Consider the following 213,725-nt stretch of genomic DNA (forward strand, 5'->3'; position numbering starts at 1 on the left):
TTCTAAACACTCAGCTTCTATAATTAATGAACATAAGGCTGAAATCCTAGGCAACTCCCAGAAGGCAAGGGATGAGGGCAAATCAGTCCCCTGCAAGCAGCCCACACATCTGAACATGTCTGGTTACAAACACGCAAACAGACGTTGGTTTTGGTAGCTGGTGATGGTTTTATTGGCAAGCATTTAAATGTATTAATCTGTTTAATGGCATCATCAAATCCTTCCCTACAATAGTTATCTGGAGGGTCCCAGGACCGTGGGGGAACCTTTACATTCCACACCCTTGCTTCCACATTGACTGAGAGTATTCAGAATCTTCCACAAACATTAAGAAAACAACCACACTGCTTAAAACTCGGGACCTAAAATCGCAAGCAGCATTTTAACACTATCTAGCTGCATTACACTTTACATTTGCCTCACCCCTGTGACCAGAAGAGGCTCAGGAGATGCACGTCTGGGATGAGAGCAGGACTAACACAAAAGGTCAGGACAGGCACCGAGGGGCCCTGCAGGGGAGAGCACTGCAGTTCACCTGGATTTGCCCTGTCATGCTCTGGTAATGCCTCACATGCAATCCCCCCCCCCTCCCCAAATCCTCTCTGCACCATATGTTACTCAACAGCCCGCTGCTGCCTCCTGCCCTTCCTGGGGCTGCAGCTCAGCAGCTGGTGGTGAGGGGCTGAAGATCAGCCACGGTACAGCTTGTGTGAGAGCAGCACAGCACCCAGCAAGCTCATACAGCCGGAGCTGGCCTCCCTTTCCTTCTTACCCCCAGCCTCTCCCCTACCTCTGCACCTCCACAGGGCTCTGCTTATCTTCAGGGCAGGAGCTGCCTCACAAGGAGCATTACACAGGGCTGCAGCAGGGCACAAAACCCAAGGATCGACTCAAGCTTTAGTGGAAGGCAGCTCACGGAGAAACTACATTATTTCACAACTCCTCTCCCTTGTTTTCTGTGGGATGGGTCAGAAGCGGGTTGCCCTCCTCCTCCCTTTGCCCCCCGCCTGCTGGCAGATGGCCTTGATCAGGAGCCCCGCGTTGCTCCCCCCTGCTGCCACCCCTCCATCCTTCCTCTCCCCTACCGAGAGGCCGAAGCCCTGGGTGGGGGAGAGGTGTGGAGGCCTCGCATCACCTTCCCACACCGACCGCAGCACATCTGGCGGGCAGAAGCCACGGCTGCCAAATTCCTGCCCCAGGCTGGGGACACCTCGTGCTTGGCACCAAGGCGTGTGGGCACAGAAGGAGCAGGGTGTCCTGGCCGAGGCTGTGCTGTGATCACAAGCACAGCGGGGGGATCCAGCAGGGAGCGGGGAAGGTGCCAGGAAGCTTTTTAAGCCGTTTCCTTCCTTTTTGAACTCGCACAGTTGACTAGCTCGGCACGTCAGCCTGAGAGCAGTGCCTGGAAGATTGGGATCAACAGAGCCCTTTAGTCTGGGACGCCCCAGGTTGCTTATGGGGGCTTCACTGCTTCCTCCAGGGCCTCGTGCAGTGCAAGCAGGATGCGGCGGGCTCGTCCTGTCACCGCTGGAGGGGAAAAAGCAGCGAGCGAGGCGGTGAGCCTCGTGTCCTCCCATGAACCACGACCCGCTCCGTTTGCCATACACACCCCGCAGCTTTCCCTCCCGCTGAAACAGCGAAGCCCAAAGCCAGGCGATCGCCCAGCGAGCAGCATCTCCCCCAGCTTTTCGGGATAAAACACCAAAAAGCAGCCCCGGGCCGGAGCCAACCCCCTCCACCTTCCCCCGGCGCCTTCCCCTCAGGAGGCCGGCGGCGGGGCGGGACGGGGCTGGGGCTGAGCCCCGGGGCTGCCCGGCCCCGCCGTGCCCCGCTCCCCGCCCCCGGCGGCTCCGAGCGCCGTCTCCCCCCCTTCATCCCTCCCTCCCCCGGCGGCTGCGGGCCGCTGCCGGCCGCCCGGCAGGTTGTAAAGTCATTAAGCCCCTCAGCCATGCCGGCCCGCGCCCCGGCGGCTCCTGCCACGGCCGCTGGTGGGCCGCCACCGCGCCGCCTCCTCCGCGGCAGCAGCAGCAGCAGCGCGGCATGGCCGCCGCTCCCCGCCGCCTCCTCCTCCTCCTCCTCCTCTTCCTCCTCCTCCTCCTCCTCCTCAGCGCCGCCGCCCCCCTCGGCGCTAAGGTAAGCGGCGGCGGAGCCTCCCCCCTGCTCGCCCCTCGCCCTTCCCCTCAGCCTCCTCCGCCAGCACAAAAGGCCGGCGGGGCGAGGGGGGTCCCCGGGGGGCTGCGGGGCCTCGCCGCTCGCCTGGGTGCCGGGCGGGGAGGTGACAGCCGGGGGGGATGGCAAAAAGGGGGATCTGTGCTTTGAGACCCTCGTGGGGGCACCTTGATCCCCTGAGGTGCATGTGCGGGATCCGGAGCCTGGTGCTCCCCTTGTCCCTGGTGTCAGAGCAGCGCTGAGCCCCTGCAGCGAGACCTTTCCCTTGTCCCTTGTCCCTTTTCCCTTTCCCCTTTCCTCTTCCCCTTCCTTCCCCTTTGGCCAGACCACCCTTCACAGGGTGCTGGCCGAGCCCCCCGCTCGCAGGGGTCACCGCACACCCTGGGGCTCCACGTGCGAGCTTCCCGGCCAGGTCCCTCTGTGCACGAGGGATCCTGCGCTGCTAGCAGAAAGAAAAAGGGCTTGGAGTGGTTTTTTTCCTTCCCCAGACAAAGCCACGGTGAGGTGAAGCAGTCTCACAAGAGCTGTCTACTGCACAGCGATAGGCACCGCAGCTTTACACCCAGCTTTGTCCAGCAGCGTCTCCTGAGCTGGGCTTGTCCTCGTTTTAAGCTCAGGCAGTGTCCCGCTTCCACTGCGTGTTCACCGCCTGCTCTGCTTACCCCAAACCGTAGGGCTCTGCCAGACAGAAACTTCAGGCAGAGCAAGCCGGGTCAAGCTGAGCAGCTGTGAAATCCTTCATCTAGGCATGGAGGAGTCCCGTTCAGGTCGGTGACTGCGTACACAAGCCTGGGCTGCTCGGGGTCCTGCTGCCACAGACCCCCGTGGGGGCACCCAGGACCCCGTGGCTCCAGGTGACCCCGCAGAGATGAAGGATTGCACGCTGCAGGAACGGCTGGTGGTATTGCTGCATGCCCTCCGATCGCTATCTTCCGTGCCAGGCCGCGCACACAGCAGTCATTAAGGGATTAACCTGCAATTGCTTTTGCTCTCTGGTTTTCTACAGCAGGGTTATACAGAGAATGCGATAGAAAGCCTCCATCCCTAGATAAGCAAATTCCTCCCTGTGTGGAGCTGTCTCGGCTCAGTGTATTCAATGCCTCTGAAAAAACTGGTGGTAGAGATGCCTCTCCTGCACACCCCACATTGTTCCCTTCTTTCCCTTCAGAGTTTTCCAGCCGTTCTACTAGCTCATGCCAAAGTAAGCGTGTTCTCCTACTTGAAGGGAAGGACCTAACCAACTTGGATCAAGTATTTTGTAATGACATGCCTGTGAACTTTCTTTCATGGCAGGATTATAAACAGTACTTCATAGTTCTTTGCTGGCTTCTGTTTACCAGCTTTCTAATTTGCTTCTCATCTGTGCCTCATTATATGTCCAGATTTCTGTTACTTATCTGCTGCAATATCACATCTTTCGCAAGTTTAGCGTTTTCCCCAGATTGGTCTTCTTCCTACTCCCATATAAATTATTCTGTAGGTCTCTTTTTACCTCTGGGTACTTTCCCATCATGGGAAATTCCTTCTGTGGGATCTTGTTAAAATATTTCTAAGCAAAATCTGGTTTTGTATCTGTGTCCGACAATGAATCTCTCATACAAACTATCTCTATACAAATAGGCTAAGACAATGACAGAAGAAGAAATAGCTTTACACAAACACCATTTTTTGGGGTAAAACATCAGGGCACAATTGCAAACCCTATTGTTTTTTTTTCAGGGCTTGCGGCAGAGTTTATTGCCACAGCTTTGATCAGAGCACAACACAGGGAACCCAGACCAGGGGGGCTGAGCATGGCCATTCATTTCCAGGAGTGTAAGATAATAATCTGGCAGCCGTTCCAGGCATTAGGACATCTGAAGCTACTTAGTATTTCAGTAAGTAGCACAGTTTGCTGTAGAGAGAAGCCCTTAGGTAAAGGATCCTGGAAATTTCTGGTAGAGGACACGCGGTTAATGACCTCGGGAAGGGTCTGTTCGGAATTTAGTTCATTTCCAGCTGCTGTTTCTTGTTGTCTTAGAAGCTCTGACAGGGCTGAGCTTACAACAGCTACTTGTGCCCTTCAGTGGTGGTCAGGGCCCGAAGGCATGTCAGGCTGCAACAGAGGGCGTACCCCTGCGAGCTCCTCTATTAAGGCGAGCTGAACAGGGATGTTTGTTGTCTCTCTTCCTAGAAAGCCTTTTTTTCCCCAAGACACAGACTAATGAATCCCGAGATTCAATATGGGAGACTAAGCCAGTGACACAGTCATTGCCATTATTCCCAGGCTTCTGGGAAACCCATTGTAGTTCAGAGCTGATCTGACGCACGGCAGAGAATCGTTAGAGGATTTATTTTGTCCCTTTCTGCTCTTCAGAAAGACTGCCTGGAAAACCGATAGGATGTCAGCCTGGGCTCGCCCTCCTGTGCTGGGCTGCAGCATTTTGTTTGTGGCAGCCTTTGTTTGGTGTCGATGGGGGGGAGAAGGGAAACAGCTGCCGAGTCTTTGGGTAGACAGAAAAAGCTTTCAGTGGTGCTGGCTTAGAGACTGATGTTTCCATCATTGGTATTGGTAAATCTGGAGGCAGATGTTCTACCCTGGAAGAGTTCCCCACCCTGCCTTATCTTTTCAGTCTGAGCAGGAGGGCTAGAACAAGGTTTGTGTGCATAATTCACTGCAGAGTGCTCCTGGTGCCCCCCTGCACCAGTCCATGCAGGCTGTCCTAAATGCCTTGCTCCTTAGATTACAGCAGGTCGGGTTTTAAAGCTCTGGTCCCCCCACAGCAAGAGGACAGGAGGGCAACCTTCACCTGTGTGTTTGTACAGCCTCTGTCCAGTGAGGCACAGAAACAGCATGGTTAGCCTCAGAGAGGAAGAGCTGCAGCTGTGTGATCACCTTGTGCCAAGCCACAAGTGCCTCGAGGGAAATTCTTGCGGAGAGCACCTGGCTGAGCTGGAGCATGGTCTGTCTTAGCTACCGGTGGTAATTTCTAGCCCTAACATTTCTCAGCACCTAAGGAATTGTACCTGATCTCTTCCCTGCTTTGGGCAGAGCCCCCATCCAAGCCCAGGCAGAACCAGCCTTGCAAACACTGGACCTACGCCTGCCTCCTGCTCCAGCATTTCTAGCCTGCTCTGTGGGTGGTTCTGCAGCACAGCACAAGTTAGAGCAGCTTTAGCATCTCCCACAACCAGGGCAGTGCAAAAGAGTTGTTTTAAAGCCCGTCTGACTTTTCTTTTTCCACGGAGTGTGGGATTTACTCAGGGGCTTGGGAAACTAAAGCTAGGAGCTTATCTAATCTGGAGTCTATCCCACAGCCCTTAATTTGTTATCTGGAAGTTTGGAAAATGCAAGTATCTCTAATTGAAAACAAGAGGCGTTTGTGTGTCATGGTTAATGCAGATTTATTTCTGACAAGAGAGTAAATTCAGCACAGATTGGAACCAGCTGCCCCAGCTCTAAGTACCTGAGTCTGCCCTCCACGTCTCCAGGCCTAGGACTCAGGCGCTGTCATGCCGTAAGTCTCACTGGCTGAGGCGACAGCTCAGCATTGTCCTTGCTTGCATGAGGAAATAAATGCTCCTGAGCAAGGACCGGCAAGGGAGCTTGGTCATGGAAAACCTGAGAGCCAAATCAATCTACTTAATGTGTGATTGATTCCTCCAGCGAGGGGAGGAAGCAGGAACAGGGAGTGCAAAGGGGCTTACAGATAGAGAGGAACACATTTTATTCCAAATCTGCTGTCGCTGCTTGAGCTGCAGCAAGAGCCTGTGCCCAAGGCATGCCTGCGATGGAGGTGGGTGGGAGGAGGTGAGCACCAGCGAGCTGAAAGCAGGGCACTGACTGGAGGAGGATCCAGCAGGCAGCTGTGGCTTGTCTTGCTTTTGAGAGCAGCAGGGCCTGTGGATCATTTACTCCAAACACACAACATCTTTTTCGTAGCAGGGTAGGTCAGTAGAACAGGGCATTTCGCTTCTCTTTGCTCATTTTCCCTCTGTACTGTCTCACCTATATAGACTGTAAGATCCGTGGAGCAGGACTATCTTGTAGGTTACAAATACACCGGATTTTGATTGCCACTTGGGGAAAAACTGTGTCAATCCTGCAGCTTCTGGTCCACATGCCTTCCCCCGGGGCAGTGCTCGCACCCCGTGGTGCTCTGTAGCTACTCAGTCACGTGGAAAGATGCCAGCTCTGATTAATACCCCAGCTACAGGAGAAGCTGCTTTGCACTGAGCTCCCCACACAGACACAGATAAATCACTGTTCTCCTTCCCTGCGATTGTGAAGAGCTCTTCCTCCACAGGCCTTGAGATGCTTATCACAGAAGAGTGTAGGAGGGGTCAGGGAAAGACTTGAACTGAAAATACCTTACAGCGAGAGACCTTTAATTTCTTTCCTGGGTAGCTCTGGAAGCTACACAGTCAGCATTTCCATTTGCGATCTGATCATATGCACTCAGACAAAAATTCTCATAGGACACAGGTTGAAATGAGCATTTGGCAGAAGAGAAAACGGTCCTTTTGAAAACATGCTTCTTTCTTTTAAATTTGATTTCAAATTTAATCCTTCTCTTGAGCAACTCTGCTGCTCACCACAGCTCTTGGTCTCAGTCAGACAACTCAAATCCAGCCAGGACATCCAAGTACATCGAAGAATTTTGTTGTATTGTTTTCACAGTTAGCTATTGTAATCATCAAAGGTAAAGCATCAGGTAACATGGTGCTGTTTCATGCAGCAGAGCAGGTTGTTTCCAACGTGCTCTGGCTGCTGTATGATCGCCAAGAAGAGGCACTGCGCGCACTTCAAACATACTAAGTTACAACTTAAAAACATTTGCACAAAAACAGCTGCATCTCCTCTGCCCAGTGGATGTTCTGTTGGCAGATGCTGTAGAAACAGCAAATTCTCGGGCAGGAATTACACTACAAGATGAAGAACACTTTGGTTTTATTACACCAATAAAGAGCGTCAAGCCAAGAGGCAGTCAACCAAAGTAGTGAACAGAGCACATTCAGCAAGGAGCAAACTCTGCTGAGTTTTCTTTCACATCCATCAATTATCCTTCTGCAGAACAGTTCTTCTCGACAGGACTATCAGCTGCAGCCACAAGCCTGCACATTTTGGTAAGAGTAGCAGTGATACTGCTTCTCTGTGCCTTTACTTAAACATAACAGATCTTACACATGCACTAATTATTCATTTTCTTCTGCTAACACTGATAAACCATGAGCATTTTCTGCTGGGTAAATCACTTCCAATCACTGCCCTGTGGTAAACTCAGGGCTGCATTTAACACCATTCACAGCTGTATTTCAGCAAACAGCAAATTCGTTCTTGTATGTGCTAGTTTGCAAAAGTCCCAAGGAGCTTTTAGGCCATCAGACACAGAATGAGAGAACAGCGCAAGGAAAAAAATCTTGCTAAAACAAAGAGTCACTTACCTGCTGGGAGTTACAGAGGCAGAGCCAACAGCAGCCTGCTGCAGTGACCTTGTCGGGGCCAGAGGAGCTTAAGTTTGCCAAATTTAAAGGATCAGCCCCGGCGAGGCATGCTGGGTTGGGGAGAGCCCTCTGGGGAGCACGTTGTGGGGTGGGTGGCGAGAGGTCAGCAATGCAGTGGTGAGATGGGATGGCTGCAACTGCAAGGGGCTCTGCTCCCGAAGCACTCTTGAAAATGACTTTTGTGAGGGTTGCAGGGTGAGGAGCTTGGACCCGAGCCGACTCGTGCACAAAGGGGAGTTTATTCGATGTGCTGCAGCTCCAGCAGAGGACAGATGCCTCCCCCAGCCCCCCTCAGCCTTTCTCCTCTCTCCTGACCACCCGTCGGAGCCAGCTGGGGCTGCGATCTGCTGGCATATCCGACTCAGAGCCAGGCCTTGGCTCAGGCTGCAGCTGGGATTATCCCCACAAGTCCCACCTGAGGGCCCTTCTCCACATCACACCGGTCCCAGAGGCATCCTGTGGGTGCCGCCTCTGTCAGGCCTCCCTCGGGCCGAGGCAGCAGGCCGCTGGGTTCCCCCACTAACCATCCTCTGTTTCTGTCAGGACAGTAGTGAGGCAGCTGATGGAGCTGGCACCTGGGATGAAGAAGTCACCAAGTGGTGGGGAGAGTGGAGCTCCTGGTCCACCTGCTCCCGGTCCTGTGGGGGAGGCGTGATGTCCCGGGAGAGGCACTGCCTGCGACAGAGGTACGTCTGTCCCCACAGCACCCCTTGGCCAGCCCTCAAGGGACACAGGGGTGCCCCAACCCACGTTTTGGGCTCTGTAGGGCCTCAGGAAGGCAGGTGGGCAGCCAGCAGGCTGTGGGGCCTGTGGGAGACTTGAAGATGACAGGGTTGTGGGCTGGAGACCAGCTTTATTCCTGCTCCTCCCCTGTCCTTCACAAACACTGCTTCTCTACCACTGCTCTGAGCAACCTAACCCTGACTCGTAGCCAGTTCCCGTGCGTAGGATTTTGGCCCTTATTCCCAGACACCTTCTGGGGACTCGGCTGGCAGCAACCAGCTCAGCCATGCCTCAGCAATTTCCCCTTTTCACTCCCTGCAGAGCTGGCAAGATTTTTTTCCCCCTGTCATTTATCTGGCTGTCACCTGACAGCATCTCCATTTGTCCCCTGCAGCTGCTACAGCCCTGGCGCTGATTGAACAAGGTTTGTGGGGAGCTCCAGCTGTCCCCTGTGGGTCACCTTGCCACCAAGCCCTCCTCCTCGGGCACCTCACTAACGTGCTTCTCCCGAGCTGTTAATGAGAGCCAGCATCCTGCAGCACAGCAAGCCTCAGGGCCCCTTTCCCTTCTGCGTGAATGCACTCGGGAGTGCAGGAAGCTCAGACAAGGGCCCCCCACCTGCTCTGCCTCCTGCAAAAGGAAACTTCTTTCATGTGGGCTGGTTGGCAGCATCGGGAGGGTCCAGATGTGCTGAGGTGCCGTCCATCTGGACGCAGCCTCCTCACTGACGAGGCTTGCCAACGTCTCTGCCTCTGCTTGACACAAAACCCAGCCAAAAGGTGCTGCAGCACTAAGCAAAGCAGCTCGTGAGCCAGCTGTGCCCCACGAAATAATTTTTGCCCAAGTCTGCAGACTGCCCCTGCTTCAGCTGAAAGGCACGGCAATTTTTGAAGCCTTGTGGTGCAAATTTAAGCTATGCCTACACCACATAAAGCATAGCTCTGCAGGGATAGCTGCAATACATCAAGGCAGTCCAGCCTGAGTATGGCTATTGCACACCCTAAGTTCCCAGCCCTGTTAACCCACTGTCTGCTGCTGATCTTTACCCAGAGCACAATGCCTTAATCTGCAGTCCTAGCCTTTCTCCCCACACCTTCCCAGCTTTCAAGATTTTTTTCAGCATGTGCACGTCAGGAACTTGGACAAATGTCGCTGGCCAGAGCTAAAGCATCAACTGCTGAGAAACTCATGGTTTTTTGTCCGTTACCTGTACCAAACCTCTCCTGTTAATCTTTTAGGGTGTCCGTTCCCCATGGGAGGTGCCATCTCTCTGCCTCCTGCTCAGTGAGTTCTGATATCAATTCCCCTGCTCACTTCAGATCATGGGAGTGGTGGATCTATTGGTCTGTTGTCCTTCTGTCAGATCAACCCTATGGGAGCTCAGAGGTGAAGGGGCACAGCAGTGCAAATACTTCACTTGCTCCCTGTTCTACTCAAACTGCCTCAAAAAGAGAGTAGCCTAAAATTGCATTCCCCCTAAAAGCACTGAAAATGCATTTCAGAGACGTTGGCTGGCATAGATACAGAAAGCTTTGCTCTGATAAAACACCAGCCTGGCTTCTCCCCGTTAAGTCAGGCCTGACTTCTCAGTTATCCTCAATTTCTTAGAGTTTCATGGACCTCCAGCTCATTTCTGCATTCTCATTCTGCTTTGCAGGCTCCAGATGCCCCAGGGAACAAACAGCACCATGTGTGTTGGCCAAGCCAAACACTACCAACTGTGCCAGCAGCAGGTGAGAACCACTTCCAGCACCGACTGGTTCTTACTGGGGGATGTGGGATGCAGGGGTCCGCACTTGGAGCTTCAAGAGCACCAGCAGTCAGGGTGCGACTGGTCTGTCAGAGGCACGGGCCACTCCTGGGGCAGCGTGCCTCTGAAAACAGGGGAGATGGGCTCTACTCTCTGGGACTGAAAGGTGGGGGAAAAGGATATAGATAGGTTAGATTAGATTATAGATATATTTGTTGTGGGGTGGGGGGAAGGAAGACGTTTTTCCAGTATGCTTTTCCCTTTGCTTTAAGTAAATTTTGCAGTACTGTTAAATGCAGCTGTCTGAGGCGATGGAAGCCTGGCCCTTCTGCCTGTATTATAGCATCTCAGAGTCCATCACTGATTCCTTCCAGGGTGGACTGGGCATTTTTATCCTCCAAGGATGCAGCAGGGACAAGCAGCTGTCACAACCATGGCTGCGACATAGGGAGCTTTTGATCACGTTTATTCCCTCCATAGCCCTGCCCAGCCAACACAGCAAGCTTCAAACAACAGCAGTGCTCCAGTTTCAATGCCAAAGCCTTTGGGAAGCGCTACTACCACTGGATGCCCCTCTATCCAGGTGGGTTTTCACAGCTTCACACAAAGGATCAGGGTGAGAAAACACCTACAGGATCTCCTCAGACACAGGAGAAGGATGCAGGGGGCAAGGGATGGATGCTCCTCGTTGGTCTGGAAGTACTTTCCTCTGCTACCTCCTTTGGAGAAATCATTCCCTGTTTCTTCACAGAACCTCTCTGCCCAGCCAGGCCTTCTCTCTCACCACATTGCTCCTGTTTTGGAAAATACATCAGCAAGCGCTGGCGGGCAGACAGGACACAGGCTCCTCTGAGGTGTCTCAGCTAACCAGCAGTCATCCTGGCAGAGTGGCTGTTCACTCCCTGCGTGCCTTCTTCCATTTTGGCTGCCTCTTTCGCCCAGCGTGCTTCCCACTGGGCTGGTAGTGGGTTATTCTGAACAGGATGTCCATCCGTTTCCTGCGCAGAGGAGATAAATTCCTTCATGTGGCTTGCCAGATGGCCCTTGAGGCCCAGAATCAGCTCCTCTGAGACACGACTGTCTTTCTGGACCTGCCTGTTTTTCTCTTTCCATTAGCTGCCAAGGGAACATAGAATATCTGTACCTCTAGCTCCATTTATCAGCTGGAAGGGGTGTAGCTGGCCACAGTCGGTACAGTTGGTGCCTCTCTTACAGGTCTTTTTTGCTCTTGTGTATTTATGTGTGGCCTGGGATCTGCTGAGGCAGATTCCCCTGTCTGGCACAAGGGATGGCACTGTAAAGGGGAGAGGGTATGGCAAGGAAGTGGTTTTGCCATCGAGAAGCGCTTCTGCCAGGCCTGGTCCCCATCTGCAGCCTCATACCACAGCCCCTTTACTGCCGAAACATCTGTAGCCTTGGGGTCTCATCTCAAGAAGCAAGAACATCAAAGGTGATGTCAAACCAGCAGCATGGATAAGAGGGAAGTCCCCTTCTTCACTGCCCATCTCTGATCACCTCGCTCTGCCTCTGTCCCTTCAGATGACTACACCAGCATCTCCAACAAGCCCTGCGACCTCCAGTGCACCACTCGGAGCGGAGAGAGACAGCTGATGGCCCGAGCACAGGATGGTACCTCCTGCAAGGACAGGACCCATCAAGGAGTCTGCATCAATGGGAAGTGTGAGGTGAGGCTCTGGAAGGAAATAACACAGAAATGGGGAGTATAAATGCATGGTGGAACCTCCAAGGCCACGGGCCCCAGCAGGGAAGTGAAACCAAGGCCTGGCAGGAATAATTACGCTCCCTTTTGAATGCCTACAGACTAGAACAGAGCACAAAGGACATTAGATTCACATTCCCACTGAGTAACAGAACTTTCCTCCTAGTACAGAGAGGACTAGAATTGAGGTGACTATGCTTTCATAGTCATCCAAGTTGAAAAAAAAATCTTATATTTGATTTATCCTGCATGCAGCAAGGATAAAGGATGGGTGTGTGTAGTGTTACGCTGAGGTGTCTTAAAACCTCAAGTAGGCCTGCCTTTGATGCAGCATCTCCTGCAGAGTGATGCTGTATGTAACTATTGCAGTGCAAAAGATTGGCTTAAAGACAGCTACAGAATGAACTGAAACAGCTTACCCAAATCTTACTCCAGTCACCTACACACACACAACCTTGCCCCAGCTTCAGGGGCACAATGTAAATGGTCACAACTTGCACCAGTGAATATCTCCTGCTGCCAGATTCATTCATTCATTCATCACCCTACTCCAAGCTACCCTACACCCACACCCAGAACCTCACCTAAATGATGTGGTAGCGTTTCCTTGAAAAGACCCTGCCCCCAGGAAACCCTTTCTTGTTTTATTCTTTGCAGCCAGTGGGGTGCGATGGGAGCCTGTATTCGCCCCGGACGATGGACAGATGCAGGGTGTGTGGAGGGGACGGCAGCACTTGCCACCGTGTCTCGGGCAGCTTCCGAAAGGCAATCTCACAGATAGGTACTCCCTGCTACCACAGTCCAGAGACTTCACCTGCTACTCCTTACCACCAACTGGCATGAAGGGTGACTGGCTTGAATGCGGGTAGGAGTTTCCTAGCTGCTTGGTGGAAAGAGCTGAAGAGTGTCGCCACCTCTGCTTAAATGCCTGTATTTTATCCTTTTAGCTTAATCAGAGGAGATAGGTTTTGATGTGCTGTATATTAGCCTGGCGAGTTTTCCCTTTACCTCTTTACGGGAGGAAGCAGCTGGGGATCTATTTGTTCTTATTGATTTTGGCAGCTCCCCCACCTCAGGTGATGTGAAGAGGTCAATGAATCTTCTTTATTTGTGCTAGGCGTTCACTGGAAGCTTAGGTTCCTGTGATGAGGGTCACGGCATTTGTTTCAGCCTGCGCTCAGTCTCCAGCTTTCCGCAGTCCTATGGTTGTCACAGCTGTGGGACAGTCCCTCTGAAACGGGGCTGAGATTAACGGTTCATCTCCTGCCACCTCATGGCTCATTCCTCCACTCACAGAAGAAATAGACTGTGGTATACTCATTAGTAATTAACTGTGGTTTGAGGATGTTTTAGAACATCATTTCACATTGCTGTAGTTCCACTAGTCTACCTCATTCTCCACAGATGCTAGACCAGAGAAGCACTCAGGCTCCTTTCCAGGTCGGGGTAATGGTGCCGACCTCTCTAGCAGTACACAAACAGTCTTGGCATTCTGTTCCAGCTCTCATAAAATCTTACAGGGCAGGAAGAAAACAATGAATTTCTATTAGGAAAGACAAGCTGGCAAACCCACACAACTTTAAGAGCCTTCTCACTTCCTCTCCATTTAAAGGTCAATCTTTAAGCTCCTCTTGAGACAAATTCTGTTGAGTCAGGAGCTGAGGGGACCTACAGTCTTCTCCCTCCTCCCTTCAGCATTAGTGTTAGTCACTAGTAAGCTTTTTCTGTGCTCTTGCCAGAAAGCTTGAGAGCACATTCATTGACGCACCTAAAGCCACACAGTTATACTTGCACAATTCCTTTTTAACAAACCCAGCTGTAGTCAAACTGAGCCTTAGAGACCTGTAATGGCCATCTGTAAAGAGATTTCATAGGGGAGCTAGGATTGGAGCTCACAGCCTGGCGTGATGTGTTTATGTCCTTAAACAACCTGCTAGGGGTAGTTCTGCACTCCTACTTGCACATTTATCCCACAAACTTCTTTGCCTATGTACGCCTTTTTATTTCGTCCTCAGGGTTTCCTCACCTCCGTTCTGTTCCTGCTCCTCAGGTTATGTGTTCATCACCAACATCCCTGCCGGTGCCACGGACATCCTCATCATTGAGCGCAGGAAGACAGAAAACATCCTGGGTAAGCAGAGGATCCACAGGGATGTGGAGGTGCCAGTTCAGCTCTCCTTATTGCCAATGCAGTTTCAGTGCTCTGCATGGAATATCACATTTGTCTCTTTTGTCTCTTCTTTGAAGCACTCGCTGATGAATCTGGGCATTTCTTCTTCAACGGCAACTCTGCCATTGACAACCCCCAGAACTTCAGGGTGGCTGGCACGATCTTCAAGTACCGGCGGCCCTCGAGCCTGAACTCAGATGGGCTGGAGTATATCATAGCTCAAGGGCCCACTAACCAGTCTCTGAATGCCATGGTAAGTGAAGAGCTAGTTTTAGGCCTTCCTGTCTTGCCTGTCCCAAAATTGTGAGGCTCCCCAGACAAATGGAATATTCACCTTGTTCCCAAACCAATTGCCTGGGGCTGAGAAAGCCAGGTACTGCCCTGCAAGTTTCCAAGGATGCTATCTTCTCTCATCATCTGTCACAAAGTAGCTGTGGTTAGAAGAGATCTCTGTGAAATACATGCCCTTCAAATAAAACAAGTTTTGTTTTCTTCCCTGTTTCCCCCAGTACTATAACTTCAATGGCAAAATGCCACATATAACTTATGACTACACTGTACCACGGACACTACCACCTCTCCGAACTGCAGCCCCTGCTGTAGACAGACCTCACTATCATCACCTGCTAGAGACCAGCCAGAACTATCCTGCTCCAGCCAACTCCAGAGCTGCCAAGGACTCCAATGCCACATGGCTCTCCCTGCCACCAGATGACACCAGCGAACAGCTTAAGACAACCTTAAGAGAAAGGCATGAAGATTTAGGCTTCAGTCATCCGCACTTCTTCCAGACCAACTCCACCAGTCAGCCTCGGGGCTGGGTCTGGGAACAAGGTGAAGAAAAGGAGAAATATGACTTCCAGATAAGACAGGTCTACCATGCAAACACAGCAGGAGAGGAAGAGGAGGACAAAGCAGCAGCAATCGGTGGAGAAACAGAATTGGGTTGGTTGCTTTATTTTTCCTTCCCTCACAAGTCTGCATTCATTGATAGTGGACGTTCCACATTGGCTTACTTGAAATCTAGAGTGGCTTTCCCATTGGGGCTGCCAGAAGAGAAGGATGGTTAATAACAGGGGTGGACACTGTCAGGGAGCAGTAAGGGCTGGTTGTTCCTTAAGGGAAGGGAAGCAAAGCTGAAGTTGATCTGGGAAAGCCAAACAATTCAGGAACAGAAGTAGGAGCAAAACTCACCTACAACATAGGTGAGGCCAGACCTGAACTTAAATGGAGCTCCTGGGCCATTGGTAGAGAGTGCGTGGGGATCCCACATGAGGCTGGTCAGGGCAGTTAAGGTGCCATGCTGGCACCTTATGATTTTAAGGCCAAATACTTCATGCTTTTTTTCCCCTTACTGGACACCTAAACCATGTGCTGAAGTCTAAGTCATACAAGACAGTGAAAGCATCCCCCTGTTTCTCTTCCAGCCCTCAGATTCAATCAGATTTCCATCAGCACAGCTGTACCCTACAGCACGAGGAGATCCGAGCTCTCGGAGAACAGCCGCGCAGCGTCCTCCAGGCTTCGTCTCTTCAGGCGGCTGTGTCACCGAGACCTGCACCACACCGCCTTCTGTAGGGAGCTGCAGCACCTGGCAGCCAGGCTGGCCCAGAGGAACTCCACAGCAGGACTATGGACCCAGACGGCTGCCCGGTGGCCGCAGGGCCTCCACAAAGCACCGTCCCGTAAGAACTCACTGGAGGACTTGAAGGTGGAGGCATATGCTGGGAGTCAGGGGGAAGCAAGCAACTACAGCGTGATGGCATCTGTGGAGAGCCCTCTGCTAGGTGCCAGCACAACCGCGGACATCAGCCAGGCAGAGCCTCTGCAAGCCCCTGGCGCTGAAAGGTGGCACTTGGTTTCCTGGGCAAAACAGGAGCGTGGTTAGCTGGGGAGGGAGGGTTGAACCGATCCTCATAGTCTCACCGCTGTCCTTGACGTCCCTGTTCTCCAGTGTCTCTCCATGGCAGCTGTTGGAGGTCCTTGAGAAATGGTGTGTCCTCCAAAGACTGATTGGCGTAGCTCCTGGTGTGACACAGAGCTTCCAGAACCTATTTTGTGTCCTCCTGCCTCAGAGGGATCCATTTAAATAGGTTCTGTAGGACCTGCAGGGCTGTGGCTATTCACAGCCTTGCTAGTCGAATACAGGAGGTGGATCAAGGCTTTGCACTCTGCTTGTCATTGGGACATCTTGTCCAAGGTGGGGGGAGATGGCGATGGAGAGCAGGAACAATGGGTTTCGTCCCGTTTTCAAAGAAAGTAAGGAGGAAATTTAATACGTTTCATGTTTGCAGCAATTTTCATCTTTATCTCATGCCACCTCCTCCTCTCTTTGCAGCAATGAGTTTAATGTGAGCCCCGTGAGCCACGACGACATCAGCTTGGCTGACATGTATCGCTGGAAGGTCTCAGCCTATGCCCCCTGCAGCTCCACGTGCACTTCAGGTAGGTGAAGACCTGATCCTTATTTTCAAGATGGGTTCATCCCGGTAACTTCCTTTAATTGGAATCCACACAACCGCCCCCCGGTTTCTTTGCCATTTGGTTCCCTGTTTTTATGGTATCTAGAGAGGGCAGATGTATTTTGGTGGAAAACCAGGATATTATTGCAATGCCATTGGTCTTAGAGTGGCATCTTGAAGTGATTGACTCTTGTAATCAGTGGGGCAATTGTGAATTTCCGTACTTTGTAGGATGAGTTTTGGCGTCAGTTTTCCTTCCCAGGATGGGAGGTTAGGATGACAGCCCTCAGAGGAGTCTGGGGAGAGAAACGGAGCCATCCAGAGCATCTGGCTGATTTTTGTTTGGAGCCTTTTGTCAGTTCAAGCCTTTCCTAGGCAACTGATTGTGCAAGGGAGATCCTTTTTGGCTGCTGTTAGAGAAAACACTGGTATTTTTAAAATTGCAGGTAGAGTTTCAGAGGCTCTTCGATAATGTAATCATAGTTGAGGGAGGCTTTTGCATCTGGTAGAGCCTGACCAAGAGAGGATCTTGATTGTCCAGCAGGTATCAGCGCCTCCTATGCGATGTGTGTCCGGTACGATGGAGTGGAAGTGGATGAAACATACTGTGATGCCCTAACCCGGCCAGAACCTACTCACGAATTTTGCACAGGCAGGGACTGCCAGCCTAGGTGAGTGGGAACAACATGAACTGTCTGTGGGTACTACACATTTTAGTGAGGATTATTTTTGGCTCGACAACCATTTCGGGGCTGGAAGTTGTGCTTAAATAGCTAAACCCACTTACTCTCATGTTCACAAAAAAGGGAAGGAATTTATTGTGTCTAAATTACCTGTGAAGCACAAAGCTGTCTTCTTTCAAGACCAGCCCCCCTTAACATCAACATCTACGTGATCAGCAGCAGTTACTGGTTCAGGGAGTCCCAGGAACACACGCACTCCCCAGCCACCCTCTGTCCCTTGGTCCCCTTACCTGGGTTTTCCTTTGTGCTTTCTCTCCCGGTGCTCATGGAGGTGGGAGACCAGCCGGTGGAGCGAATGCTCCAGGACCTGCGGCGAGGGCTACCAGTACCGCACCGTGCGCTGCTGGAAGATGCTGGCTCCGGGCTTCGACAGCTCCGTTTATGATGACCTCTGTGAGTCAGCCGGGCTGGCCAGGCCCATGGAGAGGAAAGCCTGCAAGAACAAGGCCTGTGGGCCTCAGTGGGAGCTCTCCGAGTGGTCTGAGGTAGGTGGCAGGGGAGCTTTGCATCCAAGGATGGGCTGGGGCCTGGAGGAAAATGACAAATGTTGGGCGCTTCCCTCTGGTGAGTGCTGAGGAAGCGCTGCCCGACTGTGCCCTGGGGAAGCAAGTACTGCCTTTACCCCCTTTTTCTCTTCCCCTGCTGGGGTCCTGCCCCTCTCCACTAGTGCAGCAGGAGGAAAACACCTCTGCTTGTCCCTCTTGCGCTCTGCTTCTGAGCCCAGGGGCTGGCTCTGTGTCGTTGCAGTGTTCAGCCCGGTGCGGCACCCAGGGGACGATGAAGCGGGAGGTGCGCTGCTCGGTGGAGGCACCCCTCTGCGACGAGTCCCGCAAGCCCAGCAGCGAGAAGGTGTGCTCAGGACCCCCCTGTGACCGCCGCTGGACCGCTTCCGACTGGGGCCCGGTGAGTCCAGAGGGGCTGCTGCTCCCTCCCCCAGTGCTGGGGGTACAGGGCTGGCAGGAGAGGGCAGACAGGCAGTCACACTGCTGGTCTGCTGGCTTTCGTCTGGCAGAGGCTAGAGAATCGGTGATTATCTGCATTTTTGCCTCTCCATGCTGCAAAAATGCAGATTATCTCTGATTAAGTCCGAGGGGAGTTCTTTAATAATTTGGGATCCTCCTGGCACCTGAGGAATGAACCCCCCCGACCAGATGTACCTCTAAAGACCCTGGGGGTCGAGTGCTACACAGACCCAAAAGCAAGCCTAGGCTCCAGGCCCCCAGCACACCACAGACCGTGGCCCCTCAACCTTCCTGCTGTAACTAAATGCCCTCTGTTCCTCCAAGTGCTCAGGTGCCTGTGGTGAGGGACGCATGAGTCGCTTCGTCGCGTGTCGCAACCTGGAGGGCAAGGTGATCTCCGACGCACAGTGTGACCCGGCCACCAAGCCCCTGGCTGTCCACCCGTGTGGAGACAAGAACTGCCCCGCGCACTGGGTGGAGCAGGAGTGGGATCAGGTAAAGCCCACCCCACATCCCACAGGAGCTGGTGGGTGTCTGGCTCCCTTGGCAGAGCTGTACCCTTGGCACAGCTCCTTCCACAAAGAGGGAAGTAGCAATGCCCCAGTTTGCCCCCCCATACCTCAAGGTTTGTGGCACTTGCTGCCTTCCCAGGGACCTCCATTGGAGGGCAGCAATGTCCTAAGGAAATCCTCCTCCTCTCCCACCTCTGGCTCCCAGCTGGCAGTTGCAGGCACCTCAGCAGAGCTCTGTCCAGAATCTGCACTCACCTCCCCAAGATTTTGGTCCCACCACTAAAGAGAAAGCCCCAGAAAAAAAAAAAAATGGTTCTCTGATTAATAATAGCCAGAGGTAAGCCTGGACCACAGCCTGAGTCCCTGCCCTGGAAGTCACATCCAGCCCAAGAACACTTACTTGCCTCAGGACTCAGAGTCAAATGAATGTGGCCCAGGTGCCTCATTCTGTCCAGCCATCATTCTCACCAGCCTACTCCCTCTCTGTTGGTCAAGGGGCTTTCGGCTTCCCATGACAAGCTGGGCCAAATCCCAGAGCATCCAGAAGGAACACATTGACTCACTTGTGGGGTTTGACCTTGTAAAGTCTTGAGAAAAACAGGGATTCACAGAGCGTTAAGGAAGAAGGTCAGAGAAACAACCAAGCTCTCCCTCCCCTCCAACCATAGCTAAGCCTCTGTTCTCCTTTTTGTAGCCTTCCTAGCTGTTGACTGCATTCAGCTGTGTCCCTCCAGCACTGGTTAATGAGCAGAAACTGGTTAAACCTGGGGACCTGTGGCAGTCCTGTCAACCTTTCCTGCTCTGGCCCGTGGTGTGGGTCACATACAATGCTGCGGTACAATTGTTCAGTTATGCCCTGGTGACTAAACTCACCTGAACCCTGAAAAGCCAGCTGGGCTCCCCACCTTTGCCTGTGCCAGCGTCTTTGCTGTGTTCTCTCAGCTGGTCAGCTGTGGGTGAGCTGTGCACAGGATGACTCAGGAGGGATGCAAGCCAGCTGTGCTGGCCCCGGCATGGTGAAGACAGGCACAAAGCAGTGAAATCTCAAGCTGGCAACTGCTGCTGTGGGCATCAGGGAGCGGAGCAGAACTAGAATCAGATCCTGCTTCTCTTGGTGTTGTCCTGAGAAGCTGAGCCCTCCCACCTGTGCCTGCATGGCTGTGGGCTGAGCTCAGGTACTTGTCCATGCAGGTCTCCTGTAGTGCACCAGTTTGATCCCCTTGGCCCACGCACTGCTTGTCAGTGTTCCAAGACACAGGTTGCTGCACAAATATGCTACACAGTCTTCGAGGACATAGAGGTACATAAATTAAGTCAGAAACAGCCTTTTGTAGTCTTACCTTGACTCTTCCAGCTCCCTTGTGGTATCTGCTCTCAGGCCAGCCGAGCTCAGTTCAGCATCCCCCACGGATGGATTGTGCACAAATAACCAGCTCCTGTCCCTGCTCCCCAAGAAATTCAGCTCCCTTCAGGCAGCCGTTGCTCCTGTGCCTGCCCCCTTTAGACTGGTGTTAGCACACGTTAAGAACCTTGCTTCTGAGCAGGATGCCATCTTACCTGGAGCTGCACAGCCGAGGAGCATCATTTGTTTTGTTTTCTTCCCCAGTGTGATGCCAGCTGTGGGCGAGGGATGAAGACCAGGGTCGTCTTGTGTGCAGGCTTGGAGAATGGGGTGTACAGGGAGTACCCTGAGAAGCGCTGTGAAGCCTCCCAGAAGCCTGAGGAGCACGCTGCCTGTTTCAAGAGGCCGTGTTCGACGTGGTTCACTACCTCCTGGTCACAGGTAGGGCTCAGGGAGGTGGGGAGTGGGGAGACGAGGCCTCATAACCCTGGTTGATGGCGTACAACCTGCACTGAGGATTTCTAGCAGCCTGATCTGCTGAGGGCTCTGGTAGGACTGGACAGGACTGCGAGCTCTCTGTTAGCAGACCAGGCAGCAGAGGGAGAGGCTGGCACACAGGAGCTGGAGAGCATGTGGATTATGGCCTCAGGCAAGAGCACGCACTGCACTGCAGGCATTACAGCCGCGTCTCCTCTGCCAGGAGTCAGTGTTCTGTCCTTCCCTTGATTTTCACTAGTGAGCATTTAGGGAGTGGGGGTAGGCAAAGCTGTGGCTGACTCACAGCAGCCATTTTGTCCATCGTCAATCATAGCATCAGCGTTCAAAGCAAAAGCAACTCTGAGCTGCGTTAAAAAGCAGAAAGCCAACTCCTCCCTCACTCTGCCCCAGCTTCCAGGGGCTCTCCTCCAGCAACCAAAGGGGAGCTAAATCTGAGATCGGTGTGGGATCTGACCCAAGTCTCCTCAAGAGTAGTCTCCAAAGGAAGGCCTTGCAGGAAGAAAGAACTCGGCACCCACAGGAAAATAAAAACCTGCCTCTCATTATCCCTTCCCTCGATCTCCACAGTGCAGCAAGACGTGCGGTGCTGGTGTGCGGCTGCGCGAGGTGAAGTGCTACCAGGGGGAAGCGTTGGCTCAGGGCTGCGACCCTGCTTCCAAGCCAGAAGCCAGGCAGACGTGCCAGCTCCAGCCGTGCCCCACAGAGGCACCAGGTGAGGCTGGGAGGGCAGGGAGGGTGGGAGAGGAGCCCTGGGAGCCCTTTACGCCCCCCAGCCCTCAGCTGGGGGAAGCACATCTCCCTTTGTAACCTTTTCTGTGGATGCTTCTGCTCCCCAGAAGAAGACTGTGAAGACAAAGCGACGGCCAACTGCGTGCTGGTGCTGAAGGTGAAGCTGTGCTCTCACTGGTACTACAGGAAGGCTTGCTGCCGGTCATGTCGGCTCAAGTCACCCTGACTACCACCAGCCTGTAGTACCCTTCCAAATTCAGGGGCAAGAGCCCCCTTGAGCCAGACTTTACCACTTGAAGCCACACCACTTGGCTTGGCTATGGAGCCAGTCCCTGTAGACGAGCCTGCTCAGCAAGGAAGGACTCCTAGGACTTAGTCATCACCGTTCCCTCTCCACCAAGAGGTTTTTATTCAAAACAAACCATCGGTTCCTAGAAAGCTACTGAGAAGCGAGTTGGGAAAGCCTGTCCCTGCTGTCAGTCATCTCTGAAGAGCTCCAGGTGGAGGTGGTGGGGCGCAGAGGCCAGCCCACAGCAGGGCACAGACCACAGCAGCAGTCGCTCTGCCCTGCCCTGCTGATTTTTCTACTACAAGGGTTATTTCCAAATCACAGCCCAAAAATTCTGTGTCACAATAAAGATCTAAACCGTAAATCTGTGTTTTTTGGGTTGCATGTACCTAGGTCCAGGCAAGGGAGGAAGAGGGACATGAGAGGGACAAGAGCAGGAGCAGGTAAGGTGGGGTGGTAAAATCCTTGCACCAGGACACTTACAGGGCAGCACTGGATGAATCCCGCTTTGTGTTGCCTGCCAAAGAACAGCAATCACTCCTGTTTTGTATTTCAAAGTCCTCATTTATTTCTGACATTGAGTTTGGACCCACAGCTCAGCAACAAAGACAGAGAATAATAACAGGGGAAATCTGAAGTGGAAAAAATCTGAGATCCCTGCCCCCACCCTGTGCTGTTCCTTCACCATTCCCCAAACCTCACAACCCCCAGCTGTATCTCCCGTGTCTCCTGCCCTTTCGGACTCACCCATCCATCTGCAGCCACGCCAGGCCAGGGGTTTGTGCTGGCTGCCAGGACGATCCTCGCCTTGGCCATCCAGTGACTTGGGATCTGCCTCGCCAGCCGCGGCACCCTGTTAGCTGGCAACAGGTCACATTTCGTTTGCGCGTGATGGTGATGATGATCTGGTTGCCTTCCTCTCACCAGAGGGGTGACCACAGAAGCAAAGCCTGGTGTGTTATTCCCACCCGGAGCGGGTCATGGCAGGAGGCCTTGCTTCACGCCAAGAGGTAGAGTTGGGTGCCGGGAGCTGCCGTGCCCTCGGGTCACGCTGTGATAACTTCACGTGGCTCCGAGCAGGAGGGAGACCTAGCTGAGCTCTGGCAGGAAAGGACAGGATTCGCCGGGTTAGCCAAGAAAAACTGTTAGAGACTATGTTCCTGGGGAGGACTGGGTGGGAGCCAGGGACTATCAGCCAGGGAGCTTCACTGCTGCTAGCTTTCTTCTTCCCCCTGCCTGCCCTTAACGTGAGAGGCCATGAAGACCTGCTCTCGCTGTTCAGAGAATGGAAGGAGACTGTAAAAGAGATGCAGCTAGGCTGAGGCTGGGGATAATGGAAATGCAATGTCTTTCTGGTCCGGAGATGGAGGAGACAGTGAATAATGTTTGCTCAAAAGGCTGTGTAAAATGCGGGCTGGGGCACGGTGGTGGGATTGGATTTGGCATTCGTCTGGCTCCTTTTCTTTGGGTAGTATGAGCAGAGGTGCCAAGCCATGAGGAGGTCAAGCATGTCAATTAGCCTTTTGCCTGCTAACGAAGACATCTGAGGCATGTGCCTCCATACCGAGACCTCCTTCACCTGTGCTTGAATTGGGGAGGTCAAAAATTACCAATCCAAATCTTTCTGGTAATCCAATTTCCAAACTGTGGATGTGCAAAAAATCCCGAAACCAAACCATTTCGACTTCTGAGCAGTTCTGCCTGATATGGCAAAGGCAAGGCAAGCGGCTCCTGCTCCTGCTTCTAGCAGCATCCGCACGGCCAGGGGGAGCTGGGCCGGCTGCATCCCTCCCCCTGCCATTAACAGGGAGCGCCGGTTGCTATGGGAAGTGCCCGTGAACGATGGAGACGTCCTTTGGGTCATTTTTCACCTAATTTGATTTATGGAGGAAGAAGGAACTTTCCCACGTTCGTGCTGCAGACGGAGCTGCTGGCTGAGCTGTCGTTAGCAGCCGCGGAGCCACCGAGCCCAGGCTCGGGTCTTGCAGCCTCTTCTTCCAGAAGTAAAGGAGGGGGGACCCCGAGCACCTGGAAATCACGCTCCGTTAGAGGTTGTGATCCTTGCACAGGAGGAGACCTGACCCGGCAGTCTCTGCTGTTGTGAGCAAAAGCCATCCTCAAACCAGCTGTGCTTGGCTGGGGGTCCAGGCAGGGCTTTGGATGCTGAAGGTGATCAAACTGCAGTTACCGAGGGGTGCAAACCTCCTCGTAAGTAAAGTCTCGATATCTTTATGGGCCCAAGCTAAAACCGCTCCTAAGGAAGCTCGTGAGGAGTGGAAGAGGTGGGGTTTTGGCTGCAGAGGGATCTACCTGTGCCCATTCGCGTGGGTCTCGCAAGCAACTTTGCCTCCCCTCACGGCGATCCAAATCCTCTCTGGTAACTTCTCCTACATGCGTGCAGACCAACGTGGCCGGGAGCCGGTGCCATTTTTGGCAGTAACACAGAAGCAAAGTGCTCACGGTGCCCCGGCCTCCCCGGCCTCGCATCCCCCTGTGCTGCAGGGGCTCCCCTCTCCATCCCTCGGGGCGGCTGCGTGGGGACTCCGGGGAGCCTCGGGTAATTAGGTTGGTTTGTACTGTACATAGCCCTCATTAGACAAGTCCCTTCAGGAGATAGAGCAGTAATTACACTTATTGTGGGTTCGGAGACCGCCGTCTCGACATCCTCCTTCGATGATGTCTCCCTTACCCGTAAAGCTTCGCCGTGCCGGCTCAGCAGGAGGGCTGCACAGGTGCCGCGCTCCTCCCTTGCACGGACCCCAACCCGGCCAGGGGGGCGAAAATCCCCATCCCCGAAGCGGGGCGCGTTGCGGGGGGGTCACACCTCCGTGCTGATGGCCCTTGGCGGGGGGAAGCTCTCGCGGAGGAGGCCGTGCCGGCTCAGCGAGAAGCCCTGCAGGGCCGCCAGGTTGACGGGCGGCCCCATCTCCTTGTAGCAGGCGGGCGCGTAGGCGACCCGCTCGCCCCCGTTGCGCACCATGTCGGGGGTCCGTATGTAAAAGGGGGAGCCGTAGGGGGAGCAGGTCGGGCAGCGGGGGTGAGCCCCGTGCTGGTTGAGCTCGGGGACGGGCGTGGGGCTGCCCTGCCCGTCCACGACGCGGGAGTTGCAGGCGTTGCACGTGCCGGGGTGAGAGTGCGCGGGAAGGTCGGGCTCTTCCTCTTCCTCCTCCTCCTCCTCCTCCTCTTCCTCATCGGAGTCATCTTTCTTGCAGCAGTAGTACTGCGGGAGAGGGACAGGGCTTTTATCAGAAAGCGCAGGCACAATGAGTTAGAGAGGAAGGAACGGGGAGAGGCTGAAATCCAGCCTCATCCATCACATTTGGCTGCCGCAACTTAAAGGCCAGCCTCGCCTCTGTTAATAAATAAAAATAATTACAAACAAACAAACAGAGTAGAGGTGGGAAGAGAAAAGTGGTGAAGCAGGAGTGGTTCAGCCGGATGAAACCTGGCAGGATGCAGCTGGGGGGGGCTCATCCTTTCCCCTGGCAGCGAGGTTTGCATGGGGAAGGCGTTTTGGGATGCCACCCCCCGAGTAACCGCTGTGCTGCCCGTCACATTGCTGCATGGCGCAGACTTCACATTAACTTTTAAAAAGCAGGAGGTTGTAGCCGGCCGTTGTTGAAAGCCTCCTCGCCTAATTTACTTGGGGAAAAAAAAAAAAAAAGAGCTCTCCATCTGGTATTGCAGCCCCAGCCGAGCCTACACCTGAATGAACAAGCGCTGCAGATCCTCAAAAGCCTTGGGGGGAGGAACAGCAGCACCCGGGGAGATGTGGTGCTGCAGCTCCCTGCCCATCACCAACGAGAAGCCCCCCAGATCCCTCCTGTGCTAGCGATGCTGCTGGGACCCCCGCAGCCCCCCGGTGTGACGGGGATGTCCCCGGCGCTCACCTGTAGCCTACAGTAGCAGAGCACGGCAATGATGCACAGTAGGATCACAGTCGCTAGGATTCCCCCGGTGATAACAACAGTTCCCGCTGTCATCCGACCGATTCTCCATCAAACTCTGAAAGGCAGGATGTGACCGTAGGGCTCGGGGGCTACAAGGACACGGGGGCAGGCATCGCGTCCCCCCGCCACCCGGGGGCCACTTACCCAGGAAAGCGGTGGCCGAGCCTCGCGGTCACGCCGGCCCCGGGGCGGCCGGCCGGGGTTGGCAGCTCCGCATGGCCCCGGGGAGACGCCTGCGGCCCTGGGAGGGGGGAGAAGGAGAAAAAGGTGCTGTCAGCTCATCCCCCTACCCGCTGTCCCCTTCGGTCCGTCCCCAGCACCATGGCAAAATAATTCACTTCTGTAGGGAGCACGGCAGGGTGCTGCAAAAATGGGGAAGACCAACCCCCCAGGCTGGGAGAGGATGCTCCAAAATCTGTGATTTCAGCCCAAATGAGTGAGTTGCACCCAGGAAGCCCTGCTGGGCCATCCCGTGCCTCGGGTGATGCAGTGGCTTTGGGAAAGCGTGGGCAGGGCTGGCGCAGCCGCACTTCATTACCGGCCCCGCAGCCCCCTAATTGATAGGGCCCCAGAGCCAGCCGGGGAAATCTAATTACCCGCTGCCCACGTGGCCCTAGCTGATGGAGGGGGGTGGCAGCTTCCAGGCGAGACCTGCCGACCCCGCTCCTCTGCAGCACGGCCCCAGGCAGCTTCATCCCCATCTCCCCTCCCTCTCCATGCTTCCACACATCCCGATTCCTGCTCCCCGAGCCCCAGCCTGAGCTTTGGGAGGGGCATCACTCAGACCTGGATGGGGCCAGATGAGGTCCTCCTGCAGGTTTTGCACCCTCAGGGACCACACAGAGGGGACAGGGGACAGCCAAGGAGGGACGCGATGCCTCTGCCACCCACCGTGGGGTTTGCAGGAGACCGACCCCCGGCAGGTCCAGCCTGCTGCAAATTGATTTCCTGCACTCAGCCAGGCACCACGCGAAGCCAAGAGGATGGTTCGTGTTCAATTTCCTCCTCAAGCTGCTCTCACACGTGAAACAGGGAAAAAGAAAATAAAAAAATCCAAGAAATCGATGCGCCCAAAAGCCAGCTGATAGCACCATCCGTCAGCAGAGCTAACGACAGGGACGGACACGCGGCCATCATAACCGAGCTGCACCCTGAGATGCTGCCAGGAGCTGGGGGCAGCAGGGACGGCTTGGGGACACGGGACAGCGCCTGGTGGTGTTATCACATCCCGAGGCAGCTCCTTTAGGAGGGAGGAGACGACAGTGGTTTGGCCGGGAAAGGCAAACGCTGACCTCTGGCAGCCCCCGGGAGGGAGCGCGTGGCGAGCCGGGGTGATGGATGCTGCAGGCAGCCGCTCGCATCCAGAAAACTTCATTTCGTGGGAGCCGTGATCTGATTTAGAGCTCCGAGGGCAGCATCCGATTAGCCCCAGGTCCAGAGAGAGCGAGTGGGCTGCCACGGGGAGCAGCTTCAGCAGGGAGGGACCAGCCCCAGGGATGGGGCATCTGCTGCCCCACCACAGCGTGGAGACAGGGGACAGATCCCCAAACTCTCCACGTCCCTGGGGTGAGCCCAGCTGCCCCAAATGACCCAGAGGAGAACCCGGGTGGCTCAGAAAGGGCTTCAGCCCCAGGGTGAGCATCAGCACCCACCAGCACCCAAGCCACAGCTCAATGAAAGCAATATCTCTACCAGCATTAGGAGGGTCCCCTCCTTGGGGCTGCACCACCTCGCGTCCCAGTGACAAAGCACAAGGCGGCGTCCCCCATCCCCAGCGGGGACACAACACCCGGAGCAGCCACCTCCAGCTCCTCCGGGCGTGCAGGCAGAGCCGCTTGGCGCAGAGATACATTTCCTTTAATTGATGCCGCGTGGCAGCGCAAAGTTACGGCCTGGAAAGCGACTCTGGAAGCGAGCGGCTTCTATATTTACTCCCCTCGCCGTGCCGCCCACGTCAGACGCGCGCGGCTGGGAGGCGAGGCTCCAGCTCCCGTGCCCAGAAAGCAGCCAGCTGAGGATTTGTTTTTTAGGACGCCACACACAGGGCCGGGGCTCTGCCCCCATGCCCCCAGCCCCATGCGAGGCAGGATGCTGTGGGCAAAGCGCCGGCGTGGCCCCAGCCCGGCTCTGCTCCCCCGGCTTCGCTCTGCAGCGCGGGGCTAATTCAATGAGATGTCTGCCTGGTAAATTAGCCCGGCCGCTGCCTTACCAGAATCCTCTAACAGGCCTAATTGGAACAAAACAGCAGCAGGGGCTGCCGCCTCCAAGCAGAGCAGAGGGCAGCTCCTGGCCTCTTTTGGGTCACGTTTTTTTTTGCCTCACTTGGGTCAAGCACCCGCAGAGCCGAGCCGGGGCTTTGCACTGCAGGGCTGCAGGTCAGGGCAGAAAGAACCCCAAATAAAAGAGCCCCCCTCTCCTGCTCCATCCACAGATGGCCCCAGCCTGGACAGGGGCATTTCAATTGGATTTTTGGCTGCAGCCAGCCCTAATTCAGAAACAGGGGGGGATCTGGGCACGGCATCTGCAACCTCATCACAGCAGGGTCGGGAAAACTCTGATCCCAAGCTGCTGTGGAGGGCAGCGAGGAGAGCTCTTCCCAGCAGAAAGGGTTTGGGACACCCACTTCCAATTCGAGTTTTTTTTTGTGCTGTGCCCTGCAGTGTCTCAAGCCATGTGGGTTTGCCCCAGAAGCGTCGTATGGGAGATGAACCCTGCTTAGCCTCATGTTTGCATGCATCAATTGCAAAAAAAAAAAAAACAAAAAGCAAACAAACAGAAAAACACAACCTCAAGAAATGAGTAAAAAAGAAATTAGCTGGGGCTGCAAGGCCAGGATAAGGAACAGAGACCTCCGCTCGGTCCCCAGGGCTGCGGGCACACCCTGTGCCGATACGAGCTGCTCTGCTCCCCCATTCGATTTTCTTGCCACTTCCACCAAAGGAGCGAGCGTGCTGTGGGGCTAATCCCATTAGGGGATTTAGCGACACCAAATCTGTCTTCATCCCGGGTGTGAATTGAACGAGAAGGATCAATCCCGACAGTGTCATGGTGCTGAGCATCCCGGAGCATCCTGGTGGACCGGCCCCAGCAGGATCTGAGTGAGCACAGCAGCCAGCTCCCATGAAGGATTTTTTTTTTTTTTTATCTTGCATTAAGCCAATTTCCCACTGGCTTTTTAAAACTACCTCCGTGACAGCCTCACCTCCAGGCTCTGAGAAACACCTTGCTAGCTCCTGCCTTGCCCTGGACACACCGATGCTCTCACCCTTTCCACCTTGTTTCCATCACTCCCGTGAAAACCCCGTGCCGGCCACCCAATTTCCAGCCAGATCTGCTCAGCCTCAGCACACCATGAAACACGCAGCCCGATGCACAAAACACAACTCAGGCAAAACCTTTCCTTGCAGCTGCCGGCTCTGCTCCTGCAAGCTATGCCCCAGGGGAATGCTCTCTCTGAGCTTTTGCAAAGCCAACGGCTTCAGCCCCCGGGCAGTGCTGTCCCAGTCGGGTCTGCTGTGGCTTGAAGTCACCCAATTGATTTGATTTGCTATAAAAATAAATAAATTCTCCTGCTCAGGGACGGTGACCGTGCATCCTACGGGGCAGAGAGGAAAGGCGACGGCGTGTTTTTGGAGCAGGGACGGTGCCGCTCCTGGGGACACGCAGGGGACGTCCCCCACATCTCCAGGAACCTGCAAGTGTGCCAGGGAGCCAGCGAGTGCTGAGGCTGGGATTCGATTAGCAAAGACATCGTTAAGGGGTAACGAGCATTCAGCAGCCAGGCGGGGAGAAGGAATGGGAGCTCTGTGGCTGACGCATCCCTGCCAGGAGACACGGGGTCTGCAGGGAATTTGCCCCCAAGCAGGGGATTCAGAGGCCCCGATGGGGGGATTTGTCATCTTTCCCTGCTGCCCACCCATCGTGGGCACGTCTGTAAGTCGTCAGCAGCTTTAAGGAACCTGGAGCCAAAAGGGCTGGCTACACCTCGTTCATTGCCTAGCCAGGGTGCCTTGCAGCATCAGGGAGCAGATAACCCTCATTCCGCTGCTCCTCCCCAAAAATACGCCCTAGGGACGGTTGTGGTTGTAACCCCACTCCTGCAGTACCTGCGGGGCTGAAGGGTGCTCCGTAGAGGTCCCTTTTCCATGGAAAAGGGCTGCAGGAGGGGGTGGCGGGGGAGCGCAGCCTCTTCCTGCGCATGATGCAAGACCTGCTGCTCCGGCTGCCAGCATCCCCCCGGCGTCTTCGCTGGGAGTATAAACAGATATTTATTTTAATGACTCATTAAGGCCTAATCACATTCACCGAGCAATACAGAGAGAGGAGCCTCCCACGTGCAGCAGTACTACAGCTGGGAGTGCTCCGCGGACCTTTTCCTCCCCAAAAGCACGGGCAGACAGAGCGGCGCTGCGGTGGGGCTGGGTGCCATTCCTGGAGCAATGGCAACACGGTCAGGATCCCAAAAGACCCAGAAAAGTCTCAGTTTTCCTCTTCCTCCTATCCACCCTGGGGGATGCTGTGGTCCAGAGAGAAACCAGGACTAGCTGGGAGCTTGGGGCGAGCTGGGTGCCCACCCGCAGAGCCTCAGACCAGTCACTGATGGGTCCTGGCCTTCAGGACCCGTGTCCTCTCCCCTCGCTTTCTTTAGGGAAAAAAATAAAAAATGAGATTTGGTGACACTTTGGTTGCCCTCAACGGTGGTCACACCAAGAACAGTCTGAACTGGTGGGGAACCAGCCAGAACCACGTTGCCCTGCCAGGGTGCCGATGCCCAGCCCCAACCCTGCTCTCCTGGGCTAAATCCCAGCAGAATCACTCTAGGAGCACTTCCAGAGCCCCTTTCTCCACAAAGCATTGAGAAAACCCCATCCATGGCTGCTTCTCAAGACCACCCGCTTCTTTTGGCCACCGCGTACCAGCAAGGAGAGGAGATGTAACGCATCTCCTCTGGGTTTCATCTGCTCTGGGTTTCAGAGCAGCTGTTTGGTTTTCAGGTTGATTTAGCCTGCGGTGGGGCACGGGCTCCTCCATCCTCACCCTGCCCTCGATGCCCGGCCGGTCGCACACGCAATGTCACACACGGCACCGAGGGAAATGTGGCATGAAGCCTCTTAGCACTGTCAGCAAACGAAGTGTGAAACGCGCTTTCAGGAAAACACAGGTAACAGAGCCTCGATAAATATTTCATCTGGGTGGGAAGGCAGCGTGGGGCGGCTGGGCTCGGGGGGATGCAGGCTGGGGAGGAAGAGGAGGCAGCCAGGGCAGGGACCGGCTTGTTTCTGCTTGCCTAGGGGGGTTTTGGGGTTTAGGCATGGCCACAGAACAGACCCCAGGAAGGGAGCAGCACTTGTATTTCTGCTCCTGCCCGTGGCTAAGCTCAGCTGGAGGCAGCGGGCAAGGAGCTTCTCCCTTTCTAGAAATCACCGCTCGGCTTTTCCTACCCCTGCCCTCCAGCCTGGTTCAGTTCACGGGTGGCCACAGCTGAAACGGAGCAGCCAGGCCCCAAAAAATCCCATGGTGGAGGAGCCACACGATGCTGCTGGGACCCTCTGCTCCTGGGTTGGGGCACAAAGTGATTTCCCAGCCTTCAGCTGCACCCTGCTCGTCCCCTCCAGCAGTGCTGTGCTACCGCACCCAAGGCGAATGGCTGGAGGATGCTCTGCGTTTCTCCAGGGAGCAGGGTTTGCTGAGTGGAAAACCTCCTGCACCTGATTCCTGCTCCATCTGGGATCTTTCAGCCTGGAGCAGAACGGTGATGATGGCCCCGATGACAGGGCTGAAACCTGTACCTGCTGGGGGCAAGTTCACCATCACCCGCTGCTCATCACCCCACTGGGAAGAGCAGCCTGCTTCTTGGCTGGTCAACAGGTGAAAGCCCTCCTAGAGGAATTAATCTGCTCTGAAAGCCCAGCTCAGAGCCCATCAGACCCCACTAGGAGGACGTTAAATGCTAACGAGCAGCCCAAACGCAGCCAGTGCTCCGCAAATGGCTCCACGTTGGGAGCTCCGCAGCTCGGAGGAGCAAGGGGCAAGGCTGGGGGTGAAAAACCGGAGGGCTGGTACCACAACCCTCCGTCGGGTGGAATATTCCACGGCACATCAGAAACCCTCTCTGCTGTAGAGAGGATCAATAGCACGCCGACAAAATCCAGCTGCAAACGCTAACTGTTTCCACATGCCCTTTTCCAGGGAATACAATCCTCCAGGATAGCCTTAAGAGACAACAAAAGCCAGACCACTAACTCGAGCACAGGTCTCCTCTAATTACTGAGGCTCGGCGAGAGATAAAGCAGAGATCCTTGGGACGAAACAAAAGGGTTTGATTTCCCTCCCTCGGCCGAGGGCAGCCATCATTTCCACTCGGTGGCGAGGCCGGGGGCCGTCGGGGCGCGATTCCCAGCCTCGACGCTTCCCAAACTTCACCCCGAGAAGCTCAGCAGCAGAGCGGGGCGAGCTCACCCCAGCCTCGGGTGGCCCCAATGAGTTTCGGGTGCCTTTGGGTACGCACCTGGCTAGGCACAAAGTTGGGTACCGGGACCCCAAGGAACCAAACCGCAGCCCCGGCACTTCGCCCAGCTGAGGCTGCAGCCCACCCTGCACCCCCTGCCCAGCCTCCCTTACCCACGGAGCCCCCAGATCCCTTTTTCCCAACCCTATTTTATCCAACCTTTTTTTATTATTATTATTATTTTTTTTTCTTTTTCTTTTCCCCAAATCCCCGAGCCTTACCTGGGAGCCGGCGGGGGGCCAGGAGGGCAGCACCGGCGGGGCGCGGGGAGGAAGGGGAGCAGCGGCGGAGGCTGAAGATGAGGATGATGAAGAGGAGGAGGAGGAGGACGAGCAGCGGCAGCAGCACCGAAGCCGGGAGGCAGCGGGCAGCCGGGGGGGCGGCGGGGAGGAGTTTGCCGCTGGACGGAGCCGCCCCCGGCCCCGCACCGCCCCCGGCCCCGCCGCCCCAAACCCCAAACCCCAAACCGGGATCCCCCCCCGACAGACCCCGGGTGTCCCCACTCAGCCTGCGGCACCCCCCCGGCACCCCTCCAAATTCATCCCCTGAGCGCTTCAGCCTGCACCGATGCGGCGTGCAAGCACCCAAGGGACACAAACACACCCCCACGGAGATCTGTAAGGCCCCCACTTCGGGTTTTGGAGCCCCCAGCACCCCCAGACCACGACGAGGGGCAGACAAACCCTGCCTCCGGTCCCCCTTTTGTAAGCCCAGGTTAACACCCAGGCTGTCCTCAGACGGACACGGAGAGGAGTTCCTTCAGGACTCGGCCAACACCAGGCTGAGATTGCAAAGCCCCAGGAGGGATGCACGGAGCGGTGCTGAAGCCCCCCAGCAAAACTGTCCCCAGCCACCACCCCCAGCTCCATCCCAAAGCACACGGGATGCCGAAGATCCCAGTGAAACAAACACAAACCAGCGCTGCTCTGGCGAGCAGCAACATCAGCCTGCCAGATTTTTGCTGCCGGCAGCGTGTCGCCCATCGCCGTTTCATTATTTTTTAGAGCAGCGAGAAAAGACAGAAGACAAAAGGTGGGATTCACACCTTTGTGGCTGCCGAGAAAAGCTCGGGAAGGGGGGCACCAGATGCTCCACAGCAGGGAAGGAAATGGGGAACAAAGTTGGTGGTTCCAGGTGGCAGGGTTTTACATAAAGCACAAGGATCGGGGTTAGCACCACCAGTAAACGTAACAGCAGCTTGAGACAAGACACTTCTTTTTTTTTTTTTTTTTTTTTTTTTTAAATTTTATTTATTTATTTATTTTTTAATTTTATTTTTTTTTCTCTGTCCAGGGAGTGGAAAAGGAAGCACAAAGCTTCTCGTGACCCAGAAATCTCCCCTGAGGCATCGCTGCCTCGCTGGCACCTCCATTTCCGCTGCCTCCAGCCCCCGCGCGATGCAGGGACCAGAAACCTGCCCAAATCTCACCCTCCGACACGCAGTGCTCACACATGCAATCACCTTTCCAGCTTGTGAGTCTCGCAACTCACTTCGTGTCAGCCCAGCAAGCCTGGGGGAGGTTTGTAGGACTCCTTCTCCCTGCTGCTGGAAAAGATTTCACATCAGCAACTCCCCTCCTGCCCAGAACATGTCCCAAAATGCTGATGCCCAAGGATGCTGAGGAGCTGAACCCCCTGCTGCTGCCGTTGGGATTTCTTCTCTTCCACTTGGAGTTTTGCTCTTAGGTATGTTTTTAGCAGAGCAGCATCACTCAGAAAAAGCCTGATGGTGCACAACGCTGTCCCCAGCCTGCTCCTGCCCAGCACAAAGCCACTGACACAGCCAGGGGAGTACGAGCACGCTGAGGGACACCATGGGTCCCCATCCCATGTCACTTATAGGGTCGGGAACAGGCTGGGGGATGCTCATAGCACCTCAGCACGATGCTCGCCGCCCCTTTTCCTCTTCCAGGCAGCCGGCCCCACTCCCTGGGGAGCTGGGAGCCAAGGTGCAGAATTCCCCTGGGCAGCACAGCCCTGCCAGCTGCACCTCGCTCATGGCATACCTCCCTGGCACTGCATTTGCCTGTGCAAGCACTGGAAACAAACCCGACCCTCGGCACGAGGGGTGCTCTGAGCTGCCCAGCCCCTGTATCCCTGTTATCGGGGCTGGGGATGCACCCATTGCTCCCAATGCACGGGCTGGAGGGGAGACCTGGCATCTCCTTAATGATGCAGATATATCTTTGTTTGATCGTTTGATTTATTGTTTGATTTTTTTCCTCCCTTAGGAATTGGGGAAGGGAGGTTGTGTTCCCAAAACAAGGATCCTTCTCCTCCACACCCAGCCCCTGGGAGCTCGCCCCAGGGCCGCTGCCGCAGGGGTGGTGGAGGAGAGGCAGGAGGAGCCGGGAGTAACGTGGTTAGGCCGGAGTTATGCTGTCTCCTTCCCAAAGGCAGATAAATGACATTAAAGAGGAGCCCTTGTGTATTTCACAGCCAGAGACCAACGGATATTCCCCCTCCCCTCCCCGGGTGGGGGTTTGCAGCTTCTCCACGCAATTAGGCAGCAGCGTAGCATTAACCCATCGCACTCCCCCAGCTGGGAGCAAGAAGCCTTTGCCTATCAGCCCCTGTGCATCCATCCCCTTCTCCTTGGGATGGCTCAGGCTTGGCTGGGGCTGTGGAAAACTTCAAGAAATTAAAACCCATAAAAAGAACAGCGTTCATTTTCACTCCAAGCAGGATTTTCCCCAGCCCTGCGGGAGAAGCGCAGCCGCTGCCCCGATCAATGTTGGGCGCGGCGCAGCTCCCAAACGCCTCTTCCCTCTCTCCGGGTGTTGAACACGAAGCCTAAATATTTGATGAGGACGAGCAGCTTTTTCCGGCCGCTGGAAGGAAGCGCTGCGCCGACCGAGCGCCGCTCGATGAGGCAGCACGAAGCCAGAGCCACAAACACCTCCGTGCCTTCCTCCTGCTGCCCGTTGCATCCTATCTGCGCCACCCCCACTTGCTCCCAAAGCTGGCCTCTGCTCAGGTGTCCCCCCTCCGGTCCCGTCTTTGCCTCTCCTGGTGCTGGAACGCACGGGGGGATCCTTTTGGGGCTGAGCCACACTGGGCTCCGTGCCACCCCTGGCACTGCAGCAAAGGAAGCAGCCCGGGGGGGCTTTGCCCTGCTCTGCCTGGGGACTTCCTTGGGCAGCGCCGCGCGGTGCCATCGATCGTCCCCGCCTGCCAAGCCACAGCCCCGTGTGGCACAGCCGCAGCATCGATCCCCGCTGCAAGATTGGGTTAGCGGGGAAAAGCCGCCCGTGGGGAGCGGTGGCGCACGTGGCGAAGTTAACTCCTTCCAGCCAGCAATAACCAGTACAACTGGGAGCAGCTGCGCCGTACTGGGGACAGAGCCCCTGCTGTGGTCCCCTGTGGCCAAGCTCAGGAGCCAGCAAAGAGGGGATGCAGAGGTGCCAGCGCGACCCCATGGGCAGCAGCATCCCTAAATCCCAGCAGAGAGCTGAGAGCCTCCACTACAGCCCCAGGAAGGCCTTTTTGGAGCAGGGCTCTCCCTTTCCCAGCTGCAAAGAAACATTTCAGAGCCACACTCTGGCCGCAATCAATGCAGCAGAGCCGTGGGAGGCAACACCCTCGGCCAGCCCCCGGGTGCATTTAGGGCTCTGCCTCTCTGCAGGGCATTGGGTGAGGATGCCCAGCCCCTGGTTGTGACCCCCTGCCTGTGGGGGTCCTGCAGCCTTCCCGCTGTGGTGCACGGAGCTGCCCCGAGCATCCATCCCATCCCTTCCCGTGGAGCCCAGCCTTGGCCTCATTTCAGGCTGGGCGAGCGGCGGCCCGGCCCCAGAGGTAGCGAGCTGATGCCGAACCTCCTAATGGAGCTTGACAGCAGTGGGATTAAAAGCACAAGTGAGATCGCAACCCCTCTGCAATCAGCTTCTGCCTTGAAAGAGCTGAACCAGAAAAGAAACCTCCTGGCAGCAGGACGGGTGGGAAGAGGAGCGCGCACGCAGGCACGCACGCCGCTTGCCCCGGGGCACGAGTGCTGGGACCCCCCTTTCCTCCTCTGCTCTCCAAACCTCTTCCACGCTCATTCCCACAAGCAGAGAGATCCCAGCACCAAAAAACCCAAAGGGGCTTTGGCAGTGATTAGGCACACTTAACTAGCACAAACCACAAGCTGGAAGCTGCAAAAATCGCCCTCCAAAAATCCATCCGGGCCCAAGCACCATCCCCACCGCTGCTCACCCCAAAGCTGCCCCTGCTTGGCCCTACAGCTGCTTGTTCCTGGCCACATATGGGGCAAAAGGGGCTTCTTGCTGCACAGGGAGCCCCCACAGGGACTGCTGCGTGCACTTGGGAGCACTGATGGGTTTTAGCACGGCGCTGGGACTGAAAAGGCAGCTCCGGCTCCAGACCTTGTTTTGCAGTGACCTGTGCCGAGAATTTGCTTCTCCCTTTTTCTTGCTAAATGGAAAGAAAAAGAAATCCTTCCAGGTCAGAGGAAAGAAAAGCATTTACTCGTGGGTCAAGTGAAGCAATCTGATGCAGGGCTGAGTGCAGTTTTACCCTCCCTGAACCAAAGAGTCCATTTCCATCTGAAAAAAAATATAAATCTAAAAATAAAAGAAGAAAGGTTTTGATGTCAGAAACACTTTTTTTTTTTTAAAGCCCAAATGACTTGCTGGATCAAACCCCACTTTGTAAAGCATGGGTTGACCCAAAGGTGCAGGGGGGAGCGGATGGGCTGAAGCATTGAGGTGGAAAACGGGATGGCCGGGGCAGGGAGGCGGTGGCACCGGGCACCTCGGGTACCCCAGCAGCGGGACGTGGGCGCTCAGGCGGCGCCGCAGCACTTTGTTCAGCTGTCTCTTCCAGCCTCCTGCCCGACAGCCAAATGCTTCCTGACAGCCCGTTTAAAGCTCAAAGCTCCCGTTTACCACCGCTGCTCACAGACACGGCGAGAAACTTCCGCAGCCCACGCAAAAACACCTCCCCGCCCCTCGCCTCCCTTTGGAGCTGGTCCAGTTCTGGGGTCATCTCTGCACCCAGGGGCTTGGCCAAGAAGACCCCATGTTCCCAGCACCCCAATTTGGCCCCCTGTGCCCTGTCTGGGTGGGACAAGCCATCCCCCATGGACACTTGCCAGGACCCCTTGCACTGCCCCCGTCCATTATCGTGTCCCCAGAGCATGCACCTCACCCGTGCCCTGCTTAACCCCGGCTTTTAGGAGGGCGGCGGAGCTGTGCTGCTTTTCAATTTTTAATTTCCTCTAAATATCTCAGTCCTCTGCCCTGGGGACTGCCAGTCAATAATCGCTGCTGGCGGCACAGCCACCCATTAGCTGGGGGAAACTGGGGGCAAGGAGAAGAAAGCAGCCCCGTCCCGAGAGACGGAGCCCTTTGTGGGCACACCGCGGGGTGGGGGTAGCAGCTTTTTTTCCACTCCCTTAAACAACAAATGTACAAACAGGGACCTGTCAGGCATGAGGGACATGACCCGAGCTGTTCTGGGAGCAGAGAAACCACAGTGCTCGCAGACAAGGCATTAATGGCCAAAATGTATAGGGGAAAAAAAAGGTATAGATACACTGACCAGCTCAGAGCATCAGGAAGGATACGTGGGATTGCAGGAAAACCCTATAGCCTGCCTCCTGCAGATAACCTGAGCGTGAAAAAAGGGCGACATGCAGCGGTGATAGCCCAGAACATGCTCCCTACCTCTGAAACTTGGCAGACGAGGGAGCTCTCAGGCCACAGGGGATGTCTCGATCCTGCTCAGTGCCTGCTGGCTTCTTCCCATCAGCTCGCTCCCGTTCCACACAGATGTAAGCTCCTGGTGAGCACATCCCCTTCTCCAGGATCCCATTTGTGTCCCCCAACCCCAATTACAGCTGATATCCCCCCAAACTGACCTCATCTCCACTGCTTGCTGAGCTGGGGGGGATGCAGCTGCCCCAGCTGGAGGCCAGCAGTCCCCATGCAAGCCATGCCCATGGGATTTGGGGTTTGCTGGGGGCCAGCCATGAGGATGCTCTGCACCCCGCAGAGTCGCTTCATCAGCTCCTCGCCCTCTGGGATCCACCAAGAAGAGGAGATTTAGGCTGAAGCAAGCAGAGCTGTGCCTCGGCCGCCACCTAGCAGCCACCCGACAGCGCTGGGGACACGGCGACAGGCACAGAGCCCTGTGCCAGGGTGCTTTTTTCTCTTCTCTCTGCTTCAAGCTCAGTCTCCAAACCCCAGCTGCCTGCCCCAGCCTCCCTTTGCCCTGCAGAAGGGCCAGCAAGGGGCTGCCCAACTGCTAATTAATGATTTAAGCAATTAGAAGAGAAGCAGTGAGGCTCCCCCAGCCCCAATTCTTGTCTCACCGAAACCAAACTGGGTCCTGCTGAGCACATCCCTGGACAAACCCAGGCAGGAGCAGAGCAGCCCCAGGGCTGTCCTGATGGCCGTCTTAGTCCCACAAATCACCCAGGTCACAGAGATCCACACCCCATCTCTCCCCTGCTCTCATCCCAAAAAAGCACCACCGTGACTGGTTTCCTGCAGAAATGGGAACTCTCATCCACCCTGGACCCAAGAAACCTCCCTGACATGCCAAAAACAATTGAGAAGAAAACAATTCCACAGAAGTCTTCCCCTTTGAGAACTTTTATTCAGTTGCAGCGAGCAGAAAAACAAAGATAAAAAGCACTCACATCTCGCCAACTCCATTGCCTGGAAAACTCCACGCAAGCTCAACTGTTCCATCCTTCCCTGTTAGGAGGCAAACACATCTGGTACAGCCCCGTGGACTTAACACAGGACCAGAAATGTCCGGCAACTTCTGGCACTCCCCGCAGGGTTGTACAGCTGCTGGGGGGGGACAACTCTCCCAGGCCTGAGCTGTACTGAGCCCTGCCCTGGGCAGTTTATTCCTCGAAAAGGAAGCCCCTGCCAGCCCCAAGAAGTGCCACAGCTCCCTTTCCTCTCCATGGCCTTCCACAAATGCTCTGCTTGCACGATGCCAGCGTGAGCCGTGCTCAGCCCCAGCACTGTGAACACCCTGCAGGACAACATGGTCCTGGGCTGAAGGTTGTCTTTGCATGAAAGCCACAAATGCTTTCGGAGGCCAGGCAGTCTCAGCATCTCCCTCCATCCCCAGGCATTACATGCAAAATATTACTCGTGCCGGACACCAATGATATTGTTATTGCTCTGTTAAAAATCACTGAAGACCCTGAAACAGAGAGGCCAGTCTAAAACAGCAGTCGTGACTGTAGAAGCCAACACATCCAGCTTCTCCTCTCACTGCCTTCTTCCTTACAGACCTCATTTGACATCTGTAAAATGGGATTCCTGAGGCTTCGTATTCGTGGCATCCTAATTCATCCCCAAGTCAACGTCCTTGTCTTAAGGAAGGAGGTTTCTTCTTGGAGGTTAGCGGCACTTCGACAGACAGAGGTGTGAGCTGGCGTACAACCACCCCTCCTAACAGCAAGGATTGTGCGAGAGCACCCACTGTGATAGAAACAAAACAAAACACAACCAACCCCCTGTACACACAATGCTAACCCCCCCATGCACCGAGTGAGGAATGTGTTTCCAGTTCCCCTCTCCTCACGTCAGCGGACAAAACAAAATGTGATACGGAGATGTTTTTCCAAGCCACTAAAGAGCAATAAAACAACATCAGCAATAAAGAGCAATAAAACAACACCAGCACAAGAAAAACAACCCGTTTCCCTGAAAGTAAATTAACATGCAGCACAGGCACTGGGCGCATCTGAGAAGATGTCAGACTCAAGTTTTTCAAAGGATTAAACGCTTCTGAATTAAGAGTGGCAGCACGGTGATGTCGTGCTGCTCCCCGCAGCCTTCCTCAGCAGCAGCTCCAGCTCTCCCCTCTTGTCACGGCTCCTTTCTCAGATTTGGGAGCCACTGGAAGTAGCCACGGGAAGTGGCCAAGCGCGCAGTAGCTGCCAGCACTGCAGACAGTGTGGTAGGAGGGACACAGAGTTTCCACGATGCCCCCTGGTCGTTCAGCCCGCTGGCACTGCACGGGGCCAGTGCGAGACTCCCCGGAAGGTCTTTGGTCTTCGTTTTCTCATCATCTGCAAAAGGAGGGAGACAAAAGAAAGATCCAGAGGGTAACTCTGAAGGACATCAGCTTAGACTGGAAAACCCATTTGCCTGGATGCTACTGAGGCATGGTGTGAGGATTTCCTACTGCACACCTCCTGAATGAGCCCTAAATACAGCACAGCCCGAGAGGCTCTCCCCCTATCCTCTCCTATTTCCCCTGAGGTGGGAAAGCAGACATGAAGTAAGTGGGCCCTATCTGGAGGACTGAGGCCTCCATTCCACACATCAAACAACTCAGTTTCAAGGAATGAACAGGCACTACCTTGGGCACATCGCTTAATTTAGCTTGTAAACTGGGCAGCTTTCACATGGGGGGATGTAAATTCTTTCATCATTTTGAAAATGAAAGGACATCCCATCTTGGATCTTATAAGGTTAAAAAAATGCTCTTCTCCATTACACCCGGGAGGGGATCCTCTTGTTATGAAACGAACATGGGGTAATACAGGGAGTGGAGAAGCAAAAACTTCACCATTAAAGGAAGTAAAAGTCCAGGAAAGACAAAATTAACAGAGAGAAACAACTCTCAATTCATTTGTTCCCATGAAACACTCAGAAATCCATCCTGCTGCACAAAGTTCAAGCCAAAGCATTGCATCCAGCCATTTATTATTGCTACTTCTCATCCCAAAGAAATGCCAACATTTCCATCTGGTCTAGCAAACAAACAGCACCAGTCCTGGGATACCTTACATCGCCTGCAAGACTCACAGCACAGTAAGAGATTGCTGAGCTTTCCTCTACCTTAATTCTTACTGACAAATCTATTCGTACTGTTACGGTTGTCCAGCATAAACGGTGCTGCCATAAGTAGAAGAGAAGGATGCAGAGCTTCGTGAAGCTCAGTCTTGCTGGAAAATCCTTCTACGTTATTAGGGTCATCTTGGCTCACGTCTGCTGGTTGCTTGGCATAGACAAAGGAGGTGTAAACGTCTCCCAGTGACTTGAAGACAACGGCAGGCTTTGAGGACTCTTCAAGAAGTTGAGGTGTCTGCAAGTGTATAAAAGAAAAAAAAAAAACAGCCCTCAGGAGAGGGTGTGATTAGTGCACACTTGGTTCATTAGCAGCCCTGATCTTTGTTATCCCTCAAAGTCCATTAACAAGTGGAATGTCAGCAACAGGATTTTTTTTTTAAATTACAGTTACTCACAAGCCTGGCCAAAGGGCAGCTCCTCCTACACAACAAGCTGAAAAGACTGACAGATTATTATGAGACACAAATCACCATGCCTGAGCAAAGAATTACAGCTGGTTCATCTCTCAGCAGCCCCACGCAGAACAAGTGACAGCAATTACAGAGGGAGTTTCTCCACAGGAGTGGGAACTGAGTCAGAGGAAGTTCCCCTGCATTTTGAGTTAAAAATGCCAATTAAACTTAAATTCCTGCGATGACCACCCATGTCTCTGTCACAAACTGGGAGTGGAGCCAGTGTTTCTATTACTGATTCAGCATGAAGGGGAAAAAATAGTGAAACAACAGACAAACAAGAGTGCAATTCATTGTGCCCAAATGTAGCTGCTCAGAGATTAGGTGCCTGCTCTTCCAGGTTTCTTCTGGTGTCAAGGCAGCAGAAGAAAGGCATCCACCTTCAGAAGAGGTCCATTGGTGAGAGTGTTCAGAGGCTTAGCCCAGACCAAAGTGATTTTTACACAAGTAAATTTAAGTGGTTTAAATTGGCTGCTCACAAGGCGACTGTGAGAAGCTCCTGGTGCACCAAGAAGAGCTACAAGGCTGGACAGCAGACGTTCAGAGCTGACAGGATAACAACACAATAATTTGAATGACAGGCATCACCAGAGTTCAATTAACCAGTTACTCAGTTTGATATCATCAGCCCACTGAAAACTCTTAGCTAACACGCAGTAAAAAACAATGTTAGAACAAGGAAAAAGAACAACATTAGAAGATAATCATCTCCTCTTGCCACCCACACTGCCCTTGTGGGGGGGCTGGCAGTGTCACCACCACTTCAGGGCAGAGCAGGAACAGTCATGGTCCAAGGGTGGATGATGCAAGTGTCTACTAGTACTGGAAAAAGAATGGAAGTAATTCAGAAAGAGGCTATTTACAAAAGAGACAAAAGACTTAGAGAGTGCTGTGAAGGGCAAGAAAGAAGTAAGGCAGTGTCTACGCTTCCTCCTGACTCCCACAGTTACCACCATCACCATTAAAAAAGGAAAGCATGAGCAGCAAAAATTAGAAATGGGGGAGTACCATCTGGTGATGCTGCAAATGCCAGAGTTCTGCAGGGGTGAAGAGATGAGGAGGATTCAGAGAAATGAAATCCTTCTGTTTGTCATCATAACCAGCTGACTGGAGCACGTTTTCACCTAATATGTACACGTAGGATTTAGTTTTCCATTCCACAGTCTTCCTTAAAAGATTTTCTTGTCACTTTTTCTAAAGCACTTAACAGAGATGACAGCCAAGGACAGACCATGTGCCTATGACTTCTATGATTCAGTGAGGAAATTCCTATGCTTCTAAACACACAGTTTGACATTTGCAGGGGAACGTTTAGGAGTGAAGAAGGGCCAGGTTTGATCCATGAGGTGCCGAAACTGTCAGTCGTGCATTTCACTTGCGTGTCAAGTTGTTGGGGAAGCTAGCGTATAATCAGTGGCATCAGAAACAAGAGCAAAAGGCAAATGTACAGCTCTGAGCTCATGCTAACAGCCAGTAGTTATTTCATTGCTAGCCACTTTAAAAAACATTAAAGCAATCAAAGCATTATTCAAATAGTCTAAAAGCTAAAACAACCTCCCCCTAACAGCAGCAGCTGTGAAAAATGCCCTTACCTTAGCTACTGCCATAAGCTCTGTGGGAGTTTCCTTTCTCTCTTCCTGTACAATTTCAGGGTCTTGATCTGTTGTTCCTTCAATGTTTACTTCATCTGGAAGTGGCTGCACATCTTCCCATTCCTCCTCAGTAGAGGAATGGCATTGCTACAGAGGAAGACAAAACAAGAACAGGCACAGCCAGCGTGGGCAGAAGAAAGCAGGCAGAAAATCCAAAGGGCAGCTTACTGAGCAAGCAGACGATGCCACTCTGACAGATTAACGGAGAGAAATGCAAAGGAGCCTTTTCTGCTCTGCTCAGAAGTTTTTAACGTTTCTTTCTGGAGAAGGTTTGGCAACTTGGAGAAAGAACATGCAAAGAAAGGCAATAATGTGATCAGGGAACTAGCTGTCACCCTAACTTCTTTCCACAACCACAAAATGTATTTCTTGAATAAAACTGTACTTGCAGAGGGACACCTCCCAGTTCTTGCAGCCTTTTGAGAAACCTCACCATGAAGACGTGGCCCATTCTAACAGAGCTGGTACAACAGTGTCCAACCATTTTGCATTTAAGGGGGGACTGGGGTGGGGGACGGGACAAAACTCCAACACTCGTGCCTTCCTCTAGTCCCCAAGTTGCCAGCCATGCCTGCCATTTACACACCATTACAGTTAACTAGTGAGCGTACTCCGATTTTTCCAATAATACCCCCCCACCTCACAAAAATAAAACAAAACAAAAAAAAAAAACAAACAAGAACACAGTAATCTCAGGTTTGCAGAGTCTTGATCACACTAATTTCTTCCAAAACTATGAATTACAACATTGGCTTCGGACCTTCAGTTCAGATGATATATCAAGTTTTTGGCAGTGGAAGACCATTAATAATCAAGATATACAACTTATGCACACAGACTTTGTCTGATAAATCAAAGTCTCCGTAAAATGACTGCTTTACAACTCACTAGCATTACACGAGGCTTTAGCAACACTTTCAGAGAAACAACATTGAAAAAAGTCCTGGAACAGGCCCACTATTGAGCACTCCCCTGAGCACTTCAACAACTGACATTTCCTTGAAAGGTGCTTTGGCCACTGCAGCAAGGTATGTCAAGAAGAAAAAAGAAAACCAAAACACCACAATACAAATAATGGGAAAGCAGAGAGTCTCCTGTAGAGAAACACTGTTTGGTTCTCATGGTACTACATTAGATTGCACTCAAGACCTGAGTTTTACCACCTGCTTAACCACTTTGTCCACCAGGTTCTCCGTTAAATATTAAAGGGCTCTCCTTTTTAATATGCTCTCAAATCAAAGGTGTACAGCAGTATCCAGATCTCGATATCATTCATCCTTAGAGTATTTTTTGAATTAAATCATAGCTGTGTACAACCCCAAAACACTCAGGATTGCAAATCACTTCCTTTTAGAGGAATCAAAACCCTTAACACAAAGAATACCGCTAGTTTTTCTGTTCCATTCCCACATTTGAATGATATCCTTAGTTGTTACACATCCTTTGCCAAACCCCAAAAAACAGGAGAAAAGCATCCCACTCCTTGGCTACGGGGTGTGCATAACAGGAAAGTGTTAAGCCAAACTGAGCTCAACTCATCTCAAGGATCAGGAACTGGTCTGAGTTCTTACAGGAGTCCATTCTTGCCGCCCAGGAGATCACAGAGGTCAGAAGAAACATTGACTAGACAGACTTCACAGAGTCTGCAAAGGGACCAGAGAACATGTTGCATTTCTGATCCGTTTGTAAATTTATTTTTTACATCATGGTGGTTCTGGAAAACAAACTCCCTGAAAAGCTGCATGATACGAATACACTACATGTCGACCAACCCCTGGAGCTGATTTCATCGAATGATGGCCATGCCCTAGCCAAGTGCCCACCTGGTCACACAGCTCATCCTCATCCAGCCTCAAGCTTGATGTTTCCTTGTCTGCATCCAGAAATTCCTGCTGCAAGCAAAAGTCTGGCTCCACCAGCTCAGCATCCTCCTGCTTAGCATTGGGTTGAGTATACAAGGCTGACAGATTCAGCTCCTTGAATCCCTGGTAACAAACAACAACCCCAATAGTAAAGAAAGCTATGTTGTAACTACCACCACCACAAAAAAAAATTAATTTCTAATACATTTTAAAAAGCATCACAGCAACCACAGGTTGGCGCCAAATTCTGGCGGAAATTGTCTTATTGCAAAAATCAACTCCCCCTGCCCTCCAGCAATAAAATTACTCAGCAGTGCTCCACTCCCCCCCAAAACTGGATATACTTATGCAAAAACACAATTACAGGAACCAATCCCACCAAACACTCATTCTGCATCTGCTGAATAAACAATACAAGCAACCCAACATGCAAGTTACAGCTTAAACTAAAGATCTTCCTGCAACAAGCACCCAGCTGACCCTCTCCTGCACTTCCTCTCAGCAGCCCACGTATCCCTCCTGACCTGGGAAGGAATGTTCTCTCCGCAGACGTCTGCATATCCCTGGTCCCTCAAGACACAGTGAAAGTAGACATCCTCCTCCGAGGATGTGTCACACAGGAAAAGATGCAAAATGCCGTCCACGTATTCATCCACAATGCCCACAAGTAGCTTTGAGACACACAGCTTCTGGAATTGGAGGGTTGCTGCACTGGTCCACGTACCCTCAAGAAGAAAAAAGAACATAAAGTTACTATAAAGAGACCAACAGCCATCACCTGAGACTTTCCCTTGCAGTCACGTCTCATAAAAGCAATTACTCTTGGTCAGGCTAGGGATAAACACAGGAAAGTCAGGCAAACAAGCTTTTTAGTGCTGAACGAAATCAAAGTACCCCAAAACCTGCAGTGCTAGTTACCCTGGGAATGTCTTTTTACCCCAAGTATTCATTTTCAAGCACAGTTCTGTGGCATTCACTAATGACTTTACCACAGATGTCAAAAATGCCATTGTGTAGGGCTCTTTTATGTATTCTAGTGGTTTTGTTGTTGTTGTTTTTGCTTTTTTTTTTTTTTTTTTGGTAAATTCATTGTACCACAGATTATGAAAGTTGACTGTTAAAAAGTTTTTAAGACACTGCTAAGCCTCAAAGCAATGAAAAATGTGAATCCTTAGCCCTCAAAAAAAAAAACGCAACCAAATAAAAAAACAGTGGACAGTTTTTTTTTAAATATTTTAAAACCACATAAGTTTCAACTCTGCTCACACTTTCCTTTGGAAAGATGGTGTTTCTCAGGCTTCTTGACCAAGAGTTTTCTCAGCGCAGGCTGGCTTTATTGATTGCACCAAACTCAAAGTTTGGTCACAGAAAAAAAAAAAAGATTAGAACAGGGCTGGAGGTACCAAGCATTCAGAAGGACCCTGAAGAACTACTGAAGGGGGAAGAAGTAAGTTGCTTAACGTAAGAAAGTCAGGGTGGAAGGGTGATTGCTTGCAGAGAGGCACAGTGATGCTCCACTGAACATTACAGCAGAATTGTTTCTGTTAATATCACAAGGACATGAAAAAAATCCAACTATTTGCCCTTAACAGGTGAAAAAGTCAACCTCTACCTGACAGTTCTCATGCATACATCAGTAAACAAAACTGCATGTGAAGACGCACCTCCATGGGTTTCACCCATGCCAAGGAACACGGGATGGCCTGAGCAGGGAGCTTCAAGTAGCACCACCTACAACATGAAACAGAGTCATGACCATTACAGCAAACAGAGCAAAAACAGGCGGACGAGCAGAACTTAACCCTCTTGTGGGTTTTAAAATTAACTTAGGAATAGAGAGGTACTTATTGGGTTTTCCACTTATGAACAAAAACCTACAGTAGCTTTAGACAACACTCCATATCCAGAGAACAGGAACAGTAGGAACAGCAGTAACAACTGGCCCCTTATACCCTTCCAACCTCAAACATTCTGTGGTTCTGTCAACCATATTTCGTTTACTTACTTGAGGAACCTCAGCCAAGACTTTCGGACAATGCTTATGTTTCCATAGTCTGGGTAGAACACCTCCACTTCCTGCTCACTGACGACACGGTGGATGACAACCCGGTACCACCATTTCGAGATCATTACGCAGCAAAGCTGTCCAGGCTGCACTGAAGACTCAGGCATGATATAACGATCAGAAACAAGTTTATTTGAATAACAGCGTCTGCAAAACATCATAATGAGAGACTGTGCTTGGTAGGATGCAGGAGATGAACAAGGAGAAATACAGAGTGTTTCAGAAGAATCTTCATTTCTCAAAGTCCCAACGACACAAATTTTCAGGAGTTGTTTTGGTGGATGCTTTACATCTCTGCTCTGCTGAACTTAAACTGAAATGACAATAGGAAATGCAAACTCAAACGCTAACATTTGAGTGTTCTTCCTGGGGTCCAATGAAAAGTGAACTCATCAGAGGCTAAATACAGTCAGTCTAGTCATTAACTTTAAATATTACCTTGACACATCACTTTTTTTTGTTTGTTTTGTTTTTATAAACCAGTTTCTGGAATATAGGCTACACCTATAGTATTTGTCTTCAGAGTCTGTAACTACACTTACATGTGCCCGTGGACAGAAGCACTTACTTCGGCACACAATAGGAATTGTAGCATGGCTGTGGTGGAACAGAATCCCAAATGCACAATGTAACTGACCCAAAGTCACTGATGGGGTTTTGCTTTCACATGTAGATAACGACAAAGGCCTCTTACCCATTGCTTTTTGGTTAAATGTTAGAGATCAATGTAAAAGCCTTAACTGAGCTCATTAATAGTAGTAGCACAGAACATATGGAGGTGCAAAGGAAGACAAAAGTTCCCTTTCGTTTCCTTTCCAGTCTTTTAAAGTTTAGAACTGTCTGGGACACAGCAACGCAACCGTGAATTGTTATTAACCACATCATCTGCTTGCTAGCTAGCAGGAATGGGTAAGCATTATGAACACATTTCAGTACAATACAGGCACCTCCACTTCTTGTTATCAAACCAGCTGTGACCGTACCTGCCCCGTCCCCTCAGCACAAACACACACACCCCAGGCAGCAGCACTATCAAAAGGTTCACACCTCATCTCCATCATCAGCTGCTGCAGCTTATCAGATGTTTCCCTGCTGCAGATGCGGATGTAGAACTGGCTGGGAGAGACGATGAATTCCACAAAGACTCCCACCAGGCACCTGCTCTCAAGTGGTGGCAAACTGCAAAGGCTTCGGTCCTCAACAGCGTCTGGAGGGATTTCTGGCGTCACCATCATCTCGTCTAGCAGGGACTGCTCCAAATCTTGAGGCTACAAAGGGGTAAGAGGAAAGTGGTACTAAGATGTCTCTTCACGCACTGAACACACATGAACGACCTTCCCATTTAGGTTCAAAATACAGCTCTGCTTTCCTGGGAATTGCTGAGTATCAGCAAATCCCAAGTTGTACAAACTTGGATTAAAACTTCCACTGCAATGGGAACGTTTTCACATTTTCACACTCGCTCTCTTTCCCTTCCTTCCTTCTTCCCTCCCTCTAGAGGAAAAACAGTGGTGTATACCTTGCTTGTATTCCTACAGAGAATAAAGGAGAGGAATTGAAGTCATGTCCCCTATTTAGACAATGTTAAATGGCTGCTGCTAAAAAAAACAACCACCAACTCTGTTGAATTTTATCCAAAGGATGCTATTTCTATGCCCCAGGACAATGAAAGTACATGACTGAGCCAGCAAAACTATTTGAAAATGATTCAAGCAACAGAAGGCACAACACATCTCATTTTCACACTAGAGCTACTTCCCAAGGGCAAAAACAAACAAAACCTACAAATTCTGTTCCTTTCTCACTCTGGACAAATTTGCTAGCACAGCTTATGCTTTTTGCATCATTCTTTAACTGTTGCGTGCTGAGAAGATTATTTCACTTGAACTAGTGTGGAGGGGAATCTTAATCGTACATATGCTACTTTCACTGCCTCAAGAGCTTTCTTTCAGGGCAATGAACAGCGTGCCTCCAAAGATCAGAAGTCAAAACAATTTCGTTTTTACTCACAATGAATATGCTACAAGTTAATGCTGCATTACACATCAGGCCATGTATGGGAAATGTGTCTTCCTGCACAGATACCTTCACTTATCTGCCTAATTCAACTGCAAATAGTGTTTGTAACAACACTTTTAAGTCTCTTCTAAGCATTTTTTCAAGGAGGGAGGAATCTTTGCTTCTGCAGACTGAGTCATGGCTAACGCCCTTGAAATTTTTTAATTAAAATTTTGAGTAAAACATTGAGCTAAACATTGAGTTAACATTTTTAAATTAAAGAGTAGCTGAGGGAATTCTTGCCTGAGCAGCACGACCTCTAAAAAAAAATCCACACTTCATGGAGTTCCTCTAAGAAGTGCCTGTGAGCACTGCCATTTCCAAGGAACAGTTTCGCTCCCAGAGTGCTCTTATCACCCTGGTAAGGGCACGCATGATCTTTACCATCTAGTTCACGCACTGGTAGCAACAACATTTTGGCGAGGACAGAAAACACGTACTTGAGAACAGGTTTGCAGAATAAGCAACAACAACAACAAAAAAAAGACACTGTAAAAACAACACTTGCAGTATCTCGTGGTCTGCAAGACTGGCTAACTCCTTTCGCTGGGACGGACTGGCAGCTGCCACAGCGGTGTGAACGACACCTTTCCTTCTGCTCGGGGTGAGAAAAGCTGCTGAGAGCAGCAGCTCTGCACACTTTCCCCTTCTTAAGGCCAAAGGGATTGACTGAGCCTGTGTCCCTCATTCGTCCCTTACAAGGCTTCCATTATTAGTTCCTCGTGATAGGATATTTGGATACCTTGCAGCAGGGCAGGGATCAGGTCACTTCTTTCCCCTCTACCTTGCAGCACCCTGATGAAAAAGCGTTCGTTGCACATACCAGCCAGCACATTCCAAGCAGCTTTCCTCCCCTTCAGGGCCTTTCTAAAACAAAATAGCAAGCTCGGCATTTCATGAGGAATAGTAGCTGTACAAGCATCTTTCAAGACCTACCCTGCTTGGGTCTTTAAACAGATTCCCACTGTGATACAATGGAACAAAAACCTAACTTGAGGTCAAGGTTACCAGGACCCTTTTTTGCCCTTCAGGAAGAGCAGGCAGGCTTTGCTTGAATTAGGGGAATTGCTGGTGACTTCATCACACCAAACCAAATTTCCGTAAACGATCAGGGCTGACTGCCAGAGGGCACGTTTTATGAACTGCCACGCAAAGTAAAACTCGGTCACAGGCTTCCAAGTTTACAATCACACAAAACACTGAAGTCAGGAAGAATTCCTGGGACTCTTTCCTGCCAGCGCACTCCAATCCTCCGGTTGCATACAGCCACAAGAAGAGTTTGGCAGAGGGAATAACTCACTGCAGGAGGATTTTCTGGAGAAAGGGAAGGCCTGAAGTGGCTCAGAAGAGGACAAAAAACAAACAAACAAACAACAAAACAAAACAGAGGGGGACAAACAAATTCACCTAAACAGGTTTGGCAAATTCAGAGCCTCTTAACTGTTCCTCTCCATCTCCTTGTAGGAAATACACTGCTAAATTCAAAACCCTCAAAATCCAATGAGGAAGATCAGGAATGGCTATAACTAGACGGTGAACAAAGCATTACTGGTTTCCTTCAGTAAGAGATTTAAGGCACACAAAAAGCCCCAAATCATGCATACCAGGCCCCACCATTCAATCTACAGAGGAACAGGCACTCCCCTGCTCCCAACCACAGGCTGCCCCTAACCACCAGGACCAAGCTCATGCCCTCAGCAAGGGTCAGCTTCAGACACAGGTATGCTGCTGTAGCAAGGAAAAACACGAGCAAGGTCCCTTTCAAAGCACAGCATAAACTGGAAAAATACTTCAACCTTTTATGTCCCTGCAGATAACGTTTTTGCTCACTAGAACAAGCCCGCAGGAATCAAAGTCTCCAAGATCCATTGTCCAGATCTCCTCTCTTAAAGGCTAACATGACTGAACAAGACACAAACCCTGCCTACAGCAGCCGAGGAAGTTTCACAGAGCTGGTCTTCAGGTTACTAAAAAGTGCAATTACAGATAAATGCACCAAAAGGCATCACCACTAGTATCAGGGAGCAAAATGATGCTTAGCTGATCTTGGATGATCTGTAACATAGACCTGGAGACCAGCGGAAGACCTTGGTTTGGATGGTATATACATGTATAGCTACATACCTGCTTAATGTGAATCTTACCACCTCCAGATTCACCTAAAACAGGTACTAAAATTTTTGGAAGCAGCAATGACTCAACAAGGCAATCTCAACAGAAACAAAAGTACTAGAAGAGCATCTATCCTGAGATTCAGACACAAAGAAGCTACAGGTGGATCATCCAACTGCTTACTTGTTTTAGGTGACCATCAAAGTGTACTGCTTGTGTTTCCAGTGGCTCTGGCTTTTCTTCTGCTGTCTCATGGAAGCTCTCTGTTTCACAGCTGGTTTCTGTCTCACAGCTGGATTCCAAGGGAGGCATCTCAACTGCAGAGGCTGCAGCAAAGACAGTAACTTGTACGTTATTCTTTCTTGGACCGATGCAGAGCTACGTATTAAGCAGAAAGACAAAACATCTGAAAATGAAAGAAAGCACAGGTAGCATTTTCCTGATCTCTGGACCATTCACAGTCACCACATTCATGTATATGCACTAGAGAGATATCATTCACTGTACTGATACATTTTAAAATAACTTCTGCTGGCAAGCATGCTAAGGGTTGAGCTAATTCCTAGAATGATGCAAAAATGAATTCTCCCCAGACAAGTTGGGAATTTGGCCAAAACTGTATGGGATTTTCTGCCCTCTCTCATAGCTGTTATGGTATCACTGAGGACACCTGCAGTCTCTTCCGTAGAAAATCATAGCTGAGCCTTTCAGACTAGCACTGCTAGATTTTCAGTCTCAAAAAATGCATTGGAAAGGCTCTACTAGCCTGTGGAGCAGACATTCAAGAGATTCCTACAGTTTTGTTATCTGTTGCCTGGAATGACTAGAAATTCATCCCATGCACACTTTCAGAAAGTCCACATGCTGAAGCATCTCAGCATCCTTTCTTTCACCTGGCACCAAAAACCAGTAGCAACCTGTAGAAATCTTCCAGTAAAGGTCTCTGATACTGAGACAACTCCCTTGTAACAACTATTTCTGCAGCACCCCACAGTCCTTCTGTACTAAGCTGTACAGGAACCGGGACTACTACTGCAACTAGAAATGCAGCAACATCTAGCTGAGACATGGCTGCTTGGCCATGGTGCTTACGAGAGCTACATTTCAAGTTAAATAACACAGCCTCACCTTGTGGCATCTTTTCCTGCTCTGTGTCACTTGATGAGCTCTCCTTGAGGGTTAACAAGGAACCTCCTCTTGTCTGCTTAACCACAATGATATCTGACACGCTTCTGAGGACTTCAAACATGGAGAGAAACCCATACTGCGTGTACTGAAACGTTCGCCCAAAGCGTCTGGAGTATGCATTATTGAAGTCCAAGAGCAGAAGCGGTGAGGAACTCAGCAGCTCCTGGAGCTCCTTCTTCACTGCTGCTGGCAGAGTGGGAGTCCTGCCCCTTAGAGAGAAACTCTGCTGCTTCCTGAAGGCAGATGCACTTGCCTTCTTAGCAGCACTCCGTGCCTTACTGCTTATTCTCTGTTTGGCAATCAGTTTGGAAATCTCTTTGGTGGTCTCATCTGCAATAGCTACAACAGGAAAAAAAAAAAAAAAAAAAAAAAAAGCTATTAGAACCACTAAAACAGTAAACCATTAAAAGCTCAAAATAGGCAAAGTGCTTTTTTCCACTTTTCTCTCCTTTCCACCACCAGCTTTTTCAGAGACAGATACCTGTTTCAAAAGCAATCACACTAAATCATGGCTGGCTTCCAGCATGACAAACACTTCTCTTTTCTTTTTGCAAACTGGGCTGAATCATATTTAACAACCAACGGTCATCCTGAACCCTCAACCCTTTAAATCCAGATCCAAGGTAGGGTGATCAAACACTTGTGTACAGGATCACAAGAGGAAAGGGCTATGGGTTTTGCTGGTAAAACAGTAAATAATTTGCTACTCCCCTTAGCAGAATTAAGTAAGGCTTCACCATAGCCTAAGAGCATCAGGATGTCGATGGACTTAAGTGTCATTTTTGAAAGGGCCTACAAACGAAACAAGAAAACTAACGCAACCAAAAACCTAAGCTTCTCTGACCACTTTACAAAACTAAAAGGTGCTACCAGTGACACTTGAGAAAGAACTGTGTTTGTGCAGCTGTCCTTCAAGTTCATCATCAATTCTTACTCTCAGCTAGAGGCAAAAGTGTTGGAATCACACCATAAAGCGGGTTGGAAAGCACCTCTGGAGGCCACGTGGTCCAAGCTCCACAACTCAAAGCAGGACCGATACCAGACCTTCATCCACTGCTTTTCTGTGCTCTGCCACTCAGCCAGATAACAGCAAACAGCTGAAACAGAAGGGATCCCTGGATAGGGAGCCTGCAAAGCATCCCAGACAATGCCAAAGTGTCTCGTATAGCCCTCAGCACCTGCAGAAGCAGGCAGTTATAGCCTGGTTTTGGCTGGGCTCCCTGTGACAGAGTAGACACCCATCCAGGCAAGGCCTCCCTTGAGAGCAGCCCAGATGCTCCCCATGCCTTTTAACAGCCTTCTCCTGTTTTGTAGGGCTCTACAAAAATATCATTTCACTCCTCCCAATCAACTTTTTACACCTACAGCTATTTCCATAGCTCCTCCCCAAAGCTAAGGAAAATCAGAAGTCTTCTTTAATACAAACTAAGCTTCCCTCCCTTAGGGCCAGGAAAGGAAACGTTTACAGCTTGGCCCAATATGCCTTACCCCTGATTATGTTCCTGCTGAAGCCTGCGTTTATGGGAAAAGTGGAGCTTAACAGTTCTGGTGCACCCACAAGAGACAAAACTGAATTAAGTGCAGAACGTAAAATGTACAAAAATTAGAAACATATGGGTTTTTTCAAGAGGAAGGCGCAGAAAAACATTACAAAGTTGATTGAGATCTAGGAAAAAAACATCAAAGACGAGGAACAAAACAGCTACATGAGGAATAGTAACAGAGATGGAACCCAGAGCTCTGGGAATGCACCCAGCAAACCCTCAGTATTTTGGGGCATCGCCTCCTCCCAGCACACGGTGCCGAACACCCTGCGAGGAAAGGAAGCCTCACCTTTGAGGACAACGCTGCCCTTGCCGTTGGGACAGACTCTGACAACTTTGGGCATCTCTGCCACCAGCTCCATGGTAGATTGGAAGCCCAGGTCGCGCAGGGGGAGAGGCCTGCCCACCATGGCCGCGTACTCCTGCTCCAGCTGCTCGGGGCTCAAGCCCTGCTTGGCAGCCATCAGCAGCGACCTCACCTCCTTCTGCAGCACCTCCATGAGCCACCCCTGCTCGCACTGGAAGGGGAGACAAAAACAAGCAGAAAACGCCTCGCACCACGGGGACAGCGGCTGCCCAAAGGCAGGAAAGAGCCTTTTTTAACCACCTCACACCCGCGGGGCGGCGATGCAGGCTCCGCTCCTTCTGCCCGCTCCACCACCCCTGCCCACCCCACGACGCCTCCGCCGCCTCGCCCCCACTGCGCCTGCGCGCTCCCCTTCCCGCCCTTCGGCGGCGCGAGGGCGGGGCCGCGCTGGGCTGAGGGGCAGCGGCCGCCATTTTCCTCGGCGCCGCTCTGCGTGCGGGGGTGTCCCTCCCTCAACCTCCGCCAGGAGGAGCGGAGGGGTTAGGTGCGCCTGGCTTCTGACAGGAAAAGTCAGAGCCGCGGACTAAAAAGTTCCAATTTCTTGAAGAAAACAATATTTAAACCCTAATAACAATATTATTAAGGGTGGCCTTGCATGTTTTAGTCCCGTGTGAGAGGAGAATCTGTGGTGGAATGCCTTTCCCAAGGCCAACACATCATAAATTGTATTGCAATAGCTGTTTTCAAGGTTACTTAAGAAACTCGCTTGAGGATCTGGTTGATTTCCACACAGGGATATATTTCAGGGTGACAACGGGGACTAAAAATAGAGGTTTCAGGATAATACTCTGCAAACCCACCTCAGCACATGCCCTCAAAGCACCTCCTCGGTCCTGAGGTAGCACCCCAAGGTGCCCCACAGGGACTGAGGATTTAGGAGTCATTGGCTGAAAGAACGTCAGACACAACCAGAAAGCTGCAGGGCTTTTGAAGATTTAAAGAGCCTTGTGGAGCTTTTGGAATTAAATGGACCAGAGTTAGTGCTGCCTGGCCAAAACCAAGCTTGAAACATTGTTCACTGCTACTTAAACCACCTGCACTTCCAGCAGCTGAAGACTGTCTCCACCTCTCTGAGTGTTAAAGTAAACCAAGTCTCTGGAGCATCTCCAAAGCAAATACAGGCAGTATGAATTTATTAATTACAGCCTATTTACACCCAACTTTTCTCACCATCCATTAGCCCTCCACATTCATCACTCCCCCAGTGAGCTGCTGATGAGGCATGAAGCGTGACAGAGCAGAGAAAGCGACGAGCTGGCACTCCTGCCATCCCTGCCTCTAATATCCTGACTCTGGGCAGGCCAAAAGCCTCCAATAAGACAGGAATCTGTGAAAAAACAAGAGCAGCACCTCCCCGACTGTCTTCCCTGCTCCCTCCAGCAGCTCCTCCGCATAACACACCTCCCTGCCAGAAGTCAAGTGGGAAGCCCTGGGCTCAGCACTGCCTGCCTGACTGGGAAGTCACGGCTTTTATGTTCCTGCCTTGTCTTGCTGTAGTGTGATTTCCAGTCAGGTGCTGATTTCTTTAATACAGTCAGTGACATAGTGTGATCTGTAGCACTTTAGAAGCGTTTCTTGCAAAGGTTTCCACAGATGCCACCACAGCCTGTGCTGTGTGGCAGCTCTCTCTGACAGAAAAAGCTCCCATGTTTGTGCTGCCTCACTCCTGCTGTGGAAAACTATGGAGGCATTTTACACACAAGCTTTTCTGGCCATTTAGAAGAAAGATTCATTCTTATCCTAGCAATGACTTCCCTGCTTTTCACCCATTCTGGAAAGTTTGGGGCTGAACTGGGAACAGCTAGTTTAGCTCCCTGCTAAAAGGTGCAGTGACCCAAGAGAAATTTTGCAGTCAATATCGCACCACTTTCACACCACTTTTTCGCACCACAAAAAACGGCCAGGTTTTTTAAGGAACAGACCTAATAGCATGAGATGCTATTCACCTAGCTGTTCTCAGCAACAGCCCTCCCAAACACTCAGATAAGACACAGATCTTGCCAGTATGTTTTTTTTTGTTTGTTTGTTTGTTTGTTTTTTTTACCCTGGTGTTTATTGTACATCTCACAGTCACATCTCAGGTCTTCAGAGTCAAATATCTGCCAGTTACTTTTAGGTTGCTTTTCAACAACTTTGTAAAAACCATCTGCTACAAATCATGAGGGCTTTTGATCATATTTGATTTCCAAGGGCAGGAAAATACAAACAGAAAGCTCCCCTGGAGTCCACCTTGTCCAGGTCTAACTTCCCTTCCCATCTCCACAGCAGTGTGAGACGAGAGCAGAGCAGCTGGGAAACAGCTTGTTCACTTCACTGCCCATTATGTCTGACAAGCCTGTGATAAACTTGGAACAAGCCTCCTTGATCTGACACCTCCCCTTCTTCCCTCCCTTGCCTGCAGCAATAAATTCAAGCACAAATTCATCCTACTCCCACAGGAAGCTGCATGCTCCTCAATACAGAGAATCAGATGAGGATGGATGAGAGGTCTCGGAGCTCTTCCAGGGAGTCTCGTAAGCGAAACAGAGAGCCCCTGGCTACACAGAAGAAACGAGAGAAGAGGGAGAGCAGCAGAGAAGCCAACAAAGAGACAGGAGATGTAAAACAGGAGAAAAAAAAGGAGATCAAGAGCATTGCAGGGACTGATGGTCAGGTGCACACATCCACAGTGGTGGACGTGGATGATGTGATATCTGATGAAGAAATGGAGGCAATGATGTTGCTGGACAGCGAGCGTCATGAAGAAGGTATGGCTTATAGAAGGGAAGGGGCAGAAAACTGTGTGGGTCACAGTGTGACTTTGCTTTCTGCACAGTGAGTGTTGTCATGCTCACCTTGCATGGCTGTGTAGTTATTCTCAAGATGGATAGCCAGCCCAGCCAGCCTCCCAGCCAACTTCTGCAGACAGTACAGGAAGATCAGCATTGCCTAGCAAAGCAATGAACTTTGCAACCAGCACTTACATCCCCAGAATCCATTTTGCTTCAGCTCACTAATCCCCAATTCTATTCGTGCTCATAATTTTCTTGCTTGCCCTTCTTTAGGTGGACACAGGTAGCTTTACAGCAGAGTTCTCAGGGCCATGAACTCGTAGCTCCCTTCTAGATAACCCTTGAGAACAGCTCCTCTTCTCTGGAATGGGACTAAAATCGTCTTCAGGATATTTTGGATGCCCCTGATAGAGAGGGGTACTTACAGGCTGTGTGTGTTGATAGCTACCTCTCGCTTGCAATCCTTCTCTTTGTCATTAGCTTGTCTTTCTAAATATGCTTCTGGGATCCCAGCTCAGCCAGCAAGTTGCCCATTCTGAGCCTTCCAAAACTGCTTGGTAGCCAGAGGCCTTCAAGCTGAAGAGTGCTCTTTAGTAAAGGCACCATGGGGAAGCATGGCTCCATTGCTGTCAGTAATGCAGAGATAAAATTTCTCAGTCTGTCCTGGCAGCTCTTGGCCCCCTGAGACAGGGACTGTTTTTTAAACACAGATCCAGAGAGCGCCAAATGGTTCAACCATGCCAGATCTAGGCAAAGGACAACACTGACATTTATCTGTGCAGGCAGTTGCCAGGCCATCAGTATTCTGGGAACTGTCCTCTCCTAACTCAGCCATGTTGGATTTGATTTCTCCCTAGGTATAAAGTCACCAGGTCTTGGCATCTGCGAGTGGCTGCTGACTATCTTGTCTTTCCTGTTCATCGTAATGACCTTCCCCATTTCTGTCTGGTTCTGCATGAAGGTGAGAACAGGCACAGTGCCTCTTTACATGTGGTATTCAGTGTCTGGTGTGGATGTGCCCCGCTGGTACATATTGGCATAAAGCTTTGGCTTAAGTTCCTGTTTTTAAACAAATTGCAGGTCTGTTCACTTTTAAACACAACCTTCAGCCTACCCAGTTCAGAGATGGCTGCATTGCAGCAGCAGCGTAAATAGGTTTTGCATTACAATTTTAGAGAGATTGATCTCCCAGTTAATAGCAGATTTCCCCTCTTCCTCCAGTTTTCTCTCCAGATTTATAGCATGGCAGCAAGTAGACGTATTTTTATTACTGCTTCTCAGGAAATGGAAAATTTAAGCTCAGGGTGTTCAAGTTCAGCCAGCCTAGAAGGAAGCAGAGTGCTGGCCTCATCCTGGGAAATCCTGGGAAGCTCTAGCACGGGCTGCCTGCTCCTACCAAATTTCAGGCTGCTCCTCCACTGCTTGTGCATGAGCCAAGCAGCAGTTTTGGGCCAGGCTCTCCGCTGGGGTAAAGGGACTTGGTGACAGGAGACTCCACCAGCTCTCAGCCTGCTGAAATCCTCCCTTTGCAGGGCTTTACCAGAGCACAGGTCTTCCACACCGAGACTGTTGAGGCTTCTTTTGCCGATCCTTTGCCTTCCCCTCCAGCCTAGCTTTTGTCTCCCTCTGCAGGTAGTGCGGGAGTACGAGAGAGCCATCGTTTTCCGCCTTGGGCGTCTCCTTCCTGGCAGAGCCAGAGGACCTGGTAAGATGCTCACTGAGCTGCCCCCAGCCATGTCACTCCTCTTCATCATGCTTTACCAAAGCTCACTTACTGTGCCCTCCAAACAGGTACAAGTGGACAGTAGACAGTATGTCATTGGTCCTTCTTCTTGGGTTCAGTAGTTTCTAACAGCTTTTCCCAATACAGAAGCAGCCTCACAATTGGAGCCCATATATTGCTGGTCTTCTGTAGTTCTGCATGCTGACCCTTCCCCAGCTCCCCAGAGTAGAGGAGGCAATTTCTGTGGTTCTGATGATCACCAGCTGCCTTTCTTTTCCTCCACAGGCCTTTTCTTTTTTCTTCCCTGTCTGGACACGTATCACAAGGTGGACCTCCGCCTCAAAACCCTAGAGATCCCCTTCCACCAGGTATGACTGCCACCCCTTCTCTGTGTTAATTCTTGGGTCTCTTTATCATTGTGACAGTTCCGATTTTGCATTGCTATTAAGAAAGTGATGACTTCAGATAGTGATCCTGGAGCCAGGTCACGAAGGACCAATCCCTTGGCCATAAGGTTCTGCTTAGCACTGCCTGTGCTTCGGATCTCACTGCAGATCTTCCACCAGGCCTTCTTTGCAAAGCCCTAGCTCCTGGAATCCAGTGAGTGAATGAGAAGTCCCCCTTAACTCCCTGCTGCTATACTTCCAGCCTTTATGGCTGCATGGAGAAGTTTGAAAAAGTGTCTCAAAGTAACCCTAACACTTCAGAAAATGGAAAGCCAAAAATTCACCATAGTATTTGTCTTATGTTTTAAAACTACTGCGTTACAAATTTAGAGATTCAATCCCATTCAATTTGACAAGCTTTAGTGGTAACATATACCAATAGGAAGTGGCTGGGCCAAAGCTATTGGACCTTTTTTTTTTTTTTTAACCCACCACACTGAGGGGTACATACAGCAGGGACAGAAGCAAGACTTTACAGCCTTACAGGAGTGTTCCTCAATGAGGCTACTCTGCTCCTGTACAAGCCTGAGAAGGAGAAAGGGCTGAATCCTCGCCGCTAACCCTGGAAGCTGCAGCCTCCCTAGCCACAGTCCCCCAGGTTAAAGCCCTAATAGCCCCTCTTTTCCTTCTAGGACCTGTTCTCTGTGCCGCTGCCTTTATCTGGTACCCATGGTGTACAGCAAATCCTTGTGGTGATGGTACTGAGCAGCACTGAGCACACACCACGGAACAGGACTGGCCTAGGCAGCAGTGAGCAGGGAATCACAGAGTAGGACCTTCACCTGCTCACAGTTCCTAACTCAGTACCCAAACTGAGGAGGCAGACACGGTGATGCTCTGCAGGGAACTGAGATCTGGAGGTTATATAGTTTCCCCCCAGGGTCAGAAAGTAGTAGAGGTGGAAACGACAAAGATTTAACCATCCAGCTAGTCTCCCTCATTCCCAGAGTCATGCACTTTTCTCTGCTACCTTAAAGTTGTCAGAACCAGCTCTATCTCCCCTAATATCTTTTTAGGTGGTGACTAAAGACATGGTTACCTTGGAGATAGATGCCGTCTGTTACTACCGTTTGGAGAATGCCTCTCTTCTCCTCACCACCCTGACCGGTGTCTCCAGTGCCATCCAGCTGCTGGTACAGACCACCACGAAGCGCCTCCTGGCACATCGAGCCTTCTCTGAACTTCTCTTGGAGAGAAAGAGCATCAGCCAGGAGATAAAGGTGCTTCAGCAGGGGGAAGAGGGCAGAGCAAGGGCTGAATTCAGGCTCCACTAGGAAGCTCGGAGCATAATCAGTCCTCCTAAATCACAGACACTATTTTCCAGAAGGTGTAAAAACAACATGTCTCTTTCACAGAAAAAATGGGAGTTTAAAAAAATTATTTTTGGTTTTCAGTCATTTTAGGGGAAGAATTTACAGAGTGGGTCCCACAGGCATGTGTGTGTAGTAGCAAACATTATGGTGTGAGAGGCAAGCAGGAACCTTTTGATCACCTTCATCAGTGCTTTGCAGTATCCGAGCTTCAGTACTTACCCCAGAGAGGAAGTACTCATGGGAACTGCCTTCTGGTGCCTCAGTGAGATGCCGTAAGCTCTGAACACATGGGATCTCCAGCAGCAGCTCCCTGTGGCCATGCCACACAGACATGATGATACCAGTCACCAGCTGGGTGTTTCCTACGGAACTGATTTGCTTCCACAGCCAACACAGAAAGGACTGGTTAAATCTTGCTAAAACCCCAGGGCAAATACAAATCAGAAGTGAGGGAAATAATTTTATTTCTGAGGGTCCTCACACAATAGCACACACAATCTAATGAATATCTTGAATTAACACCTCTGCACTAACTCCCTTTGAGGGGTCTGGACAAGGGCCGGTGTTCTCCCTGTGCTCAGAAATATCCTCCTCTTCACAGGTGGCTTTGGATGCGGTCACAGGCCTCTGGGGCATCAAAGTGGAGAGAACAGAAATGTAGGTAGGAAATGCTGGTGCAGGCGGCTTCCCTGGCCTTTTGCCAGTACCCATCTTGCCCTGCTCACCTTTCTTCTTTGGCTCTGGCTCTTTCCCTGCAGCCATTCTGCAGCGGGGAGAGCCTCACCCCTCGCCTCTCTGTCCTCCCTTCCCCTTGCAGCCTCTGCCTCATGTAAATCTCTTAATGTGCAAATCTGGTGCTTGCTCCTGCACTGGCAGGCAGGGCAGGATCCATAGCTAGGATCTCATCACCACTTCACTGCTGCTGCAGGCAGAATTTGCAGCCAGTTCTGGTAGCCCAAGAGTCACAGCAAGCACCAAGCCTCTAGATCAAAGGCCTCGGTGTCTTAGCACTGGTTGGGATTCCAGCCTGAAAGTTTAAAAACCAGACTGGAAAATTAGGATGGGTATGAAGGTAGGAGGCTAAAGAGAGACAGCCAAAGGGGGACAGCACTGCAGAGGCTGACAGACAACATCCCAAGCCCCCAGCTGACTGTTCAGGGCTGCGAGGTGAGCCTAGAGCCCAGCTCATCCCTGTCCCTTACCACCACAGCAACAACGTGCAGCTACCCGCTGAAGTCCGGCAGTCCCTGGCCGTGGAAGCAGAGGCCCAGAGGCAGGCCAAAGTGCGGGTAAGCCAACCCTGAAGACCTCTTAACTCCTTTCAAAACATCCCTCCTTCCTTTCCCATCCCTGGTTTGAGGTCCATGGAACATGCCACACTCGGGTGCAGCTTGGGGAAGGTCTGGTCAAGATCTCCAGATCCTGTTTAATAGCTGTGTCTAGCAAGGGGAGCTGCAGCAAGAGCAAGGGCTTGCCCAGTGGAGTCCCAAATCTGGTACCTAGCCTACGGGTGGGACAGAAAGCCCCAGGGCTGCCCTCTCCCATGCTTTTGCAGGACGGGTATGTCTCGTTTTGAGTACCAGCGGGCCTAGTAGTGCACGTAGCTTTGGTAAAAACAAGTTAGACACGAGATTACAGACTCCTGGGAGCATGATACTTAGACAGCAGGAATGTTACAATCACATGGACCCTGGGAATTTCATAGTGGTGACCTCCCTCTGTAATAAACAGTCTGTGCCCCCTTTGTGCCCCCCTCACAAAAATCTTTATTTAGGTGATTGCTGCTGAGGGGGAAAAGGCTGCTTCTGAGTCCCTGCGCATGGCAGCTGAGATCCTGTCGAGTGCCCCTGCTGCTGCTCAGCTCCGTTACCTTCATGCCCTGCACTCCCTTGCTGCAGAGAAGCCTGCTGCCTTCATCTTGCCCCTGCCTTTGGACCCCATGAATCTGATCTCTCCAGCTACCCACAGCTCTCCGGGAGCGAGCAGCCTCGCCACAGACACCACAAAACTCCCAGAAGGTGTGAAAGACAAGAAGGACTCCCCCATGCTCTAAGAGTTGTCCCAGAAAAGGCTGCCACAGCCTGTGGTCAATCCTGCTCAGAGAGGAGCAAGAAAGCTGATCTACGGGCAGCCTACCAGCAGGTACTGGCCTGGAGGCAGGAGGGGAGGCAGCCAGGCCTGTAATATAAAGTAGATTGTACGTGGAAGAAACTTCTGCTTGATTTGGGAAGGGAAAAATATGGAGCACGAGGAGCAGGGCTGGTGCCTGTGTGAGCAGGGGATCGAGGGAAGAGGGTTGTCATCCCTTCCCTTTCACCTGACCCTGACACCTTAAGGCCTGACCCCTGGGGTCCGGGCCATCCTGCTGTGTTTTAACGCCCCCATCCCCAAACTGATAACCCGTCTCTCACTCATGACATTAGTTATAGGGAATTAAGGTGCAGAAAGCCCCACACTGGGATAAAAGGGGCAGGCACAAGCTGCCCCACAAGAGGGACTTGTCAGAGGCATTGGTTTCCTGTGGCTCTGTCCTTACACTCAGACTCTTTGGGATTTCCCTTCTGCACTGTTGGCTTTCTGTTTTAAAAAGCCAGCCCTACAGCTGGGTGGTAAAACAAAGCCAAGGCAGAAGTGCCTGCACAGGGGCACGTGCCTCCTTACAGCCCGCCTCCGTGTGCTGTGTCCAGGGAAGGTGGGAGTGGTCGGGTGGTACAGAAGGGATCCCTTTTCCCTCCATGTGAACGGGTGATGGGGTGACAACGCCAGGGAGACAGGGGTGGGAGCCCGACAACTGGGGGAACGGGAAGGGACTTAACACGTGGGAAATTTGGAAGGTGCTGCCAACCTGGCTCTCCTGCAAGGGACAAGAGAGAAGGGTCCTGTCCGTGGCGTACTCTTGGATATAGGATTTCACATCAGCACCTGTGCACATATACACACACACACAGGCAACCAAGGTGTTTAGTTAGCTCTAGTACCAAAAAAGGAGGAAAAGAAGGAAAGGGCAGCATTTATGGCTTGGCACCTTTCAGCTGTGCAGAGGGACGGCAGGCTGTGCTGCTGCTTGCTTCCACTGGGTGGCGAGGCAGGACAAGATCTGAACTTGTGGGCATCTGCTTCCAGTAGGACTGTCTGAAAATATGAGGTGATCCATTTAGCCAACTCCCACCGGGCTGAGAAGTGGGAATCCAGCACGAAACCAGCAGAGATCCTTGAGAACAGCAATACTCAACAAACAAACAAACAAAAACCAAACAGTGATACTTTTGCCCACTGCAGCAATCTTGCTAAACTCTACATGCAGGAAGTCCTCAAAATTCTTATAAAATCTGCCAAAAGCTACTTGAAATAGCCAGGGACCTACACATACTGTAAGCCTTTCCCTTGAAGGATAGGGGATTGAAAGAAATGCCATACACTAGGTTATGGCCAAGACAGAAGGCACTTTGTGGCCCTTTCTCTTAATCACCCACCCAGTAGTTTCTCATCACACGTGCCTAGCAGGGGTAGCCCAGCCAGTCTGTCACTCTTGTATTTTCACTCATTTTTTCCAGTCTTTCTGCGGACTGGTAAGACACACACTGTTAAATGCAGCTCTGTCCCAGGGATGGCCAGCAGGTACTGGCTTAACACTTCTGCAAGGGACAAGGAGCCCACTTCCACTACGTACCACCTAATTCTGTATTTTATCAGCCCTTTCATCTCCCTAGAGTCCCCTTCTCAGCACACAGTGTTCCCATAATTCTCACCACACAAGTATTTGCTGGCCTTCTTACAGCAAGGACACTCAGCAAACCAGCCCCTTTACAAGTGGAAGGGGAAAAAACCCTCATCCTTGAACTCAGTAATCACACAGCATCTGAGCTTCAGGTGTAACCTCCCATCCAGATCATTTTGCTGTTGTAACCCTCTCAGGATGCTGTTTGTTGTCTGCAATAGATCTCAGTTGTGATCCAGCCATGGAAAGCTAGCTCTGGGAAGTGGAACAGCTCTGTAACCTTCCATTGATGAACACGAGCTGTGTATTTACTTCTCTAAAGCTGGTTCTGTTTTTTAATTCTGATGCTAGGGTAAGCCCCTCTTTTCCAGCCTAGAGCAAAATGGTGTGATACTGCTCATAGCTGCAGACAATCCTTTCTCCAAACGCTTCTCAGGCTACATTTCTAACTCCCTGTAAAATGATCCACCCAGACCAAGGTTCCTTGGCAATCAAGGACCATCACCTGCAAGTAATGTCTGAAAGGAACAACAGAGCCTGAGGATTAAGACTTTCAGAGACACATGGCACCGTGCCAGGGCCCACATCTCTCTATTTGCACTCCTATCTGCAGAAGTCAGGCATATTTTTTTCAAACATGTAACTTTTCTGCAAAGTTGCAGAAAAGGCAGATGAAAGCTAAGAGCATCCTCAGTTCCAAAGAACCCTTGTTCCAGCAGGATCTTTTCTCTTTGACGTACACAGAGCTGGCAGAAACTTGTCGTTTTACCTTCAGGAGGTATTACATTCAAAAACTTTACAGAAGGAAACATCATTTAAAAATGTGCTTCGATATTACTGATATATGATGGTTTCAAAATAGAATTTACTCGGGGGGAGTTGGCAGGGGCTGTCTGGAGCAGATGCAATTCCTGACAGTTTCACTGCCTGCTCTTCAGAGCTGAGACTGGGTCAAACTGCAGAGGCGTGCCAAATCCAGGCAGCTGCTGCTGTCCTTGCAGAGCTTTATAACCACACAGACTGTCCTGGGCTGGGAACTGACAGAAGCAGCAGCCCTGGGCAACTGCCTCGCTGGGCAGTTTGGCTTGTTCAGGCTGTAGGGGTACTGCATATGAGGAGCCAGGGGACTCAGATGCCAAGCACAGAAATCACAGGGAGATGGAGCGTGTGTTTTAAATACCATCTCAGTACAATGAGAGGGTAAACAAGCTGTAAACGCATTAAAGTTGTGGAAGGAAGTAGTGGATAAGCAAGATAGGTGTGGAAGTGGTAGAGCCAGCTAGAAAAATGGCATACCCACTGAGATGGCACAGAGAGGGGAGTAGCAGATAAGGAGCAAAGGCACTGGACTGGGAACGAGATGCTATTACGAATGGACACTAAGAAACTAAGAAACTACTCAGGCATTGCTGTTCTTTAATGGTTGCTTTTTCTGGATCCCTTGGACTGTCCAGAGGTAGAAGCTTTGGGACTTGAGCAGGCCTCACCTTCTGACACGCTTTCTTGGAAGCATTTTTCTGAAAGAAAAAATGAAAAAAAAAAAACTACACAACACAAACCAAAGCCATTAAAATGCAGAGTAATATTGTGCCCAAGGTATTACATTTTCAACAAACCAATTAATCTCTCCTACTTTGATGTCAGAGAGGATGCAATGAAGGACTAAGGGAAGAAGTTTTAATTCCCACTTTTTCTCCTTCTCCACGTTTTATATCTGAGCAGATCCAGCTGAGAAAGGAGGCAAGGACATGCATTCATCCCCAACAAACGTGCCACCTAAGGAAATCATTGCCACATCACATGGGCAGGACCAGTACATGAGCAGTGTTCAAAGAACTGGAGACAGCAAGGGTATCCTGTGCTACAAACACAAAAGGTATGTGAGTGTGAAGGGACCTGGAACTTTCTTTTCTACCCAAAACCTAGTGGTCCTAAGCAGATCTTTTTGACTGTAATAGGGACTGCTTACTTACAAGGAAGATGAAGCCAATTACAGTGGTTTCCTATATCTAGAGTAGATACAGACCCTGTGTCATATGTCAAAATCAAACCAAATGACTTTCAAAAACAGATGGATTTCAGCAGTTCTTTCTGCCCCAATCTGGAATTATGGTAAAAGCCTCCTTGCTTGGCCTCTGCCAATGAGTCTAGACAAAACCCTAGAAATTGTGCAGGAGGAAAGGGGCCTGCACTAAATGGAACACATGAATGAGGTACCCTCAAAGATTGCTTCCCTCTCTCAGTCCAGGAGAGGGTCCAGAATACTGATTATCCTGACCTTGCTCTTCTTTGGGTGTAGCTTCAGGGACAACTTTACCCTTTTTCTCCAGCTCACTCTCTAGCTCCTGGATTTTCTCCAGAGCTTCTCCCAGCTTCGTCTCAAAACCTTCAGCTCTCTCCTCTGCTTTCTGAGCACGGATCTCTGTTTCTCTGAATCAAAGAAGCAAAGATAATGCTGAAACCTCAAATCTAAGCAGCTACTGGCAGGGTACCTAAAAGAAAGATTTATAAAGCTGAAGCGTTCAGTAGGATTGAATGACTCTATAAAACACATTTATGGTTTCAGAGAAGGGCACTGTTAAAAGATCTATAAGGGACAGGGACTTTGTGGCACAGCTATGTAAACCCTGCAAAGTGAATTCATCTTAAAACTGCGTTTGCTAGCAAAGGGTGAGATACTGATCTGCACCGTGCAAGGATAAACACAGAGTGCAGTCAATTCTATTAGCCAGGCTAACGGGCAGGGTTGCCCCAGATAGTAGCGTCCTACCAGTGCTAACAGGACCCAAACTATTAAGAAGTCTTGAGAGAAAAACAAACAAACAAACAAACAAACAAACAAACATCACGAGTACCTCTGCAATGTACCTCAGGAGTACACAAAACAAAAAATCTGCACGCGTATGGACAGCTGACAGCAGCTCTGGTCCCAGAGTAAAATGGGTCACATTTTTAGCTAACATAAATCACAATGAATCTCCCAAGACAATCAGTAGGGAAGGAAACCCAGAGTTAAGCCAACAGAGATGGGTGAAGCAGAACTTTACAAGAAAGCAGAACAGCCTGGGGTGAAACCCTGCTCTGCTCATGCCTCCAGCATAGGAGGAGTACTTACAGGAGCTGCACTTGCAGGTGTTCCAGCATGGCAAGGGCTTCAAACTCTTTCTGAGAAAAGGGAGTTGACGACTTGCTGGCAGTCATCTCCCTCTGGTTGGGAAGAACAAAACCTTCCATAAGTGAATGTGCCTGATTTGGTGCTGGTCTCAGTACATGGTCACAACACAGACAAGAGCTCAGTATCAGCAAGGCATGTAAAAACAGAGCCTAGTTCAAGCATTTTGTTTTGAATTGATCTGATCATATCTTGGCATTAAAAATAAAGTAAAATAATTTTCTGACTTAGGCATGACTATCCCACCGGCCTATATTCTTGCGTTGCCCACACATTCACTGGGCTACGGAGGTTGAGATGGCTGTAGCCTGACCAGGAGCAAAGAAATTAACAAACCAGTGTTCAGAGAAGAGAGAGGGGCAGCTCCCCAAAGAGTCCAACAGGCGTAAGTTAGCTTTCTTCATCTGAAGAAAAGAACCACAGCTTCTCTGGAAAAGTAACTAAAGGCTCCTACTCTAAACTTAGGAAGATAACTGCAATTTCCAGAGACTTATTTTTGGAAACAAATGAAAATCCACAGGCACACTCCTGAGTCTCCCACTATCACTCGGCACTAGCTGCCCGCCTCTAAAGCATGAAGGGCAAGGAACACCCAGCAACACCGCATGCTGAGGGGGTAGGACTGGCCAGTGACAGTTTGCTAAAGATCCACAGTTTGTGTACATCGAGGCTCTGCTCTGGATGTCTGACTGGCCAGCATGACTGGACAAGGCAGGCCCTATGATTCTGAGGAGCAAATTCACTGACAGAGGCCTTTAGCCTGGAGCCCTCTTCCAAAGAGTACTGTCCCAAAGGAAAGTGGAGAAATCAGGGACCCAGGATGCACAGCTGGCCAAAAGCAACTGGAACTTCTTGGTTCCCTGTTGTTAAGGAAGCTCTCTGAATCCCTCCTCCTATGTGTGTCCAGCACCAAATCATTTTCATCGTCCCAGGAAATGCTGCCAGACTCCCCCAGTCTCTGCTGGTAGTCCTGGTTCAGACTACACTCATCCCGTTACTGGTCCTGAGTCCGTGGTACAGGGCAGTAACGCATGGGTCAGGTGGATAAACTGAGGCAGCAATAGCTGTGCTAATGAGTATTTTATAGTGGCAAGAAGAGAGGAATGAGAGAACACTAGCACCTTGCACTGCCCCAGCAGGCCTGACACGAGCATTACAGTGCCTGACCAGCTAAAACCCAGCTCCTGAGCTCTGCCACGCATGCTAAAGCCCTCAGTGTAGCAGAGCCTCCTACCCCTGTAACTGAAATGATGTCTGACTTCAGGGACTTCAGGTGGATGTTGGAGTCGTGTCCCACGTATCTGATCATGTCTTCAGTAGCTTCATCACCTTCACTCAGATCATCTGCACCAGCACTGGGCTGCTGCTAAGAAAGAAAATGAACAAGAAGTAGGAGAAGTAACACTAGCTTAGTGACATTCAGGGTAGTTAAGGGGATGTGTTTCACATGCACTAAGCAATTAAAAAAAAAAAAAAAAAAAAAAAGGCACTGCTGGCACGTGGCATATTGCAGCTTGTAGTCACCTGTGTAAGAGCTATTTCCTCCTTTACTGTTAATGTTTCTTCCTGTGTTATGGGTTTCTTGTAGCTGTTGGCATCATCGGCTCTAAGCCCCTCTGAAATGGTTGTGTCCTTAAGCTTAAGCTTCAGTTGCAATTCCTGTAAGGCAGCGTAAGGACTGGGTTAGTAATGCTTCCTTTGTCCACCCAAGTAACCTAGTCTCTCAAAGCTAACCACTCTCTGACTTTCACTTGGACACATTTAGATCTAGACTTCAGCCACCAAGAAGGTCCTCAGTATGAATATCTTTTAAATCACAAAGGAATATGTTAATTACTGAACGTTTCATAAGCAGGACCCACTGTGGCATTCCTGCTTTGTACAGGCCATGGCACTGCCTGCGGGTCGACTTCAGAGCTGCTGCAAACAATTTGTTCAAGACAATAGATCTAAAGCCATTTTCTCATCAGAATTTCAGCTGTTATGTATGAAATTAGACCACCATAAAACACATCGAGTTGTCACAGACAGTGTCAGGCATCCATCTAGCCACATAAGGAATTAACTAGAAGTTCATTCTGACCTGAGCAAGTCAACCACAAGGATTCCAGCCAAAGTTCACACCGAGGGATGAAGCAAAAACAAGGTGAACTGATCTACCAGCAGGTAATAGCTTCTAGCTTCAGTGAAGCTCCAGCTTCACCCTCACAAGAAGCACTGGCTTTTAACCAGTTTACAGTCATAACTTCATATCTCTAACCACAGCTTTGAGTGCATGGAGATCTCCATGCTAAACCTTCCCTCAAACTGAACTGTAGCTCCTTCTTTAAGAAGTTTTGAAGCTGATCTTCATTCAAACTGGTTCAATCCAGAGCAGCAAACGCAGTCTATATATACCTCTGATCCAAAGAGTTTTCTCAGTTCCTCTGAATCCAGAAAAGAGACAGGAGTGCCTTTGATCTCTGAAAGGAGAAGGCTGCACACTTGAATCCAATTACAGCACTCAGTCTGAGAAGACATAACAGAAAAGAGGGATTGCTGAGCAAGAAACATAGCTGTAATCATACTCATTCACAAAATTAAGTAGTTCCATCTTTCTATATTTATCTGTTCCAGGGACATACCTGGAACCTTTCATCCACACCCTAAAAAGGAAATGTAAGACATATTTCTCCAAGCTTTCAGAAGTGGCATCTATCACAGGCTAATCACTCACATCAACTAATTGCTTTAACAAGCTCCACCTTGAGCCAGTGCAAGAATGTCTATCAGGCCACTGACAGGGCAGAAATGAGTGCAAATCCCAAGGTTACTTTTTCAGTCACTAAGCTAACACAAAACAGAAGCACAAGCATTTTCAGTCTCTGCAGAGAAGCTTCTTAAGTTCCTGGGAGCAATACCATTTGTCCTCTGCTCAATGCGGCCTTGGGCTTCAGGAAAGGTCGACCTCTCGTGCTCCTGAAGTGCAGGCAAAGCTCAGCTAAACAGCTGAGGTCACGCTGGTATTACTTACTGAAGGAAGAAATATACATTATCATGCTCCCCCAGCTGCTTCAAATGAAGATGCTGCCATCAACATGTACTTTGAGTAAGAGCTTTATCAGCAAGTGTAAAGTAAGGAGGCAGAAGGTAGGCTATCTGACTGCAAAAGACTTCAGCTAATTATGTATAGAGATATATTGCATCAAACACTTCCAGGAACTCCAAAGCACTGCTTGGGTCTAAATGTACATGGCTCTGACAAGCTTAAAAGCAGAGGTGAATCTACTGCCACTCATATGGAATAAATCTAGCAGAAGAGCCTCAAACACGGTAAGGGAAGTATTAAAACTGAACATGACCCGGGTTTATCTGCTTTCCAGTACTGTGGGAAACTTGAGGGACCAGGGTAATCCGCTGGAGTAGCAGGAGTCTTCCTCCTTCTTGAAACCCTCACGCATGTTTTTCTCTACCTTTCACAAAGTAAATGTGGTCTCATCTACTCCAGACCTACAGAGTTGGAAGTGGTCACCTTTTTACCTTGATCTTATTCAGCTCCTCCAGCTCAAAATCAGCTTCTAAATCCATCTCTGACCGTTTCTTTCGAACAATTTCACTGACAATCTCACGGCAGCAGCTGCAAAGAGGGAGAATGTCATCAACCCTGCAAGAGCACCTTCAAATGCTTTATTCCTTTCAATCAGCATCCTGTTGCTGTCTGCAAAATGTATGAGCTATCTCTAGACTTCTTTACTAGAGAAGTCTTCCGAAGAGCAATCCTCACCTGTCCCACTCATACAACAACCTCCCAGTCAGCTTATCTGTGCCTGTGCTGCACTAACCCACGGTGAATGTGTGAGCACAGATGCCGAATAAGGTGCAGGCTTTGGTCCAGTAACATGGACTCAGACTCACCGCCTGTACTGCTTTACATCCTCCAGAGGTCATGTTCAGAAATGTAGGCAGAACCCACACAATCCCGGATGCCAGCATGTTTTATGGCAGCCTTAGGTATAAAGCAGACACTGCCGTTCTCTTGCAATGTACCTGTCTTATTAGGTTCCCACCAAATTCCAATAAGACCCATTTAAGATTTGGGAAATTATCTAAGGACAATCACATTGGTGGGATCTATTGCCCTGAGGAACCTCTCTGCACACTACACATTTCTTCCTCAATAAACCCCCCTTAGATTAAACTGAAAACCTCAATTCATACCTGACTATAGAACCAGACAGCCTGCACATCTTGGCAACCAGCTCTTTAGCTTCATCCTGTAGTTTATGAGCACTCAGAAGCCTGAGGTCCTTGTCTGTCTCAGTTTCTGACTCCTGCTGCTGGGGACACTCACAGGACAAGCGGTCTGCTATCACATGTCGCAGCAAATTCACCAGCCACAGGGTCAGGTTTCTGTGCAGTTCAGTCACCTGCACAAAACATCGGAGCAAATCTAAACCAGTAATAAATGACTGGTCTTGCCACGTAGTATGAAGTCAGTGCGTTTCACATACGTCAATGTCCTGCCTAATTCAATTTGCAAACTGACCTAATGACAGAAATATTTACCTTTACCATCTTTTTTCTTCTATATTCATTCATATTACCAACACATCTTTTCCTACTGTGCATCTGTCCTTCTGCAAGTTTTTATTTAGCGTCATGAGTTGTTTTTTTTTTTTTTTTAATCAGCCATGTGGCACTCTTTCTTGTCCAGAATTCAGCAGCAAACCAAAAATCCCACATCATACTTAAATAACATTCAAAAAAATGCATAGCAAGAGCCTCCTGCTCTACAATCCTGGGAGAAAAATTAAAAACAAACAAACAAACATACACAAAACTAGCAGCCAAAACAGCTCTCTCACAAGGAAATGTCAACATTATTCCAAAGGAAATTCTTGCTAAAGATTAGCACAATAACATTGTGTTCATGCACTGTTTTGAGACCTTGCAGCTATTTTTAGGAGTCCTGCTATGCTTCCCTAGCTGGAAGACATAAGCCAGAACTTAAGCAGGAAAGAAGGCATCAAAGGAGAAACAAGCATTCCTCACAGCTGTGCTCTAGCCAGATGAAACTTAAAAGAAAGAGCAAATGCCAGATACAGTGCTCTTCTAGCAGTTTCAAGCTTCCACTTACATCATTAAGATGCATGATGCTCTTCTCAACCTCATTATTCATAGAAAGAATCCATCGCTGAATCATCTTAGAAAATTCTCTAGGTACCACCCTGAAACAACAAAAACAACAAAAAAATAATCCAGAGACAAAGCGACATCTAGTGCACCAGACCCAAGGATCTCCTGGCTCAAAGACACCTTTTGCTTGCCAGCTCAAGGACAACAACGTTTAGTACACCATATACTGGGATCATGACAGACAGATTTGTTAATTTGTTTGTGGACGAGCTTGTCATTTGCAAAAAATCCCTAATGTATATGTTATGCATTTGCTCTGAAAATACTTTATTTCCTGATGATATTTACCAAAGACAATAGAGCACTAAAAAGAAGAGTATGCCCCCAGAAATCTGCCTGTAAATGAATCACATATTGTGGTTTTTTTTCCTTCAAATGTCAAGATTTCCAAAGCAGGTGGCAGTTTTGAGAAAGACAGTGGCGTTCCAGGAGTGATATTGAAGCCACCAACTGTCTCCACAGATCTTGCCAAATCAAAGCAAATGGCCAAATCAAGGCAAATGAAAGACAGTCACCAATCATTTTAACACTTCAGCTGATCACATTTATCCCACTGCCAGTTTCCTGTGCCAGGATCCTCACAAAATAACACTTCTCTTTTCTTATGAATGTAGTTTAATGTACAGGGCCAGCCCAGATACAATTAACACCCCTGTCCTTACGGGAGATGTGGTTCCATATCATTCTTAGCTTCATGCAACTGGCCAGAGCCTATACAGCTCATCACTGCATCCACCTGGGCCAACCACAAAGGAATCCTGTGATAAAATGCCTGCAGCTCAGATTCGTGCATGCCAGAACCTTTCTTCAGCTTTTGCACCTTAAATAACCAATCTTCCATACTTCTCACCAAGGCTGTCAAAAACGTAGTTGTGCCTGGAGGGGAAGAAAATATGAACCTTTAATTACTTTCTTTCAGCCAACAAAAACAAAGCTCAATTCAAAGTCCTTTGCCAAGAGGGATGAACAGCCTATGTGGGAACTGGCTACGCTTGGTATTAAGAATGAACTGTTTAGTAAGCATTGAATTAGAAGCAAGCTGAAAGAAAATGGGCTTGATTTGGAGCTCTGACTTTTCTTCTTGTCTTGGCAGATTTGGCTCCCTTACTACAAAAACAAATGTGATGGCTTAATAGAACTCTTTAAAAAAAAAAAAAAAAAAGCTTTGCAGTTACAACCCCATTCTTCAAAAGTAATACAATGTACACAGATATGTAAAATGCCTGGATAAGGTAGTAAATTACTTGTTCGTTCACTCAGCAGGCATATGCTGATGGATATTCTCTGTCTGTTGGGAGTATGCTTGAAATGGAGCAATAGCTGCTTTTGATGTCCAATGTTTTAACTTTCTTTAAACCCTGCTAAAGTCCTGGCCTCCATGATGTCTTGTTGCAAAAATGACGTGTTACACACATAGAGGTGGATTACATTTTTTTAAATATTTTAATGAACCAGTTTCCCTACTGTACAGCAGTGTTGGGATGTTCAGACTGGTAAGAAAGGGAAGAGGTTACCCTCCACTTGGTGAAGCCTTTCAGAGTGCACTATAGGAGCCCCACAACCAGAAATGAGACAGGCTTGCTTTGGGAAGATTTCATGATTGCATTGATCTTTTAAACTTAATCATCTCCAGCAAAAGAGAGGACATACTTGGATCTCTCTGGAGATGTCACTCAAATTCCAGCTGCCAAGTTCAGTCAAAAAATCTTATCTTCCAAAAAAGGTACAGCTTTGAGGAGTGATCAAGGAAGAATTGCTAAAAGCAAAGACCTCAAGCCAAACCTTATACACTTCATATAAGTCCTTTCATATCTCCTGTCTAAAACAATCTCCTATCTCATTGCTTGATCTGCATCTCTGATCTTTGTCATCAAATACCAAACTATTCGTATTTGTGTCACATGCTGCTTGACACCAGGCAGTCAGATCTTAGCAGATAATAAATAGTTCAGGTAAATGCCTTACATTGCCTTACACAACAAAATTACAATGTTCTCAGTACTGTCTCTTACCTTTTCTTTATCTTTTCTTTAAATATTTTTTTAATATTTATTTATTTATTTATTTATTTTTACTGCAGCTGCAATGTGAAGGGATACCTTGTCTCTTCTACTGAGCAGCCATGAAATTAAAGCGCAGAAATTACTCCAAGCAATTCAAAATATACTGCTTTGTACGGAGGAAGAGAATAACTTTATTGTGGTCCAGTTCCCAAAGCCTTTGTTAAAATCTAACACCTCCCACTCAATCACCCACCCTTTTTCTGCACTTTATTGATGGAAGCAATTTTATACCAGCTGTTCGCACTGTGCCTGCCTAGCCTTTTGTCCAGATCATTACTAACTATCAAGGCTTGTGACAATCCGCTGTTAACTTTTTGCCTTGTTGGTATCTGGCCAATTTTGTCCCTGTTTTTTCTTCCTTCTCTCACTTTCTAATGAGAACTACTGGGAGTATTTACTTCCTTTAGCTGTCTTTTAGGTTGGACAGACTTATCATTTTATCTCAGCTCCTTTAGTAGGCTGAAATATAACATGCAGCATAAGATCATGTAGTAAAAAGCTCAGGGTAACCTTGAGTGAAAGGATAAGGTGGCAGTACAAGAAGTAGCTTAGCAAACATGAGCAGCAGTTCTAGACAGCACATGTTCAGTTTAGTTTTAGTCTGCTAAAAGGAAATAAGATGATTAAAAACATCAGAGAGAAAACGATTTTGAAATCAGAAATGAGTCAAGGCCTTTGAGAGGCAAAGGTTGAGAAGGTTAGTTGCAAATTACCTAACAAATGTTTGTTATCTCACACAGAACATGATAACTTTATATCAGCAACAAAAACATTTATTTACATAATTTATTTCCAGGATAATTCATTATCTAGATTAAGATAACTTTGTTTTAGTGATAAGGCAATAAAAAAGTATTACACTCTGAGACAGTATTATCTGGTCAATGATCTCCAAAGTAACATTTTGATTTAAAACATAAACTTGTATTCTTTACTTTTACGTTTATTTACATTTCCACACACTATCCACATAGTCACAACCTGCACACAATCCCTCTGAATTTAATGTAAAACTTACATCTTACTTGTACTGCATTTTCCTTTGATTGCACTGTATTGCATCTCAAATTCCAGATATCATTTTTATATGTGATTGTGAGTCAAGTTACTTGGAGTTTATCCTTTCAATGCTTTTGGTTACCAACACATATCTGGGGGGTCAGACTTTAGCTTTGCAAAAAGCTAATGATTATGTCAACTGGTCCATTTTTTTTTTTTACCTGCTACCTCCCTGACATACCCAAAGAAAGCCTGAACCACAAAAATGGTTATTTCTTACCATTATTCCCACTTATCCTTATATTGTATTGCTGGTAGAGTTCACGTGCACTTTTGTTTATTTCTTCCAGGGCAGCATACTGTGGAGGCAATGCCCCAGTGAAGTCCCGGTGTCGATTCAGCACTGTTTGTCCTAGCTCTGTCCAGTGTTCCTGTAGCCTGGCAGCACTTCTGAGACTTTCTGTCTTTGCTAAGTACACCTCTCCTCCATACTGCTGTATGTCTTCCTTCAGCATCTAAAAGAAAAGCAGTGAGCTTATTGTGTCTCCAAAAGTTGGACCACCCCTTGGCTGCAACAGAAACATGGTGGAAGTCAGGTAAGAGAATTACGAGGAATCCGTGAGCATAAAGATGCCACAGTGAGTAAACAGCATAATAAGTTGACAGCTTACTCCATGAGGGTGACAATGGTGAGTGCTTTTACAGTTTAATATCATTTATCAGTCACCAGAGCTGTCAGTCAGTGCTCAAATGTGTGACCAAGTCTAACGCACTGCCTGAGCTTTGGCATTGGTCACAACTTTTCATGTGCAGACTCTTAATTGAAGCTTCAGCACAAAAATACTAAGCTGATGTGTTTTCATTCACCTTTGTGATAGGCATAGACACTTACTGTGGCTCAGCTAACAAGTGGTAATTTGCTGAGCAAATACCCCTCAATAATATGTTCAACCCCCAGAAATCTTACATTTATCAAGATCTTCATATCTGGGATGATTTCATCCAAGAGCTCTTCATTCATCTGAGAGGACCTAAGCAGAGAGAAAGAAGGGATGAGATTTGAGAGAGAAAATTCTCCTTCATTAGTCTATGTACAACCAAGAGACATACAGTATACGCACTGAATATGTGATACAAACTGTAACTTGAACAAAAGTAGAAAACAACAGGCACTACTCAGTGGTGATTTTTGTTCTCTGACTCAACATAATGCCAACTGAATGGCAGTTAAGAAAATTCAATTACTACCACTATAGTGGAAATATATAAAATGATTTCTTTTGTTAGTGCAGGTGGTGTGTGCATTTCTGCATTTTGCCCTTGCATTTATCCTTTATTTAACATATCATGATGAACTAACAAAAAATCTGCATTATACACAATAACATACAAAAAGACTTTGGGTTTGGAATCTCATCTCTTAGAGTCTCGTATCTGTACTGCTCTACTGAAGTATCAGTGCATGTGCCTGCAAGTTAAAATGAACCAAACTAAACAGAACAATTCTGTCGCAGCAATGACAGCTGCAAAAATGAAACTCTGGTTCATAATGGGAGGGTAAAATCCTTGCTCCACTGGAGTCAACAGCAACCTCTCCACTGAATTCAGCCACAAACCTACAGAATCACTTTAGTTACCATTAGGGACCTGATTATCAAAATAAATGTATGGAGCACAAAAGCGGAGCAGTGAAGGATGTGAAAATTGCAGATTGTACCAAATCTCATTACATTTGAGAGTCAGAAAGTCAGTGCATGCTTTGTGAAACCTGCTGTCACAAGGTTAAAGTTGGGGAAATTGACTACTACCCCAGACACTCTGGGCCTCTCACAGGTTACTGTCACGGTACTGAAGCCACTTGTTGAGACTGCGGCACACAATTTGCAGTTTTTCCTTGCTGGACTCCTCCAAATGCTCTATTTCTGCTCCAACACGACCCATCATTTCTCTGAACTTCTCTGCCTCTTCTTGCAGATCAGCAAGGTCGCTTGTGTCCTGCAGGCATTGGGTAAGAGGATGGGAAAAAGAACTGTTGTAGTGATTGTTTTGATGTGAGTTGAAGGAATTCTCCCCTTCAGCCTGGCTATTTTGAGATATACCTATATATCAAAGATCTGGAAAATTTCTGTAATTCCACAGCACAGTCCTTGTAAACCCTTTTATGTGGGACTATGTTGGCTCACCCTCCCTGGTTACACAGGAGCCGAGCACTTGAGTTCTCACAGCTTGTACACTATACAGAGGCCGTGCAGCCCCATACTTTGAGGCCAAAATTACACTAGCCTGGATCTGTTTCGGTTTTATGGAGTTGGAACAGGAATAGGGAAGAAAACCATAAAGATGGGAAAACAGAGAAAAATAAAAATTTGCGGTAGAGTAAGAAAATATGGATTAATGAGAAAGAGAAGTGGAAAGAGAGAGAACTAAATCAAGTTTTAGTACTCATTCTAAACTAGACCAAGATTTGAAAGTCCAGGTAACAGTGAAAGTACCGAATGCTTGACTGAGAACCAGAGCATGACATACACCACACGGACAAACACTCGGGAGAGGTACCCATCACAGACACATTCCTACCTTTGAGGCCAACAGGACTATGAAATGCTTGAGGACTTTGGTAAGTGCCTTCCCACTAACATCAAGCCTGCGTACCAAGGTGAGCTGGTTTCTATCTATTATCTGAAAGAAATATTATTTGCACTGTTGTCTTCTGAGAGGAGGGACATCTGATAGTAACACAGGACCTTTACCATCAATGAGATGCAGCTCAAGCAGTTGAAGCCACTTATCTTAGCAATAAAATTCTTATCCCCCAGACAGACACAGAAGGTCTAACAGATTTTAAACTTGAACAGGGAAAAGTGGAAGATAACAAGCAAGGAAACACAGAATTAACCAAGAATGCTATTTTGTGAAGATCTTTAAGGAATCTGGCTAAAATATTCCAAATTATGGGGAAATACAAAACTTTTTAGTCAAGCCTATCAATGAATGGAAATATTCACAAAATTTCTTCCTTCACAGAACCTGGAGGTCTGTACTAAAAACACTGTGTGATTCATCTGGTTTCCATTAAATGAATAAATAACAAAAACAACAAGAATAAACACCTTCATGAAATACAACAAACCTCAGTAAATGGTGGGATGGCAAGTATGAGGTGTGTTAGTACCCAGTTGTGTTAAATAAATAAAAATGTTCCTTGGGATGAAATTTGCTTTTGGAACACGACTGCCTGCTATGACCGTTTATACCTTCAGTGTACCACTGCCCTCCTGCACCTACCTTCAGAGCCAGGTCATATGCAGCTGAGTTCCAGATGTCTCTCTCTTGGGTTACCAGCAGAACCTGGTACTCCAGTCGTCTCCTCTGTAACTCATACAATTCCCGATACTGTTCCAAAAGGCTAGAAGAGAAAGACGATGAAGTATGTACACACATTTCTTATCCATATTTATGGTCTTTCTCGTAATTCCTAAACTTAAGACTTTTCATCCCCCTCATTCACCTCTCACATGGCCTGTAAATTCACAGTTCCTTTAGCCTGAGCCTCTACAACACCTTTCTGTTGGTGTTTCCATTACAAGTTTCAGTATTTACACAAATCTCTTGGGCCTAGACAAGCTGTTTTCTCCATGATACGAAGTTCCTGTAAGTGAATCTCTGTGCCTGAGCACTCAATACAACTTGGTACCAACCGTCTAAATCCTCAGTTTCTTAGGTATCTGAAGACATCCACAGACCTCTTACAAGTTCAGAGCTGCAGGCTCTCTTGACTCGGAAGAGCTTACCAACTGTGAATGTGGGGTGAAGGGAATGTCAGCACCCGAGCAACAAATGATCAGGTGCAACTTTCATGACTTAAAAATAGAAACATTTTCAACAGCTTTGGGAAATTTAGAATTTATAAGAAAACAACTGCATTTGTCACAAGCAGCCAAGCTCTCTTCCCTAGAAGGAAATCAATCCTTACATCTTCTTCCCAACAACCCTGCCAGAATGATACCAGCACACTGCAGAAATCTCCCAACATCAACTTTGAAAGCAACTTACTTTGCATTCGCCTCAGCCTCCCGCATGGCTGCAGCTAGCTCCTCTTGAGCTTTTTCTGCTTCTCTGGTTGCCTTGCGGTCATGTTCTCGTACCTCATAGAGCTCACTGAAACAGCAGGGAACAGTCTTAGTGCAACTTAGCCCGGCCCAAAGGTTTGGGCAAACACAGACTGGTCTGTTCAGCATACAGCAGCATCTCACTGCAGAGGTGAAAGACATCTTGAAGACATCTTCCTGTGTGCACAGATTACTCCTACAGCCCCTTTCTGCACAACATGCTAAGGAAAGGAGTTGGCTTTGCCCTTATTCTGTGCTGCCATACTGCACAATTGGCAATAAAGGGGTAGACTAAGAGTGTGAGAAGGCTCAAGTGCAGTCTCTGTAGCTCTGATTCAAATCAGAAAAACAATGTCTTTCTCCTATGGAAGGAAGATTAGAAAACTGGAAAACAAAACAAAACAACAATATGCTAAGCTGAGTACGTTGAGATAATTGTTTAGGATCAGTCAGGATTCAGACCTGGTCAGCTGTTCAACAGACTCCTTAAAATAGAGTAGTTCTTCTGTAATATGTCTGTCAAGCAACCGCTGTGCCATCATTTTTTTGTAGAGAGTCTTCATCTGTTGAGGAATCCGCTCCAGGAGATCCACATACCTCTGCCTGCAGTAAAAAGAGAGTAAAAAAGGACATTACCTGAAAGTGCAGATCTCTCTTACCCATTTCAGGACCATTTCCTTTCACTGCAATGGAAGCTACCAAGAGGGCAATCTTTTCACCATGTGGACATAGAATTTTAAACACTTTGGAACAATTTATTTGTCGATGCTGATCAGAGTGTGAGGTGAAAAAAACAAACACATTGGAACCTCAGCTGTGAGAGAAGTCCCAGCTATTCTATGTATGCAATCTTCCATGAAATGTCACACCAATAAGGTGTCCACACTGTCAAGTGTTGTGGCACTGCAGCAGAGTTCAAGCTCCCAGTTACATAACTGAGGCTCATTAGCCCTGGGTGTTAATTAGGCAGGACAATCCTATTTCACTCCTGGCATTGGACCCCGAGCCAATTACGTTGTGTCAGGCTGGCTTTGTTGGGCAGTGGCATTAGTAGAGACCTGCAATAGCTAATGCTGCTCCTGAGAGGATACTGCCATAAATCAAGAGGGGGATTAAGGGTGCTTGGCTAATGATGACCTGAGCTTAGAAAGCAGCTGTCCTCTCTCCACGCAGTCCACGCTGACCTGCCGAATCAGCTCATGGAAAACTATGTTGTAAATGTTCTGCTCCGCCTTCAGCAGCTCCAGCACGTTGTGCAGCTGGCAAAACATGCGAGAAAAATCACAGCTTTGCAGAACCTGGCAAACGTATTCTTTCAACAACCAAGAGTGGCACAGATCACTCATTTCTTCTGAATCTAGTTCCCTTTTGAGGCCAAAACACAGCTGAAGAGGTAAAGGGGAGGTCATCCTGCACACATTCATTTTCAGATGCATTATGCACTATCCTGACTACCCTCCTATCAACATCCATGGGAGCTTTCCTGCTAGTTCCAGCTAGAGTTCTTCCTGAGGCAATGCTCTATGTTTTTCAGAAATCCACTTAAATCCACTTTTGCTTCATCCACTTAAACCTTCCTCTTTACTGTACAAGAATAACAGAGAATAAACCCAAGCAAGGTACGGGAGCTTTTATGACATCTGCTCTTAGGCATACAAACGTTTCCAGAGGCCCATTTTTTACCACAGCAGCCTATCTCCTAATGAGCAGATGAGACTGCTGTCTTTCCTCCATAGTAATGCCAGATGCATCCCTTTCTGGCATTTTTGCCAGAAATGCAACTTCCTACAAGCAAGCTAACTGTTCTTCATGGATCAGATGAAGATGAACAGAAGCTCAAGAGGGGAATCCCTAGTTGTGACAGGACACACAGACAGATGGCTTGGGCAGAAACTAATAGCAGGAAGGCACCTTAAACACAGCAAAGGTAATCACTGGGGAAAACAGGATATTATTTTTCTGGGTACAAGTGACTTATCCACCTGTGAAGGTCCTGTTACTCTGATTAACTCATCTACTCCCGCTTTTTCCAACATGTCGTCCATTGCCTCCATCAGCTGGATGACCTCGAACCTCCCAGCAGGTTTCCTGACAGAGCAGAAAGAGATGCACCATTATTCTGTATAGCATGGTCTATTTTCCCAGGAAATGAAATTCAAACAGTTTTTTGTTGTGTTTTTGTTTGTTGGTTTGTTTCCTAGTTAACAGCTTCATTCAGGGTGGTACTTACATGGATGGAAACAGCCGTAGTTTCTTTTTATGATCTTCAAGCAGAGTTGTGTATTTACTGAAAACAAGTATAAATGTTAAAACTTTATTACAAAGAAGTCCTTCCAGTGGTAGCTAAGCAGTCTCACCCTCTGCTTCAGTTTCTTTGCCCCATGCACAAACCGATCACAGTGTTAGAGGCAGAAAATTGCCTATAGAATTGTTCCTTAGTAGGAATATTCAGAGACTAAGGTAGGAATCAGACCTCCTACAACTGTTCCCACAGGTGACAGACCAACAGGAGCTCCTCCTTCTTGCCACTAATGACATAAATCTTCTAGGAACCTTGTCCTTTTAAGAACTCTCCCTTTTCCATAGGACTTGGCTAAAAAGTCATCAGTGGGTTTAAAAGTAACAGGTGGGGCCAGAAAATCACCACATAGCCACGTCACAGCCACCCAGAGATCCACCGCAGGAGCCACATGTCATTGGAAACTATTGAAATAATTAGAGAATGTTCTATCATGTTGGCAAACAAATGGCGAGGATTTCACTCCTGATCTGGTATTTTAATCCTTGAACAATGAGAAAATCTCCTTAAAATGTAGTCAGTTTTCTGAAGAGATCATGGGAAGTACTCAGTAGCCGTTTTGGATAAGGCTTGGTAAATTCCATTCAAAACTTACAGCCTGAAAGACTAAAGATCCCAAACAAACAAAAACCCACTAGAATGGTCAGATTATTATTATTATTATTATTATTATTATTATTATTATTATTATTATTATTATTATTATTATTTTCTGGAAAAGCTCCAGTGAGAATAAGAACTACCCTGTGCCCACCCAGCTTTGCTGCATAAAGCAGTTCTAGAAGGTAGTAGAAAAACAGAGTAATCAAAATCACTAAAAAAGACAAGCGACAACTTCCAGAAGTTATCTCAAGGGATCAAACCAGACCTCAGCTTCCACGTTCATGTTCAACCACAGAAAAATTCTTCAGAAGTAGTAATAGTGTACAGGAAATCCTCTTTTACCCTTCTCAAAGCAGTAGAGGCAAAGAATAGTTGGCTCACATTGCTCTGGAGGGCTGACTGTAGCCATGGCATTAGTGTGGGATTTAAAAACCACCCTTTTTGTGCTCTTCCCAACTACAAGAAGTGCATTTTTTTGCAGTGCTCTCAGCCTCTCATCATTTTATCCCCTCATTCTGAACACTGGAAGCTCCACAGCTTGGGAACAAATGCTGGTAAATCAGAAAGCACTTACTCATCGAAGTACTTCAAGGGCAAAACTCCCCTGTTCTTCACAATGTGAAATTCTTTGGGAACCAGACTATGTGCTAGGGTTGCCTGCTAGGAATAGAAAAGGGAAAGCACGAAACATCAATATTGAGGATGCACGCAAATTCCCAGTTCCTTGCCAGAGAGTTCACACTTTTGGCAGCCTGGAGAGCAAAGCTCACACCGTGACTTTTCATGGTGCTTCTCCCTTTTGCACTCAGAGCACAAAATAAATTATCTATATCTGGAAGCAGGTTAATATAACTAATGCTGAACTGTGGGCACGACCGAGGGGCTGTGAAACAAAAGGAGAACTGATAAGCCTTAGGATCAAAGTAAAACATTACAATTGTTTTGGCCCAGAAATCAAACAGCCCATGACAACATCAGGGAACGTACGTGAAAATTTCCTTCCTCCCACCTCGTGTTACACGCAGAAAAACAACTGAACAGCAGCACTCACAGGACTACTTGGGACTGTACAGCAGCTCTGTCTCTGTTCCTGATGACTCTCAGAGAAAGAGCTTTTGAGAGCCATCTTTTTTCTGTCTTCCTGGCGAGTCACAACATCACAAAGGTAAGAGACATCCCTGAAACAGAGGGAAAGAGTTTGTTCACTGACCCAGCCTGAAGGCAACCTACCGTTCACTTGCTATCAGCCCAAACCACATGTGAGTTTGTTCCGTTCAGTCAGAGGTCAGGCTTACAGCCACAACTCCCCCTCCTGGGCCAAAAAAACCCGATAACGTTTGTTAGGCAGATTAATCTCACATTGCCTATCACTGGCCAAAGACTATTTCTCATGCTTGTTGCCAATGCCTTATCACATACGTACCCAACATCAGATAAAAGATGGTAGAAGAGCTGAACATTTTTCAATTCCTAGTGCCATTAAGCAATGCTTATTTACAAAGAAGTGTAAAGCTATTCCATTCTAAGTCCATTAAAGCCAGAAGAGCTTCTTTTCTTAATCCATCTGGATCACAGAGTATACCAGTAAGTCTGGGATCCTTTGGACACATGCTTCCAAGAAGAGCTCATTTAGCAACTCTTTTTATTTATTATTCCTGAAACATCTTTCCCTTGAATGTCTCCAGACTAAACTCAGTCGGGATAGCTGGTCCATTCATCCAGCCACATCAGGCAGCACGGTCACCTACCACAAGAAAGACCAACGGAGAGACCTATCTGCGTTCCCAGCTCTAACGTCTTGTCACCACCCTCAGCTCCTTATCCCTTCTTTGCTTACCTTCCAGCGCCTGTCAAGCTGACAGGGTGGTCTGTCAGGTGTCTGAACTTGCTCCGACGATTAGGATAATGCCAAAGCCGATCTGGAGTTTGCAAGCAGCCCTGCAGACAAGGCACACGTGGCTGTCACTTCGTAGCCAGAAATGTGCCAAGGAGTGGGAGAGGTCAGAGTGACTGCCTAAACAAGCTCCACAGAATTATTCCTGTCTTGGGGCTAAAGAAACCAGTATGGACAGAACATTTGCCGCGAGGAGTTCACAACACGAAGGTGCAAGCACGTTTACCATTTTGCAGGCATTGGAAGACAGCACTTTGGACCTGTATCGGATGGTGTGAGCAGAAAGCTGATGGAAAGGCAAGTTAAGCTTGTATAACAAGGTTGACAGTGCTTTCCTTCTGACAACATGACAAACATGTGCCCCTAATAGAGAGACAACTCTGGAGAGAAAAAGCAGAAGGTGGAGACACTTACCCTGAAGCCCATTGTCTTTTTTACTGTTTGGAGGGATTTTAAGTATTCTGGGCTGCTGAGAGAACTGCTCGCACAGGTCAGAGCTCGGAAAATCTCCTCTGGAACAAAACTGTACTCCAGGGAGGAAGAAACAGGCCTCATGTGGTCAAGTATCTTTGATGTGCCCCTTAACACAGGGATGTCTGGAACATAACGTCAGAACTTATTTGGTAAGTGCACATTTATTCTGCTGGTGAAAGAGAAAGCAAACACCTTCATAAAATACAGGACTGAGAAGAGCCATGGGAAGATGCCCGCTCCCTTACCTCAAAGCAGGAACAAGTCTGTCGGACATAGGCAGCTAAACCCATTTTTAGCAGCTCTTGGATCTTCGGTGAAGCCTAGGACAGTTACCTTCAAACTACAGGAGACAGAAGCACTAGTGCGACTGTGCCAAGCTATCAGGCATACAAGTGCCAAGGGATGCTGTAAACAGCTTAAGTTATCTATTTATGTAAATCCATTTCCCTTCCTGGGGATTGCTACCAGTCAGCTTTCTGCAAAAACATTAACACCCTGAAATATCAGGGAGTGACAAAACAAAGGCTAACCTTAACACTCCCCCAGAAAAGCAAAGCATCCTGTTGCTGTTGTAAGGAACCTCAAGGGACCCCATCCTCCATCAGGTGTCTATCCCTGTCTCCAACCCCAGCCCTACCTGTAAGGTCCTTGCCGGCAGGTCCCACGCACAAGGGACCGCTCATTTTTCTTCCATCTGCGTTTGGTCCAGGAGCTGGCATTTCATTGGTGGGCATGGCGAACAGGTGCTTGTGTTTTTTTAATGCTTAGCCAAGCAAATTTTCAGTAATGATCTAGAAACAGAGTTGAACCCATGTTTGTACTTCACAACAGTTTTTTGTGTTATTAAAAAAAAAAAAAAAAAAAGAAAAAAAAGTTGTGTATCTGATAGCAGTAACTCGATTAGGAAGAAGCATCCGATGCTGTAGTCTGTAGTTCCAGCGAGGCAATACCAAACAGGAAGCTCTTAAATGGCTCTGTCAAGGGAGGCACTTGGACAGTCCCACCTTGTATCCACTCGGACGCAAGAAAATATATTCCATAACCAGGACTGATAGGGCATCAGCTTGATTCACAACTGCCTGTGGCTATTTTACATCCAAGTCAAATACACCTTCAGCAAATTATTTACTTTTAGCATCACAAAATGTCACTTCTCTGCACTTAATGAGACCACCAGATGAGTTCTGCTCTCTAGACACTACATCCACCATGGGAGCACTTGCTTTTTCCATTTACAAAATGGGTTAAGAACTGTTACTTTTACACATTTAACAACTGAGCCAGAGGTTTAATTGTAACTGGATTTCTTCATTATTAGTCTTAGCACTTTTTCTTATCAATGTCTTGCTAATGAAGAACTCATCTTTCTATTAACATCATCTCCAGGAACTCTCATGTGAAGCCTACCCTCCACCCCAGCAAGCCTTGCCAATACACAATGTTCTTTATAAATTCTTTGGCCTTGTTGATCAGCTGCATCCTGGTTCCCAGTTCGGTTAACTGCATTTCTTTGACCTTATACGTGCTTTTGTGCATGTAGGTGTAACGTGCAAAGAGTAACCCAGCCAGCCAAATCAGTTCTTGCTTTGTCAGGTAAATGCTTTCTCAGAAAGAAAATAGAAAAGAATTGCTAAAAGCTTTTGATAGAAAATATTACAGTGATTTCCCCACCCACCCTCCCCTCCTCTTTAACAACACTGCTTGGCAGTACATTATATTCCCCCCAGAAAGGATAGGAAGATTGATTAATGGCACTGTTGTGTAGCTGCTACAGCTTGAGGACACAGACAAGACTTGACTTTAGAGCATGTGGTGCGCAGCTGGAAGACATCACATTAAGTTCTTGGCACACAAACCCTCTTCAGGCCCAAAATAAAGGCAGAAATCACCAACATGATGTATGTTTGGCAGTTGGTCCAATTTAATATGCATTGAACTGAGAGAGTTTTGAAACTCTGGCCTGTTCCAAGAGCTATAATCCCCTTCCCCTGTGCTCCTCTCCAGCTCCAAAGAACATCCCCTGACCTAATGGAGGTGGTGAACTGGGCTCAGGCTCCCCAGAGCTGTGGGCTCAGCTTCAGGCCACCCCACAGCCCTCAGCTTGCAGCCCCTGCTGCAGGCCGCCAGTTCTCCACCCCCATGGTACGCCAGCTCCCCGTTCCCTACACGGGGAGCGGCAGAGGCCCCCCATACCTGCTAGCCCTCACCACTGGGCAGCCCTGCGGTGGTTCAATCACTACGGAAACACAGAGCTCTCCCCACCCTTGGTGTGCCCAGCATTCTGGAAGCAGCCAGCCCCACACCACCGCATGGCAGCCACCTTCCCAGGAGAGCAACCCCACACACCTTATACCCTGCACCCAGCCCCACTCCTCTTTGCACTGTTGCAGCCCCCCCATTCTCCCTCCCCAACGAGTGAAAGAAACAGGCCAAGACACTTTTTCTTCCTCCCCTAATAGCAAAATATATTTCAACTGCTGTAATAGATTATAAACAGCTCTTCTGCATGACAGAACGTGGTACAGGTTGCATACATGGAATCGCTGGTGCTGGGGCCAGCACACACTTGCTGTGCAGAGCCGGCTGCTGTGCTGTCCACTGCCTCTTCTTGCCACTGCAGCAGATGAAGACCCAGGCTTCTCTGCCCTGGAAGGGGGAGTTGGCCCAGCTACAAGCACCAGAAGAAACGAGGCTGAGCTCAGCTGGCTGAGGCACTGTGCAGAGCTGGTCCTGCAGGAGCTTGCTCACAGGTCACACTTACATTGGACTTCTGTGCTTCCAGCCCATCTATGTTCAGAGGGTGGGAGTTTAACAGTTCGCTTGTCCGTTAGCCGGTGGGCTTATCCATGTCAATGACACCATTTCATACTAAAAACGACATTAGGATTTTGCCCCCTCCCACCACAGCAGGTAGCATGTGCCTTACTCAGGCAGCTGTCACAGGACAGCATACAGTTAACTGCTCAACTACAGGATTACTTCGCTTTGGAAGGCAGGAAGCAAAATATCCCAACAGCATGTACGAGGCATAAAGACTGCACAGATTGTCTTCTTGAGAACAAATCATTTTCTGCATGAGAACTGGGACTCATTTTGGACATACTTCACCAAATTAATACTGATTCTTGTGATGTTATTGAGCAATGAACTGCAGCTGTACTGGCTGCCATTCCAAAGCTGGAAGCTTCTTACCTCAAAACTTACGGAGTTACCATGGAAGCAAGCTTTACAATTCTTGTGTTGGAAAGAACCACAGGGAACAGTATATACCATTACTGGGCATTTGAAAAGGGCAGGTTGTGAACCTCAGCATTCACTTTGACCAGAACACCGTACTGCCAGCTCTGGTACTCACAGGCTAAGAGGAGTTCTCAAAACAAGCATGGTGTAACTGACTAATTAAAAAAGTAATGTGCAAAGGACTTCGTATTTCCCCTCCAGTACTCTCAGAAAAATGGAAGGAAGCCTATAATCAGAAGCAATTAAAAAACCCCATGAAATTGAAAATAATTCCCTGACAGCACGTTGCCAGATGCCTTGATCTACAAGGCTGAAAGCCTCAAACTGTCAAAGAACTAAGACGAGTTCCAACAGCTAGGCACCATTTTTGGTTGCCTTTTGCTTGCCAGGTGCTCAAGCCTTCAGGCTTTAACCACTAAGGACACTGACACAGTAAATGCTGTTATTTTTTGTTAGGGATATGACAGTGCCAGCTAAAAGGGAAACACTACAAGTTGGCACAAAGTGCCGTGATTACCTTTTGAGAACACTGAGATAGTAGCAAGACCTGACACAGGCATCAAGAAGAAAAATCAAGTCTCAAATCCGCCATACCCTATCTGAGTGCAATTACATCTGTACAGAACTGTTTCAAGCACCACAACTCAGAAGTACCGGACTGAAATTCATCCTATATTAAGTGACAGAGCTGTTTGGCCGAAGGGTTTGTTTGCTTTTTTTTTTTTTTAAAAAAAAAAAAAAAAAAAGGAAGCTTGAGTTGACTGACTGCTTAATTGCTCCAGCACTACTCCTTCCTCCCACATAGGATAAGGTAGAAGAGATTTAGGATTATTCATAGTGAACAAGAGGAAAGTAATCCATTTAATTCTCCAGATTTTATATACTAATACTGCCACGTTTGATCATATGCGTGAACTCCTTTCTTTGAAATCAATTCAGCTGTTTCAACAAACAAGTTCCAGTGTGAGGTATTTTTAGAGGAGAGCCACATATGCATATGCTGTATTTGGCAAAGTTGACCTGACAGTGTCCTTTCTGAAGAGTGGGATTTCCTCTTACAGGAGACTGAAGGCTGGGACAAATTTAAGTATCATTTAGCTCTCATTAAATGGCTTTTTTTTTTTCCCCTCAAGTTAATAAAAATAGAATCCCAAAGGACAGTGTTAAGTGGATTGGGAGACAAGTCCATCAGTCCCAATACTGCTGGTATCCAATACTTAGGCTGTAGGTCAGTAAGGAAAAGCTGTTACTGAAAAGTGCCAATTAGGAACATTTAAGTACTTAAGAAATTCTTGTGACCAAAGTTAAAGGTAATTATCAGGTTACCCTCCTCCTCCAATAACAGCTGTAATTTCATTAGAACTAGACAGACCCAAATCCTGTTTAAGTCCCTTTCTGTGCTTACCATCTGACGTAAAGGAACTGAAGGGGCTCTGCTCAATAGGCAGGGTAACTGCTGTTATAGATACCAAACCACCACATTCACCTAATGCTTCTCCCTTTAGCAGCATGTGGGAGGATGTCCTACCTCTTCAGAAGAGGGAAGGTAGTATCTAGGAAACTGACCTTCACCTGAAAACCTCCCTGAGGAGAGCAAACAGGCAGATGAAAAGCAGCTCCGACTCCAGCTGGGTGAACCCTTACTCCCCACTGCAGTGCTAGAAGCTGCTACAGTACGCATTGGCAAGAGGCACCACAACTTCCTGGTGTTGAACTTGACACAGCCATTTCAAGTGAGAATGCACTAGGTACCTGTGAAGTCAGCTGCATTTTCTTGCTGTTTAGTCGTAGTATTTCAAATCTTCCTCACTACAGAAAGCCTTAACTTGTATACCTTAAAGCACCTGCCAAATTAAAGAACAAGCTGTTTTACAAAGAGGTTGTGTTAAAAGAATTAGTTATCTGGGAGGAACAGAAAGGGAAAGCTACAAGAAAAACTACCCCTTGACTCACAAGGGCCTTCTGAGAAAAAAAAAAACAAAACAGTGTAAAGTCAGCTGGGAACTTAATACAGAGAAAACCTAAATTTTCCATGTAAAAAAAAAAAAAAAATGCACCCACTGTGCCCTGCTTCTGAACATAGAAAGATCTGAGTCTCCAATGCAGCCACAAGTAAATTGACAATGCCCTCTTCCTCTGCCCACTTGAAATCTCCAGGCAGCCAACGTACATAGAAAGCAGTTCAAAGCCATCCAGGAATACTTTGGCTATTTTCACAGCAAGGAGGCAAATATCCTGTTGCTCTGCCACTCGTCCGTGTCATAGCAACGGACAAGATCACAAAGAATAGAAGTTCTGTAGACATCCCATTACCAAAAATAAGAAAAAATGCAAAGGGATGGCTAAGGAAGATGGACGGAAGCCAAAAACGAGCTACTAGCAAATCTGACTAGTCTATCTGTTTTCCAGAAGAGCAGCAACTTGGGGGACCCCTGGATGAGTAGGATTCCAGTAGATTCCACCTTCAGCTCAATATTTCACTGGCATGGAAATGGCTCAAAGAGGGACAGCACGTAAAGGATGCTGCCTATGAAGCCTGGTGCAATCCAGTTCAACTGGGTTGCACCAGTAATGTTTTTAAAAATTACAGTTTCTCCCAAATAATCAGGAGGCAAAATTTCCCTTAGAGAAAGTCCATAGTGAGTTAGGTCAATGGTCCAAATACTCAGAGGATGATTCTGATCTTCTGTGGTGATGCGGCCCAGAGCATACCAGTTTTACATCTGCATGTGACATGACCACGAACGTGGCTTTAAGTAATCCATGAACGTGGGCTGCAAAACAGAGAGGCAGTATGTTAGTCACAGGCAAACGCCACCAGCTGTGGCGTGGTCTGCTGAAGTCAAACTTCCCTAACAGGGAAGATCAAGTCACATTTTCATATCCCACAACCCTAATCTTATCCCCACTGAAAGGCACAGAAGTCTAGCTGCAGCTGCAATGAGCTGCCTGCCTTCTGCCCTGCCTGTGGTTCTGACACATCAGCTCAGTGCCAACTAATAGCTTATCACCTCATGAAGCCTGTCATTTATGACAGCGATCTCTTAAGTGGGAATCAGACTTAAAATTGAATTTGCCTGAGCACACCTTTGGCTAAAACTGAAGTCAACTAGCACAGAACAAACTTTTATGTAGGAAGAAGTCTGATGCCAAGGAAGTGTCAGAGAAAGCAAGTACAACAAAAAACCCTGACCATTTATAGGCAATTGATTCTTGTTGCCACCCACACTAATCCGGGAAAGGCACAATAGGCTTAGTTTCTGTGGGCCTCCTAGACAAGTTTCTCCTGACCTCAGTGGCCGAGTGCTACAGTTATATTCACACAGCCAGAGCATACTTGGAAGTAGCACCTTATGTCCTCTCAGATGTGGGAAAAACACCCTCAGTTTCACTGTCAGCAAAGAGTACTAAGGAAAGCACTTTTGTTAAGAAGAGCTTTCTGAGATTCTACGGGTTTTAGACTAAATACCTCTTAATAAACTAATAGAGCAGACTGTCAGAAAGGCTTGTGCCATTTAATTCCTGCCCTGTCCCAAAGCAATAAAAACAAGCTGCTCATACGGTCAATTATCCCACAGGGCAGGGTCAGTCACTCACATTTTCCAGAGGGCAATACTGGCGGGCATACCACTCCTGGCTATACAGGCAGATGATGACACCTTGGCCCAGGAAGAGGGACGTCCACATGATCACATTCCAGATGGGCCCCTTCCGACGGTCGTTAAGAATGAAGTTGAAGACCACTGGGAAGAGGTGAAACAAGAAAAGCGGCTGAAAATCACTTGGAAACCAGCTGATGCTAGTGGATACTCCCCTTCCTCACCACTTCATTCCCAGAACAGGGCTGTTCCTTAACACTGGTGTAATGCACAAAAATCTGATTATGCACTGCATTAAAGCAAATACTAGGACTTGATTCTGACCTTTACTTCCAAGAAGTTCACTAGCAAGCTAGCACAGCTGTATGCCTCTCTGCCTGGAGATCAATACCGATTTGTTATGCATGTGACCAAAACACACTGGCAGAGGTGGCCTAGAGTTCTGAAGCCCTCTAACTTATTCTAGCTCAAAATCAAAAATAAAATCCAAGAGCCCTCACTTGTGTGCTCTTCCTTGCTGCAGTAGCAAAATAATACTTGTCTTACACTACAGCTTGAAAGGAAGAAGGCTTCCAACCTGCTGACATGCAGAACTAAGACTTTGCAAAAAAGGAAGCAGTGCTACTGAATATGTATGGTGTGACATGAACAGTAGTATGCATCATACACAGTCTCTTCCTCCCCATCCATATCTTGCTTGTTTAAGTCCCAAGTTTAGCTGCACAAAGCCATTTACAAAGTTTGGACCCACAATTGCAGACTCTTGGAGAGGAAACAGTTCCATACATCAGTGATGCCACAGCCTATTAACATACTCTCTCCTGGGAACTTACTTCCAAAGCACATAAACAGGCAGAAGAGAACTGGATAGAAGAAGCCGAAGCAGATGCTCAGAACGTACTCGTGCACAGCAGCCGATACTGAGAAGACAGACAGCATAGCTGCTGCTCTGAACTTCTTACCGAAGAACTGAAAGACAGAAGAATACCAAGTGTTATAATCTGTTCCGCTGTTTTAGTTTTGTTGTTTCAATTTATTATTTTTTTAAGCAGCCTTAGCCAAAGGGGCCTTCTTTTGCAGAGTGACGTACATAAAATGGCAAATTCTTTAGAGAACACCTTAGAATTTTTTCTTAAGACATTTCCAGTCTCCTACGTGAGTTCTCAGATTGAGCCCATGCACGACTCATCAAAAGCTCATCAAAATAGAACATGAGTTCAGACTGTTGAGTCAATCACAACATTCCAAATAGAGACCAGGCTTCGGATCCATGTTTTATGCACAAAATGGACTTGGAAGTGAGCAACAGATACTCTAACTAGTACAGCGGCTACCCAAAACCAGCAGAGGCAAATCTGTTGCGTGCTTCTCAATAGACAGTGATGGGGCATCTGGAAAAAAGCACTGTCTTGTAACTTACCCAAAGGAAGTCCCTGTATGCGTAGTAATAGAGCCAGTCATGTACTACCACGTTCCAGGTTCGGTAGTAGTTTGCATAGGATGTGGAGTTCCACCAGTCCTGAAAGCACAGTTGAAAGAGTATTAAATCTAATTCAGCACAACCCATTCTACAAATCTATTTTAGGATATTAAGAAGAAATGTTGATTGAAATAATACCAAGGCAATATAACAGTTTGCACCATGAAATAATACATTCCATTGGACTTTGAACATTTTCCTCTGTTTATCAAGATTTGGTTTTGTCTAAATCTGCAGTGGTTGAAATGATGAAAGAAAAAATGCTAACAGAGCTATTAGGTATGCCTGGTGGGTGGATCTGTTCATGCAAAGGGAAGACGTATTGCCCCACAAATCATTCAGAATTCCAAGTAAAACTACAAACTGCTCTCAAGTACAGCAACGACTTTGAGCCCTAACAGAATAAAACAAGCAAAATCCTGTAGTTGCTTCATTAAGAAAAAGTTTCTGTTTTCCTTCTTTTTCCTTTCCATGACAAAAGCATCTGGTTTAGAAGCTTTATAACACATGCTTTATAAACAGTAACTCCTGCTTCTTACCTTGTAGAACATCCTATCTGCAAAGCGCAACATCTCAGCAAATGCATTAAGCCAACAGTGAAGGAAGGCAAAGAAGACCAGGAAAAGAATAAGTACACCTAGAAGCAAGACAGAGTGAGATTGATTTTGTAGTATTCTCACTCAGCTACATGTTGGAACATGTAACGCAGTCAAAATTGTTCTGATAGACACTGACACAAGCTTTATGCCACCTACAAAAAAGTAAAACCATATCAGTTTCTTATTTCAGACGGCAAGAGGGCCTAGAATCTGGCTTTGAAGACTTAATTCAAAAAACAAACTTTTATTTTGTGCTCGCAATTCTGAAGTTTAACACTGAAGTTTCCTCATAAGACCTCCTTTGTGCATGTTTGCCCATTGTAAATATAGCTTGTATCAAGCAGTTCCCCTCCCTTCTGTCTCTCCCATAAAGATAGTTACTTATGGATCCAGGTCTTACCTGGCAGAATGGAGTTGAAGATGCAGAGTACCAGCCCTCGTAAATTAAAGGTTTCTTGGCTACTATTGCGAAACTGAGGAATGCAGAGTCTCACGAAGATGTAGTAGGCATAAAAAAGTGAACCAAGCACCTGAAACAGAAGAGCGATTTTAAGAGAAATGCACAATTAAGACATTACCACCTCACAGCTCTAGAAGACAGGAACAGAGGAACAGCAGCTGCCAGCACAAGTATAATTTTACTATGCTACTAATGAGCTTCCGTAAGGGTCTAGTCAAAAAGTGAAGCAGCAACCATCTCTGGAATGTGTTCACAGCCAGGAAGGAAAAAAATAATCAACTTTTCTACTGGTCTTTGCTACTACAGAAGTTGCAAGTTTCTACTTGTCCTATCAACTCAGATATCATGACACAGAAGACTTATGTCAATGCCAAAGTAAGTGGGCAAAGTGCTTTGTGATCTAAGTCCAGGACAAGTCTAGAAATAATTGAAAAATACATGCTGTAATTATATCTAGTATTATAACTTACTCTCTTATTCCAAAGGAGATAGTAAAAGCCAAACCACCTCAGCCCTTCCCCGGCTTACAAATCCCTGCTCTGAAAGTTGAAGTGAAAATGCCACTGCTTTAAACACTCCTGTAAACTAGGTGTGTGCTTTGTCATTCTTTTGTGAGAGTGAGCAGCCAAAGGCCTACGATTTTTTGTTTAAGAAAAAAACAGGAATGCATTGTGTTAAAGTTCCAGTCATACAAAGCCATTACTTGGAAACAAATCCACAAGAAGCTACTGAAGCTCACAGCCCAGACAGGTTCTCCTTTGACACTGAAGTGAAGATCAGGTCAGACTTCAGCTCAAATAAGCACTGAACTTCAGGCCTCTTATTTCAAAATTGGTTTGAATATCTGCAGACCAGTTGCTGTGCCAGTGCATTACAATGCATCGTCAGTATGAAGAAAGAGGGACAGAGCATGGATATTGCTCCCCCTACACACACAGCTTTGTTTGTATAGAAGGGAGTCTGCTTGCTCAAGAAAATAATTCTGGAGGCTTGTTTCAGCAAGGATTATTTATTTCTGACAATTATTAGTACAACACCATTATCTTTTTTTTTTTTTTTAAATCCATAAGTATTCTGTTCCAGTAAACCCACAACACAGTGAAGCAACTTAGTGCCCAGGGGATAAGTGTTTAGCAACACATTTTACATGACCTCTGAAAATCCATTCTTCAGAAAGCTGTATTACTCACCTGTGCAAACTTGGTAGCTACGTAGCCCCATCTTACCATGGGATTCCTAGAAAAAAGAAGTGTCACATCTAAATAGGTCTTCAGCAAAATCCTCCTTTCAATTACTTATTTTCCTGATCTATTTTCTGAAAAAGACTTTTTAGAATTCAAGGTTCTTAATCTCTTGCCATTCAACAAGAGGTGCCTGGACCAAATTGCTGGTTCCTCATGTTCAACCACAGCAGGACAACTACAGCAACCCCATAAATGGGAAAGGATCTTGAGGGCAGCATTACGCAATTACACAGGAGGTGGTGATCTGCCTAGTAGTCACAAAACTGCTGACCTGACACTACCAAAGTTCATCACAAAGTACAGAAAAGTTGGTGAGTTCCTAGTTCCAAAGGCTTTGCCCTGCCTCCTCAAACTTAGAGGTAGGGCTTTCTATGAACATCGCATGAAGCTCGCATGAAGCAATGCACAAGCCTGCTGCAGGAACTGCATACAACAATATTCAGTAACAAGCTCATCTGTTTCATGTCCTGTGCACTTCCCAAAGAAAAACTAGAACTGTCAAATTAAAAAAATATTATTAGTGGACTTTCCATAACCACATTCTGTCTTTCCCAGGTTAAAGATTTAACCACATCTTTAGAAAAGATCTAATTCATTAACTTAATAGATAGTATCCAGGGAATGTTGGCTTCAGTTCTTAGACTACTTTAACATTCTACTAGTGCTGCTCACATTACCTGGGATAGTTGTCTCTATAGATGAGGGTGGGAGCAAAGAGGAAGTACAGGTATTGAGAAATTCGGGGAATAGGTACTGAGCCTAGAGGAGGAGAACAGAAAAAGCTCTTCAATCTTGTTGCTTAACGAAGGGTTCATTTCCCCAGTACCCTCTCCCAACATACAGCTCTCATCACCTCAAAAAAGACCAGAATAGAACTAAGGGTAGGGGATTCCCAGGGGATAAAGCAAACTAGACATATCAGAAGGAATTATCCTCGTGAAGCACAGCTAATAGGTCAGGATGGCTAACAGGCAGTACAGTGCTAACACCCGGATATCACGTTTCCTTTTCTCCTACGGAAAAGAGAACTGTAAGGCCAGCATCAAAACAGGGGTTCATGTTCAGCTCTGGCAAACATCACCAAGAGAGCTTCTTGGATGTTCTTCTGGAATTGCTGTCATTTCACTAGAACACTGAACTGGGGATGTGCAGGCACCCTCTACGTACTGATCACAGAAGCAGAAATAGAGTCCTGCTGAAGCAAGACAAATCTGAATGGTCTGGCTCATTGTTTAATACCAAATGAAAAGGTTCAGACTGAAGTCATGATGCACAAGACCATCCCAGAGCCTCACCACCAGGGTGTCAGAGCAATGGAGGGTAAGCACGAGCTGGTTATGCACAGTTGTTAGCAAAAAGCAGGGCAAGTTACTCACTAGACTTCTCCTTTACAGATGACAGGACTCGAGGTACATTTTCCCGGACAAATGAATGAGCCTTCATAACCAGACGAACCTGTAATATTAAGAGAACATCACCTTAATACTCACTTTAACTTCCCAACAAAGATTGCATCCAGCATCTTAGGGCAACACCTTTAGCATCTTGGCTCCTCTCCAATTTACTCCTACCAGGAAAGAGCTGCTTCCTCTGCCCATAAGCCTGTTTAACTGTCAGGAATTTAAAACACTGCAAGGAGAAACAAGCTGTAACAATCATGACTCAGGAGAGTCAAAACACATCTCACTTACGTTCATAGGACTGCAGTATATGGTGTACAGAGGGATTCCAAATCAGACCAGTAAGCCACTAGCCAGCTAACCAAAAACTCTGGCTAGTAAAAGGGAAGCAAAAAACCCTATCCCTTTCAATAGGACAGTACATTTCAAAGTCCTGAAACTGTGCTGTTAAAGTTAAGTGTCCTAAAGCAACAACGACAAGGCTGAAATACGGTGGTACCACCTATAGATCTGTAGCTGCCATGCAGGGTTTTTCGTTCTTTTTAAAGTTAAGGACCAAAAGGAAGGCTCGTCCAAATTTAATTCTTCTACACACTGATCACTGACCATCCTTGGATTAACCCATTTAAGCAGTCCTCCACAAACTCATATCCCTCCCACCACTCCAGAAAAAGAATATTCCATTTCCAAGTTCTGTCTACAAAACAAAGGAAGAGGAATCACTTGCTGACTATGTACGTTTACTTAAAAGAGGAGTGTTACAGCTTCTTGATGAGCTACAGCACAAGTCCCTATAGTTGCTTTTAGGCATTTAGCATCCACAGGACAACTAGAAATACAATTTCAGCCTTGAAGCATGTTCAGAAAAAAAAAAAAACTGCAAAATCCTAGGGTAAAATAAAAAAGTGGTTTCCACATCAAAACAAAGAGTTTGTTATCAGTAGTTTTTCCTCATTAGACCTGCCACATGAAAGTGTTTAAGTCAAAGACTAACTCCATCCACAGCCCTGGCTTAATTTAATGAATGAAAGAAACACTTAACCCCATCAGAAAAAAGGACCCTTTTTATTTTGAAGAGAAGGGTCAGCAGAGCCATAGGTAGTAGAGAGGCACCTACCTGTTCCAGTATTACAATAAATCGGGAAGCCGGAGGCAGGGCATATGATAGAGCAATATAGGTCGGCCCAAACCCAAGTCCAACTGTTTGGAAGAGCGTGAACAACGTCCCATAGAAGAGAGAGCGGATTACACGATGGGAGGAGCTGCGGTAACCTTGGGCCCAGTGGAAGAAAAGGCCGTATGGAATGACAACCGTGGCACAGAACATGCACAGCCAAGTACAGAAGACAACTGGGAACTTTCCAAAAACGAAAACCAGGAGATCAAATCCGAGGACCAGCCTGAAAGGTACAAGGGAAGAGACAATACTCAGAGTCCATTGTTTCATTAGGAAATACTTGCACTTCACTAAGTGGTGAAAGGTCAGATCATCATTATTTGAAGACCTTCACAAAAGGTCCAAACATCATTATTTGAGTGACTAGGCAGAAGTGACTGTGGCAGTTTTCAGCTCAGAAAAGAGGGCTATCTGTGGTAGGTGTAAGTGACCACCCACCAGCAGAGCAGATAAAAGCTAAAGGACACATGCCATCAGTGCTGTCAGGAACAGCTTACCTTCAAATCCCACAGGGCTTAAGTTCATCTTTAAGATGAGAATGTGCTTTGAGAGCATGCTCAAGCTCATCCCTGTTAATAACAAGCATGTGACTGAACGATGCGCTGCTGAATCAGGGTCCAAAAGAGCTTCTGGGGAACACTCATAGGACAGCACTAATCCATGAAGAACCAGTTCTTCCCAGGGAGTTTAACATCTAGAGAGGCTCCCCTCCCCACACGCCACCATAGACATCTAGCACTAATCAAACCTAATTTAATTCTGCTTTGTGAGAACTGTACACATTTCACATGGATTCATTTTTAAAAGTCACACAAAAGGCTTACAGTAAATGGGTGGTCAATGCGAACATGTTCAAACGCACACCGAATAATTTATTTCATTAATCAAACTTACACATAAGGCCCAGAGGTTCAGTTGTAGCCCAGAGTCACTAGAGCTTACTCTTACACATAAGTAGCTGTTCTAAACCCAGCTCAGAGGAACAGGTAATGCAGAGTACACCAACACAACTTGTTCTTATCTGTTAGGCTCATTACAAAGTGGATCTCAATTATCAGATCTAGCTCTTTTTTTTTTTTTTTTATTAAGTAATCACAGATAATACAAGAGGAAATGACCTTAAGTTGCATCAGGGGAGGTTTAGGTTGGATATTAGGAAAAAATTTATTTCCTGAAGGGTTGTGAAGTATTGTCACAACTACATCGCTGGGCAGCCTGAGTCACCATCTCTAGAGGTCTCCAAAACCTGTAAATGTAGTGCCCAGTGACATGCTTTAATGGTGGACTTGGCAGTACTAGGCTAACAGTTGGACCAGGTGATCTGAGGTCTTTTCCAGCCTAAATGATTCTATGATTCTAACCCATTCCTTCAGCTATTTTAGAGGTAATTGCTGACTTTCTCCCAAAATCTATACCGCTGTTAAGTGAGGATCAGCTAAATGATGTTCAGTAATGTATGAGCCCGCTCTTATACCTAGACAACCAAGATAATTATAATCAAGACACAGCTCTGGCTTTATACACTGAAGACCAGATAATCAGCAAGATCAACATGTAATCCTACTTGTGTACAAGAGATACAGCTTGCCAAAAAGATACTATTTAAAGCAACTAGCAAGCGTGAGGAAAGCAGTCTTTCACAATCCTGTTTCGAACTGGCTACCTTCAAAGAACAGTCTTAACAGAGGCTGTGCAAATATCCTTGAGATTCTTCCACAAGATAAACGAAGTTCTATTTTTAAGCACAAGTACAGCATTCCAGGACTATCATTTCTAAACAGAAAAAGGACTGCTAACATATTTAAAGTATTTTCTTCAAAAACACTGTCCTCCAAACAATGCAAGCAGCTGAAGGCTGCTGTTTCACTACTGGTATTGAAATAAAGCACTTGTCCATAAGGTTTTCCCCAATGGCTAGGTAATTTCATTTGAAACTTCCATATCCCCTCAACAGGGATTGCAGCATATTTGAAGTACACCAAGCTGAACACCCCCTTCTAATAAGATCAAGGATGGATTCCTTCCTGCTCCGTTCTGCGTTTGTGTGTAACTCTGGTTCCTTGGGAGCAAGCACTTCCTAGCTCCGGCCGTTCTCTTCTCAAAGCACTCTTACCTTCCTTCATCAATGAAGTCTACTAAAAGCGTGCTGAGGATGAAGACGATGAGAAGAGCGATGAACATGTGATAGATCGTCCTGATGTGACTCACTTCAAACAGCTCACTAAGGGAGAGATTCAAATGCTATCATAATGTCCACATAACAGATCACACCTCCAGTAAGTTGCTTTCAAAGCATTTCACAGTACGGTAACATGATATCACCATTCCAATTCAAGAGACTGTAATTAACACTATTTAAAAGCCAGTCTGCGTGTCAGACACTTCTTTGGTTTATCCTCAAACAAAGAATAATTAGCCATTATCCAATGGTACTGAGGGATTGTATATTTACATTAGGGGAAGCCTGCAAGCTGTAGGCTGGGTGTTTCAGAAAGAAATGGAGAAGTTCAGGTGGATTAGTCCATGGGGGATTGAACACTATGGAAAGTAGAGCACCTCTAAGTAAGGGCTAGTTTGTTTGTTATCAAGGGTATTTTCAGTCAGTCAATTTAATGGGAAGGGTGAAGCTGAACTACTCACTCCAAGAGGGACCTCCTCGCAGTAAATATCTTCCCATGTTCTGGAGGGGCTCTCAAGGACCTGCAAACAAGGAGAACATTCAAGAAAAACGCAAATAGGAATTTCAGAAAACAACATTATTACAGGACAAGCCTAGAACTGACTTACTTGGCTTTATGTAGCTCCTTCTCAGAGCAGGAAGCTGGGAAGAGGGAGGCTGACGATGAGGAGTCCAGGAATGCTGATTTTGCCACCAAACTGTTCACAAACTCTGTGAAGTGACTGTCCACTTCCTTCATGAAAACCGGCTTCAATTGCTGACAGAGTGAAAACAGAGCAAGTTATTTAAGTCTCTGGGTATAAGTCATAAGTGACTTAGATTTCTTTTTATGCCAGAGCAGGACAGAAAAAGGCGTCAAGAAAATATTCCTGTACCATTGCCCTACAGATGGAGCCAACTTGGACAAGATCAGAGGCTTATCCAGACCTGTTCACACACCTCAAGCCACAGGACTTTGAATGATGTTTATCTTCCCTATCAGATGCGACACAGGAACAAAGCAAACATACTGACCTTCACATATGTCTGGAGAAGCAGGTATTTCACATTTTATGGCACTAAGGAAGTTGAGCTAAACTTAATTCATGAGACCCAGAAAACATTTCTCATTTTTAACCAGTTAAATCCCTACCACACAAAACCAAGTGCAAACAAGATTTATATTTTAGCCAATCTAGTGCTACTGGACAAAAAAAAAAAGGCTTTTGTTGCTTGTGGTTAAGCAATCAACATGGATCTTCTCATGCCTTAATGCAGGAATGATCTCAAAGATATGAACAAAGAAAGAAATATTGACTTCGCTCTGCTACTGCTGTTCACATAAAAACTTCTCTGTACCACTGAAGCTACAGAACGCTCTAAGACTTCCTTAAAGCAACAAAACAGGGCCACACTGCTAAAAGTATTAAGACTGGTGCTGTGAGAGAGAAAAAAGGTAGGTAGCAAGACCAAAGTTAAAGAATTAATGGGAACAAACATCCCAGCATAAGGTGCTATGCTCCCAGGCACCTTTACATTAGTTATTTTCTCTAATACAGCCAGTTGGGACCAAATTGCACCATTTCCAGCATATTCATGTCCTCCCAAAACCTCCCCAAGTTATCATAAAACTTGAGAAGCATCTTGTTTGCTAGAGCTCTTCATTTCTAAGGGTTCATAAAAAAAAAAAAAGCATGAACATCTTCCTTATCTACCATTTTCTTGGAAAAATACTCAGGAAGAACACAAGAAGGTGATAACTGGCTGTGAATGAGGCACAGGCCACCCTGGTCAAAGACTGCTTACTTCACCTGATAAAAAAAAAAAGTTTCTTTCTAGAAAGGAAGAGATTATTATTGGGAGGTTTAAGTAAGCTATCCAGACTAGGACTAAAATTCATCTTCAAATGACAAACGATGCAGCGTTAAGATTATAGCCTAATACCACTTTCATCTTGCCTAAAGACTAGCATGTACAATTCATTCCCCTATTTTCCAGCCTACAAAATAGCTCAATGTGCTCTCTTTAGCCTCACAGCGTGAACTTTCAAAGACCTGATCTCCCACACCCCAGGCAGAGTTTTTAAAACAAGATGCATTGATAAAATACTTAAAATTACTTATTTCTATAGAAAATGTTACACTGAGCTCAGGATAGCTCTTCCCTTCAGTACAAACTCTATTTATTTGCAAAGAGGAACCCTGCACAGTAGCTTAAATGTTATTCTTATGACTAGGAAAGAAAAATTAATTCCCTCAAGGAGGGGAAAAAAAGGAAACAAGTTCACTTGTATTTCAGTGACAGCTTGGGCAACCACAAGATCCTAAGACTGTTAGCACTTAGGAAGCCAGATAGTTATCTTCAGCACAGGAGATAAACAAGTTTCAAGACAGCTCATAAGACTACAAGCCTAATTGTACACTATGGTTGGTTTTTGTTTGTTTTTAAATGCAAGTGTTTATTAGCAGCACTTGTCTGACCATCCTTTTGCATTGGACTTTCAGCTTGCCTTCAAATTCAAGGCCCAAGTCTTTCTACATGGTAACTAAACAGGATTTCATCTAGTCTTCCCATTGATCTTCAGCTCACGAACCATTTATCTAACTGCTTTCAGAATTTCTTACCAGCTCTTGTTCTGTAATCTTTAAGGCTGGAAAGTAACAAAAGTCTATTTTCAAGGAGGGAAAGAAAGAGCCTGGAAGTTGTGCACAGAAATGGTACTCCCTCAGAACAATATTTGTGATGCTCGAACTCATTTGTCAGTTGATGTTTACGTTTCGGTGCTTAACAATTACACTAAAGAAAGCTGAAGCAGCATTATTTTTGCTAAGAAGGAACTGGCACAAAGACTAATAGAACAAGGAAGGACACAGCAAAAGCTCATCTGAAAAGCCTGCTTCAGTAACAGAGCTTTTAGGCCAGCAAAACCTGTTAACAGATGATGTATTCACAGAAATTGCTTTTGTCTAACACAACGACAGATGATGATCAGCCAAGCTTAACTCTTGCAGTAAATACAAAATAATCCGAAATGAGACCACAAAACCAGAAGGTCCTGAAGTCAAATCACACCAGAACTCTACATTCTTCCTGTTTCACAGTGGTCAGATTCAGAGAGACCTCTTGAAACAGAAGCTGCAGTAGGAGAAGGGGCAGATTAATATTTAACTTAATAAAAATATTTTTCCCCTATTTGGCAGCTGCCAATAAAGAATAAACAAACCTCAACAGCACTTAATGAAACAGCTCTTAGGAGCTGGCTATATATTGCTGTCTGGGAGGCTTCTCTTGCATCTAAGTGATTTATTCATTTAAAAACAATAGGAAGAGTTGGTTGAGTACTTTGGAATTACAGTCTGTAACAGAAAACACCGCTCTGTCACAGCCTGCTTTTATACCATGCATACATATACGCTGACCAAAAGATATATGACTTTCTACTCCTCTTGAAGCATTCACATTTCCATGCCAAAATAAAAGCACTATTCATTTTAAGTCTTCCCCCGCTTTTTTTTTTTTTTGTGTGTGTTAAGCCTAATCACCTCCCAGCAAGATTTTAAGAGAAATTATTTCCTTAAAATACCTCTTCCTTCTCAGCTAGCACTCCACTGAGATTGCCTTCTCTTAACACAGCCCTTCAGGGCCAACATCAACATATGCATGTGCCTGGACTGGGAAAACAGGACAGAAGTTCTCACTAAATAAAATACAACACAACTGGAGCACAGACCCTACAGTAACCATAATTCTGTACAACAAAGCTGCACAACATATCACACTATATTGGCTTCTATTACAACTACAACTCAAAGGGCAGTCTATTTGAGAAACTGCCAGAGTAACTGTTAGTGCTCAACAAGCCAGGTGACTCAGTCACCAAAGAAGTGAAACAGCAGAGTAGACGATGCACCTCCCATCAGCTTACGCAATGACAGGGTGCATACACAGCTGGCCTTGTAGTGTCCCGTAACTCAGAGCACTTCAGTAAGTTTCTGAAACTGCACTTGAAGTTTTAGACAAGTAAATGGGCAGATCCACTCACCTGTAACCATCAAGTTTCAATTAAAAGAATCTGATTGTTACAAGAACAAGAAGGGGGACAAGAATAAAAAATGCTATGCGATAAGTAACAGAAGCTGGCCAGCAAGTCAGAGAAAGTTGAGCCAAGTAACCCTGTAGCTTACTGCTAAAGAGAAAATTACACGTTTCCTCTTAATTTTACTCATTCTAACAGGTTTAATAATTTCAGTTACTGAAACATCACAACATTAAGCCCTGACCAAGTGACAGACACCATTCCCAACTCGGTTCAGGATTAACAGAGGACTAGATCCTCCAACTGGACTGCAAGATACAATGAAGGCATCCTAATTGAAATAACACCTGCCAGCCACAATCCTCATTTAAATCAGTGCAAGCTGTCAGTGAGCAGCACTTCTCAAGCAAGCATCTGTCTAGGCCTCAGATACCTGCCACCTAAAGGATAAACTGGAATCCAAGCTTCTGTTGTGTAAACCACAGGACAACAGGAGCAGGCACTCCAGGAATTCTGCAGCAGATGCAAGTTTTTACTTAGCCTTGTAGCTAAGTTTGTAGCTTTGAGGCACCTTAAATTTGCAAATTGCTAAACTCAACATTTAGAACCTGAACTCCCTGCGTTTCAGGAGCAACTTGAATAATTAGAAATGCCACTGATCCTGCTGGTTTTCTTTGATTCTTACTGTGGATGAGAAATCACCTTGACTACAGGCTAGTACGTCTCAAACCTGGTGGCCAGAAAACATTTAGGAAGAAAAGACTTTCCTGACAAAAGAAATCCAAGATCAAGCTGTTTGCTTGCATCCAGCTAGTACCCCCTGAAACCTGGAGCTTACAAAGCTCTGTGTGCTTAACAGTCCTTTAAAGTTTGCTTGTGCAAGCATCTGTTGCAAACAATGATTTGCAAGAGCTGTGTTTGTCTGCAGAGAAAAGATATGAGGCAGATATGAGGCTTGCTCTATCATGCCCTCAGTAAGAATGAAATAAATTTCAGAGCTGACTATCCCTCTCATGGGCTGAATTTTAGGAGTTTCAGCATAACAAACAGGACACCCTAAGTGGAACCCACTGACATACACTATAGTTACCTGTTGTAAATTACCACCGATAGAGAGAAAGGACTTTAACGCAAGGAAGTCTCAAAGGTCTCAAAGGCAGAAGATAGTTTTCTGTCCTACAAGTATTCACCTCCTTGAAATCTATATAAGGCTGAGGCAATTAGATGACTTCATCTTTACCATGGAATTCTTCACAATAAAATGAAGAAAGAGTGCAGGACAATTTGCCCCGAAGAACAAGCCTGCTGCGAAACAATGGTTAGCAAAGAGGGTGCAGTTCATTGTTAGCTAACTTCAATTAATTTGCCTGTAAATCATCTTAGCATAAGCGAAGACAATGGCAATTCACACAGACGCAAGATGACGTTAGAAATAAACAATATTATTTTTGAAAACATTGCTCACTGAGAAAAAAAAGTGGGACCAATGCTAAGTAAGATCATCTTCACAGCCAGGGCACCAGAAGCAGTGGGACACAGGCTAGGTGCTGTACATGCCTTTATCCAGTGGGTAGCAGGTCACAGAGCATTTTAAACACTAAACTTGCAAGCTGTCAAAAAGGAACAGGCTAGCTGACAATCACAGTGTTGTCAAAAGTTAGTAGCGAGGGAAGTTTAGTTTTATTCAAAGTTTATTCAAAGTTATTTTATTCAAAGTTTGAACTTTGAATGCCTCAAAGTTCGTTCATATCACTGGACTCTAACCTACTGGGGGGTCAAGACAGAATTGCGTTTGATAACACTGCCTCTTGTGCTAAGTCAGGAGAGAGAAGGAAAAGAGAGAAGGCTGTGTAGAAGTCACCATGCTCAAGTTATGACTGAGTAGAGATTTGTGTTCAGCACTAGCCAGCCTCCAAAGGAAACAATCTGGGTCAATCATCCCGTTCCTCCCCACAAGGAAGCATTAGAGTGTATTTACCTCAGCTTCTGCTATTAGCTGCATTTTCCTGGTTATCACATGGTCAACATCAACCCGGCCTAAGGGAGGAAAGCAAATATTTAGCAGTTGCATCTTCAGCAATGTGACCACATATAAAAATACAGGAAGAACAGCATGCAGTAGCTTATCCATTGATTTTTCATTAGAGCTCTTGATTTTTAGTAAGGTCCCTGTAAGTTCAAAATAAAACTGCAGGAAATTCACAAGCATGAACAAGTATTTTAAACAGCCATTTAGGATCACAGCATTATAAGGCAGGCAACAACTGATAACGTGCTGGATTTCTGAAAGCTTTGCAACTCCACAAATCTTCCCAAGGTCCCTAAACATATTCAACCTTGAAACAGCAATTAGAACAACCCTTGGAAGGTCACATCCAAGTGTGCTGATCTTTTGTCAGAGTTTTATCTCAGGCACAGTGAGCTAGACATAAGATTAGGTTGTCTGGAGGTCTCTACACTGCCAATACACAAGGCAGTCAAATCACGGCTGTCTGTAAAATAAAGCAACCAGCTCTGAAGACAGGCTGAGTGACAAGTTGGAAGATGATCCTGCATTCAAACCTGGCTACTTCCCCCATGTCATCCCCTATGAAAAGGGCAGGCATCAGTTTGACTGCATTCCTCAATGTATTTCATCGCTTAGCCAAGTGGGTCTCATCATGCCATAGCATTATGGTCATTAACAATACCTTTGTCTTGAATATTAAGCCTCTAATATTGCCTTTCTTTTGCATATAAAACTATACACATCTGATACTTCTGTTGCATCAGGAGGAACACCATTCACAAACCAGACATTTAGGAGCAGATGAGTTTTAAGACAAGGTTTGTCTGCAGCAGTTGCAGAAAACGGGTAAGCCAGCTGGCATTTCACTTCCATAATTAACTTTGATCTTCTGTTTTGTAATTCTTACAAGGATCTTACATACGAAGGAAAAGCAAGATTAAACCAGCAGCATCCACCCTCCCCCCTAAAATACGTGTTAGGGTGAAAAGATGCCAACAGCCCTTGCCTTGTGCATATCTTCTGGGAATTACAGCTACAACCATACGGCTAACATTACAACTTTTGTGTTCAGTTTCTATACAGCATTATCACACTTGCAGTGCTCTGTGCTGCTAACAGATTCACAGCAGTTTGATGGCTTATAATGCCATTCTTGTACGTGCACATCCCATCCACACAAAGCATACGGTGTGCTTTAAATAGAAGCAAGGGCTTCTGCAAAGCACTCATCTGAAGGTGCTCCTGTGAGCAGACAATTGTAATAATGTTTAAATACTCCAGAGAGAACTGCAGTTCCGATGTAGAAGAAGAGTGAAGTGAAACCTTACATTCAGTGAAGCTATGCTCATTTGTCAGCATTCATTTGAAATCCCTGCCACTCTGTATCAAGCAGGCATACAGAATAGTTTCTACCGTTAAAAAAAAAAAAAAAAAAAAATCGATACACAGGCTGCAGACCAACGAACAGACTGGTGATAAGTCTAATACTTCGCAGCCTTGTAACACAAACAACGCAATTACTAAACATCATGATTTTTTTGGGCTGCACAAATAGATCACTTTTCACAAAAATAGAATTCTTGGTTGCTAAGCATCACACCTCCAAAACAACAGAAAGAATATTACCTAAGCATTTAAGCCTACCACACTGTTGTACTTGCTGAAGAGCAGCTGTTTGTGGAAAACAATCCAAGAGTGTAAGAGACCTTGTGCTACTCAGCTCATGCACTTGGCTGCTCTCAAATGGATCCCCCCACCCAAAGAAAAACTGTAAAAACACATCAAGCCATTCCATAAGCAGCAGAACAGTACACCCTTCACATCATCTCAGGGGATCTACTCCCTCACTGCACTGCTCTGCAATTGTATTAAGAGTACAGCAGTAATGGGGGAAGGGGGCCAAGAACCACCTGACACCTATCTGCCAGCAAGCAAGCCACACAGATGCTGAGCTCAGAGCAGAACCGACCTTTCCCGCAGAAAGGTAAAGATTTGTCTCTTATCCAGCAGCCAGTCTTCAAGACTGTCAAGTTTACTTGAAACCATCCAACAGGGTCAAAGATGACAGGACACGTGAGACTTAGGGGATTGCACTATTTCCTTTTTAAACTAACATAAAAATAAGCAGCAAGTGCTTTGGCCATGTTATTTCCTGCCGGATCTTGCATCTGAGGCCTTGGTTACTACTGCTACCCAGGAATGGTTCTCTCTGTAACTAAGATATCCTTTCTGACTTACAAGGCCTTAAGAGATGGTTACACAGATTCCCAGCACACAGCTTTATTGGCTGTACAGGACAATAGGCAGGTCTCTGACCTGCTGATGTTGCAACTGCTAAATTGTACGCAGCGCCCCTCCTATCACTTTATCCACCCACACACCAACGTGTATGTAAAGACTACACTGCCTAGAAACGTGGCTAGTTTAAAAAGCCTTTACGTCAAGACCTCAGTATCTTCAGTATACACATCTCACATAGCAAACCAGGTAAAACTACCTGTAAGCTCAGTTACTTCTTCTCCAGAACAAAAAGAAGACCCCTGTAGAAGAAAATCCACCCCAAAACAACTCATCCTGCTGTTTCGCATTGCCCAATAAACTCCTGCTGGATCACCAGGCAGGTACCAGGGAATATAACATCATCACCTTGAATCAGTCATCTCCTGTTGTGCAAGCTGTTCCTTGTGTTCCCTAAGAAGAGAACCATCACATGATTTTGATTAAGAGAAATTGTGCACTGAGAAGTCTACATTTTCTTTTTCCGTTGACATTGACTGATTCCTTTGTATCACCCTGGGATTACGCTATCATTACGAAAATCAGATTCAAGGTTGCACAAGATAAGCAAGCATATCTAGGATTTAAAGCAAAGTGGGATATGCCTTAAAAAAAACAGGAAACATTTAAAATCGTAAGGAAGAAAGTCTTCTTTGAAGACTAGTATGAAATAGTAGCAAGTCTCACAGGAGGCTGAAGCAAGATTTGCTTTCAAAGAGCTTTGCTTACAGGTAGAAATTTTAATTAAGACTCGATATTCCCTTCCCATCAGCAGAGATGTGGATAAGATCTTTATCTCGCTGACCACTTGTCTTGGGCTTGTAGAAACCGATCCCTGCAGGATTTAACACCTCTGTGTAGCCCAAATTCAAAACAGGTTCAGAAGTCAAAAGAAAAAAAAAAAAAAAAAGAACAATTTAAAAATTGTAGTTTCTTTAGGAAACCAAGCTTAAAAAGATCACCTGATTATTGACAAAGCTTCCTATTGTTGAAAACTTGAGCAACTTAAATTTCACAAAAGAATTACAAACTTTTAAAAATAGGATTTCATTTTTCTTTTTTCAGCCTTCTGTTGTGGCTGTTACAAGCAAGTGACATTGAGATGAGAATTATCCCAGTGCATATGGCCTGTTAGTGCTGCACCTTGGGATCCAGCACAACTGATTTCTACAGGAGACACTAGCCGGCACTCTGCTGAACAAGCTCTCAGAAATTAGCTGTGTCAAAAAAAACTTTCATTTTAACTGCTACAGTCTGTAATTACAACCGAGAGCACAAGTGGGAGTAAGTCACTTGAGCAAAGGCATGGTTTGTGTGCAGTGTTACGGTTCCAGCCTGTAATGACTTCAGCCACAGAAGCTGCCTGAAGATCAGCACTCTGAATCACTCCCCCTCAAACTGTTCCTGCATTGTGGAGGTCAGTTTGCTATTAAGGAGCTACAACAACCCAGGAAGATGACTACCATTTAAATCACTTCACAGCATTCAGGACAAAAATGTCGCTGCAGAAAAGCTAAGAAAAGCATGCAGAGATGTGGCAATAAAGTGAAGCTTGTGTGTCAAAAAAGTATTTCTCAGGTAATATTAGGACAACCAAGCACACAAGACAGAACTGTATCTGACGATCACTCAGTTTAGAAGTATTTTCCCCCTAACAACATCAGGATTTGTTTAACTTCAAGATCTTGGAAAGTCACAGATACAAATACCCAATACTGCCCTTCCCTAGAAGGGGTTAAAAAATTGTTCAACTGAGAAATAATGAAGACAATATATCATTCAAAAGACTAAAACAACACAGACAGAAGGATTTCCTGTTACTGTCAGATACCTGGATTCCAAGTGTGTTCTCTAAACACACTGAAAATATTATCTGAAGGACCAGCTACATTAAAGCCAACCTAGCAGAAGGGTACTGGAAAGGAAGGGAAGTGTTGTATTGCACCAGATATGGAACACGAGTTAATAATTTGATGCTAATAAGCCTTACCCTGAGTTATGCTGACTTATGTGGCCACTCAGCAGATAGAGGCAAATTATGCCTAGATTGCCCCTAGTTCAGCCCATCTGCTTAAAGCATGCACGGGCCCCAGAGGTCACTGCACTGCAGTTAGGCAAGGAATCCAGTTAAAAAGCCAAGTTTGCAAGAACACGGGACCCAACAGCCTCTTCACAAGGAGGAAACCCTGGGATGTTCCAGGTCAGGCTAGCTCATCCCCAGGCTCTTCTCAAGAAACCTCCCAGCCTTCACCAAACCCCTGGGTTACAAAACATGCCAGAACCTAGTAATTATCAGAACCTGATCTTAAACAGGATAACTTCTTCATCAGCCTCCCCACAACACACCCAACAAACTCAATTCAAGCAGCTCACGCGCACTTGTTGCTGTGCCTCAGACACTGGGCTCTGTGAACTTTTGCTCTGTGAACAACCAGCAGTAACCTCCTAGTTAGGAGATAACAAGCCCTTTCCAAGTCCAGCATTACCAGACAGGCTTACTCACACCAGAGATACGCTGCAGAGCTTGTTTGCACACCAGGCTCCTTCTGATTTCTGAGGAAAGAAGGGCAGACTCCACAAGCATCAGTTTACTGGTTTGAATGGTCTCATCTCAGCATTTAGATACAAGCCAAAGAGCCATGTCCTCTCTAATCTTCTAGATCTTTCTATCCAGTTTCCATTACAGCCATTCCAGATAAGTTTGCCTGCAGCAAGTACTGCCCAGTACCAACATCCCATTAAGCAGAACAGATTTACCTCTGCGTATTTCCCTCGGAAAACATGTAAAACTAATCTTAAAGCAGCCTGGATTTTGACAAGGGATTATTGCTGCCTGGATCATTTGCTGACTATATGCCAAGACCAAATTAGTTGTTTAATTAATATACTAAAGCCAATTCAAGGAGAAAAGATGTGAGACTAATGTTCAGCTACTCTATCAAAGTGAAGTTACAGACCAAACCATTACAAGACACAAACCCATCTAGGGACAACCCAAGTACAACCCAAAATTATCCAGTCTTAGAACTCAGCAAACAATGCAAGCTTCCAGCAGCACTCATGAGGCAAACATAGCCTAAGCTACGCAAATGGAAGAGTCTGAGCCATTGTGGTCTTGAAGCCAATACAGGGATTAAATCAGCCAATGTTTTGGGGTTTGAATAAAGAAGGGATTAATAGCCTAGCAGCCTCCGTAAAAAGTTCACACACTTCTGGAAACTAGTCAATTGGCCCTTGACACTAACTCTTAATTTAAAGAGCAGATTGTGGTTGCTAATCGGGGAGGATTGAGGGTGGGAAGTCACCTTAGCGATTTAGTTTTTCTACAAAAAGAATTGCTACAAAGATACTACATATTTTTTTGCATACAAGATGCCATCTTCACCTGTCTAGAACTCCTTGGCTGCAGTTCCAGTCTTGTCTAAAACTCTACATACCAGAACACTGGCCTCAAGCTGCCTTTGTACATCAACACTAATGCCTTAGGAATAGTTATGCACAAGCTAGGACAAAAATCTAGAAAAAGAAATATACAGGCATTTCTTTTGAGCAATTCTTCCACCTTAGCTGTGCTTTCACAGAAAACTGTCACTACTTACACAAGCATATTGGACTACGTTAAGAGTCTGCTATATGAAACACCTGAACTTTGTAAACACCTTGGACTTTGTAAAACTTCAAGCTTTGTGACGCAGAGCTGCAGATCTAACCCTGCCACAGAGACAGATTCCTGACCCAAGGGTTTTGCATGGTCCTGTAATGCACTCAGTCAGAGGCTGACTTGTCCCCCAGCTCCCTGTGGCATTCTCACTGTCACCATCACTGTGGTGAGCAAAGAGTTTGCAGTAACCAGTCTGAAGTCTTACAACCCTTCTGCTGAACTGGCAGCAACCTTGGAAGATAAAAGGCAGCTAGCTGTAACTAAACAGGATGTCCCTCAGCTGTCCTTGCTGTCCTCCACTGCAGCTTGGACTGTAGTAGAACACAGCACTTTGTACTAAACCATCTCACCAGATCTATGAACACACGACAGCCTGGTACACTTCCAGGAGACCTGCCCCAGAATGTTTATTTGCTATCCACCCATAGCGTCTCACCTGCAGTGACATTATGTTGCATTTCAGACGTATTAAAATGAAGGGCTTTTTAAAAACAGGCACACCCACCTATCAGGTGCTAATTATCACAGCTCTATTTATTCTTTACCCACAAGCTTGCAAGAACTCAAACTCAAGCATAACAGTTAAGGTGTTTACATAGATAAAGAGGTAGAAGTCCATTTCTAAACCCATCCTAATTGTTTTCCAGGAGTCACTAACTCCCTGCAAATTTCCAGAAACAGCATTGATGAAACAGTCCCATTCTACTGAATTAAACCATCAGCAGCACCAACAGCTGAACAAAAAAATAACCTCAATTCTTAAGTAGCCTGTGGGACAAATTTCTCTCCAAGATATTTTTTGTAAGAAGAAATCCAACTTGCTCTAACTCCCATTCCAGGTTAAAGACATAGAGCAAAATAGTAACATTAGTCAGAACTGCCCCAGTAAAAATTACCTCCTTGAATCACTAGTAACAGGGTTTTAGAGCATATATTCGCATGGCACATTGTGACAAACTAGTTCAGCTTTTTGCTTATCCTGTCTCCCAAAGAGAAAGGAAACGAGCTGCAATTCCATCACCAGCAGGCTGGAAAACGGTACAGCATAACCCAGGAGTTTAAGACAGTCACAGTGTCCACAGGCAAAACCACTCCAATTGCCACACAATTGTCCCTGCAAATTAAGGGACAGGCCACGTGCAGCAGCAACCCTCCCAGCCAGCCAACTACAAGCCACATTACTTTCTAGGCAGCCACAATATAAACTGCTACAAACCCCACTAAGCCCAAGCGAAAGAACCTCACCATTGCTTGCGTTTTGGAAGGACCTCTCACCCTCAGATCTCCTCTGCACCTCCTCGTTCTCAGGGGGCTTGTGGGCTGTAGCGGAGCCAGACTGGCGCTTCCTTGCACAGTCTTCACCTGCCATTGCTGCCTAGCTAGACCAGAAAAGGAGAGAAAACAATTAGTGACAAAACCTCATTTATTCTTTAAATGGTTAAAGAACAAATTACATAGCCTTCTTTGCTCTATAGCTAAGATTTTTTTTCCCCCATTATGAATTCAGAGTTGGGTTAAGGGAAAATGAGTACACACTTGTATTAGTGTGTATTACTGCAGGTCACACTTCCCTTACTACAAGCAGTGAAGAAGCAAAAAGTATCCAAGTTTCTAAACCACTACAAAAAAAAAAAAAAAAGCAATAACAAAAAACAACACACATCTTTTATCTCCCCACAGCTCCCTCCTTTTCCCTACAGATTTAAGTATTTAAATTGACTCGAGCCTTTGTGAAATCTTTAAAAGTCCCAAGAAGCCCTTGTAAATGCTTTCCAATAGTCAGTCGGACAGCAGAATTTGTCTTCAGAGAGCTCTGGCACGTTTGCTTTGCAGAATCGACCACATGATTTTACTTGAGCCAAGCCCCTTCCTGTCAAGACTTCAGTCCTTACTGAAAGAGCAGTTTCCTCAATAGATCCTTGTACTCTGGTTGGCCAGACAATGGCTGTATTGCAAATAAAGGAAAAACAGGAAGAGAAGATCAGGTCCGAGCTACGCCAGATTCAATGACAAAGGTCACTGCTGGGGACAGAGCTGCTAGCTAACAGGGAACACCTGAACAGCTAGACTGAAAAACTGAAAATCCTTCTTTAAAGAAAAAGGGGAAGGGACTCTAGTTTGGTCACAGAGTGACATCCCAGCACACTGCCCACAAAGAACAACTCAAGCCCACAGATATGTAGCTACAACCAGGGTCAATTTTCAGAACTGGAATTCCAGAAAAAAACATGCAGGCACCTACAGAACTAGGTTTTCAAACTAATGCTTTTCCTTTTTGATACATTTCTCCCCCACTCTGGGGGGAGAAATCAACCACCACCACCATTTCCTGCAGGACACTGCCCCTTCTAGCCCTGTGTCACAAGATCCCAGCCAGGTCAGCCTACACGCTACAAAACCAAGGACCATAAAAATGACAAACTTCCAAGCTGGCTTTGTAAACCAGCCGATAGCTCACACCGTCATAATTTATGTAATACAAAGAGCGCTCACCTGAAGAACACAAAGGACCAGGCATGGAAACAGTAAACCTTCCTTCAGTTAAGGTGCTCAGCAGCACAGAAAGCTCGCTGGCAGGACTAGCCCACTTCTAACAGCTCTCCGCACCTATTGCTGCCATTGCTCTGAACAACCCTCTCACCTTTAAATGCAAGCCAAGCACCACGGTGAAGACACTCCTTTCTAGCTCCCAGACTTCCCACTGGAATCCCAGTGCAGACACCACCACATCCCATCAGAACAAAGACATTTTGCCCACCTGGGGCTTACAACTATATGGAGATCACAGGCAGGCAGCCACTTCAAGCCTCCTGCTCTTACACAAGGGAGGCAGCCAAAATCCTATCACATAAGAATGGGTCAGTGATCACAGCTCAGATTTTAAAGAAAAGTGAGGGAAGAAGGAGGGGGGATAAAGCAGCCACATTAATTCAATCATTAACAGTCTATCCCCTGAGCCACTACACAGCCTCTCCACTGCCTCCTGATCCGAGTCAAGTTGTTCTCCCGAACTACATCCATCCTTGCGGGGCACAGCTCTCCGGCTGCAGCAGAGGACCAAGTTTCCTCCTATTCAGCGCACGCTCCCCATCTTCAAGGGGCGCGGAAGGCAGCCTCCTCTCCAGCACACACATGGGAGTTGTAAGAGTATCTGAGAGACTGACAGAAAGGAAGCAAGGATAACCCGTTCCAGAACGATGAAGGCAGAACCACGTATGCAGAAGAAGAATTAAAGTAATTAACTCAGGGAGCTGGTACCCTGAGTGAGCTCTGCAAACGCGGTACCACAACAACCCAGCGGAGGTCAAGCCGTCAGAGCAAAGGATTTCTGGCACAGAAACAAGAGCCGTGCTGGGGAACCCTACCACAGCAGATACCTTCCTCGTGGGGTTTCCAGACAAGAAGTACACCACCACAGCACCTGATCCTCCTCCTCCTCCCCGTCAGAAGGCAGCACCCTCGCGGCCAGCAGCCGCTCCCCCGGCCCCGCTCCGAGCACCTGAGCGGCGACGCCGGCGTCCCCCAGCGGGACCGGCCCCAATAACCCCGGGCTGCGCCGCCCTCCAGCTGCCAGCACCACTCGGGGCGAGCCGGGCTCAGCTCCGCGGGGGCTCCCCGAGCCGGGCGGGCACCGGGACACGGCTCGGGTCCCACAGCGCGGGGAGGACGAGGAGGGAGGACGAGGAAGGCAACGGCGGCAGCCGCCTCACGCAGCCCCTCCCCCTCCCCCGTCACCTCAGTCCGCTCCCGCCGCCAACGGCCCCGCGCCGCCGCTTCCCGCCTCCGCCGCGCGCCGCGCACGTCAGCGCGCACCCGGCTCGATGAGGGGAGGGAGGGGGAGCTGAGGCGCCGCCAACGCCCATTGGCTGAGGGGGGAGAATGGGCGGGGCGAAGGCGGGAGGGAGGTGGCACGTGAGGCGCACGTGGGGGGGCGCGCGCCCCTCCTCCCCCCTCCCCCCTCCCCTGACGGTTTCCCGCCTCTCGCCTCCTGTCAGGGCCGCCCCCGGGTCCCCTCAGCGCCCCGGGACCCCCGTGAGGGGGGCCCGGCTGCCTCGGCCGGCTCCCGGGGCTCTGCAGGGACCCAACTTCAAAGGGTTTGACCCGAGCAGGGGCAGATCTGTTGAAGTACCCCGTGCCCTGCAGTGAGAGGAATTGGGTGAAAGGCTGGAGCCCACCCCCCTGCCCGCTGCCTTTCTCCAGGAAGGCGCAGGCACATGACGGCTGTGAGTCACCGGGACGCGTCAGCAGCAAACAAACCCGAGTAACCTCTCAGGAGCTGCAATTTAGAGCATAGATGGGAAAGTATTGCTAAAATAAGGACTGAGCCACTAACTTTCGTGTCTTTTCCTTCTCTTCGCGGCTTCAGAGCAGTGCCATGCGTGCTACCTGTGCCGATACACCTCGAAAGGTTGTCCCAGACCAAGGTACAAAATACACTGAGGTACTAAAACGTTTCAAAGTTTCTGTCACATTTCACCTTACTGTTAGTACCAAAAAATCATTTTGGCCAATGCATACCTGTGAAATGCTTTTTTTAACCTGTAACTGCTGGAATTGTTATTTTAAAGAATCCTTGAGGACTCTGAGCAGAGCCACTGACTGAAAGATTTAGTTTGCAGTGGTCCCACCACCCATCTTTCATGCCATTTAGTAGGAAAACTTGTAAAAAATTAAAATAAAAAAATGTTTTTAGCACAATGCTTCTTAGAGATGATCTAAGTCAGGCTATCCATGACCACTGGTGCCCTCATGCTGAAAACGCTGTGCTAGCTTTTTACACAGAAATGTCTTGTGGTGCCAGCATGACCTGGGTGGATGAGTGGAAAAGAAGAAACAAAAAAAAACACTCTGAAAGTTTGCTAAAGATGAAAAAATTGTTGATGAAACTGTTGCATCAAATCAGTAAAGCCCCAACTCCAGACAGCAGGAAAATGAGATGCCTTTAGCAAAAAGAAAAGTGCACCTAGCTTTCAGAGTTAGTCAACTTGGTTTTCGTATTCTGCCTCAAAAGGATAGGTGCCACCATATTTTAACACCTCTTGAAAGATCTCTCAGGCCAAAGCAGCACGGTGTGACGGGCACTTAGCTCACTTCTGGTCACTCAGCCTTTCCCTAAAAGTGCTGTTTGACAACTTATCCTTCCTTTCATTCTGAGTGTGTTTCCAGGCAGCTCACCCAAGGTGAAGAGCAAAGCAGCTCCCCTTGTTACATCTCTTCCCATCCTTTAAAAAAATAGAAAAAGCCATTGCCACCTGTTTTTTGCCACTCATGCCTATCTTCTGTTGACGTCTTCACAGGTCCAACCTGCTGTATTGTTTCATCATTTACTATGCTTGTCAGCAAGCTGCTTCTTGATTTCCTTGAGTGTTTTCCATTAATCCTGCTGGTTGCATTGCTCAATGGTTACCTAACCACAACCGTTTCTCAGCACCCCTGGATGAATCATGGCGTGGTTGCCCCCATTTGTTGGCATAGCAGCTGGTGTCCCTGACGCTCCAACCCTTTACTTATGCTTACTTGCTTCTGATGTTAATTCACACGTGCTGCCCAGGGTGGACAAATATATCTGCGTGGTGACTTCTGGGGTCTGTGAACACGGCTGGTGCTGACTATGAGTTATGGCAGGACGGGGACAGTCAGGGAGCAGAGGCAGAGGGCTGAGGTCGTTGCAGCCCCTCTAGAAAACCTGTGCCCATTCCTGTTCCTTTCCATCTTTCTCAGCACTGTTGCAGCACAGATGTGATTAACGCTGCCTATTCCTAATTCTGTATAACTCTGCTTTATTTGCTATTTTTAGTCAGCCCAGGTACTAAGTAGCTGTGGCTGTTTCTGATGCCGGCATTGATTGCCTCTAATTTTGACTGGAATCATTAATTCCTTTAAAACTTTTTTATATAGGCTTTAAATACAGTCATCTGGAAGCCTCAATACTCTCACATATTTCAGTGAAGTGTAGTATTTCCTAGAATGTGCTGTTTACAAGTATGGTTTATAATTTCCCAATATGCATACACCATAACAACATCCTGCTGTATAAATGAAAGCGCTCCCTCAAGTGGTAGAAAATATTGCTACACGTTACACTTTTCAAATGTTGATTTTTTTTCCTTTAAATAAAAACACAGCAAAATGAGAGTAAAGTTAGAGCAATGAGGTAACGCCTATTTTAAGCACTGCAGTGAATGAGCTTTTGTTTTTGCACAACCAGAAAAAAAAATGGTGCTGATGTAAGACTGAGGCCAAAACTCAATCAGGCAAGTGCTGCAGTTAAAAAAAAAAAAAAAAGGCATTTAAGAAACTGTAGAGGACTTCAGCCTGATCTGATAACGCATGACTGAATTTTGGCAAGGAAACCTAACACTGGCTCCAGCAGACATCACATCGCTAAGGATGCCTGAAGTGTTTGTAAATCATAAGGACTGCTTTTTAAACCTCCAATGCAAGTTTTCACAGTTCCTGCTATCATCATGTCAAGATTTTGTGCGTAATTACCCTTGTTCCTCTTTACTTTGTATGCGGCCTTGGGAGTTTTCAAAATATTTGGCAAAAGAGATGCAGATTAGCACACTTCTGCGAATAGACAAGCAGCAGGAATTAGGCTCCAGCAAACAATTCCTCGTGCAGCTACTTTCCAAGCAATGAAGTTGCTGTTTTTGCTGGCAGTTGAAACAGTCACAGAAACAATCACATCTCTCTCGGCAGAGGGCAGTGGTATCCTTGCTTGTGGTATCACACCACTTTTTGCTACTGAGCTGAAATCATCCTTAAAAAAAAAAAAAAAAAAAAAAAAAGCAAAGCCCTACTGCCTGGCAGCAGCAGGGTGCTGGATTTCTCTGCAAGCTTCGAAATTCAGGTGCTGAGCTTCTTGCTGCGACCATATGCTTCTGTGAAACTTGCATTGTTTTCTGAGAGGCAAATCATTTTTCCTTTCCCTAACATTTTGAAGTAATAGGATGAATCTTGCCAGCTCTTATAGTTTCGTTTGTTTGCTTGTTTAAATTGAGGGGGTTCTTTCTTCAGTATAGTTAAAAAGGAGAAGATCCTTCTAATCTGGCATCAAATCATGAAAGATATTGAATCCGTATAGGTATAACCACTGTTTAACCCTGCTAAGCTGCACTGTTTTTTTCTGCTACTGCTCTTTACCTTCTGTAACATCCCAGCTTTCTCTTTCTGTTAGGCTCAGAAACAATTTCATGTGGGTCCCAACCACATTATATATGATAATCACTCTCCTCGTGACATGAGCTCAGACCAATCTCAGATTTATTTTGCAGCATATGCTGCTGCTTATTAAAATTGCATGAAAGTATTGAGCTGCCTCAGTGAGGGGCTCTGAAGTCATTTCAGCAGGAACACACCACATTAAATGTGCAGTCAGCCCTGGAAGAGTAACTTCAGAGTTCAGTTCCAGAACAAACAGGCCTAGCTACTGGTATTGACTCTTCTGCTTCTAAGGGCTTTCTAAATATTTTTGTGGAAACACAGTGCTGAACTTGGCCACTGTATCCTTCCCGTTCTTCCACCAGCAACTCTACAAGTTTGGTCTTCAGTTCTGGTGTTAATTTACAAAGGGGGATTTAGTGACAGATTAAAGGTAAGGAGAAAATAAAAAAGAAAGAGGAATCAAACAACTGCAGAACTACACAAATACATACAAGGAAGAAAAAACAGGGATGCAAATATCACGTGGTATAATCCTGAAAGACGATTCTGGCCTTTCTGTGTCCTCTTTGTGGTGTTTCTTCTGAACCAAAGGGAGCCCAACACTGTTTTCCAGAAGCAGCTAAGTATTTCTCTGCCATAGCAAGGCCCAGAGCTGAGGAGGAATTAGCATGACCTGTCAGTAAAATCCATTGCTTAGCCAGTTTGGACCAGAAATCTCTTCCTCTCAATACTTCATAATAATTTGTTTCCTTTCTCTGTTTCCTAGGTAAAAATGAAGCACTTCGCTCTCCCGATAGCTGCTAAGATGCTTATCTGGACAAAATAGCGTAAGTCAATATTTTCTACCATTTCCTTGCCTCCCATTTATTTGTAACAGTATAAAAGCACTGACTGTTGGTGAACATAGAAGAAAATTGGTGCTTTTGTAATGACTGAGCCAGGGGAATTCCCAGGACAGGCATTTGAAGGTAAAAATCACAAAGTCCAACCTATTCTGTATGTTTCAAAGCCCATGTTACAGGGACTAATAACTTTCTGTGTGCAGTAAGCAACATTTTCATTTTCTGATGTGGGAGACTTCCATGGCTTTCTCCACCCCCCAGTTTCAGAAACAGTGGAATGTTTTCAGGTCAGGACTTTGATATGCAAACCATAACATAATTCCTTGGTACTCTTTTAGACTGTCTTCAAAAGTAACGTTACGAGGCTGTGGGAAAAGTGTGGGGAAAAAACACTGAGCTGCTGTGGTGTGATCAGATCAGCTGGGGCTTCTCTTTGAATATGAGATCCCTGGGGTCATCAAGGAGAGATCTTACAGAGAAATGTCATTTAGCCACCACGCTGGCTACTTAAAGAAACTCCATGGGGAACACCATGGAGAAGTTCAGGAGAGTCAAAATGTCAGCTAAGATCAAAATGGTAAGAGTGGTTGGTCTTTATAGCAAAAGCCCTCCTAAAGTAGCAAAACTCTGACATATTTCTTGGAGGAGAAGATTGACTTTCCATTGTAAACTGAGAAAGGAAATGGGCTTTCAGCTTTCAGCATGAGGCATTTCCTCTTTTCCATTTTGGTTTAATCTCTGCAGAGATAGATGACATCTACTGAAAGTAGTCCCAAGCAGGAGACATTTCTAAATCTGCCCAACCAGCTCTTTGGCTGTTTCCATAGCGATGATGCAGCCAGGCCTGCTGCTCTCCCTTCTGCAAGAACCTTTCCCAAACCTGATACGGACAGAGAACAGCATGCTTTTGTGGCTCCCCTGCCAAAACCTTCACTCTTCTCTGCTCAGGGCCATTCCCATTTCTTCCTTTTTGCTTCTCCCTGACTTTGGAAATACCTGGCCAGAGAGGGAACCTATCCACATGCTTCTTCTCTGCCTGCCTGATCTGGGAAAGGAGGGAGTGCTGCGGGTTATACAACTTGAGAGACTGGAGAGGGCAGTACTTTCCAAGTTTCCAAGCTGCCTTGGAAAGAAGTTTGGGGTGATGGTAAGGGAGAACAGTGTAGGGGCCAGGAGCAGAAACAAAGCAGAAAGAAAGAAAATCCAGATTTCTGTCTAGTCTCCCAGAAGAATTGGACTGAAACTTGGCACCTCTGGCCATAGCAACAAGTAGAGCAGTAAAGAATGTACAGACTTGGTACAATGCAGTGCTTTTTGAAGGAGATGACAAGCGTGAAGGAACACTTCCAAAACCCTGAATTCAGATAGATCTATGTCACAGCTGAGTCTCTGGCAGCTCTCAACAGAATTTCACTGAAAGTGAAAAAAAAGAAATAAAGAAAAAAAAAGTCAGAGTTACAAAGCTGAAAGAGGAGCTTTAGCTATCAGCTGACGACCAGCAGAAATGGGAGATTATAATGAATCTATACTGGGAGGTGAAACAATCTGCAGGGTTTGCTGCTGCAGTTGATCAGCATTGGGCTGAGTTGATGTGGTTACAAGAACATCTTTGTGCTCAGCGATATTCCGTTGTTGGCCTAGTGCCTTGAGGCTTGCATGCTTTGGAAATATGGATGAGGAGATGAAAACTTGAGTTTGTTTAAAGGATTTAAATCTGAAGATGGCAGGCCCAGGAGAGGGATTCTGAGCTCAAGCATGTAGGTCATGCAAGAGAGGTCTTGTCTTCGCTAGCAAGTTAATATGAAATATAGTAGAAGTGTTCCTGTTAGTTCAACCCTTGCCCCCACACACGAAAAAGTCCCCTCGTTGCATAAAGTGGCTGGAGAAAACGAATCAACAAACCAAGCAGAGAACAGGGTAAACCTTGAGCGAGTTCGGTTCATCTTTTGCCACTGCTATTTCTCTACAGTACGGATCCACGTTAGAACCACTGAGACAATCAGCAGCACTTACTCCACGCAGTTTTTCCACTCGTGTTTTCCTCACCGTCTGCCAGCTCCTTGCTTCCCATTTATGAGCTTATTCACCTAGTTGCAAAAGGCTTCCAGCACCCGTAATAGCAACCACCCATCTTTGGCGCGGAAGTCTGTGCTTTATTATTCTGAAAATGTGCCTCAGAAGACCTCATTTCACTGTTGCCTGCTGATCCAGCACCAAGTTATGGGAGAATCACTGGTGTGATGCTACTGTAGTCTGTGATTTCAGGGGGAAGGATCCAGGCTGAGAGCTTTCTGGAGGTGTTCCAAATGAGCTGTCATGAGAAGAGAATCCAATACACAAGACCTCAGCGCTGAGGGAAAATCAGAGGGTTTCATATACTCAGAGAAAAAGTGTAGAACTATAAATGCTAACTCAGTAACTCCCCAGGAATGAGCATGTGCCATGCTGGGACTGAATGCATCATTAGCAAATCCCCGAGGCCAGCTCTCTATTTCAGACTGCACTGTATAACAACTCCAGGGAACGTACAGACACAGAGGATGCTGATAATTTCACAGCTACTGCTTCCCTGTGAGGCAGAAAATAGAAGTGCTCTGAAACTCTTTCTCGGGAACACAAAAGTAATGTTTTCCAGAGCCATCAAAAGCTGGAGCATATAGGTGTGTTCTCTGCAAACTGGGAGAAAAGAAAACAGAATAGCCTGCTGCCGTCACTGCGAAAGGAGCCACTCAGCTGATCAGGCAAGCTTCGTGGGCTGAAGCTATAGAACTGGTCCCTTGCAGAAGAAATACTGAAGGATGTAAAGTTGGCTTATGTAAACAGAAATCTCAGGGTCATGTACAATCCACGGGGGATTCATGCTATATCAGCGTCTCCCCCGGCAGCACGGACTGTTAATGCACGTCATACGTCTGCCCTTTATCACAAGCAGCCCCTGGGAAAAAACTTTGAGACAGATCACTCAAGGTAATTTTGTAGTGTGACTACATCCTGAGAAAGAAGAGACAAAAAGGGAAAGGCAGACAGCAGACAGCCAGGCGGTCTCTAGCATGCTGAGGTCAAATTCCCCTTTCTGTCACTCTTGGGTATGAGAAAGTTGAGGATGACACAGAGAGGTAACAGACACGCTCCCATCTCTGCTGGCAGAGACGGACAAGGCAGCAGGCAGACTTAAGCGTACACTCGTGTGAGCACAGCGATATAATCTCCGACTATCAGAAAGAAGATGCCCGGGTTTCAGTCTTAAATGTCTCAACTTCTCTGCATAGTTCCCATTGCACAGTAAATATCTCAGCTGTATGAAATGTGCTGTTGGCTCTGGGGAGGTATTATTTCAGGTTGGCTGCAGCTGGGAGTAAAGGGTATGGCTTCAGGCCTCATTAGGTGCACACTTGACAAGTTTTCTGCACAAATGTCAATGGAAGAAAGGTTTTCTTAAGAAGACAAGGCTTGTACAGTCATCCTGTGCGTGTGGTGAAGGGAGTGTCTGTCTGTCAGTCCCATCTGTCTTTCACCTCCAGGAACTTTCAAACCTGTTGGCTAATCTTACACAAATCAGATGGAGACGTTGAGGTTCCAGAAATTTTCAGTTCCTACGAGTTGAGGTTAGTTAGAGGACAGTCTTAATTAACACTCTGAATGGAGGAAATCTGTAGATGAAGAAGAATTTAGGTTGGTAGGGGTCACTGGAGCACATCTAGGCTGGTCTTCTGCTCAAAGTGCAGCCAGCTTCTAAATTAGATCAGGTTGTTCAGGGCCTCATTTTGGAGACCTCCAAGGTGTCAGAGAATCCACCCCGGACCTCAACAGAAACGCACAGAGTGCAGCTCCCTTCGCTCTGCTGAGCAGGCCTCAGCAAACTACTTTTCCCCTCTTAAAGAGGGCTTGGAAGTGGCAGCCGAAGGCAAAGTCTGCAGTGATCCCCCACACCAGGCAGCCCGCAGGACTCAGCTTATGTTAAATATATTTAACCAGCAGCTAGTTACTTAATTTTGGCATTCTGTGTTAGTTAATGATTAAAAGTACAAAGGTCAAACTCAGAGACACAAGGCTTTGTATATCTCATTATTTGCTTTACCAGAAGCTACAAGGGAAGGAGTGCGGCTCTGTGTGAGTAGGAACTACGGGCTACATATCCAGCCTGACAGGCTAATGAGAACAAGTCATTCATTAACAGAAGACTTGCTGCTAGGCAAACACACACAGCTGGTATGGGAGAAGAATTTGGATGTGAAATGAGACAGTGTAGTTGTTTTTTTATAAGACATTTCCTACTTCAGCAAGTTTACAGTCTAAATAGAGACCACACAAAACACATTAAGAGCCTGATCAGAGAAAGATTAGGGCTTATGTATTTTCTGAGAGGCTTGGTAATGAGCAGAGAGGCAGAATTTGCAAAGAGAATGGAAATATTTGCATGTTTAACAGAAGGAACAGGTTTGAAACTTAAGTGAGATTTGATTACAAGTGTATATGCTGATCTCTTGGGTACTACTCTGTTCTGTGCACTCACACAAAGAAACACATTTGCAGAAACATCTTTAAAAACCCTGGCGCTTTTTCCTGCTTCATTTCTACAATTACATTTTTCTTTGGTTAGTTTCACATTACTGAGCACTTTTTAAAGAAACAACATTCAATTTGAAAACTAAAAAACTGAGAAATTTAATTCTGTATTACAGTATGAGGCAGGAACACCGTGTCATTTGAAAGACACGGTAATTGCTTGCAATTCTTGCATAATTAAATAAAAAAGCCTGCCAAGGAAGAATCTACTAGGTCTTTGTCAAATTAAACAGTAACAATACTTGAGACTGAACTTTCACTTTAAGAAATGATTTAATTATTTAGGACCATTGTATAGAGCATGGCATCAGTCATGGCCAGGGCACATGAGCAGTTACCAAAGCAGTCCACAGCAAGGTTGGATCCATGCCACCCTGAATTTGTAACAGAGAACACCAATCCTGCAAGAAGTTGGATTAGGTTTCTTGACAAGACCAGAGACTAAATTCAGAAATGTATACGATTCAATACTGGGAGTGCAATCACAGAGAGATCAATTATTTTAACAAGGGCAGCATTGCAATGTTTGGGTTTCAGTATGATTTAGAAAAGCGCAGTGAGGGTGCTGGGAACTCTGGCTGGCAAAGTGTCCTGAGCACGAGTGACAAACAGAGAGGGCAAGAAAGAAGACAGTGGTGAAGGAAGCGTGAGGGGAAATCAGCATGTGAAGCAAAGAGCATGGAGAGGAATCACTGATAAGTCTTAGTTCCGTCTTATTTTAACTTCACATCTTAGAAAACCAAGATAAGGATTTATTTTTTTTCCCTAGCTAATGTAGCCTTTATTTTGTTTGGGACTACTATTGTGCTTTGCTGACTCTAAATATAGTACAGTAGTCATCAGAGGAATCTACGGTGGGATGAGTTTGGTCTTAGGGGCATTGATGGAGATACCACAGTAAGCACTGCGCTCTGAAGCATTTGCTATCCTTTAGCTAAATGTCAGCTCTTTGGCTACAAACTTCTCAGTGAGAAAAAAGCAAAAACGCAAAACAACAAGCTTCCATCTGCAGACTAGAGATCTTTCACTACCCAATGAGCTAGTAAGACTTCAAATTAAGAACCGAAAGAATTAGGCTCCTAAACACGAATTAAGGCAATGCTGAAAGTCTGGTGGCAAAACACTGCTATTGACCCTCCTGCAGACAAATGCCTAAAAGGCCTGAATCATCACCAACACTGTCGAGGGACCTCGTATTGCCTCAGCAAATGTACTTTATCAGTAGACACGCTGTGCAAGTTGAGTACTAATTTGCAATTGCCAGCAGGTGCAGAGATTCGTCATCATTTTCTGTTTGGTAGAGACATCATTTTCCAGAGAAAAAGGCAAACAAACACCATTCGTAATGTTCTTATTAGCAAACCCCTCTACAACCTTTCATGCCTTAAACAGATGCTTGGGAAGGGTGGTGCAGCTGTAGCACTCACACAAATATCTATCAGTCAGGAAAACAGTTACTGAAGAAGTCCTATAAGTTGCTTTTTCCATGTCCCCCCACCTCTAGCTCTGCTTGGATGGAGGCCATGGCAAGGTTAAGGCTCCACAATGATGGGAATAGTTCACACACAGCCTCAGAGTAGTTAATATGTTCCAGTGCACAGTTAATAGATAGACACACAGTGACCAGCCACGCTGTTAGGATCCTGTGAGGGTGGTTAGTTGGACAGTATGCCTAATGCAAAAACAGAATGGATGTGTTTGTAGAGTTTTCTTTTAACTACCATGGAAGAAAAGAACAGTTATTAGCAGAAGAAATTCCATCTGTTAAGGGCTGCACGTGAACCTTTTGTGCTGTTGGGCAAAATCTGTTAGAAAGCTGCACTTCCTGAGAAAGCTTTTATGTTTGTAGCTGCTCATTGGACAGGCCTGCAAGTACTTCAAGCTATCTTGCATGCACTGTGCATACGTCCTAATTTAAATCATAGTAATGATTAAAAATAACTTTTTAAACAACACTGAAATGCAACCTATTGTGCCACAAAAGATCTCTGTGGATGGCGTATGTTAAGAGCTGTCAGTGCCAGATGACAGGATGAGCGAATGTCAGAAATTACATTCTCCTTTGAAACGGCTCAGCACTTACAAGCTTTCAGTGTTTATTGCAGGGTAACTAACTTCGTGTCACAAAGCCTTTATCAGATCTTAAAATCTTTCATTCTCTTTTTAATGTCTTTCCCTAGAGCCCTTTGTTCTGGCTCAGAGGTGGCTGCCAGCTGTTCGCACAGCTGAAGGCTGGGTGTTACAGGTAGCGGAGCGGCCACGCCGGGGCCATCTAGTGGACATCACACTCTGCCTGTGCAGATATCCCAGGTGAGTTACAGCTGTCCTGATTTCCATGATTTGTTCTGATATTGTAGTAAAAGCACAATAATCTTGACATGGGAAGCACAGGTATCCTTTACGCTTGAGGACTCCCCAAATGCCTAGGATCAGGCCCCTTCTGTCCTAGGCAATTCACAAATACCTCAACTAATTCTGGTCATATCCTAAACATAGGCCAAATGTTTAAAATACATCTGTTGCTCTGTGCTGCTTTGATACACTGAAGGTGTATGAGCTCGAAGAAGAGCAAAGATTACTCCTAGAATTAATTTTCAAGCTGCCAATTCAGTAATGCTAGTTAATTTTTCCCAAGTTACAAACAAAGACTGCCCAGTTGACTCAACACTCAGGCCCAGGAGTGTCCAATTTATCCACAGGCTTCTTCTGGCACAGAACTCACACTTTAGGCAAATGACAGCTGTGAGTTCATCACATAATGTGGAGCACATAGGACTGCTCATCCAGCAATTACTTGATCTTGTGATTTTTGGAGCACGCTGTGGATGTGGGGCAATGTATTGTCAGCGCTTAGAAGAAACGCCAAGAAATGGGTACATGGTAAATATTTAAAGTCAGTTCAGAAGCGATTCTAGAAATGCCACATTTCTGGTCAGGCATATTACTGTAACCTCAATGCTGCCTTTGTTTCTTGGTCCTATTATGCCTTACTCAAACAGCTCGTGAGATGGCAGATTGACTGGAAACCCAAAACTGCCAGGAGGGCAGTAACTATTAGGATACCACATTAATGCAAAGCTGCCAGCCCTCTTCAAAAGAAATTACCTTCAGACAAACAACCTATGTCTGATAATGCATGAGCCTGATAACATCACAGCTGATAATAACAGGTAGCATTGATACACATTTTACCTCTTCAAAGCGCGTTGTAATCTTTGCATAGTTAATAACTGTGACACTCCATGAAGTAAATACTCATTAGCCCTTGCTCTAACAATAAGGAATGGCGTGGCTCAGTGTCATCAGTGACTCAGTAGCAGAGAGTCATTTTTGGTTTGGAAAGTTTCTTGTTTATATCCCATCGCTCTTCTAGCAGGCAATCCAGAAGAGTGATCACCAACAAGGGCTTGGCATCCCCTGCTGTGTGGGGCCAGAGGACACAATACCATTTAAAAGATGTGGCTGAGAGCAGCCACAGTGGGGTACAGTCTGAGGACACAGCTTGTTTAGCAGACTGTCCACAACCAGTAATGTCTTGGGCACTAGTTTTGAAGCTTTTTAAATAGGGTACGGCACAATCTAAAAATACTATTATACAGTAGCAAACGGTAACCATGCTGCAGCCCCCTTCCCTTTGCAAGACCTTTTCAGAAAGCCCCTGCTTGACTCCATCCCCAGCTAAGACATATCTGTGTCAGACAATTTCTATGCAGTCAGCCATTAAGATATCCCACAGTAAGCTGTTAGATGTGCACAAGCTGCTGATATGGAGAATGTGGGATTTCATAAGGTCTGAGGAATAAGAGCAGTGATTAAACCCAATTCTCTTTAGTGTACCTACATATAATAGTCTCTTGATATTGGCATCTTCTTTTAAAATGCTAATGGCCTTCTTCTGTGTAGTTCTTTAGGATCAGTGAGTAAAAAGGCATTAGGAAATAAAAATACTATTCCTGTTGATTGGAATGAGTGGTTCTATCCTGCAAGGCAGCTGCAAATGGCACGAGGGAGTTTTATGTTTGTTGTCCCTCTGCAGTCTCTAGAGAACACAGATTTTGATTACAAGGCAAACCATTTACAAATGCAAAACCCTGCAAATTCTAGCTGGAATGAGACCAGGAAAAATCTCCACTGCGGAGTGTACCTATGTGGACTGGTTCTGCCTGTGACTGTCCGTTCTGCAGAGACACCCTCTGCTCATAGCCACATAGCCGTGTCCTTTGTAGGTCCCAGGACTTGGCAGTGCGTACCCCGTGCTACACCCCAAATACTCCCAGGGCTATTTTAGGAACTGTTTTGTTGTGTGTTATTAGCAAGCTTCTCTCTAATTCCTGATCTCCCCCGTGCTCTCAGTCCATGAGTGCAATAAGTGAAGGCATTTCTGTCTGCACAGGCTCCTTGCTCCTGTTCACCCTAGCCCATGTCAGAGAGCACACAAGCCCAGCTGGGTGAACCACCCCTATTTCAAGGTAGAATTGTTATTGCAGCTGGGTGCATTTCGAGTGCAAGTGAGAGGATGGACAGAATTTTGGTAGTACCTGGGAAGTTAGAACATGACTTCAGAAGTGTCAATGGAAATTTCATATGCGAAAGCTGACTTCCATGGAGGAGCTTCTCCTCGCCATCCTAGTCTAAGACAGCCACGCGAAGGTTGGTCTAGGTGTGGGTTGCTGGGGCTCCAGCAAGCCAATGTGACACTGCTCTTGGTGATGTGGAGAGGGAATCCGAGACTAACAGCACTGCAGCTCATCCCCAAAAAGGCAAGCATGGCCAATATATCGCTGAACTAGTAGCAAGCTTGGAGACCAAAATACTGCCAAGAACCTAGGTCTTCTAAACTGCAACAAGCACCGTGATCTCTCAGGATGAAACCTCTTTCCTTCTGCTTTGAATTGGGAAGCCTTACGCTAGGAGTAGAGAAGCTGGAAGAAGAGAGCTTAATTGCATGCCAATTAGCGATGGTGTGCGCTCAGCCACCTGATGGCAAGATGCTGCTGCCAGCCGCGCCTGTCCAGCGACACGCCTGATGTTACTCACACCGCTGGGCCTTCCTGGTCCTCCCTGCTCTCAGCATGGGGAGGACGAGGAGGAGGAGGAGGACATGCTGCAGGTGACATGCCACAGCCCAGGGAGTTCACCTGGGGCCTTATGAGCAGCGGAAGAGGAGGCGCACGTGGTGTGGGCAGTGCACAGGAGTGGGAACATGGTGCGGGCACGAGGAGGGCCTGGCGGTTGGGTCAGCCATCCCGACCCGTGTGCCAGGGCCACGAGGAGGGCGTGAGTTTGCCTTTTGGGACCAGACCGCATGGCAAAGCGATCCCATGTTTAGTCCACCTGCTTGGGTGTGTGGGCTGCAGCCCGGGTAAGGGCCCAGCTCTAGCCTTGTTCTGAGCCTGTGGGGTCACGGCCACCAGCGGGATATCCCCTGGGGACACGGCGACACCGACACAAACACCAAAGCTCAGGCTGCGGCAGGCACGGCCCGGCATCGCCACAATGGGGCTGGGCAGCACCAGGACGGGGCTGAGCCCCCTCCTGGCAGGATAAACACAGCGGGGCCTCGTCCCTGAGCGCTGCAAGGCGTGAAGGAACCCGCTGCGGTGCGACATATCGCGATATGGCACGGCCACGAACGCTGAACAAACACTCCGAAGGGACAGGACCCAACGCCTGGCGGAGCACCACACGCCCCGCCTGAGCCGCGAGCTCCCCCATCGCCGCTCCCCCTTTCCTCCCCCGCGCCACCCATCGCGACCGCTGTCGCGACGGGCGGGGGCGGGCTCCCCGGGAGGACCGGAGGCGGCCGCGGGAGCCGCTCTGCCCGCTCCGCCGCCGCTCTGTGGTTTAAGATGGCGGCGGGGGCCGGGGGGGCGAGGCCGTGAGCGCCGGGCCGGGCCGGGCCGGGCCGCGCCGGGCCGGGTGCGGGGGGCGGCATGTGAGCGGGGCGGCAGCGCGGCGATGGGGCAGCAGGTGGGCCGCCTCGGGGAGCCGCCCGCCGGCCTCCAGCAGCAGCAGCAGCAGCCGCGGGCACCGCGAGGGAGCAGCGCGGGCAGGCCGGCGGGCCGCCGGCGGGAGGCGGCCGGGCGCACGGCGGAGGGCGGCTTCAACGTCTTCGCCCAGCACGGTGAGTGCGGGGAAGGGGGCTCCGGGAGCTCCGGGGGCTCCGGGGGTGGCGCTGGGCACGGCACGGCAGCCCCGCCGCGCTGCTGCCACGTCCCGGGGGATGCTCGGCTCGGCCTGGCAGAGGGCTCGGGGCCGGGGGAGCTTCCCCGGGGCTTGGGGGAGGCCCGGGCTCGCCCCCGGGAAAGGGAGCTTGCAGCGCTCCGTAGCTGTCACCGCCGGGGTGCCGAGCTCGGGGTGTGTTTACAAGGAGAAATGTGAAGCAGATTTACAAGGGTAAACGTTACATGTGCTTGCAAGAGTTTACCGAGGAACTTAAAACGTGCCCTTCCAGGTCTGTAACTCGCTGTTGGTGCTATAGAGCCCAAAACAGGAAAGGATTTGGTTTTGATTGAGGTATTACAGCTGCCCTCCGCTTTGCAGCTGAAGTTTATGCCTATCCACTTCTATCTTATCACTGTAAACTGATACCAGAAATGGGCAATGCAACATGAACCATTTGTAACCGCTCACAGAAGGTGCCTGCAACTTCTAATCCCCAATGTTTTGTATCTATTTTACTATCATCATCTCTGTGGCAGCTCCTTAATAAAACACAAAGATTTTGGGAAGGTATGATGAACCGAAACCTGTCTGCCTCAGCAAGAAGATTGAGACTAGGTTTGTGGATGCATCCGCAATACTGAAGAACTGAATCTGCTATGGAGAGCATCCCTGGTTTGGCTGGTTGTAGGTGGAGGGAGGTGTCAGTGTTTGTAGATGACTGCTTCTGACAAGACATTTTCTTTTGCCCACTAGAATAAACATAGGCAAAAAGATTAAGGAACATCCAACCAGCAGCCTAAATGTAAATATAATCTGCTGTGACTGCTGACATGTAAGTATCTATCAAAAGAGGAGTGCAGCACTAAATCTGGTTCTTAAATTCTCAGTGTTATCACAGCTTTTGAGTTCAGGGAGCAGTATCAGCTCGGAAGCCAAAACAGAACTCTGTGCTTGCCGAAATGCCCAACCCACTCTTACCCCTATTAAAGCTAGGGATTACTTTTTCATTGCGTCTTTCAACCATAGTATCATCAACTTTTTACATGTTTTAGATTGTCACCGTATTGTATATTAAAGGCACTTGGGGCGAAACATTTGTCTAAAAGAGAGAATATTGTAAATTGACGATGTTAGAGAGCAGATCTCAGAAGCTACGCACTTATCCTGGTTCTTTCAGTTTGCTGTAATCTATGTCTTCAGCAGCAGAACAAAATTGCTGTGTAGACTGCTAAGCATGACTTAGCAGGCAAAAGTACTGCTGATGAGAGTCTGTCTTTAGTGTTTTGGTACCCAGCTGACTACTTTGTTCTTGTTCTTACAAGGCAAGCGTATTATGAGAAACAGCAAGGACATTTGTGGGAAGTATGGGTCAGCATGTAGGGCCTTACAGTTGCTTCAGAGTAACACAGCTAGGGTTTTCTTTGCTCAAGTGCATCTTTTCATTTATTGCTGCATGTTTTAGTAGTAATTTAGAGCAGCATCCTGAACATGTCCTTCTAGCTCCTCCCTCTGTGTTACTAAATTTTAAAGGCAGAAGGTAGGGAGAATTATTTACTTGTAGTGGCAGGGAAATTGAAAGAAAAAGCTTTCTTAAGCAGGCAGGCGCACGAACCAGACAAATTAATGTGTTCTGCCAACCCTTCTGCTCTGTCTTCCATAGAACTAGAAACAAAAATAAGCTTGGAAAGCAAATAGGCTCTGAATAAAACTGTTCAGTGACATATAAAAAGAGCGTTTCTCTACTGTAAGAGTGATGATAACTTTTAAAGCAATTTCTCTACTACTTGTATTGCCTAGACTATTGCTTCAGTGGTAAGGTAATAAGTATAATTTTACTTATTTTTTTGTCGCTTCTGTTATTTTCTTTGCAGACTGTAAAGGCATATTGAAAGTGTCTATTGAAAATAAGATACAGCTTTCCGTTCTTTTAGACTACAGAAACATTTTTTTCCTTTTATTCTTTGTTTCCAATCTAGTTTTTTTTGAAGGCGGGGCAGACTTCAAACTCTCATCCTTGCTGAATGTTTTGACCCTGAGTTCCCATATGTTTCACTAGACATGAGTGAAAAGCTCACTGTTAATAATCTGTAGCAAATGCTAGTTAAAATTGGGTATGTATTTAAACACTTGTCTTGGGCAATAACCAAAGATTCTTGTCAAGTTCCTGGATTTGGAGTTAACTTCCTTTCTCAGAGAAATTGTTCTCTTGCAATCCTGATTGCCCTTGTCTGAGATTTTTATTTTTTTTCTCTCAACTCCTATTCTTATTTTTCACTTACTGACCTTCTTCTGTTTTACTTAACCTGGCTTCCTGATGACTTTCCTTAAGCGCCACCCTTCTCTTACTGAGACACTCTTGTTGCTGGTGGTATTTCTTGATCAGCATTTCTTTCTTCTAGTCGTTTCTTTCTGAACCTGACCTGTCCTGTCTCCTGTAGGAGATGTATTCACAGGATGTGGAAAGTGATGGAAAACACACAGGATTATATGCTGGCACTCTTGGACCAGTGACTAAACCAGCCAGTCTAAGGATGAGCCTAGGTTATCTACCTTCGTTGTTTGTTGATGTGAGGAAGACAACCTCCTAACTGGGCTAAACCCTTATGCCTATACATTCCTGTTTTAGCTCATGTTGGCAGGTTTCAAACTGTTATCTCAGGAGTGACATGAACCTTGCCAACAACTCTTGCCAAAACTCATTTTGATGGGTTGCTGCTTCTTGATTGGTTATAAAAAGGATCGAAGTAAACAAGGTTTTCAGCCTTAGACCCATTTTGCCACAGGATTTGAAGAACAGGTAGTGTCAAATGAATTAAGTGTAAAGTCTCTTATGCTAGGCTACCAAAAACTTCAAGTTAAACAATTAACTTGAAGTACATTTGTGTACAAAAAATGGAGATTGAGTTGAACCAGTTTGTCCCAAACTCATTTGCTGTGTTACAGAGGTTCTGGCTACAGCTGTGTACCAGAAGCAGTACATATATCCAGAAGTAATGCCTATATGTATTTATGGAAAAAACGAGGAATTTGAAGATGTTTTCTGCTTTATGGAAGGAATATGGACATCTGTATTGTGGCACCCCGCTATTCTGTCATGGAAACAGACACCTAGATTCCTGGGGAGTTCAACTCACTGTGGTATTGAAGTTGAACAAATAAGACCTAAGCCAGGTGATACGCACACATTATTTCTTATCAGTGGAGCAGAGTTCTCCAAGATGTAGAAGATGATGATGGATTTTGCAGCCTTTTGCAGTTAGGCCTTCAAAGTGCCTCGCTCTAGCATTCCTAGCACATAATCTGTGACTTATAAAAGCAAGCAATGGATCATCAAGCATGTTGGTTGCTAATAAAGTAGTAGAAAGGGAGAGTGTAAACTGAAGGACTGTTCGAACACTGCTGTTCCCATTCACACTGCTTCAGAGTTAACTGGGACTACAGAAAAAACTGAGCTGGGAGAGGCTGCAGTAAATGCTGGTTATGATCTAATTCCTACAGTTCAGTGCAGCCAGGAAAGAAAAAAAAGTACTCGGTGCTGTCACCGGTCGAGCTTGCTTTTCCTTTCAGAGAAGGAACCGGGTAAAGAACAGGAACATAGTATATCTCCTTATCCTTTCAGTGGTTTGTCTGAGAGAAGGGGTACAACCAACAACAACTGACAACTTCCAACTTGCGTCGGCTCCTTGTGTGACCTTTAAACAGTGACATGCTCTAATTTTCTTTCTGAAGAGCAGTGATAACCGTCTACTGTACCAAGATATTCTTTGGAATGGTGTTAGCATGCGTTTCATCTCTGAAAAGACTTGCTGAGTGTTGTAGAAAACATACTGCAGGAAAATCAGATTATTTAAATCCTGGCTGGGAAGCCTTTGCTATACCTGTTTGTGATACTGCTACAGTTGCCTTGGTGATATATTTTGGGGTAGCGGAAGGCGCTGCCACACTTGAGCTTTTGATCCAGCAGGCGCAGGACATTTGTTCCCTGTTTTGTTTTCTAGAGGAGGAGTTTAGCAACCTTTTACTCAGTGCATCAAGGTCAAGCAAGATAAGCCTATACTTTTAAAAATAAAATTATCATTAAAGCTCCCCTAAGGCAGTTGGAGTGCCGTGCCACATGATAAAGACATTCTAAAATAGGAAGAAGCACAAATAACTATTCCTTTTGAAATTCAGTGAAACTGAAGGGTTGGATACAGGAAAATGGAAAGAAGGAGAGAAAATAGGGTCAGTTTAACAACTGTACTTTGTGGGCCTCCTAAAGTGTCCTTTATTTTTCATCCCAGTGAAAGGCAGCAAGCTTGGGCCAGAGCTACTTGCCCGCAGACTTTCCTGTCAGTAAATGCCCTACGCAGATGGAATATAATCACTGTATTCAGCGCCTGGCTCTTTGTACTGTAAATCAGAAATCTTGTGGGACCATAATGTATAAATAACTCTTAACTAATTATTTGGGGAATAAAGGATAGTTCAGCTAAGTATCTAGAGAAATGTCTCCTGCAGAACATGAAATCATAGGCTCCTTGTTCTCTGCTGCATCGTTCTCCATGATATCTGAATTATTCCTGCAAATTTGGTTGCATTCAGTGCTCACTTTCATAACTGCTCTTAAGTCAGAATTTTTGCATACTTTATTTTATAAGTGAGAAGACTCTACCAACTCAATGGAAGGGACAATATAATGCAGACTATGGACCTGTTTTAATTCCTGGCGCGCGTGTGTGTGTATATATATATATATGTATATTTCTTACGTACTTTTCACATAGACTGGGGAACGCAGTCTGAAGATGACTGGAATGAAGTTACTTCAAACCATGGCAATTGGAACTATCTTAAAAATCAAATTTCAAAGCCTAGGCAGATCTCTGATTTCTCAGTTCTCTTGTAGCAGATGGTGTGGTACAAGTTGTTCTAGCAATATTTCACAAACTTGCTGTTGCTTGCAAGTGCAATGTTTTGAAGAAAAAAATGTTGGATTTTTTTTTTTTTTTTTTTTTTTTGGAAATAAGGACACGGCCAAGTGAACAAATCAATGGAAAGTGACTGTGTAAGCTATTGGACACAAATTGTCACAAACAGTTTAAATCATCTCCTTTAATCTAGCTGGACTGACAGCTCACATAATTAAGAGTTAGGAGATGGTTGGACTATCTCCTAGAGGTGCTGTGGCAGGGTTGGCTTCCAGAATATGTTATTGCTAGTGCTAATTACAGATTCTGAGACAGTAGGCTTGAAATCATGTTTTCACTGGTGTTCAGAAGAAGTGACCTGTTCTGTGACCCACTTACTTCAGCATATGTCAGGTTCCTAAAGCAGGCTAGTCCTTGCTGAAGTCAAATCATACTTTTTAGATCTTTGTTTTTTTTTTTTTTTAGGATAAAGCTAGATGATCATTAGCATGATTTATTCTAGCCCATTTCTGTTAATTGTCACAACTGAGTGTTTCCAGTACACTTACTGAGCTGCCTTCTAAGTGCCACTAACAGCTGACTAGTTCACACTTGAAAGAATCCAACTAATATAAAACCAAGAGGAAGAATTTCATACTCACTGCAGTAGGGATAGGTGTGAAAGTTATTAGAAGTAGTGCAGGGAAGTTGTGTTTAGTGACTTGCCAAATTTATTTTCACCTGGTTGTATTTCCAAAAAAAAAAGCCATGGATGGATGACTGCAGCCTAAAGCCCCGCCTATATTATAACTGTTTCAGAGTCTGATGCCCCAAATCCCAGCTTGCCAAGCAGTTAGTTGTTCTTTCAGCAGTGTGTAATTATGAGTGACATGGAGCTTAGTAGCTGTAGCATGAATGAGTGACGTGGAGCTTGGTAGCTGTAGTGAAGAGGTAGCTCTTGGTTGGCTTTGCAGGTGAATTTGCAAAGGAGAATCTGCAAGGTGAATCTGCAAGTTCCTTCTTAACAGCATTCAGAAGAGTATTTACTGATACAGTAATATTTCTCACAGTTGCTCGGACCACCAGGAGACTCTCTCTCTCAACAGAGCAGGAAAGTAACACAAGCTCACGCCAAGTGCGATAACACAATTGAGTTTCTGGGTCTGAAAAAATGTTTTTGTCACCATTACTGCATCATCCCTGGCATCTGTCTGGTTTTGTGGTTATGAAATACTTTGTTTTATTTTAACGGCTGATCTTGGTATTGTCCATAGAGATTATTCTCAGTAGAATAAGTGACTGTTAGAAAACGATTGAGGCTTCCTGTTGGTAACACTGAAAACCACAACAACAAAGCTCAGTTATATTACCAATATCTGCTCAGGAAGTTTCCTGTGCTTTGTGGTCTTTATATAAAGACATACACATCTCCCAATACCAACTGTTTATCTGCAAGCGTGTAAATTAATCTTTTAGTAGGCAGCTTTCATTAGCAGCTAAATCAGCACAGGAGTTTAAAAAACAGCCCCAAAGTGACTTTGCCATTTCTTTCGGGAGAGAGGAGATGAAGATTCACAGAAATACTTCACTAACAATTGGATTGGTTTCAATTTTTTTGTGGCTCTTAAAAGGCCATTAAGTTTATTTCTCACAAGAGTAAACTTTTTTTTTTTTTTTTTTTTTTGGTAAATTCCTTTCCCTTTCTCCTGTCTCCCTGCTCAAACATGCAGAAGTCTTTTTTGTCCACAAACACTGTCCTTAGAATCTTAATCTTACTGTGCTACTTCCATTAAAAAATAATTATATGTGTTAATAAACTTGGAGCTTCATTTATGCTGATTTGCAATTACTCTGTGATAACAATCACGTGAGAACTGGAACTACAATTATGTAAGAGGAAGCGGTCTTCAGTGAATGAAAACTCATTTTCCATAGGGCAGTTTTGCAATCCCCCATCCTTCAATTTGAAGGATGATTACTGGTTTGGGGCTTGGCCTCTTTTCTGTCTCCCTCCTCCTCCCCCTTAAACAGGACAAATACTAAAGTGAAAGTGAAGCAGCTGCTTCTTGATATAAGCTGTATGTAGCAAAGGCATAGGAACCGTCTCCTGGTGCTATTTAGGTTAAATTAGGAATCACATTAGAGGAGTTGAGGATGAGAACATTTTGTGTTTGTGACCCTATGCACATACAAGCCTATTTCTTCCTTTTTTCATGTAATAATTCCAGCAACAAAGGCACAGTGGAGACACACTTGATGCTATTTGTCATCATCTCACCTGGGCTATGTAGGGTGAACAACTACGGAGAAGAGTAACTCCAGAAAGACAAATAATGCTGGGAAGGGAGGAATGGTAATGAGCAAAGACTGGAAAAGAGAAAAGCATAAAATATCTTGCAACCTCTTCCTAATACTGCATTGTGGTACATGCAAGACTTTATCTCAGTTGCTCAGTTTTGGAGATGATCCTTTAAAATACCATCTCTGGTATACTTAATGCTTGTTGAATGAGACAGGTGGGCCTTCCACACTGATCAAAGTTAGAAGTGGGTTACTGCCCGAGGTCCCTGTAATGGGTGGCATGCCAACAGAGGGATTTCCTCGTACCTAATGACTGATAGCAGACACTAAAATAGAAGTCCTGAGGTGCTGGAGCACAACAAACCACAAGTCTGCAGCACTGGTCATGTTGGGAAGGAAAAACTCACCGGCAAGATCTCTTCCTTTCATCTTACCAGAGGTGGAATCAAGAACAATTGAACAGTGAATGCACATACACAGGCCTTTTATAAAGAGTTTGCACATGGGATTTACAGTGGCTTGGCAGAAGATACCAACAACCACTTTTTTTTGCAGGTTGTGCGCTCAGCACCACAACTAATTTTAGATCAGGTGGCAGGCTTGGCTCTGGGTGAAAGAAATGATATCAAGATTGACTGCTATGGTGGTAGTATGTAACACAGGTCATGAAATACTTCCATTTTTCAGATTCTGTAGCCAGTTAAATCCATAATTTTTGGAACAGTTGACCATAGAGGGTAGTGTGCCTGTACAGTAGATACACCAAAACATATAGGAGCTGCCAATTGAAGAAGCACTTCCCCATCACAAATCTGTGACCACTCCAAAATGGCCCTGCCTAGAAGCTTGCTAAAATATTGTCATATCCAAGTAGATTTGTAAATAAACTCCTACATTTACCTGAAACATGAGAGGTCCAAAAGACCTTTACAGAGCACGGATAATGTTTTCTAGAGAAAAAACAAAGCTTTGTATGTTCTAATTTTGCAGCCCATGGATTGTGAAGATAACCCTTAAAATCCAAACCAGAGCGTGAATTAATACAACAAGGCCTTCCTTAGCTTACGGTGTCAACTCAGTTTTCCAAGATTATTTTGAAGTCTTTGCTGCCCTGGGTTCATTTTGCTAACCAGCGATGTCACGGAGTTAACAAGACTGTTCAGTTTTACTGCTGCTATTCAGAAACTTGTGGGAGGCTGTGCAACTGATGAGAATATCAATTTTGTGTCGCTGCTCAGAAAAGCAAAGAGCAGAAGTAGAGACGAGATACAGCTCTGCTAGTATTTCGGAAGTGTATTTAATAACAGGAGGAGACTGGAAGAATGATTGAGATAGAAGTCCTTGACCTTTTCCAAAGAAATCATTTTGAAGTGCTATTTCTGGTCCAGCGATATAACGTGCCAGAACTCGCCAATTAATGAAACGAAGATGATTGTTAAGATCTAAATGAAGTCTTTGTTTATGCAAACTTTTTAAAAAACCTGATACAAATTATATCATCTGGGAAGAGTGAAATGAACTCTTCGTAGCCATGCAAATAGCCTTCAAGACCTTTTGAACTAGCGTGCAGCATAGCTTTCTTCCCCTACTAAATCACTGGCTCCAGCAGAACTTGAGGTTATGCTGGCCTGAGCCAGCACAGACTTACTGCTCGTGTTTAATGCAGTTTCTTCTTAGAGCACCAGTTTTAATTGTAAAGCTTTCTTTGTGTCCGCAGTTCACTTCAGTACAAGTGAGAGAAACGTGTCCTTTGTCTCAGAGCTGACTTGTAGTTCCTCTCTCCTATAACTTTTTCCATCTTTGGAGTAGCTATAAAGCAGCAAATAAAACTGCTCAGTCTAATAGTTGGCAGTTCCCTGACTCGGATATCTGAAGTTAAAATAGCAACTTCTTCAAATTTGAACTTTAAATCCCCAAGTGTCCTACATGTGCTTTTTAGAATATCCCCATTACTAACAGAGTTGTGTCTCGGTAAGGTTGCCATTCGGATGGCGTGCTGATTACAGAAAAGAGGCTGGGGTACAGATGCTCTGAAATGTTCTTTGACCACTTTGTGGTGGTATCACTGAGTTCTAGTTTGTTTTCAGACTTTTTTACTGTCTGGATTGGCCTCAAGTAAGCAGTGATGAGGTCAATCATTTGTGGCAATAATATATAAAAACAGCGAGAGCCTGCTCTCTGCAGGCTCGGGAGAATTCTTGTACTGCCTCCTGACTAGAAAGATGAGGGGATTTTTTTCTCTCTCTCTCTCTCTTTTTTTTTTTTTTTTTTTTTTTTTTTCCAGCCAGGGAGAGTTGTACAGCCTGGGGAGGGATGAACAGTGTTTTTGTAACTGATACCAGCTTGAAAGCTGTGCTCTGCCCCAATTACCCAGTGAAGCACAGCGGAATACCTTTCACTAGTTACAAGTTCTGTGCTTGTTATTCAGTCCTATATTTGTTGGTTTTACTAAATTTTGATTTATGGGTGCTTTTAAAATCCCAAGAGTAAACAGAGAAAGCAGAGGTACTGTATCAGATGAAAAAGGCTTTCTCTGAGAAGATCCTTAGAATAAATGGGGAAATGGTATCTAATGTCTGCTCAAGAAGCTATGTGGGTGTTGAGGTTTACAACGTAGTTGTAAAAAAAAAAAAGAGCTTTTTTTTCACGCTAGAAGCTGAGACATTTTTAAAATCAAAAATCTGATTTGAGCTACAGAAGAACACCTAGCCTGCTTTTCATAGTTTTCCAGAGATGCATTAGGTGGTGTAGGATTGGTGTGCAAAAGCAGTAGATGCTCAAATGACAGTTTGCATAAGCCCACTATGACTGTCTAATGAAACGTATCTAGCAGGTTCAACTCTTGTCTGTGTCATAACAGTACTGCTACATTTGTTTTGTCAGAAAATGTTTTAATTTTCTGGCTTTAGATCATCATAGTTATGAAATACTTAAATTATTTAGGGCAAAACCAGGAGGGCATTAAGGTATAAATCCAAGCCTTTTAGCTGAGCAGTAACTCACGCACATTAGCACTACATTGAAATAAGCCAGATGTTTAAACCTGTCAAAGCTGAGCTTGTCTGGAGTCTTGCACAGAAGTTCTAATTCTTTCTTTGATAAGTCTTGATAGCTTCAGTCTATTTTTTTCGTCAAATAGTTAAAGGTAAACTTTAGTGAGACACTTGTGTCATACCATGAACACAAGCTTGCACCGTAACAGTAGAGTTGCAACGATTTTTTTTTCCCTTTGTGTGCCTTGCAGAGTGTTTCTGCTAAATCAAATATTTTTCTCATTTCAGGGTTTAGTGGCAAGGCACGTAACTTTGCTTCTAGGTTCAGCCTAGCTCTCCAGTTGTGCTCACCTGGCCTCTCAGGACCTGCACAGCCCCAGGTGGACAGACTTAGTGCTCCTATTACGCTCACCTGGATGGTGGGCCATGGAAACTGGCATGCCTTACAGCAACATAATTATAGACTGTTTAGGCTCAGGTGAGCTTTGCTAGTTTTCTTGCTTTACACATGGGGGGATGGTATCCCCAGGTGCTGATTAACAGCTAACATGCACAATTAAATTGCAGCTCATAGGTGAAGCACTGCTAGATTGCATTTGTTTCTGGACAAGGACAACATCTAAGGAACCTCTTAGTCTCTTTCCTTTCTTTTCCCTTTCCCTTTCCACACCAAGTTCACCTCGTTGCTTTTCTTTGGAATGCCCATCACGTTGCCAGCAGGAAGCAGGTGAGTTTGAAACAGAGAAATCATGGTAGCTGAGGAGCAGGGGTAGCACACTGAACTTGAAGTGAAAGGATAAATTGCAACTGCTTTTGTAGAAAATTATTTTCCAGTTTACCACGAGAGGGTGCTACAATGCTTTGACTTATATCTGTTACTAAAAGTTTTTTTTCTAAAAGGTTAGTAAATTAAAAGTAGAGTGTTTGAACATTAGTGTGTTTTAAGTAACTGTTGCCTTATGAAACTTTGATCTTGTCTTTCCTAAGGCTGATGATGTAGCTGTTTCTAAGATGTAGCTGTTTTAAATTGTAGTGGATACATGTTTATTTTGCTTTTGCCTGTAAGAGCTGAACTGCTTCCTTTTGAGTTTTGTTTCTGTTGGGCTTTATCCTAGGTAACTTCATCTGCCAGAAAGAGAGGTTTTCCAGGCTGTTTTTGTATGAGAACACAGGCAACCTTTCGTGCATGAAAAGACAAAGTCTGATACTTCTGCTGGCTGACCTGAGCCCTCGAATTAGAGCTGCTTCTCTTTGCTTCTGTGTGCTTTTCTCATCATGGCAATAATGCTTGCCTGTTTTGTGGAGATGTTTAGACTTAACTTTAGCATAAACACACACAGGAAAGCTGTCTGCAGGCTAGAGGTTGTCACCCACTCTTGTCTCATCCTGTAGGCTGTTTGAGATGTGTTTGTTGTGGTTCTAGACTATTCCAAAACACTTGTGGCATGATAATAGGTCTGAAAGGTTAGTGTTTGTGTTAGTTGTTTGACTTGTCTTGAAATGCAAACTCAAAACACTTCTATACTGGGTGTTAGATCAAACTTGCATAAAGATGTTGCAGTTCTAGTGACTTGGCACCAGTTAGTGAACTTTTGGTTGTGGCTATTACTCCACCACCAAACAAGAGTGAATTGCAGTAGGCATTCATGTAGTGGCATTGTTGGCTGGGAGACAGGATCTCTGCAAAGAGATCCTAAACTTGGTGTTAGGGTTTAGGCACGTAATTACTGGAAAATCAAATCACCCAACGCTACTCTGGTGTTCATCCTTGACTGCTCAGCTGTGAGGTAGTTGTTATACTACATTAGGACACATTTGTGTTTTTCTAAAAGTCACCTGTCATTCCCTTTAGTAGTAGTCAGTGACAGGCCACATTAAAAGGAAAACATAAAACAAACTACTGGGTCATAAAGGTCATAAAACAGACTACTAGAAAGGACATAGGAAAATCCATTTAAAATATAACTAAGACTTTCTCTGGCTTGCGTATTATCATGTAAATGCAAGAGCATGAGTTCTGGTATGCAACAGCTGTCCTTTTCTTCTTCCCTCCCACTTTCTTAATTTGCTATGAGGTTGAGGTGTAAGTGCATTTCAGGCCTTGGCATCTGGCTTTGTTACATCCACCCACCCATTATTTCCTCTTACAGAAAGATTAAAACACTGTTCATCACAATTATCCCCAATGCTCCACCCCCTTAGCCTCCAGGGAGATGAGCTTGTAATTTTCAAAACCATAAAAGCTGTTATAGAAGCAGCATCTTGCTTTGTTAATAGAGAAACAGGCTTTAGTGTATGAACTGCTCTGGCATAGCAGCACGTCAGTTCACCAAACTGAAGGTTAGCCTTCCAGGGCTTGCTCTGGAAATCTGCTTCTAGAAATTAGGTAGTTATGCAGTGTGTTAAGAAGCAAGCAGCCTATGCTGAATACCCTGTGAAATGAGGGTTGTCTGAGGCTTAGGTAAAAAGCAGCAGAATCAAACGTCCAGCAATAGGTGCTGGTGACAAATTAGGAAGAATGACTGTTTCCTTTCTCATGAGTATTTAGCATTCTTATGCAGGTGCCTCTATCTTTGTTTTGAGCCATATCCCATCTGAAAATGAGGTGAAAATCATGACAAACCAGCTAAGTCTGGTCTTTCTGTTCCTTCAGTATATAACATTCAAGTCTGTACTGTGGGATCTTCTATTACATGCTGCTGTACCACCCTTCCTTGCTTTCAGCCTGCTTTCTGGCCCTGCAGTTCCTTTCTGTGCTGTTTGACATACATGGTCCTTGTTTCTTCTGTGCTTTTTATCCTTCCTATCTCTTAAGTAACTTAATTTGCCTGTTTTTTCCTTATGTTCTCTTGCCTGGAGCAGGTCAGGGCCTCATCCTTCTTGTCCTGTTAACATGGGGTCTTCCTATGTGACTGTCCCTGCTCTCAATATGAGTTTGTTCCCTAATCCTTTGCCTTTGCTGACAAACGAAGAACCAACCTTTAGAACCAGGAATACAGACACCCAGGGATCGAAGAAAATTTTTTCTCCATTAAGATACCATCTTTGCTTAAATACAAAGAAGTGATGTTGATAAAAAAAAATAAAAAAATAAAAAAAATCCTGCAGTTAAGAAAACTACTTTCTGTAGTACTTAGCTGTTTAATCTTTTTTCCTCCTGTTACAGGTAGGGTAGTAAGCATTATGAAAGGAAGACAGTTTTATCGTAGAGATGAGAGGCGTGAGTAGACAAGATGGTTTGTACAACAGATCTCTAGCAGAACTACTGACATTTTGAATTGTATGCTACAGTGTCCTTTCCACGGGACCATGCTTTCTTTTCCAAGTTCAACCCTAGAGGCTTTCTATTGTGCTTTGTCCTATAACAGAATTTCTTCCCTTTTTTGATGCTTGAATTTGTCTTGTTTTAATCCTACTTCATTAGTATGAGGAAGTGTAGGGGAGTTTGTGCAGACAGCATCAGCAGTTTGAGACATGACCTGTTTTCAAACTCTCATACACTGTCTTGAAAGCATTATTAATTAGGTACTGAAAGGATTTTGTAGTTAAATCTCTAAATACTGCATTTTAGGAAGGATGGCTGCCCTGCACCAGTTTTAGTCCTGTTTTGCCACAGCTTCCAGTGTGATATTTAGCAAGTGACTGTTTTGCTTTATCCCCTCCTCTGCGTAGTAGGGATATCTCCCTACTCTATAGCACCATCAAGAGAATAAAATATCCAAACTGTGAGGCTCTGTATCAAGTGCTACAAAAATATCCCATGTAGTATCAAGTCATAATATTAGCGTGCCCTCACTGAGAGTGTTCTGTAGGCTGTGAATTTAATGCATGTGTGAATAAGCATTTACTGCTAGCAGAAAGCACAGCACGCTTAGCTCTAGTGAGGGCCGACACCCACAGAGCAGGTTCAGCCTCAGCAGCAGCCCGTGGTCTGGTACCTTACCCCCCTCTTTTCTCCTTTCCTACCTCCCTGCTGGGATGGAGCTGAAGACAGAGTGAATTCCTTCAGTTATTAACAAGTGTTTCAGCCAAATTTGTGGATCTTGCTGTTAATTGTGGACACTCGAGCAAGCCAAAAGGTTACCTACTAGAAGGTTTGGAAACAAGTCTGGGTAGAACTTTTACCCTCACTGGAAGAGATTGCTGCATCTTGTGACAAGTCTGGAGAACGATTTTACCCCTAGAGAGCAATTATCTGCTTTAGAGAACTTTGCTGTTTGGGATGAGATACTCATACTGCTGTTTCCTGACTGCCTCCTGTGTAAAAGAACAGGCACACTACCTTATGACATGTGTGCACTCTCAACATTACAAGTTAGCACTCTTAAAATTGTAAATCTGAAAAAATAAATAAAAACGATTGCATCTCAGGCCTGGTCTCTGAGGAGGAATGCTCAGTCCTTCCAGCAGCGTGCCTCTGATGACAGCTGCGCAGTTAGCGTTAGTGTCTTCCAGGGTCTGCGCCCTCCACAGTGATCCCCACCCCAAATCTCCAGACAAAAACAGGAGACGAATCTCAACAGCTGCAGAAGGCTCAGATTATGAATCTTAATAAGGGTAAGAAGTTATTTGAAGTGCTTCTTTTCATAAGTCTCTAATGATGGCTGTAAGGGCTACTACATATTCCCATTCAAGTTGTCAAGATAATGCTAACCTCTTCAGAGAGACGGAGTCATGGCAGTGTGAGCCACGTGCCTACAAACATAAATAGTGCTCGTACGCACCATTGTGGTGGTTTATGCTCTACCAGCGTGCTCTTTTCTTCTGCCCAAGTCACACCTTCTTTATACATGCTGAGTTTTCCTTAACTAGGCTACCACCCTGACGTGATATACTGCTTTCATAACATTGGAGAAGTGCCCATTAAAACTGGGTTGGGACCTCCACGCCCAGAGCTGAATATTTTTCCTCCCCAGTTTAAAGGAATGACCTGCATTTTATGTATTTGTCTTAGATTACAGCAGCCACCTTCATGTATTAAGAACAAAGCCAAGCCTGTCGGTTTCTCCGTAATTATGTTATACCTGTCATTACGTAGGAAGCCCTGCCCTGTCTTCAGAAGTCAAGTCATTAGACTCCCTCTATTTTAGTTGGATGAGTCATTTTGTTTCATTCCTGCTGTTAGTGGGCATCTATTGTCAATTGTAATTTCACCCTAACGGGGCCAACTGGCAATACCAGCCATATGAAGTCCGTTATAAATAATCTCTTCACAACATTTGGTTACATAATTTTCAGAAGTTGCAATGAGGATTTTCAAAGTAAGAATGGTTGTCTTATTTTCTAAAATGGATGGAATTTGAAACTGATGCAAGAAGTACTCAATCTTGGAAGTAAACTTTGCCAAATGGTCAGCCTGCACCCTCAAAACCAGAGAAAACAAGTACAGTGGTTTTGTCTCTTGTGCCTGGGGGAAAGCATTGTGAGTCAGGTTTAGGATGACTAAAAAAAAAAATCTAATAGACCTTATTAGCACTTCATCTCTTTAGCAAAGTTGCTATCTGAAACAAGCCCCTTAAATAATGTCCTTTAATTTAACTCTGACATTCAGAAGTGAGTTAACTCATACTTCTGGAGTGAAAGGCAGCATCTCTTCTAAGGCTACTCCTCCAAGTTTCTAGGAATAGGGATACCTCTTATCTGGTTTAATTTTATTTTTTTTTAATGTTAGTGCTTGTTGAATTCTTAGCTCTAATGACTTTCTGCAGTGCTACACATGTATGCCTGTAATGAAAAGCTGGCTACAACCCAGTGCCCATGGGCAGCAGCTCTTCATTGCTGTAATCGAGCTGGAGAGATTGACAGCTGAAGGAAGAGACTGGCTGTCCTGCAAGATGAGTTAGGTGCGAACTTGAAGTAGGATAAACAAATGGATTATCTGACCAATTTTTCTGCTAAAAAAAACCTCAGTTCTGTGAACAAATCTGTTAGTCTAGTTTCTCTCGTAATTAGAAATTAAGTTCTTGCACTAGTAATATTCTGCATTTTAATCAGACCAAATTCCCAGTGTAGCTTTTTGACTGTACAGTCACATTTGATATTACTAATAAAAGTACATAGCGACCTAGTTAGTCAGTGCTGCTGAGGGCCGATTGTTTGATGTATTTGATGTGACAAGTTGATGTATGCCATTACTCAGCTGTTCCAGCTTCAGACCCTGAGGTGTGACCCTGCATGTTTAAACTAAGGGTCTTTTGAGTGAAAAAGACTTCAGGCTCCACACAGGTCTTTGCTGGATATTATTGAGGCTCTAATCTTTGTACTTCAGTGCAGGATTTACATGCTGTTTTGTTCAGGGGTACTTCACTCTGCCTTTATGGGTGCTTCAGGGGGATTTCACTTTTTGGTCACAGGCAATCTACTCTTCGTGGTGAAAGCGTAACCTTAAGGGGTGATCGCCCCAGAATCTCTGCTGCTCCTTCATGCAGCAGCTTCAGCATCCTTGGTGAAAGTACTTAAGTGTGCTGAGTGCTCCTAGGTTTCTGAATTTCAGCTCTTGGTTTGGTTTCTCCAGGGACTGACTATGCGGGCTGTATAAAAATTTAACATTGTTATGCTTATATAATTTATTTTAGATAGTGAGAGATTAAGATCTGAAAGTAATAATATGGTCATATAAATATCTTTCCTCGCCTCACTTCCCTCACTGTTTTTGACAGTTTTGGCTCAGTTCTGTAACCTATCCAGGAAGTTGTTACTCCTAAGCACCTCGTGCAGCACAGTCATCTTGGCTTTAAGTGCTTAAAGCAGCTTGCAGGCAATGTGGAGGCTTTCTGGCGATGATGCTGATGAGCAGGAAACGTGCCGTTAATTCTAAAGACCCTTCAATTAGCTTTCAAATATTAGCTAGCTTCTGGTTCTCTAAAGTCTTCCTGAGCTGAGAGACCCTTTTGAAGTCTACATGGTGCAGCAGCTTTCAATCTCAAGTTAATTGTATCTGCTGCTGGATGCTGCACTGCTTGGAGAGTTCTTCACCCACAGCATGCCTTGTAGTTACCTCAGAGGTACTTTTTCAAGGAAATTTGGGAGTTAGGTAAAACATCCCAACAGCATGGAATTCAAAGAAATGCCCTAAAAGGCAGGGGTTACATTTTTATAACACAATGACATCTCAACAAGCCTGCAGCAGTGCTAAAAGGTCTCCATAAAGATGAGATAGAAAAGCCTCTATCTATGGAAGCTATCTACACAGGATAGAAAATGTTCTGCTTTAACTACTGCACTGAGGAGGGTCATGGTTAATTTTGAAAAATAAATAAATAAAAAAAATGCAGGATTGCCATAGATAACTGTTGCAAGTAGTAGAAATGTAACTGAAAATATCTTCTCCCTAGCTACCAAAAGCCAGAACTGCTTTCGTTTCCAGTACCTGGACAAAAAATGTAAGGCAGAATTGTGTCCCTCCATTTTAAGTTCAGTGTTTTTAGTTACTCAGATGTCTGATTTGGAGTAGGTTTGTGTTAAAGAGGCTCAAGAGGAAGAATGATTTTGGGAAGCAGTTGCAGGACTGCCTGTTGCCTTGGAATGTCCAATTTCAAGACCGCACCTGGCGTGTTGCTATCAGCCCAGTAGTGAGCCCTGATCCCAAAGGAAGCACTTAGGGTGGCTGGTTCTTGAAGGGATACAATACAGCCCTGTGTAATCCAAGCAGTCAGCTGTCCTGACAACCTATACAGGCCAGCAACAACTGGGAATGTTTTTCAGTGGAGTGGGAGGAGGAAGGAATGAGGTGGAACTCTGTCAAATTTGAAAAAATCTTAATTTAAGAAGATAAAGGAAACTTTTCTTGGCCTCTCAACCCAGAAGATGCAGGGGCACCCCATGCAAGTTCCCTTTTGGATGGCACAGACGTTGGCTCAAAGTTTACATTTCGTGGAACTCCTAAATTAAGGAGCAGTTTGCCATATCAGCCTCAAAGCTGTATGGCACAACTGGCAGAAACCTGGCTGGGAAACTGAAGGCAGCTGAAGTTCTGTTGTCAGATCTTATTTTCTACCTTAGGTTAAATCATGTTGTACTTCATTAATTTCCCCTCTGTTTGATGTGATAGAGTACAGACAGCAGTCCTCCTGTGGGCTGGGGGTACTCCTTTCAGCTACTGGGTTTGATTTCTCTGCTGCACGACTCACACAAGGTCACGTTTTTGCTTTTGTTGCTGCATGCCCAGTATCAATAATAATTCATATCAAATTGGCAGCTTGTGTTCCTACTTGCCACTGCTACCATTGCTGCTGGTGGAAAAACTTCTCAGTGCCACAGGAGGCAGGGTAGTACTGGTTCATCCTCCCAGTTCACAATGTGCTCTATTCCCTGTCTCTCCAGAAAAGCCCGTTACAGACCTGGTGTTGTAAATGGATGCAATTCAGGAGCTAACCAGCGCTTTACAGAGCGAGAGGAAATGAACTGCTGAGCAGGCAGCAACGTTGACCTCCCATTGGGAATTTCCAGCCCTTTCCCTCTTCCTTCCTCCCTCGGTATGCACACAGTAAATAGAGTAAATTAACTGTTTGGAGAGGTGGCACCAAAGCAGTTACGGAGGGCAGAATAGCGGTCAGTTAAAAACTACTGACAAGATAGTGCCCAATCCTCTCAGCATCCCAGTCATGCCACCACAAATACTGGCAGCAGGAGGGAGGTCTGACAGTGATGCCAGCATTAAGTGGGAGGAAGGCTCTTTAAATTACTAGCAGTGGGTCTTATTCCCGGGCTGTGTCAACATGGAGTTGTTGTTTTACTCTCTGAACAGAAGTTAGTCATGTAATTGTGTGGCACGCAAGTGACAGAATTAAATCATTCTTGCTGCTTCTGGTTGCTGGGTCTGTTTTAGAAGTGGACACTGCCTATCATCTCACACTTCAGTTCAAGAACAAATGAAGCAACAAATGAAAAAGAATAGATTTGGTTCAAACTGGAGGAGTAGCACTATTGAACTTTATCAATAAGCCAAAAGAACGCTTGTTCTTTTTAAGCTCAAAAGCTTCTGCATTTTGAGGGGCAAAAGCAGTATTAGTCCCTTCCCCTGTCGTTGTTAACCTTGAAATGCAACATGTTGAATGTTTGGGAAGTGTTGTGGAGTAATATCATTAGCCTTTTTCCAGCAGCCTGTTGGCAATCACAAAGCAGGATGCTGCGTGATGTGACCCAGCGTGGCTGTTACATGGCTGAAGAATCCCACTTGGCAGCTAGCTGACTTGTGTGGACATCCTGAAGTGTTCTGGTAAATCCGAGAGGCAGAACTTGCTTTTCCTGTCTCACTTCCTATGAATGTGGTGTAGCTTGATGTTAATAATCAAGAAGTACCTGGGCTTCTTATTAAGAAAAAGTCATCAAGTCGGTGCCTAACTTTACAGCAGATGCTACCTCTACAGAAGTGCACATACATAAACTACACATTTGTATCTTAGCTGCATCAAGTTCCTTCAAGTTGAATATATTGGCTAGTATTACCTTTATTTTAAAGCTTTTATAATTGTCTAAAAATACCAGATCTCTCCTGAATAATATCCCTTACAAATTTCAGTTATACTTAATCATAGTACTTTATTAATTTGCCTTTAGCTTTTGTAAGGAAACTGATTATTTTATTAATACACCAGCAATTCAAACAGTGACTTTTTGTAGCTTTGATTACTTTTAGATAATGAGTATTGGATGTGCTCAGTCTTCCTACTGACTCTTTTCCTTCAAAACTGTATTAATTCTGCCATAACCCAGAAAGGATCTTCAGAAATTACTTGAGTATATTCTTGTTTTAATAAGCTACTGAGACACACAAGGTCTAAACAATGCTGTTAGGAGATCTGAAAAAGCAAACGTAGTGGCACAGGCTGAAACTGAAAAGCTATCTGAACTGAGCTAGGAATTGGATGGCCGAGGCTAGGGTTGTGTTACCCTGGTTATTTAGCAGCTGTTGGAAATAGCACTGGTGAATGGAGTCCCTTGTCTGGTCAGCAGAGCCAATTACAAGTGTCTGGGTTTAGCCAACAGGAAGTGGAGCAGCAGCCAGTAACTAAGTTTAGTGTGATGGATGTGTTTCTGACTTCATCCATGTGTATTTACGCTGCCCCATACGAAAGTGAATCAGCCCATAGGACCGAGAAGGAGCAAGACAACTAAAGCTCCCTCAGCCAGGGCTTAGCTGAAACTCAGACTGGGGCTCTCCTAACGAGAATCCATATTAAGAGTCTTCCCTGGTGCTGAAGTTAAGACAGCATGCAATATTTGGGCAAGCATTCATGCTCAAGCTGGGATTTTCTCGGATAAAAGGAAACGCTGGTTTATTTTCTAAGGCGTATGTATTTCAAGGAGACAAGATCACAAGAGTGTTTTAGTCAAGTGAAGTAAATATTTTAAGACGGAAAACTCTTTTTTGTTTAAGAGAAGAAAATGGCTGTGGACAATTGCTTGAACAGCATCTTGGTTGCTGACAATTGAGGTTGACAGCTTTGTGATTTATTTTTAGCTAGAGAATTTTGTTTAAGACAGAAGTACTTCAGGCTGTGTAGCTTTGGCAGTTGCTGCATATTCAGTGTGGGTGGATGGAACTGAGAAGTCGCATCTGTGCTAACAAGCATTTTGGGATTGCATTAAAAAATTAAACTCATGTACTGGAAACTGAAGCTGTATCAGCTCACCTGGGGAGCTCTACCCTCCGAATACCCTCCAGAAGGTAAGTAGTGCTGCCTGTCCAAGGCAAAAATAACTACCTGGGCCTCAAGTTGTGACATCAGCTCAAGTTTGGGCTGTTGGATTGGCACGTTCTTTGACTCTTGAGATTACAAGTCAGTGAGTTAGACTCTACCCTCTCCATCCCAAGTTTTCCCTCTAGCTAGAAAGGCTAAAAATAAATTTCAAAAAGCCAGCTGAGAAATAGATTAATGCGGTCATTGTTCCAGGTGCTGAGTCTAAGGAGAGTTCCCAGTACTGTAGGACTTCTTATTAGAAGTAATTATGTCACTTGGAAAGCAGCTTGGACATTTATGTCATGTTAACTCAAAGGTCTGATCAGTTGTTGCTTTACATCTGCAAAATAAACCTCTCGCCAGCTACACGTTGTTACTGTAGGTATTTCTGGCTTGCTGTGGGGTCAGTTGAACCATGATTCTTTAAGTAGTCTTTTTGCAGAAGAGCTCTTCAAATGTTTGTGCTAACACTGTGTGAATAAATAGCAATTCATTTCTTTTTCTTAGAAGTAGATAATGCCTTGACTTTGATCTGGCCAGTACTACTGACTCCTCAGGAATTCCGTTGGAGTGAAGTATAATCCACATTAAGCAACTTCTCTCCCAAAGTAGTGCTTAGAAAGAAAGCTAAATGACTTGCTGTGAGCTGTCATAATGTTTGGCCATCCCACCTTTCCTGGAGAAGGACTGCATGACCTAATCCTTACTCTTTATACTGGAGAGGTTTACTGGAACTTACTGCTACTAAAGATATCAAGTAAACTTTTGATTTACATGTATGCAGTTTCCCAGTTACCTTGGCTGGTGCCTCTTCATAGCACCCCTTTCCCTGAAACTATCGTTGTGGCAGTAGTTGTAGTCCACTCTAGGCAGGATTCAGAGGAACAAAGATTGGGACTTCATTGTACTGAATGGAAGGAGGTACGTAATACAGAGCACCTAAGGGTGGGGGTCTCTTCGCTTGTTTCTAGATACCAGCAATTGCAAAGCTAACTGGCTTTACAGGAACTAAACAAACCCTTGGAAGTTCAGGTAACAAACATTCTGATAAGGTGTCCAGGGTCTGTGAAAGGTTACATGTACAGTTTTTTATTCTAAAATCCCGTTTTGTCTGTCATTTTTAATTGCATTAAAATCTCTCCCACTGCAGGAGAGTGCTTTTATCTGTCGTACTTTTTGGTTTTGCTTCCTCACCCAGAGGCATGCTCAAAAAAAGTCAGATTGGTGCTTTGAGTTGTGTTGCCTGACTGTTCCCAGTTCCAGTGGCCAGGTCCATTGTGCCTTTTTTTCTTTTTTTCCCCCTCAATTGATGCTAGGTCTAGCTCCCCTGTGATCACATGAGTTCCTCACCTTAAAGCATTTCTAAATGCATATAAAAACCTGCATCATTTTGCTAGCTGTGTTTGTCCCAAAGTCACCTTCCTGCCAGAGTTCCACAAGGACAAGAAATCATCAAGGTAATAAGAGCCAATCTATTGAGTTAGCGTTTGTACTGAAGATGACTGATACTCATCTGCTTTGAAATCACTTAAGCATTTGATAGCATTGCAGTTTTCAGCAGAAGGTTCAGTCCCTTACAGCCTATACAGCTGATGATCTATGAAGAGATTCATGCATCTTGCATTTAGCAAGGAATGGATGAAATTTTTCAATTAATACTTTGGAACTTAAGCTTGATTTATTTCATTCTGGATTCTGTACCAAAGTAACACTTTACCAAGAAGTGGAGAGAAAGTGGGGAAGTTCTACATTAGGTGATTATGGAGGAGAAGAATGGCATACCACGTGTGTCACTAACATCTGAGCAGGGAAACGGGCTGATGGGCACCTCAGGGTGTTTGATAGCATTAATAACAAGTGGAGAGGATAACTGGAACCAGCGAAACAGAGGACAGGCAGTTCTTTCACTCAGCATCTGTGTTTTCTCTTTTAATGGTTAGCTAGACATGACAAGGTCTTGAATTTTTCATAGTGGTATAATTAGCTGAGGTTGATGTCTCTCCTTCCACCAGTTACTTCCATTCAGTGATACCAAATACCCAAACCTTGCCTTCATTGGGATTTTCATATCAAACTAGCCCAAAAGCACTACTGTGTAAGGACCCACCACTTTCACCAAGAAATAACTGCAGGGGAATACCTCATGCAGCACATGTTCAAAGTAAATCTGTTCTTAAGAGGTGAGCTATATGGGGAGTTTTGGGCTTCTCCATATATTTCACTCTTCAGTTATGTATTGATAATTAAGACAAGTCACTACCAGCTTGGTTTGAAACCTGGTGTGAACATGATGCAATTTTGTCTCTCTGAAGTCTCCTCCCATTCTGTCTCTCTCAGCCTGGGACCATAAATAGAAACCTATTCCTTGCCCATCCCAAGCTCTTGGCTCGGAGCTGTATTTCTTGGCTTTATTCAGTGGGTTGTTTACGGTACTTAAACCTTGCACCACTCTGTGGGAGGCCCAAAGACTAACTATGGATCTGTGCTGAGCTCAAGCAAACCACGTTATTAAGAGTCTGGTTGCTTACAGGAGAGGAACACCTAGGAACAGCATTCAGTCAGGCTGCCTGTATTTCACCAGAGCCATCTGGGAGCTGTCTGAATCCCTCTAAGCTGTTGTTTTTCATGGCCACACGTATGTCAGCAGAAAGACTAGGTGGTCTGTTGAGGTGAGGCCTCAAGTCTGGTAATAGGGCAAGGAGAGTTCAGAGGTCTGCTTCTGTGCTACCACATTATTAGACAGCAGTGACTTGGCCTGCTCAGCACTGGTTTGCTCCTTAGCATGAGGTATTTTTGGTAGTAGGAAGCACTGAGACTTGGCTACGGTAGCCTTGTTTCTGAAAAACTTGATCCTGTTCCAATCATGTCAGCAAAATAGGAAACCCACTCGCTGCTGTGTTATCAATTTTGTTTCCTCGTTAAGGCAGAAAGCCTCCCACTAACAAGCTGGTTGAAGTTCTTACAGTCTAGTGTGTAAGGTGATGTACATTTGGAGGATTCAGTGGGAAATGCCAGTTACACCAGGAGCCACCAGTTGTTACGTGACAGCCTATTTCTTACACTCTGAGTTGACCAGTGCCTATTCTTTGGTAGTCTTTGAAGCTAGCACATAAAATAAGTCTTTGTGTAAAGTAATAGTGTGGATATTTATATGGATATTTAGTTTGAAAACCCCAAGTGGAAATAGAGTAAAAGATGTGGTACATACAGGGGTCTTGGTGACCTTATATTAAAGTGTCCCTTTGTATTAAAATACATATATATATATATATGTACACACACACCCACACAGTATTGTTTTTGGTGTAAAATAATACATCAAATTGACACTGTATGTAATAATCAGCATTTACCCTATAACCCTTTCTTTGTCTCTCTTCCTTCTATTGAAAAACCAGTCACTTTGGGCTGCTGCCAGCAGCCCCAGATCCTTTCCAGGGCTGTATTGCTCTTTGCACGTTCTTTTGTTTGATGAAGAAACATTGACAGTGGGTTCATAAATTCAAAATGGAGCAAGGTTGTTTTTTTTTTTTTTTTTTTAGAAGCTGCTTGAAAAAGCAGCTACTTCAAAGTAGTGTAGTCAGCAAGATTTCCTTGTACTTAACTTTTCCCCCATTGCTGGAAAAAAAAATAGAGAAATACTTCAAAAGGGATGATTTAAGTGGTACAGGAAGGGTAACCACTCTCAGGAAACAGCTTTGAAGGGCACCACAGGGAATAGTCTGAAGAGCTGTTCTGCTTGAAAGGTTGCTTCTTCCACTGAGGAAGCTGAGCGTACCAGGACGAAGAGCCTGGCTCGTCCACTGACAGCCAAGGGAATAGGAACAGGAAGCTTGTCGTGGTGGATGCAGATGTCAAGGTAACGGCCTACAGGGTAGAATAACTGTCTAGGAAATCAATTGTAGAAGAAATAGCGCTCGTCCAGAGGTTAGGAAGCAGCCTGAATTTACTCTGCCTGGGTGCACATGACAGGACCTTACAGACATCCAGGCACTGTGCAGGGACACCCTTGTCCTTCCCACGCCACTGGTGGCACCAGCTGATGGCCATCGGGAGCTCGTTAACAGGCCTGACAGTCACAGGGCACCAACACTCTGAGGGGGGCTAAAGGTAACATGTTCAATGCACTGGTTTGCAAGCTACACTTTTAATCTAACTCAGCTTTCCCCTAATCCTTCATTGTTCCAGAGATATCGGTTACTCATCTGATATATTTTAACTAACAAGCAAATTGGTTGTTACCTTGCTTAGTTATTACAGCTAATACTAATTGACATTTGCTGATGCCATTGCAGACCCACCTGGAAAGTTTGTTTGCTGCAAAGCTCATCTCCATTTTTCTCAGGCTATGCTGCCTTTCCCTACAAATTCTACCTATTCTTCGTGTATCAACAGATACACTAAGACTGCTTGAAATACCAGTGTGACTGAAGGCATCCAGAGCACATAAAAGAGAATAGAAAACAAACTGCAAGAGAAAAACAAATGGGGAAAAAGATAGCCTAGAGACTCCTAAGTAAACCTGAGTATTGGGTAGCATGCTGCAAGTTTCACCAAGCCTCATTTTGGAGGAGAAGGAGGAAAGGTCACCCAGTTGTCCGAACTTCTGGAAGACAATGGCATGTTCCTGTCCGAAGGTATTTCCTTAGGCTATGTTTTTCCACTTACATTAGGTGATGGTGGAGGCACAAGATTCTTGGTACAGGCCACACAGGGAGAAGTAACTCCTTGTCACCACAGCACATCTGTGGGTTTTTGTTTTTGTTTTTTTTTGGAATGCCTTTTTCTCATTCACAGCCTTGCACAACACAAACGCTTATAACAAACCCGGTTGCTCGTTTCTTACCTTTAGTCAAAGCTCTGTCCTCCTCACGTGCTGTGGCTGCCTTTCTCGCGTAGCAGTAGAGTTTGCAGATTTAGAGATGCTGGTGGGCTGTAACAGCCTCTCTCCCCTTCCCAGAGGCCAAACCACTTGCTTCCCCTTCCCTGCTCCCTTTTATACCCCTCTGCAGCCCACCAGCCTCCCAGGTGTGAGACTGCCATGGTGAGTGCTTATTCTTTAACCCTTCCCCCTCCACATGCTAGGAGGAACCTGGCCTGCTGCAAACCATACAAATGTAGCTAGAAAACCAAGTCTTTTAAAGAATTCATCAAAGAGAGCTTAGGTTTTTGAAAGGTAATTGATGGCATCCTTTCACAGAGCTGACCTGAACACTATTAAATCGTTAAATGTGCAGCTCAGCCTGGGCATACTGTACAGCTCTTGCTTTCGGTTTCTTTCTGAAATCCTAAAATATGTAACAGTTTACTCTTTCATTGCTCATACAGCTCCTAGATTTATATTTTCATTCATGTTGTTTCCTGTTGATTCATAAATAGTGGCATTTATGTGGAGTGGAAAAATGAATCAATCTGGGCGGTCCTCGTAATGGGTGATCTGTTTTGTAATTTGTGCAAAGGAACTTCTCCAAGGAAACGATTTATTTTATTCCAAACACTTTGTTGCCTAACTCTTAGCGGCACAATATTCTGTCTATAGCTCATCTCAAAAGCGTTTCAACTCGCAGCCCGGTCCCCACATCCTTTGTTTGTTCAGCGTTTCGTGGGAAGCTCCACCCTTACTTCCAGCTGGTAACCCAGTAACCCGCAGCTCAATTTCCCTAGTTTTTCCTCACCCGCTCGGCAGCGCTTGCTTTTCCATTGGCCACCAGCGCTGCGAGCACCGATCGCCTGCACGTGGTGGCGTTTGTGCGGGCACTCCGGGATTTCTCGTGTCAGCCTTCTGCCTGCTGTGAGGCGCAGCATGATCGTGGGGACCGTCCTGTTCCAGTCTAGCAGCTATGGCAAAGAGAGCAAGCTGCTCTGCTGCCTTGGCGATGAAGCCTCTGAGCCCGGTGTGTCGAGTTTCACAGGTAGGACACGTAGGGATGTCACGCTGTGCCATCCCTTTCCTGCAGTACTCGGCGTGCTTAAAGGAGGACGTGGGGCCTTTCAAGTCTTTGTCTTGTAGTACAAGACTGGGTGCAGGCAGGACTGAGGTTGCCTGCTTTTATCCAGGTTTGAGGATTATTTGAAATACTCTGCTTTTATGAGCAGTTACAGAATCAGTATTTCAGAACAAAAAAAGACTACCAGCACCTGATGTGGTTCTGAAGTTGAAGATTTAGCATTTACTAGACTTGCCCTGCTCTTGAGCTGAAGAGATTGGTAACAGTAGCCTCCGTGGCAGAGGGTGGGAGACAAAACGCCTCTTACGTGTTGGCTGAATAGGAAAAGCGTTCGTGTCTGGAGAGAAGCAATTTGTATTGTGGGAATACAGAAAAGGAAGGAGGTGGGTGAAGCATAACATCCTTGCTTGATCATGCATTTCTTACTTTGCGCTAAATGATGATGTAAGTTTCCAATTGTCTAGGAAATGAAAGTGGTCACGTATGATTTATGGTTAGGCTTCCAAAGGAGCTGGTACAGAACAGGACTTCCCAGCTCATTTCCTCACTGGGTGTGAATAGAGCTCACAGACTGTTTGGTTTGAAGGGCATCATTTGTGATATGCTTCGCTTATCTTAGTTTCCTCATTGAGGTCTATGCGATTATCACATTTAACTCTTTCTTATCCTTGCATATTGGATGGTAGAGATCCCACGCTGTATGAGCAGCACAGGTTATTTCTTAATAGCAACCTGCAACAGGTACTCCTGTATCCCGGGAAATGCCCCTTCAGTTGATACTGGTTTACCTTACTGCTACTTAGGCAGCTGAGTCACTCTAAAAATGAGAGTTTGGGAAGTTAGTGAGACATCAACTCTTAAAAGCAGTTGATTTTTAGGTAATGTGATTTCTAGGTAAGCGCTGTAGCTAAGTGATTGAAGCTCCTCATCAAACATTAACTTCTGCAGGCTTTTTCTGTACATGACGTGGGTGTTGAGAACACGTACCAACCTCCCAGGCATTCCCAAGGAAGTGGTGGAAGTCCCACATCTGCTTTGAATCCCGGCTGGCAGTCCAGCACAGCACCACAAATGGTTTCATGTGGGCAGAGCTGCTCGGCGCTGAGCAGCAGGTGCCATTTCTGCCAGTTTTGCCTTGGCTGAAGCGCCTGGTGCTGGGCTGGCCGGGGGATTTGCTGCAGCAGCTTGGGAGCGGGGCTGACATGGGGCTTGCCACTGAGTACACGGCTAAATGCTTAGCTCTGTGCTTCTGTTTAGAGGAGGGTTGGATGTTCCTGAGCTGCTGTGGCTCAAAAAAGAAAAACTATACATTGGTTATGCAATAAAGCAAATGCATATATTTTTGGTTAAGGTCTTCGCCGTTTCAGCAGATGTATAATTGAAAGTAGGAAGTTATTCAAACACCATTAAGGTATTCTGGAGCTGAAAGGTCAGGATATTTTTTTTGGAAACACTGCCAGCTTTTGTGTTTGCTGCTTATGGCTAGCAGAGACATAACTCAGCTCTTCTGGATAGCAGACTTGCTGAGTGACTTAGCTTAAGGCACCAAACCCCTCTCTTTTTCTAACACAAGTCATTGGAGGCATGTAAAGAATATCTTATTTAATGAACATGTGTTTGTACTCCCTAAAGAGAGCTGGATTTAGGAACCACTGTTCTTTTCTCTTGCCATTTCATCTGTTCCTGATGCTTAATAACTGCATATGCACACACCCAGCCCTAAAAAAAAAAAGGAACAGTAGGTTGGCAGCCACGCTGTGTGTAGGTAGCAGGGCAGGCACTGGTATTTTTTCTCTTCTCCATGAGAGCACCAGTCCTCCTAGACTCTTTGTCTGATAGGTTAGTATGTTGTAAAACTAACTGCAGTTGATAGCTAGCAACAAGAAGCATGTTTAAGTACTGCATCTGCAGAAACTGAAATTAAAGAAGGGATATTTTGGTAGCTTAGTCTCTGGTCACTTCTGTTCTTGGTAGGAGAACCTTGATAGGTGCTACTTTGGCAAGGCTGGGAGGCAAGAGTTCAGAAATTGCATGATGAGCGGGTTACGCCAGCAGTATAACCCCGAGTGATTACCAGAAATGCAGTCAAAAGCCACTTAGCGATGTGTTTAAGAACAAGCCAGAACAAACCTCAGCCATTTCCTTTCTCACGTACATATAATATAGCTTAAAAAAATTGAACGTGGACTCTGGGAAACACCCCTGACGTTATAGTTTTCCAGGCTTGAGCTCTGTCACGTGCACAGATTTGGCCTGTGTTTGTCTATTGCTTGGCTTAGGCCTCTTCCTGTTTTGTGTCTCACCGACTTCCCAGTTTTCCTCTCCTGCGTTGCATTTGGGCTCTTTGTTCTCTTACGGTGCCTTACAGACTAGTTATCGCTCACAAATGTAGATCTCATGAGAACGTGTGTGTAGGGGCTGTAGTTACATGCACATGTCCTCCTGTAGTGGTCTGCTTAAAAACATCCTGCGCCTGACTTCCCAGACCCACAGAAATGGGCCAAGCCTGTTTGTAATATGGTTTCAAACCCAAGTTCAACAAGAGGCTGTGGGGCAGGAACGTATGTCAGTTGTGCCTTCAGAGGAAATAGTTATTACTTCGTTACCCTTTCATGTTTTTGCCCCCTTGAGCACCCCACATGTACGAAACTACATCTTGGCTCTTCCTTGTGTCCTAACATTGAAATTGAATGGGCTACATGTTCCTGGAAAATCCCACTATGAATTAGAAAGCCAATGATGGTCTTGACGCTTTCTTTTTTTTTTTTTTTTTAACTACAGTACAACCAGTAAGTTTTGCTTTTTACTTTAGTTCTTTACAAAACCTTGTATATTTGGATTACTTTTCATCCTCACAGGAACTTTTTTTTTTTTTTTTTTTTTTTACTTTTGTCTGTAAAACACGTTCAAGACTGATTCTTCTTCCCACTCCCTTCTTACTAACAAGTATGCATCCATTTTAATTTGAAACAGAAAAACAGAATTGCCTTGGAACACTGTTGCTAAATGCTTAGCATCATCCTCAGTACTTTCTGCCCTGTCTGCTTTCCACCTTCTTATTTGCATAGTCTTGAAATGTATCACAAATTACTGTCATTCCTACTCATACTGAATCAGTTACTATTGCATATTATGTGTCATAATTCAGTCTGCCTTACCTCTATTTCTAATGTTGCTTTCAAATCCAAGCCACAGAAACAACAAAGATGACAAACACGACATTTCTGTCTTGAAAAGGATTCCTTCACTACTTCACATCGAAAAAGCACTTTTAATTTCTCCTCCATTGTTCTGTCTGTGAATACCTAAAAGCTTTTAATTACATGTGTATGTAATTAAAATAATAGAATAAATATTTAGTATAAACATTTTGTACGCAGCTTGCTATTTACTATCTATGAAGTTAATCATCTTCTCTAGTCTCCTTTTAGCACTAACCTCTGATCTAAGACGTGCACGCGTTGTGCTCCCTTTCCATAAAGGGCTTATTGTGCAGTAGGAGCTTTGCTCTGCTGCACACTGGGTTTTGATTTACTTACAGTTGCACACAAAGTAATTTCCTCTTTTGTCCTTTCTTCAGAGGCCCTGCACCGCCCCTATGGTTGCGATGTTGAACCCCAGGCACTGAACGAAGCCATCAGGTGGAGCTCCAAGGAGAACCTGCTTGGAGCCACTGAGAGCGATCCCAACCTCTTTGTTGCACTTTATGATTTTGTAGCAAGCGGTGACAACACGCTCAGTATCACCAAAGGTAAGGCTCGAATCACACGGCAGCTACTAGGCTGTAAACTTAGCAAGAGAAAATAGAAAGCAGAATTCCTCTTCTGTTGTTCCGTTTAACAGAACGAGTGCAGCTAGAGAAGGTTGCTCTCTAAACTGATGGATTAAAAGCACGCTCCTTCTCTCACTTGTGTTGGAGCGACACCTGCTGGGCAGTTCTAGTACAGATACAGCTTCGTATAATACCAATCTATCGCAGCTACATCCAGGCTCCCCAGATCACTAGTCACATGAGACACCTATTTTGGGAAAACCTTTACATTACTGGCAAAAATAGAATTCAGCACTTTCAGCTGGAGCAAAATCAAGAATTAAGAATGGCACAGAGATTTTCTGTTTCTGTTCAGTATGTATATAAGAATATGCCCTGCTGCACAACTGGTAAAAAAAAAAAAAAAAGCCATTTTTATATCTGTATTTATATAAATTATTTATTAAATGCCATTAAGATGGACACAAACCTCATCCCTCCAAAAAAAAAAACACACAGCTTTCTAGTCCAGAAGCATGGACTGCGGGAAGGTTTTTGAGTTGATCACACTGTAGTACTAATTTAGGAACAGTGCATAAGGAGTTCTGTCTGAAACTTTACATTACAAACCCTTTATATATAGCAATTTAGTTACAAAATCATTGCTGCAGACTTTTATTTGTTAGCTACAAACCCAGGCTTAGAGAGACATTCCCTGTCAGCCCACTCGATGAGACCCAATAGATTGTATCGTGCTTACTCTGCTTTTTTCCTTCTGCTCATAGGTGAGAAGTTGCGAGTCCTGGGTTACAACCAGAACGGTGAATGGAGCGAGGTACGTTCGAAGAATGGGCAGGGCTGGGTACCAAGCAACTACATCACACCAGTGAACAGCCTGGAAAAACATTCATGGTACCATGGGCCGGTGTCACGCAGTGCAGCAGAGTATCTGCTGAGCAGTCTCATCAACGGCAGCTTCCTGGTTCGTGAAAGCGAGAGCAGCCCCGGGCAGCTATCCATCTCGCTCAGGTACGAGGGACGCGTTTACCACTACAGGATCAATACCACCTCAGATGGAAAGGTAAGGATTTCTGGACAATGCTGTGCAGAAAGGAAATAAAAATATTAAGAGGTGGTGCAGAATCGCAAGTTGCAGGCTGTTAGTTAAAGAAGGAGTGTGTGTGAGGAAGGCCTGCTGGCTTATTAGTATAAAAAAAGAACCTTCTATGCCAAGAGGTTGGTTGTAACACCCAATACCACTTTGGAAGGACTGCAAACTGCACTTTTCTGGCTGAAATAGCAGCTGGGGAGCAAAGCAGTTGTGTTTTTGTTTTGATGTGGTGATACCTTTCTACTGGTCTTCTTAGAACAAGCAGAGTTTTGGCGAGTCAGCAGTTTTAACCCTGATCAAATGGCAGTATTTTGTGCTGAGAGATGTAGAAACTGGACTCAGGTGTGGCTACAAGAATTCTGGTTTCTAGTCCTGTAAAACACAAAGCAGGAGTCAGCAGTGCTCTAGCCGTCCTTATATTTTGTTTCCTTCTGCAAGTAAAAGTCCTGTGGAGGGCGATTCATTTTCCCAAACAAACTGAGAACAAGTATTCTAAAATCTGGCTCTATTACTTTGTTTTTAACCTGTGAGAATGTCTTTACTGTACCTGTTTTCCAGTGTTACTGGAAGTTCTCAGCTGTCTTCAACTAAATAGATTCCTGGACCTTTCTCAACAGGTTTATGTGACAGCAGAGAGCCGTTTCAGCACACTAGCCGAGCTAGTGCACCATCACTCAACAGTAGCTGATGGCCTGGTGACAACTTTGCATTACCCAGCACCTAAGTGCAATAAGCCCACTGTCTATGGAGTGTCCCCCATCCACGACAAGTGGGAGATGGAGCGGACTGACATCACCATGAAGCACAAACTTGGGGGTGGGCAGTATGGCGAGGTGTACGTTGGTGTCTGGAAGAGATACAATCTCACGGTTGCTGTGAAGACATTAAAGGTGAGTTTTCAGATTGTTGTGCACTGTTCATGTAGTAACCTCTTATGATAAGGAAGTTGGTCGCATTCTCAATTATACCACCTAATGATACAAATATATGAAAATGGAGTGTACTGGTCTGCATAAATTCCATACTTGAGGGTTGCTCAAGCTAAGTTAGCTTGTCAAACTTGCAGCAATGCATGTGGCTTAAAAGCAATTTGGAATTTGGTCCAGCAAGTGCCTGCAGGAACTGCATGGCCAAGTCAGATCTGTAGAAATGGTTACCCACATGTCCACTTCCCTTCCCTCAGAAGAGCTGTGGAAGCTGGTGGTGGAAGTATGTTGTACCTCTCCCTTACTTCTGGAAAAAATCAGCATCTCCATTTATATTAATTTTCAAAGTCTTCTGTTTGTTTGAACATCACCATTGTTGAATGTTAACCTTCTAGGTACCCCCTAAGTAAGGGAGATTGCAAGCTTAATTTTTATAGCTAGACAGGTAAACTAAGTCAGTGACTCCTAGAGTCATCCCCTTATTAGCCACAGCTGCTTTGGTAGGCCAGTGGCTACCTGCTAGGTAGAGTCTAACACTTTCTGGGTACTGCAGATTTCTTATTTGACCATGCTGCAGGCTAGCTTTTCAGGGTTGTTAAAGACCCTTTTTTGCTTTTGTAAAAGGCAAAACAGCAGAACAGAGATAAGAATTATTTATATTCAGCTAAAATATGTAGTGTTAAGCACACCTTGGTCATGAAGATTAATCTTCCCTTTTCTATTCGTCTAGGAAGATACCATGGAGGTGGAAGAGTTCTTGAAAGAAGCTGCTGTGATGAAGGAAATCAAGCACCCAAATCTAGTGCAGTTATTAGGTTAGTGAAATACCTTGGTCTTTATATTCTTACTCAGGCTTCTGCCAAAATGAAATTCCTCTCCTTTAAAAGGAGTGGCAGACTTTATGTATTTATATAACTTTTTGAATGAAGTCAGGGTTATGAGGTGATATTTTTATAGCTTACTCCTTTGTGTAGTATTGAGACACTAATTTTAAATAAATCAAATACGGTCACTTACATTAGTAAGCAACTTTGCTGCTGATGCATGACTGTGCATTATATAAAGTTTGCAGTATCAGTCTCCTGTAAGATTGTACCCTTGCCTTTAGCCATTCTCCAGGATTCAGAAATCAGTGAAATTAGATTTTTTTTCTACTTAGTTAACTAAGATTTATAAAATTATTTTCCATTAGTTATTTTTCTGATAGAAAGAAAAAGAAAACCCAAAGTTAAAAAAAAATACAATAGAAATACAACAAATACTCTTCTTTGTAATTCTCAACTCAGAGACATTTATAGAAAAAGCTGCAGTGAGTAGAAGCAATCAATCTGTAACTGAACAGAAGACAGCCAGATCACTACTGCTGCAAGGGACCATCGTGTTACCACCAAATAAGTACATGAGATCAAGGCAGTGGAGACGCAAGTCAGATCAAACAGCACATGAGTGGAAGAAAGCTGCAGGCTTTTCAGTTTGGCTGTGCCCTGTTTATCTCACTGGCACGTGCATGATACGATGATCACTAATACATAGTCTGCATAGCTGTTAATTCTACGTGTACAAAGATTATTAAGGGGACACATTAAACCGTCACTAGTGTTTGGTTCCGTCTGGACTTTTGCTGCTTTCAGGAGCAAAGCTGTCAAGCCAAGCCTAGGATAAAAGGAGAAATGTGAAGAATGTGAAGGATTTTAATAATGTCACCTATTCTATGTCCATTTAAAAAAAAAAAAAAAAAAAAGGACACCACAGATGAAGCGTCTGCCTAGCCCTGTCTGGTTCCAGCAGTAGACACGAAAAAGATTGCTCATCAGAGATGCATTTTTGCTCTTTCTGATACGCAGTGTAGTCATGTTTTACTACTGAATGTGGATAACAGTATCAGCAGGAATCCAGCAGTGCTGCAGTGGGAGTTCACAGATTTGACATGAGTATCCTGTTGCCCTCCTCCTCCACTAATACATACTTTGTACATGATTGCAATGACTGTAGCAAGGAGTCATCTGAGGAATGTGTGAGAATGCTGCTTCAGGAGCAGGTCCCACCGTGCTGATGGCTTACCCAGCTAGCACACATGGGAGTGCTTCACATTCCTCTGTAGTGACATTTCAGTCTGGAAAGCTGGCCAGTTGACAGGTACCCACTTCCACTTGGCCACTCTTTAGCTTTAAGAAAGAGGAGGGGGGAAGAAAAGCAAATCATAGGTCTTCAAAATAACTCCTATTTCATTCTGTAACTCTCCAAACAACAGTGTGTGGTAATATTCTATATATATATATATATATGGTATACGTCCTTTATGTACAGTATATAGGAGTAGTGGTGCTTTAACGGGCATGTTTCTCACTATCCAGAAAGTAGATAGCCAGATAAGTAGAAAGAAGCACTGAATTTTAAGTTGGGCTGCATCAATCCAAGTCTTGTAGATGAAAGTCTTTGATTTCCAGAGAAACAATCCTTGGTCCAAAATGCAACGAATGGATATAACATCAGGACCACCACTAAGGTAGGGAAGCAATGGCAGCTTCATTCACATGCCCCTTTCTCCTCACTGCCAGGTGTGTGTACCCTGGAGCCACCCTTTTACATTGTGACAGAATACATGCCATATGGGAACCTACTAGACTATTTACGGGAATGCAACCGGGAGGAAGTGAGTGCTGTTGTGTTACTCTATATGGCCACTCAGATCTCCTCTGCTATGGAGTACCTGGAGAAGAAGAACTTCATTCACAGGTGGGTGAAATCACATTAAGCTGGTACCAACTCAGATTGTAATGGTGGACAGGCCACCACCGTGAGGGCCTGGGAATTCTTGCTTTTGGGGAGATTTTTTGCAGAGTTATGTTTTACAGTAGGTCATGCGTTGGCTGTTTTGGTTTTAATGTTGTCTTGAGGTATCTCCTCCCCATGGCTTTCAATCTTGTGCGCATGTGCCTGATGGCTGTGAAAGTTGGTGGTGTCCTGTTCCAATAACCCCGCTCTGGGCAAGACCCTGCCAACCTATCCAGTTGGATGAAGCAGTGCCATGAAGCTGGTACCAGTGTGATGAGCTGCTGCTCTCATCCTAATCTTCAGAAACATAAACCTCTCATTGTAGCAGCTATCGTTACTGGTAATTTACTGGAAAGAGCCCTAATCCCAGCTTCCAGCTCCTAGGAATACATGCGCTCAGTGCCTGACACTGTTTAGAACAGAGCTCACATTGTCTTTACCTGCTGTGTAAAGGGAGTGCTTCCTCCTGCAGGAGCAGGGAGCAGGCTGTGCTAGTACAGGACTGTATTCAAAAGCCCTGCTCTTGTTCCAGTAAAGGAGTGTGCTTCTTTTCTTTATACAGGGACTTGGCAGCACGGAACTGCTTAGTTGGAGAAAATCATGTGGTGAAGGTGGCCGACTTTGGCTTAAGTCGACTTATGACTGGAGATACATATACAGCTCATGCTGGAGCCAAGTTCCCAATCAAGTGGACTGCTCCCGAGAGCTTGGCCTATAACACCTTCTCAATCAAATCAGATGTGTGGGGTAAGAAAACTCAACTTCAATGTTTCTTTTTTTTTTTTCTTTGCTAGCCTAAAGAGTAAATTGTGTTCTGGCCTGGGCAAAAACACATGGGGAGGCGCACGCCAGGCCACAGCTTCACAAATCAATAGGGTTTTTAGTGTGTGCTGTCTTCACCTAGGCTGACCTGAAGCATCTGCATCAAAGAGATTCTGCCTCAAACTGCAGTAAAGGCCAAAATATAACAAGCAACATAGGAGGTGGGCAGTCTTATGACCAGGAATTTTGTTTTCCTCCTTTTGCAGCCTTTGGGGTGCTGTTATGGGAAATTGCTACCTATGGGATGTCACCGTACCCAGGCATTGACCTCTCTCAGGTGTATGATCTGCTGGAAAAGGGCTATCGGATGGAACAACCGGAGGGGTGCCCTCCAAAGGTTTACGAATTGATGAGGGCATGTGAGTATCTTCTTCCAGTTTGGGGAACAAAGCCTGGGAGGGATGGGTGAAATCTGTGGTTAACTCTAAATCCTTGCTTATGTGCCGTTTTGTTAGCTAACATGGGAAAGTCCCTGTCACCTGACACGTACCTGGTCACTGATGTAAAATGAGTCTGGTCTCTAAGGAACAAGAACTCTCAAAAACTGTCATCTTTGATTACAGCTGGATAGCATTTTGTGGCAAATTGTACTGTCCTTTTGTGAGCAGGACTCTTACAATGGAATCCCCAAAAAAGAAAGAAATTGAGTTCTCCGCAAACATAACAGCTCTGCAGGAGACAAGGAGTTGACATGGTTGCACAAAATACATCCTCCAAGTGTGTTGCTTAGTATTTGCCACAAAAAGCTCTCTGATGCTGCATAACAAATGTAAACTGTATTAATAAAAGAATAAAAAATCATCTCCTACCTGCTGCAGGCACTGAGCCTTAATCTGCGCTCTCCCACTGCAGGTTGGAAGTGGAACCCGCCTGACCGACCTTCCTTTGCTGAGACCCACCAGGCCTTTGAAACCATGTTCCACGACTCGAGCATCTCGGAGGGTGAGAGCCCCTGTTGCTTGGTTTCTGAAACAGGAGAAGAGTTTAAGCCCCTGGAGCACTCTTACACACAGCCTCTTAATGCTCATCTCCTAGCTCTGGAGGCTGCAGTGAGGCTTCATCCCTTACTTCCTTTGTTATCCATAAGTCTGTCAATACATGCTCTTACATTCTGCACAAATACTGAATAACATTTAGACACTTAATACAGAGATGGCATATTAATTAATCTGAGCAGCCAGATAACACAGTTCATTTAAGGAATATTGTCTCTTCTATTAGAGGAAGCCTCTTGTTTCCCAGACTAGAGAGAGAGGAATAGTGAGCGAGAGAAAAAGGTGCATGCATATCACAGTCTATTTTTGACTGCAGAATTTAGGTCATGCAGTAGCATTCTACCAGCTTTCATTTAAAAAAAAAAAAATAAAAAAATCTGCCTTAACCTCTGCATTTTCTACCTAGCTACTTTTAGCAGTGAATCTGCAATGAAACTTTCAAATCTAGTCAACTAGGAGATAAATATAAGTGAGAAGTGTGATAGTAAGCAGCAGACAAGCACAACTGTCTGAACAGCTCAAATTTGAAATGAAATATGAAGCCCATTCATCCATCCACTGCCTTGCTACCAAAAAACACAAGGGGAAATTCTACCAGGGAGGATCTATAATAGGCACATCAAGTGGCCTACACAAATGTTAACCTGGGGGTGGCCAGGAGGTTTTTTGTTTGTTTGTTTGTTTGTTTTTTTTTAATCACATACCTTGTGTTAATGTTGGGAAGGAAACATGCAGTCTTCACTTCAACCTGGACTCAACCTGGAGGGGATCAACACCAGGCACCTTAATTAGAAACAGAAGTAAATGTATCCAGCATGACCTTTAGCTCCTGGGCCACCTTAGCCCAGCATACAGCTCGTACAGATCCTACCACCATTTCTGGCTGAATTTATAAAGATGGGAGTTTGAAGTCATTATGTAAAACATCACTTACCCTAAACACCTCTGGACTGGAATAAAAAACTAAGTTTATAAACTGCTTCTTCTCTCAGCCACGTATCTCTTCGTGCTGCTCTGGGTCTGCAGTAAAGACCCGTATTTGCTTTTCCTCCTCTTCTGCTGGTCTTTGTTCCAACGATTCTGCTTGCTTTTTCCCCTTGCAGAGGTAGCAGAAGAGCTCGGAAGAACGGCCTCCTCCTCCTCCATAGTTCCTTACTTGCCCCGGTTGCCCATGCTTCCCTCCAAGACTAGAACACTGAAGAAACAGGCAGAGAACAAGGAGAACATTGAAGGAACACAAGATACTCTGGAGCATTCGGCTTCCAGCTCAGCACCAGGTATGAGCACAAGGACGGTTGCACTGAGGCCATGTGGGTAGACTTGCTCCTGTTGTGAAATACCAAACAGGAGAGAACAGAACATCCACCAGCTGGAGATCTGCAACCCAGTATCCCGGCTTGTAAAATTTCATGTTCCAGTCAAGATATGATCAAGTGCTTTGGCTTTTTTCAGTTTGTAGCAGGATTTACTGTGGTACTGTGGCAGGAGAGGCAGGGCTGGACACCCCATGGCTGCATTCACTCTTCCTGGATTAGAGAGGTGGAGAGGTCAGAATGATGGAAGATTTGCTGAGAGACAAGATGACTCCTGGGAAATCAGCATGGCTTTGTTCTTTGGTAGCACAGAGTGGGAGCTCTTGTCACAGTACAGCTGTCACTTCTCATTCTAGAGAAGGCAGAGACTACTCTTGAGAGCTAAGATGAGCCCACATCTGTACAGGCACAATTCAGACTTCTCTGTTCTGCTCTCAGGTTGTGGAGCAAAGAACCAAAATCTGGAACCAACATATTGCAGGCTGGTGCCTTGAGCAGCTGTGTCATTAGGGCTGTTTGCCAGCCCACTCCTTTGCAAGCAAATAGAAAATGCTGCAGCTTTTTCAGTGGTTTTCTGGTAAAGCCAATTGTATTCTTTTCTTTTAAGTTTGGTTTTGCTGTATTTTTAAGATGACAGCTTCTAAAGTAAACTTGACAATGCAACAAGAGATTGTATTTTATACTTGCTTTATACTTACTGTCTTTTATACTTACTTTATATTTGGGAAGGAGAAAAAACTACAGGAAATGGGTAAGAAACTGGGGAGAAAGAGCCAATTCACTTTCTCTTAACGTCTCTCCTAAGTAGTCTCCCCAGTGTAGACAACAGACAAGTCATGCAAGCAGAATGGAATGAATAAAATCAAAAGCAGATCAGCCTTGTACAAAAATAAAAGTGCTAACTTCCTCTTGCAGTCTGTCTCTGCAGATCCCAGGCAACTGTCTGCCAGGCCTTTACAGCCCACTGCAGGACAGGGGGGTGGAAATGGAAATAGATTTTGAAGAGTCACGCTTGTTTCTTCTGTCTAGGTTTTATCAGAAGCACACAGCCGACAAGTGGGTCTCCCGCACTGCCTCGCAAGCAGAGGGACAAGTCACCCAGCAGCCTGCTGGAGGATGCCAAAGAGACCACTTTCACCAGGGACAGAAAAGGCGGCTTCTTCAGCTCCTTCATGAAGAAGAGGAATGCTCCCACACCTCCCAAGCGCAGCAGTTCCTTCCGGGAGATGGAGAATCAGCCCCACAAGAAGTACGAGCTAACGGGTAACTTCTCATCTGTTGCTTCCTTGCAGCACGTGGATGGGTTCGCTTTTGCTCCCACGCAGCAGGACGCGAGCGTGGCACCACCCAAGTGCTACGGTGGGAGCTTTGCGCAGAGGACCTTCTACAACGACGATGGCACTGGTACCAGCAGTGGTGGGGGCATAAGCACTGGTGGTGGGTGGTCAGGCATCACAGGTTTCTTTACACCACGGTTGATTAAAAAGACACTGGGTTTACGACCAGGAAAACCTACCGGCAGTGAAGAAACTTCAAAGCCTTTTCCAAGGTCAAACTCCACATCTTCCATGTCCTCAGGGCTTCCAGAGCAGGATAGGATGGCAATGACCCTTCCCAGAAATTCCCAGAGGTCAAAAATTCAGCTGGAACGGACAGTGTCCACCTCCTCTCAGCCTGATGAGAGCATGGGGAGGGCCACCGACCTGCTTCCCAAAAAGCTGGAAGAAGGCCCTGCTTTGACCAGAGAAAGACCAAAAGCAAAACTCTTGCCACGGGGTGCCACAGCTCTCCCTTTCCGAACCCCCTCAGGTTTGGAAGAAAAGGAGAGCCCAGGGCTAGCAGCAGCTCCTAAGAGCAAAGAAAAAAACAGTGGCCCAAGGCAAGGGGCCCTTGAAGATGGCGAGAGACCGGGGTGGTCCTCTCCAGTCAAGGCTGCAGCAATACTTCCAACCACTCATAACCACAAAGTGCCAGTCCTAATCTCACCCACTCTAAAACACACTCCAGCAGACGTGCAGCTCATTGGCACAGACTCTCAGGGTAATAAATTTAAGCTCTTATCTGAGCATCAGGTCACTTCTTCCGGCGACAGGGACCGGCCCAGACGGGTAAAACCAAAGTGTGCTCCACCTCCACCACCGGTGATGAGGCTCCTCCAACAGCCAGCTGCTTGCGCAGATGCAGCAGAAGAGCTGAGCAACGGGGCGGGAGCGCAGCACGGACTGGAATCGAGCGAAGGGAGTAAGAAGGCAGCAGCAGCAGCACCTGTTGGTGGAAAAGCCGGGAGGCCTGTGATGCCTCCACCTCAAGTGCCTCTGTCATCGTCTTCCACCTCCCCAGTGAAAATGGCCAACGGCACGGCTGGCACAAAAGTAGCGCTAAGAAAGACCAAACAGGCGGCCGAGAAAATCCCAGCAGACAAAATCAGCAAGGAAGCGCTGCTGGAGTGCGCAGACCTCCTCTCGAGTGCCATCGCTGAGCCAACGCCAAACAGCCAGCTGGTGGACACAGGGCATCAGCTGTTGGATTACTGCTCAGGCTACGTGGACTGCATCCCACATACACGCAACAAATTTGCCTTCCGGGAAGCCGTGAGCAAACTGGAACTCAGCCTGCAGGAACTGCAGGTGTCCTCAACAGCTGCTAGTGTCCCTGGGGCAAACCCCGTCCTTAATAACTTATTGTCGTGTGTCCAAGAAATCAGCGATGTGGTGCAAAGGTAGCTACTGTCAGTCTGGGTAAGAGACGTACACATGGGGAGGGGGGGAGTTTTTTCTGTACTGATGCTTTCAAAAGGAAAGACTGATACTTGAGTATGTGAAGTACCTCAGATCACTGAGTTCTCCTCACGTTTACAGGTTCATCTCAGAAAATGGGGATGGAGAGGGTAGATTAAAGCTGTAAGGGGCAGAACAGCAGGTGTTTGTCCCTAGCTAGTCAGTCTGGTCTGCTTGGTGTGGCGAGGAAAGGAGGATCCTTGCTCCTCCTGTTGAGAGGCAGGAGAACCGATGGCAGGTTCTGCCTGGGAAGGACGGTTTGGGGCTGGTGGCTGGAGTACTGCAGTGGCTGCAGGATCTGCCCAGTCCACACTACTGCGTGCTGTGGCCCCTGACACCATGCAGAAAGGCGCAGGGGTGCTGGTGGTGCCAGGGGCTGAGCAGCTCTGCAGGAGGGTGCGTGTGGCTGGGGCAAGGTCTGATGCACTGACAGTATTCAGAGCTGCTGCAGGTGGATGCACTAGCCCCAGTGGCGTACTGCCACAGTGCTGTTTGCTGCTGTAATGAGAACTGCAAAATTAGTTAATATATGAACCTATCCCTTTTCCTTCCTGTCCACCTCATCCACCACGTGTGTGTCTTTGTTGTAGCTGAACGTCAGGAGTGCTGGGCAGACTTACCACTGGAGTTACCCCCGCCCCACCTTCACTCAGTTGATTCCTATTTCTAGTGGTCTATAGCATGGGTGCCGCTTGATAGTTGTGTGTGAGTAGTTTGGGGCTCTTGCACAACTTGCCAGTGTTGTTATTGGGACAGGGTAGGTTGTTTGTTTTTTTTTTAAGCTTTAAATTGTTTTTAACTCATTACCAGGTTGACGCCCCAGTTTAGTTTCAGCGCCTTGAGGCCCTGTGGTAGGTGAGGCAACGCTTCTGCCCCAGCAGCCCCTGGCTGGTCTCTGCTCTCCTCCAGCAGCCAGTGCTGTGCAGCCAGAGGCAGGAGCAGCGGGTCTGCCTGCCACCCACCCTGCACCTCCCGCCGTAGCACAGCCACCTCACCCAGATTTCTGGGGTTGGTGCTTCCTGTTGCTTACCAGGCCTGCAGGCTTCCACCTTCCCTTGGTATGGAGGTGACTCTGTATGCCAACATGTGAGTCACGGCCATCTTTTAAAATTGGTTTATGTATTTTAAAGACTGGACCAGAATCTCATGCTGTGGAGCAGGAACACGCACATAAACTGTGCACTCTGCCTGAAACGTGACAGAAGGTGTTACCGCTCCACTGGGGTATGGTCCCTGCTGTTTGATGCCTACTGACAATCCCAGAATGAAAGCAATCGTGTGGTTGGTTGGCTTCCCTGCTCCTAGTGCTGGCTGTGGACTGCTGGGGGCCTCAGAAAGCTGGCTGTGTGCACACAGCTCCCTGAGATGGAAGTGTACTGGCAAGTAGGAGGACCTCAACTAGTTGTTGGTTTGAGAGGACGCAAACAGGCCTGATACCTGTCTCCAGTACCCGTTACCCTGCATGCTGCTGCTCACTTCACACTATTTGTGATGATAGAGGATCTGGCTTGCTTTGCACCTTAATTTTTTTTTTTTTTTTTTGCTAAAATGCTTTTTTTTTAAACTTGTTTTTAAAGTGTGACTGTGCTGCTTTTAGTTTGAGCATTTAGAATTGAGCTGGGGCCCAGGTGTGACCATAGACAGTTGGCACTCCAGTTCTGTCTAGAAGCAATGCCCTGCTGGTGCTCGGAAGTAGGCTGAGCCGTCTCAGCCCACATCCCTGTTTGTTTTCCGTGGAGCACGGTGAGACAGTGGCCTGAAAAGCCTTTAGAAAGGTGCTGGTGTCTGAGAATCCTCACTCTATTACTGGTCTGTGGTAAACAAAGGTGTGTGGCACGACGCATGAATGCACACCAGTGGAGCAGAATGCGAGGTAAAATGGACTGTGTGAGCTTCACTGTCGGAGTGAGTGAAATAGTGAGGGGAAAAAAAACACAACACAAACCAAAACCCTCCATCCTAAGTGACAGGCATTAAAGTGAAGCAGTTGTTCCTACGGGTCAGTGAGCTGGTACCCAAGTGACAACAAAGGAAAGTCAGGCTGACTAACCCACACTGTACACCAGCCTACCTGATGAAGCCGGCTGTCTCCTCCTGCAGTAGGATTTTCAGCTTGTCCAGGATCTCCTCTGGTCCTTGCACTCCAGCCCGCACATCAGCAGGGCAGGGGGAGGCTGCGCCAGGCTTCTTCCACCGTGACACTCAGCAGCAAGGCAGAGTACCAAACCGTTATCTTGCAGACTTTACTGAGGGCTTTTGTGGTTTACCTTATCTCTTTCAGTCATCTTTACTGAACCTGGGCATCACTGCACACCAAGCTAACTGCCTTTGGAAAGGTCACCTGCAAAGGGAAGAAGTCTGACGGTGTTGCTTCATGTTGCCTTTTAAACAATCAAGGGAGGCAGGTTGTGTTTGCCTTGGCAGACAATCGTGTGGTTTCATCATTGTACTACTTCCCAGCCTAGTACAAACAGACTGAAACTGAAGTGGTTACTCTCAGGGGAAAGGTATTTTAACCAGAAAAGTGTAAGAATATTAGTCAGTTCTGATGAGTGTTTTGAAAGAAGCTTTTTTTTTTTTTTTAATACCAGTCTTCCAGAACAACTCCAGCAAAAGTGATAAAATAGCAAACAATTCTTGGAATTTCTAGTTATTAGAACAGATCTTTCAAGCTTTCTTACCCTTTTAAAGCAACTAGTTGTGCCCTGGCAGAGGACTGGTTATCCTCCCCTGGCTATCCATGCTTTCTCTCCAGATGCTGCCTGGTTTCTGACCCCCACCCCCCTAAGGTGGTAGTAGTGGGATGGGGCTGAGGCTGTGCTACTACTACAAGCTGAAGAGCCACCCGCTTTTAGAGACTCCCAGACCGCTTGAGGCTGGCAGGAACCTCTGGGGCCCATCTGCTCCAACCTCTGCTCAGGCCACCCAGAGCAGGCTGCCCAGGACCATGGCCAGGCAGTCTCTGAAGCTCCCCAGGGACTCCTCAGCCACTTGGAGCAACACAGAAACCCATCCAGTTCTGATCCCTTCAGTGGAGGTAAAACACCTAACAGTGGAATGGGGGGGATTTGCCGGTCATCACTCCTACAGGGAGCATTTTCTGTGCTGTAGCCAGTTGTCATAGTCACATCAGATAGGTGGATGGTGGCAGAGGTACTGCTGACCTGACACTAATTTTATTATCTCCTAAATAAGAGACTGCAGACTTGCCTCTGCTTCCACTGCCTCTCCCGCCCAATCTTGTTTTATTCCCAAATGAGAATTTCCCCTCGCCCTCTGGAAGGACAGCAAAAGGACGCTACCTGGAAAAGCTTGGTTATGCTGTAGCTCTCATTCAGTCTTTCTTCCTTCCACGTTGTTGCAGGTCCTTTTCCCTCTGCTAGATTTGACTTTGTGTTCAGCCTTGAAGGGCTCCACTGTAGCAGCTTCTCCGTGTTCGCCGTTGCAGTGTGTGTGTAAAGCACCGGAGGGATGGTGAAGCCCTGTTACTGCTCCAGCACAGAGCACCTCTTGCTCTGCTGTTTATGGAGAAGGCAGAAACTCCTGTTGCGTTTCCTTTCTTCACCACTGTGAGAAGGCCTCGTGTGGTAAAGATGCAATCGCAGCCAGGCTCTCTAATTAACTTGCACTAGTATGGACTAGAATTTAAAGTAGTCTCCTTTGCAGCAGGGGATGGGATCACGTAGGGCCTGGTAACGGCGAGCACAAAGCATGCGCTCGCGGGGCACTTTCCCTTCCTAGCTCCCGGGGAATTGGCTGACTCAGAGGCGTGGTTCTCCCCCTGCACTGTACCTGAAAAGCAAGCACCTGGCTGGCAGCACTGAGGGTTAATTGTACTGTTCATTAGTGCTGGCAGGGGTGAAGCTGAATTAAGAGCTTTGAGCTTGGAACTGCATCAAACTCAGCAGCTGGGAAAGCGGAGCTGAACGCAGTAGCATACTTGGCGCTGAACGTGGTGGGGAAGGTGGGGGTCTGCCTGCTCCTGGCCTCCTCCCACAGGACACCTCTAACACTGCTTTGTGTCTGTGTGACTCTAACAGCTGCACGTTGGCATCCCAACTGGGGGTACTTACCCTGGAGTTTTATGGCACACTGCTCGCTGCGGGCAGCAGGAACAAAACCCCTCAGCATGGGGCAAGAGCTGCTCCATACCTGCTGTCACCAGAGCAGGCCCAGCAGGCCCTCCCCACCAGGCAGAGGGTGCCCGAGCAGCACGATGGGCTGGGCTGGGGCCTCTGAGGAAACCCGAGGCTGGTGTCTGTGCTGCATACCCAAGGCAGGCCCCCCCCAGGCAGCTCAGCCTTTCGCTCATTGGCGCTCCTGGGCAGCAGCAGCTGGGACAAACACCAACACATGGAGAAGCTGTTGTCGGCAGATGTAACAGAGCACTGCCTTCTCCTTTAAAACCCTTGGTCCAGGCCTGCTGTTCACCAGGAGCTGCCAGAAACCAAGGGGCAGCAGCTGCAGTGTGCTCGGAAACCTCCCGCATCAGCGTGAGCAGCACCATCCAGCAGCTCCTGCACATGGGTGTTTTGCATGGGTGTGCAGCGGGGTGCACTCGGTCACCTGTAGCATAGAACAAAGCCTGGAGCCTGTTCCCTGGTGGGAGGAAGTAACAGGTTCGGGGGCACCCGGACTTAACTGCAGTGTCTAGAAAAGAGAAATGTCTGTACCAAAGGAGGTCACGCTTCCAAATGTCTCCGTTGTGCGCAGGGGGTAGAAGCCCGCTCAGCTTGGCATGCTGTTTGTGTCAGTAGTGAACTCACTGAGGGCAGGAATGGATTAAGATGAAACACGTTAATCACCAATCACTCTACCAGTGTTGTCAACTGTTTTTGTTTTTAATTGTTATTGTAATATATTTTGGTTGTTTTTCTAATTTAATTCTCTCACTATCGTCTGACTGTGAACTGCGAACAGTGTTAAACTTGATGTAAATAAGGCCCTTTGAAGGGCCTCTTTGCCTGTCGTTCCACAAAGTTTTGCCAATTTGCATTTTGTTTTAAATAAAGGTTGCAATATTTTATTGGCAAAAAAACCCACTTGACTAGATGATGCTTTATTTTTTAAAAAGAATATTTAAACCTGCAGAGTGGTAGCCTGAAGGCTGTTATTTTGGGTAGAAAAGACAAGCTGACTGCAAACCTGTTAGAAAGAGACGTAATACAATTCTGCCAGGTTGCAAAGGAAAGCATTCACATTGATCTGAGCATGTCATGGAGCAGTCAGAGGAGAGTGGTTCTCACTTAGTTCTCAAACGCGCGCGTGTGACCTGGTACGAGCGCAGGGTCCTGCAGCATCAGTTTGAGAGGTGCCCTCGCTGGTGGCACCACCCCCGCTCCTTACTCAGTAACAGAACTGCACAGCGTGCCGACTTCAGACCTGCCAGCACTGCCAAAAACTCAATAAAGTGACTTCCTTCCCCCCAACAACTTAGAGCCTGAGTTGTGCCCTGCAGGGGGCCGCAGCCTCCCTCCACCAGCTCACCTTCCCCAGGCACAGTTCCCTCGGCTGTTCCCCCGCCGGCGCTTCAGGACTGACACGTGGCAACACGAGCGCCCACAGAGCAAGTCCCAGAAACACCTGATAAAAGCAGACGCTAGCACAGGCCCTAAGGGTCCAGCCTAGAGTCAAGAGCCCGGTTTAAACCAACTTTGCACAGAGAGAAGCAAGGGGTGAGACAGCAGCCAGCTCATCTTCCTGCCTCAGGCTACGAATCCTCATCCTCCTGCCTCAGGCTTTGAGTCCTTGTTAGGTAACAGCACTGGCCTGCCTGGAGGGAAACGCGGACTCAAAGTCTGCGGGAGCAGTAAGTGTGTCTGGTCAATCTTTTCCCAGGGTTGTGCTGCTCATTGCTGGCACGACAGAAAGGGTCAAAGCTGAAAATAGCTCAAAGGTCCGCACATGTGGCATTCAGGCAGCTAAAGCCCGTCCTTGGCATGTGCTGATTCACCTCGCTGCCGAGCACAGCTGTGTTGGAAGGGAGTTTTGACCCAGAGGTCACAGAGTGATTCCTGTAACACTGTTGAAATTTTTTGGTCCTGCTGTCAGGTACTTATCACCTGGCAAGTACCCAGACAGCAAACAGCCCCTCGGTGTAGTAATGCTGATACCAGCCAAAAAGCTGCAGCATGCATGCCGGGGGAAAAAAGAAAAAAAATAAATCTTAATCCATCTCTGAAAGAACAGAACTCAACCGCAACCTGTTCTTTCAGCCACCATCCACCTCAACTGCCCTTTGCCCATGAAATGGGAGATTGTCTCGCCCTAAACCAGTTCCTGCAGTGAACCAATCAGGCTCTTTACCAAATTGTTAGAGAAACAATTTCAGCAGCAGCTCACCTCACCCCCACAGCTGCTTCCATAGAATGAAAGACTCCAAGAGAGGGGAGAAAGGGACAGGGCAGGCCAAAGCCTCAGGCTGTGGGTTTTACAGCGCCAGAGACTCTCAGTCATTCTATGCAAAGGTGTCCCTGCCCAAACCATGATCCTGGTACATGTCCCCGAGTGCCACACACCTTGTGAATGCAGGAGAGCAATACGGAAAAACCCTCAAAAGCAGCAAACATGTTCGGCCCAGTCTGAGAGTTTGCAGAGTGATAAAGCTGCAGCCAGGGAAGAGGCTGTGCTTCTGCTGGACTCTCTCAACAGGCCCAGGCTGTTCAAGGCTCTCATTACGAGACGACAAACTGAAGACAACCCCTTTCACATGAAACAAAGTCTGGCAGCACAACCAAATCGCTACATCAGGCTAAAAGAAGGAACTTAAAAAAATACCAGAGGGACTTCAAACACAGCCAAGCACAAGCTGTGCCAGTGCCCCATGAGTAAGGCTGGGCAGGGTGCACAGCCCACCCTGCCGACAGCCCTCAGAGCAACGAGGAGTTAAGTCTTTGCCCCTGTGCAAGTGTTTGGCTGGGTAACCTGCTGCTTGCCTGACCTTGTGCAAGGAGAGCAGCTCCTAGTGTGCAAAACCGCCTTCACCACCGGTATAGTCCCACCTGGTGTTCAAGGAAGGAAGTAATTGATGCGCTGGGATACAGATTTACAGCCCTGTGCAGAGAAAAGCTTCTCCTCTTTGGGGACAAACACCATCGTCCTGGCCACCTCGTCGAGGGCTGCCTCCGTGTACGGCAGGCCACGGGCCAGGAAGGCGTCCCGTGCGCAGAGCTTCACGTGGTGGTACTCCAGGGGTAGGAACGGCACGAAGAAATCGATGAGGTTCTCTTCAAGGAGGTGGCTGCGGGCGTAGCTGTTCTCTGCAGCAAAAAGCAAGACAAAAGCTTCAGCCACCTGGGAGCGGGCACCCCTCTGAGACGAGCTCTGTCCTCTCTCCCTGCACCCAGCCGCTGTGGTGTGGAGGCAGACACCCTGCACCCCCAGAGCTGCCCAGCACGTAGCCTGACTGCAGGCCAAGGGAAGCCCAAATTCACTGAGGCACAAGGCTGCTTGTTACAACCCTGCTATTTTCAGGGCTGAAGGGGGCAGAACAACCAACGGCTCCTTTTCTGCGGGCCTCACTGCTGCAGCAGTGCCACGCTTGGGGCCACACGGATGAAGGAAGGGGCACACAGCAGGGTGTGGGGGACACATAAATGCTTGTTCCATGGCACAGATGTTCGTGCAGCACAAGGCACACGGCACCTCATAAGTGAGGCCCCAGGGCAGGGTGGAGGGGCAGGTTTGTGGCCTGCTCAGCGAGCCAGTTTCCTACCTGCGGGCTGCAGCAGCTCCAGCCGCAGCCGCTGCTCCAGGAGCTCCAAGGAGATCTCCTCCCGCACCCGGCCAGCCCGCCAGAAGTCCAGGGCTACCTCATTGATGGTGTTGCCCCCAATATTGCTGTGGACAGAAGGAAGTCACGCACTCCACCATGCCACCACAGAGAAATCGCTCAGAGGTGCCAGCAGCACCCCCTACAGACAGGCCTCAGCAATTCTGTCCATGACGGGATTCTCTGTGTGGGATCAACATCTGAAACACTCGCACACAGAGGAATTTCTTCCCAAAAAAGCCCTTTCTGTAAGCACCTGTACAGCTGTCTTCCATTTTGCCAGCCCAGCCCTCATGGCAGCTGCTTTCTCCTGCAGGGTGGGACTGGCAGTCAGCAGAACCCCCCATCCCTGTCAGTCTCCTGTCCTGGCCTCTCAGGTGCCGCTTAGCTCCACATCAAACTCTCACCAAGTCGCCGCAAAGTCCAGGCCAGGGGGCAGAGCACCTGGCAGGAGTCCCACTACCAGTAAAGGTCCGGGACTGGGACATCCCCTGCCTGAGGGACAAACCCTGACCACCCGCCTCAGGTGCGGCTGCCTGCTGGGGGACACGGGGTCCTGCCAGCCATCGAGGCTCCCGGGGCAGCAGAACAAAAAAGCTGCCACCACCTCCCCGTGCTGCCTTTCCAGCACAGCTCACCTGCCCCTGCTCCTCCCCGGCCCACAGGAGAAGCACCCTGAGGGCTGAGGGTGACCAGTTCCCTCTGGTCCCCATCGCCCAAACCTGGCCACAGCTGCAGGCCCAGGGCAGCGTCCCAAAGAGTGCTGGGGGAGAGCCAGCCCTCCTGTGCCAGGCCGGTGTCACCCTGCCACTGTGTATGATGAAACCCCCCAGATTACACGGTGCTGTAGTTCAAGACACCCTGCTCCCTCTGCTCGGTGACGTGGTTCCTTGGCCCAGTGTCCTGCTGTCCCCACGCCTGCACAGCTTGCCAGGTAGGGCAGGAGAGCAGCTCGGCCCGGCCAGCAGCACGTGCACCCTGCCCGGAGCAGGTGGGAAGGAAGAGCAAGGAGGGAGAAGCTGCCTCCTGCGCCACGGACCTGCCAGAGGCCCACATAGGTAGGACAGACCCGGTCAGCTCTGCAGGCACCAGGCACAGACAGGTCTTCGTGAGCACAGAAGCTGTCCTAGGGAACCACCAAGCTTGGAGGTTAGAGCACGGAGGTTGGATAACAGGAGTGGGGTAACAAATCCCCTTTGGACAACTGAGCATGGTTTCGGAACTGAACCTTGTTTTCTGCTCACCTCCAACCTGTGGGAACAGCTCTTGCCAGAACAAGGCTGAAAGCCACAAACCAAAATGAAGGGGGACTGAAGATGCTTGTCTCTCCCGGGCATTTCTCACTGGTTAGTTCAGGCATCTGCCTACCTCACGTCCTGCTGGTGGTATGTGCCACTGCTCCTGGCAGATGTCCGGTCCCACCAAATCCTGGGTGAGGGACAGCACTGGAGCGTGGAGATGCTGACAGACAACCGGTCTCCCTCCGGATAGGCAAGGAGCCACCCTCCATTCCCCACGCTGCAGGATGAGCCGATGCCAGGAGCAGCCCTCAAAGGCTAATGGCACCTCAGTCTGTGGCTAGGGCCAGGCAAGTGGCACCTCCCTGCTCCCAGCTACAAGTGCTGCCTTGCACAACTTCCCACCAAGAGCTGCAGCCCCAGCTGTGTTCTCTGCAGTACAGGATCCCCCTGCTCAGCCCTCCAGGGTGCAGGATGAGCATCAACAAGGAACACTGACCATGGAGGCAACCACTCGCTGGAGGAGTCAGTCACCTCTTCTCCCTCCTCTGCAGGCCTGGACCCTCATATTGAACACCGTAGGAGATAAACTCCACCATTTTGTCCCTCCCCATGTGTTTGGGGCCTCAGAAGTTACCTGAGGAAGAGGAAGATGGACCTCCGGTAATCCACCTGGCCCTTCTTGCCATTGTGAGCCATGAAGGGCTTGATGGTGTCCAGGAGTCCAAAATGAAGTTTTTCTGCCTCATCAAAGATGAAGAGGGACTGCTTGCAGAGCTGCACGGTCTCGCTTATCTGCTTCTCCAGTTGAACCTGCAGGGCAGCAGGCGGCAGAGTGAAATACCTGGCAGCAGTCGATGGCACAGGGGCTGAGCCTGGATGTGTGGGGACAGTCCTGGCCAGCCCTGCTGTACCACACGGCCACTCGCTCGCTCCCTCCTGCCCAGAGGGACAGGGGAAGAGAATGGGAAGAGCAAGAGAACATGTGGGTCGAGATTAAACTTGTGAAGAAGGGGAAGAGAGAACAAACTGATCAATGCAAAGGCAATCACTCACCACCTCCCACAACTGATGCCTGGTTGGTCTGTGAGCAATGGCATCCTGCCCTACCCCAAAGCCCGCTCCCCTCAGATTTTACTGCTGAGCTTGGTGCTACACAAAATACCCCTCTGGTCGGCTGTCCTGGCTGTACCTCCCCCACAGCTTCTTGCACACCCCCAACCTACTGAGGGAGCAGAGTAGGGAAAAAGGGATAACCTCAATGCTGTGCACACACTGCTCAACTCAAACCACCGTTATTTAACCCTGTTTTACTCATAAATCCAAATACAACGTGGCGTATAGCTGCTAGGGAGAAAGAGAAAACAAACAACTCCATCCCAGCCAGACCATCCCCGTGGTACCATGTTGTTAGCTCTCACCTTGTACGAGTCCACGTACTTGTGATGGGGGAAGTGGAAAAGCGCGATGAACACCCGGACACACTCACTCTTCAGCCCATCCCGGTACAGGTGACTGGCCACCATCCGGGCCACAAAGTTCTTGCCTGTGCCGGACCAGCCGTGGAAGGAGAGGACCAGAGCCTTCTCCGGCTGCGGGCTCTGCAGGAAGCGCCGCACCGCCTGGACGACGACTTCTTTGGCCAAGTGCTGCCCATGGAGCTGCCCGTTGAGGTCCATTTCGAGCCCTGCAGGAAAGACAGTGAGAGTTCAGCATTAATCTGCAAGCCCAGTTGCTGCTGCAGGTGGCAGTAAGAGAACAAAAGCCCCCAGAGCCCTGCTGGTGGGGCTGCGTGCCCGGGAGGTGTCTGGCCAGGCATTAAGGCTGAGGCAGGCTGCTTACAGAAGCCTGGGCACTGCCTGCGATGGCCAAGAACTGCAAAAAAAAAAAAGAACACGGATCTTCTGCTGACTACTTTTTTCTTTGAAAACTGAGCAGAGTATTTGATGCCTGCAGAGCACTGAGGCCTAAAGGTTTTATTTAGTATTTACTGAGCTCTATGTACTACTCAGCAGAGGGTACAGCTACCACAGGTCTCAGGGTCAGCAAACGAATGACACCAGTGTAGGGCTCGCACGCAGCTCTCAGGGCACCCTCCTGCCCCAGGGCTGGATACTGGGAATACTGGGGATACTCGGCCAGCCTGGATCCCAGGCTGTGCCTGGGAACTGCCAGCTGAAGGCAAGGATCATGGCAAACTGGAGCAGATACACTGCACTGGAAGGAGTAGGCTTTCTCACGGTCTCAGAACTGCAAAAGAGTAATGAGAAACAGGGCTTAGCTCAGCCCCTCACCCTCTCAGAAATGCCCTTTAGCTATATCACTTGCTAAAACACACTTCTTTAGAAAAAAAAAAAAAAAAAACACAACACAAAACAACCACATAACAGAGACATCAGGGAAAAGAAGCAGAGAAAAGCCCTGCCTGAGCTCTCCCAAGAGGCAGCACAGCACCCACCTGTGATGTTGTTGACTATCCTGCAGTCTCCCGTCTTGCAGCACTTGCCGAAGCTGCAGTACCACGCAGAGAAGATCTCCAGGTAATCCTGGCCCACCAGAGGCAAGCTCCAACCTGGAAAGGCAGGGGTCAGAGCAGAGCCGTGCCAGCAGGTGCCTTTCCTGTGCTGTGTGTGGGCGCTCAGGTGCTCGCTGTTAACTGCTGCCCTGCCCCAGGTGTGTGGGCCCACAGGGGATAACGGGCTGCAGCTGGCTCAGACAGGGACATGGAGCCACATGGGCTGGGAGCACCCCCCCTGCCCCAACACACGTGTTTGTAGCACCCGCTGTATGCCGAGCGATGGGGGGAGCCCCATCCCTGCAGCAGCCACAGGAGCTGGTGGTGCAGACCCCCACGCAGGCACAGGGAAGCGTTTGGTCCCGCTGCTGTTCCCAGGGCACAGGAATGGGAGAGGAGGGAGCTTACCTGGGCTGGGACCGGCCTTCCTCTTCCCCTCCTCTTCACAGCCCTCCTGTGACACCTTGCAAGCCAGGTACTGCCAGTACTGCTTGGAGAGAGCTCCCACAGCTCCCAAGTGCTTCTTCACAGCTTCGTACCTCGCTCTGGCCCACGGGGCCGCCTCCGTCATGGCTCTCCGGTCCTCCTCCCAGGGTCCCTGCTGCTCCTCTTGGCTCCCCAGGCTTTCAGAGCCCCCCAGCAGCAGCAGCAGGCAGGCAGCCAGCCCCAGGCGGGACAGGAGCGTGCTCCGGCCCATGGCTGTGGATGCCCCGCCGGGATCCTGTCCTGCTGGATCCCTCTGGATCCCGTCCTGCCTCAAACGGCTGGAGCCGTGATCTCACTTCCTGGCCGCCCGCAAACGGAGTCGTGCTGGGGGAAGCCGCGGGCTGGTGGCACCACCACACCTCGCAGGGCCCAGCCAAACCACCCCACGGCCCCTGCCCCGCACCGCGGTCCCCACAGCACGGCACTGGGCTGCGAATGGCTCCTCCTCCCAGCGCCACGCAGCAAAACCAGCCCCTGGGATTGTCCCAGCTTGGGCTCCTGCCTCCCTCTGCCCAGAAGGCACCTAAGGGTGCCCAATAACCTCTTTTAGGGAGCCCCGTGGCCCGGGTGAGGTGTTGCTGCTGAGCACATCACCAGGACGGGGCGGTGGGTTTGACTTCCAGGAGTGGGATTTTTCCAGCAGTGTGCTCGGGTGCTGCTAGGGGATTGGACTGCTTTTTGTGGCAGCTGAAACGGACACAAATCTGAAACACAAATCTAAAACACTCACCTGTTGCCAGAGATGTGAAGGGGGACTTTGGGAAGGTCTCTACCTGCCTCTGGGCTTGCTGTTTTGGGAAGACAGCTGGCTACACGGGCATGGGTGGTTGTTCATCAGGGTGATTTCCAAGGGGACACAAAAATAACTGGCACAAACAAGGGAGCAGGAGACGGGGATGAGTCAGACCGGCAGCACGCAGAGCTGCCATGAGCTCTCTGGGCGTTACTTGCTCGCTGTTTGGGTGCGAGTTCGGTTTAGCAATTGTACCATAGCTCCAGGAGAAAAGATTTTGTGGCTGACTCTGGGATGGGCATGCTGTGACACGCGCTGTGTCACATTCCTCACCTACAGTAAAGAGTTTCGCTGGTGATTTTTACATCAGCGCATCTTTGTACACCAGTACATAAACAGGGACGGGGGGATTCCATGCAAACAGACAGGAAAATGGTTCAGATCAGCAGAGAATCACCACAAAATCATGTAGGAGAGCTGTGGTACAACTCGTTACCACCACTGACCTCTCCACCACCAATTTTTCTCCAAGCAGCTGTAAAATCCCCTCTGTACGGGGAAGCAGCGAGCAGTCCCTAAGACTGGCTGCTCTTGCTTTAGCAGGGGACAAGGATCCCAAGCAAAGCTTGGCTGCAATTTTGGAAGCAATTTTGGAAGCAGGCAGTAGAGGAAAAGCACACTTGAACCATCCAGAGGAAAACTAGTCAGCAATGACATGCCAAGTACACAAACCCAGCTGTGTGGGGGAGATGAAAAGTGGATAAGCGCCTTTTATCTTGCATTTTACCCCGAGGTATACCCACTGCTGGCTTACTGTAAGAAACTATCATTTACATGAGTTATCCAGCATCAGAACAAGTCCTCCCACAACTTACCCTAACCAAAACAAAGCTGAGATGTGTTGTTTCCAACACGGAAAGTTTTCAAGGTTATCCCAAGTGCTCAGAAAAATGAAGTGGATGTTTAAATGCGATTCACTCGTTCAGGTGGATGGGGAGCAGGACTGCAGCACCACCAGGGCATGGAGTGGAGCAGATCTCCATCTACAGGTGGCTATAAATATTGCAAATCTGCATGAAAAAGATACTCGTACTGATTAGCATAATCACCCCCTCCAGTTTAATAATCCTTGAGGCTAAACCCTTAACACTAGTTGCTGTAATTCAACTAAACCAGAACTAAAATCAGTGCACATAAAAAACATCCAAAACCAAAAGCACTGCAGCCACAGAAAAATGAAACTGCCACCAATCTTTCTGAAAACCACCTGAAGCATCTGAATTGAAGCCCTTATGTGGATTTATGAAAAAAAAATACAACATAGTTGTGACATTCAAGCCCTGCCCTCCTGGGATAAATGTTTTAGTTGAAAAGAGCTGATCAAAAGGGCTGGTCTTCACTACAAAAAGCAGATGCTTCAATGTTCCAATGGAAAAAAAAAAAAAAGAAAAAAAATCGGAAAGATAAAATGACTGATGGTTCCATGCCAGCTCCAGGGAGCAACAGCACAGTTCCTGGGGTGGCAGCTCATGTAAGTGTAGCACATTGCGAGAGCTAGAGAGGAAAATGAAAGTCGTTTTTCAGTAACCTGCCAACTACACCCTGATGACCAGGCTGAGGTTAACAAGGAACTGAAGGAAAAAAAATAAAAAGTAACATTAAAACATTAAAAAAATCCAAAATCCTGACTAACTCAATCCCCTTTGCAGGACCTCAGGCAGGAAATTATGCCCAAGGACTAGATGGGAAGGTGCAGAAGGGTGGAAGAGACCCCAGTGCTCTGCAAGGGAAGAACTCACTCATACCTGGCTAGGAAGGACAGGCTGGGAAGCACAGCAGACAGGCAGTGCCCTAGTGCAGCTTGCTAGGACTACATCTCTATTTTTTTTCCTTCCTCTGCTGAATCTCAAGCTCTTGCTATAGTATTTGCTGGTCTTCAGCTGGCAGTTTCACAGGAAGAGGAAGCTGCAGGGGGCTGCACAGCCCCAGACATAACGTAACAGTTATTCCAGAGCAGTCCTGGCGAACAGCATCCATCTGATTAAAAATCCATGATCTTGGGTCAGGTTGGGTCTGACTGCAGGTATCATCTAAAGAGAAAGAAAAATCAGTACTGCAAAAAATGTGGTGATGCCTGGCTTATGCAGCACCTCTGACAACTCGGTACAAGCAGACAGAGGGCACCTTGCAGTCTGGGATTTTAAGCTACAGCTGTATCAGCTCAATGGGGAAATGCTGTGCATCCACCCTTTTACAGTTTTTCTCAGTTTCCGCACAGTAATTCCTGCTACGCTTCCACAGATGAACTCTGACAGAAGGCAGCAGGAGGAGAGCCTCTCCAGCAGCTCAGCATAATGCAGACAAGGATTAGATCAGCAAATAAAATGAAGATGTGGAATAAAGGAGATTGAGGGATCTCTCTCCCTCTTTTTCTCCCACCAAGTTCTACCCCCAGTCTCCTAAAAATATTGAGACTGCAAAGAAAAAACAGAGCACCAGTGCCACACATGCCACAAACTTCTTTTCTTTTTTACTTTTTAGAAACAAAAAATTGTAGGGAAAGAATCTGAAGGAAATTCAGGAAGAGAGCTGGTTTTCAAAACCATGTTCTTTTCCACTGGCTCGAAGTTGTTTCTGTGTATTCTTCTGTAAAGCTATGTTCATTTTATAATCAGAAACATTTCAAACTTTACGGTTACATAAACTCTCACCCTGTTACGCAGCAGGGTGCTTCCACCGGAGAAATCAGTTTAAGAAAAAGCAGAAGCTCCTGGCCACGTACCGACACCATTCTGATGGTGCAGGCCAGGTCAGAGCGTTCCCACGTTTCCATGAGCATGGTGACTCGGTGGTTTCACGGTCTGCCGGTCCCCAGGAGCCACATGAGGCCAGCAGCTCGTCCCGAAGTCATCTCAAGGCCACAGCAGCTCCCAGCGGCTTCCTTTGCTTCCAGATGCCTGACGTTCAGAGCTGCGAGTGTCACCTTGACCTCTGAAAAGCTCAGTGCAGCAGGTTATTGCAAAAACAAGCTCTGATCCAGCAAGATGAGATCCCCGTGCTCTGTGGGAACAGGTCTTTGATGGCTGTTTATTTGCCACGTCTCGTAATAAGGCTTCAATAAAAGCTTAGAAAAGCCAACCACAAACACTTGCCAGTTTCTATACATACCTTTTGCCAAGTGAATACACCGTACAACGAGCCAGCCTACTGGGACACAAGCAAGAAATCAGCCTAGGTGTTTGGCAGATGCAGGGCCCAGGGATGCACACTACAAAGCCAAATAGATTTGCTCTCTGGAGACCATTTAAGCCTGGCTGTGTTTTGTTTAACATCACTTTGGTACACTCTTCTTGAACACATCCTGCCTCACCAGCAAAGCTCTCGCAATCAAGCTGCGCATTTGATCCCAATCTTGAAAATAAATACATCCCTGGAATAAATGCCATCGGTAAGCACCAGTGAAGGAATAACTGGGAAACACCAGTAGCAAAACAATTCAAATGTTCAAATGTAGGAAATGGGGAGAGGGGGAAGGCATGGAGAGAAACTTAAACAATCCATCAGCGTTGCTTTATTAAAATCTTTATTCACACAATGTTGCTTTATGTGGGATTTGACCCTGGGGGATACAAGTAGAAAGTCATGATTGCATTCCGTTTTCTTATTAGCAACCTCCATTTGTGCAGCTGCTCCCAGGGGCAATCCTCTGACAGCTCCAACAGGGGTGTCTGTTTCAAGCATCTTGCTCCAGCTGCCGCAGCAAATAAATTACCTTCTTAATAAATTATTATTTTGCAGTTGAAGTTTGTTTGGCAAGACACACTCCAGTTCATTAGCTGCTGGAAGAGGAGCTGATTTCAGTGTTTCCTCCAGCCTGACTGCTGCCTTTGGAAGGAGGAGATAAATAGCAGATGGCTGATGATGCTCTCTTTTTAATTAGTTCTTGATTTCTGTGCTTCAAGCGCTCTGATATTACTAATATCCACAACATAACCATTTTGTAACATCTGGAGCCAGCGAATTACAGTGTGCACAGTGAACAAGAATTAGAAGTGTCATGAAAACCTCATCAACAGACAGCATAGCACCTGCCTCACAAACATTTTTTAGAGGTTCAAGCAGACTCCGTTTTGCATCTGGATGTTGCTTCTTATTTCCTTTGCAATGGTTACGACTCACTTGAAATTTCTCAGGGTTCCATATTAAAGCGAAACAACGATCTCTGCCAAAACACCAGTGATTACAATGCCAAAATTGGATCTTCCTGATTCTGGGTAAGAGAGGAATTGATTCTTTTTTCCTGCTGCAGGACACCAAGCTCCAGTGACCACAAGAGTCAATATGACCAAAATAAAAACAAAAAAAAAGAAGGAAAAAAGCACCTATTTCCTGCTTCCTCCTAAATGATGATGTTTGACTTCATGCCCTTTGTTTACAACTAAACCAGTACAGTACTTTAATTCTTTGACATTCATACTGAAGGAAAACTTATCCCCAGATCGGATCTGACTGCAAGGTTCAGCTTAGAAGCCCCTAAGCAAGCAAAGAATAAGCCTTGAACATGAATTTAATTTCATAAAGACAGAGGGTTTTTTAGAATTTGTTACTGAGTCAAATGTGAATCATCAGCAGTGCTGAAACACAAATCTGATCTTCAAATTTCCACAGAGCCTTCCCAAAATATTAAGTGCTCATGATTTTGCTCAGAGAAAAAAAAATAAAAATACTTCAAGCTGCTCTCATGTGCTTCGGTCTCCCCTCTCACGTAAATCACCTTGAACTTTTTGGGAAACAAGTTTATGCCAAAATGGCTTAGTGTGGACCTATTCTGCTTCAGAACAGAAGCATTCACTCACCTCCTGCTACTCACAGTACCTCCCAGCCAGTGAGATGTGGCTGTGGGCTACACGATGTGTCAGCCCAGGGCACTCGGTGCTGCACTAAGGGCACCTACCAGGCACCATCCACACGGGCTAAACGCACAAAGGACCAGGGCTTCTTAAGCTTCTGTTATATTATCCAGTACAGCCACAGAGGCACCAGTTTAACACCAGTATCCAAAAAGCGGTCTGTACATTGGTCCTGACTAGCAACACCAATAAATAACTCTGGCTCCAGTCCTGACTGTGGAGAGAATCTGTGATGTAGCCAAGTCCAAAAGACATCTAGAAGAACACAGAAGCCCATTTCAGGAGAACAGCTGCATTCTACTTTCAAGATATTCTGCTCAGAAAATGACAAAAAGACGTCAACGAAATAAAACTACATTTTAAAATAACCTCTTTCACTCACGCCTCTTTGATCAGGTATGGCAGCAGCTGCAAGCACCAGTAAACAGCTCTTCATTTCGTCTGCCTGCCACACTGCTGCAGAGGTGGAAAGATTTTGACAGACACGTCAAGGAAAAGGGCTTATACTGACGTTTTGCTGCTCTGGCTCACAAGTTCAATAAGATATAACCACTTTGGGAAGCGATATGTTCCCTTACTTATAAGGACCATACTGTGTGAACTGAAAATTGATGTAAACTCTTTAAATTTGGAAACCTGCTGAAGAAAGTGCTTCCCCTTCTGGAGACAGATTCAGACCTACCACGAATGTGACAAGTTTCACGGCCACAAGCTTGTCTGCAGTGCAGACTGACGCAGTGCTGAAGTATGACAGGATTAGCACAGATGAGTGCTGTGAGGTCACCCCAAAAGGCCAACTTGCACAGACATTTCCTCGCCTTATGGCGAAACCATTAGGAGTGAAGACACCAGGATGAACACCCAGATCCATCAGAGCATCCCAGTGGGGGTTGCAGGAAGCAGCAAGGCAGAAAAACTTACTGGAAACGCTCACAGCTTCAGAGCTCAGCCGCAAGACAGGCCAGGTAGAAGGTCGGACTGAAAAACTGCTGGCATTCCACACAACGGCAGCACTGAGCTGTGACTGCAGCATCAAGCAGCATGAAGCTCTCTCTGTGGGAGATGACGAGGAAAGAGCACAGCTCAGGGTTCTCTCCACTCTCTTCAGGGCCTTGTCCACGGCTGTTGGTTACTGGGGAAGTCCAGCAACACGTCCAGATTCTCCAAATTAAAAGGGGCATACAGTAAGCAGCAGGACCTCGCTAAATGGAATCTGTTTCCAAGGACAGATTCTGTCCTCCTCCTCAGCTACAACATAATAAAAATTTGGTTAACACAGACACAGGACTGCAAAGAGAGTTCCTCAACTCAGACCAGGTTCCCTACTAATGGAAAACAGTGACAGGACATGTGGAAACTTACTTTAACCCCTTAACTATCAAGTGCTATATAACCACCCTGTCCTCCTTTAAATCTTCAACCCTGTGGATAAATCTTTGATAGGACTTCAGCGATAACACTGAACCTTTATCACAAGTGAGGCAGCCCCCTTTCTCAGATTTTTTATCGAGGAGAGGGCAGCTGAGCAGCAGAGGTCCCCTCTCCCACCCCTAATGGCATTCAGAAGAACATCCCACCCCCTGGGGTGGGGGCGCAACTCTTCAGTCTAGTAATTATTTTATTCACCACTTCCTCGTTCTCTAAAGAAGCAGTAAAATGCCTAACCAGCTCACAGCTGATTACATACAACCCTGAATCAGACAAAACTCACACAACCGTATGTGGGGAAGAGAAGGGGAGAGGACCGTACTGTTCACCTCTGTTTCACCCCTCTAGAACCAGTCCACAACTTAGTGTCTGTATTCCACGCGCTTCCACCAACACCAGGAGCCATTTTCATCCAGTGCAACGTCCACTGCCGGCAATGGACACACCGCGATGGCCGAGATGCCACTACAGGTACTGAGCCATCCGAGGCTCAAACTTCCCACCTCTCACTGCTGTCAGCCCACGGTAAAAGCCAGCGTCACCTCTGTTTCTCTGGCTCGGAAGCTTCCTGTTCATTTCAGTCCATCGTGGCCACAGCCTGTCAGAACTGATTGTGCTGTTTTTCTATCGCTTTTTTTTTGTTTTGTTTTTTTTAAAAAAAGAGTTTCATCTGCGTTCCACTACAATTACAAATGAGACAGTGTCATCCTGTCTTCCACCAGCACAACATCTGGCCCAAACTGGTCTGTGCACTGCTTCACTGTAGCCAGAATGCTGAGAAGCCGCTGGTCTAGGGCATCCAGATGAGGGTCAGAAAGCACTGGTGAGATGGGGTCATGCGACATGGCAGTTTTTAAGGCAGACTTCAGTACTCCATTCTTCAGGTAATTGAGTCTGTTCCAGGTAGAAACCCGGATGCTGCAGAAGAAAAACAAACATCATCATACCACCACTCGGCTAAAGCCCCGTCAGCAATGCCAAAAGCCAGCCTCTGGAAGGAGCCTATAACATCATGACTTTATCTAAATCAAAAGGAGTTTATCACAAAAATGGTTTGGGGAGAGATGGGGACCAGTTATAACCACAGCACAATTCTTATGTTATATAGAAACACTTTCAGCTCCTAGCAAGGAACTTCTTTAGCCCTGAGGCATTCTGAACAAAGTTCAGAACAGAAAGAAAATAAACTGTCTGTTAATGCAAAAACAGAACTCACCTTACCTCAGGAAGAGTGTAACTGACCAACAGCTAATCACAACAGACACAAGTCACTCAACTGAACTTCCACAGAAAGTGAACATGTCAGTGATCTTTCTGCTTCGATTGCCATTAACTTTGTCATGTTAGCATATCCAAGTAGTCTTTTCTGTGAAGTCTCTTGGGATTTGCCCTCCAATTTTTGTGTTTTAGAACCACTAAACTCCTTGCTTTTGAGGGCCTCCAAAGAAACAAGCAATGAAAGCAAGTATTGTAATAAACCAATAGTTGAAACTTATGACTTCTTATATGAAGTGTGCCTGGTATCACAAAGAAAGGATATCTGAAAAGCAGAGAACTGCGAAGTCCATTACATAAACATCTCTTCTGGTTACATTTGGGAGAATGTAGATGAGGAAGACTCCAAAAGATCCTCACAAAACAGGAAATTAAAAATGCATTCAAAATTAATACAGGAAAACTAAAGAAATTAAAAATCAATTAATTTAATTGTTCTCCATGTGGATTCTGCAAAAATGTTGCAAAATGTAGGTCAGGTGTACTGTAGCATACATAGAGCCTTGCTTGGAGCAAGCAGGGGGGCAAGAACTCAGACTTTCTTCAGAGTTCCCAGGTTTCCCAGGCTTTTTTCCAGGCTGAGGAGTTCATGAGTCAGAACCCTCCAAGGACAGGCTCAAGGAACTCTCAGCTAGATGCTTATTTTGGAAGGTTTAAAGGACTCTATGTTATCTTGAAGTAACAGATGCAGGAAATAGATTTATCAGTACTTTTCTTCCTGGCATTTGTATTTACTTGTTAATGAGAAGTAGCAAGGTCCTGGTGAGAAAGGGGCCACAGAAAACAGAAATCAACAGCTTGCAGGCAATAAAAATAAAATGAGCAAAAACCACAGCTCACAAGGCCAAAATGAAAACCAAATCCTGCAAAAAACTACAAACCTCTCTTTGAAAGCCACACCCTGAGCAGTGCTATAGTCCAGTTGAGAAGGAACACTTCGAAATGCAGGTAGTTAAGTTGCCAGACACGTAGAGTCCTTAGCTTCTGTCAGGGAGAACTCAAACCGTGATGTGAACTTTTATTCAGCAGGAGCTGGATGGAGACAGCTGCAGATGCAACGTACCTGTCATACTGACTCAGAATAGATTTGACCAGTGACCTGGAGGTGAGACTACTTCCTCTAGTCTACCATCTGATTTACTACCTTAATAAAAATGTATTTCTGAGCTTCTTGAGCACTGACAGTACATCAAACACACACAGTACTTCAAAAAAAGAAAGTACTGTGTACCTGAGTGAGTATTTTCAGGTTGCCAGAAGGCTTCAAACTTAATTGTATTGCAAATCTAAGAACAGAAATTTCATAAGCAGAGTGAACAGCATCCCTGAATTTCACTTACATGCAGCACTGATAAAGAGGAGCTAGAATGCTTCTTTCATCCAGGGCAGGGTTTCCAAAGCTGAAAAGCAAAATGGAAAAAAAAGAAAAAAAAAAAAAAAAAAAAGTGAAGCAGTTGAACACTTAATGTTGTTCTCATCATCAACAGACTTGTAAAGAATTCAAAAATCAATACTAGGCAATTTAATGCTCCAAGAGCTTAAATCATTTAAATTAAAACATAAACAGGCCATGACCAATTACAGATATAACTCTCAACAGCATCAGTTAATGTACCAGCTAAATGGAAGCAACACCAGTGTACCTAGTTCTTTATCAGACCAAGGCACCTTGGAAACAAACTTCAGAGGAGTTAGGAAATTGGGCTCATCTTGCAAAGGGGGGGAAAGCGATAATTGGTATTCTGGACACAGAGCATGAGTCTTGCCTTTCTGACACAGCTGGACAGGGAATGAATGAAACATTAGCCCCACAGTATTTTAGATGTCCAAGTTTAGATCAACGGTTCAATATACAAGGTGATCAAGCTTAACGCTTCATGATCACACTTTCTAAGGGAGGCCTGCCAAAAGAATTTCATAGTATTTTAGCCTTCAACTACATACATGTCTTTTTTTTTTTTTTTTTTTTTTTTGCCAGTTTTTGTAAAATCATAGAATGGCTTGTGATGAAAGGGACTTCAAGGATCACCCAGTTCCAACCCCCTGCCATAGGCAGGGACACCACCCACTACATCAGGTTGCTCAGGGCCTCATCTAACCTGGCCTTGAACACCTCCAGGACATCCACAACTTCTCTGGGCAACCTGTTGCAGTGCCTCACCACCCTCTGAGTGAAGAATTTCCTCCTAACATGTAATTTAAATCTCCCCTCTTTTAGTTTAAGTCTGTTGCTCCTTGTCCTGTCTTTGTCTGCCTGAGCAAAAAGTCACTCTCCATCTTTTTGATAAGCCCCCTCTAAGTACTAAGAAGCTGCAATGAGGTCACCCTGGAGCCCTCTCTTCTTCAGGCTGAATAGACCCAGCTCTCTCAGCCTTTCTTCATAGGAGAGGTGCTCCAGCCTCTGATCATCCTTATGGCTTCCTCTGGACCCCCTCTAACAGCTCCACATCCTTCTGGTGCTGAGGGCCCCAGACCCAGACAGAGGGCTCCAGGTGGAGCCTCACCACGGCGGAGTAGAGGGAGGACAATCCCCTCCTTCCCCTGCTGCCCACCCCTCTGGTGATGCAGCCCAGGACACAGTTGCCCTTCTGGGCTGCAAGCACACCCTGCTGGCTCACATCGAGCTTTTTTATTCTACCACAACCTCCAAGTCCTTCTCTGCAGGGCTGCTCTCAGTGAGTTCTTCACCCAGTCAGTCCTTTTGTCTGCAATTGCCTCATCTGACAACAAAAGTTGACCTCAAAAAGGACTTCTCATCAGTTCCTCCCAGTTACTATGTGTTTCATTTTTTTTGTGACAATATTTACTGTTTTCCATCTAAAATTATTTACAAAGTCCCTTAAGTATTTTCAAGTGCGTGGTTCTGCAAAAAATAGCATTACTCATCGCCTTATCACACTTTTATGTTTTTTCCTCATCTATCACAGATATTACCAGACTTCAGTGGCTGGTGGATCCCAGCAGTAAGCACCTAGTACACTCACATTGTCGTATTTTGCTCTTACCATCAATTCTCTCTCTACTTTAAACTTTTATACTTTTATTGCTGTAGTAGACACATCCAGAAGGCACAGAATGCCAAATCATTCAGAATGACATCTTGAAGGTATCTACTTGTACTATGACACTCACTAATACTCGCTAGGAGATAGTAAATCCTAGAAATTTATCATCTTCTACCACTTAAATGAGTACAGCTCTGGGGCAGATCTGTGGTAGGAGAGACAAACCTTTAAAAGCTGCTTTTGATAAACAAATTGTATTGGCCTAATTTGGAAGTTTCTTTACTTTGATGAAGACTTAGTCCAAAGCAGGCACAGCTATGTATCTAGACCATGGAGGAAGTACAACAGCCCTTGAAAGCCCCTGATGTTTGGTGAGTAATTCCTAATAAGAGGGAAAGCTTTGGATTTTTAGCAAAAATGTACTAATGGAAAAGTAAGTGACAGAAAGAAAGAAAACAGAGACAGAGCAGATAATGCGTGCCCTCATCCCTCCTGAGGCCTGGCCACCAGGATTTCCCTTTGCCTCACCTTTTGGCGTTATCCAGAAGGATGAGCATACTGGCTCCTTCATCATCCTGAAAACTCTCGTAGTGATGCCGGTCAGCGTTCCCAATCAAATAGTCAAATATTGCGGTGTCAATGATATCAAGCAGACGGGGACCCGAGTCGTAAGGTGAAGTCTTCTTCACAGCATCACAATAGCTTTCATCATACTCCCACCTGCAAGCCACCAAGAGAAACCAAACCAAATCTTCAAGGAACACTCACACCACAAGTACTTAAAGCAGTCCCTCTACTCAACTATCAGTGCTTAAAGAAAAGTTAAATGCAGCAATCAAGGCTCTATAAAAAAGAAAGAGCTAGACAAAAATGTTTTATTAGAAGAGTAAAACCTGTATTAACACCCTAGGAGGGTATGGAGCTATAGTTTTAGTACAAGGTTACACACCATCTTCCAGCAGAGAAGGTCAGAGTTTGCTTAATTCCTGCTCACGAGGCAGCCGTGGTTGGGCTGCCTCACTGCAAGATGTCCATTGTGACTCTTCTCCCCTCATTTTCTAACTAAGGACTTTGAGTATCATGTCTATTTCTACTGCCTTGATCAGCTGCCACCAGTCTTGCTTTCCAGCAACCCTCTGATCCTTTTTTTCTGCCTACTGTAAATAACCTCATTGTGGTTACTAATGTCTTCCACTGGCCTAAGTGCCCCACGTGTTCATTCTCTTCCACTCACAGTTGCTTCTTTCCTCCCCATTTTCCTTTTGGAGTCTCTCACCTTCTTCTCCACTGGCAAGATTTCAAGCTTCTCTTTTCTTTCCTCTTCTTATACACATAGCCTATGCATGTACCTGCAGTCTTACAACATAGATGTCATGTCTCAATTCTCCAAAGCTAGGATTTTAAATTTTTCTCATTTTCTTCTTTACAGTTTTCAAAGCTATTCACCACCACCACCAAATCAGCCAGATCTTTGGCGTATATCCTTTCCATCTGTCTACTTAAATAACAAGTACTTCTATAACATCTTCCATGTAAGGACTGAAACAATCCTCTGCAAAATAGCAGTTAACTTGGAAATGCCTTAAACCATCTGTGAATTGGAAAGAGAAATAGAGGAAATAAAAGCTGGAGAAACTCACTGATATGCTCAAAATCACACACAGTAATAAAAGCAGAGAAAAGATAAGAACTTAACTACTAGAACTGTCACATGCCCCACCTCATCTTCTAGAGATCTGGACTCCGAGCTCCAATATCCCATCTTTCCTCCAGTTATCCAAATCAGAATGGCAAAATTTTATCTTCTCAGTGTTTTGGTTAACAAATCTCTAGTTTCCCCTTTCTTTTGCATCCAGGTCAAACCTGCACTTAACTTAGAGCACGAACCCACAAGGCAGAAGTCTCAGAATGTGCTCTTCCTCGTACTTGATACACTTCCTTTATGCTATATCTCTCTCTCCCTCTACTGTTTTTCTTTCTCTTATTTTACTTTAGATCAGTACTTAATATTCTTGGAACAATTTTTCAGATATACTATGTGCTCTTCTCATTTTTCATTCAGTCTTTCAAGACAGATCTTCCTCTGACATTTATTTCTGATCCTTAATATCATATTAGCCTAAGACTTCAAAGGTGAGGAATTTTATCTATCACATTTCCATTAAAAATTACGTAGACTAATGACACTAGATGATTTATGTTCTAAAGGCCAACTCAGGGCAGAGTAGAAGTAGCGAGACTGGGAGGAAAATGCCTACAGTTATTTTTCCATGATTATCTGACACAGAAAAAGGAGAGCAAGGCATCTAGACCTTTTAATTCTCCTGATGCCATAGAAGTCAGAAGTGCAACACACTAAGGTACAAAACAGGACCATGCAATCCCATCTGAGCATAAGTTTAAAATACAATGTATGTCAATCAAGTCAGCGTAGGTATCAGGGTAAACTCCTACATAAGCAGGCAGTGTACAATGAAAAACAGTCCTTCAAAAAAAAAAAAAAAAGAACACACCTCCACAAAATTCAGTCAGTTTGATTTTTTTTAGAACACTGACCATGTTCTAAATTCAGCTGTTTCTGACCTGCTGAAAAGGAGATAACGTTTGCTGCTCAAAAATCAAGCTATACATTTAATGCTCTAAAATAATTCAATGATGCTTTTGGATGAAACTAAGAACGACTACATTACTGGAAATCAACGGAAATCTTAGATCAAAGACTAAAAATCTCTTTCTAATCACTTGTCCAGGATACAAATTTGGAAAAAATTACTAAGGTCCAAACCATTTGCTCTGGTCATGACAAAGACATCTTCAACCCAAACATTCTGACATGCTACGTCTTTGTACAAGACCCTAGATCCCACGTGTACCCTCCTACAAAAGCATTCTTCAGATGCGTGGTCCCCAAGCACTGATGGTATCAAAAGGAGGTTTAGCAGCACAGGAATCTTGCATTTTCAGAGTTTGGAGTGACTTTATGGTGGAGTTAATGTACCAGGCAAGAAAAAGGAGGACAGCTCTTAGTATTGTTGAAAACAATGAAGATTTCTTTCTTGCTCATTTTCACTTAAATCACACACTAGACTTTTTGACTTCTACTGTTATATCAAGAAAGCTGTTGGCAAACTCTGGGTTTAGAGAAGACTTGTTCCTTTAAATTAGCCACTGTACTGCGAGGACAATTCTAGTACAGATTATCATGTACAAAGATTAACCCTGTCACGATCTCATACCTGGCAAGTTTGCCTTCACGGTAAGTCCTACCCCAAGGGTGCCGATGCTTCTGAAGAGGCCAGACATCTGGTAGCCACAGAGTCACTGACCCCTCCATGATGTCCCCATCTGCACAAGCTGGTTCTGTTTCCCGACAATAGTAGCACTTTCCATAGAAGCAAGTATTATTTCCTTAAAAAGAAATAAAAATAGAGTAGAACTTAATTTGAGGGATGACAACTGAAACTCAGGAGCATGCTGCTGCAGCAGAGCCTTCCCTGCAACAGCATTTCACTGCACTTGACCTCATGCTTCCTCTCTCTGAGAGAGGAAGGCTCAAAAGGGATTAGACAGACATCCTCTATTCATTCAAAACAACATTAAAGACTAATACTTCAAGGTGAGAGTATTTATATTTTCTGCTGTATTATCTCTCAGCATGATAAAAACAACACTGCACGATCACCAAGTTTTTTGTGATCCCTTCCTAATCCTCTGGACCTCGACTCTGCAACCTTAGCACTGCTTGTTTAACACCCTGGTCAGATTTCACACTTTTTTGAAAAAGTTGACTGTGAAGAGACAACTGAAAAAAAGATTAAGCAGAACACAAAGTTGGAGCCGTAAGACTTGCCACACAATTCAGCTACTTGAGCTGACCCAGCAGGAGAAACAAGCCAACATTCTTAGGACGCAGGAATGCAGCTCTGTCAGAAGTTTCACCGGTGTCTTCTGACAGAAGAGAAATGATGAAGCCCAGCAGCCTTTAGTCTGTTAAGTACTATGTAGCCTGTAGGGTAAAATAATCTTTGTAGTCTGGATTAACTTCTTTAGCTTAACCTTTTCTGCCACATCCTCCTAACCTGCCTTTGCCTGACCCCTGCCAAGTCAATTCCCGTTCCATTCCCACAGATGTTCTTCCAAAACATTCTTCAACCATGTCTCACTTCCTTGCAACACCTCTTATTCCCCGTCCTTTTTCCTCCAGCTCTACATCCAACATCCTCCCCAGACACCAACATGTGCTTCTCACTTTCCATCCTTACACGGTGGGTCCCAATCTCTCATCGCAATCATCTGCATCACATCAGCCAGCACTCCTTTGCAGTCCCCCATCCAGAACTGGCTCTTGTGCTCTTAGCATCCCATTTGGACAGCTGGAGGACATCAAGCAGATGATCACTTACAGTACCGAACTTGCAGCCCACCAGATCTCAATTTGCATGGACAACCCTGCAAGCCTCGCTTCCTATGAATGGCTTACAGTAAGTCTAGCATCTGAGATTCTAGCCAGAGCTCTAGCAAATCTGTACTGAGCATTCATGAAGGATCTTTCCTTCAAAACTTCAGAAGAAGAATCAAATTTGGGTTGACAAGAGATTCCCCCCCAGTGCAATTGTCACAGTTCTGACCATGTATTTGGTTTATGCTCTGTAGAACAAGGGGTTCCAAGGAACCTAAGGGGAGGCAATGAAAAAGTTTTGGAGCTGTACTTTTCAAGTCAGCATTTGTGCTAGAAAACTGCTTAGTTACTTTGGCTGAAATGAGAAAAAGTAAAGTCTGCCTGCAGCAGACACCCAATCTAAATGCAAGAAGTTTGGCAAGGCAAAGCTACTCACTTCTGAAAGTTCAACCTTATAATTGAAAGCATTAAGCAAGCTTAGAAGGTGAGATTACCAGCAGTGTTTGTAATACAGAAATAAATACAGACACATACATCACACAGATCAGCTGTAATGAAGAATCATCTCTAAATTCTGAAGAAAGAATCATCTCTAATTTTATTTATTTATTTATAAAAAAAAGAGTGGTTATCAGGTATTTTATAAAAAGCCTGAAGGATTTAAGGGTGCAGGCTGAGTCCCCTGTTGGTGCTTAATGACCACCTTGTAGGAGCTCACATTAGGAATTCCTATTCGGTCCCCTTTCCAGCATTGTGACTGCAAACAACATAAGGAAGTTCTGACACAGTTATGGATGCTTAGCAGACTGACGTGGCACAAACACCACTGAACACCAACCAATGCACCAGCTCTATAAATTATCCCAAATAACCCGTGTCAGCATTAAACACAACTCCATTCTTTTCCTTTCAGGCCTAGTAACAAACATTTCTAACAGCCTGTGACAAAAGAAATACAATTTTTACTCAAAAAAAAAACAAAAAAAAAAACACTCATCTGTAACAGCAGCATTTTGGAACAGAGAAATTACAGATGAAAAATCACTTGGAGAAAGAAGTCCTCCTCCCCCACCAGCTGGGGTTATACAAGCGTTAGGATCTCTCCTGGCACAGAAAGAGGCTTACCAGCTTCCTGTCTGATACTTAACTGTTCTCTAACTGTGTTAGATTCCCACAGCTCTTTTTTTTCCATTAAAAAGATCTTTCTTTACTGGGCTGCACAATCCATGGAATCTACTTACCTACAGTCATGAAGGTGCCCAGAAGCTGCTCTGTGGCAACTGGTTTGATCTCTGTACGTAGGTTCACAAACCGGCCAACCACCAGCGGAGCTCGTCGGAAACCCAGAATTCTGATTTGGGGTAAAAAACATGCAAACAAACAAAATGACAAGAGGAGGGATGAGAATTAGCAACACAGGCAGCAGTTTTAAATTAAAAATAACCTAACAATACACTGTCTCTGTGCCACTGTGTGAAATCAAGATGATTTGAGACCAGGGAATAAAGTTGGAATGCTGCAGCAACCTCCTCACTTCTCCAAGGCCAAGTAAATAAACCCCTCTTTCTGAAGTGTCTGGGTGTTCAGTTGCTTTACAGGCCATCAGTGGCACTCCTTTATTAGACTATTTGCAGCAGAGCAACACAGGATGAATCATGTTCCAACTCTGAGAAATCAGACCTGATGCCAGAAGTATCTATCACATCTTGTGAACAGACTCAAGCAGAAACCATATGGCCTCTGGGCTGGTCACCTGGGAAGATCATTCCTAATTTGTGGAAATTACAATCTGATAAAATGTTATGCATAAGCCCAATTCAATCGCGCTTGAAAGTAAACAATCTAGGAGTTTAGAACGGTAGAATAAAACCACATGTCTGAGAAGTGCCTGGAAAAAAAAGGTGGGACGAATAATCATCAGACTTGCAATCGAGATCCAGGTGCTACTCTCATGTCTTCCACAGACCCAACTACCTTAATGTACACTTGATACCCATTTGGTAGTCCTTGCATCTTGGACTCTCGGTCCCTTTTTTGAAGGGACAACCTCCATTCCACAGCAATACTGGCAGAGTCATTCCTTAATAGCTACAAGGTTGTTTAATTTTTTTCATTATTTAACAAGCAGGTCCCATAAGTATAAAATAATTCTCAGGAAAGGCTCCATAAAATGTCTACCCGAACAAACCATGTATGCAAGAAAACAAAGCTCACAGCCAGTACAGATATGCACAGTTTGAGAAAATGCAGGCGTTACAAATAGATAAATGCAGAAATCATATCCAGAACACCTGTCCCTGTAGTTTCAGGCCCACAGCTGAAAGTCCAGTATTTGGGGTAGCACAACCTCCCCACCGGTGGTAAACACAGTATGATCTGGGTCATTCTTGAAACAAGACGACTCTGGGCCAAAATATGCAACGGTCACGATTAAAACAAATGTACATGTATGTTATATGGGCAAGTAGTTTTTGCTAGATGTTCTTGAAGAATATAGAGGTACATATACAAAAAGAGAGGAAAAGGCCTCCAAAAAAAAAGCCAAAGAGATAACAAGGAAGAAAAAGAAGGAAGGGGTTGGACACTGGGATGGGGCTTTGAATTGCTGTCTTACAACGTTTGGTCTCAGCTTTTTCAAGGAAACTGCAGTCTGTATTTTTCTGGAAAACACACGAGTAACAGACATCTGGCTCCATCTACAATTTTTCTGTCTTAACACACACACAGGTTTTGGCCCGCTGCCTGACGACTGCACCAACTGTGATGGGAATCATGCAACTAGTTATCACCAAACCAATTTCCATCACCTGTGCAATGAGTTCCACAGATGACCTAGGATTAGCAAACATACCTTTAACCACCTACAAATTTACTCACAGTGAAGAGCCTCTTATTTATGTACCGAGAAGGGAAGACTAAAACTAAATTTAAGTAAATCGCTGTATTATTTGTCCCTACCTATCGCCTTGAACAGGGATTTACATCTCTTCATCTAAGAATTAACATCTTTAAATGTCTTCAGAAGTCTTCTGCAAGGTGCCCACGTCATCCTCTTATAATGAGGAGACCAAGACTACACTCAATTACTCAAGATGAAACTGCATCTCTAACCCACATTTCACAACTATCGATACTCAGTGTTCGGTATTTTCCATCCTGTTCTTCGTATCTACTGTAACTTTGGATTCTTTTTTTTTCCCTGGTAATTTCACCTCCAGCTCAGGTCCACAGCACAACCTCAATACCCATGAACACAATTAATAGATAAATAGCTGCTTTTCCTCCAGGGTGCACCGATTCATATTTAGAACTGTAAGTCTAGACATTAACCTTTACTTTTAGCATAGTGGACATTAATCTATCACATTTGGCAGTTCAGACTCTCGCACAAAATTTGGCTCACTCTTCCTTCCGAATATGTTATTACAGCGGTTTCAGTGCTTATTCTCCTTTCCAAGTATCTCACAAAAATCCTTAATGGTAGAAGCTAGCCAGATCTTTGCAATGCAGTTTCACAAAAAATTAAAAACATCACTTTTACTTTTGGCTTCAATGTGACATATTGGCAGGTCAGAAACATCTCACATGTGAGATGCTTTCTTCAAGGGACTCCTTTTCCTCCCACTCTGAGAAAGAGTTTACCAGAGACAATAAAACCACGTAGTCCAATAGTTGCATACCTATCCAAGTGAAAGGCTGCCACTTCTGCGTTGTGTCTGTCATAGCCAGCATATGGTTCTCCTTCTACTACATAATCCCTGGCATATCTGTAATGGAAGTAAATCAAAAAAGTGATTCAGGCAGGATTTCCATCAGTTTTCCTGTTCAGAGAAACAAGTACAATAACTGCTAAGCTAAATGGTCTCTGGGTCACTTTCAAAATGATTGCTTATCGGAGAGGGAGAAATTAGTGAGATTAAATGGTGTACAGACTACTGAAGCAGTAAATAAGGAGGCAAGGTCAAAAATTTACAGTGGTCTCAAGAGCCTGGGAAGCAGGGCCCATTCAAACTAATGAGTTCGAATTCAACCATATGCCAAGTCACATCTAAGAACAAAGAACACAGACCCAGCTACAGAACAGGGGCCTATTTATACTGGAAAGCAGCAACTCTACAAATGATTCGGGGGTTAGAATAGATTGTAGATTAACAAGAAAATACAATCTGATATTGTGGCAGAAATGTCAAATGCAATCTTTTGTAGTTAGAAGATCAGCAAGCGTGAATCTGAGAATAACAGACACAAAGTCCCTTTCTTTTGGCGAAGAAAAGACACAACAGCAAGAAGTAAAAAATTGACACTCATTACAACAACAGCAGCAGCATACCACGGTGAAGTGTCGGGCTTTTTTTTTTTTTTTTTTTTAAATAGATGTTAATTAAATAGTGGAGGCAAATAAAAACTTCAGATGTTCATGACATCTGAATCAGGTCTAGATACTGCTTAAGAAGTGTAAAGCACCACTATAGATACTGAGAAAATTAGTGAAATGCAACACACAAAGCAAGGCCAAATTAGATTACCTATTTTCTCATTTCCATCTATAAATCTAATTGTGTAAACTGGATGATTTTTCAACAGACTTGGGGTTCAAGCAGAAGCAGCAGTAGCGTACGTGAAGCCACAGGGCTCTACTTTGATGTTTTAAACCTGTTCAGAGAAAATCTCTGGGGCCAGACAACATTTCACCAGTCTGAGTACCAGTTAGCCTCTGCAGGGCAGCTCAAGAAAGCACTAACCAGTGCTGGATGCTATGTAGTTTTTGGAAGGAAGATTTGACAGATGCCAAATTTGAATTTAGCTCCAAACAAGTACTTTATTTCACCTAACCCGCTGGCATACAATGGTAGCAACCATTAAGCATATTATCTTAAGCTAGATTTTGAGTAATTCTGAAATTAGACAGCTACCAAAAGAACACAGCTTCAGAGTCAGGTCTTCTGCATGTACTTACAGCAGGCTTTTGAAAGCAGGGTCACCTTTTGAAAGCTGCAGAGCTAAAACTGATCAGTAAAACACAATCAACTTCTTGCTTCCATGCACAATAGGCATCTAGCACCTCCCAGGGCAAAGGTGGCAAATCAAGAGAATCCATTCTTTTCCAGCCAGTGAGCTCTCTCAAAAAGGTTGTTTAATACAGCAGCTTTCATACACCTTTCAGGTCAAAAGCTGAAAGTTAAGCAGACTCTCCTGCAATGACAGAAAAAGACTCTACCTCCACATCTAGCTAGTCAGCAGTCACAAACAGACAGCTGCAGCCATACTGTCTGGCACTCCTATAAACTGTCTAGCACTCCTATAAACATTCCCAGCAGCACATGTCCTTGATGGAGCATAGTCAGGGATTGCCTGCACGGACATTGGAGCGTAACGTAGTGCTTGGTGAACCTCTTTACAGCACTCACTTGAACAGAAAGCGCTATGGAAGTGCCACAACTTGTTATGACACATATTGGATGAGCTGCCTGCCATACCACCAATGCTCCTGTGTGAAAGGTTCACACAGTTAAATGCTGCCTGGCCCCACAGCGAAGCTCCAGCCAGGCCAGTAACAGATCTTACAGAAACAGGAGTGCAAGTTCAGGAAGTGGAGGGCAGATGTTTTTCCTCATCCTCTAATCACTCGTTAACATGTCAGAAAAACTTCATAATTTCTCAGTCCAGCATCCTTTGGAGAGAGATGCACTCATTCTGGGAGGACAACACTTTACATTTGCAATGTGCTCCCACAAAAACAGCTTTTTACATCTTTTTATCCTACTTTCTTTTCCCCCAAAGGCAAACAGTTCAAAAAGTTTTATAGATGTGCTCAAGATTTCATAGATGTCCAATCACATCAAATTTCCCTTCAGATCACTGTAAACAGGCCTTACCAAGGAAACATCTCTACCTGCTCATTCTTACTTTGCTCCTCCAGTACTTGCTACTGCCAGACAAGAGATAAACGAGTTTTCGTTCTGACCTACCAAGCCATTTTTACAGCCTATATGTAGCTACACCAGACATCCAGATCTACTTCTAAGAGCACTGTGAGCTTTCCCTCCTTCCCTATTTTTGAACTGCATTTTCTCCTGGCAGTTTTAATTGAGAAAGAGTAGGCAAGACTCGTCTCCATGCTGCCAGAACAGGCACTTCCAGAATTGCGAAGATACTGCTAAGAAACACGTTGATTTAACCAACACTCCCTGAGGACTGAACACAGTGATTATTCTTTTAACCTGCAGCAAGGCTGGTGCAAGCACCAAGCCACACAGCCTGACAGACAGCTGGCACAGCAACCTAGTGTTACCAGGGGACCAGCAAGGCTCTGTATTGTCTCACAAATAACAGAATGACCTTTCCGTTTGTGTGCAAATTTGTAACTTGGGTTAATGCGACAACGTGGAGACAAAGAAATACATAAAGCTGTTATTAACCCAGTCACTGAAGGCAATATTTACCTCTTGGGTTTGAAGACAACCTTCTGTCCTCCTTCAAGTATTAGCAAAGCTTTCAGCTGGGTCCCTTTGTATCCCACGTCAGCTTTTATTATCTTCTTCGTCGACATGGCGTGCATAACAGCCCCTAGCTCGGGCGTCTCCTCGGGATACACCTCCCGAGGCACCACCCACTGGGCTGCAATCTCCCAGGGGGACTGCAACGTGTGGTCGAGGCGGGGGTCCAGCTCTACGCGCAGGCTCGCCATCATGCGGTGGAAGGCGCGCTGGTCCTCCCGGTTGGCAGCTGAGGTGTCCAAGTTGTCAATGAGGAAAACTTTAGTGAAGATGAAGATGACAAGGAGGATGGCCAGGAGCACGACTCGCTGCTTTAGCTTCATGGTGACTTGCAACCCTTCTCCCCTGACTCTTGCTTCCAAGAGTTCCAGGAAGTCTATCGGAGAGCAGGGTGAGGAGCGGGATGTTAGTTAATGAATTCATTCATAACTTGCATTGTAAGAGAGAGATGGCCACTGAAGCATCTTCTGGTACTCCTAAAAGGAAACAAAATACAAACTTAATTGTCTTCCCACAGATCCCACCAAGCTGAAAAATCAAGTCTGTTCTTGGAACATTAAGTCTGGATTATCTACACTGGTATCCTAAAGCCCACGCATTTCAGTTAAACCACGTGTTTTGCTGCCTCCCCGTAGCCTTTAAGCAATCTACAAGAAAGGGGAAATTGCCTGATAACATCTCTACAAAGCCAAAATCACAACAGCGTATGTTGCTAGCTGCAACTACAACGGGTGAGACTTCTGCAGAGAATTATAGTGCAAGTCAATGGCTCCAATTTCACAAACTCCATTAATACAAGAACCCAGGACCTCCAGTCTCCTCGAGGTTCGCCGCTGAAGAGAGGTGTCCCAGGTAGATTCTCTAACACTAATAAAGCAGCTAGAACAGTTTCACTGCCTAGTTCCTGAAGCTGTAAGGACTTAATTTATTGCATTTCATTTGCAACCACTGTAATTTACTTCTCTTTTCTCCATTCTCAAAAAAAAAAAAAAAAAAAAAAGTAAAAAAAAAAAAAGTGACATCTTCACTTTCTTGTGGTTAACTCTGCATCTCAGGCAGTCAACTGTAAAACCAGTAACCACAAAAAATACATAAAGTGTCTGTAACCTCAACAACAAATTAACAGGAAAAAACACAAAACGCTAGCACCGTAGTCCCAGAAACATCACCCAAAACACAGTTAAAGCCACATGTGCTTCTATATTTACCTTGGGCTGCAAGACGTGCCCCACCCCTCAACAAGTCTTTGCCTGTAAAGTTTTACCATGTAAGGACAACATAACACTGAGTTAAACAACTTTATTTCAGTTATGAGGACAGGAATTATCTCCACACTATCAACAACAGTAGTTAAAAACCAAGTGGAAACAGACACTATGGCACATCTCTGAGGAGCACCCAGAGCCAAGAGAGATTTCTCTTTGCCCAAGCTATGCTAATCATGCAAACCCCAAATGGCACCCTGAGCCGTGGTAGGACTAATATAGAAAAGCTTTCTCATGCGATTTAACAATAAGCGTATAAACCAGTCATTATTAATCATGTCACTGGAAAAACAAGCCATGCAGACTAAGTTCATTTACCAGCAGCAACCAAAGGACAGCGAGACCACGAGCTGCCAACCAGACACGGATGACAGCCGGCTGAAGAAGCCGTGCTGAAGCACCTGCGTGGACATCGTGCCCTGCTCACACAGGTCTTAATGGGTGCAAAGGTGCTGAGGACCTGCACGCACTGCAGAGCTGCACCTCCACTGAAGACGGAGGCTGTGCCAAACGCTGAGGTGCACCCTTTGACTTTGAGCAAGTCATCAGCGCAGAAGCAGGCTTGCCACGGTGTAAGGATACCGGTATAAAACCACACGCGAGCCCAAGAATGACTTCATGCACCTTAAACAAATTTGCAGTAGGCAGCCCCACCCTCCCTGCCAGCGGTGGGGCTCCCCCAGCTCCCCGTGTGTCACTGCCAGCTTTCATACTGCGAGGCAGTTCGGTGAGCCAGGCTGCACACCCATCTAACCACCGACCGCCTCCTTCTGCCAGTTTTAAGCCAACCCAAGGAGAGCAGCTCTCAAAGAGAGCTCCCCTAACAGGAGATGAGGCAGTAAGTGGTGACAGAGCCGTCCTAGGTACGGAACGGCACTGCTGTCAGCACCGCCACCCGCGGGGTGGTCCCGTGCTCCATCCATGCCCAGTGCTGCTGGCAGCCTAACGTGCAGCCGAAACCCCAGCGCAACAAAGGTGAGCAGCTGAGCCATCTGTTAGCAACCCCGTTACAAAAAGCCCACCAACAGGGACGAGGAAATGCTGTGACCAGCTGTCAACTCTTTCACAGTGACCTTTTCCAGCAGAGCCACCAAGCTGAGCACGAGCCAACGTACAGGTGACAGCCTCCAAAGCTGCGAGAGGGTGGCTCTTTGCCCAGTTTACCACCGGATTATTTTTTTTGCCCTCCTTTAGGTGACAGCTCTGTGCAGTTTGGCCTTTCCCAAGCTACACATTTTGCCTCTTAAATACTTTCTATAAGGCCTGTCAACAGAGGCAGGGAAGAAAGTGAAAGTCTCACAGCAACGAGTTAAAAGTGAAACACGAACAAAGGGGTTAACGTTAAGAGCAACCACTTGCAGCAACATAAAAACCCTCTAAAGGGTAGTGAATAGGGTGAAAGAAGGCTTTAACTGAGCACTGTGGTCCTGAGGTAACCATGAGGTATTAACTTTTATCTACTGGAAAACAAGCACTTGTACCAACAGTGAAAGACAACAAACCAGACGTTTATACGGTAATTAACACAGATTATTGTTCATCTCAGCTCTGTGTAGGCAGCCCGCATTTCTCCGCACAGCATGTCAATTTGCATACTGCAAGCATGACAACAAGAGGCACAGACGAGGAAGATGTAGCTGACCCGAGAGCCCTATGTTTTAGAAATAAAGAAAAAAATCTTCCCAAGAGAGCCCAAAATAATGATAATATTCTTAAATCTAAGAAAGGAAGGCAGATCAAGCTACAACTGTTCCCTCTGATCATAATTTATTTCTTTATAACTAGTAATTCTATCATTTTGAACACTGCGGTTGTTGGGATCTGCTTTCATTCATTTCTAAAATCCATCCAAGTCTGTCAGAAGTCCCACAGAAGAACACGGCTTCTTTCAGGATTACTCCTTATTATGAGAGATGCATACACACACATCTTTAGAAAGCCTGACAGCCAGGGTTGGCTGCCTAAAGCACTGGACAGAAACATTTCTTATCTTGGGAGCTCAAGCTGGGCACCCACTTTCCTACACTGCGTTTCAGGAATGTTAAGTTTCTCCAGGGGTACTTCGGGGCAGGGGGAGAGGGAAGGATACAACTCGGAGCTACCACTTAAATCAAAGGCCATTTACTTAGCCTATTCTTTGTGACAGCTCTGAAACGAATTTTGGCTGAAGGCCTCCAACAATGGAGACAGAAGTCAGCAAAAGAAATTCAATATTTGCTCTAAGACGTTTTGGTAATTCCCGTAACTGAATGACCAGTCCTCAGCAAACGCCTCTCACCACATCATACAACCACCCCTTACATTCCGCCTGAGCCCCGACTGCAAGCAGGTGAGCTCCATCCCAGTCCTCGCTGACAGACACCAATGTGAGTCCTCAGCTGCTTTCCCCCCCCAAACACCATCCCCCCTGAGGTTGCTACGCAATCGATTTCACACACGAGCTGCAGAGCCTGCACGGTACCCGGGAGGTGCCAGCATTATGCTCGCTGCTGCACAGAGCGAGCCAACAAAAATCAATCCCTGCGCGAAGAAGTTCACCACGGAGAGCAAGAACTTCAGCTTTATTGTTTCAAATTCAAGGCGGTTAAGAGTGACAGCACCCGGGTGCTGTAAGAAAATATTGATGCGGTTTTGAAAGAAATTAATTTCTTCCAAAAGGACAATTTAATTTCTTTCCAAAGCAAAGCACAAGCGTTTGTCACGATGGATTGGCAAGGAGGATTATGAAAGCTCAGGAAGGATGAAGCTGGTCCTGAAACAAGGACAGAGGTGGAAAGGGTGGCCACAGAAATAAATGAAATAAAAACTAAGAAAAAAAGAAAAAAGAAATGCTAAAGGGGGAAATAGGGTAAGAGTAGAACTCCACAGAGCAAAGGACAGAAGAGCCCAGGACAATGACAAAATAAGGGACAGCAATAAGCTCAAAGGAGACCCAGAAAGGAAGTAGTTCCAGAAATGGAGAGGGGTGAAAGGACAAGGCAAGGATGCCCCCACTTAAATAAAAAATAATAAAAAGGAGCAAAGGGGCCGAGTAGCCAGTCAGTTCTACATCACGGCCACAGGAGCAGCGGGCGTATGAAACAATGCTAGATGTTCTTCAAACAAGAAGGCACCAGAGAAGGAACAGCCAAAGTTCCTAGAAGCCAAACAACTTTTACACCTCCAACCAAAGCAAACAACCCAACACAGTAACCCCAAAACCTACAGCCCCAGAACCCACACCCTTCTCCCCATATAGAGCAGCCACGCTGATCCCTTACCAAGCCCAGGTTAACTCTAACAGTGGTGAGGTTTCAGTACTATTTTTTTGAGATTCTGCTTAGCACAATCTCCAGCTACCATTACTGAACAGAGAACAGAACCCAAAGAGTTTGTTGCTGCATCTCCCAAACTCTACTTCCACGTCACAAAAAGAACGGGGGAAAAAAACACCTTCCTCTCTGCCATCTTACCCTACTTCTGATCAGCTAGGAAAATAAAACAGAAATAAACAACCATGCCAGCTTTTCCACAGTGCGGTCAACTGCTGGGTTTGACCCCAAAAAGTTTTTTGATTTTCACCATCTTGTCAGGCTATTTCCTGATCAGTTTTGTCTCTCATTACAATCAGGTGTGTATTCTCAGCAAGTAACTCATCTCCCAAATCAATACCCAAACACCAGCATCGTCTAAATATCACGGTGGGGTCACTGTACGGACAAGCACCTGAATGAAAGCACGCCCCCTGGCACTGAGTACCAACAGCACAGCACTTTACTCCCAGGTCAAAAAGCAGCATGAAACTTGCCTGCTACAAACAGCAGCAAAACCTGTTACTGTCAGCAGCCCACAACATTAGCAGAGGACCAGCTGAGCTGCCATCTCAAAAAGACTCGCATGCAACACAAATGGATTTTGTTAAGCTCCAATTGACAGAAAAGGTCTGAGTGGGGGCAAAAGTTTGCTCTGTCAGCGCTAGGACACAAGAAATCATAGTTCAAGCAATGACAACCTGATATAAATATGGTTAAGTATGCTCTAACTTTTATTTATACTCATGTTTTTTCTTCCTAACCACACCTATGCCCTTTAGGATCTCCTATGAAAAGGTCTTCAAAAGTTCTCCAATATGTCTCAGAAAATGCCTTGAAGAAACGGCGTAGAGAGCAGTGACATTTTCCTCTTCCCAAAGCCTACTTCAGCCTCACCAGATCGATCAGTCTTCCTCCCCTCCCCTCTCTGGCCAGCTCCCTCACAGCTCCTGCTTTCTCTCCCTGCATAAGCCTCGATATTTCAGTCTTCACAGCCTGGCTCCCACAGAGCTTTGCGTAGATCCATCAGACTCATTCTGTCACTTCTACTCTCCGTACGCTGCTTTGTGGACTAGTTTAGTAACCCAGTGCACAAGGCTTCGTGTGCATTTACTTGCCTGCTTTTTCTGTTAAAACCCACACTACCTATAGGCAAAATCTTAGTGACAGCCTATGCTTGAGTTTTCCGTGCACAACTGCATCTCTGCATGACCAAGAGATTATAGATAAAGAAAGAAAGATCACGAGCACTTTAACCCATGTTATCCATGCCTGTAGCTGTGAACACCAGTGACTGCCTGAGATATTCCTGTACTGAGAGAAACAAAATCGTTTTCTTCACCTGTCTACCTCGCTCGCACTATGTTCCTTAGCAACTTGAGAACCCATCACCTAAATTTCTGCCACGTTTCTCAGAGGATCACCTCCTCGAGCTTTATGGAAACACCCAACAGGTAGAGGACAGAAAACTCAAGGAGCCAAGGGCAACCCAGGGCATCTCCTCGAGCTGTCCAGCAGCTGGCCGGCCACTTGGCAAACACTGTCCACCCCCAGACGGAGCTGGCTGTGCAATGAGGAGGGGGCAGGCGGGGACACGGGGAGCAGTCCTGGGGAGAGGGGGGCTGTGGGCAGGTGGCAGGCAGGCACGAATTGCCGCGGTAGGACGTGGCAAGCAAGGCCACAGGAAGCCAGGCTGCATCAATCCTCCTCGCAGAAAAACTTCCCTTCAAGCAGGGTTTGTATGGAAACAAAGTTTATATAACCGCACTTTGCCCTGGGAAGCTTTTGGAGCCGCCGGCTCATTTCAGACGCACCTGGGAGCACCGGGGCCGTTTTTACGCGCTGGCTGGAAGCTGGCAGCGGGGCCAGCCCGGTTCTGCCCCGGTGAGGAAGAGGCAGCCGGCACCGAGCGGCCGAGGCGGGCAGCGAGGGGCGGCGCTGCCTCCCGGCAGGGCGAGGCGAGGCGAGGCGCCCTGCCCTGCCCGGCCCGGCCCGGCCCTGCCCGGAGGGGCCCGAGGCGGGGCGGCGGCACCGGGCCCGCACCGCGCCTCAGCTGGGGCCGCCCGCGGGGGGCCCAACGGCCGTAACGGCCGTAAGAGCCGTAATGGCCCCCCCGCCCCCAGGTGCCGCCAAGCCACGCAGGCAGCGGCCCCTCCCCTCCCTCCCCTCCCGGCCCGGCCCCGGCCGCACTCACCCCTCCCGGCGGCCCCGCTCCATGCCCGCCGCCACCGCCGCCGCCGCCGCGGCCCCCTCCCCCCCCGCCGGCCCCCCAACATGGTGCCGCCCGCCGGCCCGGCCCCGCCCCGCCGCCAATAGGCGGCCGCCCCGCCTCCCGCGCGCGGCCCGCCGCCCAATCGGCCGCCCGCCGACGGCTTGGCCGAGGGGAGGCGGCGCGGCCGTTGATAGGCCGGCGGAGGGCGGCCCGCTCCGCCCTCCGCCAATGGCAGCGGTCGAGGGAGCGCCCACCTGCGGCCGGCTGAGGGGAGGGGGGGTGAGGAAGGGGAAAGGGGTTAACCCTATCGTGCCCGGAGCCCCCTGAGCCCCACAGGATGCCCTATAGGGGCTGGGGGGGGGGGGGTATAACGGGCACCCCACAGCAGTTATAGGGCTGCAGGGCGTCACGTTACGTTACAGAACACAACGTTTTCTTCCAGGA

The 213,725-nt window shown here is 46.6% G+C and overlaps 8 protein-coding genes and 1 long non-coding RNA gene across 24 annotated transcripts; 3 read left to right on the forward strand and 6 right to left on the reverse strand.

Annotated features, from left to right (window-relative positions):
• Window positions 1-1,948: 1,948 nt before the first annotated feature.
• On the forward strand, window positions 1,949-21,820 carry LOC309880958 (ADAMTS-like protein 2; the record flags this gene model as incomplete). 4 transcript variants are annotated; one of them, XM_082766442.1, is made up of 18 exons in its annotated part: window positions 1,949-2,133; window positions 8,202-8,339; window positions 10,034-10,109; window positions 10,607-10,709; window positions 11,666-11,811; window positions 12,504-12,627; window positions 13,897-13,977; window positions 14,094-14,269; window positions 14,526-14,961; window positions 15,444-15,864; window positions 16,355-16,461; window positions 17,020-17,149; window positions 17,493-17,706; window positions 17,969-18,124; window positions 18,508-18,678; window positions 20,302-20,478; window positions 21,103-21,247; window positions 21,372-21,820. In XM_082766442.1, the coding sequence occupies 18 exons, from the start codon at window positions 1,949-1,951 to the stop codon at window positions 21,488-21,490; spliced, it is 3,105 nt and encodes a 1,034-aa protein (XP_082622568.1). In that variant the 3' UTR covers window positions 21,491-21,820. The 4 variants fall into 4 exon arrangements, with proteins under 4 accessions (XP_082622568.1, XP_082622569.1, XP_082622570.1 ...); XM_082766443.1 differs by having other exon boundaries at window positions 1,970-2,133; window positions 8,197-8,339; XM_082766444.1 differs by having other exon boundaries at window positions 1,970-2,133; window positions 8,197-8,339; window positions 17,023-17,149.
• Window positions 21,821-22,288: 468 nt separating this feature from the next.
• FAM163A (family with sequence similarity 163 member A) lies at window positions 22,289-32,369 on the reverse strand. Its single transcript, XM_082766471.1, has 4 exons — window positions 32,233-32,369; window positions 25,648-25,744; window positions 25,444-25,558; window positions 22,289-24,773 (listed from the first exon to the last, which is right to left on the reverse strand). Exons 3-4 carry the CDS (start codon window positions 25,534-25,536, stop codon window positions 24,372-24,374), a joined length of 495 nt encoding a protein of 164 aa, XP_082622597.1. The 5' UTR covers window positions 25,537-25,558; window positions 25,648-25,744; window positions 32,233-32,369; the 3' UTR covers window positions 22,289-24,371.
• Window positions 32,370-39,846: 7,477 nt separating this feature from the next.
• Window positions 39,847-54,549, reverse strand: TDRD5 (tudor domain containing 5; the record flags this gene model as incomplete). Its single annotated transcript, XM_082766045.1, has 12 exons — window positions 39,847-40,049; window positions 40,855-41,071; window positions 42,881-43,027; window positions 44,764-44,925; window positions 45,327-45,527; window positions 46,467-46,533; window positions 46,808-47,014; window positions 47,915-48,135; window positions 51,050-51,096; window positions 52,166-52,564; window positions 54,059-54,287; window positions 54,382-54,549. 12 exons carry the CDS (start codon window positions 54,547-54,549, stop codon window positions 39,847-39,849), a joined length of 2,268 nt encoding a protein of 755 aa, XP_082622171.1.
• Window positions 54,550-56,606: 2,057 nt separating this feature from the next.
• On the forward strand, window positions 56,607-75,989 carry NPHS2 (NPHS2 stomatin family member, podocin; the record flags this gene model as incomplete). Of its 2 annotated transcripts, XR_014318005.1 has the most annotated exons (10): window positions 56,607-56,883; window positions 57,765-57,868; window positions 58,540-58,612; window positions 58,916-58,998; window positions 60,093-60,296; window positions 60,991-61,046; window positions 61,600-61,678; window positions 62,164-62,531; window positions 65,830-65,983; window positions 75,867-75,989. XR_014318005.1 is itself a non-coding variant. In XM_082765704.1 (8 exons), 8 exons carry the CDS (start codon window positions 56,607-56,609, stop codon window positions 62,440-62,442), a joined length of 1,155 nt encoding a protein of 384 aa, XP_082621830.1. In that variant the 3' UTR covers window positions 62,443-63,675. The 2 variants fall into 2 exon arrangements, 1 of the variants encoding a protein (XP_082621830.1); XM_082765704.1 differs by lacking the exons at window positions 65,830-65,983; window positions 75,867-75,989 and having other exon boundaries at window positions 62,164-63,675.
• An 11,354-nt stretch (window positions 75,990-87,343) lies between these two features.
• On the reverse strand, window positions 87,344-116,069 carry SOAT1 (sterol O-acyltransferase 1). Of its 7 annotated transcripts, none has more exons than XM_082765868.1 (16): window positions 115,970-116,069; window positions 113,510-113,609; window positions 106,267-106,325; window positions 100,882-101,030; window positions 100,735-100,794; window positions 100,208-100,315; window positions 98,035-98,317; window positions 96,894-96,972; window positions 96,195-96,276; window positions 95,464-95,509; window positions 94,214-94,343; window positions 93,754-93,851; window positions 93,155-93,253; window positions 92,568-92,703; window positions 91,733-91,878; window positions 87,344-90,909 (listed from the first exon to the last, which is right to left on the reverse strand). In XM_082765868.1, the coding sequence occupies exons 2-16, from the start codon at window positions 113,601-113,603 to the stop codon at window positions 90,853-90,855; spliced, it is 1,626 nt and encodes a 541-aa protein (XP_082621994.1). In that variant the 5' UTR covers window positions 113,604-113,609; window positions 115,970-116,069; the 3' UTR covers window positions 87,344-90,852. The 7 variants fall into 7 exon arrangements, with proteins under 7 accessions (XP_082621994.1, XP_082621990.1, XP_082621991.1 ...); XM_082765864.1 differs by having other exon boundaries at window positions 113,480-113,609; window positions 115,970-116,046; XM_082765865.1 differs by having other exon boundaries at window positions 113,480-113,613; window positions 115,970-116,016.
• A 14,646-nt stretch (window positions 116,070-130,715) lies between these two features.
• Window positions 130,716-175,666, forward strand: ABL2 (ABL proto-oncogene 2, non-receptor tyrosine kinase). Of its 2 annotated transcripts, XM_082766392.1 has the most exons (12): window positions 130,716-130,933; window positions 161,368-161,538; window positions 162,324-162,619; window positions 163,267-163,539; window positions 164,306-164,390; window positions 166,134-166,311; window positions 166,913-167,097; window positions 167,379-167,531; window positions 168,025-168,114; window positions 169,271-169,444; window positions 170,510-172,218; window positions 175,622-175,666. In XM_082766392.1, exons 1-11 carry the CDS (start codon window positions 130,768-130,770, stop codon window positions 172,201-172,203), a joined length of 3,465 nt encoding a protein of 1,154 aa, XP_082622518.1. In that variant the 5' UTR covers window positions 130,716-130,767; the 3' UTR covers window positions 172,204-172,218; window positions 175,622-175,666. The 2 variants fall into 2 exon arrangements, with proteins under 2 accessions (XP_082622518.1, XP_082622519.1); XM_082766393.1 differs by lacking the exons at window positions 130,716-130,933; window positions 175,622-175,666 and adding an exon at window positions 157,471-157,751 and having other exon boundaries at window positions 170,510-172,209.
• On the reverse strand, window positions 162,510-169,255 carry LOC309880930. The gene is made up of 5 exons (XR_014318046.1): window positions 169,102-169,255; window positions 168,872-168,926; window positions 167,982-168,138; window positions 162,886-163,021; window positions 162,510-162,639 (listed from the first exon to the last, which is right to left on the reverse strand). It is a non-coding gene; the product is annotated as an uncharacterized lncRNA (long non-coding RNA).
• A 3,597-nt stretch (window positions 175,667-179,263) lies between the features above and the next one.
• Window positions 179,264-185,225, reverse strand: TOR3A (torsin family 3 member A). Its single transcript, XM_082766394.1, has 7 exons — window positions 184,998-185,225; window positions 184,190-184,480; window positions 183,725-183,838; window positions 182,688-182,953; window positions 181,904-182,079; window positions 179,972-180,096; window positions 179,264-179,516 (listed from the first exon to the last, which is right to left on the reverse strand). Exons 2-7 carry the CDS (start codon window positions 184,476-184,478, stop codon window positions 179,266-179,268), a joined length of 1,221 nt encoding a protein of 406 aa, XP_082622520.1. The 5' UTR covers window positions 184,479-184,480; window positions 184,998-185,225; the 3' UTR covers window positions 179,264-179,265.
• A 1,846-nt stretch (window positions 185,226-187,071) lies between these two features.
• Window positions 187,072-213,332, reverse strand: FAM20B (FAM20B glycosaminoglycan xylosylkinase). Of its 5 annotated transcripts, none has more exons than XR_014318041.1 (9): window positions 213,264-213,332; window positions 206,461-206,990; window positions 203,698-203,784; window positions 201,259-201,368; window positions 198,855-199,026; window positions 196,147-196,338; window positions 193,954-194,013; window positions 190,832-192,256; window positions 187,072-187,090 (listed from the first exon to the last, which is right to left on the reverse strand). XR_014318041.1 is itself a non-coding variant. In XM_082766327.1 (8 exons), the coding sequence occupies exons 2-8, from the start codon at window positions 206,835-206,837 to the stop codon at window positions 192,025-192,027; spliced, it is 1,230 nt and encodes a 409-aa protein (XP_082622453.1). In that variant the 5' UTR covers window positions 206,838-206,990; window positions 213,264-213,332; the 3' UTR covers window positions 187,527-192,024. The 5 variants fall into 5 exon arrangements, 3 of the variants coding, with proteins under 3 accessions (XP_082622455.1, XP_082622453.1, XP_082622454.1); XR_014318042.1 differs by lacking the exon at window positions 187,072-187,090 and having other exon boundaries at window positions 187,527-191,158; window positions 191,622-192,256; XM_082766327.1 differs by lacking the exon at window positions 187,072-187,090 and having other exon boundaries at window positions 187,527-192,256.
• Between the last annotated feature and the right edge of the window lie 393 nt (window positions 213,333-213,725).

The sequence above is a fragment of the Aythya marila genome, assembly GCF_965140915.1.
Source record: "Aythya marila genome assembly, chromosome: 8".
Taxonomy (NCBI): Eukaryota; Metazoa; Chordata; class Aves; order Anseriformes; family Anatidae; genus Aythya; species Aythya marila.

Coding starts and splice junctions, on each gene's coding strand:
- TOR3A (XM_082766394.1), bottom strand. CDS start 184,478: ATGGGCCGGAGCACGCTCCTGTCCCGCCTGGGGCTGGCTGCCTGCCTG. Junction 182,954..183,724: donor GATAGTCAACAACATCACAG/GTGGGTGCTGTG, acceptor TCTTTCCTGCAG/GGCTCGAAATGGACCTCAAC. Junction 180,097..181,903: donor TCCATCTTCCTCTTCCTCAG/GTAACTTCTGAG, acceptor TTCTGTCCACAG/CAATATTGGGGGCAACACCA.
- FAM20B (XM_082766327.1), bottom strand. CDS start 206,837: ATGAAGCTAAAGCAGCGAGTCGTGCTCCTGGCCATCCTCCTTGTCATC. Junction 203,785..206,460: donor GTTGTCTTCAAACCCAAGAG/GTAAATATTGCC, acceptor CTTCCATTACAG/ATATGCCAGGGATTATGTAG. Junction 199,027..201,258: donor GGGCACCTTCATGACTGTAG/GTAAGTAGATTC, acceptor TTTCTTTTTAAG/GAAATAATACTTGCTTCTAT.
- ABL2 (XM_082766392.1), top strand. CDS start 130,768: ATGGGGCAGCAGGTGGGCCGCCTCGGGGAGCCGCCCGCCGGCCTCCAG. Junction 130,934..161,367: donor CAACGTCTTCGCCCAGCACG/GTGAGTGCGGGG, acceptor TCCTTTCTTCAG/AGGCCCTGCACCGCCCCTAT. Junction 162,620..163,266: donor ATACCACCTCAGATGGAAAG/GTAAGGATTTCT, acceptor CTTTCTCAACAG/GTTTATGTGACAGCAGAGAG.
- FAM163A (XM_082766471.1), bottom strand. CDS start 25,536: ATGACAGCGGGAACTGTTGTTATCACCGGGGGAATCCTAGCGACTGTG. Junction 24,774..25,443: donor TCTGCTACTGTAGGCTACAG/GTGAGCGCCGGG, acceptor CCTCTCCCGCAG/TACTACTGCTGCAAGAAAGA.
- SOAT1 (XM_082765864.1), bottom strand. CDS start 113,603: ATGGCAGGTGAAGACTGTGCAAGGAAGCGCCAGTCTGGCTCCGCTACA. Junction 96,277..96,893: donor ATCTGTAAAGGAGAAGTCTA/GTGAGTAACTTG, acceptor CTCCTCCTCTAG/GCTCAGTACCTATTCCCCGA. Junction 95,510..96,194: donor TATAGAGACAACTATCCCAG/GTAATGTGAGCA, acceptor TCTTTTTTCTAG/GAATCCCATGGTAAGATGGG.